Here is a 202,020-nt window from a genome sequence, read left to right on the forward strand (position 1 = left end):
AGGTTGGTGGGGTCTTGATCACAAGGCATCTGACCCTCACAGGAAATAATTAGCACCACACATCATACCAAGCAGGTATATAAGAGGACGACCCGGCCTGCCCAGGCCATAGGCCTGCCCATATTCAGCAATATCAAGTTACAGTATAGGAAAACTGGTGCTATTAACAGTAATCCTTCTAGATGGTTAATTGGTTCGGCAAATTTCATGCACATGACATGTGATGCTAATTATTTCCCGTGAGAGTTAAATGATAACCAATCAGAGGCAGCTACAGGAGAGCTATGAGATTAAGGTGAGGGTCAGATGCCTTGTCAATCCCAGCAGGTATATAAGAGGACGACCCGACCTGACCAGGCCATAGGCCTGCCCAACTTGTTTCTCAGTTGATCAAGTCCCCTGCCTCCAGATTGTGTGAGCTTCAGTCGCCTCTGCCTGGGATGGGGGTTCCTTGTGTCTCCTGGAAGAAAGAGATAGCCCGGCCGGGCAAAGGAGGAGGCAGCAACATCAAGTGGCCCTGCGCCTTGTTACCAAAAGAAAGTGCAAACCCTGCTCACACACTGAAGTGTAGGTGGGTTTCCGTGAGGCAAGACACAGTGATAGCAGCAAGAACCTTTATTGAACTACATAACTGGATAACAGGGGCAAAGCAACTGCTTATATACATTTCTGAAGGCCTCGGCCACTCCCACTCCCAACGTGATTGGCTGTCTAAACTTCCAAGCTGCGAATCAAGACTCAGAGTTTAAGGGCCAATGGCAGAGGCCCAAATCCTGAATTGTTCTGTGATTGGATATCATGTATCGAATCAGAACACAAGAGCTCAGAATCCTTAGTCCAGACTCAAGCTCAGGCAAACACAGACCACTGAATATATAACATGCACTGCCACCCCTTTCCCCCCTATCACTCGTCTATTGCTTCCACCCCCACCCCTCTGTTTGGAAGGAGCTCAACCTGCATAACATAACAACAAAGCAAAACAAAATTACACACACCTCCCACAGCACTGTGAGACCCCTGCTGGTGTCTGGATCAGTCTTCCTCAACCCTGGTGCACTCAAGAGATTTTGGACTACAATTCCTGTAATAAAATCATAGAATGGAATAGTTGGAAGGGAAACGAGGGTCATCTTGTTCAATTCCCTGCAAGGCAGGAATCTTTTACCCAACATGGGGCTCGAACCCGCAACCTTGAGGTTAAGAGTCTCATGCTCTACCAACTGAACTATTTAAAGTGCCATCGGCCATGCTAGCCAGGATTGATGGGAGTTGTAATCCTACGAAACATGGACGCTACCAGGCTGACAAGGCAAGTCCAGAGCAAGAGGCGCCTGCCCCCAGAAGCTTCATTTTTCCACTTGTCCTCCTTCTTCTTTCCTCCTCAGTTTGTATCAACCTAAGGCAAATCATAATAACTTTTTAATTTAGAGTTTCCTGGCTGGTAAATTTCCCTTCAGCTGCAAACCCACCTGCAACCAAGAGGGAAACAGCCACACACCACGTGATCTCGACCTTCGTCTCTGAGGGTTTGCTGTTTCTAAGCAATCTTCAGTCTTTTCTCAGAGGCCAGGATTTCCTCTCCTTGCAGAAATAGGAAGGCTCAAGAGCTTCCCCTTTGGGATGGAAGGCTCCCCTGCATAGCTGTTTCAAAAGCTGCCACACATTTAAAAACTGATTTACTGCATTTCATAAAATTTATAGCACCGCTTGGTAAAAAAAGAAAAGAAAAACCCCACTCAAAGTGGCTTACCAAAATGCATTAAAAACTCACACCCCCATTAATGGGATATAATGAAAACAAAGACACAGAGCCCTTTTTAAGCTGACCCAGAGATGGTTACTCCAAAAGATCAATGTGGAAGGGCCGCATCTGTTTGTTGTGGAAGTCTTTCTGGAACCATGGATTTCGGAAAAATAAAAACATGTGCAAGTTGCCCAGCTTTTGTTTCATCATGACAGTTTGCTCAGCGCAAAAGCACAAAACACCTGCATGCAGGTGAATGGAGGACAAGGAATTTGGAGTGTTAGATTTGGGCTACGAGGGGTTCTAACTAGATTAACCTTTGCTGTAGCTTCAAATGTGCTTTGGGTGAGGTGTCTGACAGAGTTGCAAAGGAGCCACCGGCAGGTGAGATGCTTTATAAGCATTATTTATTAATTATTTATTGTTGTTTAGTCGTGTCCGACTCTTCGTGACCCCATGGACCAGAGCACGCCAGGCTCTTCTGTCTTCCACTGCCTCCTGCAGTTTGGTCAGACTCATGTTTGTAGCTTCGAAGACACTATCCAACCATCTCGTCCTCTGTCGTCCCCTTCTCCTTGTGCCCTCCATCTTTCCCAACATCAGGGTCTTTTCCAGGGAGTCTTCTCTTCGCATGAGGTGGCCAAAGTATTGGAGCCTCAGCTTCAGGATCTGTCCTTCTAGTGAGCACTCAGGGCTGATTTCCTTAAGAATAGATAGGTTTGATCGTTTTGTAGTCCATGGGACTCTCAAGAGTCTCCTCCAGCACCATAATTCAAAAGCATCAATTCTTCGGCGATCAGCCTTCTTTATGGTCCAGCTCTCACTTCCATACATCACTACTGGGAAAACCATAGCTTTTACTATACGGACCTTTGTTGGCAAGGTGATGTCTCTACTTTTTAAGATGCTGTCTAGGTTTGTCATTGCTTTCCTCCCAAGAAGCAGGCGTCTCTTAATTTCGTGGCTGCTGTCACCATCTGCAGCGATCATGGAGCCCAAGAAAGTAAAATCTCTCACTGCCTCCATTTCTTCTCCTTCTATTTGCCAGGAGGTGATGGGACCAGTGGCCATGATCTTCGTTTTTTTGATGTTGAGCGTCAGACCATATTTTGCGCTCTCCTCTTTCACCCTCAATAAAAGGTTCTTTAATTCCGCCTCACTTTCTGCCATCAAGGTTGTGTCATCTGCATATCTGAGGTTGTTGATATTTCTTCCAGCAGTCTTAATTCCGGGTAGGGATTCATCCAGCGCAGCCTTTCACATGATGAATTCTGCATATAAGTTAAATAAGCAGGGAGACAATATACACCCTTGTCGTACTCCTTTCCCAATTTTGAACCAATCAGTTGTTCCATATCCAGTTCTAACTGTAGCTTCTTGTCCCACCTAGAGATTTCTCAGGAGACAGATGAGGTGATCAGGCACTCCCATTTCTTTAAGAACTTGCCATAGTTTGCTGTGGTCGACACAGTCAAAGGCTTTTGCATAGTCAATGAAGCAGAAGTAGATGTCTTTCTGGAACTCTCTAGCTTTCTCCATAATCCAGCGCATGTTTGCAATTTGGTCTCTGGTTCCTCTGCCTCTTCTAAATCCAGCTTGCACTTCTGGGAGTTCTCGGTCCACATACTGCTTGAGCCTTCCTTGTAGAATTTTAAGCATAACCTTGCTAGCGTGTGAAATGAGTGCAATTGTGCGGTAGTTGGAGCATTCTTTAGCACTGCCCTTCTTTGGGATTGGGATGTAGACTTTATTTATTAAGTCTCATTTAAAACTTGTAAGTTGCTTTGAGTAACCTTTCCCTCAATCATGAAGGTAAAGGGACCCCTGACCATTAGGTCCAGTTGCAGACGACTCTGGGGTTGCGTGCTCATCTCACTCTATAGGCCGAGGGAGCCGGAGTTTGTCTGCAGACAGCTTCCAGGTCATGTGGCCAGCATGACTAAGCCGCTTCTGGTGAACCAGAGCAGCACACGGAAACACCGTTTACCTTCCCACCAGAGTGGTACCTATTTATCTACTTGCACTTTGACGTGCTTTCGAACTGCTAGGTTGGCAGGAGCAGGGACCGAGCAACGGGAGCTCACTACGTCGCGGGGATTCAAACCGCCGACCTTCTGATCCGCAAGTCCTAGGCTCAGTGGTTTAACCCACAGCGCCACCCACGTTCCTCCCACCATCATAGCACTCCACAAATAAAAGCAATAAACCTTTGAAGAATTGCAAGGGCGAATGCAGCTGGGAGAGGAGCAAAACTGACCACAGTAGCACTGTGGTTGGTGGGCATGATGTTTTTCGCAGGCTCGTTTTGCAGTTAGAACTGCCTGTCTGCATATGGGGTCCTCTGTAGATGGGAAAGCAGCAGGGAGTAGAGAAAAAGAAAACCTTGCAGAGGAAAGGCTTCATTCAGCAGCCCTCGTTGCGGGGTTTTCTGAGCCTTGGGGCAGCAGCAGACCTTACGGGGCCTTGTAGCAGTGGTGGCAGTGGGCCTAGCAATGGTGGCAGGGCCTCACAGAAGTGGTAGTGAAATAAGTGATACACTCATTAAAACTATAGTACTACTTCTTGGCAGAGGGTTGGAGACCCAAGTTTGAGAAACTCTATTCTGACCTAAAGGGACGCGGGTGGTGCTGTGGGTTAAGCCACAGAACCTAGGACTTGCCGATCAGAAGGTCGGCGGTTGGAATCCCCACAACGGGTTGAGCTCCCTTTGCTCAGTTCCTGCTCCTGCCAACCTAGCAGTTCGAAAGCACGTCAAAGTGCAAGTAGATAAATAGGTACTGCTCTGGCAGGAAGGTACCACATTTTTTGCTCTATAAGACGCACCAGATGCACCTAGTTTTTGGAGGAGGAAAACAAGAAAAAAAATATTCTGAATCCCAGAAGCCAGAACAGCAAGAGGGATCGCTGAATAGTGAAAGCAGCAATCCCTCTTGCTGTTCTGGCTTCTGGGATAGCTGCGCAGTCTGCATTCGCTCCATAAGACGCGCACACATTTCCCCTTACTTTTTAGGAGGGAAAAAGTGAGTCTTATAGAGCAAAAAATACGGTAAACAGTGTTTCCGTGCGCTGCTCTGGTTCACCAGAAGCAGCTTAGTCATGGTGGCCACATGACCCAGAAGCCATACGCCGGCTCCCTCGGCCAGTAAAGCAAGATGAGCACAGCAACCCCAGAGTCGGCCATGACTGGACCTAATGGTCAGGGGTCCCTTTACCCTTTACAGTGGTGCCTCGCAAGATGAAAAGAATCCGTTCCGCGAGTCTCTTCGTCTAGCGGTTTTTTCGTCTTGCGAAGCAACCCTATTAGCGGCTTAGTGCTATTAGCGGCTTAGCGGCTATTAGCGGCAAAGCGGCTAAGTGGCTATTAGCGGCTTAGAAAAAGGGGGGGAAAGCGAAAAAAATCGCAAGACTCACAAGACGTTTTCGTCTTGCGAAGCAAGCCCATAGGGAAATTTGTCTTGCGAAGCGCCTCGAAAACGGAAAACTCTTTCGTCTAGCGGGTTTTTCGTCTTGCGAGGCATTCGTCTTGCGGGGCACCACTGTACCTTTAAGCTGGGGAAACCCAGCCAGGTCAGCAGGATATAAATAATAAAATTCTTATTCTTATTCTTATTCTTATTCTTATTCTTATTCTTATTCTTATTCTTCCCATACAAAAATAAATGGTTTAATAGCAGCCCTAAACCCCTCCTTAGTAGACCCCATCTAATCTTCTTGCACCACATCCCTTCATCAATGAGGTCTTGCACAAACCATCTTTTCTACAGCAGGGGGAGAAACCTTTTCTTAATACTCCGTCTGTAGGATATACTAAACATATTATACAGTATGAAGAATAGGTCAGAGGTGTTTTTAAATGCTGGAGAAATGTTATGGTAATAAAAATAAAAATGGACTTTAATTAATAAGAAAGGGAGAATGAACTCTCCCTGTCACCCTTTTTTTCCTTTCAGTTGGTTTGGTCTGTTGCTTTTCCTCTCCTGCTCTGTTTGCAGGGAGCCCAGATTGAGACGGGCTTGGTTGGGAGTTGCGTGTAGGTGAGGAGGAGTTGCAAGCTGGCTGACTATTTCCACGTGTCAGCAGTTGCCTTTGATATGCAAAAACATGTTTTGGGTCTTGTAATTGTACTTGGGGGCTCAGCTGGTCACTTGTTCTTCCTCACTTACTTAGAGACTGCTAGGTCTCTGCTTTCAGTTGTCCCAGTTCTAAAGTAGGTTTTCTGGATAAATTTTGCCAGTGTTTTTTATGTCTAATTTGAACATGAAATGTTTGTGTAGGGACACTTTTTTTTTAAAAGCCTTCTCTTCATTAATGCTGTTTGGAATTTGGTTGAGTAATGCTTGATATATAAAATACAAACTTTTTTTAAAAAATATTGTTTTACTTAAAATGAAGTAAAGTGAGGGTGGAAAGGTTAATGTGCATATATGCCGTCATTTCTCTTAGAAATGTGGCAGGTGGCCTGCCCAACCAGAAATGTGCTTTGCCTCTTGTTGCCTTTTTAAAAAGTATTTTTATTTAGGTACTAAAAGGTACAGAGCATCAAAATAACTGCTCATAAATAGCAGAGGGAAGATCAGATACTAGCAATGTGGTGGCCTGGGTGAGAGGGGGGCATTCTTTTCTGCAGCTCCAGAGTTACGGAATTTCCTCCCTGGAGTGGGTCAGTGTATCTTGCTGTTAGCCAGAAGGCTGGTGGTTCGAGCCCACCCAGGGGTGGCTGTGGGCAGGTTTCCTGCATTGCAGGGGGTCAGACTAGATGATCCTTGAGGTCCCTTCCACCTCCACAACTCTTGAGATTCTGTGTTTGCGCTTTGACTAGGCTTTTGGCAAATGTTGAAGGCCCACTACTTTACTCTGATGATTATCACCTGCGTAGTGTGTCTTCAGGACCCTCCCTATTCCTGTGACTAATCTGTTTTAGCTGTGTTTAATTAGGAATTTCAGCTGGTTTTAGCATGCCCCGGAACCTGCTGTTGGAGGGAGGGTAATGAATTTAATAATAAAAACAATATTGTTGTCTTTGTAGCCTTAGTTTTCGTCGCTGCCATTGCTCTGTAATCAGTCAATATATTCAGAACTTCTGGGATGGGCCAGAAAGCATAAATGCTTTTAAAAAACTCAGAGAAATGCTTTTTTATTGTTATGTGGTTCAGAGACCTTAGTGCTGTCTTATCATTGCTGGGGTTTGGGTTTCTTTGAAGGGGGTGCCTAATGAAAAGTTGAATGTTAAGTGGGGGAGCAAAATGTAATTTGTTAGGTGTGAATACAAGACACAAAAAGAAAGTAGAGAAGTGTATTAAAATAAAATTAGTAGTGATAATAATAGAGCGTGATTATTAGAGCACAGTTTCATTTTGAAGGATTGATGTCAGTGGAGAGAAAGCTAACTGAGGAGTCTGACCCAAATTTTTAATGCTGCTTTAGTGAATAAGAGGTGTATTGTTTTGGTTTGAGATTTCCTGTAGAGATGTTCCAATTCCATTTGCTTCTCAGATGTGTACATTCTGTTTATTAGAGCTAATTTGGATGCATGGTAGTACCAGATTGGGAAGTCCCACTCACCCACTGAAAAGCATAAAGTCTGTAACATCTGCAGATAAGTTTAACTTGTGTGTTGTCTCATGTATTATGACACCCTCCACAAGTGGTTTGTCTCTAATTTTTTATATACAATGGGCGTTTTTCATTACTATTTTGCCATATTTGTTTTTCCTTTTCCCCTTTTGTTACTAAATTTGCAAATTAAAAATAAAGTTTTAATTTTTATAGCCAAGGTCTCTACTTATCGTCAAAAGTTCCAAAAAGTAGGGGCAAGAAAAGACCCCTCTGTTTTGTGTGTCTATCCCAACCATGATTTCTGATTATAGCCTTACTGATTTTCTGTAAATTATGTAGAAGTTGAACGAATTTGGAATTGAACCAGTGATGCTATTTAAGCTTATTTGCCAGTTCTTTTTCTGAAATAAAAATCATTAAAGTATTTAAATCCTCCCTCTTACAAAGCCCACCTGATTTTTGCCAACCAGGCGAGGCGTTAATTCTGCTAATCTGTCTGCATGAAAATATTTTTGAATCTTGATTAATGCATTTGAATGGCATGAGTCTAATAACAGGATCTTTGCCAGGTTTTGGTACCATTACTAACCTTGAGTCTTTCCAAGTTTCTGGAATTCATCCCCCTTCTTTTTAATTCAGATATGATGCCAAGTTTTCTTTAAAATGTTTTGTTTAAAAGTTCCATAAACCACCCAAGCCAGGTGATTTGAATTTTTTTAAAAAAGGCACATTCCATGTATTTTTTAAAAATCTCTGCCTGATGTGTGCTAACTGACAGATCTTTTAAAAAATACTTTTTATTGATTTCAAGAAAACAGAACCATGTAGAGGATCCAATCATAACAGAATCAAGTGTGCGAGAGAGAGAGTCATTAAGACTAGGGTGAGCATATGCTGATATTCTTGCCTTGCAGGGGGTTGGACTAGATGTCCTTGGGGGTCCCTTCCAACTCTACATAACTCTTCCTCTATGAAAAAAAACTCACCACATGCCACTATTCAGGTCCCCGCCCCCCCAACACACTTTGCACCTCCCCAGCATGTTGCTGTGCATCTCCTCACTTGGAGAGGGCTAAGTGAGTTCAGAAGACACGCTAACCCTAAGGAAGGCTGCCTTTTATTTCATTTTAAAGCATTCTAGTCAAGTAGACATGAACCCTCCCAGGCCCAGCAAAATTTTCGCCGGCCCACAATCTGTTGGGGGCCGTAAGGGGTTGCAGAGAGCCTAGCCAGTGAGGCGCAATGATTTGACTAGGGCCTGGGAGAGTAGGGTTCAAATCCCCACTTGGCCGTGAACCACCTTGGGCCTAACCTACTTCACAGGCTTGGGTGGGTGGGGGGAGAACCATACACCCCACCAGGGCCAGATTTAGGTTTGATGAGGCCCTGAGCTACTGAAGGCAATGGGGCCCTTTATATGTCCATCTATCCTTTGTCAACAACAAGTTGCCGCTGTTTTTTGTGTTGCATATATGCTATATGGTAATTTATTGACCAGTCCATGCAGCCTGTAGGCACCCTGTATATAGAAATGAGCAAACCAGTGATATTTTAGGGAGCAGGCTACCAGGTGGGGCCCATTACTTCCATCACAGGAGCCTGCGCAACACAATTTATTTTTGCTGTGTGTAGGTTTTGTTTTACTTGTTTTTTTATCTTATATTTTGGAAATGTACCTCCAGGTTTTTTTCCTTTAAATTTTTTTGGGGCCCCCAAGAGAGTGGGGCCCTAAGCTATCGCTTGTCTAGCTTATACATAAATCTGGCCACTACACCCCACCTTGAGACCGTTGGAAGAAAAAAGTGGTACAGTCATACCTCGGGTTACAGACGCGTTTTTTCAGGTTACGGACCGCTGAAACCCGGAAGTACTGGAATGGGTTACTTCCAGGTTTCGGCGCATGCACCGAAGTGCTAATTTGCACTTTGCGCATGTGCAGAAGCACCGAATTGCAACCCGCACGTGCACAGACGCGCCGCTGCGGGTTGCGAACATGCACCCCGCACGGATCACGTTCGCAACCCGAGCATCCACTGTATAGAGATGTAAATAATTAAAGAAATAATAAATAAATGTCCCCAGGACCCCCCCACACACACTTCAGGGGCGCCAGTGACCATTGAGTATTTGTGGTGCCGCAGGAGCCGTTAGGACGATGGTGGATGTAGGGGGAGAGAGACCAAGGAAGCAAGCCGCCTGTGTTATGTGTAGGGCCCTGCGAGTGGCGCACCCTGGCGCAAGGGCGTTCTCCCTCGGGCGGTTGTTGTGGGACCGCAAAAAGCGCTTCGAGAGCTTGAGCAGCCATGCCCCTCTTTGCAGCCTGTGAGCCCGGCTTCTGTTGGAATTGGTTGGTTTGGCCCGAAGGATGCTGCGTTCCGTTGGGCCAAGGTGGCGTCATTCCGTGGCTCCGGAAGGGAGGCCTACAGGCCCGGCGCATCGCTGCGCCATCTTGTCTGTGGAAGGATTGTGTGTTTGACCTTTGCTGTCGGTTTAAATCCTTTTCTGAGGAAGGTCTGGTCAAGTCAGCGGCGTTTGGGTTGCTTTCCCCCTCCTCCTTATTGTGTTACTAGGAGCGGGCAGGTGTCCCTAAGACTGGGCCCACACGCCCCAGCAGTCCTGAATCTCTGACAATAACCCCTGCTTTTGTTTCCAGGTTGGGGCAAGATGGCGAGCGACTGGCCCCAGGCGTCCCGAGTGCCCAGCTTTGCCCAAATGCTGAAGAAGAACCTGCCCGCCCAGCCGCCGCCCCAACCTTCTCTGCAGGCCTCGGCTCCCTTGTTTCCGCAGGCAGAGAGCGCCAAAGCCATGTTTTTACCGGCAGAAACGTCTAACATTTCCACCTTGGCTTCCAAGGTGACCAACATCTCAGGTAATCATATGGTGTTGGTTTTTGTAAACCGTCGTTTTCGGCTGACGGTCTTGGAAGGCTTTTTCCTGTTGGGAATATCTGGAGGATTTTGCTTCTGTCTGGAGGAAAAGGCAGTTTCTGGCAGTTTTCTTGAATAATTTCTAACCCAGTGTCCCCCCCCTCTCTTTGTGGCCAAATGCTGGCCAAAATATCTGGGGGTGGTGTGCCCTGGCTTCTCTTCTCCAGATGTTGCCATGCTGTCCGAGGCTGATCTGAGTTAGGTCACATCCGCACGACATATTTTAGAGCCCTTTTAATTCTGTTTTAACTGCCATGGCTTTGCTCGAGGACTCCTACAAACTGTAGTTTTGCACTCAGAGCTACAGTTTCCAGTACCCTTAACAACTACCATTTCCACACTTCGGGTAGGCCGGGTGAGCCATGATTATTAAAATGGCATAAGTGTTTCAAATGTGTTTCAAATAAGGCTATTTCCTATGTCTGATGTGATCGCAGCCAAATTAGCATTTTAAACTTAACTCTGCTGGTCTTAACCTGACCTGTGCTCTTCCAAATTTCTGCTGCTGCTATTTGTTTTTGTTCTCCAGAATCATTTTTGCTTTTAACAGCAAGGTTTCTTCACCGGTCTGGCCAAAACAAAAGATACTCATTGGCCATCTGAATGTTGTGTGACCACATACCTGTGAAATCAGAATTTTTGGAGACTAAAAAAAAAATGTATGGAGAGAACATTGCTTTTGCTTATCTTAAAGCTACTTGTTCAAAGATCTTCCAGTTAATATCTCAATGCTTCATCATGTTTTATTGGTTTTAATATCTGTTTTTGCTTTAATAATTAAAACCCCTATTGAGACAAGGAATCTAGATGCATTGCTATGGGATTGTGTTCACAGTTCTTTAACAGCCCCACATTTGTGTCTTTCTTTTTAAATGTTTGTCTTTAAAGTGCCTGAAGTCCCTTAATTATATGTGGAAATATCCCAAGAACTCCCCAGTATCCATAATAGTCTTTATGTGCAAGCAGTCTACAGTTCAATCCCACTCCACCTGATTGCCTCTAATTACCTTGTTTATTGGGAGAAATACCACATAAATGTCATATATAAAAACTTCATAAAGTAACAACCTTGAAAATAAAAATAGCTTTTAAAAAGTTGAAAAATATCACAATGCTTTTGATAAGGTGAAGAAGCACTTTCTGAATAGCCAAAAATGAACTGGCAAAAGCTGCCAAGCAAATATTTTGACTTACGCTATTATCAACTAATGCATTTTAGGTCAAGTTCCTGACTGCCTATATTCCAAAGCAGGACCCATTGTTCCGATCACTTCACTTCCTCCCAAGAAAATCCCGAAGGAATTTGTCACAAAATATAAACGAGGGGATATAAACCCAGTGTCTGCTTTGCATCAGTTTGCACAAATGCAGCGCGTACAGCTTGAATTAAAGGAAACAGTAGCAACAGGTAAATATATATATATTTTTTTAAAAAAATCACTTTCTTGGGAATCCACTCTATTCTAGTACTGGGACATTACAGGTGCTGTTTAATAGGTGGCATTCAAAGCTGCCATATAATATTAGTTTGGTCCCTCTGTTATTTCAGTGGCTGCACAACTTGATTAAAATCGACCCATGACATACTATTCCTTGGTTGCCATTTAGATATTTTGCAATCTTTCCTGTGCTACCGCCATTGTTGGAGAGGTCACTTGCCTTTGCTTGGTTGCAACTTAGTATCCTCATTCCCTGCTCTAGAAATGCAAAGCATAAGTCATAATTCTGGGAATTGATGAAATCAGTAACTCCATCTAAAACACTTATCTAGAAGAAGTTTCTGTCATTTGACAGTCCCAAATAACTGATTAGGAACCCAATTTAAATTGGAAATGAAAACAATATTCAAATTTCTGTCATACTTGAAGTTCGGTGTGGCAATGATATGATAGCTACGTCTTGGTTTGGCTGGAGAATGAAGATTAGGAAAGAGCAGCGCTGTCTGCATATCCCTGGAATGGTTGGTTTTCTACCAATATTGAGCTATTAGATACAACGGAATTCAAATTTGGTGAAATGCAATATTCATAAATTATAATAATATAAAACTTTTACAGTTGCATTTATCTAAAAAAAGATTTCCTGTGGCACTTTTTAAGGTAATCTCTTGGGATCATATTTTGCATTTTGTGCTGTGGTTGATGGCATTCAGTATAAGACTGGATTGGGACAAAACAAGAAGGAATCAAAATCCAATGCCGCAAAACTTGCTCTTGATGAATTACTGCAGTTAGATGAGACAGAACCAAAACCTCTAGAAAATTCAGGTATTTTTGCTACTATGATGTTTTTCTCTTCACTCTCAGGTTCAGGGGTGGGGGAACCATGTTATCGTAGACTAACCCAATCTTTTATTCTGTATTGGGGCCCTAGGGCTGGGGATACTGAAAAAAGTGGTAGATAGTACTGTATCTTCTTGCCCCCGTTTCTGCCATTTTTTGAATCTTCATAGTATCTATGATGTGTGTCGGAATATTCCAAAGTTTTGGCGCCACGTGGTCTAGTTGTATTGCAGACAGTTGATGTGTGGGGTACTTTGACTATTCCAGAGACCAGTTGTGTTGGTTTGTAGCATATATTGGTTAAAGGAGCATATATTTCTCTTAAGTAACATGTTAGGTTGTTAGCTTCTCATTTTTTCCAATTTGGTATCTTTGCAGGTCCTCCCAGGAATCTTTCAGAAACTACAACCGTAACTGAACCTCAAAGAACAGCTGAAGCTAGCTACATTTCAAAGCTTCCTTATGGTAGGCATTTTCTGTTTTTTCTATCAAATGTATGGTTGTGCATGTTCATTTTTTATCACCAAATAAACTGCTGTTTCCATAGCACAGTTTACAGGTGAGCCACTAACCCAGCACTTGGGGTGCCAAGCAAGACCTTCATTGGTGCCTTAACATCTGCAGGTGTTGGTTTGGTATCGCTCTATAAAGTGTAGAATTGTTAGGCTTATAAAGATGGAACTTTGTTGTGGCATCTCAAGTGAGCTATCACTCTGGTTTTTTCGTTTTTGCTTTGTTTTGGGTCAACTAAAAACAACAATTATTGGTGATATAACCAGAGATGCAGTAGGGTACATAATCTAGCGAATGGTGTGGAAGGGCTGTTGTGTAAAGATAAGCTTGCTTGTGTACTACTTGTATATACTTAAGAAAGCAGATCGTTACTTGAAGTACTCTCTGTAGACTCCCAAGAGAAGGATTTACCATTCCACACTTCCTCCTTATACCAAAGAGAATAAACATTCATGTACACTGTTTTTCCCCTTTAGTGATGATCTCCAATATTTCTAAACAGTTGGTTTTGATGCTTTGCTTTTTCTTTATAACTTTACTAGAAGGGCTGCATCTTGCGTATGAAAAAATTTCTCAAGCTGTCAGGGAAACATTCAACAGCTTGACTGCTAAATATCCAGAGTACCAGAGTTGTAGCAGTTCGCTGGCTGCTTTCATAATTGAAAGAGGTAAGCATAAACGTGGTGTTGTTGGTGAAATTGCAATGGCAACTTCTGGTCCCCATAAAGCCACCCTATTTCCCCCCCCCCCCCCAGTGATGTGGTTTGGCCACATCATTCATCACTGAAAGTTAGGCATGGGACTGGTGAGGATCTAGCGTAAAATTCAAAAGGAAATATTGAGAGGTGCTGTTGCTTAGGAATTTGGCACATACAGTGGTACCTTGGTTTAAGAACAGCTTAGTTTATGAACAACTTGGATTAAGAACGCCGCAGACCCGGAAGTAGGTGTTTTGGTTTGTGTACTTTGCCTTGGGAGCAAAACATGTTCCGCTTCTTGTTGAGTGTGTGCCATTTGTAAATTGAGTCCCCCGCTGCTATGGGAAAGAACGCCTTGGTTTAAGAACACTTTGGTTTAAGAACGGACTTCCAGAACAGATTAAGTTCATAAACCAAGGTACCACTGTATTGCCTGGCTTGCATCTTACGTATGATGTTAGGTGATGGATAGGCCTGTCAAACTGGCCTACAGGGAGCTGACAGCTTGTGGCCCCAGTCCTTTGTTCAAATTCATCATCAATCTTTATTATGGTCCAGAGACCCAACAAATCATTACAAAGCAATACACAATTCATACAACCTACCTACAGGTTAAACAAGCATTTTGTTTAGAATATAGGGATCTGTAATGGGATAAGGGGTTGCTTGTGCGTAAGCGCAGAACCGCTCCAAACTGAGTAGTTGGCTTGAAACTTTCCCTAACCGGACAGCCCTTACTTCGTGGCTGTCTTAATCACTGGCAGAATCCGCCAGTGGGCGTTTCCTGAATTTCTTCCAACATTAAAGCTCCTTGACAGAGTCTCTGCCTAGATTCCCTGCGCGAAAGCTTTCTGCGCAGAGTGGGCGTCCCAAGGGGAGGTCCTGAGCTCTCTCCACTGGTCTCGCTGGAAGCGTCCCTGAGCCTTCCCTCCGATGCCCCCTCCTCCTCTCCTTCCTCAGCGGAAGCTCTCCCTCTCTCCCTGCTGGTTCCCTCTCCAGCGTCTGGGAGCCTTGCCACCACCCTAGGCTCCGATGGCAGTTCCCTGACAGGATCATTTGTTCTTGCATCCCTATATCAAATTCAGTTCTGCACCCCTGCTGTAGGACGTATCTCTAAAAATATCATTGAATAAAAGCAAAGCTGAATTCCAAAATGGGCAACTAAATTTCTCAAATATTTGTTTGTTTTTAGTTAGACAGCATGAGGTGGTCGCTATCGGAACAGGTGAATTCAACTATAGTCAATGTGGTCATCCAGATGGGAGAATATTGCATGACTCTCATGCCGTTGTTACTGCAAGACGCTCTCTTCTTAGGTAAACAAAATAAATAAAGCTGCTGCTGTTTCTCAAATTAAAACTGCTGCCAGGTACACTTGTACCGTGCCTTGGAGGGCTAAGCTGGTCAGGGACCCATATGAGAGGTCTGCCACACTTAAACTGTCATGCCAAGAATGCCCTGGGCCTCCCAGCCAACTGGGGACTCCCGCCCCGGGCCTCAGACCAGCTCTTCCCGGGCCTGCTAATTCTTGGGAATGTGTAATTTGACTCTAAAAGTAATTTGACACTAAAAGTTTTGTGTTCATCCTGGTTTCTCTACTACGGATTTTAAATGCATCCTGTGTTGTATCTGAAAATACTTATGCTTCTTTCAAGGTATTTTTATAGACAGCTTTTGCTCTACTACAGTAAAAATGCTGCCATGATGGATAAGTCCATATTTTGCATTGAGCCATCTTCAAACTTGCTTGCGCTAAAACCAAACGTAAGCATATTTCTCTACATGAATCAGTTACCAAAAGGATCTGCTCAGATTAAGTCCAGGCTGTAAGTATTAGACATTCCAACTTTATAAAGTTTAATTCATGCAGATGCGTTTTTCTCATTAAGATGGTTTTACATTGCTGTACAAGAAAGTAATATTGATTAGTCTGATTTGTAAATCATTATCGCAGAGGCTTGCAGTTACGATTATTGGAAGCCCAACCTACTGAAAAGAAAAAGGGAGAGTAGCGTAGAAATGATGCAAAATCAAATTTAAGTGTAGCCCAGTTCATACAGATAGCTGATAATTTTGTTTTCACTGCTTTGATCTTTTGATTTTTTCCCCCAGCACTGAGTTAGTGTAAATTTACAGTGCTTTGTTCACAACTGAAGGGATAGAATTCTCTTTGACAAATTAACTCATATGCAATTAGCCAATTATTACCAAACATGTTTTGCTTTTGTATGTACCGTATTTTTCGCCCTATGGGATGCACTTTTTCCCCTCCAAAAATGAAGGGGAAATGTGTGTGCGTCCTATGGGGCGAAGGCAGGCTTTCGCTGAAGCCTGGAGAGCGAGAGGGGTCGGTGCGCACAGACCCCTCTCGCTCTCCAGGCTTTGCGGACCTCTCCGCAAGTGGCGGGAGCGCTCCCGCTGCTTGCGGAGAGCTGCCTGCATGCCGAAGCCTGTGCCCGCTGAGATCAGTGCGTCCAGGCTTCGCGGACCTCTCCGCAAGCAGCGGGAGCCAGCCCTGGGCTCCCACGGCTTGCAGAGAGCTGCCTGTTTGGGGACTGGGGTCGGGGGAAGCTCGGGCCTCCCCCGCCCCAGCCCCGCGTCTGGGGGAAAAATAATTTCCCCCCTTTATTTTCCCCCCAAAAAACTAGGTGCGCTTTATGGGACGGTGCGTCCTATAGGGCGAAAAATACGGTATGTATGCAGACTTCTACCCATTTACAGTAGGTTTTTCTGGGCTGTGAACCAGTTATTCGGCAGGAATAGAGGGCACGTTTTGGTGGGCACCACCTGCTTTCATCTTGGAAAGGAGCTCCCTGCCTTCCCAAACTGGCTCTGTTTATATTGAAGGATGAAGACTAGCTGTTGCAGAATCCAAGCCTTAAAAGATTCCCCTTGTTGGCATAGCTTCCTAGTGGTTGAGAAGGGGTCCTCTTGAAAGAAATAATTGATATTGTGATTGTGACAACAGTTATGAATGTGGAGCCTGTCCTGTTATGTATGTTTCCATGTACAGTGGTACCTCGGGTTAAGTACTTAATTCGTTCTGGAGGTCTGTTCTTAACCTGAAACTGTTCTTAACCTAAAGCACCACTTTAGCTAATGGGGGCTCCTGCTGCTGCACCGCCGGAAACCGATTTCTGTTCTCATCCTGAAGCAAAGTTCTTAACCTGAAGCAATATTTCTGGGTTAGCAGAGTCTGTAACCTGAAGCGTATGTAACCTGAAGTGTATGTAACTTGAGGTACCACTGTATTAGCATGCTATTGCTTGCCAGGGTGATAGGAAAAGGTCAGTTGGAACGAAATCACATACTGCTGATAGCTCCCTATTAGCCAAAGATACCATAGTTCTTTGAGCTGTTGACCTAGCCCAAAAGGAGCTTTGCCAGCTACCTTTAGTCCCTGAGAGGGGCTAGAACTTGAGTTCTGTCAAGCTGTGGCTGAAAAAAAGCCCTGGTAGCAAGGCATCCACTTAGAGGCTGACTTCTATTTTGCTATGATGGGTGAAACTGCTATATCTTAATTATTGTGCTATATACTTAATTATAGACGCCTCACTCCCAATTCTGCATCTGCATTTGAAGCTGATGAGGAACTGTGCCTTCATGTCGCCGTGGAAGGCAAGGTTTATCTCACTGTCTACTGCCCTGCTGAAATTTCTAGAATAAGCAGCATGTCTGCTAGTGACAAACTGACAAGATGGGAAGTACTGGGTGTTCAGGGAGCCTTGCTAAGTCACTTCATTCAGCCCGTTTATGTTAACAGGATCATTGTTGGTAAGTGAGTGACTTCTACTTATTAAATACTGTTAAAATGCATCATAACAAATCACATACTTTCACGCTTGTCTGTTGGGTTGTTAAGCGGCCCCCAAAACAGAACAGCTTCTGAAACATACAGCGACATGAAATTTAGCTTTAAGTTTGATAAATGTCTTATCTTTTTTCTATTCAAAGTGCTTAACCAGCTTACAAAATTCAGTACTAAAATATAAAATGACATTTTAAAAGCATTTTGCAACCTAGTGCCCTCCAGATGTCATGGGTTACAGTTCCCATAGTCCTGGAGGGAACCGTAGTTCGAGATATCAAAACATAGTTTTGAAAAATTTTGATTTACAGGTTGAAAGCCAAGTCTATCCAATCTCTGGGCCAATTAACATGAAATCAGTTCATCTGTATGCTACATGCGCATGGTGTTTGTACTTTTATTCTGTACCCTTTGCATGAAAAGATCACCTCTCTGCCATTTCTGATTGTGAACACCAGTAATGTTTGAGAGTGAGTCCCATGTTTGTGAACACTTATGCACAGGGTAGAAAGCTGCACTTGGTGTAATAATAATAATATTATAATAATTTAATATTTGTACCCCACCCATCTGGCTGGGTTTCCCCAGCCACTCTGGGCGGCTTCTACAAAGACCAAAAATACACTAAGAATTGCACATTGCTTCTAAATTTAGTGTTGTATATTGTTTTAATTGTCTGTTTTAACCATATTTGCACAGCAGTTTTTAACGTTGTGAGTGTCCTCTATTTAAGAGACTTCTACTCTGCAGCCTCTTATAGTTGTTTTATCTGCAAGTCTTTTAGTTCTTATGCTCTTACAGCTGTTTTAACTGCGTGTCTTTGTTGGTTTTAAGCTCTTATCTGTTTTAATTATTAGTTTTTTAATCTATCCATTACCTGTGTTTAATCTTGTATTTTATTCGGATGTTTTATGCCTGTTTCCTTGTCCTCATTTGCCCTAACAATTATCGGTCAAAAATCCCAACTGCTATTTTATCTATATGCTTTTCTTAATCCTGGTCTCTGACCGCAATAAAATTCATTCATTCACTAAGATGTCACACCTTAAAAACTTCCCTAAACAGGCTGCCTTAAGATGTCTTCTGAATGTCACGTAGTTGTTTATCGCTTTGACATCTGATGGGAGGGCATTCCACAGGGTGGGCGTCACTACCAAGAAGTCCCTCTGCCTGGTTCCCTGTAGCTTTGCTTCTCGCAATGAGGGAACCGCCAGAGGGCCCTCGGCGCTGGACCTCAGCGTCCGGGCAGAATGATGGGGGTGGAGACGCTCCTTCAGGTATACTGGGCCGAGGCTGTTTAGGGCTTTAAAGGTTAACACCAACACTTTGAATTGTGCTTGGAAATGTACTAGGAGCCAATGTAGGTCTTTCAAGACCGGTGTTATGTGGTAAACTTCCTAGTGCACATCCAGTATGCACCTTGTGTGTTTAGACTTGAGTCTCTCCTTTCAGTCAATATTAAATATTAAAACACTGGGTGTTTCCTAGTATCTGCGTTTAGTGTGCTACATGTCTTGTTAACTTCTGAAAACTAATGTTCTATGGGAATGGGGCTTAAAGCAGAGAGTAAATGGTAACTGTACATCTCCATAGAGCAAAGCTTCTGAGTCTAGAAGCATGCCTTGATCTTCTCTTAATATTTGGTGTGGTTCTTAATGTTTTTTAGGGGATGGGAACTGCCAAGATACGCGAGGACTGGAAATAGCTATCAAACAACGGGTAGATGATGCTCTCACTTCAAAACTGCCCATGTTCTACATGGTGAACAAACCTCGCATTAGCTTGGTAACTGCTGCTTACGCTGTACAGGTAGATTTGGAACGCAGATCTCTTAGTTTGAATTGGTCCCAAGGAGACTTGTCGCTGGAGGTCGTAGATGGGCTAAATGGGAAGATCACAGAAAGGTAAATGTTTATAAGAAAAAGTACATTAAATTGAAAGAAGCACCTTAGCTTAATCGTCCTCTGTTCAAAACAAGTGGGAAGTTATTCTCATGTGCTCGGTCCCTGCTCCTGTCAACCTAGCAGTTTGAAAGCACACCAAAAAGTGCAAGTAGATAAATAGGTACCGCTCCGGCGGGAAGGTAAACGGCATTTTCGTGCACTGCTCTGGTTTGGGTGTTCCGTTGCGCCAGAAGTGGCTTAGTCATACTGGCCACATGACCCGGAAGAACTGTCTGCAGACAAACGTTGGCTCCCTCGGCTTGTAAAGCAAGATGAGCGCCACAACCCCAGCGTCATCCGCGACTGGACTTAACTGTCAGGGGTCCTTTACCTTTACTTTTAATCATGGTTATGCATTCTATAAAATAACTTTGAAACGGAGGCTTCTAGTTTTCCACGTAACCCTAAACCTGTTAAGGATTTTCAGTAACTTTGTTCTCTGTAACTAGTTGAATTCAGACAAATAACCACTAGTGTGCTCTTTATCCTCACTATTTTTCATACCTAGTTCACCATTCAAAAGCGGCATTTCAATGGCAAGTCGTCTTTGCAAGGCTGCAATGTTAAGTCGTTTCAACTTAGTGGTTAAAGAATCAAAGAGAGATGATTTACTTAAAGCGGGCACCTACCATGAAGCAAAGGTGAGACTTAATGAAAGGAAACTTGCTGTAAGCGCAGATCTCGTGAATTCTATTTTGTTCATTCACTGAGTTCAGAATTGGTTTGGTTTTAACGCTAGCAAGGGGAAACAATATCCTAGATCTTGTTATTGAATAGCTGTTAATCTAAAGGTCACAGTTCAATACTATTCATTAATCTGGAAAGTAATTCAGTAGTATACATGGTTCTGTTGTATTTTAGAACAAGAGCACGTTGGTAATTTGTTTACCATGATACAGGGAAGAAATTTAGTAATCAATCCATCTGCTTTAACCAATGAGTTTAATTAGCTTTAATCTTGTATTTAAAAGATAGGAAGAGCATGATAAAGTAGATGATAGATCCTTGTGCCCTCTTCAGTTTCAAACTGTAGAAAGGGCTGGGGCTGGGGTTTAAAGGCAGTTTGCATAGGTTAGTGGGGTAGGAGAATGTATACTCCTGACAGGAGGCTTAGTTGGGTCAGAATTGAGTGTAAACTTCCAGAGTTAGTGCTAAATACAGTGATTCTGCTAAATGAGCCACACAGCTGCTAAAAGGCCGTGAGGGTTGGCAGTTGAAATCCCCAGGATGGGGTAAGCCCCCGTTGCTCGGTCCCTGCTCCTGCCAACCTAGCAGTTCAACAGCACGCAGTGCAAGTAGATAAATAGGTACCGCTCCGGCAGGAAGGTAAACGGCTTTTCCGTGCGCTGCTCTGGTTCTCCAGAAGTAGCTTAGTCGTGCTGGCCACATGATCCGGAAGCTTTACTCCCTCGGCCAGTAAAGCAAGATGAGCGCCGCAACCCCAGAGTCGTCTGCGACTGGACCTAACGGTCGGGGTCCCTTTTACCTTTTTACCCATGTACTATATGAAACCAAAGGGGCACATTGGTTGCCAGATGTAAAATATATTGGCATTATTTTCATCTCTCCTACCCAGCTACTTTATGCAAGAGTGCTCTTCCCAGTGAGACTTGCCTGTCACCTTATTTAGGCACCAAGTGAAAACATTTCCCTGTAACCAGTCCTTTGGCAGATTAAGCAATTTATGTCTTTTTAAATATGTTTATGGCGGGGGGGTGCATTATTGGTTTTCATTTCTTACATTGTATTTTGTGTTTCTATGTTGTGTACCGCCCTGTGATTTTTGGATGATATTTTATTATTAATAATAATAATTTTATTAGAGATAAATAGGCCTTCTGGAGCATGTGCATTTTAACAAGCTTGCCATATGCAGACTTTCAAAACACATTGTGAGGATTTCCTTATACTAACCTCACTGTTAAATTATTAATTGAACTTTTAAAATTTAGATTATGGCAGAGTCCTACCAAGGAGCGAAATATTTGCTGAAAACCTACCTGGAGCAGCATGGTTTTGGGTCTTGGATTGTGAAGTCTCCACGTATTGAACAATTCAGTATGTAAAGATTAATATGTCGGCTCCGGAGCTCTTGAAGTAGACTAGTTCTTTGAGTTTCTTAACTTTTTCATTGGTTAGTAGTTGTAGATCAATACAGCGTCAACTGATTGCTGAAAAAAATGTACATACGCAAAATAAGTTAGCTAAGTTGTTAATATATGCGGGCCATTTTTATTACTATAGTTTGCTGTTTTATGTGTGTTATGCATTTGCAGTAATATATTTTTAATTGATTTCTCATACTTTGGCGACGAAGCTTTAAAATAAGTGAGATTGAACAATGTAAAAGTGGAGAATTGTGTGTTGGCAATTATTATTTTGCTAGATTCAGTACCTGCTTGTAATGGCAGTGCAAGTTACCATGTCATCACCTTGTTTTAAAGATTGGTTGCTTCTCTTCTGGCTTTAAAAGCCACAATTTTCCTTATTAATCATCATTAAACTTTGGTGGGCTGTATATTTTTTCAGTTGTGGGCACTCAAGTTTAGGAAACTACAGCAGTAGAAAACTCCACGAGCGCAGGGTCAAACCAAATATGTGATCTACTCATGGTACATTATGGAAAACAGGCCTGCAAGCTTTTCAAGCCCAGTATTTTGTGCATAATTGTGTTTGCATTTGGAAACAACTTGGAAATTGTATCAGGTGTCCTAAATATTTCATATGCAATTTGACTTCAGAGATGATGTTGATGACTTAATGTCCTTTTCCCTCTAAAATCCTTAAGACTGAAAAGGGTCTTAATCACATACCGTAGTTTGCCATTAAAATCAATCTACCCAGCTTCATAAAAAGTTGTGTGTGATACATTGATTTCCAAGAACTAGCAAGCTCACAAATGTTCTACTGCTTTTGTGGTCGAAATGGTAAAAATGTGCAAACCAGTAGCCAAAAGGATATATTTAATGCCATTTCATTGAAGTTGGTGTTGCCCCTGCAGGACTTGGTTTATATATGGGCAGGTATCTTGGAAAGGGCATTTATTGTGGTTAAGCTGTTTCAAGAGTCCTCATAATCTAAGTTTTTGAATCAAAGTGAAGGAAGTTTCATGTATATTGGCAGTCAAATGCTATTTGCCAGGAACATGTTGGAACTGAATGGCTATAACGTATATATGACTGTCTGCATGGAGAGTCTTTGCTGGCCACAAAGCAAAGATGTATCTGTACAGTTGCACAAACAACAGGGCAAACAACTTTTATACCATGTGAAGCCACTGCCCCCCAAGTATTTTCACAGCACCTTCATTGTGATACTTTTGTGAATGAAACAGGCCTGAGCATCTGAAGACTAGCCTGACCTACACTGTAACTTTTTTTTAAAAGGGGGTGGTGGTTTGACTCGCTGTTTTCTGATTCACATTTAGAGGCTTTGAACAGTAAGATGAGATTTCTAGTTTTTTAATAGGAATTATCCCGGGTAGCCTGCATGGTGCTTTCCAGTTGGCTTACAATTCCCATCATCCCTGACCACTGGCCATTCTCACTGGGCATACTGGGAGTTTAAGTCCAACAACATCTGAGGGGCATCCCTTTGGCTGCTCCTAAATTAGTGTGTGTTACTGAGCAATAACTTTTAGCCCAATGAAGAAATAAATGTGTTGGGGTTTTTTTTTTGTTAAATTGTGGGTTTCCCCCCAATAAAACTTGTTTTTTTGCTGAGAATTGTTGTTTGACATGTGTGGCTTGAAGTAATAATAATGCGTTCCTTTTCATTTGAAAGCTTGATCTCCACCGCCGCCCCCGTTCTTAAAGCCTATTGCAACAAATCGATGGAGAGTTATTCATTTTTGGTAACTAAACATTTTCACTGTGCCTATTTCTCCACTGGTGTGCATTCCCACAATGCCAAACTTCATGTGCTCATGCTGCCGTGTTAACACGTCCTCAATATCAAAAGTGTGCTGGGTTCTTCACAGGACACAAGTGACAATAGACCTTGCCCAACACCCCCCTCCTTCATGAACCAAAGGGGGGGGGGATATCTAGCGACAGAACAACAAATTATGCTACAGAAGTCCAGGAATTATATTGAGGTGATACTTACGTATAAATGTAGCAGATCATTTGGGGAAAGGCACATTTTCTTCATGTAAACTAGCTAATGAGAATAATACCTTAATAGTGTGGACAGTCGTACCTCGAGTTACAAACGCCCCAGGTTACAAACGCTTCAGGTTACAAACTCCGCTAACCTGGAAGAGTTACCTCGAGTTGAGAACTTTGCCCCAGGATGAGAACGGAAATCGTGTGCTGGCGGCGCGGAGGCAGCAAGAGGCCCCATTAGCGAAAGCACACCTCTAGTTAAGAACAGTTTCAGGTTAAGAACGAACCTCCGGAACAAATTAAGTTCGTAACTAGAGATATCACTGTAATTACTCTTAATCCTTTGCTAGAAGACATGGAGACAAATATGAACAGAGGGCATGAGAGAAAACAATACAGAAGTAAATCATGATTCAAACCTAGTGCGGGATGACCTGTCTACTGTCCCAGTTTTCATGTTTATTTTCCTCCAGGCATTTATATACTGAATAGTTAGCATGTCTAAGAAGTGATATAAGGACTCGGGTTGTCCTCAAAATATTGTGAAGGTTTTAAATTAATACAATACATGAAATTGCCCTGGCAATATTGGCAGCCACTGCAAGCTTTTTAAGCACTGGAGTTAAGTGCTGGCAGGAGTCTGTCCCTATTGACAAATATAGCTGCAGTATTGTGCACCGGAGGAGGTTCCAGACAACCTTAAATAGAGTACATTGCAATAATCAAGTCTTGAAATTACCAAAACACAACCTGTCACATCCAGACTATCCTTCCCTGTCCAGATATTGCTTTCGTCTATGTACCTGCCCTCACTGCCACTAATGTATGTATGTATGTATTTATTTTATTTTATTTCTATACTTTTTATTTTTAAGGAAAATCTCAAAGCAGTTTACAGAATATTAAAACATCAAGAAAACAATCTGAAGAAAGTCAAATATAGAGTATACCGCAAAAGCAACATAAGTAACTGAAAACTACAATATTAAAGATTTCAAAATAAAACATTACAAAGGAGGTCAACTGCAGAACACATATTTAAGACAAACAAAGTTGACCAAAAAAACTCCAAACATTTCAAAAGAAAAAATATTGCTTAAGTGAAATCAAATATAAAATGCACATTTAAAACAGCATAATTAACAAGAGTATATACTCTTATAAAAAGTATAAGACATGGCTGTTTGGCAGGCACCAAAAGATGGGACAAAATAATCCAATAGTTAGGGTTTGTTGTCAGGCATAGCAATGTCCCCCTGGTCTCCCCAGGAACCACTTTGGTAGAGCCAGGTGAGTGTGGGCCCTGCCCCCTAGGCCAGGTGGAAAGGGCCTTGCAGGGAGCGGCCTTCACGACTCCCAGCCGGGCGATGTCCCTCTGGTCTCACTACATCACTAGTACTTTTTAAAAGAGAGTCTAACTTCACATCTTCGTTTGTTTAGGAAACAACACAAAAATGCAGCCTTTTTAAATTATGTGGAAAATGGACAAGGTCTCCATGGCAGAGCAACTGGTACCACATGCACACATTAGCAGAACAAGCAGGGCAAAGACAGGGTGGTCACTGTCCTTCTTTGGAGAAGACTTGTGTCCATTGGAAGGGCTATCAGAAGGTTAGGATAAGGACAGGTGGCAGGATAAGGACAGGTGGCTGTATGATGTCCTCTGTTTGAATGGCTGTCCATTCCAAATCTGGTTTAAAAGTAAAGGAGGAAAGCAGGGGACCAGGAACTGCCCATCAGCAGCCAGCCCCTTGGCAGAAGACTGAGCCCATGCACACAGGCCCTGGCTCTCCCCACTACAGTGAGATGTATTGTATTCCTCAATAAAAATTGTAGGGTGATATCTAACATTAGACATACTCAAGAATAAAATCATGCATCCTGCTAATTCATACTCAGACTCACCGAAACCGATGGGTCTACTTTGTATGACTCAGTAGGGTAGTAGTCATTTTTAAATGTGCATCTGTATACAGCATTTGCAAATCAGTCTCCTCTTTCTTTCTTTTTTAAGCCATGTGTCAGTGGCCAGTATAGGCAGAGAGGCCAATTTCTGTAATTCAGAGAATCTAGGGAAGCAGTTGCAGTAAGTGCTATTCTTCAGTCTGTGTCAGAGACTGGCTGCACGATGAGGAGTAGTGGGAGGCATCAGTCAGGGAACCCCCAAGGGAGACACCAGAGGAGGAAGGCTCAGAGCCTGGGGATTGGGAAAGGGACAGTGAGGGGAGGTCAGAGGGGGGAGGAGCTGGATGCTGAAGGGGCAACAAAGTTTAGTGAGCAGGAAGAACCTGTGGACAGAAGCAGTTCAGACTCCAAGGCTGGAGCAGAGGAGGGGCGTCAAGAGACTGCTGAAGAATCCAGGGAGTCTCCCTCTCCTGCTGTGACAAGCTCCCCTCCAGCCTTGTCTCCAAGAACGCACAGAATAATGAGGAGAGTGGAGCAGAGGCCAGAGATGCTCAGATGCTGTTTGAGATTGCTTGGGAGAGGAGGAGCATCAGAAGGCAGGGACCTCAGTCCTGACAACTGCTCCACAGGGCCAAGACCTACTGGGAAATGTCGCTGAGTTGTATGTTCATTTCCTTGAATAAAAAGTTAACTGAGCACTGACAACTGGCTTCTTTGTGCTAACCTGCATCTGACTCCAGCCCTGGCAGCCTGGCCCTTTGTTTTCCCCCTGATCATGGGAAGTGCAGTTTGACCCTAACTCTGCTTAGAAGGAAGTCCCAGTGATCCGGCCAGTGTGCTTTGGGGGCACAGCTATAACACAGTGGTGGAGTGTGTGTGTTGTAGGGAGGAGGTCACAGATTTCCAGATATGGATGCTGGAGGAAATCCTTAGAGAGACACTGTCAGTCATTGATACAAAGCCAGATGGGAGCACTGGCCTAATTCAGTTATAAGGCAGCTTCCTTTGTTCCTATGCTTAGGGTTGCAGCCATGAAGCTCAATTTCACGGATGAATTTGTATACACAATATGGCAGCTTTAGGCTTGCAGTCTAGGAGTAGCCACAGTGGCATCATTCATAGAATCATAGAATTGCAGAGTTGGAAGGGACCCCGAGGGTTATCTGATCCAACCCTCCTGCAATGCAGGAATCTCAGCTAAACATCCATGACAGGTGGCCATCCAATCTCTCCTTCAAAACCTCCAAGAAAGGAGAGTCCACCGCCCTCCTAGAGAGTCTGTTCCACTGCCTAACAGCTCTTACTGTCAGATGGTTCTTCCTACACTTAGTTGGAAAGGCCTCTATGGGCATATATGGGCATTGTGGTGTAGTGGTTGAGAGCGGTAGTCTCGTAATCTGGGGAACCGGGTTTGCGTCTCCGCTCCTCCACATGCAGCTGCTGGGTGACCTTGGGCCAGTCACACTTCCTTGAAGTCTCTCAGCCCCACTCACCCCACAGAGTGTTTGTTGTGGGGGAGGAAGGGAAAGGAGAATATTAGTCGCTTTGAGACTCCTTAAAGGGAGTGAAAGGCGGGATATCAAATCCAAAGTCCTCCTCTTCTTCTTCTTGGCAACTGATGCCATCCAGCATGGCACTACCCTCGCCCCCTACTCTAAATAAGTTGATTTGAGAACAACAAAAAACAGGACATAAAAACATGCTTGCTCCTGGCTTATTTTCACTAACTAAAGTCAATCCAGAAATCTCTGAGTGTGGATGTCACAGGAAACTGGTTAGTTTACACATTTGTTGCACATGCAAACAAAAAATTACACATAACACGCAGCAAAATAACACCATAATCCGAATCTTGGCTGTCTCCCAGAGTGCACTAATATAAACGCTGAACCAGATGGACCCCTAATGGAACATTTCTCCCTGTGAGAAATCATCCGTCATGTCACTGACGTTTTCCTGCCAAGTATGAAAAGAAGAACTACTGAATAGTCGTGCAAAGAAGCTCATCTCAAGCAAAAACCTTTCATTGCAGTCACATTATATGTAGTTAGGATATCAAGCTAGACAAGTCAAGTGTGGGCTTATCTGGAATACTACTAGTCAGCCCCCATTTTCAAATGGGCCAGTGGCTGCTAAAATGTTCAAGGAAAATACCACTTTACCATCTTATAGATCAGCCTTCTGCTCTCTCTCAGTGGCACTGTTTTCCTTGCCCAATGCAAGAAAGAAGTGCACCAAACAAGGCAAATTCCTTTAAAATGAATGCATTTGATTAGGAGAATTTTAAATCTATTGGTAATGGCAAAAGGATTAATGACGTCATGCATTACACAACTGTGGTTACAGCAGGATAAAACCATATCCAAAGTAATTTCACACGGTAATTTCACCTCTAACTGCTTTCCTGTAAAACAACAGTTCAACTTCAGTGATGATTATCTGGAAAATGACTTTACACATTTCACCCAGTTTTGCAAGTTACAATAATTATGCAATCATGTCATGGTGGTTAAAGTTAAGACAGAGATAGAACAGAAAAGAGCACTTAAATTTAAACTGCACAAGGCATTCTTAAGCATCAAACACTGAGGTTTTTAATCCTCAAAGTGAAATGAAATTTCTTCTGTAGTTAGTGGAGCTGTACATCTATTTCAGTCACTCCAAACCCTTCCCCTCCACCAACCAACCAGGTATTATATTTCAACAAAGCAATTTTCAAGGGAAAGACGGCCAGTATGCTACAAATGGGAGCAATGATTTAAAATTAACCACCACTTACTTTCTTTTTAAGCCAACTTTTTTAAAAAAACAAGCACCCAGGCTTCATTCATTCTGTCATAGAATGTTCTCTATACATAGGAGTGAGAAGCAACTGCTGTGCTTTCCAGCTGTACCCCAGATTACTTTTCCAACTGTACAGCCCATTTACTTTGCTCCATAGAATTCAATGGGGGCCACTGAGATCCAAGCCAGCCCCTCTTCCCATAGTCTTCCCCTTATTCTCCTGTGCAAGTCATGTTCTTATAGTTTGTACTCCATGAGATTTGGGTGGATTATAAATTCAGTTCCCTTGTATTTCCAGAATGTATTAATTTGGAGAGAAAATACTCATTTCCCATCAAAACCCTGAAATGACCCCATGTCAAAAATAAAGACATTTGTACCCACTGTATTAATGCTACAAGGGACTTTTTTATGTGTCATTATGACAGGTGGAGGAAGCGAGCTGCATTCCAGTGAGTGATCCTGTCCCTGGCAATAGTACTGGTGTTAGCCCTCTCACTGGTCAGAGCTGAAGGAGTTAAGGGGCAGAGGGATTAGGAGAGGGAGGCTAGGAAGATGAAACAGGTTTGAAAAGGCAACTGAAACCAGCTTACGGTAAGTTAGATTGCTTTACCAAGATGGAGATTTTAAAGAGAATCAAGAAAAATAAAAATACTTTACTGGAAAACCAAGAGAAAATGAAGATAAATGAAGGAATGTGAAGAGGGGAATCAAGTTTTAGTTACCTTTCAAACTAATGAATCTTTGGATGAAAAGAAGGAGCACATGAAAGGGTACATGGATATGAAGTCCGCTTAAAGAAGAGGGAAAATGTGTGGGGAAAATAGAAGGCTTTCTTTTAAAAGACAACTAGAGAAGTCATTTCATGAACGGAAAGTTGGGGTTTTTTGTTGCTGAAGCTGGAAATGTGCATGTTGAGAGAAAAAAAGCAAAGAAGGCAAGAAGAGGACAAAACCGTTTCTTCTGATTTCATGTTGGCTCAGGTTGCCTTGGAAGGAGAGAAAGACAGGTAAGTTTAAAACTTGCTGAAAAGGCAAATAAAGCATTTTGAGGATGAACCTGCTGATGGCGACTGGAAAGTGACTGCTCAGGGACATGGCAAGTCCAGGATCCTGGGGGAAAGTGCTTTCTCCAAAGGAAGTTCCTGAGAGTGGCTAGAGTGCTGAATTAGGACCTGGGAGAGACAAGTTCAAATCCTCACTCTGCCACGAAAAGCTCTATCTCTCAGCCTAACCTACCTCACAGGGTTGTTGTGAGGATCCAATGAGGAAGCAGACTAGAACATCAACTCCACTAAGCCTTTCCAGCAGAACCGGCAAGATTTTGAAAAGAAATGGGAAATGGAGCTCAAAAGGTAACTATGGAACAGGCCGGTCAAAATTATCCCTGATGCATAATGTGGTTCTCTGGTGGTAATAACCAAGGTTTTTGGATTTTATTTTTGCTAAGCATCTTCTAGAAACAGCTATTTAGCACACAGCTCAGACAACACAAAGCATTGACTTTATACAAAGAAAAATTTAGATTCTCCATCACTGAAGGTGATACCAATTTACCAAAATACCAATTTTAAAACCAGGTCAAGCAGTCAGCTTCTGTTGCAGTAACTTCCCACCTGGAAACTAGTGCTGCAGTTGAAGGAAGGTAACTATTAAATACTTTGGACTTTTCAGAGGTGGCGACAGGTGCAAATGCATTCTGATTGAAGGGCTTCTAAGGTGAGTATCTCCTACTTGGCTGGAGAGAAAATCTGTTTTCTACCTGCAATTCTTGTGCTGAGACACATTAAGGTTGCAGTGAGAGGGATCATCACAGCAGCTTGGGCTCATTGGAGGAAATGTACAATATAAACGGAATAACACATACAAACCAAGACAGCCAAGGAGCTTATATGGAGCAATTTTGGTTATTTAATTATTATTTTTTTAATAGAAGAGCTAAGCAAGTTCCAGGTGGTTGCCACCTGAGCTTCCAGCAGGAAGAACCTTATGCAGTCCAGGACAGAGTACAGATCCTTTCCTGTGTCACTGCCCTATGAGGTCTATCTGCTGGTGGGAAAACCCTGACTTATTCTTTTGCTCCAGCTCTTGCTTCTTACAGCCCTCCAAGAGCTCCGTGTATCTAAGGCAGTTGATGCAACATGAGCTCAGTTCTTGATACATCAAGGAGAACCCTGCAGTAGATGTTTGAGGGACACCTGCATTTTGACTGACCTGCATTAGGTTATCTGCTCTTTCTTCCCCACTACTCGGTGATCTTTTTCAGTGCAATGCTTTTGTACTGGTTTCTCCTTTTTAATCTCTTAACGCGCTTCATGAAAAAAATGACAGTCAAAATGGCACTCTGTGACTGAACCACATCTAGGTGAGTATCCCTTGCTTGACTAGGGAGGAAATACCTAGTCAAAATGGTACTTGGAGATTCCTCATTCGTTTTAAAGTTGCGGCAAGATGATTTGCAACCTGTTACGATAAAGGATTCTTCTATATCTTCCCATCTGAAACCGGAGCCTTCAATTCTGGAATATGTCTCCAATGTGTCTTGCAAGTGGAGGATTCCATTGGAGGCAGAATGAATGCTTGTAGGTCATAGAGCGGTACTGAAAGGACTGGCCTTTCCAGCAACAACAACAAGATGACATAATAAATGGGAAACGGACGTCAAAAGGCAACTATGCAACAGGGCAGGCAAACCTATCTCCGATACGTAATGTGGCTGTGGTAGTAATGACTCTAAAATCATGGCCTATGATTTCATTGACAAATGCACTAAGAGGGTGGATTATGCTGTATCCCTCACCGCTCCGTGTGTGTCCCTCCCAAAGCTGTGCGCTCAGTGGAAGAGGACAAGCATCCCAGGCAGAAGGAGTGTACCATTCTTCGGTCAAGGGTATACGATAGCTGTGCTCCCCTGGTGGAACCTCTAAATTTTTTGCTAAGCACCTTCCAAGAACACCATTTAATACATACTGCAGCACCTTACTTGGATGTGTCTGGAGTCTTGGAAGCTTGACTACCCTATGTTCTCCTCCAAATGGACCCTTGAGCTTGTTTGGAGGTCCTAGCAGTGGGGCGCAGCTATCGTATAGCCTTGACCGAAGAATGGTGCACTACTTCTATCTGGGATGGTCGTCCTCTTCTACTGAGTGCGCAGCTTTGGGAGGGACACACATGGAGCGTTGAGGGGGGTAGGGGACATCAGCCTAGCCAGCCAGATCAGCCAAATCAACCAGGCGATCAATGGGATGACAGATGTCGCAGCCAGATCGCCCTTACATCCTCTTCGCCTGTCACTTCTCGCTTTGAAGCGACCATCACAGCTGAAGGAAGGTAACTATCAAGTACTCATGAATATTCAGAGGCGATGGCAGGCTCGGATACCTCACAAGTAAGCCCTAAATGCTATATCACAATGTTAGCAGCAATATATTATGAGTGAAGGACATCTAGGTGAGTATCTCTTGCTTCGCTGGGAAGAAAATTTATATTGTCTTCCTTCTGCAACTCTTTGTGCAAAGACTGTTTCACGTCACAGGAGAAGGACGATCACGCTGCCATGAACTCACTGGAGAAGAGGTAAGTTATTGATGTAATAATACATAAAATATACAAGTTCCTAAGGAGCTTGCACTTAGCAACATTGGTCATTCAGTCATTCTTTTCAGATGAGCTGGGAACTGAAGACACCAGGTGGCCGCCATTCCTGTTTCCAAGAGAACTTCTTCTGTCGAGATGTCACTGCAGAGAAGGCCTTTTCCTGTGTCGGTCCACAATGAGGTACACTTGCGGGTGGGGCAACACTCTTTCTTTTGTTCCAGATCTTCTGTTTTACAGACGTCGCAGAGTTCACTGTGTCTGAGGCAGAGCTGTTTTATTAACTCCCAAGATGCAAAGTGAGTAAGAGCTCTTGATACATCAAGTAAAAACCTGCAGTTATTATTGAGAGAAACATGCATTTTGACTGCGCGGCTTTAGGTAACCTGCTGTTTTTGGTCTTCTGTTTCTGTAGGAGAGAGAAAAGGTGCTGAAGACCCCAGTCTCTTCCAGGTGCATCTCATTGACACCCTCTCTTTACAGTTGTGTCTGAAGAGCCCACAACACTCAGATGAAGCCACCTCTTCCTACAGAGTCACAGAAGTCATGGTGGATGTATTTTACAAACAAACAAACAAACAACTCTTCCCATGGGATTGGTGGGATGGGACTGGGGAGAAACTAGTAACTGTGGATTGCTTTTCACAGACCAGCAGAAGGAACTGCCAGGCACACAAAGTCACACTTCAAATGGACCAAAAAAAAAAAAAAAAAAAACAACCCTCAGAAAAATATCAAAATGGAGATTTTAAAGAGAATCAAGAAAATTAAAAAATACTTTACTGGAAAACCAAGAGAAAATGAAGATTAAATGAAGGAATGTGGATGGGGGAATCAAGTTTTAGTTACCTTTTAAACTAAACTAATGAGTCTTTGGATGAAAAGAAGGAGCACATGAAAGGGTACATGGATATGAAGTCCGCTTAAAGAAGAGGGAAAATGAGTAGGAAAGTAGAAGGTATTTCTTTTAAAAGGCAACTAGAGAAGTCATTTCATGAACGGAAAGTTGGGGTTTTTTAGTTGCTGAAGCTAGAAATGTGCATGTTGAAAGGAAAAAAGCAAAGAAGGCAAGGAGAGGACAAAGCTGTTCCTTCTAATTTCATGTTGGCTCAGGTTGCCTTGGAAGGGGAGACAGACAGGTAAGTTTAAAATTTGCTGAAAAGGCAAATAAACCATTTTGAGGATGAACCTGCTGATGGCGACTGGAGAGTGACTGCTCAGGGACATGGCAAGTCCAGGATCCTGGGGGAAAGTGCTTTCTCTGAGGGAAGTTCCTGAGAGTGGCTAGAGTGCTGGATTAGGACCTGGGAGACTCGAGTTCAAATCCTCATTCTGCCATGAAGCGCTCTATCTCTCAGCCTAACCTACCTCACAGGGTTGTTGTGAGGATCCAATGAGGAAGCAGACTAGAACATCAACTCCACTAAGCCTTTCCAGCAGAACCAGCAAGATTACGAAAAGATATGGGAAATGGAGCTCAAAAGGTAACTATGGAACAGGCCGGTCAAAATTATCCCTGATGCATAATGTGGTTCTCTGGTGGTAATAACCAAGGTTTTTGGATTTTATTTTTGCTAAGCATCTTCTGGAAACAGCTATTTAGCACACAGCTCAGATAACACAAAGTGTTGACTTTATACAAACAGCTTTATACAACTACTCGGTGATCTTTTTCAGCTAATGCATTTGTACTGGTTTCTCCTTTTTAATCTCTTCACCCGTTTAATGAAAAAATGGCAGTCAAAATGGCACTCTGTGACTGAACCACATCTAGGTGAGTATCCCTTGCTTGACTAGGGGGAAAATATCTAGTCAATGGAACTCTGATTCCTCATTCGTTTTAAAGTTGCGGCAAGATGATTTGCGACCTGTTACGATAAAGGATTCTTCTGTATATTCCCATCTTAAAACGGAGCCTTCAACTCTGGAATATGTCTCCAATGTGGCTTGCAAGTGGAGGATTCCAGTGGAGGCAGAATGAATGCTTGTAGAGCTGTACTGAAAGGACTGGCCTTTCCAGCAAGAACAACAAGGTGACATAATAAATGGGAAATGGACGTCAAAAGGTAACTATGCAACAAGGCAAGCAAACCTATCTCTGATACGTCATGTGGCTGTGGTGGTAATAATTCTAAAATCATGGCCTATGATTTCATTGACAAATGCACTAAGAGGGTGGATTAGGCTGTGTCCCTCAGCCAGTTCGCTCTCACATCCTCTTCGCCTTTCACTTCTCCCTTTGACGCGACCATCGCAGCTGAAGGAAGGTAACTATCAAGTACTCTTGCATTTTCAGAGGCGATGACAGGCTCAGATAACTCACAAGTAAACCCTAAACGCTTCATCACAATAATAGTAGTACTATAGTTCTATACACTACCACTGAAGGACATTTAGGTGAGTATCCCTTGCTTGGCTAGGGAGAACATCTCTGTTGTGTTCCGACTGCAACTCTTTGTGCTGAGACTCTTTCAGGTCGGGGTGACTAAGTCGTCAGAAGAGGCTTTATTCTGCGTCACCACAATGAGGCTCACCTGCAAGTAGGAGAAGACTTCTTCTTATGATCTAGCTTCTCTTTTCTTCAGGCTTCCCAGAGCTCACTGTACCTGAAGAGTGAGTCACCTGCTGTTTTAGGTAAGTTCACATTCCACTACTCAGTGTCTGTCCCCCCCATGATAATGTCTTTTGTATTGGTCTCTCCTTTTTCTCATTTTCTTTTCTGCTATTCTCTTCACAGGTCTATCTAAAGAGCTCTTCTTAACATCTTCAGGTTTTCTTTTTCCTGAGAGAACATTCACAGAATGTTCTCTCAGGTTTTGCTTTTCCCCTTGTTGCATTGCTCAAAAAAAAGCAAAAGACACTGGCGGTCAGCGCTCCTGGTTGCCAGGACGGGGTTCAAATCCCTGCGGTGTCCATGCTTACTTCCAATGCAACTGCTAACTCTCTCTGTCTCTCTCTGTCTCTCTATCCCTCTCTATCTCTCTCTGTCTCTCTATCCCTCTCTATCTCTCTCTGTCTCTCTATCCCTCTCTATCCCACACTGGCCAAATAAGAATTGGCTCCTTTTTTCTTAAGCCAACGTATTAGCATGGGAGGGTGGTGACTTCAGTGACTGAGCTTGATTCTTAACTCCACCATAGCACCAAAGGACCATTTCAAGCACCACCTTCAAGGTTTCCAGAACGGGGTTCAAGTCCCTGCGGTGTCCTCGCTAACTTCTAATGCAACCATCGTGCCCCTCTATTTTCCCCTATATCACTCAAATCCCAAAGTATTAGCATGGGAGTGTTTTCATGTGGGGATTTCAATGAATAAGCTTGGTTCTGAATTCCGTCATGGCATCTAAGGACCAGTTCAAGCAACCTTTGCCCTGTGCCTGCTGCTCTAATGATGCTCCTCTGATGCATCACCAGGTGTGTCGAGATAGGCTGGATCATGTGGGTGCTTCCTATCCTAGCATTCCCAGGTACTAAGGAGTACATCTTTGTTTGTTTAGGAAGCAACACGCACTCCCAAAAATGCAGCCTTTTTAAATTATGTGGAAAATGGACAAGGTCTCAATGACAGAGCAACTGGTACCACATACACACATTAGCAGAACAAGTAGGGCAAAGACAGGGTGGTCAGTGTCCTCCTTTGGAGAAGACTTATGTCCATTTGAAGGGCTATCAGAAGGTTAGGATAAGGGCAGGTGGCAGGATAAGGACAGGTGCAGAATAAGGACAGGTGGCAGGATAAGGACAGGTGGCAGGAGAAGGTTAGGATAGGGACGGGATAAGGATGGGTGGCAGTTTTCTGTATGATGTCCTGTATTTGAATGGCTGTCCATTCCAAATCTGGTTTAAAAGTAAAGGAGGAATGCAGGGGCCCAGGAACTGCCCATCAGAAGCCAGCACCTAGGCAGAAGATGAGCACATGCACACAGGCCCTGGTCCTCCCCACTACAGTGAGATGTATTCCTCTAAAAATTATAGGATGATGTCTAACATTAGTCATACTCAAGAGTAAAATCATGCATCCTGCTAATTCATACTCAGACTCACCGAAACCAATGGGTCTACTTTGTATGACTCGGTAGGGTAATAGTCATTTTTAAATGTGCATCTGTATACAGCATTTGCAAATTAATCTCTCTCTTTTTTAAACCATGTGTCAGGGGCCATTATAAGCAAAGAGGCCAATTTCTGCAATTCGGAGAATCTAAGGAAGCAACAAATGCTGAAGGGACAACAAAGTTTAGTGAGCAGGAAGAACCTGTGGACGGAAGCAGTTCAGACTCCAAGGCTGAAGCAGAGGAGGGGCATCAAGAGACTGATGAGGAATCCAGGGAGTCTCCCTCTCCTGCTGCGACAAGCTCCCCTCCAGCCTTGTCTCCAAGAACGCACAGAATAATGAGGAGAGTGGAACAGGGGCCAGAGATGCTCAGATGCTATTTGAGACTGCTTGGGAGAGGAGGAGCTTTAGAAGGCAGGGACCTCAGTCCTGACAACTGCTCCACAGGGCCAAGACCTACTGGGAAATGTCGCTGAGTTGTATGTTCATTTCCTCAAATAAAAAGTCAACTGGGCACTGACAACTGGCCTTGCTTCTTTCTGCTGACCTGCATCTGACTCCAGCCTTGGCAGCCTGGCCCTTTGTTTTCCCCCTGATCATGGGAAGTGCAGTTTGACCCTAACTCTGCTTAGAAGGAAGTCCCAGTGATCTTGCCAGTGTGCTTTGGGGGCACAGCTATAACACAGTGGTGGAGTGCGTGTGTTGTAGGGAGGAGGTCACAGATTTCTAGATATGGCTGCTGGAGGAAATCCTTAGAGAGACACTGTCAGTCATTGATACAAAGCCAGATGGGAGCACTGGCCTGATTCAGTTATAAGGCAGCTTCCTTTGTTCCTGTGCTTAGGGTTGCAGCCATGAAGCTCAATTCCACGGATGAATTGGGTGGGGCTTCCTCCCAAGGAAGCATACACAAGATGGCAGCTTTAGGCTTGCAGTCTAGAAGTAGCCACAATGGCATCATCCATAGAATTGCAGAGTTGGAAGGGACCCCGAGGGTCATCTAGCCCAACCGCCTGCGATGCAGGAATCTCAGCTAAACCACATCCATGACAGGTGACCATCCAACATCTGCTTCCAAACCTCCAAGGAAGGAGAGCCCACCACCCTCCTAGAGAGTCTCTTCCACTGCCTAACAGTTCTTACTGTCAGAAGGATCTTCCTACACTTAGTCAGAAAGGCCTCTATGGGCATATATGGGCATTGTTGGCAACCGATGCCACACAGCATGGCATTACCAGGGTCCAGTACTCTAAGCAAGTTGATTTGGGAGCAACAAAAAACAGGACATAAAACCTCTCCTGGACACTAGAACCACCAATCTACTGTGTGTCTCATTTTGGGGGAGTTCAAGCTCTGTTTATTGGCCTTCATCCAGTCCACAAGTGCACAGGCAACAGTCCGAACCATGTGTTGCCTGTCCTGGAGAAGTTGAGCAGTGTGTCATCAGTGTGCTGAATATTCTTTGCCTGCAAACTCCTAACAACCACATCCAGTGGCGTCATAGATATTAAATAGCACAGGCGCCAAGAGTGTAGCCTGTGACCACACCATGGAGCTTAAACAGCCTTGCAGTGGTACTCTCTAGGCATAGCCCTGCAAGTAGGAGTGGGAGCACTGTAAAATAGTGCCCCCATGTCCATCCCACTTGACCAGTCCAAGAGGCTAATGCAGTCAATGGTATCAAAAGCCACAGATGGAGCAGAAACGCATTCCCCTGTCCTCTCTATACAGGTCATCTAGCAGGGTGACCAAGACTGAATTGGTCCCCAAACGAGACCAGAATCCAGATTGAAATGGATCCAGATAGGCCATATCTTCCAGGATATTTGGTAACTGCTCTGCCATCCCTCTGCCACCAACCTCCTTAAGGAGGAAATGTTTGTGACCAAGTTCTGTGTGTGTAGTTTTGTTTTTTTACTTATTTCTTACCATATTTATATCCCACTTTTCCTCCAAAGACTTCAGGCATTTGAACCTGGGTGGATAAAAATCAATATTTTTAAATAAAACAAACCCCAACAAAACAGATTTTTTTAAAATTTTAATCAGATTTTTTTAAAATTTTAATCAGATTTTTAAAATATAAATTGGATTTTTAAAATAAAATGCTTTTGGAGGAAAAATCTTTCTAAAGATAGTTTTCTATTTAAATTAGATTATAGTCCAAAGGATATTCATCAGGAAATAAGGATTTGTTTTAAGTTTTTCATGTGTACTAAAACTGTCTACGTTCCCCCCCCCCAATTGTTTAACCGCCTCAGTTAACAAACATGGATACATATGCTGTTATGTTACTGTTTTAGTTAAATAAATTGTTTCTATTCTTATTAAGGACACTGTTATTTTTCTCCTTCCAATGAAGTACAGCAGAAATTCTCTAATTTCATAATTACGGTATCTTGTCTATGTATTTCTAACAGTATAACCAAATCAGTAATTTGTGATATAACTGTAAAAACTACTCTGAAAATTTATTATTCCAAAAAGGAAACCTTCATCTGGTTGTAAATATTAAGATTATACCAGCAAGAATGTGTCTTTCTGTAAAAAGAATGATTTAAATCAAGTCTTACTGACCAGTGATTTAAATCAAATCCACCCTGATCCCCCACGTCCCAGTCCAACTCTATAGCCACAGGCGTGGGCTTTTTCTCGTAGATGCGACTTGAGATTTCTCTCCTCAGGCACCAAAATAATTTGGGCCTGTCTCCATATAGCAGCCATTATCACATAGACATACATTCTCCAGTGAAGGGGTTTGTGTTTGGTTTCCTGTGCTGTTTCCTCACTGTGTGATATTGCTTAGCACAGAAGTAGGTGCCTGTGTCTCCCAGCTGCGCTTTCTTCAAGGTCAGAGGCAATGAATTCTTTTTTACTTCAGGGCTCTGGAAGCGACCTTCAAATTCTTTCTCAATTTGTGATCCTCCTTCTGTAGATAGAACAATGAGCAGGAGCCGTGGGTTCTTCTCCCTTTCTTGCTTATACCAGGACATGTAGCTATGACTAGTCTTCAGTTGAGAACATTCGAGGGTGGCTGATGTGTTTTCCCTGACAACCATGTCTGGAGACTGCTTAACAGCACAGCCTGTAAGAATAATTTTATTATTATGATTTATTAAATGTGTATACTGCCTCTCATCCGAAGATCCCAGAGCGGTTTTCAACAGAAAAATAATAAAATACAAATGAGAATCAGTTCAGGTGACTTACAATTAAGTAATGATGTCGTTACTATTACTTATTAAATTTTGACACCGCTTTTCATCCAGCGATCACAGGGCAGTTTACAATATAAAAACACAAAGATACATAACATAATAACAAACAATAACAATACCCCCAAAAAAACCACAGTTTAAAAGGCCATAAATTGTTTTAAGTAGCCAGAGGTGGGGGAGAAGAGCGTTTTTGCCTGGCATCTAAAGATGTGCAGCGAAGGCACCAGGCAACTTCAAAACAGTATTTCTAAAAGATTTGGGTCTCTGCAGTACATTGTAAACCTTAGAACTTAAGTGATGTTGTTGTTTTTTCTGTGACAACTCTAGCATATTCAGAAGAATAAAATAAAACATCCAAAACCCTTTTGGAAATAACCAGGAGAAGAATTGCAGCTTCAGGTTATCTAGATCTCTAAGTCAAAAATCTGCCAGCTTACTCAGGTCTTGTACAAATTACTGGGTTTTGTGATTCACAACTGGGTCTTGTCACAGTCAAAAGAGGGTCACGTCAATGGTACCAGCACAGGTTTTCTTTGAAGGCTTTCATGAGACTTTCACTCTTTTTTTCAGGGACCTAATTGACCCAAGTCAATTAAGACTAGCATATATGAATATCAGTTACAGATAGGTAGCCGTGTTGGTCTGCCATAGTCAAAACAAAAAAAATTCCTTCCAGTAGCACCTTAAAGACCAACTAAGTCAGTTCTTGGTATGAGCTTTTGTGTGCATGCACACTTCTGAAGAAGTATCTGAAGAAGTGTGCATGCACACGAAAGCTCATACCAAGAACTGACTTAGTTGGTCTTTAAGGTGCTGCTGGAAGGAATTTTTTTTATATATGAATATGTCAGGTAATATTTGACAGTTCTACTTTTAGCTGTTAAAAACTATTGATATGAACAAAAAATAAAAGTGGGCCTGATATTTCAGGTTGGGGTTCAAAATCCCACATCAGTAAAGTTTGGCGACCCTGGTTTAAGCAATTGTGGTAATAATAAGCCACTTCTCCAGATGAGAAGAGTAAAGTGAGCGGGAAATGGAAGCTTTATTGGAGCAAAAGAGCCTTTCGGCAGACCTTTGCCCAACCGAGCCAACCCCAGATGCCGCAACATGGCCGACGATCTTCAAGTAGCTAATGCCATAAAGCTCAGTCAGATGGGAGAGGTGTTGTGGGGCGAAGGAAAGGGAATGAGAGAAAACACTCAAGCAGGGAGGCTGGAACCAGAGTCAGCTGGGGAGGGAACTGCTTCGGGGAGACAAGGATGGACATTAAACGGCAGTCTGGTTTTGCTGAAAGAAAATCTGTGGACCTATCTCAAATAAAGAAATGTAATAAGAGCCAGTGGCCCATCTAGTTGAGAATCCTCACAACAATGAATCAAGTGTCTGTGAGAAACCCATAAGCAGGATATGATCACAACAGCATCATCCATCCATCCACACACATCCACACACACCCCAATAAGGCTCCACAGTTCCAACTGGTGATTCCCCCCTGGACAAAGCTCTCTCATTGAGAAGGAATTCTGAGTCCACTTTGAGAGCCCTGGAGCAAATTGGTATTCTTTGCCTCTGGCCTTGAAGAAAGCCAAGTTGACACAGTGAGGTGACTGTACAGGAAACCAAACACAAATCCCTTATGCAGGGAAAATACCGGGAATGTAGACTGTCATGGCTATGATGCAGGAAAAGGCCCCAAATATTTTTGGTGCCAGAGGAGAATAACCCATAGCTGCTCCCACCTCACCAGGGGTGGTGAGAGAAACCCACTCCATGGAAATCTTGATTGACATTTGCTCCACTTCAGCAGATTACCAGCGAAAGCAGCAATACAAACTGAAAAAGGCTCGGACCTGTGCTTTCTAGGCAAAGTGTGGGGTTGCACTTGTTCATCTGAAGGAAATGCCAGGCTGTATTCGGTTAAACCTTTTCTCCCTTCAGTGGGAGCCTCCATTGGCTCCCCATCCCGTCTGTGAAAAGAAAAGTCACTTCCATTCACAGAAAAGGTCCTCTGGGTCCAGTACTTTTAAAATTATCTAGCACCAAGAATGCTGCTGTATGTGACTCCTAAACGGTTCCTGCCCCCCCCTTTCTTAATGGGACTTGGAGAACCTCCCAGTGAATTCTGCCCCATGCTAATAACTGGGAAGTTGGTGGGTTTTTCTCCTCATGTACCAAAGTGTTTTGGGTCTCTCCATGGGTGTAGGTGGAAGGGGGGGGCACTTGCCTTCCTCCCAAATTAAGTAAATAAATAAATAAAAATACTTAACAAAAAGTAGAAATTGGAGGAAGATTTTGGCAGATTTTTCTGAGCATTTGGGATCAAAAGAAAGTACCGTATTTTTCGCTCTATAAGACGCACCAGACCACAAGACGCACCTAGTTTTTGGAGGAGGAAAACAAGAAAAAAATATTCTGAATCTCAGAAGCCAGAACAGCAAGAGGGATCGCTGCGCAGTGAAAGCAGCGATCCCTCTTGCTGTTCTGGCTTCTGGGATAGCTGCGCAGCCTGCATTCACTCCATAAGACGCACACACATTTCCCCTTACTTTTTAGGAGGGGAAAAGTGAGTCTTATAGAGCAAAAATTACAGTAATTTAAAGCAGCTGTTGTTGAGAAGTTTCATTCCGAATCTGCAAGACAGAGCCAGACATAGGGTGATGACAGGTGGGTGGTCCTCTCTCCTCCCCCCCCCCCAGCATAAACCCCAGCTACACTCATGAGTCTGTCCCCGTGTAACAGCCATTATCACGCTCATGTATATTCCCTGATGAAGGGGTTTGTGCCTGGTTTCCTGTGCAGTTGGCTCACTGTGTTATCTTGCTTGGCGCAGAAGTAGGTGCCTGTGTCGCTCGGCTTTGCGTCTTTCAAGGTCAGATTGAAGACATACCCGTTCATTCCGCGGCTCTCGAAGCGGCCTTCAAATTCTTTCTGAATGATATCACTTCCTCCGAAACCTTCCACCGAATAAGCCACCAGCTGGAGCTGCGGATCCTTCTTCCCTTCTTGCTTATACCAGTACATGTAGCTGAAAGTGGTTTTCTCTTGGAAACAACTCAGCAGAACCTCCTCGTTTCCCCTGACAATCGTATCTGAAGTCTGCTGCACGGCGCTACCTATAAGAGTGAAAACAAAACGAAGGTACAAGTAAAAGAGATGAGAATTGAATCGGATGGCTTGCGATCGGAGGGAGATGTTGCAACTTCGAAAACAGTGTTTCTAGACCTCCTTGACCCCAGACAATAATAAAAAGCAGCATACATGAACAAATAATATTTTGACAGTACCATTTTCAACTCTGGTAAAAACTATTGACAGACACCAAAAAAAAAAGAGTGGATCCTATCTTTCCAATTGGTGTTAAAAGTAAATCCCAGTTCAGAAACACTGGAAGGTCACCAATTTACATGAGGGCAGTCATAATATGTCACTTACCTAATGAGAACAGCAGTGTGAGGAGAAGATGGGCGCTTACTGGAGTAAAGGAGCATTTCAGCAGACATTTGCCCCACGGAGCCAATTCCAGGCACAGCAACATCCTTGATGCTTTTCACGTAGCGACTGCAATAAAACCCAGATGGGAGAACAGGAGGTGTTGTGGGCAAGGGAGTGGAAATGAGAGAGAAACCACTTTTTGGAGGGTGGGGGTAGGAGGTGGCTAGAAGCAGAGTCTGCTGGGGAGGGTGCTGTTCAGAGGAGACGACAAGGTGCATTCAATGGCAACCTTTAGTTTTGCTAAAAGAAATCCCGTGGACAAATCTCAATACAGTGGTATCTCAGGTTAAGAACTTAATTCGTTCTGGAGGTCCTTTCTTAACCTGAAACTGTTCTGAACCTGAGGTACCACTTTAGCTAATGGGCCCTCCTGCTGCCACACGATTTCTGTTCTCATCCTGAAGCAAAGTTCTTAACCCGAGGTACTACTTACGGGTTAGCAGAGTCTGTAACCTGAAGCATCTGTAACCTGAAGCGTCTGTAACCCGAGGTACCACTGTACAAGAAACATAAGAAAGGCCTGCTAGTATAGGCTAGCATCTTGTTCTCACAGTGATGAACCTGTGGGAAGCCCCCCCCCCCCTAAGCAGGACATGAGTGCCACAGCACTATAAGGAAAACAAGACAGATGATTGGGGTGGACCATTAATCGGCAACAGATTGTCTATTGTTTTGCTGTGTACTCATTATTATCTCACCACCACAGACAGGTGCAGTTTTTTTTTATTATATTTATTAAAGATTTTCAAATATAACAGAAAAAAGAAAAACATCCAAATTTAAAACCTCATCTTCATTGGCATCTTTCCAGGACTTCCCCTCCCCCCCCCTCTTGTATTCCAATTCTTTCAGATAGATTCAGCAAATTCTTACCCCAAGTTTTAAAATTATTATCTTTGACCCAATTTAAAAGGTATTTTCCCATCCCCTAAAATCGACCTGTTCCCTTCCACGAGTTCCCCTCTTTAATATGCAGTACAGATTAACATAAAAAAGTTGAAAAAAGAATAAAATGTAATTTAACACCCTTTGGATTCCAAATTTCCCTCCCCCCTTTCCCGGTTGCGTCCCCAATGTCCATCAAGTCTACTGTCATCCTGGAGCTCCCACATCTAAGCCATAGTCCTTCACCAGTCCGCTTTGCCGTCTTTTTGATAGTCTTTGCCGTCTTTTGGTCATCTTCAATTTCAAGTGTCCAATCTTGGAAGGAGTCTATCTTCCAGCTTTGTCCAGTTCTTATTATTCTTGTTGTTCTTGTTGTTTTCTCTCCTCTTTTTTTTTTTTTTTTTCCTGCTCTCCTGCACAAATGTTCTAATTCCAAAAAGCTTCTAATTCCTCTGCAGAGGCTTTGTTATTCAGGAACAAAACATTACGTCAAGTCCCTTCCATTCTTCAATAGATAAATCTATTGTCTCCTTTAGTGTAAAGACCTCTGTAGACAAAATAGTGTTCCATTTCTGCAGTTTCCCAGACAGACAGGTGCAGTTTGGACTGGGCCCAGGCATCAGTAAATCTGGCGTTGCTGTGAGTGTAACAGCAACCCTATGAATAGGTCTGTCCTTTGTTTCTTTGGCTTTTGCCTCTCACTGTATAATCTTCCTTGGTAGAGAACTGGGAGCCCGTGTCTCTCAGCTAGGTAAGGGACAACTCAAAATTTCCATTTCTGGGCTCCTGAAGCAGCCTTAAACTTCCTTCTCAGTGGTAGACTCTCCTGTTGGGGGAAAAACAACCAGATTAAGCTGGGCGTCCATTTTCCTTTCTTGCTTTTACCAGTCCATTTAAAAATAATTGGTTTTGTCCTTTTCCTGACCACCATGAAGCGCAAAACTTGGAGCAGAGCCTTATTGGGACTTTTGAACACTTCTGAGGAGACATTTTCTTGACTAAGCCAACAGAAGACACAGTAGCATATTTGATGCCAACCAGGAAATTAGCACAATGAAACTTAGGTGGGCAAGAGAAAATGAAGGACCACCGCATACGAGAATACTGGAATAGATGGGCCTTTTGACCTTGTCTAACTAGCAGTTCTTAGGTTCTTAGCCTCAACAGAGCAAGAAATGGGACACAATATGGCCTTAGGGCCATAGTTTTAAAAGGAAGCCATGACACAGAAGAGAGGCTATGTCCCGCCATCAAACATAATGAACAATCCTCTGTTTCGGGTGGCAAGGGGACTTCTTTTGATGGCTGTGCTTCAAAACATATACAGTCGTGCCTTGGGTTACATACGCTTCAGGTTACAGACTCTGCTAACCCAGAAATAGTACCTCGGGTTAAGAACTTTGCTTCAGGATGAGAACAGAAATCATGCTCCGGCAGCAGCAGGAGGCCCCATTAGCTAAAGTGGTACCTCAGGTTAAGAACACTTTCAGGTTAAGCACGGACCTCCGGAACAAATTAAGTTCTTAACGCGAGATAACACTATATTTTTGTATTTTATAGTGTGGTAGTTGCACATGTGTTGCATGCTGAACAGATCCAAGTCTTGGAATCTCCTGTTAAAGGTTCTCATGGAGGCAAGCTGGGGAAAACCTCAAAAGTTCAGGCAGCTACGGCATAGACCGTGCCTGGGCTAAACAACCAAACTTGTGTTCAAAGTTCAAAGTGAGCACATGTCATATATTTGTACACCACTGACCCCTACTGGAAAGGATCGGGGAGGAGAGCATTGGTATCAGACAAATGAACACATGCCACAGCTTTATTATTGCAGATGTAAGTTTATGGGGAGAGGACTATGGGAAGGGATCAGTACAGTATTTATATATAAACAAGCTATGTAGGGCCCCACTCTCTTGGGGGTCCCCCAAAAAATTAAAGGAAAAAAACACCTGGATGTACACTTCCAAAATATAAGATAAAAAGCAAATAAAATAAAACCTACATACAGCAACAGTGTTTTGTGTTGTGTAGGCTCCTATAATGCAAGTAATAGATACCTATTAGGTCCATAAATTACCATATAGCATATATTCAACACAAAAAACAGTGACAATTTTTGTTGACAAAGGACAGCTGGACCTATAAAGGGCCCCATTACCTTAGTAACTTAGGGCTAAATCCTGCCCCCACACTGTAAATTTGAAAAACAAAACCAAGTTACAAAAAAATTGGGATTAGGGAAATGATGAGATATAAAAAGGCAGGGGTGCAATGAAAAAGAGATAAAAAGATGAGGAAATAAGAGAAGAAAACAAGTCTATGGCCTTGTGGCAGGCGGCACATGATGCACTGGGGCAGGAATCTGTGGTGTTGTTCATTTGTAAAGATGGCGCTGTAGATATCACTTGCAAGTTTTGCTCTGAGGGGCACAAAAATGTTTTCTCTCACAAGGGCCATTGAAGTGAATGGGAACTGCGCAAGAGCACAGACTGAGGGGAGTAGATAGACTCTTCCTCAGGCCTTGCAGAGTCAAAAGTTATCATTATCAGATGATGTGTCTGCCTCGGTAAAATATCTTCATCCATAAATGTACAAGCTCTTGCACAGCCCCTGTTCATTTAAACAGGCCTTGTGGAGGAGAACTTCCTGGTAGATAGTGTCCCATGTTACATTATGAAAAGCCTTCCCCCTTGCATTTTTGTCCTTGGCCTGCAAGATATATTCAGGTGGTCCTGTTTCCTGGGAAGAGAATTGTGTTTGTCTTCCTCAGCTGGTGTCTCACTGTGTGATCTTGCTTGGCACAGAAGTAGGTGGCTGTGTCTTCTGGCTGAGCTCCCTCACAGATCAAAGACAGCCGCTTATTCTGTGTTCCAGGGCTCTTGAAACGGTCTTTAAATTCCTTCTCAACATCAGAAGTCCCTGTTGAATAAATCACCAGCTGAAGCTGTGCATGTGTCTTCCGCTCTTGCTTGTACCAGTACATGCTAACGTAATTGGAATTTTTTTGGGAACAGTCTAGGGTTACATTGTCCCCTTTCTTGACGACCATGTCTTGAGACTGATCAAGAGCAGAACCTATAAGGAAAAAAATGCAAAATAAAAGAGTTGAAAGATTTACTTGTGAATCAAAAGTAAAAAGGGAGAATTGTGTGACATAAGGGTCCCCCAAATACATGGATCCATTTGTGCCCTGCAAATTTTTGTGCCTAAGTTGTGCTTTTGTTATCACAACATTGTAGAAAGTACAAAAAAAGTTATACGAGTGACTATTGAGAAGAGGCTGGAATTGAGAACTTCTATTAACTCCTTTCCCATTTTGATGCTTTTGATATCTATAAGGCAAATATCTGCAAGCATATCAGATAGATAGATAGATAGATAGATAGATAGATAGATAGATAGATAGATAGATAATAGATAGATATAGATAGATAGATAGATAGATAGATATGATAGATAGATAGATAGATGATAGATGATAGATAGATAGATAGATAGATAGATAGATAGATAGATGATAGATTAGATAGAGAGATAGATAGATAGATAGATGATAGATAGATAGAAAGATAGATAGATAGATAGATAGATAGATAGATAGATAGATAGATAGATTAGATAGATGATAGATAGATAGATAGATAGATAGATAGATAGATAGATAGATAGATAGATAGATAGATGATAGATAGATAGATAGATAGATACAGTTACAGATAGGTAGCCGTGTTGGTCTGCCATAGTCAAAACAAAACAAATTCCTTCCAGTAGCACCTTAAAGACCAACTAAGTCAGTTCTTGGTATGAGCTTTCGTGTGCATGCACACTTCTTCAGATAGATAGATAGATAGACAGATAGACAGATAGACAGATAGATAGATAGATAGATAGATAGATAGATAGATAGACAGACAGACAGATAGAAACATTTATATTCTCTGTGGATTAGGACTGAATGATACCAATACCACTTTCTTGTTTGAAAAAGAGAAGGAGAAGGAGACAGGAAGAGAAAAACAGATAGAGACAAAGAAAAGGTGAGAGCAGCAGAAAGCAGAGAGGTCAGAGAAAGATGATCAAGGGCTGGAAACCTACAACAGTTTTCTCAGAGAATTGACATTGGCAGCATTTCGCATGGCATGTGCGTTTATCCTGCCTTGTCGCTACTCTTCACCCATTTGAGATCAGTACAGCAACTCTCTTTAAAACTATTGTATTTCTTCAGTCATTCCAGCAAGTGGAAGATTAAAACTGAGCCCGGTGTTTCCGGTGGGCGAGACACGATCTGCAAAAATCTGGCTTTATATGATGGTGACTGGACACTTACCTGATGAGAGCAGCAAAGCGAGAAGGAGATGGAAGCTCATTGCTGACAAGAAGTGTCTCTGCAGACATTGCCTGACTGAGCCAACTGGAGACATAGCAACATCCTTGGCACCCATCAGGGACCTAACACAGCAAGACACAGGTGGGAGAAGAGGAAGTCATGTGGCAAAGCAAGAGGAAACCACTTGGTGACTGTGAATGCCTGAACGCCTGAACCAGTAGAGTACCATAGTAACTTTCTGAACAGATCATAGGGTCTGAAAGGCTCATTTATTCCCAGTGCTTTGGCTGCTTGTTCTTCTCCAACCTCCTTACTTTTGCCTCTGAGCGATAGGAGCTCACGGTTGGCAGGACAGCTTTAATTTTACTGATATTATAATGTCTCTATACAAATGTAGGTGCAGCCGCACTTTGAATACTGTGACATGTTCTGGTTGGCACACCTCAACAAGGCAGGTTGGTTGCACAGCTGGAAAAGGTTCAGATAAATGCCCAACAAAATGATGGATGGGCTGGAGCGTGGGTAGGCAAACTAAGGCCCGGGGGCTGGATCCGGCCCAATCGCCTTCTCAATCCGGCCCACAGACGGTCCGGGAATCAGCCTGTTTTTATGTGAGTAGAATGCGTGCTTTTATTTAAAACGCATCTCTGGGTTATTTGTGGGGCATAGGAATTTGTTCATATATTTTTTTCAAAATATAGTCTGCTCCCAACAAGGCCTGAGGGACAGTCGACCAGCCCCCTGCTGAAAATGTTTGCTGACCCCTGGGCTGGAGCAACTCCCCTTGAAGGAAAGATTACATTGGGGGCTGTTTAGTTTAGATCTGTGGTTCCCAGCCTTTTTGATATTCCAACCTACCAGTTCAAATTTACGTCTTATGGTGACCCATTGTTTTATTGTCACGTGAATTTTTGATGTTTTGCTCTTCAGCCATCAATTATGTGCACTTCAGCTGCAAGTTTGCCTATTTGACAACCATAGCGTGAGGCATCAAAGGAAAAGCGATATGTTGCCACATATAGGCAGTAGTTTTGAGTGACTATTGGAGCCAGTGTGGTGTAGTGGTTAAGAGCTGTAGACTCATAATCTGGTGAACCGGGTTCGCTTCCCCACTCCTCCACATGCAGCTGCTGGGTGACCTTGGGCCAGTCACACTTCTGTGAAGTCTCCCAGCCCCACTCACCTCACAGAGTGTTTCTTGTGGGGGAGGAAGGGAAAGGAGAATGTTAGCTGCTTTGAGACTCCTTCGGGTAGTGATAAAGCGGGATATCAAATCCAAATAAAAAAATAAAAACTTCCCTCTGATGTGCAGGCACTGCCATTGACACTTACACATCAGAGGAGAGCTGTCACAGCCTCCCTGCGTGAGCACCTTGTTTGCTGATCCAGGAGTATAGCTCAGTTGGCTAGAGCGTGGTGCTGATAATGCCGAGGTTGCAGGTTCAATCCCCGTATGGGGCAGCTGCATAGTCCTGCATTGCATAGGATTGGACTAGATCAGTGTTTCCCAACCTTGTGCCTCCAGCTGTTTTTGGACTACAATTCCCATCATCCCTTGCCACTGGTCTTGCTAGTCAGGGATGATGGGAGTTGTAGTTCAAAAACAGCTGGAGGCACAAGGTTGGGAAACACTGGACTAGATGATCCTCAGGGTTCCTTCCAACTCTACAATTCTATGATCATTGCTGGATCTATAACAAGACAGCAGTTTCCAAGTGTTGAAAAGCAAGACTCGAGCCTTTCTTGTGTTCTGTTGCAAACGTCAACACAGCATTATTGTCATATGCCAACAAAACAAATGGTCGTAAGAAGTAGTCACCATATCAGTGAAATATTAAAAGCAATAATTGTTTGGGGTTTGTTCATAAAGCCCTGCGAAGAACCAAAGGTGAATTGTCCCGGAAGCTCTGCAAACACCATCTTGGTAGTCAAGATAAGCACACAATTAACTGGCAGTTGTATCAATGAGCTCATATATTCAGTTGCTTTGATAGAAGCTAATGGAGTTTGCTTTGATGCTATCCTTATCTGTGGGCTTGAGGGCCTGGGCTCTGAGCCCAGAAAGGGGAATCTTATCTGCAAGATTTGGGTATTTGCCACCTATGCCCTCATCTGGTCAGGTGGAGCAATGGGAAGTCCTGGCCAAACTGCCATATGCTGTTTTTTTATATAAAGAATGTATGAATGTTTGCTTGAGTGAGGACAAGTCATATACTTGCTGCAGTGTCTGTCCCAAGTCTCTAAAGGCTGGGAGACCTGGCAGACTGATCTGCTGTAAGTCTACACCTTTCTTTTAATACAGAATAAAGCACCAGAATTGATCACTCTGGTGTTTTTGACATCCTTATTTGGGATCCCTGCACCCAACGACTCCCACAAGCCCTTCTTTGGGCCTGCAGTCCAGAACAAGCCAATAATAATAATAATAATAATAATAATAATAATAATAATAATAATAATTTATTATTTATACCCCACCCATCTGTCTGAGTTTCCCCAGCCCCTCTGGGCAGCTCCCAATCAAATGTTAAAAACAGTACAGCCTTAAATATTAAAAACTTCCCTGAACAGGGCTGCCTTCAGATGTCTTTTAAAGATAGGATAGCTGCTTATTTCCTTCACATCTGAAGGGAGGGTGTTCCACAGGGTGGGCGCCACTAGCGAGAAGGCCCTCTGTCTGGTTCCCTGTAACCTCACTTCTTGCAGTGAGGGAACAGCCAGAAGGCCCTCGGAGGTGGACCTCAGTGTCTGTGCAGAACGATGGAGGTGGAGATGCTCCTTCAGGTATACTGGGCTGAGGCCATTTGGGATTTTAAAGGTCAGCACCAACACTTTGAATTGTGCTCGTAAATGCACTGGGAGCCAGTGAAGATCTTTTAGGACCAGTGTTGTTTGCTTCTGGTGGCCACTCCCGGTCATCAGTCTAGCTGCTGCATTCTGGATTTGTTGTAGTTTCTGGGTCACCTTCAAAGGTAGCCCCACATAGAGCTCATTGCAATAGTCCAAGTGGGAGATAACTAGAGTATGCACCACTCTGGTGAGACAGTCTGCGGGCAGGTAGGGTCTCAGCCTGCATACCAGATGGAGCTGGTAGACAGCTGCCCTGGACACAGAATTGACCTGCACCTCCATGGACAGCTGTGAGTCCAAAACAACTCCCAAGCTGTGCACCTGCTCTTTCAGGGGCACAGTTACCCCATTCAGGACCAGGGAATCCTCCACACCTGCCCGCCTCCTGTCCCCCCAAAACAGTACTTCTGTCTTGTCAGGCTTCAACCTCAATCTGGTAGCCACCATCCATCCTCCAACCGCCTCCAGGCACTCACACAGGACCTTCACCGCCTTCACTGGTTCTGATTTAAAGGAGAGGTAGAGCTGGGTGTCATCTGCATAGTGATGAACACCCAGCCCCAACCCCCTGATGATCTCTCCCAGACTTCATATATATATTAAACCCACTCCCACATGCTTTGCAACCCACAGGTTGGGGAAAGTTGGTTTTTATACCCACCATCTGAGCAGTACATTCATTCTGAAGAGTGCAGCACCTCCTAGTGGACAAACACACCTTCAGCCACCAACTGGCATCTTTCCCAGAGCAAAGGTTTATCAAGTCTGCAAATTGCCTCCTCATTTTAATTGCAGGTTGTGCATTTTTCCTATCTAGCAACTAGGGATGGAGGAGAAATAAAATCCAGTGCACATTTAAAGTGGAAACTTATCAAAATCACACTTGGGGGGGGGCGCTGAAATGCAGCTATCGTTATCGAAATTTGCACTTACCTGAATTTTGCAACGCCGCTCCCCAACTAAACAATTACATAAATGCATATAGTTGGGGAAGTGCATAAAAAGGAATATATTAGGAGAAATGACCAACAAAAATGCATTGCATTAGGGAAAGTCGCTTGCAAAAATGTGGATACTGATCAAAACTTCATATAAGAATGTATTTATTTGGAGACATTTGTGCGAAAATGCTGACGAATTTTCGTGAGGACTTTTTATGTAAATACAAAAATTAGGGAACTGAATTTAAGGTTGGAAAAAAGAAAGACTGAGAGAACTGAAAGGGGCAGGCCTTTCCATCCCTACTAGCAACAATGTTTTCTCTCTACGCCCCACCCCACATTTATTTATTTATTTGCTTGCTCACTGCCTTATGTAAACTGCTTGGGTTTCTGTGTATTAAGCAGTGTATACATAGTATTACTTTTTCAAGGATCACTGCCTTGCCGTGGCGAAGGGGCTTGAATAACTCAGAGAAGCTATGAGCTATGCCGTGCAGGGCTACCCAAGATGGATAGGTCATAGTGGAGAGTTTTGACCAAACGTGATCCACCTGGAGCAGGAACCGGCAAGCCACTCCCGTATCCCTGCCAAGAAAACTCCGTGGACAAAGACAACAGGCATATGAAAGTTATAGTTTTCCCAGTAGTGATGTATGGAAGTGAGAGCTGGACCATAAAGAAGGCTGATCGCTAAAGAATCGATGCTTTTGAATTACGGTGCTGGAGGAGACTCTTGAGAGTCCCATGGACTGCAAGAAGATCAAACCTCTCCATTCTGAAGGAAATCAGCCCTGAGTGCTCACTGGAAGGACAGATCCTGAAGCTGAGGCTCCAATACTTTGGCCACCTCATGAGAAGCGAAGACTCCCTGGAAAAGACCCTGATGTTGGGAAAGATGGAGGGCACAAGGAGAAGGGGACGACAGAGGACAAGATGGTTGGACAGTGTTCTCGAAGCTACCAGCATGAGTTTGACCAAACTGCGGGAGGCAGTGGAAGACAGGAGTGCCTGCCGTGCTCTGGTCCAAGGGGTCACGAAGAGGCGGATGCGACTAAACAACAACACGTAGTATTAACGAATAAGTGCTACCTTGAGACTTTTCATTTATATTTCATAATGGTACTATATCCCACGTTTTCTTCGAATTGCTCAGGGTGGTCAACAAGATCGACTCCCCCCTGACAATTTATGTGATTTAAATTAATGTGATCCAAAAGTTAATGCTGGCAGGAGTGTGCCTTTTGGTTGTTAAAGTTACGTAAATGCCTGTACTGGACATCTGTATGACATAGCCAATTCATTTTAGCTTCTGTTCTTTGAGATCCACACAGCAACAGGTATTTCAGGAATGCCTAGGTTGTCTGACACCCCACCCCCCGGGTTCTGTTCATCCTGTCCTCTGACAGCCCACCTCCCTCACTATCAGTTCCTGTCGCTTTATTCCCTTACACAATGAACCGACTAAAGCAGCTGTCACTCACAAGCACTGGCTCCTCCCCTTCTGTGTCAGGGCACATGTCACTCTCCCCTTAACGACACGGATTCTCAATGCATCCATTGTCACGCAAGCAGACTTATATTTCGTTGTTTTTCTTCACTCTCTGTTCTGTGCCAGGTCTTAAGTCTTCTACAAGTGCCTTTTTATTATTTATCTCCTTTAATACACCTTAATCTCTCCCTGTTGTCACATAGACATCTTCCTCTTCCTGAAGGCATCTCAAATGCCATTAAAACACCAGAATGGAGACAATGAGCCTTGCTCAAGGTTTCCCTTTCCAAGAACCATGTTATCCTTATCTCTTCTTAAGCCATTACTACCTGTTATTCTTCAGTATTCTCCCTTTCCAACATATCAAAACCAGCCTCCAAATCAAATGCATGCTTTCCTTTGCAGAATAGCTTTTCTGCACCTGAATTGAGACAAAAGAATAATATGACCAAGAAGGAGAGAATTTGCTGGTGTTTCATGTGTGGTCAGGGAGTATTCCACCTGGTTGCTCAGTACATGTTGTTGTTGTTGTTTAGTCGTTTAGTCGTGTCTGACTCTTCATGACCCCATGGACCAGAGCACGCCAGGCCCTCCTGTCTTCCACTGCCTCCCGCAGTTTGGTCAAACTCATGCTGGTAGCTTCGAGAACACTGTCCAACCATCTCATCCTCTGTCGTCCCCTTCTCCTTGTGCCCCCCATCTTTCCCAACATCAGGGTCTTTTCCAAGGAGTCTCCTCTTCTCCTGTGGTGGCCAAAGTATTGGAACCTCAGCTTCAGGATCTGTCCTTCCAGTGAGCACTCAGGGCTGATTTCCTTAAGAATGGAGAGGTTTGATCGTCTTGTAGTCCATGGGACTCTCAAGAGTCTCCTCCAGCACCATAATTCAAAAGCATCAATTCTTCGGCGATCAGCCTTCTTTATGGTCCAGCTTTCACTTCCATACATCACTACTGGGAAAACCATACCTTTTACTATATGGACCTTTGTTGGCAAGGTGATGTCTCTACTTTTTAAGATGCTGTCTAGGTTTGTCATTGCTTTTCTCCCAAAAAGCAGGCGTCTTTTAATTTCGTGGCTGCTGTCACCATCTGCAGTGATCACGGAGCCCAAGAAAGTAAAATCTCTCACTGCCTCCATTTCTTCCCCTTCTATTTGCCAGGAGGTGATGGACCCAGTGGCTATGATCTTCGTTTTTTTGATGTTGAGCTTCAGACCATATTTTGCGCTCACCTCTTTCACCCTCATTAAAAGGTTCTTTAATTCCTCCTCACTTTCTGTCACCAAGGTTGTGTCATCTGCGTATCTGAGGTTGTTGATATTTCTTCCGGCAATCTTAATTCTGGCTAGTGATTCATCCAGCCCAGCCATTCACATGATGAATTCTGCATATAAGTTAAATAAGCAGGGAGACAATATACAGCCTTGTTGTACTCCTTTCCCAATTTTGAACCAATCAGTTGTTCCATATCCAGTTCTAACTGTAGCTTCTTGTCCCACATAGAGATTTCTCAGGAGACAGATGAGATGATCAGGCACTCCCATTTCTTTAAGAACTTGCCATAGTTTGCTGTGGTCGACACAGTCAAAGGCTTTTGCATAGTCAAAGAAGCAGAAGTAGATGTCTTTCTGGAACTCAGTACATAGCTCAGTACATAGCAAACATTATTCCGCCTTCCATTCTTCTAGCCAATGCATACAACTGACAACTACTTGAACACACTTCTAGCCAATGCATACAATTGACAACTACTTGAACACATGGCACCATTTTTTCAAATCGAGGTCAGCTTGTATCGATATTGTATCACTATTACTTAATGAATTTCGTATCTCCAAACATATTAGACTACTTGTATTTAGGAGTTTGTTTTTGGCTCTTTCTCACTCATTTATATTGGCTCCTCCACACTCATGCACATGCAACACACAGGTACACAGTGTGTACCCTTAAGTTCGAACATGTCCACACGCCATAATATTATTTGGCTTTCCTTAGCCCTCTGAAATAATGAGTAAAGGAAGCTAACATCAAATGTGTTGGCGAAGCTTTCAACTTCACAAAAACAGGACAGAATGCCAAATCCATGGTCCTTGCGGGTCTCTCATCTAAGTAAATAAAATCCGAGATGAATGATGTGAGTCAATTGAAATCCTTTCCTAAGAGACAGATTAAGTGTCCTCTTCTCAGTTTTCTCCTTTTCCAGCAGATTAGTATGATCAGCCTATGATGGCTCAGTTAAGAATTAGGCAGTGAACAAGCTCACATTCTGCATGCTAGAGATTGGGAGGGCAGGGCTGAGGAGGGGACTTTGATTGCATTATGTAATGAGATCCAATGAACAAAGAGAAGCACAGGCCATTCACTGAACCAAAGCAATTGGCTATCAAGGGCCCATTTTCCTATCAACTACTATTCAAATCCTGGAAGCTTTGCATCCTTTGGTGTGCTTCCTGTCCCGCTCCCTTCAGCCAAAGGCAAGAGAATTTTTCTCTAATTTATATTATAATTAATATGCATAGGTAAAGGTAAAGGGACCCCTGACCATTAGGTCCAGTCGTGACCGACTCTGGGGTTGCGGCGCTCATCTCGCTCTATGGGCCGAGGGAGCCAGCGTAAAGCTTCCGGGTCATGTGGCCAGCATGACTAAGCCGCTTCTGGCGAACCAGAGCAGCGCACGGAAACGCCGCTTACCTTCCTGCCGGAGCGGTTCCTATTTATCTACTTGCACTTTGACGTGCTTTCGAACTGCTAGGTTGGCAGGAGCAGGGACCGAGCAACAGGAGCTCACCCCGTCACAGGGATTCGAACCGCCGACCTTCTGATCAGCAAGTCTTAGGCTCTGTGGTTTAACCCACAGCGCCACCTGTGTCCCCTTATTAATATGCATAATACATATATTAATATGTTGTTGTCTTGAGTAACTGTACTGACATATACAGTGGTACCTCGGGTTACATATGCTTCAGGTTACAGACTCCGCTAACCCAGAAATAGTACCTCGGGTTAAGAACTTTGCTTCAGGATGAGAACAGAAATCGCGCAGCAGCGGCGTGGCGGCAGCGGGAGGCCCCATTAGCTAAAGTGGTGCTTCAGGTTAAGAACAGTTTCAGGTTAAGAAGGGACCTCCGGAACGAATTAAGTTCTTAACCCGAGGTACCACTGTACTTCATAGATTGAAGATATGCCATGAATAAAACAGTTTCTATGTTTCCAATAGAAAACCTACAAAACAAAGGAAACAGGTATGTGGTCATGATCCAGGGATGTGGTCATGATCCAGTTACCTCTGTGGTCACTAGAGCTTTACACAATCAAATACTTTCAGAAGGTGTTTTATACGTTTTGCACAATGCCTGTGCAAGGAAAAACACACACACCAGACCTGCAAAAAGGGGCAAGGGGTAATAGCAGCAGCAACAAATATCCATTGGGAAGGGTGCCATAGCATTATGTAAAATGATGCACTTATCCCACCTTCTGAATCTGATACGGAGAATAAAAACCATTGCCCTTCCTCTCTGGCACTGGTCCCAGCAAGTCCCAGCTTTTCATATAAACCGGGTCTCCACAGTATAAGGTGCTAGCTAGCTTGAGGGAGATCTCACTGGGAGAGCGAGAAGAAAGGGTGCTCTCTGCTCCCAAGAGGATGAGCCACCCATGTATGAAAAGTCTGCTGTTCCTCTTGTCCACCTTGTGCCTCTGCTCCAGCCATTCCCCGGTTCCTCCACTGCGTTTCTCGGCATTCCTCGACCCCACACACCAGATCTACTTGCGGTGGGACCATGAAGACAGTAGCAGCTTGATGACTTTTGAGCTGGAAGCCAAGACAATGGGATGGGTGGCTTTTGGCTTCACTGTTCGCGGAGAGATGACCGGGGCAGACTTTGTGATTGGCGGGGTCCTTCCTGACGGCAACGTCTATTTCTCAGTAAGATGAAAATAATATGAGCTGTCGTTTCCTCTTTGCGAGGAGTTTGTATCTGCACATACCAGGGCAGGGAGAGGGAGGCTGCTTTCATTGTGAAGGAAGTTACAAATGGATCTAGAGGTGATGATTTCACGGGACCAAGAGAATCTGTGCTTCCAGAGGTATTGTAGTCTCCATTGTGTAGGCTCCCTACACAGACCCATTGAACATCAGGTCACCTTGCAGATGGGGCCACACTTTGCTGAAGGTAAAGGGATGGTGTAGCACTAGAAAATGGAGTGTCCAACAAAAATACAGGAAAAGCAGCAGCAGCAGCAGCAGCAACAACAACAACAAACATTATAAGCTTCCCAAAACAGGGCTGCCTTCAGATGTCTACGAAAAATCATATAGGTGTTTTAACTCTTTGACATCGGCTGAAAGGACATTCCACAGGGCGGGTATGACTGCTGAGAAGACCCTCTGCCTTGTCCCCTGTAGTTTCACTTCTCACAGTGAGGGAACTGCTAGAAGGCCCTCAGAGCTGGACCTCAGTGTCCAGGCTGAATGATTGGGGTGGAGAGGCTCCTTCAGGGCTGCGGCCATTTGGGGCTTTAAAGGTCAGCACCTGCGCTTGAAAACTGGCCCTGAATGTCTGAGCTGCCTCCATTCAACAGCCTTGCGTCTGGGTAATACATATGTCCTATCTGTAGTGGCTTGTTTGTATTGCAGTAAAATGGTATACATACATAGATGTTCCAGAGCATGGATATACAGATTGACTAGCTCTCGGAATAGGGAAGGTTGTCTGTACAGTGTTTAGGATGAGTTTGGTAGGCATTTTTCTTACTTCCATATCCTCCATATTTTACTCCTGGCCCAGCACCCTATGCATTGTCATAAAGTATTGATCTGAAAACAGCCATTTTTCACCATTGCTGCTGCCCTTTAGAATGCCCCTTACTCTGCCATACACAAAGCATTAATTACTGGCTTCAGACAGACTTTCCTGGATTCCTGTTTTTAGCTCTGTTTTTATCGTTGTTTTCCTGCATCTTTTGTACACTGCTCAGAATTTCTTAAAGTATTTGTAGTTTAGAAATACTTTTAAAGAAGATACAATATGCCTCTCAGGGATGACAATAAATTGTGCCTCAGAAGAAAACATGAGATGGATTTGGAATTAGAATGGACATGCAATTTAGTGGTCAAAGGCTATCCCCCCCAAAATGTGTTGCTGATGAGGAATTTGAATGCTCTTTTGACTTCCTGTGTTTCCAAAAATTTGTTCTCCCTGTTTCACTCAGGACTGGCATGGTGTAGATGAAGAAACTGTCTTGGAGGACGAAAGCCAAGACTACGAGCTGCTGTCCTTGACCCAGGATGAGACAACCACCACCATGGCATTCAGGCGATATTTTCGTACCTGCGATGAGCATGACCTGGACATCACGGTAACCAAAGCAGCCATATCCACCTACAGTTCCCATCAAAGTCCAGCTGGCTTTAGAGTGGATTGTGTCCAAGCACTTTTAAAAGTCTCGTTTGCTAAAATGCAAGAGGCTGAAATGGGTGCTTTGCACTCCCAATAAAATCAGTGGCACTTAAAAAACCCCACACAACTAAAATATTAATGCAATGGTACTTAGAGGAAAAGGTTTGTAACATGAGGTTCCTAGGTTGGGTGGGTCTCTGGGGGGAGGGGAATGGAATGACCCCCACATCTTCCCCTCTCTGCCCCCTGGGCTGTTCTGGGGGGTTGCATAGGGAGGGGAGAAGAGGCAAGCCCTATTGTGCAAGCAGAAGACTTTTTGCAGAGCTTGCACTAGTGGTGCTGCTTAGGTGAATCCTGCCAAAAATATAGCAAATGAGAGGATTTTACTTTCTTTCTCTTCTTTTTTAAAACATCTTTATTGAAAATGCAAAAAGTACAGAATTATATGTGCACTACACATGGTGAAATGTAAATAAAAGAGTGAAAAAGAGAGAAACAGCACCCGTGGAAAAGGGAAAATAAAGGGGGGAGGGAGGAAAACCCCCAAACTGTATATTTTACGAAGTTGTTATTGTACTTCCCCAGATCTTAACCTATTACAGCGTTTGTAAGAATGGATTCCAAATGCCATTGAATTTGTCCATGGCAAGTTTGCGTTTATATGCAAGTTGTTCATATGTTGCGGGTTTGGATAAGTCTTCAATCCGATTGTAGAAGGGAGCTGCATTTTTAATTTTTCCAATTCATCAGTATCAGTCTTTTTGCCGTGGTCAGGGCGGGGAGAGTCCACCCGGATTGTCCTTTTGTAAGGTTCCACAGCTATTCTTTTAGTTGCCAGCTTACCTGAAACAATATGATAATGGAGGGAAGATTTTTCTTTTAACTTTTCCCTGCACAGGGTGACACACTACGACTGATTACTGGCTATGGTACGGATGACACAATTGACTTCTTCAAAGGGAGAATAATCCACAAATCTCTTTTCTTGATGCTGCTGTCAACTGAAGATGAATTGCACTCACCCAGTGTCTACAAGGTGTATGACCTGAAGCTCAACGATGTGAGTAGCACCTCCCTAGCTGCCTTACAGCAAAAGTGCATGGATCTTGTTAGATATTTCCATTCAGCATCAAAAAGTCACAGTGTTTCCCATTAAGACATATTTCATTCATTTATTCAAACTAGTGATCGTATTATTGACATGGGCGTATATTTTTCACTGTTTGCTTTTCAGCGTACGTATTATTGCAGCTTGAAGTAAAAATACAAATTTGCAAATCACTTAGACAAATAATAATATTGTATTGCAAATAAATATATTGACATTGGTTTCTTCCACGCTATTAAACTCATTTTATTTTTTTTATTTTTAAATATTTATTAAGTTTTCAAAGTTAATACATAATAACAGAAAAAAGAAGAAAAAGCAGAAATACAAAAATACAAAAAATTAAAAACAATTTAAAAACAAAACAAAAAAAGACAAAAAGAACATGTATAAATTCCATTTACATATTTTCTTTTACCTTACTTTCTAGACCTCCTCATACCACCCTTTCTTATATTCCAGTTCAAGATTGTTTGTTCAGCAAGTCCTCGCCATTAGATCTTTTGCCTATTTCAAATCCTTATTTTCTATCTCTAAACTCATTTTAACCATTTCAGAAGAGTGGCTGATTGTACCCAACAAAGCTCCTTCTTTCACTGTTCAAATCACCCTCTGCAACATTTTTTTCTTTCTTTTCTCGCACTGTTCCTTTTTGCTTAAATCAAGGGAAATTTAGTTGCTCAACTTTAAGAGAGTTAGGCACTCATCTTCCCCTAGAGCCTTCTTAGCACTAAATGTTGTCCAGCAACATTAAACCTATTTGTAATTTTTTTAAAAAAAATTCAAACGGATGAGTAAGCTTTTTTCTGTAGCAGCAATTTCCCCAAAGCATTTCTGGCAAGGTAACATTTTTAACCTAAATGTGTGAGTTAGAAAACCTCCTGGTTTTATAGTGGAACAGTTTCTGAGGATTTGCTGCTAAACCTTAATACTAAGCATACAGAAAACAGAACACCAGAACAGAGAGAGAGAGAGAGAGAGAGAGAGAGAGAGAGAGAGAGAGAGAGAGAGAGAAGGAGAACAAGATCCATCCAGCAGATTTTCCCGGACATTTCCCAGACGTATGGCAGCCCTATCTCATCTGAGTATTACAACCGTTGAATACAACCCAATGTATTTAACAATTCTGGTGGGTGGGGAGACTGATCTACCACTGACCCAGAAGATGAACATTGTTGCATCCTGCTAGTACAGTGGATTCAATAATACAGTGGTACCTCAGGTTACAGATGCTTCAGGTTACAGACGCTTCAGGTTACAGACCCCGCTAACCCAGAAATAGTATCTCGGGTTAAGAACTTTGCTTCAGGATGGGAACAGAAATCGCACGGTGGCGCGGCGGCAGAGGGGGCCCCATTAGCTAAAGTGGTGCTTCAGGTTAAGAACAGTTTCAGGTTAAGAACGGACCTCCAGAACAAATTAAGTTCTTAACCCGAGGTCCCACTATAGTCATTTGCTCAAAGGAAATCAAGTATTCTCATGATCAAACTCTTAATGGCAGGATACCATAGTAGGATGTCAGCATCAAACTTGAGCTTCCTTTTTAATTTAATTTAAAAACTGGTGTACTCATGTACCTGAGCATTATGGATATGCAAGAACTCGTCTCTCTGTGTTGGACAATATTGCTACCCTCCTGTCCAGTATGGTGGTCCTCGCTTTTCTTTAAAAAGGTTGACACCACAACCTGCCATCCCTTCAGTCGCAACCTCCAATCTGCTGCCCAAGGCAAATTGAGTTATCTTACCTCATGTTAAGGGACGCGGGTGGCCCTGTGGGTGAAACCACAGAGCCTAGGCCTTGCCGATCAGAAGGTCGGCGGTTCGAATCCCCACGGCGGGGTGAGCTCCCGTTGCTCGGTCCCTGCTCCTGCCAACCTAGCAGTTCGAAAGCACGTCAAAGTGCAAGTAGATCAATAGGTACCACTCCAGCGGGAAGATAAACGGCGTTTCCATGAGCTGCTCTGGTTCGCCAGAAGCAGCTTAGTCATGCTGGCCACATGACCTGGAAGCTGTATGCCGGCTCCCTCGGCCAATAAAGTGAGATGAGCACCGCAACCCCAGAGTCGGCCACGACTGGACCTAATGGTCAGGGATCCCTTTACCTTTACCTTTACCTCATGTTAGGGCCAGCTTCCGCTTTTTTATTGTCATAGAAAATTCCAGGAGCTGGCAACCCTACAATGCTCAGCGTTGTTTTGACTTTGTTTTGCAGTTCCCTATCCCAGAGGATGACACCACCTATGCCTGCACTTTCATACCATTGCCAATAGTCAAGGAAAAACATCACATCTACAAGGTAACTGTGGGAAAGAAGCATAGAAAGGTTTCAGCCGAAGACCTCACTGTAAGCCGTTTTTTAGGAGGAGAAAATGATGGTTTGGGGTGATGGTGGAGGGGGTGTCACATCAACACTGACAAACCATGCACTCCATCCAATGAAAGGGGAGGAATTTAAATTCGCTTGAAAATTCCCCCAGGGACCACTTGCTGTTGTTTGCTAACTCCAATGCACATACGTAATTCATATTTTATTAACATTTCTTCTTCTTCAGCACTGGGATCACAGACTCCCACCCCGTGCCCACAAGTGCCCCTGTTTTCCAGGGACAGTCCTGAATTAAAAAGGTAAAAGGTGGCACTGTGGTCTAAACCACTGAGCCTCTTGGGCTTGCTGATCAGAAGGTCGGCAGTTCGAATCCCTGCTATGGAGTGAGCTCCCTTTGCTCTGCCCCAGCTCCTGCCAACCTAGCAGTTTGAAAGCACACCAGTGCAAGTAGATAAACAGGTACCACTCCGGCAGGAAGGTAAATGGCGTTTCCGTGCGCTCTGGTTTCCGTCACAGTGTTCCATTGCGCCAGAAGGGGTTTAGTCATGCTGGCCACATGACCTGGAAAGCTGTCTGTGGGCAAACGCCGGCTCCTTCGGCCTGAAAGCAAGATGAGCGCCGCAACCCCATAGTCACCTTTACCTTTTACCCTGGATTTACAGAAGTCATCCCGGTTAATGAAGTAGTCACTGTTTTTCCTTCTTTCTTTCTTCTGTCTACAGTTTGAGGCCATGATCACACCTCGAAACGAAACCATGGTGCACCACATCCTGGTTTATGCGTGCGGCAATGGCAGTGTGCTGCCAACTGGGGTCAGCGACTGCTACGGAGCTGATCCTGATTTTGCCCTCTGCTCCCAGATAGTCGTGGGCTGGGCTGTAGGAGGAGGGGTGAGTATGTGGGAACTTCCCAGGCCATGAGAACTGCTTTTTCACCTGTGGTCAAACTACTGCAGTGAAGTTCAAAACTGATCTCTGAGAGAGTTTTGATGCTGTGGTGTGTTCTTTTAGCCGGGTTCTGAGGTTTCATTGTTTCTGGGTTCAATTCCCCGGGGCTAAATTTTCCTGAGCATGTGCCACTGAAGTGAATGGGAAGCTCAGCAAAGGTGCCTGGTCCAATCTAGATACTGGGCTGGGGTTTGTAGCTTTCTGAATAAAGGGCCTTCCTAAAAACTTTCAGCTCCCTTAACAAGCTACCATTCACTGGTGCCATACGACTATTTTAAATATTTGGTCTAGAAGATGTGATCGCTATTGATCCCTGCCAGAGGTTTTACGGCCTTATGTGTCTACCCAACAGCAAGTCCCATTGAATTAAATGAGACTTACAGACCCTCCAAGTATCCCTATTTTCCAGGGACAGTCCTGGATTTATAGAAGCCTTCCCGGTTTCTGATCTGATTCCAGAATGTCCCACTTTTCCTTAGGGACCTATCTTCATCAGAGAAACGTTGGAGGGTATGGAGTTATGTGACCCCCCCCAAGCCAAGGAGATAAGTAACCTTTAGAAGACATATGAAGGCAGTCCTGTATAGGGAAGGTTTCCCCCCATAAGGTTTAATTGATGTTTAATGTTTTATTATGTTTTTATATATATTGGAAGCCATCCAAAGTGGCTGGGGCAACCAAGTCAGATGGATGAGGTATTATTATTGTTATTGTTATTTTGTTATTATTATTAAGGGTAGTAGTAGTAGTAAATAGGACACCCCTATTTTCTTTGGAGAAATGTTGGAGGGTATGGGCTTACTCACAGGTAAATGGGTTTAGGACTGCTGCCTCACTGAATTTGTAATATTACTGACTTCTGTGCAACATCAAGCTCAGAAGCCAAGAGAACAGGGGACACAACAGTCAACTGATCATTTTTTAATAGCTGTCTTTCTTCTCCCCCACCAACCAACTAGAGCTACATGTTCCCAGATGAAACTGGAATCTCCTTAGGTACACCAATTGATCCCCAGTGGATCCGGTTAGAAGTCCACTACAGCAATTTTAATGGAATTCCAGGTGAGTAAAGCACATATATTGATTGCATAAGAGGAAGGTGATGTGTTGATGAGGAGCAGGGAACACGGCCAGAGCATGGGGAGAGAAATTGGGTATGCTTTACTCAGGGGGACTAAGGGACTACAGTATAGGCTTCTGGTCTATTTCCAGGAGGGGGGAGATTGAGGCAAAATTGTAGGTGATGCTTGAGGATGTTTATGAAACTTATCTGAGGATCTCAGAGGTGGGAGAACTTGTACCGAAAGCTCCTGGAGTTGTAGTTTGACAGATATGTGCCTCTCTCAAGAACTACATGTCTCAGAATTCCTTAATTCCTGCTGGTGTTTCTTTTGCCGAGGAAAGAAGAGCCAGTGGGAGGAGTATGGCAGTTCCTAGAAATATAAAGAGTGATGGATACAGGAGGGCCAGCTTCTGCATTTGGGGGCCATTTTATATATATATATATATAAAAGTTGGTCTTACTGGATTAGAAGTGTCTGTGGAGAAATGTTAGGGCAGCTGTTATTGAGCACCAGGAGACCCAGACAACGGGAGATGTTGGTGTTGGGGACTGTGGCCAGCAGAAGCACTGATACAGTCGTACCTTGGATCCCAAATGCCCTGGAACTCGGACGTTTTGGCTCCCGAATGTCACAAACCCAGAAGTGATTGTTCCGGTTTGAGAATGTTCTTTTGGACCCTGAATGTCCGACAGGGCTTCTGTGGCTTCTGATTGGCTGTAGGAGCTTCTTGCAGCCAATCAGAAGCTGCAATTTGGTTTTTGAACGTTTTGGAAGTCGAACGGATTCCGCTCGACTTCCAAGATACAACTGTACTTGGGAAATGCTCCTGGTGTTGGCGTTTCTATAAATATTCATATTTCTTCATGTCCTTTAGTAAATATTTATCACTATGAGGAACTTAGCAGGATAGTGGTGAGGTAGGCCCCATGTCTCACACTGGTAAGAACTAATGATCCATCTACGCCAGCAATGTTTACCAGCCAGATGTTTCTGGAAGTTTGGAAGTAGGACATTAAGTTGATGTTCTGTTTGTCTTTTTGTTGTCCTTATTGAATGTACAAGTAAGGTAAAGGTAAAGGGACCCCTGACCATTAGGTCCAGTCGTGGCTGACTCTCATCTCGCTTTATTGGCCGAGGGAGGCAGCATACAGCTTCCGGGTCATGTGGCCAGCATGACTGAGCCGCTTCTGGTGAACCAGAGCAGCGCACGGAAACGCCGTTTACCTTTCCGCCGGAGTGGTGCCTATTTATCTACTTGCACTTTGATGTGCTTTCAAACTGCTAGGTTGGCAGGAGCAGGGACCGAGCAACGGGAGCTCACTCCGTCACGGGGATTCAAACCGCTGACCTTCTGATCGGCAAGTCCTAGGCTCTGTGGTTTAACCCACAGCACCACCCGTGTCCCTTTTGGTTTTTTTAAATAGATTTTATTAAAGTTTTGAAGGTTACAGAAAGAAAAATAGAAAAAGTTAAACAAACAAAGCACAAAAACAAAAAAACAAAAAAAACACAAATCCAACCTTTACATAACTTTCTTTCCTTTGCTTATTTCCTTGACCTCCTCACACCTCCCTTTTTTGTATTCTAGTTCAATTAGATATTTCAGCAAATCCTTTCCATCTTTGTTTTTATCCTAAAAATTTATCTTGATATACTATAATTTTACATTCTCCTCTTTCCCTAATTACCAATCCATTTTTACTTAATCCTTTATAACATTTCTGCTAAAACCACATAGCTTCATTCCAACATCCTTCTAACATTCCTTAATTTTACAATGTTTCTGTAGATAAACTTTAAATTTTTTCCAGTCTTCTTCCACCGACTCTTCTCCCTGATCTTGGATTCTGCCAGTCATTTCCACCAGTTCCATGTAGTCCATCACCTTCATCTGCCATTCCACCCATGTCCCTTTTGAATGTACAAGTAGATGTATACTATCTTGGTTATCGGAAGCCCCCAAAATTTTCACTCACGTGGTAAAGTGGCCTCTCACCACGGGCTTATCCACTCTTCTGTTTGCCCCACCGCTTTCCCCTGGGAAAACCAGTGGTTTAGTGCTAAATCAGAGCAAACAGCAATTGAGTTCTCCACAGAGCAGGATTTCTGGGGGAAAGCAGCAGGGCAAAGGCAAAACCGCTCAGACCCATGCCTAGAAAGCAGAAAACAGTTTGGACTCATGATTTTCTAGGCATGGAATGGGGTGAAGTGTGAACAAACCATATTTTCAGTTGCACGGAAACTTATACAGAACCAGTTGCTCACCTGCGGGTTTTCTTTCCTAAGGCTTGATTGACAACTCAGGGATACGACTCTATTATACTACGGAGCTGCGTCCTTATGACATGGGGGTTCTGCAGACAGGATTCTTTACATTTCCAATCCATTTCCTCCCCCCTGGAGCCGAGTCCTTCATGTCCTACGGTGTCTGCAATACCAGTCAGTTTGATGATGTAAGTTCCGGAGTATTCCACAGCCCTTTCCCCGCCCCAGGTCAGTAACAAATGCTAGCAGTGAGCGTTGATACTTCATATTCAGGCTACAATTTCAAAGACATGCTCTTATTGCGTTCTATATAAAAGCTCTACAAAGAGCAGGTCAGGGTTAAGGTCAGACTCCCCGTTCCATGGGAAACACATGCACATTTCCCCAGCAGAAAGCAGCCATGGGGGCTAACAGACTGAGCAGGGGAACCGCAGGGAATGGGGCTGCCCTAGCAGTAGGGATGGAGACAGGGCTCAGGCTCCAGCTGTAAAAATGTCTTGCACTCACAACTGCAGGCGAGAAGTGCTTGTTCCTCACTGTGGAGAGAAATTGAAGCTAGGCCAAATTCTTGAGCTTTTTGTGTGGGGTTGCCAGTGTTGTTCTCCAGGCCTTGCTCCTGCATCTTTTACGTTTCAGAAGAGGGAGAGAAGGGAAGAGGGGCATTCATGGCACCCCATGGTGCCACGGCACACTGGTTGAGAACCACTGCTGTAGCTAGTGAGCAGCAAATTGACAGTGTGGCTGTTCTGGTGCTGAAATTTGGCTGCCAGAACATTCCATAGATGTCTGATGATTTCCTGAGATGTTTGCTGGGGCAAGCGTTCAAAGCATAGTGGTCAGATCAGCGGCAGAGGAAGCCATTCCGGCGCCTGGTCGGTGTGCCCATGGCCAGGGCAAGGTGCCCATAGGGACAGGGCAAGCATTGCAGGGCCTCCAGGGTCTGCTTGCCTCCTCCTACTCAGCTGCCCTACAGCTGGGGGGGAGGTAGAGGGCAGACCGTTTGGGCAGCGGGAAGCCTGCGCACGCCCAAGCCACCCGTCTCTCCCAGGAGAGATGTGTGGCTCAGGTGCGCTGCAGGCCCCGCGGTGAGTGCTGCCCGGCATTTTGTCACCCCGCTCAGTGGTGACACCCGGGGTGGCCCACACCCACTACACCCCTCTTCCTTTGCTCCTGGGCCAGATGCCATTCATGGGCCTTTTACTCCTGTTTTTGGATTGCAGATGAATGGTGTTCCGGTGCCTGATATGCATGTCTTTGGTTACTTGCTGCATACACACTTGGCCGGGTTGGGAGTGAGAGGAGTCCAGTACCGGTAAGAAAAGCCACTAGTTTTTGTGTGTGTGTGTGTTTTACTTCTGTTAATTGGTTTTTATTTAAAACATTTGTTTGTGATACAAAACAAACAAATAAGCAAGGAAAGGTACATATAAGCATCTCCACTTCCCGTTCATAGCCTTTTTCACAGTTCGTTTACATTCGGTGTGAGACACTATTGCCCTAGAGGCCTAGACATTGCAGGGGAAAGAGAGGGGGGGGAGAGGAGAGGGAAGGATTTTAAATCTTTGTTTAAAAATATATATTTATTTGATTTTTCAACTTAAAATTTTACATAGATATATCAATCATAAATCATAAAAACATGATTCCAAGGAATCTCCTGGACTTCCATCCTCCCTTATGTGGGTCCTGTTATTAATCAGTTCCTCCCGCATCCTTTATGATAATCCAAAGCCTTTACTTCTTCCATTATGTCCAGAATCAACCTTAAACTACAAGTGCTATTCCAATCCTACTATCGATTTTAACTGTTTACAGTGGTCTTTAAGATACATTATAAATTTTCCCCATCCCCTATTAAAGTTTTTGTCTTCCTGATTTCTGACTCTTCCGGTCATTTTAGCCATTTCAGCATAGTCCATTAACTTCATCTGTCATTCTTCTCTGGTCGGGACTTTATTTTCTTTCCATCTCTGGGCCAATAACATCTGTGCAGCCGTGGTCACATACATAAATAGTCTTTTCTGCTCTTTGGGGATTTCAGCATCTAGAATTCCTAAAAGGAAGGCTTCAGGCTTTTTAACAAAGGTTATTTTAAACATTTTTTTCAACTCATTAAATATCATTTCCCAAAATCCTTTTACCACCTTACAATTCTACCACATATGATAAAAGGTGCCTTCTTTTTCCTTACATTTCCAGCATACATTTGAGCATGTTTTATACATTTTTGCTAATTTACTAGGAGCTAAATACCATCAGTACATCATTTTCATATGATTTTCTTTCAGCATATAGCGATCTTTTCATTCTTTTGCATAGTGGTGCATGGTTTTTGTGTCAGCGTCCCACAGGTAGCTCCTTTATTTATATAGTTCTTTGTTTTTGTTAGCATTGTGAGAGATTGCTGGGTCTGGTGCTGAATGACAAGCTGTGAAGCTGCCCCAGTGACACAGGGAGAGTGGAGAAAGGGTACCTGGTTTTAAAAGCTCCACTGCAGCTATTCGGTCCACTTAGGTCAGTTCTAAGGTCAGTACTGGAGCTCAGCTGAGGGGGAAAGCGCCTGAGCTGATTAGCTGGGGAGAGATCAGAAGAGTTCAGCACCCTGACTGAGGTATAGCATGGATCACTCCCAGTTTTCAAATGAAAGCACCCCCATTATTCTGCAACAAGTGAAGGCCTGTGTACTTATGGTGTGTAAAGGTAAAGGACCCCTGGACAGTTAAGTCCAGTCAAAGGCATTTGTCCACAGACAGCTTTCTGGGTCATGTGGCCACATGACTAAACCATTTCTGGCACAACGGGACACCGTGACAGAAACTAGAGCGCATGGAAACGCCGTTTACCTTCCTGCTGGAGCAGTACCTATTTATCTACTTGCACTGGCGTGCTTTCAAACTGCTGGGTTGCCAGGAGCTGGGATAGAGCAACGGGAGCTCACCCCATTGCAGGGATTTGAACCGCTGACCTTCTGATTGGCAAGCCCAAGAGGCTCAGTGTGTAACAGGTGGGGGACAGGAACGCAGACAGAAAACTCAGTTCACTGTTCATACTGAAGACTGAAACCCAACCAACAGATGTCATTTCACTTAGTAATATTAGCTCTTAGAAATGTTTGTCAGGAAGGCATTAGATCAGATCCTGGTTGCATCCCAGTTACAGTTTTCTCTCAGCAGCATCTCAGGTTTGTTTGTCTCTCCTGTTTCTTTGTCTCCACACCCCCACCCCACTCCCAGGAATGGAGAGCAGCTGACTGTCATTTGTGAAGACAACAAGTACGATTTCAATCTCCAGGAGACCAGAGGCATGAAGGAGGAAGTCATTTTCAAATCAGTACGTCATCCCAGTGTTTCCCTTTGGGCCACGCTTTGGTGGGGAAAAGCCATTTTCAGCAGCGACCCTCTGCTGCTATAGGTTTGACCCCGTGTCCTCTTGTGTTTTACAGGGAGATGAGTTCCTGGTGGAATGTCACTATCAAACCAAAGACCGGACCGGACTGACCTTCGTAAGTCCTTGACTGAAAACCACCTAAGCCCAGGGGTCAGCAAACCTTTTCAGCAGACGGCCGGTCCACTGTCCCTCAGACCTTGTGGGGGGCCAGACTATATTTTTGGGGGGAGGAGAATGAACAAATTCCTATGCCCCACAAATAACCCAGATATGCATTTTAAATAACAGCACACGTTCTACTCATGTAAAAACACACTGATTCCCAGACCATCCGCAGGCCGGATTTAGAAGGCGATTGGGCCAGATCCGGCCCCCAGGCCTTAGTTTGCCTTCCCATGACCTAAGCATTAGGGGGAAGGTGGTTTCGGGAGAGGGCAACTTTTGCTAAATCCAATCTTGCTGTCCCCAGAATATCCAGATATTTTAGTAACAGCTTGCAGGGCCACCAAAGGTTTTCGTGTGTGGTGGAAGGAGGGGAAAGCAAGGCCAGTATCAGGGGAGTTGGGGGATGAGATATGGGGCAGAGTCCGCAGAACAAGGGGTGAGATGTGGATTTGTGAACATGATATGGCGGGTTGGGAGTCCCACAAATCTCTTACTGATTCCCACGTGCCAGGGGGAATTCTACTCTGCAAAGGCACAGGACTCTAGTGCCTGTCTCTGCTATTCTTCCTTCACAGCACTTTCCTGACTCTGGCTGTGCTGATACCTGGAGCCAGCAAGAGATGCTGTTGCACTGCGGCCAAAACCCTCTCTCTCTCTCCTTTTACAATTTTTTAATTGGTTTTTGCAGTCTACATTTGTCTTCAAATCATAATCATACACATAAAGAATTCCCTGAAGCCTTGGACTTCCCTCTGTCCCTCCGTGGATTCCTTTTTCAACTGCCTCTTATAAGATTCTCCATTTTCTTAAAATTCCCTAATTCCCCATAGTTCTTGTTACATTACAAGTGTTACAGTCCTGCCAAAGTTTTTAGTTGTTTACAATGTTCTCCGAGGTAACGTATAAATTTTCCCCATTCCTTAGTAAAATTACTATCTTCTTGATTTCTAATCTTCTGATGTGATTTTGCCATTTCGGCGTAAATCCATCATCTTTATCAGCCATTCTTCTCTGGTCGGCACTTTGTCTTCTTTCTGTCTCTGGGCCAAAAGTATCCGCGCTGCTGTCCTCACGTGCATAAATATTCTTTCCTGCTCCTTTGTTATAAAAGGTAAAGGGACCCCTGTCCATTAGGTCCAGTCGTGGCCGACTCTGGGGTTGCGGCGCTCATCTCACTTTATTGGCCGAGGGAGCCGGCGTACAGCTTCCGGGTCATGTGGCCAGCATGACTAAGCCGCTTCTGGCAAACCAGAGCAGCGCACGGAAACGCCGTTTACCTTCCCACTGGAGCGGTACCTATTTATCTACTTGCACTTTGAGGTGCTTTCGAACTGCAAGGTTGGCAGGAGCAGGGACCGAACAATGGGAGCTCACCCCGTTGCGGGGATTTGAACCGCCAACCTTCTGATTGGCAAGTCCTAGGCTCTGTGGTTTAACCCACAGCGCCACCCGCATCCCTCCTTTGCACCTAAAATTTCTAATAGAAAAGCTTCTGGTTTTTCAAAACTCTTGCATCTTAAATGAATTTGGCCTTTGTTTTCCCTCAGGGCGGACCAAGTACTCTGAACGAAATGTGTCTGGCTTTCCTCTTCTACTATCCTCGAAACAACATCTCCAGCTGCATGGGATACCCAGACATTCAACAGGTGGCCCATGAGCTGGGCCAAGAGGCAGCAGAGTGAGTGTTTCTGAGAAGGTGCCTGAATGCCATGGCAGGACACAGACAGCATCCGATCCGCAATCGTGTCGCAGGATGGAGGCAGGCAGACCGTTCTAAGGCAGCAGTTGCCAATCCCCGGATTTTTTGGGGGACTAAACAGGCCTCCTTAAGTGAATTTTTTTTTGGGGGGGTGCAATCCAATCCATTGTGGCAGCAGTGTCCAAAAAGTAAAAATAAAAAAAATAGGGCACAGCCCCCACCACCCTGATAGGGCTTTTTACTTGTTTTATTTATTCAATTTATATATTGCCCTATACCCGGAGGTCTAAGGGCACTTCACAGAAAAGATCGCAGTATATAAAATCAAAATAAGAACAATAACCCAATAATACACACACACCCCAAAATCGCCACATTTTGAAAGGGTATGGGATGTCAATCAAGTCAACCTGGTTAAAAAAGAACATTTTTGCCTGGTGCCTACAGGTGTATAATGAAGGCGCCAGGCGAACTTCCCTGGCGGGGAGCCACCACTGAGAAGGCCCCTTCTCGTGTTGCCACCCTCCGGACCTCTCAAGGAGGAGGCACACGAAGGAAGGCCTCAGAAGATGATCTCGGGGTTTGGGTAGGTTCATATGGAAAGAGGCGGTCCTTGAGGTATTGCAGTTCTGAGACATTTAAGGTTTTATAGGTCAAAACCACCTCTTTGAATTGGGCCCACCCTCATTCATCAGATCTATCATGTGATGGTGTGGGGAACGGGTGGTAATCTCCCTAATCAGCTGATCCACAGAGTTCAGGGTGGCTGTGTGCTGCTGGGCGTGACAGACTTGGGAAGGCGACTGTGTAGATTATCCACACTCAGTACAAGCATGAGCCCCCTGGAGGGTTGCCTGGGGTAATTTGGGTCATTGTCAAGCCAAAAAAAAGGTTAGCCACTCATCCCTGTTCTGAAGTGTGATGGAAGAAGTTTGAGCCACCCATTGGTTGCCTTCCCAGGAGAGAATGTGTGTTTAAAGCTCAAACCACATTCATCCTCCTTCGGAAGGCCCATACGTCTGCATCTTTCCAAGGTCAGCCTCTCTTTCCATGCTGCCAACTTCCTATGGGCACAGCCCCTGTGAAGCATTAATCTTCTTTTCCTGTGTTCCTCCTCAATTTCTCCCCTCCAGTGCAATGGAAGGAATGATGGCTATAAACTTGGTGGAATGGGACCAAGAGACCATCAAGAAAGCAGAGAAGGCTTGCAAGGAGGCGAATCAGATTGTGGTCATCAAAACAATTGATGTAAGCAAGGTTTTGGGGAAATTTTTTTTGTATTTGGTGTTAACATCAGCTGGAAAAATCAGAAAGGGGATCCAAAGTTTCTCTGGTTTCCTTGCAGTTCCCTCCTTTAGCAAGGGCTTGATGGTGGCAGCATAGGCTGACTCCCTGTCTTACACCCTTCTGCTCCTAGGATCAGGTCCTGCTCTTGCTTCATTCAAGTCCCGAGTCTGACACCGACCCATAAGGAACAAAAGACACATTATGTTGGTGAAGGAGCTGTGTCTTTAAGTGTGGGGTGAGGTGGGATTAAACAAATGGCTAATGCAAGAGGGTTTGATCCAGATCAGGACCCTACACTGGGGGAAATAAAGGTGGTTTAACCAGTGGTCCCCTCACAACTGCAATTTCCACAGGGGGGAAAGCTCCTGATGAAGTAAATGGGAAGTTTTTCCAAGGCAAATTCCAGACACAGGCCCCGTGTAATATTTAGAACCACAGAGCCTAGGGTTTGCCGATCAGAAGGTTGGCAGCTCGAATCCCCGCAACGGGGTGAGCTCCCGTTGCTCGGTCCCAGCTCCTGCCAACTTAGCAGTTCGAAAGCACGTCAAAGTGCAAGTAGATAAATAGGTACCGCTCTGGCGGGAAGGTAAACAGTGTTTCTGTGCACTGCTCTGGTTCACCAGAAGTCGTTTAGTCATGCTGGCCACAAGACCCAGAAGCTGAACGCCAGCTCCCTTGGCCTATAGAGTGAGATGAGCGCCGCAACCCCAGAGTCGTCCGCGAATGGACCTAACGGTCAGGGGTCCCTTTAACTTTTAAAGGCTTAAAGCTCCCCTAACCTCACACAAGAGCGCAAATCAAAATCTTAGGGGGTGTCCAGCAGTGCATGAGTGGAGTTCCACTCACACAGTGGGACTTGCTTTTCCTCTCTCACCTACCCATCCTCCCCAAATCTGCTCCATGGGGTGCCCCAACCCTCCCAAGCTGATTTTTAGGGTGGCTGGGTGGCTGGGGGGGTCCAAGAACCTCAGTGTTGTTCAGTTGTTGCTACAACTGCACAGCCTTACCTGAAAGTACAGTATTTTTTGCTCTATAAGACTCACTTTTTCCCTCCTAAAAAGTAAGGGGAAATGTGTGTGCATCTTATGGAGCAAATGCAGGCTGCGCAGCTATCCCAGAAGCAAGAACAGCAAGTGGGATCGCTGCTTTCACTGCACAGCGATCCCTCTTGCTGTTCTGGCTTCTGAGATTCAGAATATTTTTTTTCCTGTTTTCCTCCTCCAAAAACTAGGTGCCTCTTGTGGTCTGGTGTGTCTTATAGAGTGAAAAATGTGGTAGATTTGTGGCGGGTGGGAGAACAGAACTGTGAAATGGTCCCTGGAACTTGTTCTTTTAACAGCTCGTTTTTCAACCTACCATAGAATCATAGAATTGTAGAGCTGGAATTTCAGCTAAAGCATCCATGGCCAACCTCTGCTCCCCCCCCCCCAAATATCCTTTATTAGGCATAGCAAACCACACATTATCAAACAGACACCGTATACAAATTGTGCAAAATACAAGATCAATATAACAAGGTTTGTCCCAGTCAGATCTTTAACTCCAAAGAAAATCAATTTACATAAATAATACAATACAACCACTAAATCTCTTTATAATGGCCCAGTCTTTCTACATGGACAGCACTCAGAAATTCAGTCACTATTAAAGTAATTTGATCATTACTGTACGAAAGCAGGTCCTGAACCGTTGGTGGCAAAGAAATCAGTTTCTAAGAAATTGAGTTTCTAAGGCCTCTAATAATTACCGTATTTTTCGCTCTATAAGACGCACCAGACCACAAGACGCACCTAGTTTTTGGAGGAGGAAAACTCCATAAGATGCACACACATTTCCCCTTACTTTTTAGGAGGGACAAAGTGAGTCTTATAGAGCAAAAAATACGGTATCTTCTGGCATAAATGCCAAAATTACAAGAAAAGAAAATATGCTCCAAAGTATCAGGTTCCTGTTTACTACATTTGCAGGGACGCTCTGATTCTGGGAGAGCGTCTCACTATCCTCTCACTATCATTGAGGGAAACATATTAAATCTGGCTAACATAAACACCCTGCACAATTCATGATTCTTCAGATTTGTCATGTATCCCTTTTGAAAATCTCTACACAAAGGGAGATTTAAATAGAGAGGAGAACAAGTGCTGTGCTTTGCAACCGCAAGTCAACCTCTGCTTAAAAACTTCCAAGCAAGGAGATTCCACCACCTCCCGAGGGAGACCGTCCCTCATCATTTTCCATTTCAAACTATGTCTTATCTCTTCAAGGGAGAAGTAGTACCAACCTCACAACTACAGCAAATAAATAGGTGTAGATCCTTAAAGTTTTTCTTCCTTTTTGACCTCCAGGAGGTGGTGAGAAATGAGACTGGCTTTGTCCGAGACATTGTTGACCTTGAACCAGAGCCCTGCAAGGACATTTCCAGATCCCCACCTGCACCTCCGCTAGAAAGGAAAGCCAAGCACCAAGCGACTCCTCCCACGGTGACCTCCAAGGCTCTCAGCCCTACGGGCAACTTTCCTTTTGCTGGCCTGCTCTTCATCCCTCTGGCGTTCACTTGGCTTCTTGCCCCTTCTCAGAGCAGACTCTGAACGTCCATTGCCAATGAGTAGTTACTGGCTGTCCTTCACGTGCTAAAGCTTCTCAAGCTGCTCTTATTCTATTTCTTTTCTTAACTCTCAGGGGGCGCCTGTCCCCGGACAATCCTTTGGTACTGTGTGAATGAAATGCAAAGCTGGAGCAAGTCACTCAGGGCTGGAGAGAAACCCAATTAGGTCGCCTTGAATTTCAAGATGGCCAGTTGTGGGTGCTGCTGGTGGTTGTTTTTTAATCACTTTGAATGCACACTAACCTGCTAACAGGAACAGCGCATACCTCCCCCTCTGTAGAGACAGACCCTCCAAGTCTCCCTATTTTCCCGGGACAGTCCCGGATTTACAGAAGCCGTCCCATTTCTGACTTGATCCACTTTTCCTTAGGATGTCCCTTTTTTCGGATGACCTCTGTATTGTTTCCCATAGCAAGATGATAGCTTTTGCAGCAACAACAAAAAAAGGACTTATTTTTAATAAACCTTCCTAATAAGAATAATTATAATGGGTGATCCTAACCCTCAGCAAAGCAAAAAATAAAACCTTTACCTTTGAGAAGGGAATAATGGTAGCTACCAGGGCTTTTTTTCAGCCAGAGCTCACCAGAGCTCAGTTCTGGCACCTCTCAGATGGGCGCCATTGCCATTCTAAGAGAATGAGGGAGGTGTTCATGGTGAGTTCCGGCACCTTCTTTTCTGGAAAAATAGCTCTGGTAACTACGCGGGTGGCGCTGTGGGTTAAACTACAGAGCCTAGGACTTCCTGATCAGAAGGTCAGCGGTTCGAATCCCCGCAACGGGGTGAGCTCCCGTTGCTCAGTCCCTGCTCCTGCCCACCTAGGAGTTCGAAAGCACGTCAAAGTGCAAGTAGATAAATAGGTAACACTCTGGCGGGAATGTAAACTGTGTTTCCATGCACTGCTCTGGTTTGCCAGAAGTGGCTTAGTCATGCTGGCCACATGACTCGGCCAATAAAGCAAGATGAGTGCCGCAACCCCAGAGTTGTCCACGACTGGACCTAATGTTCAGGGTTCCCTTTACCTTTTAAGCACCAACAAAACAGTTTTGCTAGATATAAGAGAGGCTTTCCCAACTTCTCAGTCACTGGAAATTATGGTCGTTGGCTCCAAGGAAGATGGGATTTGAAGATTTCTCTACCTGTTGAGTTGGGTCAGAAGGAGGCAGAAAAAACCCTAAATATCTCATGCTGGCAGGCAGGGAATGATAGATGGAACACTGGAATTTCTTTCTTCTGGATCAGATGAGGAAACAAAGTAGCTCACGCTCCATATCTCACACTCCCTGGCCCTCTTCATGGTGGCAAACCCCCAATAATAGAACCCTCTCCCACTTCAGATGCAGCAGAGTCAAAGTCTCAGCACCTTCAGACACACTGTAAGCATTCCAGGCTGGTGTTTGGGATCCAGCAGTAATTTATGAGAGTCTGAAGAAGCATCTTTGAGATATGTACATGAAATCCTGATTTGTGCAAGTTATGCATCTAAATCAGAGCTTCCCACACTTTTGGTCTCCAGCTGTTTTTTGACTACAATTCCCATTCTCCCTAGCTAGCGGGACCAGTGATCAGGGATGATGGGAATTGTAGTCCCAAAAGACAGCTAGAGACCCAAGTGTGGGAAACCCTGATCTAAATACACACTTTCAATTCGCATTGAAATGAAAGACTTTGAAAACTGAACACAGATTGTTTGGGTGATTTGGAATAGAAAGCATATGGGTTTTTTCTTTTAATAATTATAATTGTTATTTTGCAGTTTGATTGGAAGTAATCTATTTATTTTTAAATTGCCATTGGAATCATTTTCATTTCTGATTTATTTGCTTAATTTAAAAAAAACCAATCACATTCTAAGGTTAAATGAGACAATAATAGCTAAAATACCTGATTGAAAGCATTTGCCCTGGTATTTTGTGTTTGAAAAAAATTGTTTCCCACTCCATGGACTTACATCTTGTAATCTTCGCTACTTAAGCATTTCTTAAAATTCATGTCAATTACTATTCTGGCCAGTGCCTACACAATCAATATGTTTTAATCACTGTCTACTTTGTAGATATTCCTAATTATCCAATAAACAAAAATTGACTTTTGTATTATACCGAGTAAACAATTTCTGATTAATAAACTCTCATTACAGTAGTTATTTTTAAATGGTAGAGGAAATGCAATTATGACAGTATCAAAACATTAATCTGATTAAATCTCTTTTGTAATGATGGAAATGATGCAAATAAACCAATTTTTCATCTTGACATTTCTGTCATGCCAATGTTTCTGTCACCTTTAAATTTCCAACTGTTAGTTTCACCGAGCATTGAAATGACTTACTGGTTTATGGCCAGGCTTCCCCAACCTGGTGCCCTCCATATATTTCAACACCTACCAGTATTCTATTGGGGCAGATTGAAAGTCTTCCTGGTAATATATAAAAAGCCCTAGAATAACTTTAGATCAGCCTAGTTGAGGGACCACCTTGTTCCAGAACTACCATTGAGCTGTTTGCTGCTTGGGATTCATTTTCCAAACCTATAACCATTTTCACACATGGAATAGCATCTTTGAAACTCGAGCAAACCTGTGCCACTTTACGATTCAGTCATTTTCACATGTGCAATGCAGCCAGCAGTGATTTGTCCAAAGTCATGAGCAGACAACACATTTTATATTTGCAAAACAATTTATTGTTGTTTTTCTGTTTTGTTTTCTACATGGGTACTATTTCTTTTCTTTTTCTTCTTGTTTGAGTCTTATCTTACTCCATGCACTCGTATTATGCTCTTTTTATCTTTCAATGGTGTTTGTGTAACATTTTTTTTATTTGCAAAACCAGACAGATATGGGTTTGCTTTACCATATCACTCTCAAATTGAGACCCTGTACCAGGTCCTTGAGATTTGAATCTTGGAACAGTTCTAGTTGGCCATGTGAATTTTTAGCAAGAGCATTACATCCCGATATAGCCCTTCCATTCAAGTTTGTAATTAGTGAAATTAGTGAAAGTCTCTTTTTAAATAAAGACAGGCATAGTTAAAGTGAAGCAACAGTGGCTTGCTTTCCTGTGATGTGAGTCTGTTTTCATCCCAGCTTTACAGTTTCCATGACAGGCAGACATATGTTTATCCATTATTCCTTATTCCTCCTACCTAAAGAATAAAGTTTTTTTAAATAGTTACAAACTTACACAAGTAATAAGGGTGTTGATGATGCTGGACCTAATGCCCAAGCAATGTCATCCATGACCAGATTTTTCTACAAACCTAAACAAGCCTTTCTATCAGCACTGGTTGCCATATAAACCAGAAAATTCCGCTAATGTCTGCAGGGTGGGGCTAATAGTAAATATATTAGTAAATGTCTGGGATCTCATCTGTTCCCCGCTGTCACTTCCTTGTTGCCTCCTAGATGGCAATTTTGAAAACCTGCTCATCCGCCACTTCCGATCAACCAAAAAAGGCTCAACAGCTTTTGGGATGATTGCCCCCCAAAAGCTCAGCAACTGTGTTTGGATTTTCTAAGGTTACTGCTGCACACAGGAAATAATTTGTACAGCTGATTGCTTCAGTTTTGGATTACTTGCAACCAGAATGAAACCTTGTGCCACCAAGGTAGCAAGTTGAAAGATCAGACACAGAAAATACTGATAAGTCCAGTTGGGAAAGATTTCCGTTCTGATTAGTATCTCGCTAACAAACAAGGAAGTATAGCTTATAAGAAGAGACAGCACTGACTTGGCTGCATTTAGATGAACCTCCAGGCGAGGGTTGTGGAAAATGGTTGCATTTTGTTCCAGGTTTTTGGCATGCCTGAAAAGAGTATTGAGAATTGGCACAGAAGAGGCAATCACTATCACTAGGGGAACAGAACAGCCCAGGATAATGGGGAAGAGTTTGTAAGGCATAGTCATATGCACAAGTATCAATTTTCGCTTTTTGTAGTCGTTTGTAAAGTTAAAGTCAGAGGGAAGGCTGAGGAAAGTCTGATTGTTCAGACTGTCGGATGCTTGGGACACTGTTTTAAAAGTCCAGGTGACTAGGAATGTTGCTGCACAGGAAGCCAGCACAGAACCAAGGAGGAGCCAACGCACAAGGCTGGAAAATTGTAGTTTCACCCTCAGCAAAAAGGACTGCTTGAAGTTGACAATCTTCATGCAGTAGAAAACACTCAGCCAGGCAGTGAACCAGAAGCTCAAAAAGCTTGCGGCAATATCGAGGGTAAACGTGATTTTTTGCACCATGTAAAACTTTCTGAAGAACTCCTTCCAGATGAGTGAAATGAAATAGTCCAGAATTAGTGAGGTGCAGAAGCAAAGGTTGGACAGCCCCAGGCTGGCCAGAATTTCATCACTGGGCATCAGATTTCTGCCTTTCATCCAGTCGGTAGCATTCACACCAACAATAAGCCCATTGGTGATAAAAACCAAAATGCAAAGAGTACCTGAAACAATGAAATAAAAGGTTATAAATAGAGTGATGTGATCCACCTGGTTTTCAGACCTGGTGGGTCCCATATTGAAATTGAAATACTTTATTGTCATTTGTACAACTTGTATACAGTGAGATTACATGAGCACCCCCCACTCAGCTCAATTAGTCTTAATTCCCCTCATTTACTGACGCGCACCCACCAAACCCAAAAGTCAGTTGCCCTGTTGTTATCTTTTCATTCAGCAGCCTAACAGCCCATGGATTGAAGTTGTTCTTTACCCTGTTGGCATGACTAATCATGCTTCTATATCTTCTGCCCGAGGGCAGGAGATCAAGAAAGTGCCGGCCAGGGTGTGAGTCATCCCTGAGAATTTTCCTCACTCTCCTGAGGCAACGTTCTTCCACAATGTCATCCAGTGGATTCACAGGACAGCCTATAATATCTTGTGTTGTATTCACCACCCTCTGTAGGCACTTCCTATCAGTTGATGTCAAACCATCATGTCACACCGTGATGCAGTATAAAAGGACACTGTTATTATGTACTGAGTTGAATAGGATCCAAACTGCAGCAGTCTGATTGGTCCTAGAACAATAGGATCCAAAAGGCAGCAGTCTGATTGGTCCTAGAACAATAGGATTCAGAATGCAGCAATCTGATTGGTCCTAGAACAATGCAGCAGTATGATTGGTTGGCAGGAACCACCCAATCATGCTCCAGATTGAAGTGAATCCACAACCTGATTGGCTTACAGTAGAATTCCGGAATTAGCCAATCATGTGCAGCCCATTGTGTAAATAATGTATATAAAGCAGATACTTGAGGGGACATTCATTCCTCCTCACCACTATGAGCTGAATAAAGAGCATGAAATCACTTTGCGACTCTGAGTATATTTCAGACACTTTCTATTGTGGACCATAGAGATGGTATCTGCATCAGCAGGAGATAAATGGGATCTTGTTTGCTCTGGAAATGGTTAGTGCAAAGGCTTTAATTGAATTCAATCAATTAAGTGGGATCGGGTGAAAGAGGCATAACTCAGACCAATCAGTCAAACAAAGCCATATGTCATAGGTACTGCCAAACAAAGTCAACCTTCACTGGGATAAGTAGCTTCATATGTTGTTTGTTCATGTTAGTTACAAAAGTCCTCCAAGTGGCAGCCAAGTCCAATGGTTTAGCAGTCTCCTTCAAGACCTCAAGATGATGGCTGAATTTTACTGAGACAGCTAAGAACAAAGTTTTCTTATACAGTGGAACCTCGGTTGTCGAACGTCTCCATTGACGCACGTTTTGGCTTCCGAACGCTGAAAACCCTGAAGTAACTGCTTCAGTTTTCGAATGATTTTCCGAAGCCGAACGTGCCTCAAAGCTTCCTTTTTGAGTTTCCCTATTGTATTGAGGATGCGGGTGGCGCTGTGGGTTAAACCCACAGAGCCTAGGGCTTGCCAGTCAGAAGGTTGGCAGTTCAAACCCCCATGACGGGGTGAGCTCCCGTTGCTCGGTCCCTGCTCCTGCCAACCTAGCAGTTCAAAAGCACGTCAAAGTGCAAGTAGATAAATAGATACCGCTCTGGCGGGAAGGTAAACGGCATTTTCGTGCGCTGCTCTGGTTCACCAGAAGCGGTTTAGTCCTGCTGGCCACATGACCCGGAAGCAGTATGCCGGCTCCCTCAGCCAGTAAAGTGAGATGAGCGCCGCAACCCCAGAGTCATCCGCGACTGGACCTAATGGTCAGGGGTCCCTTTACCTTTACCTTTATTGTACTGAGGCTTCCGCTTTCGGTTTTTGGTTTTTGGGTGTTTCAGAAGTCGAACTGTCTTCCAGAACAGATTACGTTTAAAAACCAAGGTTCCACTGTACCATCAATTTACATTAATGACATAAACATCCTTCCATCCCTGTGTTACAACCTGTGTAGCTGCAACTAAAAGGAAAATCACCAAAGGTTTTATAGAGAGGTCAGCACTAACTCCTGAGAAAATAGAGAGAAGACATTTGGGGTTTAGGACTGGTGAAGGGTCAATAATGATTCCAGTTTCCTTAAGAATTTGTGCCCAAAAGTAGCCACATGAGGCAACCCTAGCATATGTGTCAATAACACCCACATCCCCTTCAACATGTCCACATATTTCTATCCTGAATCTGTGCTAGTCGCACAAGTGTATAGTACCCTTTATGGACTGTTTTCAGGAAATTATCTCAAATACGGGTCAATAAAGAAGAAAAGAGCTTAGCGTACCAGATTTCATCCCAAACAATTTCGTCAAGGGTCTCATTCCCTACTCTGCTCCTCACACCAATTGTAAACTACAGAAAGAGAGGAACTGCAAGGCTAGTAACATTTAATGTAAATGAGAAACGAGCCCTTCCATATAATATTAGAATGAAGATAATTTGTGATGATGCCCAAGAGATGAAGAGTACCTGAAACAATGAGGTAAAAGATTGCGAGTAGAGAGAGGTGATTCATCTGGTCTTCAGACATGGTGGATCCCACAGAAATGATAGCTGTACTCGTGGAAGATACAGGGAATCTTGTTCACTCTGAAAATGGTTAGAGAGGGGGCTTTAATTTGTTGACGATGAGCAAATGACCAATGCAAATGACCAGAGTTCTCCAATTATTGTTTCTCTAAATGGCACCTGTGGCAACAAAGCAAAAAACCCATGCCTCGTAGAAATGTAACACAATACCTAGTCACTTTTCTGATATTTCAGGGCAGTCAACAAGCTGTCATGATTTTATTTTTAGCAGAATAATTCCTTCATTCCAAATATTCCACAAAGGGTGTAAAATTTCATCTGAGGCCATTTCATCTGGAAGGCAGAGAACAAATGTTTAATGACTTCTTTAGGGGAATGGTCTTCCCGATCCCATCCAACGTGGGGATGAGAAGGGGAGAAGACTATATGTCATGATGCTCCTGTTTCAAATTCAGAATTTTGATATCCATTTTATTTAGCATTTAAGATTAATTATTTAGGAGATATATGCCCCACCTTTTGATCAACTGATTCTCAAAGTAGTTTACAACAAGTTGTAAGCTCCTCCTGCACCTTTGGGATGGGAGGACCCCTCACACATACATTCACAAGTTACTGTGACTTATTAATGAGGCAAGGACACAGTTCCATTCGGGTCCACAGTGAGAGTTGGAGCCGAGTGCTCTTTCTGTGAGGGACTGAGAAAGCAAAGACCTTGCAGCTGTTGGGGCCAAGCTGGTCTTCCCTTTCCCTTTGTTCTTCCATATGACATCAGGGGATTCAAAGTTCAAACTGCCAGGGGCAAGCAGTGGTTCCTTGGTAGTAAACGCCAGCAGCAGGGTCTTACCTCTGATCTTAGCGCTGTAGTGTCACAGCACTAAGATCAGATATAATCCTCTGCCTGCTGGCTTTTAAAGAGCAGGCCAGAGGCTTATCTCTAGTCTTAGTGCTGTGGTGGTTAATACTAAGATTGGAGATGAGAAATCCTTTCCATTAGCAATAAAGGCTTAGCACTGAACAACAGATCACAGAATCTGCCAGTATATGGTGTCAGGTGACTGGCAGGTGGACGTGGTTTGCCCCAAAAGGAGATACCCAGAAAAATAATTAGATGAATATCAAGTTTGGTATTCTTTTTATCATCTACATTGAACTTCATCAGTTGTTTTGGCTCCTTGCAATCTGCTCTAAAAGTTCCTCAGTACTTTGTGTAAACTTTGCTTTCCTAATTGCCCAGGTGTGGTCAAACCGGGACGTGAAGATGCAAAGAGCAGAAGGATTCTGTTTCCAGTTTTCCATAACCATTCCCATAAGACACTTAAGCAAATGACTGTTGTCAAAACAGAACATGGCTTATAATCAAATGAAGAGGTACAAAGGAAAATTGGAGATCGGTTAGGGTTTTTATTATTGTTGTTGTTTAGTCGTTTAGTCGTGTCCGACTCTTTGTGACCCCATGGACCAGAGCATGCCAGGCACTTCTGTCTTCCACTGCCTCCCGCAGTTTGGTCAAACTCATGCTGGTAGCTTTGAGAACACTGTCCAACCATCTCGTCCTCTGTTGTTCCCTTCTCCTTGTGCCCTCCATCTTTCCCAACATCAGGGTCTTTTCCAGGGAGTCTTCTCTTCTCATGGGGTGGCCAAAGTATTGGAGTCTCAGCTTCACGATTTGTCATTCCAGTGAGCACTCAGGGCTGATTTCCTTAAGAATGGATACAACTAAACGACTAAACAACAACAACAATTGCAGCTTGTAAAACAGTGATTGAATTGGCCCCCAAACCTACTTGCCTATTGTTCTAGGCTCCAAGCTTAGTACATAACACCTCCCTTGTTCTGTTAGAATGGCAATGGTGCCCAACTGCCCCCCCCCAAAAAAAAGCTCAACAACATTTGTGTCCAGATTTTCACTTTTTCAAATATGGCAACCCTACTTACTGCCAAGTTTTTATGTTTTCATCATTTTTGTATCTTGTTTTGATTTAAATTTATTCTACTTTTGGTCTGACTCCAGTCCTTTTCTCTCTTCCCCCCACCCCGAGATTTTATTAAGGTTTCCACAATACAGTAAAATAATATCTTGAACGAATAAAATCAAAAAGACAAAAAGGAAAGAGAAAAGAACATAAAAAGATCAAAAGTAAAAAGAAGAAAAGAGGAAGCAGAGAGAAAAAGAACATGAAGAATAACAACAACAGTAATCCTAATAAAACACAAAACTACCGTATATCTAGCCCTCTGTCATAATTATATCTTAATCTTCAATCCATATACTGTACAAAGCAGGGAGTCTTCCCAGCTCTCGCCTGAAGACTCTCCCCCCTCCCTCAGCCTCACATCCTTAGGAAAATTCTCTCTGACCTGTCTCCCACCCATCCATCACCTCTCTGTATGTCCTTTTCTGATTAATAACCACTAGCTCAGTGGGGCAAAGACTTGAACCTATTTTAGCACTAAGCCACTGCAAGCACTGTACTTTCCCTGCCAACACACACATACGCACACACACATTGAGTTGCTCAACAGAAACACTGGTCTGTAAGAGGGGAAGTTCAGCATGTGCATTTCTAAGAAGGCTGCTTGGTGTACGCATCCCTCCGAGTCACCCGAAGCTGCAGGAAACATTTAAGTCATCATTCTCCAAGCAGATGCAAGACACCCGTGAAAGCCAAGTAGTGAGAAACAGCGTAACTGAGCCCCATTCGGGACAGCGACCTCTTCAGGAATAACAAAGGAAGAAGACAAAGCCCTGTTTTTATTCTGGTAAGCTTATTTTTTGTGTGCCCTGACATGGTGATGTCGGGGCCCTGAGGTGTGGGTGCTGAGCACCTGCAACAAAAATTTTGTGGGTGCTCAGGCACCCAGAACCCTCTATAGTTTGGCGCCTTTTAATCATGGGCATTTTTACATTTCAGATGTAGCCAGTGCTGGAGACATACCTGAAGATTTCAACGTGTGTGCCATACACAGAGGTTTCCTCTTAAGTTTCTTGTGGCTAGCTTGCTGGGGAAAATGAAGTGGGATTGCATAGTTCCACTCATGATTCTCTTAGTTATTAAGCTAATAGGCACTTCACTGTTCCTTCTCTATGGTGAGTATCATGCTGAATGTGAACTTTCAGTAGAGTCTGCTTTGGCTGACCTGACTGCCATTTGCAAAGAGTTAGTTTGCTCTCTTTTTTTATTATTGCAAACCTTCGTTTAGGATTTTTGAAATAAAATCAAGCAGTTATCAAAGACAAAGAGCATAAACAGCTTGCAATTTGAAACCAACATTGCAAATCAAAATTGGAATCACAGGATAGTGCAGTTAACCTATAACAAATGCTGTTGTGCCCTTCAGATGTTGTTGGACTACAACTCCCATGATCTCTGTCCATTGGTCATGCTGGCTAAGGCTGATGGGAGTTGTAGTCCAGCAACATTTGGAGAGCACCACATCAGCTACCCCTAAGACAGGGGTGGGGAATCATTATTGGCCAGCAGGTCCAGTTCCTTGTCTCTCCATCACCTGTCAGGGGATGACGTCAGGTGATGCTGCACTTTGAAGTACTGATTGTTGGGACTTCAAAGCACAGCACAGCAGTTTGAAAGCCCCTTTAGGGTCTAAACTATACCATTATCCAGAATTAAGGAGGGCTTGGCCTTTTAGTCCCACCACCATATAATTTTTTCTCGTGAAAATCCTCCCTCCTTAAACTGACATGGGGAAGATATTCAAGGGCCATATGTCTGGACTTTGAGATTTGTTTTCTTATGGATAAAATGGGGATTCTAATCTGTATTAGATGCCCAGGAAACTAATGTGGGACATAGCCAGTTCTATTTTTCTAGAAAAGGGGGTGCTGGAACTCACTGTGAACGCCTCCCTTGTTCTCTTAGAATGGCAATGGCACCCACCTGAGAGGTGCTGGAACTGAGTTCCAGTGATTTCTGGCAGAAAAAAGCCCAGGACACAGCAATGTGATTTTTAGATTACTGAAATTAAAAAGTAAATTGAGGGGGGGGGATATTCTGGTCAACTCTTGATCCTGTAATATGCGGCTGCTTGGGGAATTATCTCTGCTGGCCTGTAAAGAAACCTTGCCCTAGCCCTGATGGGTTGTACCAAATTGTTTTGTCCTGTGGTTGCCTCTGATCAAACAGCTTTTAAAAAAAGATAAAGAAATGTACCAAAACAGTTTGAAAAATGCTAAAAGGGGTGAGTGTGACTGCACCAGGAATGAAAATAAGCTCTCCTTAACTGTCATTTGAGATTAATTCAAACTACCATCAGATTGCATTAAGAAATGATGACAGGATTTTCTGTTTTTTATTTTAAATATTTTTATTAGGAATTTAAACAAAACATATTATCTTAAACCATATCATCCTTAATTCCCCCCATTTCCCCCCTCCCTCAGTTCCAATCTCTGTTTTCTCTATAGATGCTATTCTCTGCATGTTACAAAATTGTATAAATCCTTAATTTATCTGATTTATGACAGGATTTTCTGTGTGAAAAGAACCCATCATCTCTGAACTTCTCCTCTGCTTGAACTTCTTTTGACTCTCCCCAGAGCTTCACTCATTCTCAGGCAGATCCAGTCCTACCATTAGACAGAGCGAGGCAACTTCTTTTGGAAGCGGGCACTGAGGGTGAGGAGCAGTGCCCAAGTGTTAAGAGGACGGTTCTGTGGGTTCCACATGGTCTGCCCTGGGTACCCTAACTTAGGCTTCAGTTGTGTGATGGAGGCCATTGTCCCACTGCTAGCCCTGAACTACAGCTGCATAGAACACCATACACTTAAAGCACACTACTACCCTTAAAGGACCACTGGAAGTGTAGTTTGTCAAGATTCTTGGGAGTGTGGAAGCCATGTGTTTTTAATAGATGTTGTGTACACTGCCTAAGACTCAACTACCAGTTCAGTCAGCTTCTGTATGTGAAACTGGGGGTGGCCAGTGCTTTTTTTTCTGTGGGGACGCAGGGGTACGCATACCCCTAAACATTTTGTGAATCTTTGTACTTTTGTCCATTTACTGTATTTATTTCCCCCGATTTGAACTATAAAATGGTGGTTTTCTTGAGTCAAAATGAAATTACCCCTAAACATACCGTATTTTTCGCTCTATAAGATGCACCAGACCACAAGACGCACCTAGTTTTTGGTGGAGGAAAACAAGAAAAAAAATATTCTGAATCTCAGAAGCCAGAACAGCAAGGGGGATCGCTGAACAGTGAAAGCAGCAATCCCTCTCGCTGTTCTGGCTTCTGGGATAGCTGTGCAGCCTGCATTCACTCCATAAGACGCACACACATTTCCCCTTACTTTTTAGAAGGGAAAAAGTGAGTCTTATAGAGCAAAAAAAAATGGTATTTTTTAAAGGAAAAAAAGCACTGGGGGTGGCCATCTTGACCTTTGCCTCAGGCAGCAAAATTTCTTGAGCCTTCCCTGTTCTCATATGCGTGGAGACACAGTCTCTGAGGAGTGGGAGGGCAGCAAGGCTATTTTATTAACAGCACAGAGCTATTACTTAATTTTGGCCCACATTGCGCAACAAACCCATGGCAGCGAAAGTCCTACTTCCTGAAAAACGGAAGTCTTCATGACTTCATTAACCAAATGTCTGGTGTTTCCAAAGGAAGCACAGGACAGGCTGTTGCCACTGGTGGTTTGTCATGCGATTTATCAGAGAGCTACCAACTTCTGCCTCATGAGTGTCGCTTTGTGAGGAAGATCCGACTCCCCTGCCAGAGCATATTTACTTACGAACAAATAAGTTTCTGTCCCGCAGCTTCAGGAAAAATAAATTTTAAAAAATGCTCCCAGGGTGATTTTCCAATCATTAATAAAACAATTTAAACACTAGAAGAAGAATAACCCCAATGAGTAAAAGCAATAAGAATAAAACAACAGAGTATCAGCAACTGAGGTGAGGTGTAACTGACTTTAACTGACTTTTAGGGTAGAGAAAAGCAAAGAAAAACCACCACTTAGTTCAGGAATAATACCCAATTAAGCATACACAATTTTAAAATTGCCTCTGTCTTTCCCACTTTCAAACATACTTGGAAATAATTGCTTTGTTTATTACACCATTTCACAGACGAAATGTTTTATTTTATTTTATTTTAAAATACATAACTCTGCAAGCCCACAATGGGCTTCAGGTATCTAGAGCATCGGGGGGGGGGGTGTAGTAGTAAACGAGGGGAGGGGAAAACAGCACACAGCATAGACAATGTTTATAGACAATGGCCTTCGCGATACAGTATGAGCACACATCACACAACTACAAAACAACATGCATTCCATGCACCAGACCAGGACAAATATACAATGTTGATTCAAGGGTACTTTCCCATTTCATGTGGGCAATGGTGAGGACCAGCAAATATGGAGCAGATTCGCACCAGACATCCAACATACATTTAAATCCTGTGACTTCTCCCCCCCCCCACACACACACACGTATTCTGGGAACTGCAGTTTCCCCCTCAAAGGCCTACAATTCCCAGTACCCTTAACAAATGAAGGTTCCCAGGATTCTTTGAGGGTTGTTGTTGTTTAGTCGTTTAGTCATGTCCGACTCTTCGTGACCCTATGGACCAGAGCACGCCAGGCACTCCTGTCTTCCACTGCCTCCCGCAGTTTGGTCAGACTCATGTTCGTAGCTTCGAGAACACTGTCCAACCATCTCGTCCTCTGCCATCCCCTTCTCCTTGTGCCCTCCATCTTTCCCAACATCAGGGTCTTTTCCAGGGAGTCTTCTCTTCTCATGAAGTGGCCAAAGTACTGGAGCCTCAGCTTTGAGGGTAGTCATGTGCTTTAAATGTATGGTGTGTGTCTGCCTGAAAGTCCCTTGGACGACTGAGTGTTTGCCCTAAAGGATGTCCCATCATCCTCTGTAACTTGTAGGGGTTCTTTGGCCAAGGTGGAAAGCATTCACTTAAAGCAGAAAATCTGAAATGTACTGCTCTGAAACATCCTTGGGTGGATCTACACACAGCAGAAAAAACGCTGTAAATAAGTCATAAATTAAATCACTATAAAAGAAAAAACGCTATGTAAAATCTCATAGAAAAGTTTTGTGCTCTACAGTGCCATCTGGTGTTGCATTTAAAACGTCGTTTTTTTTACTAATGTAGTTGACTCCCTCTGTTCGGGTAATAAATGTGCTGAGTTCACAGGTTCTTATGAGTCTTTTTCATTCAGCTTCACAGATCTTCTTCCAAGGAGACCCCATTCTCACCCCATCAGGAGTAAAAGATGGTATGTAATAAAAACAGCTCATGGGGGAAATGGGAATTTCTGCTCCTTTGTATATATTAAATCCAGTCGTCTCCTGTTTCTCCTAACTTCTACAGGCTGCCCCATAAGATGGGTACTTTATGCTGGCAAATGCTACTTCTTTTCTGCCGAAGAAAAAACATGGAATGACAGCCAGGAGGACTGTGCTCAATCAAATGCTCATCTTGCTGTTGTCAACAACAAAGCAGAATTGGTGAGAAGACAGGACTGCTTTGCAAAGCAAAAAAAAAAAAAATAAGCATGGTGTTCTGTGATCGAATTATTGGCCTGCTTTCATAAAATAGTTCACAGTTGCTAACTTTTCAGGGCTAGACAAGACATGGTACCACTTGCACAACTAGAATGAATGGCATGAATAGTTTAGATTTGTTTTTAAAGGCGTTCCCTGTGAAGAAAAAGGGTTTGGCTGTTAAACCAGGCTTAGAATGGGGAATAGGTAAAGGTAAAGGGACCCCTGACCACTAGGTCCAGTCGTGGCCGACTCTGGGGTTGCGGCACTCATCTCGCTTTATTGGCTGGCGTAGTTTAACCCACAGGGGGTCTCCTAACAACACTCAGTGGCGCCGTGGTCTAAACCACAGAGCCTAGGGCTTGCCAATCAGAAGGTTGGCGGTTGAAATCCCCGCGACGGGGTGAGCTCCTGTTGCTCGGTCCCAGCTACTACCAACCTAGCAGTTTGAAAGCATGTCAAGTGCAAGTAGATAAATAGGTACCACTCCGGCAGGAAGCTAAACGGCATTTTCGTGCGCTGCTCTAGTTCGCCAGAAGCGGCTTAGTCATGCTGGCCACATGACCTGGAAAAACTGTCTGCGGACAAACGCCGGCTCCCTTGGCCAGTAAAACGAGATGAGCACTGCAACCCCAGAGTCATCCGCGACTGGACTTAATGGTCAGGGGTCCCTTTACCTTTAACAACACTCAGCACCTTTAAGAAACTACAGCTCCCAGAATTCTTTGAGGAAAGCCATGACTGTTTAAAGTGGTATCATGGTGCTTTAAATGTGTGGTGTGCATACAGTCCAACATTTTTCCAGTGAAAATAGGGACGCCCTATTCCATAATATTAATTTTAGTATTTGAAACCCCACCCATCTGATTTGGATACTCCAGTCACTCTGGGCTGCTTCTAAGATATATAAAAACATAATAAAACATTAAACTTTTTTTTTAAAAAAAAAACAACCTTCCTTCTACAAGGCTGCCTTCAGACGGCTCAGGGGTCAGATAACTCCATACCCTCCGACATTTCTCCAATAAAAAGCAGGACATTCTGGGTTCAAATCAGAAACTGCGACAGCTTCTGTAAACCTGGGACTGTCCCTGGAAAACAGGGACACTTGAGGGTCTAGGTGTGGATGTGGCTTGTGGAAAACCACACTACGCTGCTTGGCCAAGGACCCCCTGTTGTAAACAAAAATTGCCCTTTTCCCTTATGGGGTATCCAAGAGCCCATATAGAGTCCTTAACACAGGTTCCCTATTGGGTAGGAGAAAATAACAGAGGCCAACCAGAGAAGCAAAGCAGCTAGTATTGAGAAGCAAAGCAGCTAGTAAGCTTGATCTTTATTGATCTGTTGCAACAGGGTGCTCCCCTCACCCGCAGGAAAGGAGGAGGACCCAGAAAAATATTGTGCAAAGCCTTATAAAGACTTTTGAAATTGCCACCCTGTAGATCAAGACCACCCCCCAGAAACATCATACATACATACATCACAGAAAAAGGCAATCTAAACAGAAATTTAAATGTTGTTTTTCTCTTGTCCTTGTTTATCTCCTGTCTGTCAGGTTACTTGATTGGATTGCCTGGGGAGCCTGGCCAATCTTTTGTAATGATAAATACTTAGTTCCTGGGCCAGGTCACAGGCTCACACCCTATTCAAACACACACATACCGTTAAGACAGGATTTGTGAAGGAAAAGACAATGGGGAGGCTTTTCAACTTTGACCTTGCAGAGAAAACATTTGCTCATTTTAGGAATCAAAATGGCTTCAGGTCGGTCTTCCTGTGCTGATCTATGTACGTGCGGTTATGAACATTACCATATATCTAAGACCTCTTGTAGCCTTTTTAATCCATGGTGTCAGAGCTGCCCGAGGTCCTAGCTCACAAAGGACCAACGCCAGTTCTTGTTATATACAAAAAGTCTTTATTGAAGTTCAGTTTCGATTTCAAAGCCGTGGCGCGCAGCTCTACGTCTTAAGCTCTAGACCGCTGAAGCTCCGTCTGAATCTCCTCCCCCCAGACACCAGTTTAAGACTCTAGCCTTGCTCCACCTCTTCCTTTGCTCCTTCCTCCTCTGGGTCCGCCTGCCCGCTGGGGTCTTGCCCTTTCTAGACTCTTCTGACGCTGAGTCCCCTGAGTCTTCCCCCAGCCTCCGGCGGGCATTAGGACCTGGCTCCCAATCTGGGTCCTCTGCTGTCCCGCGCGCCTGTACATTTGAACTTGGCGTGTGCACCCAGCTGGCAACCTTTCTCCTGACCGTTACACTGCTCCTGTCACTGCTTCCCCCTTCGGGGGAGCTAGCTGGACCTGACTTCTCCTCCGTTCCCTCACTCTGCGATATAGGCGTGGCCAGCCCTGACTCATCTTCTCTCCCTACTGGAGGAGACGCTGGCCCTGATGCATGGGACTCTTCCCCCCCACTCCGCTCTGGTGGGGAAACTGGTCCTGATCTCCCGCTGCTGCTTTGGGAGTCCCCGCTGGCCCCTTGCTTCTGGTGTGTCCCCCCTGGGACCTCCCTTGCCCTGGCCATTGGCGCCCCCCTCTGGGAATCTTCTGAATCGCTGGAGAAGCTCATGGAATCTCTCGGGTCACTGTCATACTCCCCTACGCTGCCCTCAGATTCTTCCCCTTCGCTCTCCGTTTCCTCTCTTCCCTGTGCCTCTGCTCCTGAGCCCCTGACACATGGGTAGGAATAATTGTTGCACCCGAGCAGAGACAAAAGGAGCCAAACAACACCAAGGGGTTAATCCAGAGAAAGAGCGTTTTATTCTGCCATCCAGGGGGGGGGGGGCAGAGGCACCTGTGTGATTCAGTTCACAAAAGACAGGCCGCACCGAAAACATTTTACAAGCAGGTTGTACCCCTTCACTCTAAATTCCTATCACACCCCAATACCAGAAGACATCCTTGCTAAAGACAAGAACCACCACCGCCCTGCCCCCCATTACTGCATTGCATTCCCATATCAGAGCTCTTGGATTTCACTGTGTTTTCTCTTACTTATTCTGCAAATGCCTCCCATTCAGATGTTCCTGTTCAACAGAACAAACCATTTTGAGTATTTCATTGGCTTAACACAGCAAGGTTCCAAGGGACTGTGGAGATGGATTGACAACAGAGCGTATGACCCTGACATGTATGTTGATTATCATTCTGGTCATTTATTGTTTGTCACAAAGTGATGGGGAAGAAAGGCTCTGTTACTCAGCATTCTTTCCCCCTTATAGTGATACCTCGGTTCCCGAACGTAATCCGTTCTGGAAGACCGTTCAAGTTCTGAAACGTTTGAAAACTGAGGCGCAAAGGGCTGTCTGCAAATGGAATTGAGAAAATTGGGGGAGGGGAATGCAGTGGAAGCCGTTCAACTTCCAAGGCGCATTCGAAAACGGAAGCATTTACTTCTGGGTTTTTGGTGTTCAGGTTCCAGAACATTCATCAACGGAGACGTTTGAGAACCGAGGTACCACTGTTGCAACATGTGGACCGTAACAGTCACCCACCTTATGTGGCTCTTACCAGGATAACGATGAAGCACAAGAGACCTTCAGCTTTTTTAAAAAATGGCAGAGCGAAGGATAGGTCTCATAATGTCGTCTCTGGGGATCCTGTCAATATGTGTGTATGCAACAGGGAAATGATCGTGCCCATTCTTCAGAGTGCTAATAGTATACAGTGGTACCTCGGGTTACAAACGCTTCAGGTTACAAATGCTTCAGATTACAAACTCCGCTAACCCGGATGTAGTTGCTCCGGGTTGCAAACTTTGCCCCAGGATGAGAACGGAAATCGCGTGCCAGCAGTGGGAGGCCCCATTAGTGAAAGCGTGCCTCAGGTTAAGAACGGTTTCGGGTTAAGAACGGATCTCTGGGACGAATTAAGTTCGTAACCCGAGGTACCACTGTAATGAGCGCTTCTAAGTAGCACTTAAGCATTTGGGAAAGATGCTGGGTGCATCTACTGAACACATCCTGTTCCTGCAAACAATATTGCGGCCAGTGTTCATCAGGGCCGGCCCAAGACATTTTGGCACCTGAGGCAAACCACAAAATGGTGTCTCCCCTCCTCACCAGGGAAGAAGGGGTGAGTGAAGATCTGCATCAGGAACAAGCGAGAAATAAAAGATCTCTATTGAGATCCGCTGCCCCTGTGGGTCCTGCCGCCTGAGGCAGTCGCCACCAACTTGCCTCATGAGTGTGCCGGCCCTGCAGGTGGTAACAATTTTTGTTCAGACACAATAGTGATACAGGTTCTGTAGGCCACTGTATTAAAGTGACCAGTTTTGGACTTCCAAAATCCTGGCATCTAGGTGGGGCCAGGGATAGCAAAAGGCCCCACATTTAAAAACAAAAGGCATATATTTATACCCCAGCCATGTTGATCTGCCATCAGCTGTCCTGCCTTCCTTGGCTCAGCAAGTTCTGTGCAGGGTGACAGTGAAAGGGACCACGCAGACAGGTGCGTGACAGTCTCCCAAGCAGCGGCTGAGGCTAACAACTTGTAGAAGTATAGAATCGTAGAATCATAGAGATGGAAGAGACCACGAGGGTCACCTAGTCCAAAACCCTGCAATGAAGGAATCTTTTGCCCAGCTTGGTGCTTGAACCCACAGCCCTGAGATTCAGAGCCTCATGCTCTACCGACTGAACCTGCTAATTTTCACTTCTCTTCCCTTCACAGATTGAATATCAGAAGTAGAATTTATGACTGTGCTGTGCTTGGGTTACACCTTGTCACTTCAGCACCTTGCTCCGTAGTAAACCGCTGGATTTGTGAGGAGAAGGTATAGTCGCTCTCCTCTGTATGGGAGATTCTCAGCAATGTGGAATTAAGACTCTTCACTCTGCTAAGGAACTTTGGACCTGATTCAGTTCTTGTTACGCATAACCCTGGAAAGGGAGGCGTGTTCTCTCACACGTGAAGACTTTTATCCAGCCAAATATATGAGTGGCCCTATAAACACTGCAAATACCGTATTTTTCCGTGTATAAGACGCCCCCGTGTATAAGACGCCCCTTATTTTGAGGGACTCCAAATTAAGAAAATGGGGGGAGATCGTCTGTCCCCTCGCCAGCAGAAGCCGCCAATTGCCGCAGCGACAGCCAATCAACACTGGCCCTTGCCACAGCCACCAATAACATGCCCAATAGCAGCTGACAATCTCCGGCTCACAGCAGCAGCCAATCCCATGCCCCCCCTATGCACTCTCCATGTATAAGATGACCCCCAATTTTTAAACTAATTTTTAATGGAAAAAAGCTTGTCTTATGCATGGATGGTATTCTTCCAGTTGCACTTCTGCATTGACATAAAGGAGCCGCAAGTGTGTAAATCTGCTTTTGTCTTTTGATCTTCCTTCCCTTTCTTGCCGCACAGGAAGTCTCAAACAATTCCCCCTGTTGCTTGTTGGTCAGATGATCTCTCTTGCCTTGCCACATGTGAAATATACTTTCTTCTACTCATAAAAGAGGGTTCAGGGAGTTTAGAGAACAAGACTATATCCCTTTCCTGAGACCAGTCATGCAATAAAACCTCAATGACCACTTCTCCTAACCGCTCAACACAGAACTTCCTATATTTCAAGACAGAACATTTTCTTCCGCTGTTGGAGGGGGAGTCCTTCATTTGTCCAAAAACCGCTACTGTTTTAGAAGATTACCAAATAACGGCTTGCTGTGTTAGCAAAACACGCTAATTATTGTAATGCAACTTGCATTTGAAAAGTTAAACAATTATATGACTGTAGACACCTGAAGTTTTTAATGTTTGATGTTTTGAAGGCAGCCCTGTACTGGGAAGTTTTTAATGTTTCATGTTTTGCTGTGTTATTTTATATTCTGTTGGAAGCATCCCACAGTGGCTGGGGCAACCCTGTAAGATGGGCAAGGTACAAGTAATAAATTATTATTATTAGTAGTAGTAGTAGTAGTAGTAGTGTTGTTTAGTCGTTTAGTCGTGTCCGACTCTCCGTGACCCCATGGACCAGAGCACGCCAGGCACTCCTGTCTTCCACTGCCTCCCACAGTTTGGTCAAACTCATGCTGGTAGCTTCGAGAACACTGTCCAACCATCTCATCCTCCCTCGTCCCCTTCTCCTTGTGCCCTCCATCTTTCCCAGCGTCAGGGTCTTTTCCAGGGAGTCTTCTCTTCTCATGAGGTGGCCAAAGTATTGGAGCCTCAGCTTCAGGATCTGACCTTCCAGTGAGCACTCAGGGCTGATTTCCTTCAGAATGGAGAGGTTTGATCTTCTTGCAGTCCATGGGACTCTCAAGAGTCTCCTCCAGCACCATAATTCAAAAGCATCAATTCTTCGGTGATCAGCCCTCTTTATGGTCCAGCTCTCACTTCCATACATCACTACTGGGATGTAGTATTAGTATTATTTTATTAGTAGTAGTATAATTAGTATTAGTATTATTTTATTAGTAGTAGTATAATTAGTATGTTGTTGTTGTTGTTGTTGTTGTTGTTGTTGTTGTTGTTGTTGTAGTAGTAGTAGTATTTTCTACATCCACATATTTTCCATGCTGGTTTGCCTTGCTAGAATAAATTGTTGGCTTATTCAGCCTCTTATCTATATTGGAATGAGGGAGATCAGAGGCAAAAGAGGAAACATGGCTTTGGCCTTTAGGAAGCTGTGTTATATGGAGTCAAGCCATTGGTCCAGCTAGTTCAGTGTTGTCTTCACTGATTGGCTGTGGCTTTCAAGGGTTTCAGAGAGAGGACCTTTCCAGCCAAACTTGGAGATGTTAGGGATTGACCCTGGTACCCTCCGCCTGCAAAGCATGTTCTGCAGCCCTTCCCCAAACTGACTCAACCTTTAATGGACTCAGCTCTTCATTACAAGCTAGACTTGACAAATTTCCATTTTCTAAACAGGACATGGGAGTCCATCTCCTTCTGCCTAACCCCCAGTACTTAAGAAATTAATATCAAAAGTCTTGATCACACAAGAAACATCCTATCCATGTGTCTGAAATTTCTTTTAACACTTTTTATTGTTGAATTTAAAATTGTGGCCACCCTCCATAGCTGTCAACCGTCCCTTATTTGGCAGGACAGTCCCTTATCCCAGCGCCGTGTCCCGCTGCTGTCCCTTATTGATGATGTCCCTTAAATTTCAAAGGAAGCAGCTCCTCTCCCTCCCTCCCTCCCTGCCGGCCAGGGAGGAGGGAGGCTCCAACTGTGTTGCTTGGCTGCCCGGCCTGGCCCCCTCCAGCTTCCTCTCACCAGCCTCAGCCCCCAGGAGCCCCTTCCTGCTGGGACTGGTGGGAGCCTCGGGCCCTTCTGCCGCCAAACTCCTCATGGCCACCAAGCTGAGCGTCTCTGCCTGGGGCCTCCCCTCTGCCTGCCGCCGCCGCTCCCACTAGGCCATACTGTGGCTGATGGGCAGCCTGGTACAGCCTATGAATTGCTGAGGAGCCTTGAGAGGAGAGCGAGGGCAACCATAGAAAAAGCAGTTCAGAGAGAGGAGGTGGAGGCGGAGGCACGGGCAGGTGTTCCAAGGGCTAACCATAGAGGGGGAAAGCGGAGGAAGGACTGCAAGCGCTTCTCCCATAGATTTGTAGTGGTAGACTAGAATAGATGGTCTGATCTGCGCGTTTACTTCGGGCGCTATTGTCCCCCTCCTCTCTTCCTCCTGCCCGGCCTGATGGAACTGAAAGCTGAAGATGGAGCATGAAAGAAAAGATACAGAACTGCAGCAGCATCTTCTTAGCTTGAACTTCGTTTTGCGTGAAAAGTGATTGCTGCTTGTAGTTATTTAATTGCAATGTTTCATCAGCTGGTGTCTTGAGCAGCAACCTCTGGAAACGAAGGACTAAAAACTGGCACTGCTCTCCAAAATTATCTGGTCCCTTTTAACTTCGTATTTCAGTTGGTTGACTAAAATCCCTTATTTTGGCTGCTGGTCCCTTATTTTCAAATCTATAAGTTGACGGCTATGCCACCCTCCCTGGGAACCACTGGTGGAAAACGGTGGGGGCGTTGATCTCGAGACCAGATGTCCTTAAGGGGGCAGTGTATCACTAATTCACCTGAAATCAACACATCTGAGGACCATGGAAACATGCATATCAAACACATGGAGGGGTGAGTGGGAATGCACCCCTCTGGCCCTGGCCCTCGCGTTGGAACACCCATCAGCCCCCACCCCTGCACAGACAAACCCTCTGCCAAACACACAGAGATGGAGTGGCAGGGACAGTTCTGCTTTCTCTTCTGTGTGTTTGGCATGTGTTTGCGTGTCAATGACTGCCGAATTTCCGGTTGTGCTAATTAAAGCATCTCCAACAATGCACACTGCTTGGATAAGCAGTCTGAGGATATGTGTGGTTGCAGAAGGGAAAAAAGCACGCTAGTGTTTTGTGCTGGCGGCAAAGCGTCAGCTTAGGAAACTTCCAGATCGGCTGTTCCTTGGGGATTCCAGCTTATATTTTTGCACAAAACTGGCAAGAAGGTGATATGACATCACCTGTTTGTCAAGCAATCACCAGCTCGATGTTCTGCATACAATGTGGTTGACCACTGGTCATTACCTTGCACATTCCGGTGCAACTTTCTTTCATTTTTCTTATCAGACTAATTGCATTTAGAAAAGCATGGGATAATTGCACCAAAAAGTGGAGGACGGCCACCAAATTTTGTGCGAATGAACAGCTCCATCTGGAAGCGCCCTTAAGTCATCGTCTGGTAGAGATGTCAGAGAAATCCAATGGAAATGGAAACAGGAGTGAGAAATGCCAGTACTGACTCATCACTTCAGCAAATATGACCCGTATTTGCTGGTGTTGTTTTTGGTCCACAAATGATACATAACAATACATAACCAGACACTTATCTCTCCCCCCTAAACTAAGGCTGCATAGAATACCATGCACTTAAAGCACACTACTACCCTTAAAGAAGGGACGCGGGTGGCGCTGTGGGTTAAACCACAGAGCCTAGGACTTGCTGATCAGAAGGTCGGCGGTTCGAATCACCGTGATGGGGTGAGCTCCCGTTGCTCGGTCCCTGCTCCTGCCAACCTAGCAGTTCAAAAGTGCAAGTAGATAAATAGGTACCACTCCAGCGGGAAGGTAAATGGTGTTTCCGTGCACTGCTCTGGTTCGCCAGAAGCGGCTTAGTCATGCTGGCCACATGACCCAGAAGCTGTACGCCGGCTCCCTTGGCCAATAAAGCAAGATGAGCGCCGCAACCCCAGAGTCAGCCACGACTGGACCTAATGGTCAGGGGTCCCTTTACCTTTACCCTTAAAGAACCACTGGAAGTGTAGTTTGTTAAGGGTGTAGCTCTGTGAGAGGTAAACTATATTTCCCAGGATTCTTTGCCTCTCCTTTGCATTGAAATGAATGGCGTGGGATAATGTAACGACAAGATAATGAATGACGCCAGATTTCGCCCTAGCTGACAGCAAGGCAAATAGCCTCATTTTTGTGGGAAGCTGAATTGCAGTGCAATGGAAACATCACTGCATATGACAAATATGAAGGGGAACAAAATCAATGCCTTTTTACATACCTACAGTTTGGGCACAGGATTCAAAAGCAAACAGGAAATTGGGCCTTCTGGATAAATGAAAGATTCAGTGGAAAACAACAATATAAACAAGAATTTAAAGTGAGCCTGACCAGCTGCAGCATGTGACCTGGACAATTGGCAGGCTGTGCATACCTATATATGTCTACTTAGAAAGAAGAATTGAGAGGGTCTGACTTTAAGATAAGTGTGTACAGAATTGCAGCTTAAGTGACAAGACTAATATATTTACATTCATGCACACTAAAGACAAAGTGCTAGTGCACATTATACAGATACACTCTTCCCCCTCCCCCACAAAAAAAAATGTGAAGGCTTGGGAATTGGGAATAAGCCCCATTCAATTTAATAGAAATTAGACATGTCTAGAAAGGCACTGTAAATTCCAAAGCACCTGAGGCAGAAAATCCTACTAGCACATCTCCCCTTGCCTGGCAGTAAGAAATGCAATCATAGTAAAGTACGGTAAATAGCTAACCGCTTGCTACCCTCTCATAACACCCAAATTCTCACTCTGCCTAGTGGTAGAACCAGTACCGCTTGGTAGGAACAATTAGTGAGAACAGGGGTGAGTATCAATTTGGTTTATCTCTGTAGATCACAGCATTATAACGGTTGACGTCATAACCTCTTAAAATAAGACACGAGATTCTCCATCACGGATAGGGCTGCCATCTTTGTTCTGGCAAAATACAGGACAGGATGGCGGCATGAAAGCAGGAGCAGGATGGATGTTGGGGAGATTTTCATTTCCACCTGATGCTGAAATGACTTCAAAGCAATCCATTACAATCTCTTATTGCAACCTAACCGGATGGCCCCTCTGGAATTTGTCACACACACACACACACAAATTTGCAAATCTGTCTGTGCTTTGCTACCCAGAGCTGAAATACGTGACTTTTCACACACATGCAGTACTGTACAGCAATGCATGCAGGCCAGAGCAAAATTAACAAATAATGTATATATATGCTTATATACATTATACATTATATATAATTATATATAATGGTGTTGCCGATTTTATCTATGTTTTATTGATAATTATTTTATCATGTACAGCGCTTGGAGATTTTTCTGGTTAAGCAACATATATATATATATATATACATACATATACATATATGCATATATATATATATATATATATATATATATATATATATATACACACTAAATACACAAATCACCCCTTTTTAATACAATAATAATCTTTAAACATTGCCTGTTGCTTTCCTGTGCCCACAGTGTTTTTCCTGCATTATCTAGCTGCAATTAGGGGTGTGGTGGAATGCCATTACATTTTCATTTAAGGAACTGAAACCCAGGCATCTTTGGAAATCTTTTCCTGCAAGAGTGCTTGTCATTCTTCCCTCTTCCAGAGGCTAGTCCCCTAAATATTCCCCTGGTGCCGTCTTCCCAAAGCCCGAGAAGCTTCTGCCCAGCTTAGGGAGAAAGGCATGATTTCCCTCGCCTCTGGCCCTACCTGTTCCCCTAGAAAAAAATTCACTGCAGAGCAATGGTGATGTCATCAAGTTGTTGGGTTTCAGATGGATTGAAGAGAGACACAGGGAGCTCACCTGCTTCGCGTGAGATTTTAACGGCGCTTGTGTCTCCCACCACGAGAAAACGGATGAGGTGGCAGGGTTTAATACTGACATGCCCTCCGACGTTCCTCAGAAACTGTGAACCTGCTATCTATGCCCAACCTGTATCTATGTTTAAATAAACCACATATCACACAAAAGGCTTAGTAAACCACCAGTTGCCTCATTCCAAAAGAAAGAAAAGCTAGGCCTATGCTGGACTCTTGGGAATTTTCATGGCTCAAAAGAATTGCAGAGCACACAACACTAGGCCAAAGCCTCTAAGATTCAAAATAACCATTCTTATTCTGCTTACACATTTCTGATATTATCAGTCCAAAATTGTAAAACAGAAAAGCACACATCAGTGTGTGGACTTGGAGACAGGTTTAAAAACATTTTAGTTATTAGGAAATTATAATGCTTTTCCTGTTATGTTGTGGGTGAACATATCAGACGACACAGCGATTCTTCAAACAGCTCTTGTTTATTTACAGGCCAGCACAGAACTGAACTGAAGGGTTCAATCAGCCTGCTTATATAGAGCTCCAGTACAATGTAACTGTTACAATTTTCTAAAACTATCCAATCACTGAACGTCACTTTCGATCCCTTATTTGCATAACTATCTACAGTATCCCCCTGCTGGCCCAGGGTGAGAGCTTCAGTACATAACATTTCCATTCATTGCTTTGAAGTCCAACCTGAGGGAAGGGTTAGAGCATCTTCTCTGCATGGAGAAGGCTCCACCAGATAGAGCTGAGAATGTTCCAGAATAAAAGTCCATGGTTCTGTCTTCTTCCTTGTTACGTCACTGCATGGTGCTGTTTCAGATGAACTACACAGGATTCTTCTCACAGATACAGTGGTGTTCTTGGTGGCATGACACTGGTTTCAGTTCTCCTGCTGCAAGAGTTGCACATTCATCATCCGCCGCTTTTGGTCTCATTGCAAAGCTGTAAAAACAGAATGCAGCAGAACTGTGAAGCTGACCATGTTTGCTACAACTAAGTATAATGGCTGATCATTGGCTAAGGCCCTGATCAGCAGCTCCTTTCCTGAGAAGGCTAACTTTGATGGAGAAGCAGAGGAAGGGGTTGTGTGGATCAAAGCCCCAGACATTGCCCACTCAAAATGGCCAGTTCCCAGTGTTGCTCCTCCATGCTCATTTTGCTTCTCAGGTGAGTACTTAGGGGAACCAGATGGCACTAGTAAATGGACAGGAGGTGCCTTGTTGGCCAGCTTGTTAACTCCCTCAGCTTAAAAACTCCCTAGGAACATCTAAAAACTCCCTGGAGATGTTGTCCTCAGCTTTTTCAGGCTCAGGTCCCACCTTCACCCCCAACCTGCAACATGATGTGAGGTTGTAAGTTGCTTTCTGTTTCACTTTTCTGAGAAAACTGACTAATCAATAGCTTCCTCATAGTTAAACCAATTTAAATAAGCCACCACCATGGCTTCAGATGATGCTTTGATGGCAGCAAATTAGTGACGCCACCAGACAAGGTTCAGACAATCAAACAAACCATAATTTAATAAACTGTGCAGACAAGGCCAACATAGTAGAAAACACTTGTGTTCTAATCACTAAGCAAAGGAAGAAACACAAGGTTTTTAAATCTGTGCAGTACAGGATGTGTCATAGGGAACGACAGGTAAAATAGGTAAATGACCCCTGGATGGTTAAGTCCAGTCAAAGGCGACTATGGGGTGCGGCGCTCATCTCGCTTTCAGGCCGAGGGAGTCAGCGTTTGTCCACAGACAGCTTTCTGGGTCATGTGGGTCACAACTAAACTGCTTCTGGCGCAACAGGACACCATGATGGAAGCCAGAGTACACTGAAACGCCATTTACCTTCCCGCTGCAATGGTACCTATTTATCTACTTGCACTGGCGTGCTTTCAAACTGCTAGGTTGGCAAAAGCTGGAATAGAGCAACAGGAGCTCACCCCATCGCATGGATTTGAACTGCTGATTGGAAGAGGGAATGAATGCAGCGTATGGCGAGTGGAATTCAACCATGATTAATAACAGGGGAGGGATTCTGGCAGAGAGTCTCGGTGTAACACAAGGACCCGATTTACCGTATATGTAACATTAAACCAAGGTATGACTTAGCACAATTGCACAAGCATGTGGACACTGCTGTGGGCTAACCCATCATTTGGATTAGTATATGATTCAGACTCTGTCACATGGTTTGTCTTTTTCAAAGCAGGACCTTGTGGGATTACCAGCTTCATATAACCAACATGCTTAAGTCTAAATGCATGAAGGGGTTAATTCCAAAGAGTAAGCTGTCCTGCCAGACTTCACCTAGGACACTTCCCCTCACCTTGGGAGGAAGCCCTGTTGGGACTTAGCATTACATGTGAACTGAGCCTAGAGATGTTACGGCAGTGTCCTTGTTTTCATCTGTGAGATGTTGAAGAATATATCTTCAGGAGTAATGCAGAAGAGGGAATTCTGGCAGATGCAGCTTGCCATGCCGACATAAGAAAAGTTGTGTTTGCTGAAATTACCACTTCTTGACAATAACTCAATATGCAGGATACCCTTTTTGGCATCAAGTCATCCTGAGCATCATCTTATCTTAAGGTATTCCAGTACTATATACAACAGAGAGGGACGGGGGTGGCACTGTGGGTTAAACCACAGAGCCTAGGACTTGCTGATCAGAAGGTCGGCGGTTCGAATCTCCGTGACGGGGTGAGCTCCCGTTGCTCAGTCCCTGCTCCTGCCAACCTAGCAGTTCGAAAGCACGTCAAAGTGAAAGTAGATAAATAGGTACCACTCCGGCGGGAAGGTAAACGGCGTTTCCGTGCACTGCTCTGGTTCGCCAGAAGCGGCTTAGTCATGCTGGCCACATGACCCAAAAGCTGTACGCCGGCTCCCTTGGCCAATAAAGCGAGATGAGAGCTGCAACCCCAGAGGGCCAGTGAGTGAAGACGATGCCCCATGGAGGATGTAACCCACCCACCATAAGAAGGGTGAAAGAGAATATCACACATACAGGTTATTCCTGAGTTCTGTGCCGTCGGTCCATAGCCATTTGTTTTGAGCCACTGTATACGTCAGTCCAATGAAATAAGAACCCATTGCAGTTTTATTCTGAATAAACTCCTGGCAAGAGAAGAATGAATGAATGAGGAAAATCAGGGCAGAGGAAATTACAACTGGCAAGGATGGCCAGATGAAAAGGATGCTATTTTCCAGCTCCCACTAAGACAGAAGAATCTATTTGTGCCTTCAAGGACAATGATTCATTCAGACCACATGAAAATGATACCACACTTTTCGTCAATCTAGTAGCTTCCAGATGCTTTTGGCTACAACTCCAGCCTGCTGAAATCATCTGGAGGCCACCACGCTGTTGAAGACTGTCTTAAAGGTTGTTCCCAGGACACTTAACAAACTACAATTCCCATGATTCTTTGGGGAAATTCATGTACTTTAAATGTGACTTGGATGTGCTTTACAGGTATGGTGTGAATTCTGTGCAAGATGTTCTCAACTCTCCTCATCCCTGGTTAAAGAAATTTAACTCCAGTGGCACATTTTTTCTCCCATCAAAGTGAGCTCAATCTTACCAGTTCCTTTCTATCACTGATGATCGCTAGGTCGGAGCTCCATTGCATGCAATCTAATCGGCAGTGGAACCAAACCTCTTTGGTTTCAGTAAACCAAAATTCACTCCCTCTGTGTCTTTCCCATGTAGGAGGCTTCTGAGGAATCTGGACTGCAGCATGATAAAAGCAGATGAACACATCAAGAACTCAATATTAATAATGAAAATTCCAACTCAAGAAGGGAATGGTGACACACAAACTGTCACCACCAGAGAGGACTTTGGCCCCATTCTAATGCCATCTTAGGTGCCTGCTTGCTGCTTTCCTAAACCCCCAGCCTGGCATTCTTAATCTTTCTGTAACTGCATGCATGCCTCCACTGAGGGGCAGGTGGGGTAATTTTGTGTATGTCCCTCTTCCTTCAATGAGTGGACAGAGAGAAGATCTACAACAAGGTTCTTAGGCCTCCCGCTGGATATATGGAAGGTTAAATTGAAAAAAGGCAGCGTAGTTTAGGAGTATTGGTTTAGTTACATATTTATCTACCAAATATGCCAACTGTGTTCCTTTGCTTTCTGAACCCCGGTATGTTCGCTGAACATGTATTGGCAAGGAGTCCCATCCGAAGGCAGTCCTGTTTAGGGAAGTTTTTAATGACTGGTATTTTAATGTACTTTTAATCTTTCGTTGGAAGCTGCCCAGAGTGGCTGGGGAAACCCAGCCAGATGGGCGGGGTATACTGTAAATAATAAAGTTGTTGTTGTTGTCCCTATTACAACTGTGTTCCAGGACCCACTCACAACCTCTGCATGTTCATAATTAAACCACATCCACATCATACAATTAAAGCAGTATCGTCCCACTTTAAACCATCGTAGCTTCCAGCATATACAAAAACATAATAAAACATTTTTTAAAAACTTCCCTATACAGGGCTGCCTTCAGATGTCTTCTAAAGGTTGTATAGTTACTACTATTCCCAGAGATGTGGATTTTCATATGTTACTGGTGCCACAAAAGAACCGCCTACAGGGAGTTGCCAGAACATTCAGGGTGCCAGAATGATGCAGCTTCAATATCATTATTGTGACTGTATGTGTGTGTATGTGCCTGCCTCCCTGCCTGTTTTCCATCTCCTCAATCTGTACATTTAAAAATAAACAATTTATTATGAAAAGCATTAAAAGTCTCCAATGCTCTCTCCCGACTAGAAAATAGATCCATAACACCTCTTTTCTTTTTTTACAGCACAATATAATTAATACTACTGGTTTCTGTTTCCAAATATTCAAATGATAATGATACCTGTGGTTGCAATTGTAGCTCTTCCTTCAGGCAGGTTAGTAGTAATCAGCAGTTCTGAAAACGAATACATTTTTTGCCTCTATTAATAAACTTTGAAAAGCTGTACAACTGTAGTATTCTTCTACAGTATTTAGATTTGGGGTAAATTTTGATAGGTATTTCCAAAAATACCGTACTTTGGATTCAATCTGGACTGAGTTAACTATTCACTTTTCATTTCATTTCTATACTGCTTTATACTGGGGGGTGTCTCAAAGCAGTTTACAACCTACATCAAAACAGCAAAAAAAAAATTCAAAATAATATCTTACTGAAGAAAGTCAAATATAAAGTATACATTTAAATACAATTAACATTCATTCAAACATAAGTAACAGGAAACAAAAAAATTGTGCTGCTCTGGTTCGCCAGAAGCGGCTTAGTCATGCTGGCCACATGACCCAGAAGCTGTACGCCAGCTCCCTCGGCCAATAAAGCAAGATGAGCGCCACAACCCCAGAGTCGTCCGTGACTGGACCTAATGGGCAGGGGTCCCTTTACCTTTACCTAAAAAATTATCCTAAACGGTTTTTTACAAAAAAAAACTACAGAGGAGGTCAACTGCAGAATGCATGTTTAGCAGAGCAAAGTTAACAAATAAATCTTGAACATTTCAAAAGAAAGCATTATTAAGTGAAGTCAAATATAAAAGGTACATAATTGTAATTAGTTCCCACTGAAATCAACCAGTTTTATGTCATGATTAACTTTTCAAACTATTTTTAAAAAATTGATTTCAATACTGTAGAGCCTGAATGAATCATGACTTCAAGCTATAGCTGCAAAGATCTCTGGAGAGAGAGAGAGAGAGAGAGAGAGAGAGAGAGAGAGAGAGAGAGCGCTTTCAGTCAACACCTAATCTTTATGCCCTGTGAAATACTGTATACTCGGAGTCGAGAGTGGATTTCATGCTCTTTATTCAGCTCATAGTGGTGAGGAGGAATGGAAGTTCCCCCAGAATGTCTGCCTTATATACATTATTTACAAAATGGGCCCCACGTGACTAATTCCCCCCGGCTAATTCCGGGATTCTCCTGTAGGCCAATCAGGTTGCGGATTCACTTCCACCTGGAACTGGATTGGGTGGTTTCTGTGGACCAATCAGACTGCTGCATTCTGGACCCTATTGTTCTAGGACCAATCAGACTGCTGCATTCTGAATCCTATTGTTCTAGGACCAATCAGACTGTTGCCTTTTGGATCCTACTCAATTCAGTACATAACACCCTGCTTGCATCAGGGATGAGCACTACTTTTAAGCCCCTGAGTGGAACCAATTCCAGAGCGACTTGCATTGGTGTCAAATGTAAAAAGGTTCAAAATGCACACATCCATGGCTTTACCTGACCCACACTTGATGTCATAATATGAGACAGACGGACATGGCTGGGGGGAAATGGTGTCATGGGCCAAATTAGAACTCCTGACTAACCTAGATTGGCCACTGTTCTGGAGATTCTGCTTCCCTGTTGTATAAGTAAAGGTAAAGGTAAAGGGACCCCTGACTATTAGGTCCAGTCGTGACCGACTCTGGGGTTGCAGCACTCATCTCGCTTTATCGGCCGAGGGAGCCGACGTACAGCTTCCGGGTCCTGTGGCCAACATGACTAAGCCGCTTCTGGTGAACCAGAGCAGCACACGGAAACGCCATTTACTTTCCTGCCAGAGCAGTACCTATTTATCTACTTGCACTTTGATGTTCTTTCGAACTGCTAGGTTGGCAGGAGCAGGGACCGAGCAACGGGAGCTCACCCCGTCACGGGGGTTCGAACCGCCGACCTTCTGATCGGCAAGTCCTAGGCTCAGTGGTTTAACCCACAGCGCCAGCCGCATCCCACCTGCGTTGTATAAGTATTCTCCTTTTATTCTATCCTGTTTGGTGAAGAACCATAGCTGTCAACGTTTCCCTTTTTTTTAAGGGAAATTCCCTTATTCCAAATAGCATTCCTCGCAAGAAAAGGGAAAAGTTGACAGCTATGTGAAGAACCATTTCTTTTCTATTGGCTGTAATTGTTTCAGCATCACTTCCCACCCCCCACCCCGCCACCAAACTGACTGGTGCTTCTCTCTACTTCCTGTCATATGGATTATTTCAGCCAGTCAGGAACTGCATCATGGAAACCTGAGGCTTTTCTCTTGGGCATGGTTGGCCAATTGGTGTTAAAGAGGGACAGGATCTTTTTTATGTATGCTACCACAGCAGCAAGAATTCTTCTGGCAAAGTATTGGAAGATGCAAGAACTACCTACTCTGGAAGAATGGCAAACAAAGGTGACGGACTTTATGGGACTGGCTGAGATGACTGGCAGAATCCGCGACCAGGGGAAGGAGACAGTGGAAGAGGACTGGAAGAAATTTAAAATATATCTTAAAAACTGTTGTAAAATTGAGGAGTGTTAAGATGTCAAGGGGTAAGAAGCAGAGAATTACAGCTGTAATTAACAAATTAAAGAAAACTTAATGAAAGGGAATTATAGATAAATTGACTAAAGGGTTGCTAAAGAATCGTAAAACAAGGATGCAGTGATGGGGAGGTATGGGGAAGTCGAAGGAAAGAAGGTGCATGAAAATAAGATTATGAAGTTATACATGTTTAAATGTTTTGTATGTTTTTGTTTTGTGTTTCGCTTGTCTTTATTATGTGTTTGGAAAATGAATAAAAATTATTATTTAAAAAAAAGGAACTGCATCATGAACAGAATGATGTCTCAGATTTGTTAGCAAATCAAATTTGGCTATATTATGATGTCACCATATTCAAAAGAGGAAAAGGCTTTCTGATGTAGTACCGTGGCTGAGCCTTGCCAATTAGGGTGCGCATAGAGTGTGACATCACAACATTATGTAGTCAATCAAGGTTGGATATGTGACCGCGTTACTGATTCACTGCAAAATAAAGTCAAATAAGAGTGACAGCAAATCAGGACTATTTCATCATTGATCGATGAGTGTTGTGGAAACGGTGAAAAAAAGAATTGCATTAAGGAGGGAAAGGATTTGCTGAATTAACTAACTGAATTGGAATACAAAAAAGGGAGGTGTGAGGAAGTCAGAGAAATAAGCAAATGAAAAACAAGACATGAAAAGATTGATTTGTTTTTTACTTTGTATTTTTTCTTTTTTCTTTGTTCCTTTTTTTTCTTATTTTGTAACCTTTTTGAAAATTTTTGAAACTCTAATAAATATCTTTAAAAGAAAAAAAAGAATTGCATTTTTCAGCAAGAATGTTTGCAAAACCCTTCTTTATTTAAGCTCAGAGATTCCCCAGAGAACTGCTGTAGTTTTACCTGTGTAATTCTCCTCAGGAATGAAGCTGAAATTTCCCCTAGGGAAGATCTGTGGAACTGAAAACAAGAACATTTGGAATGGCATCTGTCTGATGAGCACTCCTTAAAAAGGCTGCTAAAATTCAGTATGCATGCAGTCATATTTCCTTGTCGGCTAGGACAGCAAGTCTATCAAAAGCACTAAGAGCAGATGATAAGTCCCCTAATGGCCTTAGGCAAGCCTCTGTTTCTGTCAGTCCCTTATCTGCACTATTGGGATAATAATGGTCACTTGATGGCACTGAGGGATGACTGAGGGATGTGTACAAAGGCACTTTGAAGCACTCAGCTTGCAGGATCAGGACAAAGGCCTATCTGGTCCAGCACCCTGTTCTCACAGTGACCAGATGCCCTAAGCATGATGTGAGTGCAATAGCACACTCCTCGCTCGTGTTGCCTAGCAACCGTCATATCGCTTTTAGTCATTGTTAGCCTTGCCTTACATGAAGCTGACTAAACCTCTTTTAAGGCCGTCCAGGTTTGTGGCCATAATAGCATCTTGCAAAAAACGATTTCCATGGTTTGATCTATGCACCTCATAAAGAAAGACTTCCTTTTGACTGTTCTGAATTTCCCACCATTCAGCTCCCTTAGTGCTTCAATATTATGAGAGAGGGAGGAAAAATCCTACTTCCTTTGTGATGCCTCCCTCGCCTTTACCTTTTCCCAAGGTAAAAAGTCCATCACGCTTTAACATTTCCTCATGGTGGGCTTGTTCCAGCCTATTCATCGTGTTCCTTGACCCTTTCCACACCTTTTTGAGGTGTCGAGATCAGAACTGTACACGGTATTCCGGGTGTGGGCTCACCACAGATTTGCTAAAAAAAGGCATTATAATATTGGCAGCTTTCATTTTTATTCCTTTCCTAGTAACCTCCTATTCAACTTTTTCACAGCACTAAGGGGACATTGTCATTGACACATACAGAATACAATAAAAATGATGGATATGACAAGTGAAAATAAATATGAAAGTAGAAAGGCAGCCTTGAAACTAAAGTCTGACCAATACTTACTGAAAACAAGGAACAGGGATGTCCCTGTAAGCTTGAGCAACAAGAGGGTTATTCCAGGAACAATATGCTGCCAACCCATGTTGGCTAATCTGAAAGAGTTCAGTAGTGCTTCATTAGCAACCAAAGATCATGGTTTATGTCACATGTAATAGCAAGCTTATTGCATCCATGTTGCATCCAATCCAATGAAAAATAAATTGTGCTTAAAACAAGCCCCATTGAAGCCAATGAGTTATTAGTCACACAGTTACCTTAAGCATTAACTTTAGCTGGATAGGATCAAAGGATCCTCAACAGACCGGCTCTTTCAGATTTATTACAAAAGTAATATTGATTGAAGTGTAAATATAAATTAACCCCCTCTCCTGATGGACAGTATTTCAGGATTCAGATTACATTTCTTTAAAGCTCAATATATCCCACAAGTAGAATTAAGAACCCTCTGTTTAATATAATATTCAATCTACTACAATAGGTAAGGCTATTCCCCCCCCCTTACAATGCTCATTATTTTCTATAACCTATAATCAAAACAAATGACTGTATTTGTTGGATAGTATAACCTCCAAGTGTCCTGATTTTCCTGGGACAGTCCCGGAATTACAGAAGCTGTCCCAATTCTGATTTGATCTCAGAATGTCCCGGTGTTCTATTTTCGTCCCCTCCATGTCTGAGAGAACAATTAAAAGTGGTATGTGTATAGGTGCAAAAACAGAGTCCTGTTTATACTGAAAGTAAAATACCTGCACCAAATGAAGGAAATAGTTAAACTGGCATTCAAAGCCCTTCCTATAATTTTGAAGGAAAATGTCACAAATCCATTTTAACTTCTTTAATTGCAATGCATTAGAAGCCCGTCATTTCTTAGGAAACATGTAAAGTGTTTATTCCTTTATTGTAAATGGAGCCTTAAAACTGTCTACTCAGAAGTAAGTCCCACTGTATTCAATTGAGTTTATCCCAGGTAACTGGGTAAAGACTGTTCAGCAAACCTAAGTATTTTTTACTCAGAACTAAGTCCCACTGAGTTCAATAGGATTTATTCTCTTGTATGTTCCTGATCATTCTCACAGTTCCTATTATTATTATTATTATTATTATTATTATTATTATTATTCCCCACCTTTTTTCCCACCTTTTTTCCCGACTCAAGGCAGCTTGCAGATTTTATTTCATTCCATTTATCTGTAGGCGTTGTACATAATCCCCTCCCTCACACATTTTTTTCTTTACAACAATCCCGTGAGGTAGGTTCAGCTGAGAGGCTGTAATCCCCTTATTTTCATCTGAGAAATGTTGGAAGGTATGAGATAGATCTCCTTTTCATTTTTTCTTAATTCGTCTAATCCTTCTTCAGTTGATCCTATTTTCCTTTAAAATGACCAAGCCATGTTGTGTGTGTGTGTGTGTGTGTGTGTGTGTGTTGTATTTGATAGAAAATATACTCACACTCTTCTATAAAAAGAAAACCAGATGAGAAGCAAATGTTACCTATTAGAAGGACTCTGTAAAGATGAGAACGCTTTCCGCTTCAGTTCAGACCGTTTGATTTTCGCACCTTGTTTTGTCGATATTCTGTGTGATCCTGCCTTTAGCCCTCCACTATGAGAGAGGGGAAATATTTCTTCTCCTTCCCTCTCTTGGTAAGCCAAAGTCCTGGCTGACGGTTCTATCTCTTTTTCTTCCTCCTCTGTGTCAACATCCCAGTTATGACATACATCATTTTTTCCTCTCTCTCTCTCTCTCTCATGGCTTCCTGCTGACCGAGACCTTTGGAAATCAGGCTAAAGTTTGGCTGGTTCACAAAATTGCGTAACGCTGCAGATCGGGTGTTTGGGGAACTAACACTTTTTGGTAGTTCTTCCCACCCTCCAGTGTATATTTCAGAAATATTTTGAATAAAGAAAAGCGAGTGTCTTATTTGATTGTACACTCTGAAACAGGCTCCCCCAATCCAGAGGTTGGGCGTTCACTGTGGCATAGCCTAATCCTGATTAAATTAAATCCTAATCCCAGTAGTGATGTATGGAAGTGAGAGCTGGACCATAAAGAAGGCTGATCACCGAAGAATTGAAGCTTTTGAATTATGGTGCTGGAGGAGACTCTTGAGAGTCCCATGGCCTGCAAGAAGATCAAACCTCTCCATTCTGAAGGAAGTCAGCCCTGAGTGCTCACTGGAAAGACAGATCCTGAAGCTGAGGCTCCAATAATTTGGCCACCTCATGATAAGAGAAGACTCCCTGGAAAAGACCCTGATGTTGGGAAAGATGGAGGGCACAAGGAGAAGGGAACGACAGAGGACGAGATGGTGGGACAGTGTTCTCAAAGTTACCAGCATGAGTTTGACCAAACTGCGGGAGGCAGTGGAAGACAGAAGTGCCTGGCGTGCTCTGGTCCATGGGGTCACGAAGAGTCGGACACGACTAAACGACTAAACAACAACAACAATCAAATCTAGCTGGATTTTTGGCTGCGTACATTTGGTTCTCCACCCTGCACTCAGTTCACCCTGCACACCCTGGGAACAGCTTTGACAGGCCGGCTAATCAGATGAGGGTAGCCGATGGGTCTCAAACCCTGAATAAGTTAGGGATTTTCCCTGCAGGCTCCAGTGGATTCAGTGAACGAGACCAATAGTGGGTCCAATGGTCAAGAAGGCAGTGCTTGCATGTGCTGTAAAGGGCAGATGGGGCTCGTCAGTTTGGAAAGGTAGCATATCTAGGAGAAATAAAACTACGAGGAGTAAACCTACACAAAACAATAGTCCCTATGATGGTTGGACGGCACTTTGTAAGCCTCCTTCCGGTAATCCCTGCAGCCACACAGATGCCAACCATATTGCTCTACTTTCCGTTGGACCACATCAGCAAGGCTGAGACAGGGGTCTTGTCATTTGGGTAGCCCAGGACTGCCATACACGCTACCCAAATTTGCACCCCAGGGAGGTCACTTTGGCATAGCTGTCAACTTACAGATTTGAAAATAAGGGACTAGCAGCCTCAAAAATAAGGGATCAGCAGCCAAAATAAGGGATTTTAGTCAACCAGCTGAAATACGAAGTTAAAAGGGACCAGATAATTTGGGAGAGCAGTGCCGGTTTTTAGCCTTTCATTTCCAGAGGTTGTTGCTCAAGACACCAGCTGATGAAACTACAAGCAGCAACCACTTTCGTGCAAAACAAAGTCTAAGCTACAAAGATGCAGCTGCAGTTCTGTATCTTTTCTCTCGTGCTCCATCTGCAGCTTTCAGTTCCATCAGGCGGGGTGGGAGGAAGAGAGGGGTGGGGGGAAATAGCGCCTGAAGTAAACCCGCAGATCAGACCATCTATGCTACTCTACCACTACAAATCTATGGGAGAAGCACTTGCAGTCCTTCCTCCGCTTTCCCCCTCCGGAGAGGGGTGGGACAGGCAGCCAAGCAACACAGTTGGAGCCTCCCTCCTCCCTGGCTGGCAGGGAGGGAGGGAGAGAAGCTGCTTCCTTTGAAACCCGGGAAATTTAAGGAACATTATCAATAAGGGACAGCAGCAGGACACGCCGCTGGGATAAGGGAGTTTCCCACCAAATAAGGGACGGTTGACAGCTATGCACTTTGGTGCCACTATTGTGGCAGTTTGATGTCACCCCCAAAAGTGCACTCCATTGTCTCTGGAGACTGACGAATGCCCGCAACAACACCACATTCCTGTTTACTCTGGCTCCAGTGCGCTCCCACCACTGGTGTTTGAAGCCATGGGCACATGACATTAGCTACAATCCATAGGTATCTTGTAGCTTCTTGAGAAATATTCCTGTCTGATGTGTTTCCTCTCCAAACCAGCTTCCATCCGGTTTGAAAACAGAAGCTACGGTTAAGCTGAGATGTGTACATTTCAGATAGTCATTGCACATACTCTTGACGACAGCTCTGGTGAATAGGAGCTGGGTAGGTGGGTGTGTTTGCATGCGCAATAAATTGAGTAATAAGCATCAGGAGAAGACATCCCCACCCACTTTTCTGGTGTATACAGCGACATAAGAATGTGACTCGAATCGCAGCAAGGAGAACCAACCTCTCCGTGTTTCAAGCTGCTAGTGTGTACTTAGCCTTGAGGAGGACACAACAGGCTTGTGCCCTGCCAGCCCGAGCCGCTTTTGTGTGTGCCCTTCAAAGGAGTTGGCCAGCCAGGCTCCCCACTGCATGGCCAGGCAAATGGCACAGCATGGCCCCACTTTGCTCCAGTGCGCGGGGGTCACTCTAGCAGTGTGCACGGCCCCCATGGCACTCCTACCCACCCCGGGCACCAGCAAGAAATGCTCCACCATTGCTTTCTGGTAGTGCCCAAGCCACCCTCCCATGCTGCTTTTGTTATGATTCATGTTTTCCATAGCATCATAGTTATCTCCCGCTTGGACTACTGCAATGCGCTCTACATGGGGCTACCTTTGAAGGTGACCCGGAAACTACAACTAATCCAGAATGCGGCAGCTAGACTGGTGACTGGGAGCGGCCACTGAGACCACATAACACCGGTCTTGAAAGACCTACATTGGCTCCCAGTACGTTCCCGAGCACAGTTCAAAGTGTTGGTGTTGACCTTTAAAGCCCTAAACGGCCTCGGCCCAGTATACCTGAAGGAGCGTCTCCACCCCCATCGTTCTGCCTGGACACTAAGGTCCAGCGCCGAGGGCCTTCTGGCGGTTCCCTCATTGCGAGAAGCAAAGCTACAGGGAACCAGGCAGAGGGCCTTCTCGGTAGTGGCGCCTGCCTTGTGGAACGCCCTCCCATCAGATGTCGAAGAGATAAACAACTACTTGACATTCAGAAGACATCTTAAGGCAGCCCTGTTCAGGGAAGTTTTTAATGTGTGACATCTTGGTGTATTTTTGGTCTTTGTGGAAGCCGCCCAGAGTGGCTGGGGAAACCCAGCCAGATGGGCGGGGTACAAATAATAAATGAGCATACACGGCTTGAAAATCAGATGCTAATGCTTCTTTTTTAATCTGGTTAGTTTTTTTGTTTTTTGTTTTGCTTTTGGAGGAAGCCAATTAAGCCTGAAAGGGCGCAGAATTTATTCAGCCGGTCCCACTTGTGGTTTAGTCCTGCTGTGACATCTATTCGAGTTCTGTGGGGGGAGAAAAGAAACAGGCTGTTTAAGTGGGGTTGGGGGCTCCACCTGGTTTCAAAGAGCTAGCAAGCAAGTTCTTGGAGAATGGAGCCTCTCTCTGGGCCAAGCAGGAGACGCAAGCAGTGCAAAAGCTGGTCTCCCACCTTTTCATCAACAAAACTAGAATTATCATTAACTTGTATACTGCTTATATGCCCAAATGGTCAAAACACACTTTCCCACCTCCCACTCCACTGTTTCAGGAAGGGTAGGTAGGGGAATGCAGAATACAGTGGTACCTTGGTACTCAAACGCCTTGGTTCCCAAACGCTGAAAACCCGGAAGTGTTCTGGTTTTTTAACATTTTTCGGAAGCCGAACATCCGATGTGGCTGTCGGCTATTGTTTCTGGGGCCCCCTGCACCAATCAGAAGCTGTGCCTTGGTTTTTGAACATTTTGGAAGTCAAACAGACTTCCAGAATGGATTAAGTTTGGCGCTTTTGTTTTTGCTATTTATTTTGCATTTTTGTTTTTGTAGCTTTTTTGGTTAATTTGTTTTTGTGACTGTGTGGAACCCAGTTCAGCTATTGATTGATTGATTGATTGATTGATTGTGTGACTGCAGAAATGGATAAAAGCCAAACAATGACTATCAACAGTGCAGGTAAGAAAAAAAATTATTTTTGATTTTTATCATCTACAATGTCTTATTTATTTTATGGTACAGTACATTGATTATTGCTTTCATTTTATGGATCAATGGTCTCGTTAGATAATAAAACTCATGTTAAATTGCTGTTTTGGGGGTTGTTTCTAAAAGTCTGGAACAGATTGATCCGTTTTGCATTACTTTCTATGGGAAAGCACGCCTTGGTTTTGGAATGCTTTGGTTTTGGAATGGACTTCAGGAAAGGATTTAGTTTGAGAACCAAGGTACCACTGTACCACAATATCAGAGTATTAATAGATATTATTTTCAGCAGGTTAGGCACAACATGGCTGCCAGTTTCGACATGGTGGACATGGAACTGGTGCAGAGCAATGCAGGACACTACTTACCAAAGATGGAGCTTTGGAACAAGCATCAGAGTTTAAGACACTTATTCCCCAAGTTTGTTTCCTTGCAGCATGGGTACGGGTCTCACACACCTCTTCCCACAGCGGGAAATAAGGCAACACTTCAGATCATCTGGGCAGTTTCCATCTTCCTCACATGGTGGAGTCTTGCAGAGATTCCAATGTCCCTTCTTTCCATGGTGATGGTGACCACCGCTTTTCTGCCTTCGTTCTGAGGAGCCAGATTCCTCGGAGGAGGAATGGAACTTGGGTTTCCATTCTGAGAGGACCGACTCCTCAGAAGAGGAATCATGCTTTGGCTTCTTGAATCCCTTTCCTTTCGGACGTGGGCCGTGGTCATGGTGCCCATGGTGACGAGGCCGGAAATTTGGGTTTGGACACGATCCCGGCTTCCCTCCCTGGGTAATACACCCTGTTCAACAAATATATGTGTGTTAACAACTGGGAGGTCATTCCTTTTGTTAAGAAGACAAACAGGTAATGGCTTAAGAAAGATGGTTGGTGTTTTCTCATGGCGAGCTAATGGCTGAGCAATAGCTCAGGATCTTTCTTCTATGTGCAGCAAAGCTTGGAAAGAGACAAGCCATTCAGAGGAAGGTGCTAGATAAAGGTGTGTATTGGGATGAAGAAATAAAAGAAGGAAGTTTTATTTGTTAAATCAACAATAACAAGCAGAAAGATGGAAAACTCTAGAGATGCAAGGTGTCTATATCTGGAAATCTGAGTCGAGGTCTTTTTCTACAGAGAAATGTTACAGAATATAGCACTCTGCTTAATGTTTTACCTCGCCTCTGCAGACTGTTATAAACTGGCATTGTAAATCATTGAGAAAGTGGCCGCCTTTGTTGGCCTTGGTTATTTCAGATAATTGTATTCTCTGTGTTTTCATGTTGTTACAAACCCCCTTGGGTGAACTTCTTCCAAAAGAGTGGTGTATGAGTAATGCTATAGAGAAACAAAATCATACACTGGTAAAATACACCTGTGTAGTGTAACGGTTAGTGTGCTGGACTAGGAAATAAGAGGCCAGGGTTCACATCACCCCTCAGCCATGAGGCACACTGGGTGACCTTGGTTACAGGTAGGTAGCCGTGTTGGTCTGCCATAGTCAAAACAAAATAAAAGAAAAAAAATCCTTCCAGTAGCACCTTAAAGACCAACTAAGTTAGTTCTAGGTATGAGCTTTCGTGTGCATGCACACTTCTTCAGATACACTGAAACAGAAGTCACCAGACCCTTCTATATAGTGAGAAGGTGGGGAGGGGTATTACTCAGAAAATACAATCTTTAAATAATCTTCCTAACAATACTATACTAGCTACTATGGATGTGGAATCTCTGTATACCAACATCCCACACAACGATGGTTTACAAGCTATAAGGAACACCATTTCAGATAAAACCACAGCGGACTTTGCTACTAAACTCTGCCAATTTGTCCTTACCCACAACAACTTCAAATTCGGTGATGACCTGTTCCTTCAGATCAGCAGCACAGCAATGGGCACCCGCATGGCCCCACAGTATGCCAACATCTTCATGGCAGATTTAGAACAACGTTTCCTAAACTCCTACCCACTCAAACCTCTCTTGTACCTGCAATACATTGACGATATTTTTATCATCTGGACACATGGTCAACAGACCCTGGACACCTTCCGCCAGAAATTCAATGATTTTCACCCCACAATCAACCTAACAATCAATCTATGCAAGAAATACATTTTTTGGACGCTACTATAAAAATACAGGATGGGCGCATAGACACCACCTTATACCGTAAACCAACTGACCGACAAACATATCTACATGCCTCTAGCTACCATCCCAAACATACCAAACAGTCCATTGTATATAGCCAGGCACTACGTTACAGCCGCATCTGTTCCAATTCTACAGACAGAGATTCTCACCTAAGAGATCTACAGCAAACCTTTTTAGAACTAAAATACCCAGCAGATGAAGTTAGACAACAGATCAACAGAGCCAGACTGATACCTAGAGAGAACTTGCTGCAAGACAGACCCAAAAAAGAAAATAACAGAACACCTCTAGTCATCACATACAGCTCCCAAGTTAAAACAGTACAACGCATCATCAGAGATCTACAACCTCTCCTGGACAATGACAGTTCTCTTTCTCAAGCTCTGGGAGGAAGACCTTTCATTGCCTACAGACAGCCACCCAATCTTAAACAACTCCTAACCCACAATAATACTACTACCAGACTTAACACGGACACTGGCACCAGAGCCTGCAATAAACCCAGATGCCAACTTTGCTGCCACATACACCCGGACAACATCATTACTGGCCCCAACAACATCACACATACCATCTCGGGACTATTTAATTGCTCATCGTCTAACATTGTGTATGCCATCAAATGCCAACAGTGTCCTTCAGCTCTCTATATTGGACAAACAGGTCAAACCTTACGCCAAAGGATAAACGGACATAAATCCGACATCAGGAATCACAAGACAGAGAAACCAGTAGGAGAACACTTCAATCTCCCAGGACATTCTATACAAGATCTCAAAGTAGCTGTTCTATTACAAAGGAATTTCAGAAATAGACTGGAAAGAGAAGCTGCTGAATTGCAACTTATCACCAAACTTAAAACCATGGAGAGACCTGGTCTGAACAAAGACATTGGATTCTTATCTCATTATACATGACAAAGCCATTTTTCACCTTCTCACCCCTTGCTTTTTCCTGTAAGACCTATTGCAGTCGTTAAGAGTCGTCAACAGGCTCATCACAGCTATCTGCCAATCACCCAATCCCACCACCCTTCTGAGTAATACCCCTCCCCACCTTCTCACTATATAGAAGGGTCTGGTGACTTCTGTTTCAGTGTATCTGAAGAAGTGTGCATGCACACGAAAGCTCATACCTAGAACTAACTTAGTTGGTCTCTAAGGTGCTACTGGAAGGATTTTTTTTTCTCTTTTATTTTGTGGGTGACCTTGGGCCAGTCACTGTCTCTCAGCCTAATCTACCGTATTTTTTGCTCCATAAGACACACTTTTTTCTTCCTAAAAAGTAAGGTGTTGAAACAAAGCCGCTGATCGTTTGCCGATCAGGGAGAGAGATAAGGGACTCTAGAGATAAAGGAGGCTGCCTGGGAAGGGGAGGTAAAGAAATCAAACTTGCAAAGGGGGGGAAACAGGAAGACTAAAGCAATAAGGAGAGAAATTAGAAGAAAAGGAGGAGCAAAAAACTGCTCCAGCTAAGGAAAAGACACTAAGGCAAACAAGAGGGAAGGGAGTGTTGAAAGGAAGCAGCTGATCGGTGGGATTGGAAGAGAGATAAGGGACGCTAGCGAGGCTGCCTGGGAGTGGGGAGGTAAGAGCCCATGGATCATCAGGATTTTTACATTGGGTCACTCCAAATTCACCCCAAGTTCACCATCAGATCACATAGCATGTCCATGGCTACAGCCTGCACCAAAAAAATCACGCATTCACTGTTTCCTGGGACTGAAATGGTGCAAAAATGTGTTTACAAAGCACGGATCCACATGGATCCTCAGGATTTTTGCATTGGGTCACCCCAAATTCACCATCAGATCACATGTTTGTGACCACAGCATGAACCACAAAAATCATACATCCACTGTTTCGTTCAGAATATTTTTTTTCTGGTTTTCCTCCTCTAAAAACTAGGTGTGTCTTATGGTCAGGTGTGTCTTATAGAGCGAAAAATACGGTGCCTCCCAGGGATGCCATGAGTATAAAATGGGGAGAGGAGAACCCTGGACATTCCCTTGTAGGATATAAATGGTAGCTGGGTGTTTTCAAGCAGCGGTGAAATCATGCATTGTGACTTGCTTTATTTTTATTGATCCTAGTTTAGTAAACATTTATTGTTATTGTTGACAGTGGATTTCTGTTTAATTATTATTTGCTGATATTTAATTTCAATTGACGGGATGCAGGTGGCGCTGTGGTCTAAACCACTGAGCCTTGGGCTTGCCAATCAGAAGGTCGGCGGTTCGAATCCCCACGACGGGGTGAGCTCCCGTTGTTCAGTCCCAGCTCCTGCCCACCTAGCAGTTCAAAAGCACATCAAAGTGCAAGTAGATAAATAGGTACCACTCTGGCGGGAAGGTAAACGGCGTTTCTGTGCGCTGCTTTGGTTCGCCAGAAGCGGCTTAGTCGTGCTGGCCACATGACCCAGAAGCTGTACGCCGCCGGCTCCCTCTGCCAATAAAGCGAGATGAGCGCCGCAAGCCTAGAGTCGTCCACGACTGGACCTAACGGTCAAGGGTTCCTTTAATTTCAATTGTGTACTATTAAATTCCAACAGATCACTGAATATATTACTTTATTTGATAACAGTTGTTCATTTTACAGATATATTTTTATTATGGCTTTTTTTTATTGGATCAGATTGTTATAAGGTAGGCATGTCCAAAGACCATTTTGGGGGCCTAATCTGGCCTGCCGGTCGATTTAATCTGACCCCCATGGCAGTATATGTCCTGGGGTAAAATCCTTTAAAAAGCTCAGCAACCTCTATCCTAAAAAAACAACTTCGGTCGGCCCTCACGCATATTCACTTCATCAAATCTGGCCCTCTTTGAAAAAAGTTTGGGCACCCCTGTAATATAAGGTGTGCAATCTTTGTTGTATATTTTGTTGTTTCTTCAGCTTGTAAACTGCCTTGGGTATAGTAATATAGAAAGCGGAAATGAAATGAAACTGTCAAAAAGATGCTCACCAGGTGTTGATGCTGGAGTTGTGGTCTCAACCTTTGCCGTTGTGGTCTCAACCTTTGCTGTTGTGGTCTCAACCTTTGCCGTTGTGGTCTCAACCTTTGCCGTTGTGGTCTCACCTAGAGGAACAACAAAGCAAATAGCAGCTGAAGTGGGGAGGCCATTTTTCTACTGAGAAAATGGTCCTGGGAGGAAGAATCAACCCAACCCAGACCAGTCCTGGGGTCCTCATCACGACGACGCCCCCCTTTCTCCCACCCTCCACAGCTGTTTTTTGCCAAAATGTGAAGAAAAATATGGGAACACCCATCACAGATCTTGTCTAGTTTGTGTGTCAGGACCAACCTAGGCATTACTTGAGTCAGTCTCTCGATTTAAAAACAGCGACGAGGAAAAGCAGCCTTGGAAACTTCAACTGAGGCTGCGAAAGGCCAAGAGAGGGGCTGTTTAATAGTTTTGCTTCCGGGTGTTTGTCCACTCAAACTCCCCACACCCAGTTCCTTCCACGGACACGTTGCAAAGAGAAAACAGGGTTCCTGTCTTTCTGCCTGTTGCAGCAACTGTAACATGCTGTACGATTTTTATTGTATTTTTACAGGCAATCCCTGGACCACTAAAAATGAGGCTCATGGTGGTTTGTAACCCAGGAATGCTCTAAGTCTTTTTTTTTAAAAAAAAAATAATTATTAACTGGCCAATCACATCAAATTAAATCACATCGCATAAATTCCAAAATGCAAAGCCAAATTTTTAAATTTTGTTGGGGGAACCCATACTTCAAGATCCAACGGGGGATTCAGATCATCTTCTTATTACTGCGTTAATGTCCAAATCAGTCCCAATCAGTCCAAACAAAGTTCATAATTCTATCCAGTCTTATCTTGGTGTTTCCACATCATATCTTGTTCATATAATTTCTCTTTTTCCTTTACGATCTCTTCTCTTAGTCTCCTTAAGCCGATAAGCAAATATAATAATCCTGTGTGGATTTCCCGTTCCTCCAAACTAAGTCCAGATGGTTTCCATATATCTCCTTCATAGATAACCTCACTCTTTCCATCATAAATTAGGCATTTGTCACTCTTAAGTCCCAGCGAGAAGTTGATTTCTCTCTTTCTCCTCCCAGACCCAAGAGCTCCAACAATGCCTCCCAAAATGGCGACGGCATTTTTAACTGCGTCATTCCAAAACTCTTAGCTTTCCAGCTTCGTCTTGAAACATTGCTTTGGTTCGAAAGTTTATCTCCACACAGCCTTAAATCCACTGCTTAAGTCCTTAATTTCTGACTCATTAGGGGAGGGGATTCTTGTTTAATCACATAAAAAAGGAAAGGCAGGTTTTTTTCCCCTTCCCCCCTCAGTCATTTGTCGTACCGTATCTTGACGTATCTTCTCATATTTTATTCTTGTCTTGTTATCAGAGATCTCTTCTGTCAGCAGTCTTTACTCCCCCTTTTTCCTTGAAGTATGTGCAATTTATCTTGTCCAAATTGTTTCTTTTGAAGATTCTTGCAACTAGCGGCGCGAATCAGGGATGGCGTCCAGGAGTGCCAGAATCCCACAGGAGGGCTTTGTGCCTAGTGCCCCCACCCCCACAAATTCGGGGGTGGTATAGGGCACAGCAGGCAAGGGCCGTCCCCCCCACAATCCTGGGGGGGTTAAGGAGGCTAATTACCCCCATCCTAGCCTCCAAATTACCTCATGTGGGTTGGAGAGATGTTATTGTCAGCCATCTTCCGATGCGCCACCTAGTGGCCAACCAGGAATGCTCTAAGTCTAAGCCATTTCTCACTGCTGCCCATTCCTTTTATCGATGACATTACATGATGTAGAAGAAATGTGTGGACTCACCGCTTATCACTCCAGTAACTACGATTACAGGTGGAGTGGGTGGTGCAGGCTCATCAACATCTGGAGGAAAGGAAAGCATGAAATGGTATTCTATGAGGTTAAACAGATGAATCTGGAATAGTCCTTTCAGGGACATGAAACACTGAATTGCCTTTAAAGGTAGATTAGTAGTATTCTATATGGGAACTCTGTTCTTTAGCCACTGAGAGGTCACTTTTGCACCATCCAGATCAACAATGGTGGCCGTCCTCATTTGTATGCCTTTCTAAGTTAGTGGTTCTGATAGGTGCAAGCAAGACAGACCCTCCAAGTGTCTCTATTTTCCAGGGACGGTCTCAGATTTACATAAGCCGTCCTGGTTTCTGATTTGATCCCAGAATGTCCTGTTTTTCCTTAAAAGGTGAAGGTAAAGGGACCCCTGACCATTAGGTCCAGTCATGGCCGACTCTGGGGTTGTGGTGCTCATCTCGCTTTGCTGGCCGAGGGAGCCAGCCTACAGCTTCCGGGTCATGTGCCCAGCATGACTAAGCCGCTTCTGGAGAACCAGAGCAGCACACGGAAACACCGTTTACCTTCCCGCTGGAGTGGTACCTATTTATCTACTTGCACTTTGATGTGTTTTCGAACTGCTAGGTTGACAGGTGCAGGGACCGAGCAATGGGAGCTCACCCCGTCGCGGGGATTCGAACCGCCGACCTTCTGATTGGCAAGTCCTAGGCTCTGTGGTTTAACCCACAGTCCACCTGCTTTTCCTTAGGATGACCCTATTTTCATCGGAGAAATGTTGGAGGGTACAGGAGTTATGCAACCCATGAGCCAGGGAGATAAGTAAACTATACAACCTTTAGAAGACATCTGAAGGCAGCCGTGTAAAGAGAAGGTTTTTTTAATGTTTTATTGCGTTTTTATATATGTTGGAAGCCACCCAGAGTGGCTGGGGCAACCCAGTCAGATGGTCAGGGTATAAATAATAAAATTGTTGTTGTTGTTGAATAGGGCGTCCCTATTTTCATCAGAGAAACATTGGAGGGTATGAGAAGAGGTCTTATCAGGAATAGAACCTTCTGTATTGGAACCCAAGACAGTACACATATGGTTTTCCAGTCGCCCATTCAGGCATTGATCAGACCCAGACCTCAGCTTCAGCAAGGTCATGGCACTAGTGTGCCTACATATTGAGATGAGAGAGGTTGCTTAGGAATAGGGTTCCAATAATCCACTTCTACGTACAGTAGTTAAAGCACCATGGAATAGCTAAAAACCTAACATTTGATGGGCTACAATCTGGTCTTAATATTAGTTTAATTGCCATGGCTTTGTATCCTGGGCATTGTGGTTTGGTGATGGAGCTGAGAATTTCCTGACAGACAGCCTTGGTCCCACTGTCACAGTCCCTATCTTCCCAACAAAGAGGGAAATGATTAGTGAAATAAACATTTAAGTCAAACCAAGGAGATACTCAATGGCAGAAAAATCTCAATTCTCCCACAGCATCCCAAGGAACTAGAAAAAGCCCAGCTTGGTTTGGCTTCTAAACGTTGTTGTCACCTTAAAGTAAAATAAATGCTGTATTTTATCTCTCAGTGAGAACAGCCACCTTTTCTTTTTAAGAAGCAGTGGCTGTGTGCCTGTTAACAGCTGCAAAAGAGGCATAAATCACCAGGTGATGTTTTATCCAGTATAGAGATGCACTGATGGTAACTCGTCTACATTTGACGCAGCTGTTAAAATGCTTACTTGTCTCCCTGAATTTTTTTTAAAAAGTTTTCTACTCCAAAAGCCTTCCTAGCCATGCATAAGGCTTCCAGTTTTGTTTTGTTTTCCCCTGGCAAGTCAACTACCTGATTAGCTTCCACCAGTAAAGCTTTTCCTATGATTGTACTGTACCTTGATACCAGGAAATGCTTCACCTGTTAAATTTCTACTGTTAAAGGTGCACAACCTCTTCCCAAAAAAAGTTAGTAATCCCAGTGCTTTTTTTTTCTTTTAAAAAAAATGTTTAAGGGTATTCTCATTTTCCTACTCATATTGAAACACTGCCCCTCAATGAGGCCAAACTTAGATTCTCAAAATGATTAGGAGTATGCATATCCCTGCATTCCTAAAACACTGAGTAATCCCTATGCACACTTTCCAGGGATGACACACAAACACACACTCTTTCTGAACACCCTCCAGAGATCAACTTGTCAAATGCAGCACTGCCAGTTGGGGGGGGGCACCAAAAAAAAAAATCAGCCCAATTTGGGTGTTATGGTTCATAGAATGAATGAAGCAGAAATTAATCTCTGGCTTCTTCCCAACACAACAACTACTAGCGCCTCCTTTCTCTTTAATACACTTGTGTGTGTCACACAAGTCTAGCAACACCACTGCCTGTGCCTGTTTTGGCTGATCAGGTGAAGCCCGGCCTCATTCCCAGGTGGAACAGGTGAGTCCTAAGTGGATGGGCGGAGCCAAACATAGCTGGGGTCATAAAAGAGGCAGGCAGCAAGGGTGGGTCTCAGGAAGATTCACTTGGATGCTGTTGTACAGGAGCAGTGGGTAGGTAGCTACCTGGGAACTATGTGCTTTCCTGTGTTTACTGTAGATGAGGAATAAAGGTTCTGGGCTTGGTTTGTGAAGGGAGTCTTGGGAAACTGTGTACATGCAGCTACTCACACAGAGTCAATTAAGGTTTGGCAGACAGCCAGAAGGCAATCTGAAGGAGTAAGTCTGCCTGGTGATAACAGAGACATGCAGACAGCTCCCTGATTGGTCAAGCTCTCTAGTGATAATTAATGGCCTACTAACAGGAATGTGTTAGTTCAGAGTTCTGTGTGTCAGTGTAGGAGTTGTGAGTCGTGTCAGAGACAGCTAGCTAAAGATCCGTTTCTGTTCCTGTAAATAGTCCACTGTATATAATAAACACCTAACTACAAGTTCCTGGTTCCTGCTTTGCCTATCCTGTCTGCAGCCAAGTCGCCAATTGCTTCTGTGGATTCTGTGTTTACTCTGCTAGGTCTGGCTAAGGTCCTGCAACTAGTCAGAAAGTTGTGAAACACCAAATAGGTTTTACCAATAGGGAGAGAGAAAGGTAGATGCTTGTTTCTCTAGAGCCTTGCCTTTGGTTTGGAGCTGTGTTGTACAGTTAAGGGAGTCTGGGGTTGGTGGGTGAAGTGTAGGTGGCGATAATGTGCCATGAGAGGAGAATGGTTTTAATGCATAAATGGCTTTCTCTGGTAGGGCTGTTGGGTAGCATGAAGCAGATGAACTGGGTAGACTTGAGGATGTGGTGAAAGACCCTCACATCTGCACCAAATTCTTAAAGCCCTCTCCACTTTATAAAAAAACAGTTCTGGTCTGTCCCTCTGCCTAGGAATCCTGGGAACTGTAGTTTAAGGGTCAGAGAGAGAGAGAGCTGGTCCCTAGCCCACTTGCAGAGCTACTATTCCCAGCACCCTTAATAAACTACAGCTCCCAGAATTCTCTGGGGAAAGCCGGGACTGTTTAAAGAGGTATAAGAGGGCTTGTGATGTATGGTGTGGCCTAGGGCCAGTGTGGATGTAAAAGTAAAAAGCCTGCATGCACAAAGAACAAACATTTGCCCCATTGTTGCCTCTTAATGGACAGTTGTTCTGTGCCTCCCGCTCCTGTAGGACCCAGCAGAAATAAGCAGGAGAAATACTTCCCAGTGCAGCAAGCTTAGAAAACCTCAACCTGCTGCGCCCTAGCTGCTAAAAGCTAGAAGCTTTCCTTCCCTTTTAACAAAATGGCAACCCTACATGGGGAAGAAAACTGTTTCAGAGACTCCGGTTCCTGATTTGTTGCTGTTCCATGTTTGCTGCTGTTCAGAAGTGTAGCAGCCAATGCTTTTCCCGATAGAGATGCAATGTGTTAAGGCAAAGATTTGCACACTGTAAATGGTTGTGCTATGCAGCACTGCATCTTCAGGGATGGGCTGTGGAGACCTGGGTGTGTTGGAAGCTGAGCTGTAAAATGAAGTGTGTTAGTATGTTGTTGCTGCTATTTCTTGACTGGGTGAAAATAGGTGTGGGAGGGTCCTGCAACGACAAGCAGTGGGCAGACCCACAACAGAAGCACATTCAACGCACATTGAAAGCACATGACTTGTTATACTGGCTTGAAACCAACAAAGTTATTGTCCATTTTTGGGTGTTCTACAGCTCCTATTTTGAAAATACGGTGCTGGTGGTTCTTACCGTTAAAAAATTAATAAGAAACTTTTAAAAAACACAACTTGAGGGGAAGAGTCCTTGCTTCCCCACCCCATCACAGAACTGCACTTCCCAGCACCCTTAAACTCCAGTTCCCAGGCACTGGAACCAACCCCTAGGGTATGGTTACCAGATTTTTTTCCCCAATGAATCCGGGGACACTTTTTTTTTTTTAAATGTTCCATGGCTCTACTCTGCAAATGATCAAGCATAGCAGAAACTCAACCCGCTGTCTGTCTTGTCTACCATTAATTAAAAAACCCTGCCATGCCACAATTCTTTCCTTCCATTTAGCAAGGCAAGGTTCTTGTTGTCAGTAATCTCCATGTAGGTGAAGAGTTGTCTAATTGCACAGTGTACTAGGAAACATCTGGTGAAAGGGAAGCAAGAGAACTCAAAATTTCCATATCTCCCAAATGTTTTCCTAGCCTGGTCCAGTCCTGTTTCTTAGATACTTGCGGACTAAGCAAAGAGCCACCAATGTCTCCGATTGGAAGGTTGGCCACTTTTCCCATCCACTCCTCCTTCAAGAATATGTCTTTAAAATAACACATGGCTACCAGATTTTTTTTTCCAATGAATCCGCCCCCCCCCCCTTTTGGGGATGGTGAGGCAAAAGACCCTGGGCCCAAGCACACATGCATATTTTATAAAGGTGCAAACCCCTTTTTTCACACCCTGTGAAACATAAATGCGCAGTGTTTTTTTAAAAACTGTGCAACAGCCTGTCCGTGACTCCCAAGCCTTCCCTGATCTTCTTCCACCTTTGTTTTGACAGATCAGGGGAGGCTCGGGAATCACGGGCGGGCGGCCATTGCACAGGAGGGGCCAGCCTGGTAGTGCAGTTGGCTCTGGCTGGCTTCAGGAGCTGCTCGCTGCCGTGGTACAGGAAACATGGCAGGCACCACAGCAGTGAGCAGCTCCTGAAGCCAGCCAGAGCCAACTGCGCTACCAGGCTGGCTCCGGGCTGCCGAGGCTGCTGCTGCCACGTTTCCCGGGGACAGATTGCAAACCTGGGGACATTCCGGGGACGGAATTTGTCTGGGGACAGATTTGCAAATCCAGGGACTGTCCCCGGGAACATCTGGTAACCCTTTCCTAGGGGCTGAGGTCCCTTTGGCCCCCCTTAAATATTTGAGGGGGCCGGAGGGGGCACCCAAAGTTGATGGACACTGCAATTCGAATGATGTTTGTGTGCCATGTCTTGGGGGGGCTCCTCAATATTTTGTCCAAGTTGGCCCCCCTGTTCCCAATATTCTTTGAGGGAAGTGATGTATATCTGCCCAATGTTAGAGTTTTGCTCCAAGTACAACAAACATCTTTTCCTTCTCTTGACACCCTGTCCACCTTCTTCCACAGCTGAGCCATGGCAACTCCATTGAGGAAGCCCACCCAGGCCTCTGGCCTGCGTTCCTCCCTGAACTCTGAGGAGTCGTCGCCGGCCCATGTTCCTCCCAGCCGCCGTCGCTCGGATGCCGGTTCCACCAGGGGCCCCCCGCTTCGCAAACAGGCCTCGGCCTCATCCCTCCGCTCTGAGGGACAAGCTTGGTGCCGCCGCTCGGAATCCGTCCCCGAACCAGACCCAATCCTGCTCTCTCTGGTGCAGGCCTTGGCCCACACAGGCATCCCGCTTTCTGAGGCAGGCTTCTTCGAGGCTCTCATCACGCGCCCGCTGGGCGTGAGGCGCTTGCTCCCATCCGTGGCCCAGCTCCACCGCAGCGTTCTCCCGGCCTTGCGGCGGCGCCACAAGTCGGGTCTCCGGCAGGTTCTCCACCGCCGCGATACTTTTGTATTCCTTCATGAGGCGACGACAGGGGACGGGCGGGCCATCCTTGGCATCTCTGTCCTGCCTCTCGACAGGCCTGGGCAGTCTCCGCTGCTCCTGGGTGTGGAGTTCTTGGAGCAGCTGAGCCATCATTTGGTGGCCCGTGCCGTCATGGGCGTTTTGAGCGAAGGGCACATCTTGTCCCACAGGGTGCTGGCTGTGATCACTTCAGGGAATGCCCACATGATCCAAGCCTTTGCTGCCAACGGGGTTCTGGGCACGGTGTTGCCCACTGCACTTCACATCCCCTGCCTGGCGCACCAGCTGGAGCTCGTGATGGAGCTGTGGCCAGATAAGTTGGAAAGGCTGGTTTCTGTGCTGCACCTCCTGGAGGAGACATTCGGGAGGCGGGCTGCCCTGCGCCACCGTTACGAGCTGTTTCTGAGAGAGCGCGGCCTGGCACTCTCCCTGCCCGTTCCCAGTAGATGGACTGGGCCAGAGGCTTGGCTGGAGAAGGCCGGCGTCATCGCAGAACATCTCCCCGTCCTGATGGAGTTCGTGGCAGCTGATGAAGAAGAGGGTGCCGCCATGGCCAAACTGCAAGCGCTCCTTGGGTCAGGCAGCGAGGAGTTGGTGGCGGAGGCCACCTTTGCAGCGGAGCACGGGGCAGTCCTCCTGAGCACGGCGCAGTTCCTGCACAAGTTGGGGGAGCCATTAGCGCACCGGGCCTATGGCGAGCTGGAGGCCTTGCGCATTGCCTTCTCTTACCACCTGGACACGGGGTTCGGGCCAAACACCAGGAGGCAGCTGGCCCTGTGCCCACCTCGTTTCGCATCGCAGTTCCGCGAGGTCCTGGCTTGCAGCCTCACCCGCCTGGAGCACTTGCTCAGCTCTCACCCTGCAGTGCCCACATTGAAGGCCGTGCGGGCCCTTGATCCCAAGCAGGTGGGCGCTGTGGGCTGGAGCCAGGTGCTGCAGCAGGAGCAAGCCATCCCTGGGCTGGCAGAGGTGGCAGAGGTGGAGTGGTTCCGCTACCAACAGCTGGCACAGGCAGCTCCTGCAAATGTCTCCCTGCCTCAGTGGTGGGAGGCGCAATCTGAGCAGCTCCCCACCCTGAGCACCCTGGCCCAACAGTACCTCTGGCTGCCACTGTGCATGCCCAAGTCCCCTTTCCTCCCAGGAGACGTACTGAGTGGAGCAGGTGTCGAGGAGGGTTTCACAGACGAGAGTGTTTGCCTGTGGCGCATGCTCAGGTATAACCGCAACCTCTGTTAGCTGGCGACTTCCACCTTTGTCTAATTCTTGCCACTGACCTTGAGTCCCTTTTTGAACAGCATTGAGAACCCAATTCACAGCTACCCAATTTCACCTCTAGAGTCACAGCCTCTCTTTCTCTCTCATCCAAGGAGCACATGACTTGTTAACTAGAACAGAAGCCACAATCTTGTACGGCAATAAAGCATTTAAGATCTGCATTGAAATGTTTTGTCCTCCTTGCTTTCTCTAAGGAGATGCTAGGAGCATCTAGTATCTGGGGTGCAATGTGGGAAACTTTGAGCATTCTCAGCAAGAGGTGGGTGCAGAAGTCCGTCCCAAAGAGGGCCCTGATCCACATCTCCCAGGAGCAATGCCACGTACCCATCAAGGAGGGTAAAAGGTCCTCAGATTTTCCCAGTGCAATCAGAGTCATAAATGGGTCGAGTTGGAAGGGACCCTGAGAGTCATCTAGTCAAGGGTGTAGCTCAGCCTAATCCCGAAATTTCATGTATGTATTAGCCAGTTTGATTTTGAGGTACATCTAGCTATGGGCATATGGGCAGGAGAAAGTATTGCTCCAGCGTCCCTATTTTTTTGGGGGGGGGAGGGTCTTGAGCCCACAGCTCCCATCTTTGCTTACCTGCTTCCTCTGCTAAAAAGTAAAATTGCATTTAAAGCAGCCTGAACATTGCCAAATAAGTATTATCAGTGGGAGACAATTAAATCATATGCAGAATTTTAAGGTATCCAAAAGAATTTTTTTAAATCCTCCCAAATTTGGATTTATTGCAACAAGGGGGAAATACTGGAATGTCTGGGGTAATGATCTCTTGATGCAATGTCCTATAACCTCTCCACAAGCTTTGTGCAAAGATTTTTTTCTTTCTCTTTTTCCCCCATTGCTGTTCGTTTTTGGTAATCATGCTGACAACATCATTAAAATTGGTTGGTTTGGGGTTTGTTTTTTTTTAAGTCATCCAGCTTATTGGAACAGCACAATATTATTCCCTTTTTTTTTATCACCTTCTACCAGCCGAAGGGAGGTTCCCTCTCTCTAGCCTGCTTCCAGCTAAGAAGCTGCTTCAGTTGCCAGTTGACCTGGGCCTATGGAGCTCAAAGGGGAGATTCCTGGTCACATCCATTGGCCAGGGGAGTAAGCGGACTGTGTGTGTGTGTGTGTGTGTCCCTGTCCCTGTCCCTGTCCCTGTCCCTGTGCATAAATTGTAGAATTTTGTATTACCTCCTCCCAAGTCTTCTTTCTTATCCTCTGGTAGCAAGTCAGGATATACACCTGCAAAATAAAGGAATAAATAACATCTTACTTCACCACTGCTGTTCCTGTGCTGGCCTGGATGTAGTCATTGTATATTGACGCAGCTGCTCAATTTTGGGGGTACGGGGTGGCAGCTGTTATTCTCTCTCACCTCCCTGCCCTGCCAAATGCAGGATGCATTTTTGTTTTTTTTTTAAAAAAATAAAGCTTTCTCACTGAGTGGCATGCTTAGTTCAAAGATAAAAGGGTAATTGGGCCAGGGCGAAACTAGGCTTTATTTCATCCAGGTCGGGGACGCAGTTTGGCACCCCCTTTCTTGCACACACATTTATGTAAAAATGGTAAAGGACCCCTGGATGGTTAAGTCCAGTCAAAGGTGACTATGGGGTTGCGGCACTCATCTCGCTTTCAGGCCGAGGGAGCCGGCGTTTGTCCACAGACAGCTTTCCGGGTCATGTGGCCAGCATGACTAAACCACTTCTGGCACAATGGAACACCGTGACAGAAACCAGAGAGCACAGAAATGCCATTTACCTTCCCGCCGCAGCGGTACCTATTTATCTACTTGCACTGGTATGCTTTCAAACGGCTAGGTTGACAGAAACTGGAATAGAGCAACAGAGACTCATTCCGTCGTGTGGATTTGAACTGCCAATCTTCTGATCAGCAAGCCCAAGAGGCTCAGTGGTTTAGACCACAGCACCACCCACATTTGTGTACACAAATGTGCATACCCATATGTTCTACCTGTGATTGTCATATCCCTCGAAAATTATCTGCTGAATCTATAAATCTCCTCCACTTAAAGCCATGTGACTGAGGTGAGATACAGATTTTTGACCAGTGGTCTTCGACCTGTGATAGCCCTTTCATACATGCTAACCATCACTTGCCACTAATCAAGAATGTGCCAGCTACATGTGTTATCTTCAAGTGCTGAACAAGGTCTGCATGAACCAGCCCTCTGGTCCCTGAAGCGCCACAAATTCAACGGACTTACCTGCAACTAAGAGCAGGAAAGACACTAGGAACAGAATCCTGGCCATCTTGAAGGGGAGCAGGAGTTTCTCTAGCTCTCTGCATCAGTTCCATTTCTTTATATATGCATGGCACTCAATGGTTGCAGCAACACCCTCTGACATTAAGCATCTGTTTAATTGCGTCATTTCTGGAAGGTCGTCTCTCTGCATCGCTGCGTCTTATTTCCATCTGCTCACCTGGCAAATGGTCTATAATCCTGTGATGTTCCCTGGCATGACGGACAATGGTTTCAGGTGTTGCAGCAAGGTACAAACTGTTCATTAAAATCAAATTATAGCAGGGTCATTGGCCCTCTGGCAGGACTGCTTGCTCAAAGGTCAGTTATTTTGGATCAAGTGGTAAATTATTCCTTGTTTCTCTGGCACACAGCTAAGGGATCCCCAAGCCACAGTAATTAACAGACACCAGTTCTAGGCTCCATATGTGTGGCACAGTGATTTAATTACGATAATCGCCCTTGGCTTCTGCCTTACCTCGGGGTATGGGTTCAAATCCAGATTCCAGCGGATGTGGGACAAGACGTAGCTTGCAGGTGTGTGCATAATACCTCTGGTATCTCCAGTAGAAAGATATAAATATGAAGCCACACTGCTAGTCCCTGACTCAGAGGTGGGGGACCTGCGGCTCCCCAGCTGTTGCTGAACCACAACTCCCCTCATCCCTGACTATTGGCCATGCTGACTGGGGCTGATGGGAGCATCTGAAGGGTCAAAGGTTCCCCATACTTGCCCTAAGCCTAGTCTTGTCCCTTCTGACTCCGGGGTCTTTCTCATTCTTGCTACGTGAGCTCCTTTTAAGATTTAACGGCTGAAATTTGGACCTTCTATGTGCAAAAAAGGTCCGTATAGTAAAAGCTATGGTTTTCCCAGTAGTGATGTATGGAAGTGAGAGCTGGACCATAAAGAAGGCTGATCGCCGAAGAATCGATGCTTTTGAATTATGGTGCGGGAGGAGACTCTTGAGAGTCCCATGGACTGCAAGAAGATCAAACCTCTCCATTCTTAAGGAAATCAGCCCTCAGTGCTCACTGGAAGGACAGATCCTGAAGCTGAGACTCCAATACTTTGGCCACCTCATGAGAAGAGAAGACTCCCTGGAAAAGACCCTGATGTTGGGAAAGATGGAGGGCACAAGGAGAAGGGGACGACAGAGGACGAGATGGTGGGACAGTGTTCTCAAAGTTACCAGCATGAGTTTGACCAAACTGCGGGAGGCAGTGGAAGACAGAAGTGCCTGGCGTGCTCTGGTCCAGGGGGTCACAAAGAGTTGGACACGACTAAACGACTAAACAACAACAATGTGCAAAAACATGTGCTCTCTATCTCGCTTTCTCACTCTGAGCTACAACCTCTCCCATGTTGTGAGGCTAGAAAAGACTCCCTTGGCTTCTGAAAAGCTGCCACCAATCAGACTGGGAATCTAACCTGCATTCGTTTTGGACTACAACTCCCATTATCCCTAATCATCGTCCATGTTGGCTGCAGAAGATGGGGGGGGATTGTAGTTTGCCACATGTGGCCTATGGCAACTTCATACCTTCTTGAATATAAGTGGACCTGACTTCAGGTTAGTTTATGTGGCCTCGTGTCACAGGATTTGGCTCCTACCAACAACCTGAAGCTCATAGGTCTTCCACGTCTCTCCAGTTTAATCTTCACTAAATGTTCTCAGCCCAAAAGATACTCATGTGCATATCTCCGACTCCTTTTGCTAGCGCAAAATGTCCCTTTGGCTGGGCAGATACCCAGATCCTTTGCCATTTTGCAAAGGGACACCACCTGGCCACAATTCAGTCTTGCCAAATGTTAAAGGTAATGCATGGCTAATGAACCGAGATACTTTAAATAATCCATCGCTACGTGATTTAATGCTCTGGTGAACAGATCACTTTTATCTTGTTAACCTAATCAAAGCAGTACATTTTTTATATATAAAAAAACAAAACCAGGCACTGTGTATTGAGAAAGTTGGGAGTGTCACAGAAAATGAGAGTTTATGATGCCTGCTAGTAGAAGGGAAGGAGAAGCAGGTGGAGTCAGGAATTTGCCAGTATGGACTCATTGTAATTGTCATGGCGTTTTTTAGAGGAACTGTGAATCTTTTAGATGAACTGTAAAACTTTCCGCTCCGAGCTGGCTTTCAGTGGCCAAGGTTAAGTAACTTGGGTGGTCATTTTCATTTGACTGGGGCGTGTGTTTTAACTCTTCCCTGTTTATAGGTGGGGTAGGCAGTTCTGCAATGGTTCCATATGTTGTACACCACTCTGATCTTTGAGCAGTGAGAGATGCCAGGAGCTTAACCCAGGGCTCGTGTCTCCTTTGGAATAAGGCACAGTGGAGCCTGGTGTCTGTACGATATATGGTTTATTTGCAGATATATACAACCTGGCACTGTGGGTTAAACCACAGAGCCCAGGGCTTGCTGATCAGAAGGTCGGCGGTTTGAATCCCCACGACGGGGTAAGCTCCCGTTGCTCAGTCCCTGCTCCTGCCAACCTAGCTGTTCGAAAGCATGTCAGAGTGCAAGTAGATACCACTCCGGCGGGAAGGTAAACGGCGTTTCTGTATACTGCTCTGGTTCACCAGAAGCCGGCTTCTTCGGCCAATAAAGCGAGATGAACGCCGCAACCCCCGAGCCGTCCACGACTGGACCTAATGGTTAGGGGTCCCTTTACCTTTACCTTACAGCCTGAGCCTATGATGATAATAATAATAATAATAATAATAATAATAATAATAATAATAATAATATATTTGTACCCCGCCCATCTGGCTGGGTTTCCCCAGCCACTCTGGGCGGCTTCCACAAAGACCAAAAATACACTATGATGTCACACATTAAAAACTTCCCTGAACATGGCTGCCTTAAGATGTCTTCTGAATATCAGGTAGTTGTTTATCTCTTTGACATCTGATGGGAGGGCGTTCCACAGGGCGGGCGCCACCACCAAGAAGGCCCTCTGCCTGGTTCCCTGTAGCTTTGCTTCTCGCAATGAGGGAACCGCCAGAAGGCCCTCGGCACTGGACGTCAGCGTCTGGGCAGAATGATGGGGGTGGAAACAATCCTTCAGGTATACTGGGCCGAGGCCATTTAGGGCTTTAAAGGTCAACACCAACACTTTGGAGGGATTCACAGCATTAACACCTCAAGAGGAACTTATTTCTCCCATACCCACAGCCTTGGATTCCAGAAGAAATCAGGCATGGCTCTGTCTCTCAGCTGCCCAGCCTGATTCATCCTGCTTCTGGTTTCCAGCTCACAAAACTAAACTCTGTTAGTCTTTCCAACGAACAGACAGACTGTGTCCAGCTAACCATGCCCATTTACCCTCTGGCACAGAACCACTTCCTTTGTTACCTTAAAGATCCATGCTTAGTGGGCCATTACCAGACTGGCCTGTCTATTCCAGCAATTGAATCCGAGCTGGATCCGGGAATTAGAATGGCGGCTCAGGCATACAGTCTACCCCCTCTTAACGCATAACACTTCCTCTCCACAAAAGAACAAGGCATCTGTCCCCAGATGTACAAACAAACAGTGGAATATAGATTCCCTGTAGAAAAATAATCAAGGCATTAGAACACACATCCTCAAAAAGTCATAACACATCCATGGGCTGGAGCCTTGGGTGAGAGCAAGAAAAGGATGTGCCAAACTTTCAGGGTGATGCACACATAAAGGGATCACCCTCCATTGCTCATAGGAGCCAGTGTGGTGTAGTGGTTAAGAGCAGTAGTCTCGTAATCTGGGGAACCGGGTTTTTGTCTCTGCTCCTCCATATGCAGCTGCTGGGTGACCTTGGGCCAGTCACACTTCTCTGAAGTCTCTCAGCCCCACTCACCTCACAGAGTGTTTGTTGTGGGGGAGAAAGGGAAAGGAGAATGTTAGCCACTTTGAGACTCCTTTGGGTAGTGATAAAGCGGGATATCAAATCCAGATTCTTCTTCATACAGGATTTGTGTTTCCTTTTGGGAATGAGGCATAGCAGAGGCTATAGTGTCTATGATATACAGTGGTGCCTTGGTTCTCAAACGCTTTGGTTCTCAAACTCGGAAAACCCGGAAGTAAGTGTTCCGGTTTTCAAATGTTTTTCGGAAGCTGAACATCCAATCGGCTATTGTTGGCTATTGTTTCCAGGGCCCCTGCACCAAGCAGAAAAGCTGTGCCTTGGTTTTCGAACATTTCAGAAGTCAAATGGACTTCTGGAACTGATTAAGTTTGGTGCTTTTGTTTTTGCTATTTATTTTGTGTTTTTGTTTTTGAGGCTTTTTTGATTGATTTGTTTTTGTGACTGTGTGGAACCCAGTTCAGCTACTGATTGATTGACTGATTGATTGGTTGATTGATTGTGTGACTGTGGAAATGGATAAAAGCCCCCCATCCAAAGAATGACTATCATCAGTGCAGGTAAGAGGAAAAAAAAGAATTTTATTTTTTATCATCTACAATACTGTCTTATTTATTTTATAGTGCAGTACATTGATTATTGCTTTCATTTTATGGATCGCTAGTCTTGTTAGATAGTAAAATTCATGTTAAATTGCTGTTTTAGGGGTTGTTTTTAAAAGTCTGGAACAGATTAATTTGTTTTGCATTACTTTTTATGGGAAAGTGTACCTTGGTTTTGGAACGCTTTGGTTTTGGAGCGGCCTTCCGGAATGAATTAAGTTTGAGAACCAAGGTACCACTGTATGGTTTATTTGGACATATATACAACCAGAGCCTACGATGGAGGGGTTTCACAACATTGACACCCCAAAAGGGTATTGTTTCTCGTATAGCCACAGCCTTTGATGTAAGAAAGGGACACGGGTGGCGCTGTGGGTAAAACCTCAGCGCCTAGGACTTGCCGATCGTATGGTCGGCGGTTCGAATCCCTGCGGCGGGGTGAGCTCCCGTTGTTCGGTCCCTGCTCCTGCCCACCTAGCAGTTCGAAAGCACTGGGACAGCTTTATAGCGGGAAGGTAAACGGCGTTTCCGTGTGCGGCGCTGGTGCTGGCTCGCCAGCTGCAGCTTCGTCATGCTGGCCACGTGACCCGGAAGTGTCTTCGGATGGCGCCGGCTCCCGGCCTCTTGAGCGAGATGAGCACGCAACCCTAGAGTCGGACGCGACTGGCCCGTACGGGCAGGGGTACCTTTACCTTTACCTTTACCTTGGTGTAAGAAGACCTGGGACAGTCTCTTTCTCTGCTTGTTTCTAGGTCACATCACAGCAAAACTCAACTCTATACTTCAAACTAAGAGTTGAAGTACGGGCCCCACTTATTTCCATCTAGCACAGATTCGCCTTTCCTTTGTTCTCTTAATATCCAGGTGATCACCTCAACAGGAAGCTAACCTGGCTTGATTAGCTTTTCACCCTTGCTGGATCCAGGGATTAGAGGTGTCCATCATCTACAAACTCATAACAACACATTTTTATTGCGTATAGCAGTGTTTCCTAAACTTGGGTCTCCAGCTGCTTTTGAACTACAGTTCCCATCATTCCTGGCCACTGATCCTCCTAGCTAGGGATGCTGGGAGTTGTAGTCCAAAAGCAGCTGGAGACCCCAGTCTGGGAAACACTGGCTTATAGTCTAATAATGATTTATTGAAGCTGTTGGGAGGGATTTTCAGCAAGATCTGGAGGGTCAAAGGTTCCCCACACCTGATCTTGCTCAATAACTTCTGCATTCATATGGAGCTGTTCTCCAGGATTGCAGACTGGTCTACATGGAAAGGCATGGGGTTCAATGCGCTAAGCGTATGCTCTGCCACACTTTATGTGCACATGTGCTTTGCCACCAAGATATGCTTCCTCCCTGGTCTTTCTCACATGGAATAGTATTGTCCAATACAAGTTCAGGGATAATATACTGTTACCAGATGGATCCCAATCTTTTTTCTCTCTTCTCCTTCCTAGAACACCTTGCAAAAAACTTTCCTGCCACTCCAAACCAGTGCCGGATTTACGTATAAGCCAAACAAGCTATAGCTTAGGGCCCCACTCTCTTGGGCCCCCCCCAAAAAATTAAAGAAGAAAACCCTGGATGTACATTTCCAAAATATAAGATAAAAAAACAAATAAAATAAAACCTACATACAGGAACAGTGTTTTGTGTTGTGTAGACTCTATGATGTAAATCATGGGCCCCGCCTGCTCCCTAAAATATCACTGGTTTGCTCATTTCTAAGTATATGGTGCCTACATTCTGCATGGACTGGTTGCATGGCAACAGGTACAAATGGCTTTAGATACCTCTTAGGTCCATAAATTACCATATAGCATACATGCAACACAAAAAACAGCGACAATTTGTTGTTGACAAAGGACAGCTGGACATATAAAGGGCCCCGTTACCTTCAGTAGCTTAGGGCCTCATCAGACCTAAATCCGGCCCTGTGCTCCAAACACACACCCCATCAGCTTGGCACCATCTTTCTCCCCAGGCCAAAGGATTCCTCTCAGGTGGCCCATGAATTTCGTGGGGGGTTTTTTAGCAAGAGACTAACAGGGCTCCCCTCTCTGGAATTGCAAGATGTTGTATTTCAGGCTGTGATGTGACCATTGGCCAGTAGGCGGCGCTGTTGGGTCAAATTGCATTGTACAGGAGGGGAACACTGTTCACAGATTAGCGAGAGAATTTCCAAAGAAATGTGGGGAGCTCACCCCAAGTACTCCAAAATGAAGCATAGCTGTCAACCTTCCCTTTTTTTGTGGGAAATTCCCTTATTCCAGTGCCGTTTCCCGCTGCTATCCCGGATTGTTAGATATCCCGTAGACTGATTCCTTATTTTCAAATCTGAAAGTTGACAGCTATGAAATGAACGTGCAAGCCTTGGGTGCTGGAAAAATGTCTTTGTCAGATATCTAGCAGAATAATTTCCACCTGAAGCAGGTGTGCCAACTCTAGGGGACGGAGGTGTCTTCAGCCCCCTCAATATTAGACTACAGGGACCGGCGCCAGGGTTTAAATGAAATGAAAAATAAGATTGCGGGTTTGAGTTGTAGCTGGGTGAACTGAGGAGTCTTTGCCCCCCAATAAAATATTTGAGGTGGTTGGAGGGGCCCCAAAGTATTGCCATTAAAATGGTGTGCGTGTGATTGAATGTGTGGGGCGGGACTTACACCACACCCCCTATATTTTATTCAAGTTGGCACCCCTGGGTATGCCTGAGGTCCTCTGCACATGCTCAGGAGCATTATCTCACTGATTTTTCATGACTACTCTTCATCTATCCCTTGATCACTCCTTTTCCCGCACAGAAAAAAACTTCTTCCTTACCTGAGGAAACTGGAGAGGATATATATATTCACCCCTCTTACAGGAGCGGAACAAAAACACTGCCTAATATATGGGATAGCAATCATCATTCAGTGACGACGGGGAGGCACTCTGCACATGCCCCAAAGCACTTCTGTATTGCTCCGGCTTGCAGAGGGGAACAGAACTTTCCTCAAGCGGCTGCAGGATTTAAAAGCTCAAGGTGATCTACACTGGCTCAGGAAAAAGTCTTAACACCCCTTTTTGCCACAGCTGGCAACCTGGATGCCTCTGGAAAGGTCGCAAACAAGCCACAAAGGCAACAGCCGGCCCCTGTTGCTTGCCCTCTACCCTCTGACACTGAAATAGATGCTGTTCCTGAACATGGAGGCTCTATTTAGCTGTCATTTATTTAGCTACTTATTTAAAGCACAGATACGCTGCCTCCCCGAGGCAACAAACATAAAAAAGACATAAAAGCCTAGGACCCACGTACCTACGGGACCGCCTCTCCTGGTATGCCCCACGGAGGACCTTAAGGTCCACAAATGACAACATTTTGGAGGTCCCAGGTAGCAAGGTGGTTAGACTGGTCTCAACTAGGGCCAGGGCCTTTTCAGTACTGGCCCTGACTTGGTGGAATGCTCTATCACAAGAGACTCCCTGGAAAAGACCCTGATGTTGGGAAAGATTGACTGGTCTCAACTAGGGCCAGGGCCTTTTCAGTACTGGCCCCGACTTGGTGGAACACTCTATCACAAGAGACTCCCTGGAAAAGACCCTGATGTTGGGAAAGATTGACTGGTCTCAACTAGGGCCAGGGCCTTTTCAGTACTGGCCCCGACTTGGTGGAACACTCTATCACAAGAGACTCCCTGGAAAAGACCCTGATGTTGGGAAAGATTGACTGGTCTCAACTAGGGCCAGGGCCTTTTCAGTACTGGCCCCGACTTGGTGGAACACTCTATCACAAGAGACTCCCTGGAAAAGACCCTGATGTTGGGAAAGATTGACTGGTCTCAACTAGGGCCAGGGCCTTTTCAGTACTGGCCCCGACTTGGTGGAACGCTCTATCACAAGAGACTCCCTGGAAAAGACCCTGAGGTTGGGAAAGATGGAGGGCACAAGAAGAAGGGGACGACAGAGGACGAGAGGGTTGGACAGTGTTCTCGAATCCACAAACATGAGTCTGACCAAACTGCGGGAGGCAGTGGAAGACAGAAGTGCCTGGCGTGCTCTGCTCCAGGGGGTGACGAAGAGGCGGACACGACTAAACGACTGAACAACAACAACAGAACCTACTGGCATCCTGTCTCACGTCGAACATAACACAAATCAAACCAATCCAGGCGGGCGGGCGGAAGGGGCTCAGGGGTGGAGTTTCCAAGTCAGCCTTTTTCTCCCAGCGCTTCTTCCCAGCGCCAGCTCGGAGCGGGAATACCAGCAGCAGCAGCAGCCGCCGCGTCCCGTCGAGTCGTCCCCGCGATGTCGCGTCTCGGCTCGGCGCCGCCTTGCCTCCTCCTCCTGCTGGCCTTCTGCTGCTGCTGCTCGGCGTCCCTCGGCGAGCCCTCGCCCTCGGCCGGCTGCCCGCCGTGCGCCCCGTCCTCCGAGTGCCCGCCGCTGCCGGCCCGGGGCTGCCCGCTGGGCAAGGTCCGCGACGGCTGCGGCTGCTGCTGGGAGTGCGCGCGGGGCGAGGGCGAGGCGTGCGGCGCCGGGTCTCCGTCGGCCGGGCCCGCCGGGGGCTGGGGCCGCTGCGCCACCGGCCTGGAGTGCCGCCGTCGGCGCAAGGGCCAGCCGGGCGTGTGCGCCTGCAAGAGCCGCTACCCGGTGTGCGGCAGCGACGGGCTCACCTACCCCAGCGGCTGCCAGCTGCGGGCGGCCAGCTTGCGCGCCCAGAGCCGCGGCGGGCGCCCCGTCGAGCAGCGCAGCAAGGGGCCTTGCGAGCAAGGTAGGGGGCGCCGCTTGCGAAGGGAGCTTGGGACAGGATTTATGGGGGGCAGTGGCGTAGCGTGGGTTGTCAGCACCCGGGGCAAGGCAAGTAATTTGCGCCCCCTAACCCGTGGATTTGCGCCCCCTAACCCGTGGATTTGCCCTAACCCCGGTGCGGCTGGCCCCCCCTGCACCCCCTACGCTACGCCACTGATGGGGGGGCAGCCTTTATGTTAGGGGGCAGAACAGTTATTTGCAATGCAATTGTTGTTGTTGTTTAGTCGTTTAGTCGTGTCCGCCTCTTCGTGACCCCCTGGACTAGAGCACGCCAGGCACTCCTGTCTTCCACTGCCTCCCGCAGTTTGGTCAGACTCATGTTTGTAGCTTCGAGAACACTGTCCCACCATCTCGTCCTCTGCCGTCCCCTTCTCCTTGTGCCCTCCATCTTTCCCAACATCAGGGTCTTTTCCAGGGAGTCTTCTCTTCTCATGAGGTGGCCAAAGTATTGGAGCCTCAGCTTCAGGGTCTGTCCTTCCAGTGAGCACTCGGGGCTGATTTCCTTCAGAATGGAGAGGTTGGATCTTCTTGCAGTCCATGGGACTCTCAAGAGTCTCCTCCAGCACCATAATTCAAAAGCATCAATTCTTCAGGGATCAGCCTTCTTGATGGTCCAGCTCTCACTTCCATACATCACTACTGGGAAAACCATAGCTTTTACTTTTGCAATTGGTTACTTTTTTATTATTATTTACTCGATGGGGAGGGCAGCTGCCCTCTGGACCCCCGGCTACGTCCATGGCTTGGGAGGAAGCGGGTGGGAAAAGGTTTTGGATGGATCCGAACAACGGAGCGTTGAGTCCCACATCCCAGCTCACTTACACACAGATGGGCTTTATCCCCTAGAAGGCATGACTACAGTGGTACCTCAGGTTACATACGCTTCAGGTTACACACTCTGCTAACCCAGAAATAATGCTTCAGGTTAAGAACTTTGCTTCAGGATAAGAACAGAAATTGGGCTCCGGCAGTGCGGTGGCAGCAGGAGGCCCCATTAACTAAAGTGGTGCTTCAGGTTAAGAACAGTTTCAAGTTAAGAACAGACCTCCGGAACGAATTAAGTACTTAACCCGAGGTACCACTGTACTACTAATCCCATCAAGTTGAGGGAGGGGTGGCCCCCTCAAATATTTTATGGGGGGCAAAGGGACCTCAGCCCCTAGGAGTTAGCTCCTATGCTACAACTAGAGGTTGGATGGCCATCTGATATGGATGCTTTAGTTGAGATTCCTGCATCGCAGGGGGGTTGGACTAGATGACCCTTGGGGTCCCTTCCATCTCTACAATTCTGTGATTCTAACAGGCAATCGCAGGCATACTGCCTCGAACCCTGACGACAGCCAGGTACCTTCCGTGAGTTTGGGGGGAGGAGCTAAGATGGCGTCGTTAGAGGAAGCATTGATTTGAGCTCCGCATTAGTTGTACAGTTTTTATTAGTTTGTATTAGTTTTTACTAGTTTTATCAGCTTTTTATTAACTTTTACCAGTTTTAGTTTATTGCTCATTATCTTTTTCTTAGTTATTTTAATCACAAAGCTTAAGCCATGAGTTTGACTAGTCCACATCCCAAGTGTTAAGTCTTAATTTTAAAACTCAGCCCCTCTGAACTTGGTAGGGTTTACTTCTGAAGAAACATGAATAGGTTTGGGTTGTATGGTAGCTACACTGTCGTATCTGCAAATAAGCCCCATTGAACTGGGTGGGTAAGAATAGGTGGCGCTGTGGGTTAAACCACAGAGCCTAGGGCTTGCCGATCAGAAGGTCGGTGGTTCGAATCCCCGTGACGGGGTGAGCTCCCGTTGCTCGGTCCCTGTTCCTGCCCAGCTAGCAGTTCGAAAGCACGCCAACACAAGTAGATAAATAGGTACCGCTCCGGCAGGAAGGTAAACGGCGTTTCCGTGCGCTGCTCTGGTTCGCCAGAAGCAGCTTAGTCATGCTGGCCACATGACCCGGAAGCTGTACGCCGGCTCCCTCGGCCAGTAAAGCAAGATGAGTGCTGCAATCCCAGAGTTGGTCACGACTGGACCTAATGGTCAGGGGTCCCTTCACCTTTACCTATTGTAATTATGACGGTGTATTGCACTTCCAGCAATGAACTTCAGGCAAAAGGGAAGGGGAAATGACTTGCCCAGGGTCACCCACTGAGTTTCATGGCTTTGAATCAGGCTGTAATCCTATAAACATACCTGGGAATAAGTTCATTGTTACTTCTGCAGGGTCTGCCGTTGTGGGCTCCCCTTAAAAATAACCCGGTGACTGCCATTCAGCACTGGGCCCCAGCTGGTACCAGTTTATTTTCCCATGATGCCCCAGGGTGATGTGCTTATTATTATTATTATTATTATTATTATTATTATTGGAAATTCAAAGGGTGGCTTACCTGGTTTCTGATTCAGAAGGCAAAGGCAGACAGATCCTGGTGAAGAGAGATGCTATGTGTGTTGCTTTTGTACTCCTTGCCTCTACACCCTTTTACAGTATTTATGTTGTATACTGCAAGCATGTCCAACAAAGAGATCGTGATCTACCAGTAAATCACTGGACGTCTGTGGTAGATCACTGGTAGATCACTGGCTCCCCTCAAAGAAGCCCAACCACTTTGGCACCCTAAAGAAACGGGGCTTATCCCCACCCTAAAAACAACTTTGACCTGAACACCCCAAAAGGGGGTAGATCACAGCCAGTTTTTAACTCTAGATTGCAGTCTCTTGGGAGTTGGCCCACCCGTGTTGTATAGGAATGGACCACCCCTCTTTCTGTGGGCAGGCTTGCCTTTAAGTCCTCCAGCCACCTTTGCTTCTCCAGCCCTCAGAGCAGAGGTGGAAATCAGCGGTTATGTTCAGATGCAAAGTGCAGGCGCAATACTCTGCCAAGCTGTTTTTCCCAGAAAGCTGTCAGGGTGGAGAGCACTCGATTTGTTTGTTTTCGGTCTGAGGCCTGTGTGGGAGCCTTGGAAAGGAGCCCTGCTCTTAGTTTCTCGGTGATGGGCTGCAGTTGCTTGGCTGTGCGGGGAAGCTGCAGCTCCCTTCCTTTATAAAGTAACACAACGTCAGGTCTGCTTCTTTAAAGCAGAGTGTGGCCATAGATGGGAGGAAGTGGGCATAAATGAGGCTCCAAGACCAACCTGGCTGTGGGGCTGCATGCCTCAGTTACATCGTGATTGGCTTATTGCCATGCGCTGTTCAGGGAGCTAAGTTTGCAGAGTCAACAGATGCTTCAATTGGTCCAGCATATTATACCCTCCTACATTTCTCCAATGAAAATAGGACTTCCTGTTCATTATTATTATTATTATTATTATTATTATTATTATGTGGCTGGGGAAGCCCAGCCAGATGGGCAGGGTATAAATAATTTTTAAAATTTAAAAAATATTATTATTATTAGTATATCACTACTACTCCTACTACTTATACCCTGCCCATCTTATATTCCCCCAGCCACTCTGGGTGGCTTCCAACATATATAAAAACATAATAAAACATTAAACATTTTTTTAAAAAAACCTTCCGTATACAGGGCTGCCTTCAGCTGTCTTCTAAAGGTTCTATAGTTACTTATCTCCTTGGCTCAGGGGTTGCATAACTCCCTCACCCTCCAACATTTCTCTGATGAAAATAGAGATGTCCTAAGAAAAGTAAGACATTCTGGGATCAAATCAGGAGCTGGGACAGCTTCTGTAAATCTAGGACTGTCCCTGGAAAATAGGGGACACTTGGAGGGTCTGGCATGTGGCTGCCAGCAGGTTAGAAGGTGCCGTATTATACCTAACCTGCATAGGTTCTGCACTGGTTGGTTGTGTATTGAGTCAAAGGATTTTATATCTGTGTTGTTGTTGTCTGTATTTGCATTGGGGTAAAGTAACTGCCTTTTGGTTCTAGAGGGTACAGCTACTATTGGTTCATTTAAGCTGCTGTATTTGGATCCTCTGTCTTATTGGTTTCCTCCAAAAGGCAGGACTGTGATTGCCTGATATTGTTCCCTCCAAAGTGTGTCCTTTCTAGCTAGTTCCCTGTCCCTATAAATGTAGCTCTCCCCCCCCTCAGGTTTCAGTCTTGTTGCTTTAATAAAGAAGTGTTACTAGAGAACTGTCTCCAGCATATTATGTCAAAAGAGCTGAAATCACAAACCCCACGTCACAACAGTTGGCAGGTCACTTCCAGGCACGATTCAAACTACTGGCCCTTCTAAAGCCATGCCAGGGAACATTCTGGTCAATCTTCCATTCTAGTAGTAGGCAGAGCTAGATGGAAAAGTGGGTGGAGCATAGGATATTAAGTTTTACCTTTGTATAGTAGGCTAGTTTCTACACACTTGTACACCCTTCTCCGTCCAGGCAAGGGAGAGTCATTATCAGAGCACATTCCAGACAGGCAAAAACAACTCAGGTGTGTAGCCTGCAGAAAGTATCAAGGGCCAGATAGGGAGACCTGGAGGGCTGGATAGAGACCCCTGGAGGGTCATAAACTGCCCTCCTCCTCTTTGATCTGCCCACTCCCTAAGAAAAGGGGAGGAAAGGCCTTTGCTGTCTCTCCCCACCAGTGGGTAGAGAGACGGCTGGTACCTACGAGAGACAGGGCTTTGTCAGTGGCTGCACCAATATTGTAGAAGATCTTGCCTCACAAGTTTCGGGTGTCCCACTGTCTGATGGTCTTCTGCCTGTGAGCGAAGACGTTTTCATTCCAGCAGGCTTTTTTGCCTGGCCTGGTAGTTCATGGATTTAAATCATCACATGGTGGTGGTGGTGTTGCTGTTGTATTTATTAACTTATATACTGCTTAATGCCAAAATACCGTATTTTTTGCTCTATAAGACTCACTTTTTCCCTTCTAAAAAGTAAGGGGAAATGTGTGTGCGTCTTATGGAGCGAATGCAGGCTGCGCAGCTATCCCAGAAGCCAGAACAGCAAGAGGGATTGCTGCTTTCACTGCACAGCGATCCCTCTTGCTGTTCTGGCTTCTGAGATTCAGAATATTTTTTTTCTTGTTTTCCTCCTCCAAAAACTAGGTGCGTCTTGTGGTCTGGTGCGTCTTATAGAGCGAAAAATACGGTAGGCTTCTAAGCAGTTTACAAAGTATAAAAACCAAATTGCACAAACCATTAAAATATAAATATCCATAATTAAAATACGCACTAAAACAGTGCTATTAAAACAAGACAGTCAATTAAAAACGGGAGATTGTTTTACTTGTCTCTACTATATTTGGCATTGTTGTTTGATTATGTTCCTCTTAACTGTTGGAAGCCACCATGAGCAAGGCTTATGCATTAGAATGTGTTGTGTAGAAATTATTGCATGACTAATTCTTGCAACATTTCCCCTGCTGAGTTGGAGATATACTGCCTTTGAACATGGACGTTTGATTCAGCTGTTGTGATTAATGGTCACGGACAGGCCCATTCACCATCATTTTATGTAATCCTTTTTCAAAGCCCTTTAAGCTTGCGGCCTTCGCCACGTTGTGTGGCAGTAAATTCCCTGACTGAATTATGTGTTGTGTGAAAGAGCGCTTCTTTTTGTCCATCCTTGAATTCCAGCTGTCCAGCTGTCCTAGTTTTTAAATGCCAAAATAGCTGATGTTCTTCCCATGACTTGGTGCTAATGAGGCTAACAGCAAAGGGAAAGCAGTTCTGCTAGCAAAATATTCATAATATCTGGAGGTTAAGCACTGCCAAATTTTCAGAATGGAAAGATAATAGAGCTTGCGGGAATACAAACCAGCTTGAGTTACGGTAAATTGTGCTCTTTCCCTAGGCAGAACCTGATTTGACACCTCTGGTTTATCTTCATATATATATACAGTAGTCTTTTCTATTTCCCCCTCCTGAGTTCATCTGCCTGCCTTGCTGTTCCCAGGACTTGTTTGGGAGTTTTTAAAATATCTGGTGTTCCATTTATCCATTTCTGGAGGCAGATTATATACAAAAGTCACCAAGTTCACTTATTTTAACAGTTGAGTTCTTTTTAGACTCCTTGGGCGAATATCATCAGCACCGAACCAATTTACTGGAACTGATTTACTGAAGGCTCGTCTCACATGTGGCCACTTAATCAATTAGATCTAGGGATCTGGCACTTTTACAAGTGCTGTATAACATTAATTCCACACTTGCAAGAAATCGATATTTTTAGTGTGGCAGCATCTGATCTTCGGCACTCCCACCTGATTCATGTTAAGCAAGTAACTATGTTGTACTTACTGCTTTATACGCCTGCTAAAACCTTCTTTGTTTAGGCAAGCCTTACCCAAGCATGTAAATTTGTTTTGTATGTTTGTTCTTAAAACTGTTGACTTTAAAACAGTGGACATTTATCAAAATATAAAGTCAGTTTTTATTCTTTCTAATATTTTACACTCTATTATGTAAGATATTATGTAAGATCAGAAGGTCGGTGGTTTGAATCCCCGCGACGGGGTGAGCTCCTGTTGCTCAGTCCCTGCTCCTGCCAACCTAGCAGTTCAAAAGCACGTCAAAGTGCAAGTAGATAAATAGGTACCACTCCGGCGGGAAGGTAAACGGTGTTTCCGTGTGCTGCTCTGGTTCGCCAGAAGCGGCTTAGTCATGCTGGCCACATGACCCAGAAGCTGTATGCCGGCTCCCTGGTCCAATAAAGCGAGATGAGCACTGCAACCCCAGAGTCGGCCACGACTGGACCTAATGGTCAGGGGTACCTTTACCTCCACCTTTTTATGTAAGATGCTTTAGATATATTTTTGGTATATAAATCTTGCTAAATAATTAAACTACTGATTAAGTTATGGATCTGGAGACCTTTCATCATGTCTCCCTGGTGATGTCTTCCGATTTGCCCATACCTTCTCTAAATTTAGTCAACCTTGCTCAGGGGTTCAGTGGTTGCAATCCTAAGCAACACTGTTACAAGTTGAGACATGAATCCTGGCTCTTCGTTTGTCATCATAAATATAAAGGTAAAGGTAAAGGGACCCCTGACCATTAGGTCCAGTCGTGACCAACTCTGGGGTTGCAGTGCTCATCTTGCTTTATTGGCCGAGGGAGCCGACGTACAGCTTCCGGGGTCATGTGGCCAGCATGACTAAGCCGCTTCTGGCGAACCAGAGCAGCGCACGGAAACACCGTTTACCTTCCCGCCGGAGCGGTACCTATTTATCTACTTGCACTTTGACGTGCTTTCGAACTGCTAGGTGGACAGGAGCAGGGACCGAGCAACGGGAGCTCACCCCATCGTAGGGATTCGAACCATCGACCTTCTGATCGGCAAGTCCTAGGCTCTGTAGTTTAACCCACAGTGCCACCCGTGTCCCATAGCATAAATATACTTATTGGCAAATAAGGTGCCTTGAAATTAGAGGTGCTTTCTTCTGTGTAAATATATTTAGAATGGCGCTGTTTTTTCCTCCAAGAAAGTTTGCTTAGGAATAGGACTTAAATGCAGTTGTTTGGAGAGGACCATTAATTTGTGGGGAAGCTGACTATAGAAAACAGGGCATGAAGAGGGGAGCTTGTTGGCATCCATCTGTCACAGGAGACAATGGAGGCGTGTGCCTTTGGGGGTGAGGTCAAGCTGTTGGAAGGTTGCAACACTTGCTCTGGTTGTGGAGAATAGTGCAGGACAGAGATGTTTTGCACCTGGGGCAGATGAAGACATCCGGTTGTGTTGTTGCCATGGTGTTTCTTCTCTTCACTCTCCTCCTAGTGGTCATTTATTCTCTGGTCACCGCTGTAGACTTCTCTGTGGTCTTCATAGCTGAGGAAGCTGTGTTGAAGTGAAATGTTCTGGAAGGCCTGCAGCCGCCATGTTGGTAGTCAAGATAACCCCCAAAATAATTGGTCGTTGATTGCAAGAAGGAGCTCAGAGATGTTTATGTTTCCTTGCTTTGATATATGCTAATGGGCTTGCTTTGAGGCTGTGCTTATCTGTGGGCCGCAGAATGCTGGGCTCTTGGCCCAGGGAGGGAAGAAGTTTTGGATAGCTACCACCTGTGGTTCAACAGTGTTCAAAACTCCCATTTTGTGACAGGGAATTTCATTAGTGCGAGCAATTTCTGAGCTTCTGGGTGCCGTACTGCGCCTAAGATTTCAGATTAAAACTGCAGAGTGAAAGGAAAGGAGGACCTTTTTCTGCCTCTCCCCTTACAGCTACTCTCTGAAGACTGGAGAAGAGACCCTCTTAAGAATATTAGGGGGGTGGGCCGGGGAAGGACTAGACAGTGTGAGAAACGAATCTAATATTTTAGAGGCAGTTCATTCATTTCCGGCTTTGTATTTTTGTTATTAAAAAAGCACGCCTAGACATTCCGTTGTTGGGGCCATAACCTAGGTTTAAGGTGCCATTTAACTCCTATCTTTCATATATCAGTTTCTAACGCTGCTCACCAGCCAGTTGTGATGGGAGGTTCTGGGCAAAGTGACAGGCTGCTTCATGCATAAAGGATGTATGAGCGTTTGATTGGGCGCAGACAAGTCACCATTTCTTTAATAAAGAACTAGAAGTGCCTGTTCTGGTGTTTTTGACATCTTTCTTTGGTATCCCTACATCAAACCACTCACTCAGGTCTGCCTTTGGTTCAGAGCAGAAGGGCATGTTGGTCAGGGTTGCCAGCCAACCCATGCAATGTGTGCCCAAGACGCATTGTTCTTCACTGTTCTAGCAGTTTATTCCCAAGCCTGTTTTGTTTTTGTTTTGTTTTTCTGTTTTAGGCAACTTTGGTTGATTATCCTTTTTTCCCCACATTTGCCTAATACATAAAAATTAGTGTGCATGTGGATATTTCATCCTTGCAAGGATAGCATTTATCTCAATGACCATTTTTTCTGATCTCTGCAGTGGAAAGAACGATCTACAGTTCATGGCAGGTTAGACCATTTGTGTGCAGTGAAAGCCCAGAGGGTCAGGCAAAGGTCTCCTTTCAAGGGTCCGGTTAAAAAGATATTTTGGAACTTCTGTCGCTGTGCATATTTTCCACAGGAAGTGTGGCAAATGGGACTGCACAGGCCCTCTTTCTTGTGAGAGATTACTTGCTTGCTTTATAAGTTGCTTGTCAGACTATGAATTTGGAAAAAAGCAACTTTCATACTGGGAATATGTCACTGAGCTCTCAGAAAATAGTCCTTCAAGAAGATGCTTTTACCAGGAATGGCCACATGTTAAAGAATGTTTAGTCCAGGTCTGAGGAACTTGTGACTCGCTAGACTGGTTGATTCCCCATGGGCAGTTGTTGTCATTTAACAGAGGGCATTATCCTAATCCACATTCTGCTTGAGGCAAGCTGTTTCTGAAGCTGGAAGGTGAATATTTTCACGCTGGCTTAAAATGTACCCACCCTTGCATAATATCCTTGTTATTTCCATTGGGGAGATTTTATTCTTTACCCTGCTGTCATGACAATGGAACTGTGCCAGTTTTTATAGTCAATAAGTCTGGGAATGTACCAGGCTTGCCCTCCTTAGGGCATGACTTCTTCTCCCTCTCTCGTCTTTGAAGATGGCACCTTCTGTCCATTTGGGGGCTTTCAGTATTCTCGTCCCAGTGAGCCACTATTATTCTGGAAAATGTAATTTAAGCTTTTCCAATTGACATTAAAGACTTGCTGGTTGTTTTGCTGTGCTCAGTCTCATGCGTGGCCTGGGAACATTCAGATCAAAGTAATGTAGAGAGGCAGGACCACACAGGCTAGAGATGTCCTGTAAGGCTTGGAGGAGAGGGCTCAGAGCAGGGGTCAGCAACCTTTTTCAGCCGTGGGCCGGTCCACCGTCCCTCAGACCATGTGGTGGGCCGGACTATATTTTGGGGGGGAAATGAATGAATTCCTATGCCCCACAAATAACCCAGAGATGCATTTTAAATAAAAGGGCACATTCTATTCGTGTAAAAACATGCTGATTCCTGGACCATCTGTGGGCTGGATTGAGAAGGCGATTGGGCCGCATCCGGCCCCCAGGCCTTAGGTTGCCTACCCATGGCTCAGAGGAAGCAAAATACATAGGTTATAAGCAGAGAAGTTGCACATTTTGTCCCCTGATATCAGTTTTGTACTGTTTTCTGAACTTGGAGATCTGTTATTTGTTAGGGCCTGTTGAAGAAACACCAGTACAGTGCTGGCAGCAGAACATTTTGATTGTCTGAGGCTTATGCGATCAGGTGCCTGAGATTTTTCTAGGTATGTGTCAGGGGACCTTGCGAAAGACTTTCCGTTTCCCTTGGTAATCCGAACTGCTGGGTCAGCTTCCTAGTGACTACAAGAGACTTCTTGGAGTTTTTAGATTACCTGCTTAAGTAGGGTGAGAATGTGGGACGCAAGTAAGCATATATAGTCAGTGCTAACTGACCCAAGAAGAATCTGCAGAGCGCTCAGAAATAGTGAAGTCCTAGCCAGAAACATCCAAGCAACTTCTAGCCACCTCCCAAATAGCGGCTAGGAATGTTAATGTGAAGAGCTGCACCTATTTTCTTTTCTGAGGCGATAAAAATGCAATGACTTTGAGGGAAGCATAGCTAAACATTTTAACTACACAGCTGTTTCTAGATACGGTTTTTATAGCACCGGTTGGACCACTGAGCTGCTGTGTATACTTTTACCAAAGAAGTCTGGATCACAGCACCTCTCTCCGTTTACTTTTTTCCCATACACACATATAAACATAACATATACTAATAGCGAACGCAAGTGATCAAGTGTTTATCAATTTGGAAGACATACTGGGCCACCCAAAAACAAGATAATGCTTTATGCGTGCCTTGGGACTTTATTAAGGATGCAGAAACCACCGCTTCATTTTTGGGTGGCCCGGTTTTCACTTCCTAAACTGTGATAAGCAGGAAAATCTAAAAATCCAAAACAATGGCCTGGACCTGGGAGCTTCTAGGATATCAGGAATGGGGTAGGGCAGTGGCAAAGCATATGCCCACGCTGCCCAGGGCAGGCATGCTCCCGAGGGGGTGTGGCGTGGAGGGTGCCCTCCCAGGCTCAGGATAGCCCAGTGGCGTAGCGTGGGGGGTGCAGGGGGGGCCAGCCGCACTGGGCGCAACATATGGGGGGCGCGCTCGCCGCCTCCGGAGTCGCCGGAGAGCCTCGGGCGCAGGCTGTAGCAGAGCCCCATGTCTCGCGGAACCGACGAGCTGTGTGTGCGTCCGGGCTGAAGGCGTCCGGCAGGCAGCAGCTCTCAGCGCTCGCCATGGTCCCCGCGCATCAGGGCCACGGAGGGCGCGCCAGGCAGCCCCTCCTCACAGCCCCCCCACCACCGCTGCTGCTGCAGCTGCTGGGCCATGTTGCATTTTCCTCGCCTCTCTGCCCTCCTCCTTCTCCAGGCAAGCGGCGTCGTTTGGGCGGCAGCACCAGCGGCAACTCGCCTCAGATCACCTGACACGGACCTGCCGCCGCCGTGGCTACCTTACCGTAAATAGCCCAGCCCAGGCAGCAGCAAGAAGAAGCTGGCAGCGGCGGCAGGTTAGGGGTTAGGGGCGCAAATTACTTGCCTTGCCCCGGGTTAGGGGGCGCACATTACTTGCCTTGCCCCAGGTGCTGACAACCCACACTACGCCGCTGGGATAGCCACTCGGGTGCCCGGAGTGGCGCATATGGCCTGCAGCCGGGGACGGAGCAAGCCGCCCATGGCAGACATTCGGTGTGCCACCCTCCCACCACTCCCAAGCCTCCCCCAAGCTGTCAAAACAAAGGGGGAAGGGGGAAATTGAAATACTTTATTGTCACTTGTACAACTTGTATACAGTGAGATTACACGCGCGCACCCCACTCAGCTCTCTTAGTCTTAATTCCCCTCATTTACTGACACCCACCCACCAAACCCAAAAGTCAGTTGCCCTGTTATCTTTTCATTCAGCAGCCTAACAGCCCATGGATAGAAGCTGTTCTTTACCCTGTTGGTGCAGCTAATCCTGCTTCTATATCTTCTGCTTGAGGGCAGGAGATCAAGAAAGTGCTGGCCAGGGTGTGAATCATCCCTGAGAATTTCCCTCACTCTCCTGAGGCAACGTTCTTCCGCTATTTCATCCAGCGGATTCACAGGACAGCTGTATTCACCACCCTCTGTAGGCACTTCCTATCAGTTGATGTGAATGCCGCCGGCAAAGCAGCATAGCTCCACCCCTTACCCCGACGACTCGGGGTAGGCTTGGGAGTTGCGGGCGGGCGGTGCGCTGAATGTCACCCCCTCAGTGGGGGCAGTCATGGCAGTCTTTCCCCCCTTCCTACACCCCTGGGGTAGGGTGGGGCTCTGGAGGTGGAAGGGAAGAAGTAGAAATTGGCCTTAGGAATCTTATGAGAGAGGGAGAAAAATGTATCTCTTATCTACAGTGGTAGCTCAGGTTACAGACACTTCAGGTTACAGACTCCGCTAACCCAGAAGTAGTACCTCGGGTTAAGAACTTTATCTCAGGATGAGAACAGAAATCGCGCGGCAGCACCGGGAGGCCCCATTAGCTAAAGTGTGCTTCAGGTTAAGAACAGTTTCAGGTTAAGAACGGACCTCCGGAACAAATTAAGTTCTTCCTTTTTTAAAAAAAAATAATATTTATTAAAGTTTTAAAAGTTACAGAAAGAAAAGAAAAAGAATTAAACATAACAAAACCATACAATACAATACAAAGACAAAAATACTACATATACATAACAAAAAACCAAAAACAATTAAAAGAAAAAGAAAGAAAAACACATCCAATACTTTCAGTGTTATTAACTTTCATTTACTTGTTTCAACGACCTCCTCACACCTCCCTTTTTTTGTGTTCCACTTCGATTAATTGTCTCAGCAAATCCTTTCCATCTTCCTCAATTTTCTGTCCTATCATTTAACTTAACAAATTCCAACATTATTTTTTCCTTTAATCCATTTACAATCTATTGTACTTAATTCTTTATAGCATTTCTGCTAAAGCCATGTAACTTCATTTCAACATCTTTCTAACATTCCTTAATTTTACAATATTTCTGTAAATAATCTTTAAATTTCTTCCAATCTTCTTCCACCATCTCTTCTCCCTGGTCTCGGATTCTGCCAGTCATTTCCGCCAATTCCATGTAGTCCATCAACTTCAACTGCCACTCTTCCCGGGTGGGTAAATCTTGAGTCTTCCAATACTTTGCAATGAGTATTCTTGCTGCTGTTGTTGCATACATAAAAAATATTCTATCCTTCTTTGGCACCAATTGGCCGACCATGCCCAGGAGAAAGGCCTCTGGTTTCTTCATGAAGGTATATTTGAATACCTTTTTCATTTCATTATCAATCATCTCCCAGAATGTCTTAATCCTTGGGCACGTCCACCAAAGGTGAAAGAATGTACCTTCAGTCTCATTACATTTCCAACAACTGTTTTCGGGCAAATGATAAATTTTTGCAAGCTTGACTGGTGTCATGTACCACCTGTAAATCATTTTCATTAAATTCTCTCTTAGGGCATTACATGCCATAAATTTCATACCTGTGGTCCATAACTGCGGAACAAATTAAGTTCTTAACCCGAGGTACCACTGTACTTTCATCATGCCATGCGTAATTTTTTAAACTTCTATCACCTCACCTCTAACTCACCTTTTCTCTAAACTATAAAATCCCAAATGCTGCTATTTTTCTTCATAGGGGAGACACTGCATCTTGGTTGCCCATTTCTGGCCCCCCCCCCAACTCCATCTACTTCTTCCCTAACTTCTCACATGAAACTCTGTGGTGTTAGCCTAATGATGGAGGGGTGGAGAAAAGATATAAACTTTCAGAAGAACACCCCCCCCCCATGTTTCACAATGCTGCGAATGTCTGGTCACTCAGGGCAACAGGGCTTCAGTTCCAGTAATCCTCTAAACATGGGCTTTAATTCCGAATAAACATGTGCTTTAATTCCAAATATTTTCTGGAAAGCCTGCATGTGACCTTTGCTGAACCAAGTCCTTTGGAACGCTGCCCGTTACACAGGCTTCTTGTGGGAGTTATGATTCTTTCTTTTACTCATTTAATGCATTGTTGTTGAGACGAAACATCCGGCAGAGTACTGTATTTTTTAAAAAAGGTATACGAGGAAGAACTCCTGTCAAGTCTCTGTAAATCCAGCTGACATTGTTTTCAGACAAACTACTTTATAATCAGTTGCAGATGAAGAGATTTCTCCCCCTGGGAAACGCCTAATATGAGAAGGGCGTTTTTGATTGCTTCGACCTCCCAGGTGCCATAACACAACTTGACAGCAACAAGGCCCTGCATATTAATCCTTCTGCTTCTTATTCGTGGCTTACATGATAGCTCTGCATGCTGCAGTAGGCGGCCGTGATTCTGGAATGAAAACTAGGAAGTTCCCACGGATTGGATCGCTTGTAGAATAAGCAAGCTGGGAACAGTCTCTCTGACTTCAGCCGTCAGAGGAGCTCGATCAAATATGTCTTACCACTCCTTCTGGAAATCTGCAGCGAAAGACTCCTAGGAAGAAGTTCCTAGAACTAAATAAGAAGGTTTGCAGCACCTGCTAGTGATTCCTAGCAACGTCCATTCAACATCCTAGATGGGGCAAATTTGCAAGCACAGAAACTTTGGTTTTGCACTGGGCCAATTATAGCTGCAAAACTTTGTTCAAGATGCACGTCCTTTCCATTATCACATGTTATTGCTTGTACACTGGGCGCTAGGACCCTACTAGCTATTCAATAAATTTGTTTTCTAAATTGATAGTGGGGGTTTTGAGATGGTAGAAGCTTCACTTAATAAAATGTTTAGGTAAAGGGGCCCCTGACCATTAGGTCCAGTCGTGACCGACTCCGGGGTTGCGGCGCTCATCTCGCTTTACTGGCCGAGGGAGCCGGCGTACAGCTTCTGGGTCATGTGGCCAGCAGGACTAAGCCGCTTCTGGTGAACCAGAGCAGCACACGGAAACGCCGTTTACCTTCCCGCTGGAGCGGTACCTATTTATATACTTGCACTTTGACATGCTTTTGAACTGCTAGGTTGGCAGGACTATAGCTCTCCTAGACTATAGCTATAGCTCTCCTAGAAGGTGCAATTCAGATGAGGAAACATTGACGTGAGATGTTCACTTGTCAGACACAGGCAGCCAGACTTACAAGCCAGATGTCAGAGGAGCCAATGAGTTTCTGACTGTGTTTCTTGTGTCCTGCAAGGGAGTGGTCCGCATCTGTAGAACAGTGCAGCCTTTCAAAAGTTGTGACACTGCGTACAACAGGATGCAAGTGCGCCACTGACATCCTGCAGTGTATGAAACTGTTCCATAGAAACACAAACTATAATTGGCATTTCCTGTCCCATGGAGATGACAACATTGCTTTTTAATGCATGGGATGATGGGCCCACACGTAATGGTGTTTGCATTGTTAAAAAACAATCTTAACAAAGTATCCAGCCTTCATTACACACTGTTCATTTTGGCCAGGACCGGATTTAGGTTTGATGAGGCCCTAAGCTACTGAAGGTAATGGGGCCCTAAAAGTCTGGAACGGATTAATCCATTTTGCGTTGCTTTCTATGGGAAAGTGCACCTTGGTTTTGGAACGCTTTGGTTTTGGAACAGACTTGCAGAGCAGATTAAGTTTGAGACCCAAGGTACTACTGTATATAGAAATGAGCAAACCAGTGATATTTTAGGGAGCAGGCTAGCAGGTGGGGCCCATTACTTACATCATAGGAGCCTACACAACACAAACACTGTTGCTGTATGTAGCTTTTATTTTGTTTTTTATCATATTTTGGAAATGTACATTCAGTTTTTTTCCCTTTAAATTTTTTTGGGGGGCCCAAAAGAGTGGGGCTCTAAGCCATAGCTTGTTTAGCTTATACATAAATCTAGCACTGATTTTTGCTGCCATTCATATGTTGCCATCTCCAAAGTCTGTATATTTAATTGCAATTCTGTAGAAAGGAATGCTAATCTATACATCCCATGTTGCCCAAGGCAGTGCAGGAACTGACTAAGGGGTTCCCCTCTATTAATTATTTTACCAATAACATAGAACATACATAAACATAAGCAGACTTTTGTCAGGCTCAAACTTTTAGCTCACAACATCTTCACGGGCTACCTGTTTGTGTCTTGGCTCATACTAGCATTGGCCTTCATAGCTGCAGGTCCAGTCTCGCAAACTACCACATTGATATTCGCCATCAGCAGTATCAGCAGCAAAGAAATTTAGCTCCAAGTATGTGTTGCATAAAGATCAATGGCTGAATTGTTGATTACAGGATGGTTAGAAAGAGCACACGGAACTGGGTTGGGGGTGAAGGGAGGGAAAGTAGGTTCAGTGTTCATTGTGCAAAAGCCACTTATTTCCACTGTAGAATCCTGAGAATTTCTGTGTTTCCCAGACTTTTGATTGCATATTTGTATTTCCCAGAGGGTCCCTTCAGGTCTAAATTCCTTTCTGCCATGGGAAGGCTGTCCAGTGGATCGTGGGCTTTCCTTGTGATCATACAAGGCAACAGAGATAAATAAATGTCTTGTTACCAAAGTTGGGTGCCTCCCCCTCTCTCTGCCAAGCGGGGGCAAGAGCCCATGGGGTTCCAGGCACTCACCCAGGGTGTGTGTTCCTTTGGATAATCGAGACACAGTGGGGGACCATTGTAGCTTTAATAAATATGGTTTATTCACCTATTGACACCTTCAGTCTGCACAGAGGGAGTCCAGATCTTACAGCATGGTCATCTCAAGTGGGGCTTGTTCCTCCACAGAAATGCAGCACTGAAGTCCAAGGCATCTCTCCCAGCCAGCCTTCAGCCAGCCTGCCCAAAATGGATACCAGTCCTCCTTCCTTCCTTCCTTCTTCTTCTTCTTCTTCTTCTTCTTCTTCTTCTTCTTCTTCTTCTCAGCAACCCTTGCTCAAAACTCACACCCAATTACACTGGCAGCCTTCCTAATCCCCAGTCTCTGATCACACCTGAGGACAAGAGGGGGATTCAATTCTCTTGCATTACCAATGGCCCTCAATGGCCCTGTATTGTTTCTTAATATTTAAATATTAAATTTTAATATTTAATGCTGTGCTGTACTGTTTTGATTGGGAGCCGCCCAGAGTGGCTGGGGAAACTCAGCCAGATGGGCGGGGTATAAATAAATTATTATTATTATTATTATTATTATTATTATTATTATTAATGGCACTAGCTTGGCCAGGTCATTTTTTGTTTTGTTTTTTGCATAGGCTAGCCCAGGAACTCCTCTGCAGCTTGTATCTCTCCCTTCACGTCCCAAATCATCAAAATTCTACCATTTATTAATTCCTAGGGTTTAGGACAGGCATGGCCAAACTTGGCCCTCCAGCTGTTTTGGGACTACAATTCCCATCATCCTTGACCATTGGTCCTGTTAGCTAGGGATGATGGGAGTTGTAGTTCCAAAACAGCTAGAGGGCCAAGTTTGGCCATGCCTGGTTTAGGAGGTCTGCACACACACACGTACACAAACACACACACTCTAAATGTATAACAATATCTTTCACTCAGCTGTTCAGCCCTGGGCAGTCTTGACATCGTGCTTTTTGGATGCCTTGGATTGGCAGCGCTTCCTCGCGAAGATTGCTGTAGCTGACTTGAGTCCGAAGGTCTGTCTCTTCCCATGGCACTTACGGCCCCCCAGGGACCCACTTCCTCTCCAACGCTGAAGCAGATCCGAGGGAAATAGAACAAAGGGTCACAACCCAGCCAACTCTGCCTACCCAAAGAAAGAAGCTCGCGATTGTAGCCTGCGATCTAAAATCCAGCAGGGCCTTTCGTGCTAAATAAAACTTTGGAGCGCTGCGAAAAGCTCCCCCCCCCCCTTCTCCTAGGACTCTCTTAGATTTTTCACTTGAATTCCATGGGCAATGTTCATCCATTAGGAGTAACACAGTAGTTTAGGAGGGGGAAATAATCTCCCTTACCGGGGGCGGGGGAGACCTTAAAAGCAAAGAAATGTTTCTTAAGGAGATATTGCCATTTATTTATTTATTTATCTATCTATCTATCAATATTTTTTTTATTGATTTTCCAAAATTCATAAACAAACTAGCTAACATAAATCCTAACTGTACATTATCCAATCTTAGTAACATTGTTAAGAGACTTCCTCAAATCCCCCTGGCTGAGTTTCAATGTATATCTTTGTAACAGTTTTCCAAAACAGATTTTTCATAAAATTAATCACTTAACATCTTTCTTTCTTTTCATGTTAACTTTTTAAAACATTTCATTTTAACTTTAAACATATTATTCTATAACATCACATACTTAAATCCTAAGCCTATCGGGTATTTGCGAGTATTTCTATTTAAATTGTCTTAGCATATTTAGCTAAATAGTCTTTGAATTTCATATAATTTATATCTATTTATTTATTTATTGGGGGGGGGGAGGGAAAGCAACTTCTATGTCTTGTTGACATTTCTGGAAGCCACTGGAGGCCATTCCCTTGTACAAAGAGTGATCGTGCAGAGGCAAGACTGTACAGTACTGTCGATTACACCAGTGACGCAGCGGAGCTCGCAAACAGGAAACAGCTGTCCCTCTTTGCTCTCCCATCTCTGCTGCTTGGATGAGGTTGACCCTTGAAACTGGACAAGCAATAGTTCCTTCAGGAAGCTGGATACTGTCCGGCCACCTGAGAGAGGGTTGGACTAGATCAGCCTTTCTCAGCCTTGGGCCCCCAGATGTTGTTGAACTACAACTCCCATCACTCCTAGCTAGCAAGGCCCAGCTCAGGGATGAAACAATACGGCTCAAGTTTAGCCAGATGACATATTGTTTACTTACTAACTTTTAAAGAATTTGTGACAGTACAGTCATACCTTGGTTTTCAAACAGTGGCTCATGTTCTCCTGTCCTGTCCCCTTTATAAAGTTCTGAGGAATGAGATCACCATCCCACTCTTCCTTACCATCCCAGGCCGCCCATCTGTGGCCACATTGTTCTTTCTTTTATCAGACAACAGCAAAGGTTGCTAGGTTTATCGAGGGTGCAATGAGATTAAGGGCCACTATCTGAACAATAATCTTGGTCATTTGATTGCCCTTTTTACCCATTGTTGACTTTTTATTTGTATATATTGCTTGTTTTATGTTACCATGGCCGTTGGCTAATGCAAATAAAGTTTATCTATCTAAAAACAAACAACAAACCGCTTAGTTCTCGAACGTTTTGGCTCCCGAACGCCGCAGACCTGGAAGTGACTGTTCCGGTTTGTGAATTATTTTTGGAAACTGAACATCCGATGGGGCTTCCACAGCTTCCGATTGGCTGCAGGAGCTTCCTGCAGCCAATCAGAAGCTGCACTTTGGTTTCCGAATGTTTTGGAAGTCGAATGGACTTCTGGAACGGAAGTACGGCTGTACTTCATCCTATTAATTCCTGCCTGCATTGCCTGACTTTCTCTTGTTTCCAGGACCATCCATTGTGACACCCCCAAAAGACATCTGGAATGTGACTGGGGCCCAGATTTTCCTGAGCTGTGAGGTCATTGGCGTCCCAACTCCAGTGCTTACTTGGAACAAGGTCAGTGACGTTTGATGTTAATTTTGAAAATGATCCCCTGAAATCAATGCAGTGCTTCACCAGAGCACTGCCAAGTTCTCCCAAGATCTGCAGAAGAGCACCACCAGTATGTCCTGCCCCCAGCTCCCATTGATTCATTCCATTGGGTGCCGTTGCATGGAAAGCCCTGGTGGATTGTGTCCTCTGCAAGAGCACTTTGTGTGCTAACCTTGACAGGTAATTTTGACACATGGAGGGATACAGGAGGAGGACAGGGGAATTTAGACAATTGGAAAGGTATTGTTTTGAGCAATTAACCACTGAGAAAGGTGACCATAAAGGTATTCCAGATGCATAAACAGAAGGGATTAGGACGGAACATGACAAAACAAGAATGAGGCTTGGAGGAGGGGAAATCTAAACGCGTTGCCAAGTCAAACACTCCCTCGGAGCTCTGCAAGCATAATTGAGATTACTGAAAGGGGCGCGCTTTTTTTATTTGTACTTTGCTATAATGAAAACTGATAAAAATATTTGAGGGGGAGGTTTTTTAACAACAGTTACTTGCAAAAACAAAGCTACCGACTCTGTGACCAAAAGAGATTGTGCAGTTTGTGGATAAGTAGAAAAGATCCCCCCGCCCCCCCCCCCCGTGCCTTGCTTTCCAGCACCTTTTCTGGGTTTCGTTCCTGTTTATCCTTCTAAAACCAGCTCTGTTGCACTTTACCATATTAGGGCCTCTGTAGGGAAGAGGCACAAGTATTAAGGAATGCCTCCTTCTGAGCTCAAGCATATTCTGAGCGCTTTGGAAACACGGAGATACGTTGCAAGTGCTCTCGCGATCTTCCACCCATGCTGCGGTCTGCAGCCATGCGGGTGTTAGAGAGGAAGACAGGAGAGCTCAAACTAGATAACAAAAGCGTTCTTGGTTTCTTTGAGGTGGCTAAGAGTCAGCACGTTGTGTTTGGAGGCTCTCGGTTCCCAATTCCTATCCAACCTCCCAGGTTTCTGAGATATCTTTAGGCATGGTTAGGGATTCTGTCCCTTTGGGATGGGGCAGTAGCCCTTGAAGAACCAGGTTTACACCCTGGGAACTTGCTGGGGTCCAGCTGTGCTCCTGAATGCTCAGGTCATCTCCATGGCCAGGAGTGCTTTTGCCTAGTAGCTGCACCCCGTTCATCATGGCTGCTAGCCACGGGCGGGAATCAACTACTGTATTTTTCGCTCTATAAGACGCACCAGACCACAAGACACACCTAGTTTTTGCAGGAGGAAAACAAGAAAAAAAATATTCTGAATCTCAGAAGCCAGAACAGCAAGAGGGATCGCTGTGCAGTGAAAGCAGCAATCCCTCTTGCTGTTCTGGCTTCTGAGATAGCTGCGCAGCCTGCATTCGCTCCATAAGACGCACACACGTTTCCCCTTACTTTTTAGGAGGGAAAAATTGAGTCTTATAGAGCAAAAAATATGGTAACTGGTCCTGCCAGCAGAAGCCCCTCACAAGATCTTCCACTTGCACAATGGGCCTCCCTGCCGAAATTGGGGGTCAAGAGCACCCCTGGAACAGCGCACAGAGGAGGAGAGGGAGGGATTTTTCCATTTGCCAAGGCAATATGCATGGCCTGCCAGAGCAGTGGCCTTAATTGCAATGCTGAATTCTTCCCATAGAATTATATTTCCTCCAAATGCGTAAAACTTCCAACTATCTTAAACTCTGGGAAATTAAGGTATTGGGACAATCCAGAGGCAATTGGAGCGGGGGAACTTTAACTGTAAGACTTTCCCCTCATCTGCCAGATAATAAAAGGCCAATATGGCATCCAAAGAATGGAGCTTCTTCCAGGAGATCGGGACAACTTAGCCATCCAGACTCGTGGTGGTCCTGAGAAACATGAAGTGACTGGTTGGGTATTGGTAAGTTCCTGTTCTCATTTCAGTTGAAATAATCAGAGTGGGTTGTATCCATCGTTAGTCCCCCACTTACATTACTAGACACGAGTAACTTAGGTCCATTAATTTTAAGGGGGTCTCCCTGTGATTATTACTAGCATTTTGACAGAGTGGCAGCCTCTTTCAGGGAAGAAAGAGGCAGTTCAGACTGAGGGCTGGGACAGATCGTGGCACCTTGGGGCTGTGTCTAGTGAGTGGGTGAGTTTGTGCCTTTCTAGGCCTGCTAGCAGTCCACGTGACCATGGAACATTCGCCTCCTTGCTTGTAGCACAGGGGTTGCTAATCTGGGGCCATCCAACAGTTATTGTACTCCGGTCATCAAAAGAGACAGGGGAGTTGTAGTCCAGCAACATATAGGAAGCCACAGGTTCGCCACCCCCAGATACAGTGGTACCTTGGTTGTCGAACAGCTTGGCTCCTGAACAAACTGGCTTCCAAATGCTGCAAACCCGGAAGTAAATATTCCGGTTTGTGAATGTTTCTTGGAAGCCGAACTTCTGACGCGGCTTCCGATTTGAGTGCTGGAAGCTCCTGTAGCCAATCTGAAGCCGTGCCTTGGTTTTCAAACGGTTCCGGGAGTTGAAAGGACTCCCAGAATGGATTAAGTTTGACAGCCAAGGTACCACTGTATAACAAACCTCTGACTCTTGAATGTACAAGGGCAGGTTCCCACTGCTCCATCCGCCTTTGCCTCTGGCCCTCACCTACCACAAGGGAGCAGAGTTCTCTGGCTGAAAAAGGTTCTGAACATCTGGTATACAGCATGAATGTGAACCTTGGAAGATACATTTTCTAGTTATCTCCCACTTAGACTATAGCAATGCGCTCTATGTGGGGCTACCTTTGAAGGTGACTCGGAAATTGCAACTAATCCAGAATGTGGCAGCTAGACCGGTGACTGGGAGCGGCCGCAGGCGCCATATAACACCGGTTCTAAAAGATCTACATTTGCTCCCAGTACATTTCCAAGAACAATTCAAAGTGTTGGTTTTGACCTTTAAAGCCCTAAATGGCTTTGGCTCAGTATACCTGAAGAAGCTTCTCCACCTCAATTGTTCAGCCTGGATACTGAGGTCTTCCTCTGAGGGTTTTCTGACCGTTCCCTCACTGCAGGAAGGGAGGTTACAGGGAACCAGACAAAGGGCCTTCTTGGTAGTGGCACCTGCCTTGTGGAACGCCCTCCCACCAGATGTCAAGGAAATCAAGAACACAAAACTTTTAGAAGATGTCTGAAGGCAGCCCTCTTCAGGGAGGTTTTTAGTGTGTGATGTTGTGCTGTGTTTTTACTGGGGTTTTTTTGTTGTTGTTGTTGGGAGCTGTCCAGAGTGGCTGGGGCAACCCAGTCAGATGGGCGGAATAATAATAATAATAATAATAATAATAATAATAATAATAATAATAATAATGATGATGATGATGATGATGGGATGGGATGGGATGGGATGGGATGGGATGGGATGGGATGGGATGGGATGGGATGGGATGGGATGGGATGGGATGGGATGTTTCAAGATCACTTTTCCTCTTGACCTTTTGAGTGGAATTTGGCCTCTGACATCTTGCTCAACTTCATTCAAATGGAGAAACCACTCGAGTTTTTTTACGATTGAGCAGCATAAAATTTGTTAAATAAAATGAATAAAGTGTAAGTGTGTGCGTGTGAGAGAGATATTTCAGGTGAGGCCTAACTGGGTGTATTTCCCTTCCAAGGTGAGTCTGACAACTTTTAAGATAGGAGCAGGCTGTTCCTTTGTATGGTGGTACTATTGGAATTTACTTCACTGAGAGACCCATTGAGCCAGCTCTGCTAGGGGCTTTCAGAAGGCAGAACTTGCCATTTATTTGGGATGCCTGCTGTTCCAAGTAAATAATTGGCTGCTGATTACAGATTCAGTGTGCATTATATACTGTGATTGCATTAAAAGCCTGGAGAGCAGAAAGCTGGGACACAAGTTACGGCTTAGATCCAAAGAATAGGCATAAATCCACTGAGACTCTCCCCCCCCCCCCCGCTTTCTTGCCAGAGCTGTGTGAGAGTCAGGATGATGCAGAACAATACGCTGGGTGGGGTGGGTGGGAGAATCACCCCTGTACAAGGAAAAATGCCCAGCATGCTCCCATGGGGAACTTTTGGATCCATACCATAAAAAATAAATTTGAGAACACATGTTTTCCATCTAGAGATGAACAGCCTTCAGAACTGTTTCCAGGGTCTTGCTAGACATCTTTTCAAGAAAGATATGAGACAAATGCAGATCCCTTCATTTTAAAACTTTCTCATGCCCACAATTACACGTTATTAACTTAAGTCAATTGTGTGTGTGCGCGCGAGATTCATATCCAAATGCTTTCCATTAATTGCAACAAAAACTGAAGTTGTTCTAGTTGTTCATCTGGAAAACTGTCTTGCAATGGACTTGGGGCTCGGCTTAACCAAGTATCCAGGATGCAGCCAATTTATCATGGCTCTGTTTCAACAGATATCCCCTTTGAGCAAGGATGATGCTGGAGAATACGAGTGCCATGCACTGAACTCCAAAGGAGAGGCAACAGCTTCTTCAAGAATTACTGTGGTTAATTCTTTACAGGAAATACCCACAAAAAAAGGTAGGGAGTTTTTTTGTGTGTGAGAGAGCGCGCACTTTACTGCATTGGGGCCAATATGAAAAGCCAACATGTGACTGGATATAAAAAAAATGTGAGCCTGTTGACTTTAGTAGCATATCGTGTACAGTCATGTTTTAACATTTCCTACAAGAATTCAGAAAATCTGACTCGAGTTTCAATGGGTGTTGTTAAATGTCAAGGCAACTGAAAATAAGGTGTGTTTTTTTAATTGACACAATGCAAAGTCATCAAGAAGGTGAAACAGGCTCCCACTCATGTCTGGAGCTGTTTCTTTTCTTTCCTGGCCAGCTTAGCAAAGCAAGAGGATAGATTCATAGTTCCGCTTGCCTTGTGATTATAGTCCTGCAGGACATTGTAAAAGGAGCTGGCAGGAGCCTGGAATGGAGACGCATGCTTGAGCATTGGCTATCACAACATTCAGTATTGCTTGCAAATGGGTCCCAGGTCAGGACAAGAAATCATGCTTTTGTATATGCAGCCTAAAGACCCTGTTTATCTATTATTGGGGAGCTTTTACAGATATTTTTAAAAGCAATATGTTTTGGGGTTTTTGTTTTTTTGCTTCAAGGGAATTCACAGAGCTTCTCAGTTCTCTCATGTGCATTTCAAAGAAAACATAACCCTTCTGCATTTATTTATTTATTTGCAGGAGATGGTGCTGAACTGTGAAATCTGAAGATTCTATATTGCACATGAAGAAGTAGAGGCTATCTCATCCATGCTAGGTTTATGTTAATCTCCGAGAAAACTGCTGTGTTTATTTCCCTTTCATGGCACCTCTACAGTTATTCATCCCTTGTATAATTTTTGCTAATGTATCAATAAAATATTTTACAACGGATACACGGCTGAAAAGCTTTTATTTCTATTTACAAAAAAATGAGCTCACACACTAAACAGTCTGAAAATCCTCAGCCATGAAATAAGTTTCTGAATTTTAAAAACATTTAAAGAAAGCATGCGACTCAAAAAATTCAGAAGGGTAAAAATCGCTCGGCACCTAGGAGAAGGAAGATCTGTTTGAAGGCTACACACTCATCATTCGAGGTGCGATACTCATCGACATCAGTTCCTGGAAAAGGAGTTTGCACGCGTACGGCATTCTAACCAGAGAAATCTGAAAAAAGGGTTGACAAATATTAGTACAAAATGTATTTTTCAATATTTATGCACCAACCTCCCCTTTAAAACTCCCAGGGCAGCTCTCACAGTAATTAAAGGAACAAATGCAGCAGGACTCAATGTTGAATATCTGAAAAAAGCAACAGAAACGGGGTGCTAAATCCTCAGAAGAACTGAAAAAAACCAGCTTCAGCGACATGCTGGAAAGCATGGGCAAATTTTTAAAAAGTGTTTGCCTGGTGGTGGGATGACGAAGTCAGCAGCACCAGTCAAGCATCCCTTAGGAGGGCGATCTATGTACATGGTGCCACATGTGAGACAGGGGGTGGTGACTGGGTGTGAAAGCTAACTTCAAGATGTGAGGAGAAACTGAGCTTACAGGATTAAACAGCTCAGAATGTACGCCCTGCCTACATTTGGGAGGGGGGAGATTGCGTCATATCCGAGTGTCTCCAGTCTTTGTTCTTTTCCTCTACTTTGGCTTTTGAGGAGAGAGGACGTGTTTTCACGATGCTGTTCGCTGTGATAGATAATGGATAGTCTGCTGTAAATAAAAACTGCTTTTAGCTGCTAAGATCCTGTCTGGACTTTATTTAAGCACACTGAAGGAAAGCACTTGAGTTTGCAGCTTTCTCTTACCGCTGCTTGAACTCTGCTGTTGCTCAGAGCATCGGAACGTGGCCCTTTGAAGTGCGGAGGCCTGGCCGGTACCTGCGCAGCCAAAGCGGGCTGGACGCCAGGACTTATCTGAGCAATAAATCTTTTCTTCAGACAAGAGTGGGGCAGTGTCTCCGATGGGCAGGCACATGTGACAGAGGACAGTCCTTCAGGTATCAGGCCCCCAAGCCCTTTGAATTGCATCTGGATCACATACGGCAACATGCTGTAGGCATCTAATATGGAGCTTACCAAGGAGCAGTGGCCAGGTTCTGTCTGCCCAGGAAGGGCTGCAGCTACCACACCAGGCTTAGCGGATATAAGGCAATGCATGCTACAGATTCCACCTGGACCTCCGGAGAGTGCTGGTTCTGTCAGCAACCACCGGTTGCAAACCCTGATTCCTTATAGGCTACTATCCAGTATCCAAAACTGGCAGTGATCTACCACACCCTCCCATTGCCATTATTCAGGAAGCCTTCCCTTCTCCCATGCCTCTGAAGTCATTTAAGGTTATGAAATAAACATATAAAGGGATCTTTATTTCACAGATATAATCATAATATTTATACCCCGCCAATCTGGCTGGGTTTCCCCAGCCACGCTGGGCAGCTTCCAACAGAATATTAAAATACAATAGTCTATTAAACATTAAAAGCTTCGCTAAACAGATTTCTTCTAAAAGTCTGGTACAGTAGTAGTTTTTCTCTTTGACATCTGTATACATGTATACAGATACAGTAGTTATGTTTGGATATCATCATGACAGATCCAAACAGTTACTAGATGGACAAGTAACTAAACAAGTGAGAAAAGTTGTAGTCTGCCTTAGTGGAATGCAACCCTATCTAGAAGAGGCTGAACACCACATCCTGCTCTCGTAATTTCTATCGCATCTCAGCTGAGCTTCAATGGATTGGCCCTCACCCAGCACACTACTGCTACACCGATACAACTTAGGCATTGCCTTGCTTTAATTCGATGTGATGCAGAGTTGGGTGCCAGCAAACGAGTAGGGAAACTGTGACCCTCCAGATAATGTAGGGCTACAGCTGCCAGTTGGGAACCAACTACAGTCGGGAGCCCAACATCTGGAGGGCCAACAGTTCCCCACCCCTGCACTAAGCAAACTCACCCAATGGACGGAATGCATCTCAAAACAAGGAAAGGTCCAAGTTAAGTTCTAAAATCTAACCTAGTACCTTAGGCGATGAGCATCCTACACATGGTGGAATCGCAAGACATTCTCTGCACTGCTATGCTACCCTGGGTTTCCCACGACCCTTATTAAACCCAGATGTGAGGCAATCGTGTGGAACAATGTAGTGAATAAGGGGTTTGCAGACAGCACAAAACACACAGTGAAGGTTTTGACGGAAGCAACAGATTTTGCAGAGGGTTTCGAAATGGCAGAAGGCCTGAAGGTGGGACCCAAAAGGATGAGAAAGGATTAAGCAGGGTTGGTGAGATTAAGGAGGGTGAGAGAGAAACAGGCATCTTTCCACATACCTGTGTCTTATTACGGCAGCCCCTGCACTCATAGGTGTGTGTCCTGGTGTTTGCTATTGCCATTAAGCCGCACAGGTTGCACACGTGAACCTGATAGGGGTCTGATGCCTCAAACAATCTCTCTCGTAAGAACTGTGCTGCGCCGTGAGCGATCTGACAGTCTCTCTCCATTTCTCCAAAACGAAGGCCACCATCACTGGGGGGGGCGGGGAGAGAGAGAAACAAGCTTGTTTAATTTCACATTTTTCTAAGCCAGAAGGTTAAGTTATACCCACATTGCCCTAAATACAATAAACTACTGGAGCAGAATCTGTAAGTGGACTGCCAAAAATAACCAATCCCAATTTTCTGGAGGAAGTTAAGAAATGAGGACTATTTTTTTACAGAAGATGCTAAAAAAATGGTTGGGATTTTCTCAGGCTATTTGTGCTATGTATGAATGTCGTCTATGCAGGAAACAGCACAGGGGGAAATCAAAGGGACATTCAGCAATGATAAGATTCTGGATTGTAGGAAGTTCAGATAACCCAGTTCCCTGAGCTTTCAAAGCAATATTCTAGCCCTTATGTTGTGAATATATGCTTGAAAAATCTGTGGGCAAAGCCTGGGGGAAATTTCAGAAACTAAAAACATTGCTAAGTGAGATGTCCAGAGGTGAGGGATGGGGTTTCTGTGCCCTTTGGATCTCATTGGCTTCTCCTGTGACGAGTAGAATATATTATGCAGAGTTGCAAAACCTGAAGAATTAAAAGAATGCTAAGTAAGTCGTGTCACTATACTTAATTTAAAGGTTGCAGAATTCAGCTTTTCTTGACACAGTGTTTGTGTTAACTTTCACGTAGAAGGGGAAATAGTGCAAAACACATCAAGGTCGTAGGCTGCTTTACATGCAAACCAATTTAAGATTTACCTGCAAATGTTTTCTGCCCACAGAAGGTGACAATAAGCAGCCAGGGTGCACCTATGCACCCCCCTTTCCAAAGACTTACAAGTCAGTCCACAAAAATGACTAACCCACCAAAAAAAATTTCCAAGCCCACCTCTACCAGTGCCATTTGATTGTGTCAAAGAACAAGCCCTCTTACATTTTAGACAAGAGTCTGCACCTGGCCACCTGAGAGGGATTCACACTTACACCACAGGCAACTGAGAAAATGGCCTGTCATTTCATTCTAGACACCTGAGCCCATCTCCCTCCTCAGATGATGGTTTTTGAAAGGCAAGAACTACAAACAGACCCTTTCTCCGGACAACATGTCATTAAGGCGCACATCTATTTCTTACCGGGATCGACCTTCCATAGGCTGCCTATTAAGGATCTGAATCGGCCCTCTTGCACGGGAATGGATTTTGTCATCTACCATGTGTTTTAACCGCTGGTAGTAAGTAGGGCCGATAAAGATCTGCGATGTGATTTTGCGGCCGGTGAAGCCATTGTACAAAACCTGGAGGGAAAGAACGAGACTCCGTGAACACCAAATCACAGACAACGCGGCAGCACGGTTGAGCTCCTGTTGCCACTCAAGACCATGACGTACCTCATTTCCCCTCAGATGGTAGCCATAGTCAGACAGCAAGTTAGAAATCTTCTGCACGTTGACTGCATCATTGAAAGGTGTAGCGTCACCGATTTCTCCTTTATTTGCTGATACCTAAAAAAGGGGGACGGGCAGTTTAACAGAGTACAGGCAGCTCCCAATTTGTGCAGGGGTTACACTCCAAGGCACCACTTGTTTAAGTGAAATCTGACATATTTGAAACACCATCGAAAAAGCCTGCAAACACCCCGTCCTGCCGCTTTTTTGTGACTTTTCACGTCACTTCAATATTCCCCAGTTCTTACCTTCCCTTGCAGACATTCAATCAAGTGACCAATGGTCATACGTGAAGGGATGGCATGAGGATTGATGATTATATCAGGGGTGATACCTTCGCAGGTGAAAGGCATGTCCTAGACAGGAAAGGAAAATGCCACTTATAGCTGCTTTCTGTAAACGTTTTATATATGTATACAGTCGTACCTTGGATCTCAAACGCCTTGCGACTCTTAACGTTTTGGCTCCTGAATGCAGCAAACCTGGAAGTGAGTGTTCCGGTTTGCGAACGTTTTTTGGAAGCTGAACGTCCGACGCGGCTTCCACGGTTTCTGATTGAGTGCAGGAAGCTCCTCAGCCAGTTGGAAGCTGCGTCTTGTTTTTCAAAAGTCAAACGGGCTTCCGGAATGGATTCTGTTCGAGAACCAAGGTACGACTGTATATAATTTCTGGTTAATACACATTTACTTGCTGTGAATCAACTGTGCACCAGGCAAGCAGCAAAAATGGTTTTGTTAAACCAGGCTTTCGATCTGTTCTGAATTTCCGCTGCTGTCCAGTTGTGTGCTGACAATTCTGTTTATGACACTCAGTTTTTATTTTAAGTAACACTCTACACGGGGTTGCCCTTGAACAAGATCCAGGAGTATTTTATCTAGCTCAAAATTCTGCTGCCCAACACCTTTGACAGTGACTTGCTACAGGAAGCAAATTAAATTATCGTTTTTCAGCTGCAAAGGCTTCCTGTGTATTTTAAAGAGCCAGTTACAGAGCCCCTAAATGGCTGAGTCCTAATGTCCTTGCCTCCTTTCATACAAACATTCCTGCCCCCAAAGGAATGTTTGATCTGTGTAGGGCCTTCTCTGTACTGCCACGGTTACAGAACGCTTTCCCCAGAGAGGCTCACAAAGAACTTGATTGGTCAAGCTTTTGGTTGCTTGTTGAACACCATAACTGTTGGCATCCATCTGTCTCGAGAGACAATGGAATGTGCCTGTGGGGGTGACGTCAAACCACTGCATTAGCAGCACCAAAGTGACTTCCCCGGGGCGCAAGCCTGGGCAGTGTGTATGGAGATCCTGGGCTGCCTAGATTACAAGACCTCCATCTCGGCTTCACCGATGTGGTCCAAAGGAAAGCAGAGCAATACGTTTGGCACCAGCTTGGCTGCAAGAGTTGCAAAAAGGAGGCATACAAGGTGCCGGGGAGAAAAAAAAATAGCTAAGGAGTAAACCCTACACAAATCCAAAGATATCTCAGAAGGCAGTAGAGATTTAGGAGGAGAGTTTTCCTTCTCCTAGATGAGTGACCTTCTCAGGTTGAAGACCAACATTTTGAAATTATGATAGATTAAGATCAGCAGAAGGGACCCTCTTGGCAGTTCCACCCCCCTCAGAAGCTAGGGGTAGCGGTGGTGTGGGACAAAGCATACCCTGAGGCAACCCCTGAGTTGAAGAACTTCCTTTGTACAGAGGTGTGCCTGACACCTTCACTAATAACAGTTTCCGAACACTGAAGACATACTGTATTTTCCATGTATAAGATGCCCCCATGTATAAGATGACCCCTATTTTTTGGAACCCAAACTTAATTTTAAAAAGTTGAGGTTTTTTGGGGGAGGTTGTTAAGCTATTTTGGAGGGGAGACCACCCTTGAATTGTTTTTCTTTTGCGGGGGTCAATCGCTGCTGCCAATCGCTCACTCTCAACATACCTTATTTTTCTGTGTATAAGATGACCCCCAATTTTGGCCTAATTTTTTTAAAGCAAAAAACAGTCTCTTACAGAAAAATACAGTACGTCTCCACCATGGCCTTTGAAGCTTGCAGTGTGTATTTTTAGGACCTGCCCTACTCTTGTAATTGTAATTTGATTTAAATGGCTGTATCTTAAATTGTTATGACTTGCTCTACAACTTTAGGGTGAAAGGCAGGCAATAAATCAAAATAATGACAATAGCTTCATATACAGATTTCTAAGCATGTTTCTCCCTTGCATCAAAAACACAGGCTGCTTTTACCTCTTGCCTGTACTGGATACCACAGGTACCTTTCTGCCCATGTCTGCTGGCAAACTTATCTCCAATTTGTGGGATTCTCACAGAGCGCACCTGGAGATAAAGAGGACAGTTGTTTACTCCAGAATTATGACTTTATCATTAGCAAATAATCACGCATAACTCCTACGCTTACCCTAATTTTACAAAACTTGTATCCCTCCTGGTTCAAGGTAACCATGACCTGATCCACAATGCCCGTTTCACTCGTGCGCAGGAAAGTGCTGCAGTCTCTCTTGGTGTAACGGCGGTTGGTGCTCTCCAGCTCGTCTTCATTCTTGGGCAAAGTTACCGTCTTGCCGATGATGACGTCATCTCCCGAGACGCGAACGCCGGGTGCAATCAAGCCATCGTCGTCCAGTTTGTCATAGATGGCGTGCCTCATCCCTGGGGGAAAACAAATGCACAACTTGCAACCCACCTAGCTGAACACAAGCATACCAGCACAACAAGGGCTTACAAAATCATCCCCCAACCCCAGTGATATTATATATATATATATATATATATACACACACACACACACACACACACACACACACACACACATGTGCTGGTACTCAACATGAAGTTGTTAGAGGAAGAGGTGCTGGTACTGCACACCTTTGAGTACCCCCTGAAAAGAAGCACTGCCCCCACCCCAATTTGGGCTTCCTGCATGGTAAAAATATACGGCTGGTTGGCTAAATCACACACAGCGCATGGCTGACCTTGGTTCTCTGCAATTTCAAGTAAGCCCATAGCACAATTCCTAAGTGTGGTTGTACTGAAGACCACCGCATGTTCTTAAGGTGATTGGGTGGCCTTTGAGTTCAGCTTCGTCCTTTGAGGCCATGATCCAGCAAAGCCAGATACATGCAGGGGAAAGAACCAGACATAGTAATGGGGGGGGGGGCTGTCACTTCCAGCACTGTCATTGTTATTTACAGTGGTGCCCCGCAAGACGAATGCCTCGCAAGACGGAAAACCCGCTAGACGAAAGGGTTTTCCGTTTTGGAGGCGCTTCGCAAAACGAATTTCCCTATGGGCTTGCTTCGCAAGACGAAATGTCTTGCGAGTTTTTCTGACTTTTTTCCCCTCCCCCCCCTTTTCCTAAGCCGCTAAGCCGCTTATCAGCTGATCCGCTAAGCCGCTAAGCCGCTAATAGCGCTAATCCGTCAATGGGCTTGCTTCGCAAGACGAAAAAACCGCTAGACGAAGAGAATCACGGAACGGATTCTTTTCGTCTTGCGAGGCACCACTGTAGTTTTGTTGCTGAACAGCTAGGTTAATGGGGTAAGTTGTGCTAAGTTAAATTTTTAACATTTATGCTAAAGGGGGGGGGGCAACTCATCTGTTTCACCCAAATTTGTGATCTCAAAGAAACCATCCCTAGGAAGCATTTAATCCGTGTGAAGTGTATTTGCATTGCCCATCACACCAGTGCAATACAAACCCAGGTTAACAAGTTTAAAATCTATTCTAATTGTCGTTACAAGGGATAACATACAAACAACAACAACCCAATAGTTTCTTTCCCGGCTAGAGAATGTACAAGAACATAAGGCGAAGCTGCATTGCTCTTTTTGATTTATAAAGGCACAGAGGAATCAAAGTTTTGAGCCGCAACCTGTCGGCCTAGTTCTCAAGAATCCCTGTTTAGTCTTACCTTGACACGTTTCACGAGTAGGTTTCTCAAACACTTCCTCTTGGTCAAATCCTTTCTTGGATTCTTGCTCTTTGTAAGAACGATAGAATACAGATCTGAAGGGGGGTGGGAATGAAAAAGGCCTCAAATCCAAACCCAAGACCATTCTTCCAATTCAGGCTATGTCTCAAACAGACACGGTACGGGGTGTGCCTCAGTCAAGAATAGGATACAATACTGAGGGAAACAGCTGAAGCAGTCCTATTAAGAGTCGGCAACTAGAAGCCCCTTGGCTAAATCCACCCCACAGTCAATTAGAGATGAAAGGTATGGAAAACAAAATGTATTGTTAGGTCAGTGGGGGTGGGGCAGAGGCTGCAATAAAAGCCTACCACCCCCCTTGCAGCCTTCTCAAAGAGGTTATTTCAAGAAAACTAGCTGCTGACAAGGGACTTGCGAGTCGAATGTTTTAGCTCCTGAACGGAGCAAACCCGGACGTGAGTGTTCCGGTTTGCAAACGTTCTCTGGAACCCGAACGTCCAACACGGCTTACGCGGCTTCCAATTTGTCCACAAGAGCTTCCTGCAGCCAATCGGAAGCCTCGCCTTGGTTTCTGAATGTTTCGGAAGTCAAACGGACTTCCAGAATGGATTCTATTTGACTTTCGAGGTACGACTGAAATTAGATTTATTTACCACCCCTTCATGGTACGATCTCAGGGTGGTTCACAGGATAAAATTCAATATAAAAACAGTAATTAAAACAAAAGAGCAAAATAATCACACACACACATGCACACCCTTCCCACAGACATATTTAAAAGGCTATAGAATATTAACCAGCCAAAGGCCTGTTTTCACTTGGCACCTAAGAATATATAATGAAGGGGCCAGGCGAACCTCCCTGGGGAGAGCATTGCACAAACGGGGAGCCACAACAGAGAAGGCCCGTTCTCATGTTGCCACCCACGGGACGTCTCAAGGAGGAGACACACAAAGGAGGGCCTCAGAAGATGATCTCAGGGTCTGGGGTGGTTTATATAGGGAGAGGCGATCCTTGAGATATTTATCCTAAAGGACTGCCTCATACAGAAGTCTAAAGTCAAGTAGGTCAGACCTGAAGAAGCCTCTATCAACTGCCGAACGGTTCATGATGACAGAGTCTTCTTGGTTATATCCAGTATATGAAGCTATGGCCACAATAGAGTTGATGCCTGTAGGAGAGATTCAAGAGCACGACTCGGTCATCACACATCACTCCTTCTCCGTCTTGTATTGTAATCAATTGGCATTTCTATTATCGCGTTCCCAGAAACAGGAATGTCAATACAAAATACAAGCACATGGCAGCTGTGTGGAAGTGATTCCTTAAACCTCTCTAGTGACTCCTTGTGGTGAATCCTGGCAATGCTGTTATGTAACAGGAACCTCATTTTGGTGAGGTGCAGACATTTCAAGCAAAGTATTTTGTTTGTAGCGGCCACTCAAATGTTCCTCCTGCCCATCTGCAACTGCTTTCCACTCACTACATCCAGTGCAAGTGAACGAACAATTATGCCTGTGCTCTTCTTAGGAGGTGGTCCATTGTGAGCCTAATAATCCGCATTTCTGGTCTGGCTAAGCAGGGTACGGTTGGAATTCTAGAAATACCTTGCGCTTGCTGAAAAGCTGGGAAACCACCACCTTGGTGGGATGCAATAAGAAAAGTACAAGCAAGGAGAAGCAAAAACTAATGCTCAAAAGTATGGGCCTGAACAAGAAAAATTATCTTGAGGAATGCTCCTAAGGAGCACTGATATCAGTTGGCTTCATGGCTACGCAATAGCTAAAGAGCACTCTGACCCAACATGCGTACTGGGTATAGCACACCCCACACCTAGGGAATAGCCCCCCCCCCCAGTTGTTTTATATTGCATTCTGACTGTAGGTAGAAGCGTAGTTTTCATGTCAGAGCAAATTGACATAAAAACATCAGAAACATGTTGAGAAACTGGAAAGGAGAAAAACCACACCTCTTTGCGAGACAGTTCGCAAAGGACTATCCTCTTGCACCAGCCGAGGCAAATCTTCCTGCTGCAGCAGGGACAGCTTGTACAGTGGGCTCCGTCACTGCCAAACCACTATGGCCCCACTCAGGTAGGGGCCAAGGGGCTGTCTTATCTCTCAAAGTGTCCCTCCCCGTGATCAGGGTTTCGAGTACTAAATTTCAGAAGCAGAGCAAAGAAGTTTCAGAAGAGGACCTTGTAAACATACCTGCCGGCAACTCTCTGAATCGCAGGTATTCCATGGAGCGTGTTGTTACAAGGGGTTTCTGAGGATAATACAGGACATGGGCAAGGGTATCCATACGGACATGGAAGTTGGTAATGTAAACGCCCATAGCCTGTTTCCCCATAGCAGACTGGTACGTGTTCCTAGGAGACTATGAAGGTAAAAGAAGATAATTAAGATGGAAAACATCATTGCAGGTTTAAAAAAAATATTTGCACACACAAGCAGATCTTACATATTCTGCCATGGTCCAGTTATAAAACTTTGTATTGTCTACCTTATAACAAATTCTACAAACCTGGTTGTGATCAGGAAATGGGATAATCGATGCGCAGACTCCTAGGATCATGGACGGGTGAATCTCACAGTGGGTGTAGGTTGAACAGTAGGCAACGCCTTTCTCCTGCAAGTCATCCGGAGTCATGGCCAGCATGACAGTCTCCTCTTCTAGGGTGTCAATGTATTCTACTACACCACTGGCCACCAGATCCTGCCAGCTTTAAAAAAGAAAAAAGGCCTCGGTTATTTTAGGCCCAAATATCTGATTTTATATCAAGCAGGTGTTGCCCATTTGCAACTGGTGAACTTAGAATCCTAGAGTTGGAAAAGACCCTGAGGCTCATCTAGTTGGGAATATGCAGCCGTCCCATACGGGGATCAAACTTGCAAACCTCAGCATTATCAGCACCACACTCTACCCAACAGAGCTATCCAGTTTTCATTTAATGTAACTGCAAATCTTTCAGCACCAGGACTTGGAATAAATGAGCAGCGTCGATGCAATTTTGAAGCCCTTTTGCCCATTTACACATGATGCCATAACACACAATCGACTCCGCCAGAAGCACTGATTCGGTAACGGATGTTCACTGGCAAATAATCTTTTCAGCTGGTGTGCTACAGCATATTGCCTCCTCTACCGTGAATGGGTGGTGCTGTGGGTTAAACCACAGAGCCTAGGGCTTGCTGATCAGAAGGTCGGCGGTTCGAATCCCCGTGACGGGGTGAGCTCCCGTTGCTCGGTCCCTGCTCCTGCCAACCTAGCACTTCGAAAGCACATCAAGGTGCAAGTAGATAAATAGGTACCGCTCTGGCGGGAAGGTAAACGGCGTTTCCGTACGCTGCTCTGGTTCACCATAAGCGGCTTAGTCATGCCGGCCACATGACCCAGAAGCTGTACGCCGCTCCCTTGGCCAATAAAGCGAGATGAGCGCTGCAACCCCAGAGTCAGTCACGACTGGACCTAATGGTCAGGGGTCCCTTTACCTTACTATGAACAGCACCGTTTCACAAATGCTGGTGGCGAAGCACGAGACATACACAACATCCCTTAAGAAAAATGAAATAGGAATGGAAGCACCGTGCAAAGTTTCCCACCTGTAGTTGTTATATTCACGCTCTTTCAGCTGGTCGATATGCCTCTTCTTCAGCAGCAGCTTTTGCTTTTCCACGATTAGAAGTGGGCGGCAAATCCTGCCAGCATCGGTGTAAATGCGAATTTCCCGCTCCCTGATATCTCTGATCATGGACACCTATATGAGAAAGCATAATGCTCAGAAACAATGGTAGGAAAATGGCAAATGTTTAGCATAGCCTAAGCCAACCTGATACTCCCAAGATGTTTTAAACTACAATTTCCATCAGCCCCAGACAGCTCAACCAATGATCAGGGATGATGGGAACTGAAGAGAAAAAGATCTGGAGGGTACCAGGTTGTGGGGAAGTGATTGATTACATGCAAAAGAGTGCTTGAACTGGCCATTCTGAATTTTAAACGGATTCAGCAAGCCAGGTCCAACGCTATTAACAATCGCTACCTGAAATATAGCAGCAAGTCAATGAATATTCCAGTTATTGCGTTCCACTGGGTAGAGCAATATTATGACCCAATATCTACCTCCGACACAATGATGTCCATCTGACGCCGCAGTTTCCTTAGTGTGTTCATGAGCTGCTCCGGGTCCTTGTGTATCCCAACCCAACAGCCGTTCACGAAGATCTTTGTAGCGCTTCAGAAAAGAAGAAAAGGGTTTTGAGAACGTTGTCCTAGGTTGAACCATATGGACGTTATCAATACTAAAACATCGTTTTCACACTTACTCTGCAATAGCTGCTGGAGAGATTTCTTCTAAGTTTTCCATACTCCATTCTTCTAAAAATTCCAGAATTGGGGATGGCTGAGACCCCACAGAGATATATGCCATTAGGGCTAGGTTCTTCACAAGCCCCACAGCATGACCCTAAGGAAACATGGAGTCGGTTATTTTTTACACCGGCATCTCTTTAAGACCATGTGCAGATTTCATGAAATTCCTAAGGCACAAAAGTTCTGAATCGAAAGCTTTCTTTATGGACATGTTCACATCAACCCTTTCTGCTGAGAAATTCTGCAGCACCCAGGTCTCCCCTGGGTATTCTGAGGCATGTATAAACTGAGGATAGGTCTCAAACCTGCCTACCACTCCACTGTGCAAATGAGAAGACTGAACATAGGACACTCCTGTTTTCAGACAGGGGACTTTCACAACCCTACCTGGAGATAACAGAAGCTGGACCCGAGACCTTCTGAATGAAAAAACATGTGCTGTTGTTATATTTGTAACCTGCCTGCCTGGCTGGGTTTCCCCAGCCACTCTGGGCGGCTTCCAACACATATAAAACATAATACTGTAAAACATCAAACATTAAAAACTTCCTAATACAGAGCTGCCTTCAGAGGTCTTCTAAAATTCGTGCAGTTGTTTATCTCCTTGACATCTGATGGGAGGGCATTACACAAGGTGGGGGCCATTGCCGAGAAGGCCCTCTGCCGGGTTCCCTTGCAACTTCCCTTCTCACAGTGAGGGAACCCCCAGAAGTCCCTCTGTGCTGGATCTCAGTATCTGGGCTGGACGATGGGGGTGGAGACGCTCCTTCAGGCCGAGGCAGTTTAGAGCTTTAAAGGTCAGCACCAACACTTTGAATTGTTCTTGGGAACATACTGGGAGCCTAATAAGCTTATGAGAAGCACAAGGGTTTCCTAAATCGCTTTCCCCTAAACCACCGGCTTTATCAAATTTCTTTATGAAATCTAAAAACGAAACCAACTGCCATTGCAAATTCAGACATAGATGAAAAACACTGAAGCACATGGGCACACTGACTGCTTTGTTTTCAATCCTATCTCCGCATTACCTCTGGTGTTTCGGCGGGACAAATCATTCCCCACAAGGTGTTGTGCAGTTGTCTGGGCTTTGCTAGTTTGCCATCTCTGCCAATAGGGGAATTCAAACGACGCAAGTGGGAAAGCGTAGATGCAAAGGTGAGACGGTTCAATACCTTCAGAGGTGCAACAAGAGGACATTTTTAGGCTTCCTCGTGAGATCCAGGAATATACCACATATCAATACTGCCAAGGGCTAAATATCCAGTTACTTAAACTGAAAGTTACATAGAATCCTAGAGTTGGAAGGGACCCTGAGGATCATCTAGTCCAACCCCCTGCAATGCAGAAACGTGCAGCTGTTCTGTATGGGGATCAAACCTGCAACCTTGGCGTTATCAGCACCATGCTCTAACCAACTGAGTTATCGTATAGTTAATAAACATTCAATTACAATATTCAGCGTGACTCCAGCATGGCAATTAACTAAGAGTTCAATTCAGACCTGGCGAGCAGCCAGGGTGCATTTGACGCTACAGTAAAGCAAGTGTGGATCTAGAAGGAGCACAGTGGAAGAGTGAGATCTGCTCCCTTGCTGTCCTCAACCTTTCTCTTAGCTCTCATGCCCAAAATGTCATATTCCCTTTGCTCACAACCCACAGTCACCCACAACTGCTCTCTTGCAGAAAACGGAACTTTTCTACTCAGGTCAAGGCCCCATATGACCTTCCAACTGTTTCACTTTGATTCCTTAAGGCCAAGGGCGAAGAAGGACCAAAAAAAGTCAAACAAGGCAGATTTCAGTGAGACCCCTAAAATAATCTGATCAAGTTAGGGGGGTTCAGATATGAATGGCATGTTTACCTGCAACACATACAGCCTCACGAGATCCATTGAACACTTACTTGAGATACTCCAGCTCTGGCCTGGTGAGCTTTCTTCTGGTCTCCCCAGTTCCCTGTAGCTAATGAGTATTTCAAGCCATCCGATATAATCCTGGTTTTAATAGCCAGCTCCAAGTTAAAATCTTTCCCTCTGTCAATAAATTTTTGTGCATATATTCTAACTTCTTTCAGCAGGTTCTTAAACATTCTGTTGGAAAAGAAATCAGAAAAAATCAGTTGTAGGGAGACGGGACCAGCTTTCCCCATAAAACATTTTGGAAAAACCTTTGAACATACATTATCAGTGATAAATAACAAGAAGAACTTGTTCCACTCACCCTCTGAACAGGAAAGCGAGCAAGGGGCCTGCAAGGTCAAGCCGCTTGTTGCCATAGTGATCTCTGTCATCCAGCTCCCTTCTCCCTAAAGCTGCCAGCAGAAGCCTATGAACCATGTACCTAACAAAATATGCAGGTTATTTAACAGGAGTTGGGCATTCAGATTTCTGGGACGAAAAAAGGACATTAAGCTATTTTTAAATTACATCACTTATATACCTAAGATGTTTGGGGAAAATGAACTTGTAAATATTTCCTAAAATATTTGTTTTTATTATTTATTATGCCGATTTATTACTTTAATCAAGAATATTGCTACAGGCTTCTGTCTTAATTTTTTAACCCTCATCTAAATAATGGGCAAATAAGTTCCCACAGGCAAACTGTGCATATTTACATACCCAAGAAAGTAAGCTTTTTTGGTTTCACAGAAGTCACTGACACCGACATGCGGAAGCATCTCTTTCTGCAAAACTTCTTTTGCATACTTGATTCTTTTCTCCTTGGTGACACCTGGCTTTGCACCTCTTGAGCCAATGAAGTTCAGCGCGACATTCTGTTCCTGGATGACGAACGCTTCATCTAATGAAGGCTTAACCTGTCATATATATTAAAAAGATGGTGTTGTCAGGGTTGAGGAGCTTCCTGAAGTCAGCATTAAAGTTAGATGTTAGATACAGTTGTACCTTGGATCTCGAACGCCTTGGGTCCCAAACAAATCGGCTCCTGAACGATCCGATTGAAACTCGGAAGTGAGTGTTCTGGTTTTCAAACGTTCTATTGGAGGCCAAATGTCTGATGGGGCTTTCGCGGCTTCCGGTTGGCTGCAGGAACTTCCTGCAGCCAATCAGAAGCCGTGCTTTGGTTTTCGAACATTTTGGAAGTCGAAAGGACTTCCGGAATGGATTCCATTCTACTTCCAAGGTACGACTGTACTGGCAAGCAGACATTACAGAATTAGTTGGTAAAAGTAAAACTGAGTGCAACCAATTTTGCATGCTGGGTTTCATAACATAAGGTTTCTGAATATACATGTTGCTCTATGTCACAGATCAATATAAAAAAATCAAGATATTACCATTTCCATCATCTCAGGATCTTCAAAGTCATAAATTATATGCTCCAGTATATCTCTGTCAGACACAAAACCAAGCGCACGGAAAACGATAATAATGGGGACTTCCTGCTTGATGTAGGGCAAAGTTGCCACAATACGTTGACCTATGGCACTCTTCTTTGCACCCTAGATATAGAAACAGATTTTCAAGGCATTTGTCTTCAAAGAGCAAATATTTATTAGTTTATTCATTTCAAATATATTGTTTTCAGCAAAGGTTAAAACCCATACGATCCAGAACAGAATACATTTCAAAAACCTCTTTACTCCAATGGTACAAACCATTGCTGCAATACTAAGGTTTACATCCTTTCTAATTGATCCTTCAGAATTATGAACAGGTGACTCAATAACTTGAAAAGCCCACAGTTAAAGAACTCTGCAACTAGTTCTGTAAGCCCAATAGGATTTTGGACATGATTATTGAACAGACCCTTATGCTGCATAGCAAACTGATTTTGGAATGATTTTTAAAGCAGTTTATGATAAGGCATTGAAATATATATATTACAAAAGAGAAAGGAGTCAAAATTCCACTGAGTATGTGCAAGGACTACAAAACAATTATTTTAAAAAATTATCACACATTGGGCTGTAAATACAAAGTACTTTGGGACAAATTAAGTTCAATAACATTTTTTTTCTTGTTAAAATTAATGGGCCTCTCAGATCCTAACCATGTTTATTTGGCAAACCCCTGCAATTTAAATGCTGCTTAATTCCAAGTAAACATGACTAAGACTGGTCTGTAGATCAAAATGCAAACTCAGATTCTCATTCCTGTTTCCCTAATTCTGAGGAGGAACTCCACCACTCGTCTCCTTCCCAATGTGCAAACAAAAGTTCACCATCAAGGTGGGAAGGGGGAGGACGGAAGAGGTACAGGGTAATGCAAGACTGCAGATGTAGATGTACAATTCACGGATGGTCAGAATGTTTAGCTGCCAAAAATAAACAGAGTTTCAAGATGGCCACTGGTTGCTAGTATTAAACTAACTGGCGAGGGGAGAGGAGAGGAGAGAAACCCACTGCCTTGCCAAATACTACAACAGATAATAGCAGTGAATCATAACAGCATTTGTAGTTTGCTTGACAGTTGCTTATGTCTTCTTAAGGGGCTCCACTTTGGGAACCACAGCCATTAAGCAGACTTCTTACCCTCTTAGAATCTCAAGATTTAAGCCAAATTGCTTACCTGGCCGCCTCTGGCCAGCATGCTGACCCAAATCGTACTTGTGGGCCGAGAAGAATTTTCCAGGCAAGACCTGCACTCTCCGGTGTAGGCGTATTTGGAATCTTTCTTTGCAAACACATATACGGTATTTGTAGCCATCTTCTCTTGAGCAATCAGAACCTGTTTGGGGAATGAGCAAGCACAAAGACATAGCTCATTTTAGAGTCCACTTTTGTAACATTAACGTTGGCTGTCATTGTTCTTCATCTAAGATACGGCACACATGCCTTACGAGATCTCTGAGCTGAAGACTAGCGGAAGGAATGATGATAAAGCAAATGTAACACATGATATTGGACCAAGGAGACCTGGATTCAGGTAGGTAGACATGTTTGTTTGATGCAGACGAAATAAAAAAATAAAAAATTGTCCAGTAGCACCTTAGAGACCAACTAAATTTGTTCTGGGTATAAGCTTTCATGGGCATGCACACTTCTTGAGATACCCTTCTTCAGGTATCTTCGTGTGCATGCACACGAAAGCTTATACCCAGAACAAACTTAGTTGGTCTCTAAGGTGCTACTGGACAATTTTTTATTTTTTATTTATTTATTTCAAGGAGACCTGGGCTCTATCTATTCAGCAATGAAGCATTCACCATGTGCCCCCCCAAAGGTAAACAAAATCAACCCCATTAGATTACAATCAACTATTAAGATTACAAGAAAAGAGGACTATGGGCCTTCATTCTTGACATTCCTTACATATAATAAAAGGGTAAGGTTGTCGACATGCAGCAGTTCATTTGACTGCTGACAGGTGGCACTGTGAACTACACCATGACAACCGCCTTCTGAAAGCTGCTGGACCACTGCAGCTGGTTGGAGGGTGAGAAGGGAAGCAAAGGAAGGAATCTGGGGTGGGCAGATCAGGTGAACCACAAAGGAACATCTCTAAGGAGAGCAGGGTAGGTTTGGCGAGGTGCAACATAGGGATAATATCTACAGGAGGTAGATGGGGTTGGTGAGCAAAGAAGAAGATAGGGTGAAGCTACCGTGTACCAAATGCATGGAATTTTCTGTGCAAGTCATTTTTTCATGTGAATTCCTAATTCTTACCTTTTCTGATCCATTAATAATGAAATAGCCACCAGGGTCAAGAGGGCATTCGTTCAGCTCACAAAGATCACGGTCTGTTAAGCCATTTAATAAGCAGTAGGTGGATCGCAGCATGATAGGAATTTTGCCTATGAAAGTTTTCTGATGCTGCGTCTGCAACTGGTCCTCTCCTTCCTTAATAACTGTCTTAGTTATGTCCACATACAACGGAGCAGAATACCTTTGAAAGAGAAATTGCCATGTTTCAATGGAAAAAAATAAATATTAAAGAAACATGAGTTTTTTTGCCAAGCAGTTTGGAATTTGAACTAGAAATACCGGTAGCTCTACAAATTTAGCCCAGGATTTTTGTGTGTGTGTGACTATTTCAGACATTGCTACAATTGAGGTTTCACCATATACCATCACTAATAACAGAAGTAGATATTGCTTACGTAAGGTTTCGCAGCCTGGCTTCATTTGGCATCATAGGTGATGGGGCACCATCTCTTTCCCAATGTGTAGGCTTGGAGAGGTAAATTTGCTCAAATTTCAAAAGGTAGCGTGGCTGAAAGTAACACAAGGCTTCATTCAGAAATTCTATACAATGAGAAGTGACAACTTTCATAGGACAGGATTTGGATTGCCTTACTTACACCTTACTTTGAATTATTATTATTATTATTATTATTATTATTATTATTATTATTATTATTATTATTAAAATTAACATGATAAGACTGGCTCTTACTGGCTCTTCCACTTCTCCTGTAGCGTGCTGAGCTTCTGCTTGCAGATCAATTGGTGGCGCATCTTCAACAATTCTCTGCACAGACATCTGAATGAATTCATCAAACGAATCCAACTGCTGTCGGACCAGGCCTTTTTCATCAAAATAGGAACTTTGGAAGGTAATTTGTGAGAATGAACAATTTAGTATAAGATCAAAACCAAGAATTCTGAAGTAAAAAGCAGACTGCTTTCATTCTTAGATTCCCGTGTGTATCATCCCATCTAAAATGTTTAAGCAACTGGTATTAATTTAAAAATCTGCTGATGGGTTTTAATCAAATAATGCAAACGATTAATTTATTTTAAAAATCTTTAATTATCATTTGTATCAAAATTCAAGTTCTCTTAACTTTAATTCTCCTAGAACAACTCTCAGAAAAATTTCCTGACTGAATACCCGCTATAGGACAGAATGTTTTATGTCCCTTTGGACTGGAGGTAAGAGGGGGGGATCTTCGTTAAAAATCTGTAGCATTAGGAGGTTATGCTGGGGAAAGTTATCTTATACTGCATCATCCAGCCAAGTACTGTATATTCTGACTGGCAGCAGCTTTCCAAGGTCTCATGCATAGGTCTTCCCCAATCCTGCTTTAACCAGAAAAGTGAGGGATGGAACCTGAGACCTTCTGCATGAATAGCATTTGTTCCATGTTCAGTTACTGATCTATGGGAAGAATAAGCGTTTACTTTTTAGCTGCTTCTGGCAGAAGGAACCAAAAGATGAAAGGAATGAGAATGTGACCAGAAAGGACCACCTGAAGACAATTACACTAACAAGTAAGCAACATCTGTGGGTCTTGCCCATTCATACAATGCAGCAAGCATTCAGTGGCATCTTACTTGTAGATACAGTGGTGCCCCGCAAGACAAACGCCCCGCAAGACGGAAAACCCACTAGATGAAAGGGTTTTCCGTTTTGGAGGCGCTTCGCAAAACAAATTTCCCTATGGGCTTGCTCTTGCGAGTTCCTGCGGGTTTTCCCCCCCTTTTCCTAAGCCGCTAAGCCGCTTATCAGCTGATCGCTAAATGCCGCTAAACCGCTAATAGCGCTAATCCGCTAAGCTGTCAATGGGCTTGCTTCGCAAGACGAAAAAACTGCTATACGAAGAGCCTCACGGAACGGATTAATTTCGTCTTGCGAGGCACCACTGTAAGCCTCAAGAGATTTAGGCACAGCTGCACTTAGCAAACATTTGGTAGGGGAAAAAATAGTAGAATAAAGATTGAAGGAAGTGAATGAAATAAGTGACCAGCCAGATGCTCAAAATCAGGAGATTTGGGAGCATTCATTTCAAGTGTACAGTGAAAGTCTAACTTTTAACACTAGGTTTAGCAATAAAGTGATTTTTCAGAGAACGGAATAAAATAATTCTAAACATGTATGCCATATTCTTCTTCTGAAATTCAGTGAGACTATAAAAAGTGTTTCGACTTTGGCTAAATCAGAATCGTTGTATTTTCCATTTGGAAAGTTACCTGATCACAATCCAGCATGCTTCCTGCCACAAATCTGGAGTGATTTCATCATCGTCCTCATCATATTGCATATCTGCAAAACAAATATTTTCACGGAATAGTATGTAGTTCCTTTTAAGAGTTTTCATCAAGTGGCTCATTTCTGAAAAGTGCTTATTTCCAAACTCCCTGACTGATAAACCCCAACTCCAGTCCTGCTCTGTGAGCCTTAGGGAGACTGAACCTGGTCTAAGGGTTTACTCTGGCATCCCTCCTGTACAACAGGTGTGTGTGTCTGTGTGTCTGTCTGTGTGGCAGAGATCTGCCTGAGATTCTGCAAGTGGTTCATGGCATGTTCTACTTCCACTATCAGAGGCTGCCCGCCTCTTGCAGGGACTTTCAAGTGGCACGCAGGTTCTGCTCGCCAGCTTCTCACAAACATCTGAGAACAAGATGCTAGTCCATATGATCTTTTGGTCTGATCCAGCTGGAGTCTTTTTAACGGTTAATCCCTCAAAAAAAAAAAAAAACCTCACATTATTATTAAGCAAGCTGAAGAGATGTCATAAGCCTTGATTTCTCTCCTCTAGAGTCACTGCTGGGATTACCTCTCAGAGCTAAGGAAGACATTAGACTCCCCGCCCTCCCTCAAGAAACCCCAACCGCCCCATAGACAGATGAAGGACCCCCCCCCACCCACCCAGTCTGCTTTCCCTATGTGGGACCTCACCTTCATCCGCGTCGTACATCTTGGCGAAGGCGACTCACGGCAGGTCACTAAACCAAAATGCGGGAAACTGAAGGGACGGAAGGCGAGACCCGAACAGCGCGCGCGCTCCTTTCTATGAGAAAGAACGAAACGCAGCCGAAGAGCAGGAGCACTTGTTTAGGACTGCGCCTGCGCACAAGCTCACATTCCAACCCCCCCCTGCCGGCGCGCGGCCACTTCCTTTCGGTCTCCAAAACGTCACTTCCGCTCGCGCTGCCCTGCGCGCGCAATCTTACTGGCCCCTCCCACCCTCTCTTCCGCCCGCCTCCCCAATATAGTTAAGAGGGTCTCTGACGAGGTTTTGCGCCTGCGCAGAGGGCTCCATAGGCCTTTCAGATAAATTACAAGTCATAGAATTGTAGAGTTGGAAGGGATCCCAAAGGTCATCTAGTCCAACCCCCCCCCCCCCGTAATGCAGGAATCTCAGAGAAAGGGACCTTTTTATTTAACTTTTTGTTTTATAAATGCATAGGCTGTGAGCTCTTCGAATGAAGGGCGGTAAAAAAAAAAACCAACCACTTTACTGTATATGGAAGAGGGCGGCCCCCCGCCCCCCTCCGACGGCGCGCGCTCTATTTGAAACGCCAGCTCTCTCCCGACAGGGGGCGCGGCGCCTGGAGGACCGCGAGCCGGAGCCGCTCTGGCCGGCGCGCTCGCTTCCTTTTCCCTCACGCGCCGCTTGCCTTCCCCCGGCCTCCCCTGAAGGGGCGATGAACGGCTTGAGGCGAGCCGCGCTGCTGGCTTTCCCTCAGCTTTGGCGGCGGCGGCGGCCTCCATGGGGCGGCGGAGGAGCGCTGCGTCGGCGCGCCGGGACCCGCGGCTTCCCCGCCTACCGGAGCTCGGAGGAGCCCCTCAGACGCTGTGGGGCGGCGGCGGCGGCTGCTCCGCCTGAGGAAGAGGAGGAGGAGGAAGAGCAGTTCGTCTTCCTCGAGTACGTCCCTGAGGAAGAGCCGCGGCTGCCGAAGGCGGGAAACTCGCGGGAGCCTGAGGGGAGGCCGGAGCCGGAGCAGCCCGGGAGCGGCGGCGGCGACGCAAGCCGGCGTCGTCCGAAGCCGCCCCGGGAGGCCCACCGGCCCAGGGGCCACCCGGACCCTTCCGTGCCGTCGAGCGGAGTGAGCTGCTCGGGCTGCGGCGCGGAGCTGCACTGCCGGGACCCTGCGGTGCCCGGGTACCTTCCCAGCGAGAAATACCGGAGCCTGCTGGGAGGGGAGGAGGAGAAGAGGGAAGGCAAGGATGGGCAAGGGGCGACCCGCCGGCAGCAGGCGCTGGAGGGAGCTGTGTGCCAGCGCTGCTGGATGCTGGTGCATCACCAGCAGGCGCTGCAGGTGCAGATGCCCCGGGAGGAGTACCGCCGCGTGGTGAGCGCCGCCCTGCGCCGCCCTCCTCGCCACGGCCGCCCACCTCTGGTGCTCTGCATGGTGGATGTGCTGGACCTGCCCGACTCCATCCTGCCCGACTTGCCCGAGCTGGTGGGCAGCCAGGTGCACCTCTTCGTACTGGGGAACAAGGTGGACCTGTTGCCCGGCGACTCGCCCCAGTACCTGAGCCGTCTCCGAGAGCGCCTGTTGGAGATCTGCGCTGGCGCTGGTCTCGTGGACCTGGCGAAGCCCAGCCCGACGTCGCCGCAGAAACAGCAGCGTGTGGTTGATGTGCACCTCATCAGTGCCAAGACCGGCTATGGGGTGGAAGAGCTGATCTCCAAGTTGCAGCGCTCCTGGAAGTTCAACGGAGATGTGTACCTGGTGGGAGGCACCAATACTGGGAAGTCTACCCTCTTCAATGCCCTCCTGCACTCGGATTACTGCAAGTCAAGAGCATCTGATGTGATCAATAGGGCAACAATCTCGCCTTGGCCAGGTCAGGTCAGAGGAAGCGCTTTTACTTATTTAGGCCAACCTAAGGAAGCCCACATAGAACATCATTTATGGTTGAGTAATGTAATGCTGTGGTGCTCTTCCAGAAATACTGGAGATGATAAAAAAGTCAGTACCTGTTCTTTGTTCCAAACACACATATGGCTGAGAGCTGTCCATGCCTGTTACGCTTGTCACACAGTCATGTGATACCTTAAACACCAGCAAATCAGTGGTTGTTGATGAGCTGTACTAAATTCTTATATTAACAAAAAATCGTGCCACACTAGACTTTTTATGAGCTTTTTAAAAGTTGTCATAAGACTCATATTATAGCAAGAATGAGAAACACTGCTACTCTTCTGAAACCAGTCACACATAAGTCAACTATCATGTGGACAGGAGGAAGACTGAAGCACTGGAGTGCATGGGCTATGAGGATCTGACATGAACAAATTAGATAACATTGAATATTTTTATATAGCACTTGAGATCTGTATTTGCCCGACACTCTTAAGCCAAACCTTGAATTAGCAAGACTGTATGGGCATCTTTGGTAAAGATTTGTTCTTTGACGCCTTTGCTGGTGCTTGATCTCAGCATCTAAATTCTTCCCTAGTTTTTCAGTTGTATTTTTCTTCCGGTATTTTAATGTTTTGATTTTAATATTGAGATACACTGCCACAAGACTTAATGTGAGAAACAGTATAGATTTTTTTAAAAAATAAAATAGTAGCAAGCCAATGTCATACACATATTGGGGAATGAGTCTGAGATAAAATAATATACCTAAAGCCAGGCCACTTCATAAGGGCATGAATTGAGATAAGGTTTGAACTGGGAACCTATTGCCTCGTGATTTGACCTTTTAGCCATTACGCCAGTTCTGTTATTTACTAGTATTATTTATTAAACTTGTATACCGCCCTTCATTCCAAGATCACAGGGTGGTTCACAACATAAAAAATACAAGCTCCAGAGAAGATGGGTTGTCAAAATGTAAGAAATAGCAGAACAAGTTTTTGCCATCAGTTTTCTCCATTTCTTATTACTATATTATGTCCCATAATAGTTTGGGGGACATATTAGCATTGCTTATACTTACCTAAAATCCTAATCCTCTATTGTTGTTTTTCTAGGAACGACCTTGAATCTCCTGAAATTTCCAGTTATTAATCCTACACCTTACAGAATATTCCAGAGGGAAGCAAGACTAAAGGCAGATGCAGAGAAAATGGAAGAAGACCTCAGTGAAGATGAGCAAAAGCAGCTCTCGATCCTCAAAAAGCAAGGTTACTTAATAGGTGAGTACTTTATGAGAACTATGCAGCTGATGTGAGTGCTAAAGAGCAGTTTTCCCCAGAGGAAAGCAATGGGACAAGAGTAAGTGTACATAAGTCCTAAGTATAACTAATGTTGCCTATCACCCCAACTGTACTTGTTTTAATTTATATAATATCTAGGACTAAGATTGTAATTCTATACATGCTTACCTGGGTCCCATTGAACATAGTAGAGGACAGATTAGTCAAGTGAGCAAGAGAATTTACAATTTAAAAGAGGATACAGTAAGAAGATTGGCTCAGTTCTTTAGTTTAATCACCAGAGGACAGACTAAAAGGTGATTGTACACTGTAATAAGTATTTTCAGAGTGAGATCTTAACTCTAAAGGTGATAGCCAACATCAGTCATACTTGGAGTGGCCCACAAATGTTTTCTTTTGTAATAAACGCTTTGATTGTATTCCCAGAAAAGTACAGAATTGAATAAATGAAACAATCATAAATATAATTAAGCACGTGCCAGAAAATCAGGATACAAATTATATGATCCTATGACCTTTTGAAAAATTGTAAATGCAGAGGGGATGCAGAGAAGGGGTTATGTACAGTGGTCAAATACATAGTTCATATCAGCATATCATTCCAGAATTTAATCTGAAATAGTGGCCTTAGCTCTATTTGTTGAAGTTCAGTTAAGATGCTGCTGCCTCCAGAAAGCTGGATCATGAGAAGTTTGTAAGGGACAAAAACTACTAACTGAAGAAAAGCAATATAATTTGGTTTTTTTCTTTTGATGTAGGAAGAATTGGGAGAACATTTCAAATGCCAAAAAAGCTGAAGAAAAATTGTGAAATTGAGTTTGATGCTGAAGCATTGTCTTTTGGTATGGAGGAAGAACCTTCTGTTCCACCTGTAACTGCTACTAAGAAAGTTGAACTCACATACAATGAAGTGAAAGACGCTCGCTGGTTTTATGACACTCCAGGGATTGTTAAAGATGGTTGTGTAAGTTAACTCTTCTACTTTTAAGAAGTTTGTTACATAGGACTAAGAAGAGGAAAGGCATTGGCTTGGATTGAAAAGTGTCTTCCACTAGAATATTATGAGAAAAAGTGACACTAAATCAAACAATGTTAACCCTGTTGTATAAAATCTTGAGCAGGAGCATGCACAACCTGTTGTGTTAGCTGAAGCAGAATTGCTGTAGAACTTCATTACTGTATTGTGTGAGGTCTTGTTCAAGCACAGAAGCGTTTTCTGAAAAGTGCAACTTTCCTTATGCTTTGGATGTAGTCTTTTTTTAAAGAAAAAACATTTGAGTGAATTTCATCTCCAGTTTTAAGTGGCTGAGAGACCCCTCTTGATTACAGGCATCCCCCCACTAATGCGCTTTCTACTTGTGTGCGGTGCCAAGAAATAAATAAATAGAATCATACTAGGAAATTGTGGGAGAAAGCTGGAGAATCCTGGTGACTTGCAAGGTCATCCTCCCTAGAGTCCAAAGAGGATGCCAGTGAGGGCAGAGGAAACCCCCTGCCTAACAGCTGGTGTATGGGGTAGCGCAGCAGGAGCAGCTGCTTTCCCACATAGCCTCCAGACAGCCCCCCAGAGTTTTCATGCTAGTTGTGGATATTTTTGGATAGAGTATTTTTGTTATGGATTGAAGAGAGAGTGGCAGAGAGGGTGGTTAAAGGGTGCTCCCCACTTTATGTGATTTCACTTAGACTCTCCCTTCGTAAGTGGGGAGTCCCCTGCATTGTAAAATTAATCCTATAATTCACTCTTCTAAGGTTAAAAAAAAAAAGTGGATGAAAGAAACCCAGAGCTGGATGAAGGTAGAAGCAGCTCTGGACAGGAAACCTTTATTAGTGACTGTGTATGTATGTGCCTGTGTGCACACAGCTCAGAAATGCTAAAACAGAAGTCACTTTGGAAACCAACCTGGCACAAGAAAATTTGGGTGGTGGGAAGGTCTGAAATAATAGAGTAAAAAAAAATTAATTAAGACTGCTTAATGAACTGCTTATTTAGTACAAAGCACATCTGCTTGGTTCAAAGTTGGGCAACTTTAAAAGAATACCACAGAATTTAGCAAAAGCTTCCCACAGCTCTCTGTCAGACCTGGTAATGAATGATTGATTTTTGTTTGATGCTCTCTATAAAATAAATTGTTGTCTTTGATCTAGTTTGCTGGGAGTAGCTGTTGATTACACAGACAACTTTGAAGCCTTCATTCAGAGGGGGCCAGGAGTTGGTTGAATGTGTATAGTGGATGCGTTTTGTTTCAGTTTCCAATAACTTTGCCCATGTATGATTAAATTTGGAATGTGTGTCGAGTGGAGCAGCAATGATATACTGTTGCATCATGAACCAATGTACAAATTCTATTATGCTACCCATATTCTCCCATGTGAAAAAATAGCCCTCTGTTCCAGCAAGGGAGATCCTTACAGGGCAGCTGAATTGCCCTGATGATGAAATACACATTATGGGGCTCATCTAGTTGAATTGGCTGGATATGTCCTTTGATGATAATTAGTATGTACAACTAATGTGATTCCTGCATTGCAGGGAGATGGGCTGGATGCCCCTGGAGACCCCTTCCAACTCTGCAGTTCTATGATTCTGTGCTTTGCATTGCTGTTTTTAGCTGGAAAGCTGGGGTATCTGCAAAATATGTTGCTGGTGATCCTTTGCAGAATTTACTCAAGCTAGTGAAATAAATTGAGCAAGTAGATATCCAAAGAGCTGTTTCACATAAATTCAGGGACTTGGCCTGAATTTTAGCATTCCCCCTGTTATTTCTGACACTCCACCCGTTTAAACCGTTGGCTAGGTATTCTTGGAAGCTGCTGTTCAATAAATGAAATCTAAAGGTTTATTGAACGTACTGAACTACCAGTAGAGTATTTAGAGAGAGCTACATCACCGTAGCATGCATATACATGGCTTCTTTGGATTAAGGCCATTGTGTATTACATTTTTAATTAATTCTGCCTCAAGTAGCTATGCATTCCTGCACCTGAATAGCATTTAGATGACAAGTGCCGTCTTGCTATCAGTGGCCCGAAAACATGATTTATATAATCACTTTTCCTATCAACTGCATATGAAATAACTTTAAGCTGTCCTATAAATCTCAAAGTATGAAAAATGAAAATGTGTTTCATCTATATAATGGACTCTGTTTTGGTTTTAGGTTTTGAACTTGCTGAAGGAGAAAGAAGTCAAGCTTGTCTTGCCAACCTGTGCAATTGTTCCAAGGTCCTTTGTGCTTAAGCCTGGGATGACGTTGTTTCTAGGTGCTTTGGGACGCATAGATTATTTGCAGGTAAAAGAGACAGAGGCTACTCTGAACTTGATTCAAAGTTCTCATTTGTAATGTGTATTATATAGAGTGTGCAGTGGTACCTCTGGATGTGAACAGGATCCGTTTCGGAGCCCCGTTCACATCCTGAAGTGAACACAACCCACGTCTGCACGTGCACGGGTCATGATTTGCCGCTTCCGCGCATGTGCGTCACGTTATTTTGAGCATCTGCACATGCGCGGGCGGTGAAATCTGGAAGTAACGCGTTCTGTTACTTCTGGGTCACCGCGGAGTGCAACCCGAAAACGCTCAACGTGAAGCATATTTAACCCACAGTATGACTGTAGTTGAAAAGACTGTGTGAGGTATGTTCCAGATTGAGAGCTGGCAACTTGAATGAGCATTTTTCCTTCTCTTCCCTCAGCAGTGATAAATAACTTGGGCTTCATAGACATCACCACCAGAGGTTGATAGGGAGCTACTAAATGCCTCAAGTCATATGTTTTCCTTTGGGTAGAGATCCAGTTTCTGACAGTACCTCTGGGCTAACAAAAGGATTGAGTTTCCATTGTTTATATTCTCAAGATTTACTGTTACTCTGTTATTAACAAGTTATGAGGATGAATATTCAATAAGGTGATGTCTGTTGTTCAGTTCTTCAGCAATTATTTTCAAGCTCTGTATGTCTGAAATAGAATAAGCTGCCTGCATCTTCACTGAGCAAAAGGAAAACAAGCTGCAGCTGTTTTGTATGAAAAAGTGTATGTGTGCATGTTTCCAAAGTTTTGGAGTATCATGTTGTAAGAAAGCTAAAATAACACAGCTAAGCTAAATTGTTCATTAAATACATTGTGTTTCTTGTTTGCTGAATCTTAAGATATCTCTTCCCAAATTGGAAACATTATATTAAGGGCTTTATGTTTTTTCTTTGGATATTAAATTAAAAGGCAAGGGTGGAATAACTATAGAAAGAGTATTATCAGACTGAAAATCCTGTTTCTCCAGTCCCTTGTTAGTAACTGGATCTGGAAATGTTTATAAGAATGCAGGTCTGTCCAGCCTTCAATCACTAAATCACAGTCAACTATAGAGAATGGAGAATTCTTGTTAGCAAAGATGGCTTTAAGCTTATTGATGAAACTGGTCTTTTAAACTTAATAGATTTTATTTCAGACAATTCATTTTCAGCTTTATTACTCTTTAGGGAGACCAGTCCTGCTGGTTTTCTGTTGTGGCCTCTAATTTGTTGCCTGTGCACATCACTACAGTAGAAAAAGCAGATGCTGTCTATCAAAAACATGCAGGTCAAACATTACTGAAGGTAAGCCAGTACTGTCTCTACCATTGAAGAATCTATGAGGGCTAATGCCTTGTGATCTCTCTCCTTCCACAGCCATTCATTATTGTGCCTCTTAGGTCTAGTACAAAGCAGGCTTTGTTCTGCTCTTAGCCAGCACCATGACTGCATTGTCTCAGATGAGTTCTCCGTATCTTGGTGGTCTTCCACTTTATGCAAGAAAGAAATAATACTTCACATTGTTTTGCTTCTATCCAATCTCTGCAAAGAAGATAATAGAATTAAATAGCATTCTGTGAGCACTACTGCAAAAAGATTATTCCCTGTTAAAGCCACACTATAGAGCAGCCTCATTGCAAGATGTGCTATCTCAGCAACTGGAGATATCTTAGATTTTAATTTTATTGCTGTTAATGTATATAAATTTCTAACAAGGTACTTTACAATCTAGGCCTCACTTGGGCTGGAAATACCTAAAGTAGTGCTAAGAAACTGGAATATAGCCAAAGCTGTGTGAAGTTACTTCCTTTTGTTCACCCTGAATCTTATAAGCACCATCAGACATCTTGAAGAGTTCAAACAGAAGCTTGATTGCAATCAAGAGAAAGTGCATTTCACACATCTTAGTTTACAGTGGTCAGTGAGATTCGTCCACGATTCCTAAGGGAAGAGACAATATTGGAACTGGGGAGGACCCCCCAGGGATAAAAAGATTATTAAATAGAATGAGTGAACCCATCCGATGTGGTTTTAAGTCTACTGAATCTTGCAGTTGCATGGAGTTGAACACATCATTTCATTCCAGAATATCCATAGAAATTGAGGCTTATGTGTGACCACGCATTCTGGTTTTTTACTTTAAAAAACTGTGTTGTGAAAGCGCGCTAAGGATCAGAGTCCAGGCAATGTCCCCATTTTGACAAGACACCACTTTAAATCAAGAGTGAGGAACCTCTGGTTTGGGGGCCAAATGCTATCCTTCAGGCCTTGTAATTCCACCATTGGCATGTGTGCCACAGAAGCTTGTCCATGAGAGAATGCACCCCTAAACTTGAAAACTCTCTTAAAGCAACCCTTTCCTCCAATACTTGACGGTCCTGCTTGGATTATCAGTCTTATTTTATATCTGGCGTATTGCAGTAATTTTTTCACTGGCTTTTTACCTTCAACTTCTTGTTTCTCTTTTCTGCCATTCAGCTTGCGGTTTTCTCTGTTTCAACCACATCTCACTTCTTTCTCCATTTTCGTTTTCCTTATCTTTTTCTAACAGAGCACTTCTGTAAATGTCTACTTAAAAGTAAGCCCCACCGATTTCCTTTCTACACCTTTGTTCTATTTGATCTGTTCTTGTTCAATCCTGTCTTCTCTTTCCTTTTTCATCTGTAACAGTTTTCTCACGAATCAAAGTGGTTTAAAAAAATAATGAAAATAAAATCCCAAAATACAATTATTATTATTGTTGTTGCTTGCTTGGCTGCCAGCCTACTTTATTCTTGGTTAACTTGTCCCCAACCATTGGGCTTTATTTCCCCGACTTGACCTGCCACTTGTTTTATAATTTGCTAATTACATTACTATGTAAATGAAGAGTTATTTACTTTTTACTGTTTAATCCCTGGCTTGTAATACAAGGTTCCTATGGGAGGTGAAGAACGAATGAAAGAATTCCCGCCACTTGTCCATCAGGATGTGATGTTGGAAGGAATTGGCAGTACTGAGGCAGTGGCTGATATAAAGCTTTCATCTGCTGGTAACTTCTGCAAATGTTTTCTTGTGTTGGGCAGAGTAGCTATGTGCCGTGGTACTTCTTGTTTTGTCCTGTTGATGACTATAACCAGAGAGCTAGTGTAGTGTAATAGACTTTTTTTGGGGGGGGGGGGGAGGTTCCCAATTTCTCAATCTCATATCAAGTTCTTTGGATTTTACTGAGTGTAAAGATTTTTGGACAGGCCCTAAAAAAAGAGTATCTAAATATATATTTTGTCTTAATACTGAAAAATGAAGTTTGACATAGTCCTGCTTTGTTCAAGGAGTTGTTCACCCAGCAAATCCAATGTTCTGATTTCATTTTGTTTAGATTATATACATGTTTTGGTATTTCTTCTACACAGGCTGGGTTGCAGTAACAGCTCATCTGAATGACAAAGTACATCTCAAATGCTATACTCCTGAAGGAACAGCACTGACAGTACGTAAACCACCTCTGTTGCCATACATCGTTCACATCAAAGGACGTCGTCTGCAACGAAGTGCAGCGTATGAGACTAAAAAACCACCTCCCCTTGTGGCAAACTTAAAGAGAGAGATAAATAAGAAAACAAGGATGGGGGAAATCTAAAAAACTGTAGATAGTGAAATCTCCCAACAGGTCATTTACCCAAGGATGACACAGTGCTATTTGCACAGAACATACCTTTCTTTTCAGATTGTTTGCTGTAAAACAAGTTTTGTAAAAAAATAAATAAGGATTTAAAGTTCTAAACGTGTTGTATCATTTCTATGAATCACCTCCCTTCTTTGTGGCCAATACACATTTTCCTGCCACTAGTAGAGACCCAAACCAGAGCCTAGTGGTACTGCAAAACAAGGCTCTAGGTGTCAAGCTCTGGGCTTGGCTTCCCAGCTATCTCATGTGCACCTAATTGCCTATAGATCTCTGTTTTCTGATGGTGAAAGAAATGGAACGAGCAGAGCAGGCTGGGTGTCCCACCAGGAGGGAGGCTCCCTGACTAGGGTCAAGCAGTGTCTTGTACTCTCAGAGGGAAGATGGTAGCAAGCAGAGTGTGGGAGGGCTTTGTTGCTCTCCATTCCTGAAAAGATGAAGTGCAGTATGTGTGTAGGCAAGAGCCCTTGAGGATGGATAGATGAACGAAGCAGGAGAAAGAATGGAAGCTATGGTTGTCCACTTTTCACGTTAGCTCTTAAACTCCTGTTCCAAGTTTTCCCATTCCTAAGGAACTAGCTCCTTTACGAAACTTGGTAAGATAAGAGAAAATCTAGGGCATCTGTACATTCAAAGGATTCAAAACCCTGTCCATGTTTGAGCTCCATAAACTGTGGCAGTAGTACCTTGCTGTTATGCATGGAAAGGGGCACTGTGAGTAAAGCCTTCGGGCCTGTAACTCTGGCCTTGCTGACCCTTGTATCAACGGTGATGTCTTGAGCCCAAGAAGTCTAGGCATCACTCAGTAAATGAAGCCTGCACTGCAACAAATAAAGGGGGCTACAGCATTAAAATATTTTTAAAATCAACGCCCTTATTTACTGAGACTGGTGCTTCATGTACCATTACTTTCCCCCCTAAAAAAACGATGGTTGAGGACACTTGAAAGGGGCAGATCTTACTCTCCACTTTGATGCACAGGGGATGCAACTTGCTGCTGCAAAACTGCCTTTGCAGCATAAATTTATGGGCATTTTGTTGATAGCAGATACAAGTGTCAGTTTAATTCAGTCTCCTGGGATCATTAATCAAAAAATACTTCCCACCAGATCTTTCTCAATGACTTATGGGAACAGGTTGAGTGTTGTTAGACGTAAAAAAACAGCAAGGGCGGAGAAGTAATATGGTTTTAACCAGGAAGGGACAGACTGCTGTTGCTGGGTCTCCAGTGGTATGTATCAAAGCATTTACATAGTGGTTCATTGTCCTAATGCAGTGAAGCATTGACAGCAACAACAACAAAAAAAAACCCGTCAGGACGCCACTCACTGACTTATTTTGAAATATGTATGACAGTAAATGAGAAGGTTGCTGATAACATAATCCAAAACTAACACCTTACCATGAAGACTGTAGGAAAGGGAACACACAGTATTACTGAGACATGCATTTAGTCATATTTTTCTGCTGACTGGATGTATGTTCTGTCTGACAAGGCAGTAATTGAACTGAATGTACTGCGATTTTTCAGAACTCAACATTGCACAATGTTAGGACATCAAGAGGACTCATAATGTAATTCCACAGGAACAACAGAATTCAGCAAATCTCACCCTTTAAAAAAAATAATGTATGTTTATCGTTATTATGGTTGCATATATCTGCTTGGAAGATTGTGGGTAGTGCCTGCTGAAAAATCAGAAGGCAGAATTGCCATGTACGATTTCTAAGATTCAATGCAACCCATAGTTTCTTGTCCTTCCTCATCACTAAAGAAAGCCAGTATGTTATGCAAATATGCCCTGTTCTGCATAAATTTATACAGACTATAGAATACAGCCTTTATTTTTCAAGTGTGGTATTGGATTTCAATGTGCATCTCATCAGTGGGAGATTTCTTAAGACACAAACTTTTGTTTCTTCATTTTATTTGTGGGCACCAACTTGCTGGAGACAACAAGGAGAACAAAGTATACCGTAGCTTCATTTGCTAAACGAGACAAGCTTTAATCTTGATATAATCTGAACAGAATACCAAATGATCATGTTTGCAGGTATCTGGCACCACCTTCGGAGCTCCTGAAGCACTGACCCAAAATATTTTAATGAAGAAAAGTCTTACAGATTTTAGTAAAACTTTATTGTATTTTGAAGTGGGGCATTTAGCCAGGCAACTGCTGACACTGGCAGCCACTGCTTTATAACTGGTGTTATTTTAACCTTCACGGGATTGCAAAGTTCTTAAATATGCATTCTATACTCTTGTCCACTGCCAGCTGTCTATCAAGAAATGCCTTCAAGGATAGGGGTGTGTGGAAATATCCCCTTATTTATCTGTCTACTGAATTCATTTCCCACCCTTCTTCCCCAAGGAGCTCAGGATGGCAAACATATCAGTAATAAAAATAGAATTAAATATAATTCAAGTATCCAAGATGCTGGGGAAAATACATCTTGTATTGCTCTAGCACAGCTGTCATTCAGTTTACTGCTTCACAGGTAGCAAGACACAATTTCTGCTACAGAAATTGTCTCCTACTTCAATAATGTTGATTATCTGACAGGTGGAATATCAAAGAGGGTGGAAGAGCCCCAAAGATGACGATGGTCCCGTCACATCGCCAATATAGATTTTTATGCATGCATCTTGTGGCCATTTAGCACAGGAGAGGACCAACTGTGAAGCTTGTAGGAGCCACTTAATTTTTTACTAAAACTCTAGGAGCTGACAATTGGGGTCTGGTTAATTCATATTCAAGGAATTTGTTTCAAGTATTGGAACTGAACTCAGGTTATCACAGTCCCTCCCTCTGCCTCTCACCAATTTAGGGAGTTATTTTCTTGCCACCCTTAAGCAACTGGGAGCAAGAAAGCCTTGCCAATCCATTTCAAATCACCCAGAGATCAACCAATATATGCTGCTCTTAACTTCTATCCACCCCTTCCATAGCCAATGGTATTATTTGATGAATATTCAGAAAAGACAGATGAAAGATACACATATTCCTTAATAAAGTTTATTGACATAACTATGCTTAGGAAAATACACTCATGGGTTAATATGCAATTTAGTTTAACACCTTACATTTTGGACAAAGGCTTGTACATAGTTTAGGTAAATAAAAAACCCAGGATATGTGATCTTTTCTGATTTTACATCTATTACAAACATATAAAAGCTCTTCATGCACTACAGTAGAGAGAAAGCATGAAAAAAAATTACCTTTGGTTTAAATTGACAGAATAATACAAGTATTGCACTGTAAAAAGCTTCAAACACGGTGCAACCAAACATAAAATGTTTCAGTGCCAGCTTACAAAAAGTTCTTTAGCTAGTGTGATTTGCTTTTTAGGGGAGGGAAAGGTATATATACACGTGTGAAACAATTTCTTAAACTAGCTGGATGTAATTAATATTGTATTTCAGCTTGTTAGCTACACAATCAAGATTCAATAAACCTAACTGAACCTGTGCTTACAATACACCAGCAAAACAACATACTGAAATCAAAGGCATTATGAGTATTAACTGACCTGTCAGTTTGTTCTGTAGAAAAGATTTAAAGTTCCAGCCCTTAGGTCAATCAATCCCTAAATAGCAGCAATATTAAGATGTGTTGCCAAGTTCCTAGTAATCCATTCTTTAGGCTACTTTTCCAAAAACACTATAGATTCTACTAACTAGCCACACTGTCAAACAACATGAGATAATGCAGGATGTATCAGGCTGGGGTGTTATGACAGGCATTGCTGCTGAGAGAAGCCCTTTAATAAAGGAAGACGCTGGAAAGGAGTATCCAAAATTCCTGTGACAATCTCAAAATTCAATTTAAGAAATATCTACTTTAGGCAGAAACACAGTAACTCATCTGTAGTTTAACCCTAATTTCACTAATCCACTTGTAACATCTAACATTAAGTGACATTCCATCTTTTACCAGTTTTATTTTTAAACTGTTCAATCACTAAAGGTACCTCCTTCTATTCTAACAAAATAGGGGAAAACATACAGGAATTTCAAGTCAATCACAATATCCAATATATCTCAAGACACAACAATTACATCGCTGGAAGATATTATTTTAATACTTAACAGTTTTGCCCTCTCAAGCTCAGAAACACTACCCAACACAGTTACCAACTTCTACTGTCTTTTCTAGCATGAAAGTTTTACTCCTGATCATTTGCTAGTAAGATCTTCTGAGTAACATGACAACATTTTCTTGTAATGTGAAGTCATCTAATGTCATTACTGCGAGTGACACCTCTTTGCCTCTACCTTTTCAACCAACTTGGTTTTTTAAAAAAATCACAAAAATGTAGCTTAAGGCCACAAAGGCTTTTAC

General features: G+C 44.3%; 9 protein-coding genes and 3 long non-coding RNA genes across 18 annotated transcripts; 7 read left to right on the forward strand and 5 right to left on the reverse strand.

Moving 5' to 3' along the window:
- The first annotated feature begins 5,739 nt into the window (after positions 1-5,739).
- ADAD1 (adenosine deaminase domain containing 1) lies at positions 5,740-23,199 on the forward strand. 4 transcript variants are annotated; one of them, XM_081845117.1, is made up of 12 exons: positions 5,740-5,781; positions 9,957-10,172; positions 11,450-11,638; positions 12,330-12,497; positions 12,891-12,977; positions 13,568-13,693; positions 14,916-15,039; positions 15,379-15,549; positions 17,271-17,497; positions 19,198-19,435; positions 19,983-20,115; positions 21,427-23,199. In XM_081845117.1, exons 2-12 carry the CDS (start codon positions 9,968-9,970, stop codon positions 21,538-21,540), a joined length of 1,782 nt encoding a protein of 593 aa, XP_081701243.1. In that variant the 5' UTR covers positions 5,740-5,781; positions 9,957-9,967; the 3' UTR covers positions 21,541-23,199. The 4 variants fall into 4 exon arrangements, with proteins under 4 accessions (XP_081701243.1, XP_081701244.1, XP_081701241.1 ...); XM_081845118.1 differs by lacking the exon at positions 5,740-5,781 and adding an exon at positions 5,801-5,954; XM_081845115.1 differs by lacking the exon at positions 5,740-5,781 and adding an exon at positions 9,495-9,814.
- A 1,797-nt stretch (positions 23,200-24,996) lies between these two features.
- Positions 24,997-26,190, forward strand: LOC309332624. Its single transcript, XR_014152256.1, has 2 exons — positions 24,997-25,660; positions 25,826-26,190. It is a non-coding gene; the product is annotated as an uncharacterized lncRNA (long non-coding RNA).
- A 5,854-nt stretch (positions 26,191-32,044) lies between these two features.
- Positions 32,045-33,358, forward strand: LOC309332538. Its single transcript, XR_014152135.1, has 2 exons — positions 32,045-32,161; positions 32,278-33,358. It is a non-coding gene; the product is annotated as an uncharacterized lncRNA (long non-coding RNA).
- Positions 33,359-38,160: 4,802 nt separating this feature from the next.
- On the reverse strand, positions 38,161-42,704 carry LOC309332500 (uncharacterized protein). The gene is made up of 3 exons (XM_081845731.1): positions 42,569-42,704; positions 42,024-42,249; positions 38,161-39,000 (listed from the first exon to the last, which is right to left on the reverse strand). The coding sequence occupies exons 1-3, from the start codon at positions 42,669-42,671 to the stop codon at positions 38,988-38,990; spliced, it is 342 nt and encodes a 113-aa protein (XP_081701857.1). The 5' UTR covers positions 42,672-42,704; the 3' UTR covers positions 38,161-38,987.
- Positions 42,705-56,716: 14,012 nt separating this feature from the next.
- LOC309332194 (putative DBH-like monooxygenase protein 2) lies at positions 56,717-75,758 on the forward strand. Its single transcript, XM_081845165.1, has 13 exons — positions 56,717-57,050; positions 58,337-58,483; positions 59,423-59,584; positions 61,847-61,930; positions 62,683-62,850; positions 63,867-63,969; positions 66,258-66,424; positions 67,457-67,548; positions 69,470-69,566; positions 69,679-69,738; positions 71,336-71,466; positions 72,621-72,735; positions 75,120-75,758. The coding sequence occupies exons 1-13, from the start codon at positions 56,769-56,771 to the stop codon at positions 75,360-75,362; spliced, it is 1,851 nt and encodes a 616-aa protein (XP_081701291.1). The 5' UTR covers positions 56,717-56,768; the 3' UTR covers positions 75,363-75,758.
- Positions 75,759-75,770: 12 nt separating this feature from the next.
- LOC309332618 lies at positions 75,771-162,386 on the reverse strand. Its single transcript, XR_014152250.1, has 3 exons — positions 162,361-162,386; positions 76,402-76,638; positions 75,771-76,071 (listed from the first exon to the last, which is right to left on the reverse strand). It is a non-coding gene; the product is annotated as an uncharacterized lncRNA (long non-coding RNA).
- LOC309332469 (C-type lectin domain family 5 member A-like) lies at positions 84,847-95,729 on the forward strand. Of its 2 annotated transcripts, XM_081845688.1 has the most exons (6): positions 84,847-85,059; positions 85,218-85,387; positions 89,495-89,551; positions 89,647-89,783; positions 92,840-92,949; positions 94,491-95,729. In XM_081845688.1, exons 2-6 carry the CDS (start codon positions 85,309-85,311, stop codon positions 94,597-94,599), a joined length of 492 nt encoding a protein of 163 aa, XP_081701814.1. In that variant the 5' UTR covers positions 84,847-85,059; positions 85,218-85,308; the 3' UTR covers positions 94,600-95,729. The 2 variants fall into 2 exon arrangements, with proteins under 2 accessions (XP_081701814.1, XP_081701813.1); XM_081845687.1 differs by lacking the exon at positions 84,847-85,059 and having other exon boundaries at positions 85,212-85,387.
- Positions 101,405-112,064, reverse strand: LOC309332458 (C-type lectin domain family 5 member A-like). Of its 2 annotated transcripts, none has more exons than XM_081845676.1 (7): positions 111,641-112,064; positions 110,192-110,280; positions 109,137-109,193; positions 105,811-105,864; positions 104,527-104,675; positions 103,950-104,059; positions 101,405-101,892 (listed from the first exon to the last, which is right to left on the reverse strand). In XM_081845676.1, exons 2-7 carry the CDS (start codon positions 110,268-110,270, stop codon positions 101,775-101,777), a joined length of 567 nt encoding a protein of 188 aa, XP_081701802.1. In that variant the 5' UTR covers positions 110,271-110,280; positions 111,641-112,064; the 3' UTR covers positions 101,405-101,774. The 2 variants fall into 2 exon arrangements, with proteins under 2 accessions (XP_081701802.1, XP_081701801.1); XM_081845675.1 differs by having other exon boundaries at positions 111,683-112,058.
- On the reverse strand, positions 115,189-132,555 carry LOC309332438 (uncharacterized protein). Of its 2 annotated transcripts, XM_081845641.1 has the most exons (6): positions 132,440-132,555; positions 131,407-131,457; positions 122,928-122,987; positions 121,083-121,196; positions 116,337-116,766; positions 115,189-115,295 (listed from the first exon to the last, which is right to left on the reverse strand). In XM_081845641.1, the coding sequence occupies exons 1-5, from the start codon at positions 132,483-132,485 to the stop codon at positions 116,378-116,380; spliced, it is 660 nt and encodes a 219-aa protein (XP_081701767.1). In that variant the 5' UTR covers positions 132,486-132,555; the 3' UTR covers positions 115,189-115,295; positions 116,337-116,377. The 2 variants fall into 2 exon arrangements, with proteins under 2 accessions (XP_081701767.1, XP_081701768.1); XM_081845642.1 differs by lacking the exon at positions 122,928-122,987.
- Positions 141,140-166,566, forward strand: IGFBP7 (insulin like growth factor binding protein 7). Its single transcript, XM_081845566.1, has 5 exons — positions 141,140-141,672; positions 161,059-161,168; positions 162,945-163,061; positions 165,578-165,704; positions 166,375-166,566. The coding sequence occupies exons 1-5, from the start codon at positions 141,210-141,212 to the stop codon at positions 166,392-166,394; spliced, it is 837 nt and encodes a 278-aa protein (XP_081701692.1). The 5' UTR covers positions 141,140-141,209; the 3' UTR covers positions 166,395-166,566.
- A 2-nt stretch (positions 166,567-166,568) lies between these two features.
- POLR2B (RNA polymerase II subunit B) lies at positions 166,569-187,706 on the reverse strand. The gene is made up of 25 exons (XM_081844827.1): positions 187,509-187,706; positions 186,800-186,872; positions 185,283-185,433; positions 184,987-185,099; positions 184,553-184,772; positions 183,456-183,614; positions 182,222-182,386; positions 181,545-181,741; positions 181,144-181,263; positions 180,827-181,013; positions 179,954-180,097; positions 178,880-179,019; positions 178,677-178,788; positions 178,157-178,311; positions 177,078-177,276; positions 176,762-176,930; positions 175,626-175,722; positions 174,531-174,625; positions 173,019-173,269; positions 172,847-172,936; positions 170,857-170,964; positions 170,552-170,665; positions 170,298-170,458; positions 169,014-169,209; positions 166,569-166,842 (listed from the first exon to the last, which is right to left on the reverse strand). Exons 1-25 carry the CDS (start codon positions 187,525-187,527, stop codon positions 166,753-166,755), a joined length of 3,525 nt encoding a protein of 1,174 aa, XP_081700953.1. The 5' UTR covers positions 187,528-187,706; the 3' UTR covers positions 166,569-166,752.
- Positions 187,707-188,193: 487 nt separating this feature from the next.
- NOA1 (nitric oxide associated 1) lies at positions 188,194-197,773 on the forward strand. The gene is made up of 7 exons (XM_081844681.1): positions 188,194-189,404; positions 190,540-190,704; positions 191,484-191,689; positions 193,884-194,015; positions 195,199-195,315; positions 196,924-197,041; positions 197,403-197,773. Exons 1-7 carry the CDS (start codon positions 188,258-188,260, stop codon positions 197,627-197,629), a joined length of 2,112 nt encoding a protein of 703 aa, XP_081700807.1. The 5' UTR covers positions 188,194-188,257; the 3' UTR covers positions 197,630-197,773.
- The last annotated feature ends 4,247 nt before the right edge of the window (positions 197,774-202,020 follow it).

Source organism: Podarcis erhardii (genome assembly GCF_964252035.2).
Source record: "Podarcis erhardii genome assembly, chromosome: 17".
NCBI classification, from domain to species: domain Eukaryota; kingdom Metazoa; phylum Chordata; class Lepidosauria; order Squamata; family Lacertidae; genus Podarcis; species Podarcis erhardii.

Coding starts and splice junctions, on each gene's coding strand:
- NOA1 (XM_081844681.1), top strand. CDS start 188,258: ATGAACGGCTTGAGGCGAGCCGCGCTGCTGGCTTTCCCTCAGCTTTGG. Junction 190,705..191,483: donor AAAGCAAGGTTACTTAATAG/GTGAGTACTTTA, acceptor CTTTTGATGTAG/GAAGAATTGGGAGAACATTT. Junction 194,016..195,198: donor GACGCATAGATTATTTGCAG/GTAAAAGAGACA, acceptor ATTACTCTTTAG/GGAGACCAGTCCTGCTGGTT.
- LOC309332194 (XM_081845165.1), top strand. CDS start 56,769: ATGAGCCACCCATGTATGAAAAGTCTGCTGTTCCTCTTGTCCACCTTG. Junction 63,970..66,257: donor CAATTTTAATGGAATTCCAG/GTGAGTAAAGCA, acceptor TTCTTTCCTAAG/GCTTGATTGACAACTCAGGG. Junction 67,549..69,469: donor GTGAGAGGAGTCCAGTACCG/GTAAGAAAAGCC, acceptor CCCCACTCCCAG/GAATGGAGAGCAGCTGACTG.
- LOC309332500 (XM_081845731.1), bottom strand. CDS start 42,671: ATGTTGCTGTGCCTGGAATTGGCTCCGTGGGGCAAATGTCTGCTGAAA. Junction 42,250..42,568: donor CACACTGCTGTTCTCATTAG/GTAAGTGACATA, acceptor TCACTCTTATAG/GTAGCGCCGTGCAGCAGACT.
- IGFBP7 (XM_081845566.1), top strand. CDS start 141,210: ATGTCGCGTCTCGGCTCGGCGCCGCCTTGCCTCCTCCTCCTGCTGGCC. Junction 161,169..162,944: donor CAGTGCTTACTTGGAACAAG/GTCAGTGACGTT, acceptor CTCATCTGCCAG/ATAATAAAAGGCCAATATGG. Junction 165,705..166,374: donor GGAAATACCCACAAAAAAAG/GTAGGGAGTTTT, acceptor ATTTATTTGCAG/GAGATGGTGCTGAACTGTGA.
- LOC309332438 (XM_081845641.1), bottom strand. CDS start 132,485: ATGGCCAGGATTCTGTTCCTAGTGTCTTTCCTGCTCTTAGTTGCAG. Junction 122,988..131,406: donor GAAAGAAGACTTGGGAGGAG/GTAATACAAAAT, acceptor CCTTTCCTCCAG/ATGTTGATGAGCCTGCACCA. Junction 121,197..122,927: donor AGTTACTGGAGTGATAAGCG/GTGAGTCCACAC, acceptor TTGTTCCTCTAG/GTGAGACCACAACGGCAAAG.
- POLR2B (XM_081844827.1), bottom strand. Junction 183,615..184,552: donor TTATTAATGGATCAGAAAAG/GTAAGAATTAGG, acceptor TTCCCCAAACAG/GTTCTGATTGCTCAAGAGAA. Junction 180,098..180,826: donor CCAGAGCTGGAGTATCTCAA/GTAAGTGTTCAA, acceptor GCACCTCTGAAG/GTATTGAACCGTCTCACCTT.
- ADAD1 (XM_081845115.1), top strand. CDS start 9,607: ATGCCCCTCTTTGCAGCCTGTGAGCCCGGCTTCTGTTGGAATTGGTTG. Junction 11,639..12,329: donor AAAGGAAACAGTAGCAACAG/GTAAATATATAT, acceptor GCACTTTTTAAG/GTAATCTCTTGGGATCATAT. Junction 12,978..13,567: donor CATTTCAAAGCTTCCTTATG/GTAGGCATTTTC, acceptor TAACTTTACTAG/AAGGGCTGCATCTTGCGTAT.
- LOC309332458 (XM_081845676.1), bottom strand. CDS start 110,270: ATGGGTTGGCAGCATATTGTTCCTGGAATAACCCTCTTGTTGCTCAAG. Junction 105,865..109,136: donor TCCTGAGGAGAATTACACAG/GTAAAACTACAG, acceptor ATTCGTTTTCAG/AACTGCTGATTACTACTAAC. Junction 101,893..103,949: donor ACAGAACTCAGGAATAACCT/GTATGTGTGATA, acceptor CTGTTTTTACAG/CTTTGCAATGAGACCAAAAG.
- LOC309332469 (XM_081845688.1), top strand. CDS start 85,309: ATGAAGTGGGATTGCATAGTTCCACTCATGATTCTCTTAGTTATTAAG. Junction 89,784..92,839: donor TCAACAACAAAGCAGAATTG/GTGAGAAGACAG, acceptor CCTCCCATTCAG/ATGTTCCTGTTCAACAGAAC. Junction 92,950..94,490: donor AGAGCGTATGACCCTGACAT/GTATGTTGATTA, acceptor TTCCCTTCACAG/ATTGAATATCAGAAGTAGAA.